Source organism: Engystomops pustulosus, chromosome 2 (genome assembly GCF_040894005.1).
Source record: "Engystomops pustulosus chromosome 2, aEngPut4.maternal, whole genome shotgun sequence".
In the NCBI taxonomy this organism is placed as follows: Eukaryota; Metazoa; Chordata; class Amphibia; order Anura; family Leptodactylidae; genus Engystomops; species Engystomops pustulosus.
This window is the reverse complement of record NC_092412.1, coordinates 179881808-180168619: the sequence shown is the minus strand read 5'-3', so window position 1 is coordinate 180168619 and position 286812 is coordinate 179881808. Positions and strand designations below refer to the sequence as shown.

The following is a 286812-nucleotide window of genomic DNA, read 5'->3' as shown; positions in this document are numbered from 1 at the left end:
GTTTTTCCCTTTGTGATACATGTGATGAGTTACCTGTTTAGTCTCACTTTTGCGACTTTTGTGATGTGCAACATTTAAGTCCCAAATAGTAGCTCAAAAAAGTAAGTCTGTGTCTAGCATGCTCTGCTTTGGGACTTACTAGGTGCAAGAATGAGACAATTTCAGAGCCCAAAAGTCTTACAAGTTGAACAAACAACTGGGCTACAAAGATAAATACAGAACACTGCATTGTATCCTTGAGGCAGCCAACTTTGGTACGCTGCCTGATTTTGCACATAAAAAGTCTCAAACTGCTAAAAAGTCTCACAAAAAGTTGCACAAAAGAATAAGGAAGCAATAGGAATGGTAAATGTCCCCCATTGTGTTTTATATCGATCTCATGGATCTCATCATTTTTAATCTGTCTCATCTCTCTTTCTAAGTGTCAGATACTAGTGAATGTTCGAAAGCTAAATGAAAGTGTAGATAAACATGTATCCTCATAATCTAAGCACATTGTCAGCACATATCTCACAGCAATAGAGAGATCATTAAGTGTCTGGAATCTTGCAATGACTGTCACTAACTTATGGGAACTAAAACTGAGTAAAAAGTAAGAGGTTTAAAAATGATCTTTATTGTGTAAACATCAATAGGGGATTAAAATTTGAGAACTTTCTTTCATGTGCAAACCCCTTTAATAGTTAAAGCACTAATAGGACACTGACAATACACATAGAGCAAAATGTAATATTTTAAATTAGTGAAACAAACAGAAAAACAAGAAACAAAAGTACATTACAAAGCAGACTGGCATAGTCCTTTGGCAAGCATGGCAAGATACAGGAGTCAAGGCAGGTTTGGCAGGATATACAGGAGTCGAAGCAAGGCAGGATACACAGCCGTCCAAGTTAAGCTTGGCAGAATACAAAGGAGTCCAAGGTAAGCTTGGCAGGATACACGGCGTTCCAAGGCAAGCTTGGCAGAATACAAAGGAGTCCAACGCAGGTTTGGCAGGATAAAAAGGAGTCCAAGGCAGGCTTGACAGGGTACACAGGTTAGTTCCCCAGAGCAGGTTCACAGACAGCCAGCAGGTACTAGTCAGTATAATCCGCGTTGAGACACCTGTGTGGAAGGATTATATGCAGCCCTAGGAAAATGGCCACCACAGCAAAAACAGCCCTTACACATGACAATAAATTTGTGGCTCAAGCTGTTAACGGGATCTGCCGTTAACAATTGATCAGTGACATGTGTTATACACCAATACTTAAGGATACATCATTAACATCTTTAACCCAAAATCCCTTTAAGCTTAAAATACTGTAAAGCGGATCCTATTTACTTAAACGACCACTGCATATATATAGTAACTAGAATTAAAGTACAATTCAGAATTTTGCACGCTATCCCCTTAGTGAATGAATGGGTGCCAAGATTAGAACTTGCATGAAGTGAAACTTTTATTTTTTTTCTTAAACTTCCTTTTAACTTTAAATGGTTATGGGCATAATGGATGTACGTAGTTCTCTTTTTTGAAAAAAAGAATCTGATGTCGCTGCACTTTTTTTTACACTGTTCATCATTTAATGCCTCAGGAGTTCATGAGCGCTGCAAGCCTTAACCCTTGATGAAGTCCCAGTGTGGACTTGTATGAGACATGTACACTCACCGGCCACTTTATTAGGTACACCATGCTAGTAACGGGTTGGACCCCCTTTTGCCTTCAGAACTGCCTCAATTCTTCGTGGCATAGATTCAACAAGGTGCTGGAAGCATTCCTCAGAGATTTTGGTCCATATTGACATGATGGCATCACACAGTTGCCGCAGATTTGTCGGCTGCACATCCATGATGCAAATCTCCCGTTCCACCACATCCCAAAGATGCTCTATTGGATTGAGATCTGGTGACTATGGAGGCCATTTGAGTACAGTGAAATCATTGTCATGTTCAAGAAACCAGTCTGAGATGACTCCAGCTTTATGACATGGTGCATTATCCTGCTGAAAGTAGCCATCAGATGTTGGGTACATTGTGGTCATAAAGGGATGAACATGGTCAGCAACAATACTCAGGTAGGCTGTGGCGTTGCAAGGATGCTCAATTGGTACCAAGGAGCCCAAAGAGTGCCAAGAAAATATTCCCCACACCATGACACCACCACCACCACCAGCCTGAACCGTTGATACAAGGCAGGATGGATCCATGCTTTCATGTTGTTGACGCCAAATTCTGACCCTACCATCCGAATGTCGCAGCAGAAATCGAGACTCATCAGACCAGGCAACGTTTTTCCAATTTTCTACTGTCCAATTTCGATGAGCTTGTGCAAATTGTAGCCTCAGTTTCCTGTTCTTAGCTGAAAGGAGTGGCACCCAGTGTGGTCTTCTGCTGCTGTAGCCCATCTGCCTCAAAGTTTGACGTACTGTGTGTTCAGAGATGCTCTTCTGCCTACCTTGGTTGTAACGGGTGGCGATTTGAGTCACTGTTGCCTTTCTATCAGCTCGAACCAGTCTGCCCATTCTCCTCTGACCTCTGGCATCAACAAGGCATTTCCGCCCACAGAACTGCCGCTCACTGGATGTTTTTTCTTTTTCGGACCATTCTCTGTAAACCCTAGAGATGGCTGTGCGTGAAAATCCCAGTAGATCAGCAGTTTCTGAAATACTCAGACCAGCCCTTCTGGCACCAACAACCATGCCACGTTCAAAGGCACTCAAATCACCTTTCTTCCCCATACTGATGCTCGGTTTAAACTGCAGGAGATTGTCTTGACCATGTCTACATGCCTAAATGCACTGAGTTGCCGCCATGTGATTGGCTGATTAGAAATTAAGTGTTAACGAGCAGTTGGACAGGTGTACCTAATAAAGTGGGTGTACAATCACCCAGCTACGTTACATTTTTAGAAGTTTCCATATACAGTAAATCATCATATTGAAAACTATTTTTTTAAACAGCACCCCACTTTTCCATTTATTGTGTGCAATATTGTAGCTCAGCTTTATTTACTTCAGTAGAGCTAAGAATGAAATAGAATCCATGAACAGTTATGGGGTTGTTCTTGGAAGAAAGAAACCATGTTGTTTTACTCCTTTACATGTTAGGCCCAATGTTCCAGTTTCTATGTGGTCCACCCACAAATTTGAGCGCCAGGGGGACATATTCTGTACCACTCTGTGTTGCACTGGGGTCAGGGGCGGACTGGGAATTTAAAATGGCCCTGGAAAAAACTGTAAAAGCGGCCCCATTTTATGGGCGGAGTCAAGACAAGTGGGTGTGGTCAGACAATATGGGTGGGATCATAACCGACAAATTGTTGGTATATATAGAATAACACATTTAATCCTGCCTTCTTTATACAAAATAAAACTACTAAAATACGTTTTCCCATATACAAGCTAACTATCTATAATCCTGCCCCCTATGTACAAAAATAGAACTACCGTACTATAATACTGCCCCCTATGTACAAAAATAGAACTACCATACTATAATACTGCCCACTATGTACAGGAATAGAACTACTATAATACTGCCCCCTATGTACAAGAATATAACTACTATAATTCTGCCCCCTATGTACAAGAATATAACTACTATAATACTGCCCACTATGTACAGGAATATAACTACTATAATACTGCCCCTTATGTACAAGAATATAACTACTACAATATTGCCCCCTATGTATAAGAATATAACTACTATAATACTGTCCCCTATGTACAAGAATATAACTACTATAATCCTGCTCCCTATGTACAGGAATATAATTGCAAAAAAACTGCCTCCTATGTACATGAGCACTTTACATAGAGGGCGTGGCAGCAGTCCTGTGTAAGAAAACAAAGGTGGTCAGGCTGCAGCAGGCCATCGTAAAATATGGACCTATGGGGTGCAGCAGACCTGTGTAATTTATCCACATGGCTGCTGCACCCCATGGCAGCATATTATATGCAGGAATGCTGCGCCAGGCCTCCATATCTTTCTTCCACAGGACTTCTGTTTGTACCTCGTGTAAAGCAGAAAGTATCACACTTTGTACAGGATTGTCAGAAGTGACATTTAGCTACTCACAGGTGATGATCATCTCCATCAGGTATAAAAGTGCACTGATTGTCCAGGCCATCACTTGTCGATAAAGAATTCACACTCACGTGTAGTCGCTTCCTTTCAGCTCCTCTGTGAGCCTAAAGACACTACAGTCACTTACATTATAGTGTCACCTGAATAACACTGTGCTCCTAAGTAATATAATATATACCCCTCACACCACAACTGACCACACTGTGCCCCCACATATATCATATATACCCCTCACACCACAACTGACCACACTGTGCCCCCACATGTATCATATATACTCCTCACACCACAACTGACCACACTGTGCCCCCACATAAATCATATATACCCCTCACACCACAACTGACCACACTGTACCCCCACATATATCATATATACCCCTCACACCACAACTGATCACACTGTGACCCCACATGTATCATATATACCCCTCACACCACAACTGATCACACTGTGACCCCACATGTATCATATATACTCCTCACATCACAACTGACCACACTGTGCCCCCACATATATCATATATACCCCTCACATCACAACTGACCACACTGTGCCCCCCACATATATCATATATACCCCTCACACCACAACTGACTACACTGTGCCCCACATATATCATATATACCCCTCACACCACAACTGACCACACTGTACCCCCACATATATATATCCCTACAGCTGACCACACTGTACCCCCACATATATCATATATACCCCTCACACCACAACTGTCCCCACTGTACCCCCACATATATCATATATACCCCTCACACCACAACTGATCACACTGTACCCCCACATATATCATATATACCCCTCACACCACAACTGACCACACTGTGCCCTTGGATAAATTATGTGTGTAATAAAATAATAATATTTACATTGCCACTTATAATTTACTATAAAACATACAGCTCCCCACTACATTAGAATAACTACAAATATATACTGTGAATACAGAAGTATATTCTGTTATATTTCCAAGACCTGTTACAATGTGCCAATGGTACATTGTAATAGATCATGTGTTAAATCCACATATACTGCCGTACTGTCGCATTGCAGTATATGGTAGGACCAATCCAGGGGTATGAAAAAGTAAAAAAAAAAAAAAAAAAATTATAAAAAAGCTAAATATTTAAATCACCCACTTTCCCTAGAACTGATATGAAAATAAACAGTAAAAATCATAAACATGTAAGGTATCCCCGCAAAATGTCCTTTCTATCAAAATATAATAACAGTTATTCTCTGTGTTGAACCCAGTAATGCAAGTGATCAAAGGCCGTACAGATTTCAAAAAGGTAGCAAAGAAAACATCAGCTCATCCCGCAAAAATTCACATCTTTACACAGTCCCCTACACCCAGAGGTCGCACTAAGATATTTCTAGAAGGGTAATATTACTCCTCTTACTACTTTTGAGGAGTATATTTGGCCGGGGAGGAGTATGAAATTTTCAGTAATACAAGTATATAACTCATGGCTGTATAGAATGTTGATAGACGCTATTTATATAATCATGTGTCTGTGTTTAAATTGAGGCAGTTGTAGTGATGTTACATTATGCATTGCCCAGACTGGAGCTGACGCCACCAACCCCCCAACCACACTGCGACTGCAGCCACCGAAACCTCTCACCACCAACCTCTGGCTGCAGCCACCAAAACCTCCCACCACCAACTGGAGTATGTGACATCAAATAGTATAATAAGTGACAGCCAGCATGGGTTTACTAAGAATAGAAGTTGTCAAACTAACCTTATCTGCTTTTATGAAGAGGTGAGCAGATGCTTGGATGGAGGAGCAGCTGTGGATATTGTGTTCTTGGACTTTGCAAAGGCATTTGACACTGTCCCTCATAGACGCCTGATGGGTAAAATTAGGGCTATTGGTTTGGCAGAAATCATTTGCAATTGGATTGAAAACTGGCTGAAGGATCGTATCCAGAGAGTTGTGGTCAATGATTCCTACTCGGAATGGTCACCAGTTCTGTGCTTGGCCCACTACTATTTAATATATTTATTAATGATATAGAGGTAGGAATTAATAGCACTGTGTCTATTTTTGCAGATGACACCAAACTGTGTAGTGTAATACAGTCTATGGAGGATGTTCATAGGCTGCAGGGTGACTTGGACAAACTGAATGTTTGGTCATCCACTTGGCAAATGAGGTTTAATGTGGATAAATGTAAGGTTATGCACCTGGGGGCCAATAATCCAAAGGCAAAATATGTCCTTGGGGGAGTAAATCTGGGAGAGTCCCTTGTTGAGAAGGACCTGGGGGTACTAGTAGATCATAAATTGAATAACAGCATGCAATGTCAATCAGCTGCCTCTAAAGCCAGTAGGATCTTGTCATGTATCAAAAGTGGTATGTACTCTCAGGATAGGGATGTAATATTACCACTGTACAAGGCATTGGTTCGGCTTCACCTGGAATATGTCCTCCAGTTCTGTGCGCCGGTCCATAAAAAGGATGCCCTGGAGCTGGAGAGGGTTCAACGTAGAGCCACAAAAATGATAAGGGGTATGGAGGGTCTCAGTTATGAGGAAAGATTAAAACAACTAGATTTATTTAGTCTGGAAAAGAGACGACTACGAGGGGACATGATTAATTTATTTAAATATATGAATGGTCCATACAAAAAATATGGTGGTAAGTTGTTTCAGATTAGATCAAATCAAAAGACGAGGGGGCACTGTCTCCGTTTGGAGAAATCAAGGTTTAATCACCGGAGGCGACAGGGCTTTTTTACTATGAGAACGGTCAATCTGTGGAATAGCCTGCCTCAGGCGCTGGTCACAGCAGGGACAGCGGATAGCTTCAAGAAGGGTCTAGATGCCTTTTTACACCTAAATAACATTGATGGTTATGTTATATAGAATTGTTTCCCCTAAATCCCTTCCTCATCCAATCCCTTCCCATCCTTGGTGTAACTTAATGGACAAGTGTCTTTTTTCAACCGTAGAAACTATGAAACTATGAAACCTGTGGCTGCAGCCACCAAAACCTCCCACCACCAAACTAACGCCACTGACACCAAACACCAAGACTGCAGCCGACGACGCCGAACCCCAGTGGCCAGACTGCAGCTGATACTGCACATCCATGATGGTTGCTTTGTAAAAAGCTTCTTTTTTTTTTAAAGAAATTTTATTTCATATTTTGTGTGTGTGTGTGGGGGGGGGGGGTGTTTTTTCATTATTTTATTAATTGAATTTGCATCTGTCATTTTTTGCCACCTGTGCACCCGCCAGATATGCAGCCCCACGTAACACACACCTCATGCCACCTGAGCACCCGCCAGATATGCAGCCCCACGTAACACACACCTCATGCCACCTCAGCACCCGCCAGACATGCAGCCCCACGTAACACACACCTCATGCCACCTCAGCACCCGCAAGACATGCAGCCCCACGTAACACACACCTCATGCCACCTGAGCACCCGCCAGACATGCATCCCCACGTAGCACACACCTCATGCCACCTGAGCACCCGCCAGACATGCATCCCCACGTAACACACACCTCATGCCACCTGAGCACCCGCCAGACATGCATCCCCACGTAACACACACCTCATGCCACCTGAGCACCCGCCAGACATGCAGCCCCACGTAACACACACCTCATGCCCCCTCAGCACTGCCAGACATGCAGTCCCATGTAAGATACAGGTGTTCCCTGACCTTACTACAGCCATCCTATCTCCTCCTGTGAAGCCCCCTCACCTCCATACACATGTTTGCACACAGTCCCCCTACCAGTTCTTCTTGCAGGCAGCCATTACAGCTCCACTTCCTGCACTGTGTGGAGACTGTGTATAAAGTCACGCCCCTTTCCCAGAGGCTCCGCCCCCTCCCGTGACATCACTGCTGCACGGAGCAGCTCCAGTAAGATACAGTGTAAGCTGAGCGGTGCCGGCCTGCGCTCTGTACACCATACCTGTGCGCTCCGGACCCTCAGCTCACAGGCAGCGCTGCTGCTGCACTGCCTCTGTGTGTCACTAGTACCCGCATCAGTTATAGGATGTGGGTACTATTGATTAAAGTTGTAGGAAGTCCGAGGAGGGAGAGAGGAGACCGGCCCCAGACAGAGGAGATCGGCCCTGTCCAGCCAGAAACCGACCGGCCCACCGGGAAAATTCCCGGTGAGTACAATGGCCAGTCCGCCCCTGACTGGGGTCCATGGACCCACCAGATAAAATTATTCTGGTGTACCCCCCCAGTAAACCCGATTAGCCATGAATTTGGATTATCTTTTCCTTGACATTTGCAGTCCAGTATTGGATTTAGAGCTTCTCAACAACAATAAAGTATATTAATTTCAAATAAATAATTTAGGACTACAGAATTGTTGATCAATTGAAAAGACAAAATTTTGACATAGGGTCCAAACCAGCTTTGTGCCCGGCAAATCCACCGCAATTAATATCTACCGTTTATTTATGCCCTTGCAAATGTCCCCAGAAAATGCAGGGCTGTCCTCTTGCTTGACACTGCCAAAGCTTTTGACAGCGTTGAGTGGGAACGTTTATGGGTAGTCATACAGAAGATGGGATTTGGGCCACTTGCGGTGGGTACAGCTTTTGTACTCCAGGTAAATGGAGTACTGTCGGACCCATTTAATTTTGGTAGGGGAACGCAGCAGGGCTGCCTCCTGTCCCAGTTTCTGATCGGTTTGTGGTGGAACCACTGGCATGCATAGTTAGCACCTCCAGGGCAATTGGAGGCTTCAAATAAGCGACGATAGAGGAACGCATAGCGTTGTACGCAGATGACATGCTGCTATTCTTTGATGATATTACTGAGTAAACTGGAACAAATTGGTGCTCCTCCTCCTGTATCCACTTTCTAATGACTTTGATGCAGGACAATTACAAATTGACCCGTCCTTTAAGTATCTAGGGGTATGGGTGTCTGCCAATCCTGAAGATTTTGTGTTCATGAATATCGAACCGATAATTGCCAAGGCTCTAGAAAAAGCTGATGCGTAGTGTAAATTACTTGTGTCTGTCATTGGAAGGGGAAACCTGACCAAAATAGTGTTGATGCCACAGTTTTATTATTTATTTCACAACTCACCAGTGTGAATTTCAATGTCATATACAAGGTATATTTCTGTCCCTGATCTGGCGCATAAAGGTGCCTTGTAATGCATGCAACAGCCGAAGGGGTAGGGACAGCCAGGTGTCTCCCTAGGGTGGAACACCTCCAGTCCTACTGTAATGGAGGAAGGCCCTCTCTCTACCTCCTCGAGATAGCAGCCCAGACTCACCCTCCAAATGCACTCATTACTGTATCGCTACTGATTTAAGTATGGCGAAAGGTTAAATTGATGCTGGGTTCGGAAGGTTGCACAAAATACACACCTTTATGGAGGAAAAATGTAATGATGCATATACCCCTCTGTATATCCTCGCATTAGATATTGACTCTCTCGATTGATGTATATTTTACGGTGTATATATTTCATAATAAGAATGTTCATTAAAGCTGTACGACTCTGAGGGAAAGGTGGGAGAAATTGAAAAAATGTGCAATAAAAAAGATTGGATTAAAAAAAAATTTGCTTCTCTGTTAGTCTATGGATGGTACAGTGGTTCAATCATGTCATATGTTAATGAAAGGGAAAATATAACACCTATAACACTAGAAGAGTGAAGACTAGTGCTGAGTGAACCCAAACCACCTAATTTGTGTCTGTACTGGATCTTTCATGTTTGATGCCCCCAATTTTGGAGTAGAGCGGCAACTTTACATTCATGTTCAGGGAAAACATAGCAAGCTGGTTGTTTTACTGCTGAGCAGCGAAGTAACCAGCTTGCTGTCCCTTAGCAACCAAAGCCATGCATCAATTTGAGAATGGCTGTGATTGGCTAGAAGGGCCATAGACAGGGAAGTTATGCAGAGAGAGTAGGCCGCTGTCTTCCTTGTTTGATTAACCATCATGGTTCTCCTGGTACCCCTGCTGCATTGGTGATTTCCAGCTTGGCCTGGTGCTGCCACTGAGCCCTCAATGTCAGATGGGAAATCTGCCGCTAGTGCATTCTCTCATTTTTCTATCATGAGATCCAGAGGTGAAATCAAAGATATTATTTTATTTTTATAGCGTGAATCCAGCAGGGTGGTCACCAAGTCATCGGTACTGATGGTTATGGAAAAAAACAGACCCTTTCTCTCACTTGCATAAAAAGCTGGTAAGAGCTGGAGGTGGAACTGGGGTGTAAGTGAAAGAGATGAAGGAGTAGGAAGTCAGCACTCAATCAAGGCACTGGTACAACCCAGTCCTGATTCATCTTAGTAAATCTAAGAATGTCCAGATTGGCTCTGTATAGATGGATCCTTATGTCAGTGATGAAACCCCTGGTGGTGTTTCACAAACACACTGATAGAAAACTTGGACATTCTGATGTGCTCAGTTTAGCAACCCAGAAATTGAACGGGGAGAAACCCTCATTCATTTCCAGGAGATATGTCACCAGATATTCATCACATTCAACTTAGAATGGCCATTGATACATTGGGCAGTTCCTAAGGTGGGACTGGTGGATCTTGCTGAGAAATGAACACGTGGCCATACTAACCCATGCTGTTGCCTCTGCTACATTGGCAACTTCCTCCTCCTCATTGGTTTCTGAGCCCTCAATATCAGATGGGAACTCCACCAGGTTGAGCTTGTACCGTCTCATTTTCTACACGCTGTAGTGTAGGAATCAAGGATGCCATGTTATTCTTATGACAGGTATCAAGAAGGGTGGCCACCCAATAATCTGCACTGTTGACTATGCAGGCAACTCAGTGTTCATTGTACGGGCACTGGAATATGTAGTGGCTGATGTGAGCAAGGCTTTCCAGAGGCAAGGACAAGCTGTCATCAGTGTAAGCTGGGCTACATGCCACCCTGCTGTAAGGAAAACTCCTCCTCCTGCAAAACTGCCAAGCCAGTGGAGTACCTGGCTGCTGTAGGGCCATGATTTCACCCTGAGAGCCATGTGTAGACTGGTTTGACACATATACTCATCTGCAAGGGAACAAAACTTTTTGTAAATAGTTTTTGACTTTGTAAAAATTTCTTTTTTCAAATAAGTTTCTATTTTTGTAAATAGTTTCAGTTAATCCGTGGAGTTAATTTAGGGGTTGAGAAGTATTTTTTCCTACTTTGGGCAGCATGTGGTCTTTCTCTCAGACAGATTTTCAGCACAGCCTGCTGCTGTTTCCCCACGGCTGACTGGAAGAGGAAACAGGAGAGGAGGAAGCACAGTAGCAGGTGACAACAGGAGGTAAAAAGTGACATCCGGCAATCCTAGGTGGTGCAAGTATATGTGCCACAGCAAATTCCTGCCTCGGCCCAGCCACCACTACATTAATCCAGTGGGAAGTTTAAGAGATGCAACTTCCCTGTTCATGCTTACTTGTCCACATGTCAGCTGTGCACCTTGCTACCAATGGCATTGTACAGTGAGTACATTTTATCTTTTCCACAACTTTTTGGTGAAGGGCAGTGGCTTGGAATTACGTAAGTCACCACCATCAGATTTTTAAAGCTGTCTGTAATGGTAGATTTTCAACAGCCAGCAATTTTGCAACTGTCCCAGACAGGACCTGGGCTCATGGGTCAAACTTTTTTCACCATTGTTTGGCAAATAGAAAGCTGAACCCTATTCAGCAGCAGAGAGAGTCTTATGTGTTTTCATGTTTATTATTGGTGTGTCATCCTCTGCAGCTTATGTTTTGTTTGCTGGGAGCTGAGATTGTTGCTAACATGAGGGACTGGCGGCACAGCATGCAAATGACACATGTTTTTTTTTTTACCCATTCAGTATAGTGACATTAACTGCAATTTATTTTTTATTAATTATTTTAATTTTTTTATGTTATTATTTTAAGTACTTTTTTAAGCCCATTTTGGTCAGGCTCAACTTCCCTGTTATTACCCCCATTTTCAGTGCTCTATCATTTACTACCTTTATTTTATGACATTTTGGGTAGTTAAATTGGGTCCCCATTGATTTCAATGATTTCATGCTCAAGTTTGCTGAAGTCCAGGTCCCAGACCAAATTTACCCGAATTACACCCAACCCGCTCATCATTAGTGAAGACATTATTTAATAGTTTGTGTTCAGTGACTTCCACAGCTATTCAGTCTCCAGTGAGGTTATTGCTGCCTCTGACTAGTCTCATTTAACTAACCTTTCTTTGCAGAACTAACCATGTAGACATTTAGAGGACACTTACAGGCAAGCAAGTCATACATTCCACAAGGAGTCAGATTGGGGTATGTTTCCAAAGCCATCCAGTTATGCTGTCACAAATCTCCTTATTCTGGCTGAAAAACACACCTGGTTCTTTCTATATTTTTCCTATGTTCGGTTAATTTATCATGGCAAATTCAATTTTGATAATTTATTTTAGATTCAGCCAACATTTGGTTTCTCAGAGGACAAGATGCTGCTTTTTTTGTATAAATCTTTAAAAAGCTGAAAAACATGCTACATTAAATAAAATGTGTAACCTAGATTGAATGATGCAAATTAGTAAAATAAGAGATTAATTTCTTCCATCGTCAGCTTTCTGGAACGTAAATATGTAGACCTCAAGCTCTTATCTTTCTATATTTAGTTCCATTATATTAACAGTATAAGTAAAAACAAAATTAGCTAGTGCAGGGATTGCACCACACAATGAACCATGAGACAAGGTTACCCGAATATGTAACAAATAGATATATGAGCCAAATTCATGAACAACAAATGTGCTTCTCTTTCAAAACCGCATTTTCCCACTAATTCTCTGTTATCTTTTACTGGCAAGGTCCTTCAAATGCATATTTGTTTAGACTGTGATTACATTGCTGATTTTGAAAGAAAAAGGTGATAGGTGAAGGATGATTAAAGGGTCACGTATCATTACTTTCAATTAATTTTTAGTTAAATAAAAATGTATTTACCTTATTTAACCTATTTGTTTTTTTTGTTAGCAAGTCTACTAAATAAATAAAAAACTTAACTCCTTTTGGACTAAAGATGTCAGCCAGTGCAGGTCCAGAGTCTGCAGCAACGACTTTCGGCGTTGCAGCAGTTTCTCCTTTTTCTGTGCTAATTGCCAGAGCAGGACTGTGTCTCCAGCTGTCAGGGTCAGCTAGTGACCCCAGGGATAAGGTAGTAGGTTTATTACTGCTTCTGCCTTCTCTTCTCTTCACTGCAGAGTACTGAAGTAGTGTTGTGCAGGGAATTCTGTATTGACCCAGCAATCACATGATCCCCAGGTGCTTCTCCCTTTAGCTAGGGCTCTTATAGATGCCTTAGTTACAGTGGAAAACTTGTAAGATAAATTGCTATTTTTAAAAACATGTGGAAATGTCCCGCAGGGGTCTTTTATGATCTCACGGGGGTTAAACAAAGTAAAGCACACACAAGCACAGCATATTAACAAATATTTAGAAACATACATTGATAATTCCAAATGAAATTAAAAAATCAACCTCTCAACTATTGCATAAGTCACCAATATATATATTATACTGTATATCAAAGACCATCACAAAAGAAGAAATTCATTTTAACTTTGATTTAAAAATTTAAAAAATATATAGACTATAAATTACAACTTTTCACTATGAATTTCACTTTTTGTAAATTAAACCCCAAAAAACTGTAAAAGTCCTTAAACTTTTGTTATTATTATTATTAAATTTTATTCATCCTAAATAGAGATGAGCGAGCACTAAAATGCTCAGGTACTCGTTATTCGAGACAAACTTTTCCCGATGCTCGAGTGCTCCTCTCGAATAACGAGCCCCATTGAAGTCAATGGGAGACTCGAGCATTTTTCAAGGGGACCAAGGCTCTGCACAGGGAAGCTTGGCCAAACACCTGGGAACCTCAGAAAAGGATGGAAAAACCACGGAAATGGACAGGAAACAGCAGGGGCAGCATGCATGGATGCCTCTGAGGCTGCTTAATCGCACCATTATGCCAAAATTATGGGCAACAGCATGGCCATGACAGAGTGACCGAATGAGGCTAGATAGCATCTAAAACATGCAATAATTGACCCTGACACTATAGGGGACGGCATGCAGAGGCAGCGGCAGGCTAGAGAGTGTCATGGCGACATACCCTAAATGGACTCAGGCTTCAAACCAATGGGTGGCAGAGAGGAACCAAAGGAGGTGAGCAAGAAGCGCTGAAATGATTTCCTATGTGAACAAAAGGTTGACGGTATATTTAGTCGATAACACAACATGGTGGCGACATAGTAACCAAGTTCCATAACGTATCTGGTGAAACACCCGAAAAATGAGCCTGACACAGCTCTTTTGATAAGGGGACGACATGTGGAGGCAGCCATGGAGACTACTTCCATGATTAAGAGCGACAGTATGGGGCATTCATATTGCGCTGCTATGATTGCAGCTTCAGGTCTCCAGCATGGCGGCGACAGATGGGCCGAGTTCCACTATGTATCTGGTGAAACACCTGAAAATTCTGCCTGACACAGCTCGTTTGATAAGGGGATGATGTGCTGCATATCCTCTCGTGCTCCAGCGTCTGGGGTATAGAGAGTTGAAAGTTGCGCATGGAGACATTGGTAGACGCTGTGGAGGATCATGGAGGCAAAATGGACAGGAAACAGCAGGGGCAGCATGCATGGATGCCTCTGAGGCTGCCTAATCTTGGGATGGAGCTGGCGGTTCACTGCCAGGCGAGCTTTCGCCTGTCCAAGCCCCTGTCTCTCGGCTCCTCCCCACCCAAAATGGGCCTGGGGGCCAGAAGCGTTTACTTTGAAAAAATTATAATTTTCAAAGCAGGCCGGGTCGTTTGAATATTTCACCTAGGAATAATGGAATAGCATAGTGGTTCTATTTTTAATTGTTTTTTCGGAAATGATTCCATGATTAAGAGCGACAGTATGGGGCATCCATATTGCGCTGCTATGATTGCAACTTCAGGTCTCCAGCATGGCGGCGACAGATGGGCTGAGTTCCACTATGTATCGGGTGAAACACCTGAAAATTCTGCCTGACACAGCTCGTTTGATAAGGGGACGATGTATGGAGGCAGTGAAGTAGTAGTAGATTAAAGGTGCTGCAGTTAAAACTATGTTAGTTGGATCTTGGGATGGAGCTGGCGCTCCGCTGCCAGGCGAGCTTTCGCCTATCCAAGCCCCTGTCTCTAGGCTACTCCCCAAACAGCACTTCTAAGTACCTTTTGTATAAGATCAAGTGTAGTAGTGTTCTTATAAGTTTGGGATATGGCAGGTGAGGGGAATGTAAACAGATGCGCAAGAAGCGCTGAAATAATATTGGTAAATGATAAAAGTTTGCCAGTATATTTTGTGGATTACACAGCAGGGTGGCGACAAAGTTAACAAGTTTGATGTGGAAGCCATGAAAACAACCCAAAATTCTGCCTGACACAGTTCGTTTGATAAGGAGACCATGTATGGAGGCAGCTATATGGACGACTTTTGGAGGCAGCTATGGCGATGACGTGTGGAGGTAGCAATGGAGACAATGTGTGGAGGCAGCTAAAAAGACGACGTGTGGAGGCTGCTATGGAGACAATTTAATTTGGATAGTGCCTGTATGTGGCAGTCCAAAAAAGTTTTCAAACCAGAGGAGCAGGTAGGTGGTCCTCCAGAAAAATTAAATACATAGAGTACTATAGCTAAAGCCAGTTGGCCCTGGCAAAAAATAGCCAGTTTCCTCTGCTTTAGTGTACAAAGAGGAGGAGAAGGAGGACAATGAGGAGGAGAAGTGCATACATTATTCAGGTTGAGCTTCTTTCACCTGGTGGAGAATGAAAATCCGGAGAAATCAAGGCTTTATTCATCTTGATAAGCGTCAGCCTGTCAGCCTAGCGGCAGGGCAGGCAAGAACCTCCAAGGCGTACAGCGCCAGTTCGTGCCACATGTCCAGCTTTGAAACCCAGTAGTTGTAGGGAGCTGTGTGATCATTTAGGACGATGGTATGGTCAGCTACGTACTCCCTCACCATCTTTTTGTAAAGATCAGCCCTACTCTGCCGAGACTGGGGACAGGTGACAGTGTCTTCCTGGGGTGACATAAAACTGGCAAAGGCCTTGTAAAGCGTACCCCTGCCAGTGCTGGACAAGCTGCCTGCTCGCCTACTCTCCCTCGCTACTTGTCCCACAGAAGTACGCCCTCTGCCGCTAGCGCTGTCAGAAGGGAAATACTGTTTCAGCTTGTGCACCAGGGCCTGCTGGTATTCATGCATTCTCACACTCCTTTCCTTTTCAGGGATGAGAGTGGAAAGATTTTGCTTGTGCTGGCCTGACTGCCCATTTCCTCCTCCTCCTCCAACTCCTCTTCTTCTGCCCATACATGCTGAACAGTGAAGGACTGAACAATGGTCCCCTCTTCTGTCTCGCCAACATTCTCCTCCTCTTCCTCCTCATCCTCCTCCACCTCCTCCGATATGCGCTGAGAAACAGACCTAAGGGTGCTTTGGCTATCAACAAGGGAATCTTCTTCCCCCGTCTCTTGTGACGAGCGCAAAGCTTCCGACTTCATGCTGACCAGAGAGTTTTTCAACAGGCCAAGCAGCGGGATGGTGAGGCTAATGATGGCGGCATCGCCACTGACCATCCGTGTTGACTCCTCAAAGTTACTCAGCACCTGACAGATATCAGACATCCACGTCCACTCCTCATTGTAGACTTGAGGAAGCTGACTGACCTGACTACCAGTTCTGGTGGAAGTTGACATCTGGCAGTCTACAAATCGCTCTGCGCTGCTGGTAAACTCTGTATAACATGGTTAGTGTTGAATTCCACCTCGTGGGCACGTCGCACAACAGTCGGTGAGCGGGCAGTTGAGAGTGGCAGCATCTGTGCTGGACTTCCTGAAATGCGCACAGATGCGGCGCACCTTCGTGAGCAAATCAGACAGATTGGGGTATGTCTTGAGGAAACGCTGAACTATGAGATTTAACACATGGGCCAGGCATGGCACATGTGTCAGTCTGCCGAGTTGCAGAGCCGCCACCAGGTTACGGCCGTTGTCACACACAACCATGCCTGGCTTCAGGTTCAGCGGTGCCAGCCACAGATCAGTCTGCGCCGTGATGCCCTGTAATAGCTCTTGGGCGGTGTGCCTTTTATCGCCTAGGCTCAGCAGTTTGAGCACCGCCTGCTGTCGCTTAGCGACGGCACTGCTGCTGTGCCTAGAGCTACCGACTGATGGCGCCATGCCCACGGATGGTAATTCGGAGGAGGAGGTGGAGGAGGGGTGGGAGGTGGAGGAGGGGTGGGAGGAGGAGGAGGCATAGTAGGCCTTTGAGACCTGGACCAAGGTAGGCCCTGCAATCCTCGGCGTCGGCAGTATATGACCAGCCCCAGGGTCAGACTCGGTCCCAGCCTCCACCAAGTTAACCCAATGTGCCGTCAGCGATACATAGTGGCCCTGCCCGGCAGCACCCGTCCACGTGTCCGTGGTCAGGTGGACCTTGTCAGAAACAGCGTTGGTCAGGGCACGGATGATGTTCTCTGACACGTGCTTGTGCAGGGCTGGGACGGCACATCGGGAAAAGTAATAACAGCAGGGGGGGTGTAGCACAACCAAGTATTAATAGAGCCAATGCACAATTAATTAACCGAAAACACAACAAGAGAAAGAATGCATTCAAAAGGCTCATGTATGATGCAAAAGTATAAATCCAAGTTTATTCCAAAAAATTATTTGACAAGACAGACAATCAGAGAACAGACATTTAAAATCAATTAAAATACACTATGTACAAGAATACATACAGTCACCCAGTGTGGTGAACTGTAAACAACCTCCTGACCAACACAAAATAAGTGATGCAAGGCCTGCCTGACCGTTCAATAATAAAATAAAGGCTATATTGCTAAATGCCCAAGAAACACAGTATCACCGGGTAGGTGTGTAAATGCCGAGAGAATATTACCAACCTCAGGACCCTTTGAAAAGGTGGAATAATATTGCTACAGGGTAAGCATGTTGACAAAGGGGTAACGAGAGGATGGAGAGTAAGGGTACCCAAGCAAAGGTGTCGACGGTGAGCCTAAGAGCAGTCAGGAGAGGCACAGGTGGTCAGGGGTGGCGGGCTCCCCACGCGTTTCGTCGTATCCAAACGACATCGGGAAAAGTAGTGGCGGCTGGGTACCAAATACCGAGGGGTGGCCGCCGCCATGAGGTTTCGAAAGGCCTCGGTCTCTACCAGCCTATAGGGCAGCATCTCCAGGCTAAACAGTTTGGAGATGTGGACGTTGAGGGCTTGGGCGTGTGGGTGGGTTGCACTATACTTCCTTTTGCGCTCCAGCGTCTGGGGTATGGAGAGCTGAACGCTGGTGGATGCTGTGGAGGATCGTGGAGGCGAAGATGGGGTTTTCGCACGGGAGGTGTTTGGGCCGGGGTCCTGGGCAGGGGGCTGACTAGCAGATGACACAGGGGAAGGAGCAGTGGTGTGCCCAGCCGGTGGTGAACGGGCTTGGTGCCATTGAGTGGGGTGTTTAGCATTCATATGCCTGCGCATACTGGTGGTAGTTAAGCTAGTAGTGGTGGAACCCCTGCTGATCCTGGTTTGGCACAGGTTGCACACCACAGTCCGTCGGTCATCCGGTGTTTCTTTAAAGAACCTCCAGACTTCTGAAAATCTAGCCCTCGCCACGGAAGCTTGACTACGGGAAACATTTGGCGCTGATGCACCAGCTCTGGCCCTGCCTCTCCGTCTGGCCCCACCACTGCCTCTTCCAACCTGTTCTGCTATAGGACTCGCCTCTGTCTCAGAAGCACTGTGTTCACCCGGCCTATCAACCCAGCTTGGGTCTGTCACCTCATCATCCTCCGATCCCTCAGTCTGCTCCCCCCTCGGACTTCCTGCCCTGACAACAACTTCACCACTGTCTGACAACCGTGTCTCCTCATCGTCTGACACCTCTTTACACACTTCTTCCACTACGTCAATAATGTCATCATCACCCACAGACTGCGACCGGTGGAAAACCTGGGCATCGGAAAATAGCTCAGCAGCAACCGGAGAAGTTTTTTGTGACTGTGGGAAGGGTCCAGAAAACAGTTCCTCAGAGTATGCCGGTTCAAATGCCAAATTTTGCAGGGAGGTGGCAGACTCGGGGGAAGGAGGCTGAGGTGGAGGAGCTGGAGGAGTGCTGATTTCGGTGACATGGGTGGACTGCGTGGAAGACTGACTGGTGGACAAATGGCTAGAAGCATTGTCCGCAATCCACGACATCACCTCTTCGCACTGTTCTGGCCTCAACAGTGCACGAGTCCCAGTAACTTGAGACATGATGAACCTAGGGAGTGTAGCTCTGCGGCGTTCCCCTGCTCCCTCATCAGCAGGTGGTGTCTCACCCCGCCCAGGACCACGGCCTCTGACCCCTGCAGTAGTTGTACGCCCACATCCACGCCCTCGTCCTCTACCCCTAGCCCTCGGGTTAAACATTTTCGAAATTAAAGTGTAAACTTTAAATTTTTTTTTTTGTGTATTTATTTATTTATTTTAAACAAAACGATGCTATCCTATTGCTATGGCTAGTTTCTAACCTACACTGACAGCACACAACTGGATTTTGTGCTGTGCCTGATGACTCTGAGTTCTAAAAAGAAATAAACGTAAAAAAAAAATAAATCAGAAGACTGTGCCTAATTCAAATCAAACCCCTAATAAATTGTCACACTTCGGTGTTTGAGGTGGATATGTGTGTCACTAAGAGCTAAACACAACGGTCGCAAGTCTCCCAGCAAATTCCTCACAATATGGTACTAGCTGCAATACTAATGCCAGCAAGCCCAGCCACAAGCAAACCAAAAAAAGTAAAATATAACGCTATTGTAGGCCTAAATAAGCCGTTGGGGTTCTCCTATGACTATTTTCTATTTTTCTGCTTTGCCAGATTACTTTGAGTTCTAAAAAGAAATAAACATAAAAAAAAATAAATCAGCAGACTGTGCCTAATTCAAATCAAACCCCTAATAAATTGTCCCACTTCGGTGCAAGCCCAGCCACAGGCAAACAAAAAAAAAGTAAAATAAAACGTTATTGTAGCCCTAAGAAGGGCTGTTGGGTTCTTGTAGAATCACTCCTGCCTAACATTATTCTAATAGAACACCCTAATGCTTTCCCTGACCAGCAGCAGCTCTCTCCCTAGCGGCATCCAGACAGAGAATGATCCGAGCAGTGCGGGCAGGGGCTATTCTATTCCAGGGTCACCTGATCAGGCCAGCCAACCATTGCTGGGTGGAGTGCAGAGTCTCCTGGCTTGTGATTGGCTCTGTTTCTGGCCGCCAAAAATCATAACGGCGGGAGATGCCATTTTCTCGAGCGGGCGAAGTATTCGTCCGAGCAACGAGTACGCTAATGCTCGAACGAGCATCAAGCTCGGACGAGTATGTTCGCTCATCTCTAATCCTAAAGCCTCTTTAGGTAATTCGAAAAATAATTCAAATAACCCAGACCAAGTATTTAACCTTATGTTAACCCCATACCGGATAAGTCTATGCTGTGTGTAATATTATATATATATATATATATATATATATATATATATATACACACAATACGTGCGGACACATGTTGGAATAAGAAGTACGTTGTTTTTCTTACACTGAAATCTCGGAGTGCTGTAATTTTTTAGTATTTTACAAAAAAGTGGTGTTGGTCTAAACCCTGGGAAGTGCACCTGAGCCATAACTTTTTAGAGTGCGTGCCGCCATATTATATATATATATATATATGTATATATATATATATATATTTTATCCCGTTGGAAGCATGGGCGTCCCCATCTTGTGAAGATAGTCGCTCCCTGTGACGTCATTGGGGAGCAGTGATCAGTCACCACGACAGCCTCAGGTCTTTTAAAGACCTGAGGCTGTCTCGTTTTAACCCATTCATTACAATGTGCGAATTGCACATTGTAATGATTGAGAAGGAAAATCCCCATATACTGCCATACTGTAGAATGGCAGTATATGGTAGGATCAATCAGACAACCTAGGGTTAAAGTACCCTAGGGCAGTGGTGGCGAACCTATGGCACGCGTGCCAGAGAGGGCATGTACAGCCCTCTCTGTGGGCACGCGTACCATCTTCCTGTTCCATTTCCCTGTTAATCACTGAAGCTCAGGCAATGCAGGAAAATCTGCCGCTAGCCGAGAACTTCAGTGATCTCTCATACTGTAGTCTGCATCAGACCTGCTCTGTGCTCACAAGTGCTGCCTTAGACACAGAGCAGGTCAGTGCCCGCCCCTCCATCCCCTCCCCCTCCTCCCCTGCAGCCGGGAACTCCGTGAGAATGAGGGCAGAACATCCGGAGCTTACACAAAGCCCGGTGAGTACATGGAAGCAGGAGCTGCTCTGTGTGCATTACACAGGCAGCAGGCAGGCAGCTTTGGGACACTAAACAACTACAGGTCCTTATTGTTTAGTGTCCCAAACTGCCCTGTATGACAGCTTTCCATGGCCACATATCTACTGCCCCTGGCTGGATCCCTTGTTGCTGTGCCATGCTGCCAGTGATGCGAGGGTGCACTACACTGCCCACTGACAGCATGGCACAGGTGCCCAGAGCTCCGGACCAAGGGAGGTAGATATATATGGCCACAAACATGTAACATATGTGGTGATTTGATTGAAAATTCGCCTGCCTGGTTCCCTGTAACTTTGCTATGCAGTGCTCCCACCCTTCACCCCACAACACACACTTTGCCCTACAAACCCCCTTCCGAATTGAATTCAACAATCCTTCATACTGCCCCTGCTATTTGGTCACTGGATGGGGGTAGTGCTCCTCACTGGATGGGGGTAGTGCTCCTCACTGGATGGGGGTAGTGCTCCTCACTGGATGGGGGTAGTGTTCCTCACTGGATGGGGGTAGTGCTCCTCAGTGGATGGGGGTAGTGCTCCTCACTGGATGGGGGTAGTGCTCCTCACTGGATGGGGGTAGTGTCCCTCACTGTATTTGCTCCTGCTTAGTGATATTATTGGTGATATTGGTCTGTTTATTATCAGTATGGTGGTATTTATCATGTTGTACTGGTAATGGTCATGATACTACATTATTATATGTCCCTTATAGAGGGGGATTGTCGGTAATTTTAGGCTAAATAGCCGGGTTGGCACTCTGCAATGATTACATGGACTTTGGTTTGCAGTTTGGGCACTTGGTCTCTAAAAGGTTTGCCATCACTGCCCTAGGGGGTCTGAAAAATCATAAAATTAAAAATAAAAGTGAAAATAAATTATAATAAAAAAAAAATCTAAAATTCAAATCACTCCCCTTTCCCTATAACTGATATAAATAAAAAAACAGTAAAAAAATCATAAACACATTAGGTATCGCCGCATCCGAAAATGCGCCATCTATCAAAATATAATACCAGTTTTTCACTGTGTTTAACACCGTAATGGAAAATAGCACCCGAAGTTGAAAATTGGCACTTTTTTGCCATTTTGGAAAATAAAAAAAAATTCAATAAAAAGTGATCAAAAGGTCGTACAGTCTGAAAAATGGTAGCATTGAAAACTTCAAAGGTTGCAAAAAATTACCCCACCCACAGCTCCATACACCAAAGTATAAAAAAGTTATTAGCACCAGAAGATTGCAAAATCTCCCCAAAATTTTTTGTACAGGAGGTTTTAATTTTTGTAAATGTATGAAAACATTATAAAACTTATACAAATTTGTATAAACCCAAAGAATAAAATAGACATGTAATTTGGGGCGTACAGTGAAATCCGTAAAATCCAAGCCCACAAGAAAACGGCGCAAATGCGTTTTTTTCACCATTTTCACGACATTTGGATTTTTTTCCCACTTCCCCAGTACATGGAATATTAAATACTGTCACTATGAAGTGCAATTTGTTACGCAGAAAATAAGCCATCACAGAGCTCTTTACTTGTAAAAAAAGTTATAGATTTTTGAAGGTGGGGAGTGCAAAATGTAAATGAAAGAACAAAAAAGTGCCAGGTCATTAAGGGGTTAAAGGAGTGTTTCAATCTCACACATATATTACATATCCATAGGATGTGGTGTAGGACTTTGTCCTAAAAGCCAAAATTTTCAAATAAAAAAAAATGGAGAATCTGCTTTCAGTGTAGTTCTAATGTTAAGAATTTACTCTGTGATAGTGGATGCTCTGACTATTATAAGATTAAACTAGGCTTGCGTGAAAAACATTTGAATAGAAACGTATTACAGGAAAGTCCCAGAAAATCAAGCTCATACAAAGGATTTACTGATCTAATATACACTAATCTTCACATAACACTGCCTTATTGTGTACAATGTATACTAATGGTCAAGGGTGTGCCATGTTGCTGAAGAAAGGATCACATCTATTTGGAAATTTAAGAGGGTTTATTAAAGGGGGTTTCCCATTAAAGAATGAAAGAATGTTCTCAAAATTTAATCCCCTAGTGATTTTTACACAATAAACTAATTGTTAACCCCCATATTTTAAACAGTTTAATCAGTTTTATTGCTTTTTTAGCTCCTATAACTCAGTGATGGTAATTGTAAGATACCAGAGTGTGGGCGGGGACTCTCTAAGCAGACTGTTTTCTCTGTGCTATAAGATGCTGTGTACTGATAATGTGTTACACTTTTATTTAGCTTCTGAACATTCTACTAGTATATGACAAAGATAAAAGAGAATTGAGGCATGATGAGATCCATGAGATGGATATAACACAATGACACAATTCAGCTCTGCTAAATCTAAGCTATAACACACAGTGAGTGCGTTCCCTGGGTAAAGACCTTATCTTATCTGTAATACATTCAGTAAGTCTTTGCACAATGCTGCTTGCTGACAGGAAGTGTCTGTGTGTGAGCCAGTGTTGTGTAATGGAGGGGGATGGCCAGGAGGCAAAGAGGAGAAGCAGATAGGCGATGCTATTTATGAGAAGAATCTGCCCTGCCCGACCATAATCAGAAGATTTACGGTCTGATCCCAAGGCAACCGGAATTGTTTACACCAGGATTGATAGAGACAGGTTGGAATTATTTCTATGAAATGCTGTACTTATGTTAATTAACCCCTTAGCACTCCGCACCGTACTGCTGACAACCCCGGGTAACACCCGCGATCAGAGTGGGCTCTGATCACGGGTGTTTAACCCATTAAATGCCTTTGTGGGGTCTTTCCCAACGATGCCCCCCCCCCCCCCCGTGCAGCCGTTTTTGGAGGCGCCGATCATTGCTATGGCATCTTTGGGGTCCGATCAGGACCCCAGAGATGCCTGAAGGCAGTGCCTTTAAGATGGCGTCTCTGACGTCATCTTAGAGGCACAGTGTCAGCCTATGCATGTGCATAGGCTGACACTGCTAATACCCTGCAATACATCAGTATTGCAGAGTATTATCATGAACAAGCAATCAGATGATTGCTTGTTCATGTCCCATGGTGGAACAAATAAAACAGTAGAAAAAAATATACACAAACCCCAAATATATAGTATCACCGCGTCCGTAACAATCAGTAGAACAAAATGAAATTATTGAAATTATTAAAAAATTATTTTACTTTTTAAAAACCTGCCAAAAATTATGATTTCTACCTATTGAATCCCACAAGAAATGCAATAAAAAGTGATTAACAAAACATCTGTAATCCAGAATGATACTGTTGCAAAGTACAACATGTCCCGCAAAAATCAACCAGATCTGTAGCAAAAAAATTAAAAATGTTATGCCACTTGGAAGATGGCAATGCAAAATTGACAGATTTTCCCCCACATTAGGGTTTTATTTGGCAAATTTAGTAAAACAAAAGAAAAATATTCAAGTCTGGTATCCCCGTAATCATATTAAACCATAGAATAATGATAACATAATTATTAGGCTATTCGGTGAACATGAAAAAAAAAAAAAAAAAGCAAAAAATCCAGTACAGAATTGATGCTTTTCTACTCGTGACCTCAAAAAAAGTATAGGAGAGGGAGTATCTTCTTCTTCCTGTTGAAAGTTTGCCCCCAATCCAGTCTGAGAACACTGGACTTGTTAAATCTTTGCCGGCTAATAGTCTAGCTGGTTACTCAATGTATTTGTTTATTAAATATGTGGTTGTAGTTGTGTTTTGTATTTATGTTGATCCCTGCTCTGGGAGGGGCAGATTAATTGAAATAAATAAGAATGTATTATTAGCAATGAAAAAAATGATTAAAATATGGTTATTGAAATAATGTCACTGAATGTAAATGGGCTGAATACCCCACAAAAGCGCACCTCACTTTGGAAAGAAATAATTAACACTCAAGTAGATATAATAGGGATACAAGAAACCCACCTGCTCAAGAAAGATGAAGTTCGTCTCCACCACCAGGACTTCCCTTTGATTATCTGTGCAACAGCTAACACCAAAAAGGCAGGGGTATGCTTGATGTTTAAACACACTGTAATGTTTAATCTTGCAAGGAAAAAGATTGACGAAGAGGGCAGATACATTATAGCTGTGGGCAAAATCAATGACATCCCCTACACCTTTGTGACAATTTATGCCCCAAATAGAGGCCAAAAAACTTTTTTCAAAAAAATGGCTGCCCTGTTAGAACAAAACGCAGAGGGGAAAATTATTATTATGGGAGATTTCAACGCCCCACCAGATAAAAAATTGGACTGCTCTTCGAATGCGAGAGGTGATAGAGGAGATCTTGCACAGACAATAAATGAAGAGAGGCTACATGATGTGTGGCGGTATCAACATGCTGAAGAAAGGGATTATACCTTTTTCTCCGCTAGACACCTCTCGTATTCAAGGATAGACTTTTATCTAGTAAATAATCTAGCATTAACATCCTGTCTATTCTCCAAAATAGGTCAAACTTGGGCGGATCATGCCCCTATATTTTTGTCTATCAAGGAAAGCTCTATCGCCTTCACGAACTCTCCTTGGAGGTTAAATAACTCCCTCCTAAAAAATGAGAACACACAAAACTTGATTTTAAGGGCTATAGAGGAGTTCATGGATATCAACGATAATAAGGAAGTTAATGACGAATCTCTATGGACCTCTCTTAAGCTACATATAAAAGAAGTTTTTAAGCAGATAGCAGCAAGAGAAAAAAGAGCAAAAAATAAAGAAATCCGTGAAATTTTGCTACAAATAGCTTTACTAGAAAATTCTAATAAAATTAACCCTTTACCCTCTGTTAGTAATAATCTTTCGTCACTAAGAGCAATATTAAGAGCACGTATGTTATCAGACTATGAAAGATCGCTAAAGAGATTAAAGCTCCAAAATTATGCCCTGGGAGACAGAGCAAGCGGGACTCTCGTCAAACAGATTAAAAAAAAAATAGCAAAAGAGCGAATAATCCTTACTCGAGAGACCAATAAAATGCAGCTAAGAGACCCTAGAGAGGTAGCGGAGGCCTTTAGGAAATATTATGCCGCATTGTATAATCTAAAAGATGATAATGACATGCTGCAACCTTCTATAGAGGAAATTCGTTAATTTATTGCCTCAGTCTCACTCCCCAGTATTTCAAAAGAACAAGCAGAGAACTTGGCATTGCCTTTTAATCAAGAGGAATTAAAACATGTTCTAAAGGGTCTCAAACCTAACTCGGCCCCTGGGCCGGATGGTTTGACAAATATGTACTACTCTAACTTTGCTCAGGCCCCAATTCCCCTCTTAATAAGAACCTTTAACTTTTGGCAAAATAAGGGAAGGATATCAAAGGAAAACGCAGAAGCAATAATTAGAGCAATACCTAAACAAGAGAACCCCAGCCCTCTCCCAGAAAATTATAGACCAATAGCACTGATCAACTGCGATTTAAAAATATACTCTAAGTTGTTAGCAAACAGATTGGAAAGAATAATTCCCAGTCTAGTAGCTACAGATCAAACAGGGTTTGTATATGGAAGACAAACCAAAGACGCGACAAGAAGGATGATGGACCTTATCCATCTGGCAAACTCATCAGGAGCCCCAGTTGCACTCCTTTTTTTTTTAGACGCCGAAAAGGCATTTGACAGGGTGCATTGGGGCTACCTAAAGGAGGTCCTCTCCAAATTTGGTATTATTGGACAAAACCAAAAGGCAATTTTAGCTCTCTATGCGGAGCCTTCAGCGCGGGTTTTGATTTCAAGTTTTTTATCCTCCACATTTAACATCTCCAACGGCACTCGCCAGGGATGCCCTCTATCACCTCTAATATTTGCGTTAGTAATGGAACCCCTGGCAGAAATGGTGAGGTCCAACTCAAAAATCGCGGGAATCACAGTGGGTAAGGAAAGACACATAATCACCCTATATGCAGATGACGTGATCATCACGTGCCAAGAGCCCGAAAAACCGCTTCCTCACTTGCTACAGATTTTAGGGAGTTTTTCATATATCTCATATTATAAATTGAACATTAAAAAATCCATTGCTCTTCCAATAAATATTCCACCTACTGTATGTAGGGACATGTCTATTAAGTGCGGCATAATTTGGAAACCGGAAGGCATAAAGTACCTTGGAATCATTCTGTGCCAAACAACAAAGGAGACAATTAGAAAGAACTTAAATAAACTAAAATTAACCCCTTAAGGACGCAGGGTTTTTCAGCTGATTTCTCGCTCTCCAACTTCAAAAATCCATAACTTTTTCATTTTTACGTGTACAGAGCTGTGTGAGGGCTTATTTTGTGCGTAACAAATTTTACTTTCCCGTGATGTTATTTATTTTAACATGCCGTGTACTGCGAAGCTGAAAAAAAATTCCAAATGTGGAAAAATTGAAAAAAAACCGCACGTGCGTCACGTTCTTGTGGGCTCAGTTTTTACGACTTTCACTCTTCGCTCCAAATAACATGCCTACTTTATTCTTTGGTTCGGTGCGATCGCGGTGATACCAAATTTATATAGGTTTTATTGTGTTTTAATACATTTTCAAAAATTAAACGAATGTGTACAAAAAAGAAAAAAAAATTTTTGCCATCTTCTGACGCTAATAACTTTTTCATACTTTGGCGCACGGAGATGTGTGAGGGGTCATTTTTTGCGAAATGAGGCGACGTTTTCATTGCTACCATTTTAAGGTCTGTGCGACATTTTGATCATTTTTTATTTCATTTTTTATGTTATGTAAAAAGGTGTAAAAGTCGCATTTCGGACATTTGGGCGCCATTTCCCGACCTCGAAGGTCACCGCCGGCCATAACCGTTTTTATATTTTGATAGATCGGGCATTTTGGGACGCGGCGATACCTAATATGTCTGTGATTTTTACTGTTTGTTATGTTTTATATCCGTTCTAGGGAAAGGGGGGTGATTTGAACTTTTAATATTTTTTTTTTTTTTTTTTTTTTTCACAATTTTTTAGACCATCTAGGGTACATTAACCCTAGATGGTCAGATCGCTCCTACCATATACTGCAATACTACAGTATTGCAATATATGGCATTTTTGCAGGTCATACATTACAATGAGCCACTGGCTCATTGTAACGAACCTGCATAAACCATGTAGCCTCGTGTCAAAAGAAGACCCGAGGCTACCATGGTAACCGATCTCCGCCCCCCGATGACGTTCGGGGGCGTGGCGATCGAAAAAAAGATGGCGGCGCCCGCGCGCCGCCGTCTTTTAAACGCCGCCGGCAAGCATCGACCGCGGTTATTAGCGGTGGGGGTTTTGTGCAAAATGCAAAAACCCCCACCTCTGTATGAAGAGGACTCAGCCCGTGAGCCCTCTTCATACATCCCTTATACCTCTGCGCCGTAGAGCTACGGCGCAGAGCGTTAAGGGGTTAAATTTGAAATCAGATTTCGAGAAACTAGGCAAGATCTACTTATCTTGGGTGGCAAGAATTCAGTTTTGTAAGATGACAGTTCTTCCTAAGATTCTGTATGTTTTTCGATGCCTGCATGCACCGATATCTAACAGAGTCTTAGGAGAGATTCAAACTATGCTTATTAAATTTGTATGGAATAATAAATTCCCAAGAGTAGCAAAGTCGATTCTGTACCTTCCTTTAAATAAGGGAGGCATGGCAATGCCAGACATTGCAACTTACTATAAGGCAGTCTCTATTGACTCACTGAGAGAATGCTGGAACCCGAGAGAAAATCATAAATGGATAAGCTTAGAACAGAGTGTCTTAGGGGGGAGACCTTTAAGAATGGTAATGGAAGCCGCCTGCATGGGGGACGTAACAACTCCAACAAACATGCCCTCACTACAATATATAGTAAAAACTTGGAACGTAGTAGGTGGCAGTATAGGTCTAAAAAGAGGACAAAATGTCCATACGAGCCTTGGAACTACTGATCCCTAATATGAAACTAGAGCTGTGGGTTAATAAAGGTTTACATATAATCTCAGACCTCTATGAGGGAAATGTTATAAAGCCTTTTGAAACCCTTAAAGGCCAATATGACCTCCCTAACAAGGTTTTCTTTCAATATTTACAAATAAGAAGCATCTTAGAAAAAGGGGAAAAGGAAAGTAACCCCCAATTGTATCCCCTCAAAAAACTTTTTGAGCCTTCTGAAAAGTAAGGGGTATATCAATAGTATATAATATTCTCAATTCACAGGGGGAAAGAGATAAGTTAAGATACATGAAAAAATGGGAGCTGGAATTGAATGAGAAATGGGATGGCGAGCAGTGGGCGAAAACTTTTAGGTGGACTGCTCAGTGCTCCCCCTGCATAAATCACTTAGAACAAATAAAAAAAATGCATTTGAGATGGTATCTCACACCTGACAGACTTTCCAAGGGAGGAACGTCTTCTCCTTGGTGTTGGCGAGGATGCCGAACCAAAGGAGGTCAAGTCCATATGTGGTGGTCTTGCCCTAAATCAACTGTATTCTGGTCACAAGTTAGGGACTTGATAAACATAGTTACACAAGTACAGAACGACATCTCCCCACAGTTAGCTCTTTTACATATAGGGACTGAAAAATTCCCAATAGCACAGAGATGGATTATTACGTACATCCTGATCGCAGCAAGGCAATGTATAGCAGCAGATTGGAAGACGGCACAAAAATTAAATTTAACAGAAGTCTGCAAAAGAATAAATATGTACAGGCATTATGAGATCATGTTGGCGACAAATTACGCACATTTATGCAGAATTAAAGATAAATGGGTCTTATGGGAGAAGTCCCCCTTTCTAGTGGACTGACTCTGGGCCCCGAAAGATCCCATATAGTGCTCAGCCCATCTTATAAGATTCCCTAAAGTGCTAACCCATTCTGTAAGGCCCCCAAAGTGGTCAGCCCATTTGATGCAATAGAAGGGGGATATCTAGCCCGATTTGAAAATAGTTAATTAAAACATGTGATTAAAAGGATGCCCCTCCCAGACTGCAGCCACAGAAATGGTGTATTGTTATATGTTTGTTCATGTGGTTTATATTTGTAAATGTATTTGTATTTTTGTATAATAAAAAAAAAAAAGAAAGAAAAAAAGTTCCTAAATTTTCAACAATAGGGGATACCAACCCCAAAATGGTAACACTGGAAAAAGCATCTCGTCCCGCAAAAAAAAAAAAAAATGCCGTCACATGGCCTCAATAACGAAAAACCGAAAATTTTATAGCCTGCACAATGGGCCAATGAGGAAAGTAAAATTCTACCAGCTGCAGGTCCCCCCTTCTCTTCTGCGCCTTGCCGTGCGCCCATAAAACAAGTCACAGCCACATGTGGGGGGTCTTTGTAATCGTGAGAAATTGCATAACAAATTGTATGTTGGGTTTTCTCTTTTTATCTTTTGGAAATGTGTAACTTTTAGGACTACAGGAATGTATAACCGACAAAATTTGAAATTTCTAAATTTCACCTCCATTTTGATTCAATTACTATGAAGATCTCAAGGGGTAAACAATCTTCCTAAAAGCGGTTTATGATAGTTTGAGGGGACAGATTCGAAAATGGGTTGGTTATGATGGGTGGTTTTAATGCTAAATATGTAAAATTTCATTCAAAACTGTATTTATCCCCAAAATAGTAAATTCTGAAAATACGGAAAATCGCGTGACAGCAAAATAAATTATCCAGACATTTCAAAAATTATGAAAAAGTAAAGTAGACATATGGGAAATGTTATTCAGCAAGTTATTTAGGTGGTAAATCTTTCTGCCTGAAAACGCGATGATTTCGAATTTCGAAAATGGCAAATTTTTCAAAAAATTCATCATTTTTCTTTTTTTTGTAAATAAACTTATCAGCCAAAATTTACCACTAAAATGAAGTACAACATGTGAAGAAAAAACAATCTCAGAATCGCTTTGATAAGTAACAGAGTTCAAAAGTTATAACCATATGACCATATGAAGCAAGTCAGAATACAAAAAATGGGACCGAGCCTTAAGCTATAAAATGGCTGCACCCTTAAGGGGTTAACAGTTAACAGTGAATTAGAGAATGTGTTATTTTGTTATCCTGAGTATATCTAAGAATCTTGTCTTCGTTGAAATATCCCTTTAACTATGGCAGATTAAAATTTGCTATTCTATTCTGTATTTCTGCAGAGAATGCAAGCAATTGCATTGATAATGTGATCTAAAAAGTAATCGATCACACAGGTTTTGCGATTTCAAATTTTATCCACGGCTTCTAACTTGTCCATTCGCAATTAATTTCTGAACAGACACCATCAGTGCAAACACCCACATATGTAATAGAATTTAATGCATGAAATCTGTAGTTTTTTGTCAAAATCAATTATCAAAAAGTTTTTAATGTAGGATTATGGCTACTATATTTTCCAATTACCCGCTATAGATCAGTGGTTGGTGCAAATGCCCAGCTTTTGACCTCAAAACTTACTCTTTCATGAAGCTCACAGGCACGCAAGCATAAATCAGCTGTGCTTATGGATTCGTACACATGGCGGAAAAGGGTTACTACATTGTCTAATCCGTATCTCTACAAATCTCAGATTTAATGTACAATAGAATATAAAATCATGCCATGTTCAATTGGCTTAATACACATGTACTTTGCATGAAGGTATTTTGCATTAACTTTTACAGGAGAATTTCTCTGTACATCTCGTCCAATCATCATATGCACAAACCCTTGATTTAGCGTTTTCAGCAGTCCTGAACTTTACCAAGAGTTAACCAGTAAATGATTTACTTACCTGAAATATAAGAAGTGGCTTGAATGTTTGGAGAGCTGTGTCTGACCTGAGACGGGGACACACATGAGGGAAATCTAAGGGCAGTTGCACAAGAACAACATAAAATCGTCTATTTCTGATCAGTGAAAAACAGTTGAATTTCATGTGATTTTTACCTTGTGTTTTTCTAGTGGAAATAAATTAATCAAGTTTTGTCTAAGTGTCATTCAGTTGTATCATAGTTTAACCCCTTCCCAACAATGCTCTTTTGCTTTATGAAGTTAGAGAAAACACATTCGCAGAAAAAAACGAATAAATTACTCTCTGAATCTTATCAAGTATATTACCATCTTTCAGATCATCTTTTTATAATTCAGATAGGTAGAATCTTCCTAATAAATCAAATTCAACTGAGGGCTAAAGTCAAGGTTTCTTCACCAGCGTATACAGCTAGTCACATGCCTGGACACATACAGAAGTGAATCACAGAGGAAGGATTGCTCCAAGATAAAGTTGTGCTACTTCTATTGGTAACATGGTTTCTCTATTGATGTGCAGCACAGACACAATTAGTAATGAAACATAGCTACATAGCTACTAGAAGCTTTATATAGAATGACAGCAAGCAGAGATCTAAAAAACTGTGAGGAATTAATACTGAAAGTATATTGGAAAATTGTATCGCTTTTTATAATACAAACAATAGCATTAATTTGCTGAAAGGGGAATACCCCTTTAAGTGTAATTACTTGCGCAATTCCACGTCGGCTTTTTGGTGTTCTTTTACCACTCAGGAATGTTGACAAAAAAAATCTACTCCTATAAAAAAAATAAGCCCTCATATGACTATTATTGCTTGTAAAATGCAGAGGAATATATGCATAACCTGTTTCAGACTATGTCCCAAATATAGCATTAACAAGGAAACAGATCCCAGAATTAACCCCCTAGATTGTCCCACCATTCTAGTGTTCATTTAATCTCAAAAATAAGTAATTGCTAACTCTGTAGATTAAAATGCTCCCTATTCTCTATGATAAAATCCTTGAGTGGTTGAGTTTACTTTGTTGGGGATTTCCACTATCCTGGTATCTCAGGGACTCTGCAGACATGTAATGGTACCTGAACACTATCCCATAAAAACCTTAATGATGCACATTCCTTTCATTCGTCTGCTTAAACCTCATGTTAATTCTACTTGAGGGGTGTTTCCATACAAATTGTATGCTTTTCTCCTTGTCTTCCATTCTGCGTAAGTGAATACATTTTAGAGATAACTAAACATATTTTAAAAATTCCAAATAGCTATATAAATAAAGGAACTATTATTATTATTATAGAATCTGCATTTAGTTTTAATTTTGGTAAAATACTTCAAAGACATCTACCACCAGGATCATAGTTTGTAAACCAAGCACACTGACATACTGGTGTGTGTCTCCTCTGGCAGGATCCGCTTTTCTTTATGCCCTTGTTTTTACAAAAAAGGTTTTTAAAATCATGCAAATGACCTTGAGGGGCTGTGACATGTTCATGCATATGCATCATTTTTAAAACCTTTTTTCTCCTAAAAACAGGGGCAAAGGAAGCTTAAAGAAGAGTGGATCCTGCCATTGGGGGCATAAATCAGTATGTCAGTGTGCTTGATTTACAAGCCTTCATCCTGGTGGTAGATGTCCTTTAACCCCTTAATGGGAACCTGTCATCAGACATTGACCTGATAAACCACTACCTGTATGTTGTCAAGTAGCTGAGCAGCTCCTACCCCACGTTTCTTTCACATGGTGTATTATTATTATATCATTCAGAAAATCAACTTTGAAGTGAGATGTAAATTGATTTTATGAAGTCAAGGAGGAGGAGAGTTTAAAACTGAAGTCAAGCTTTCTCTGCATTAGAATGGCCCCTTCACTGTAATTGATGGTCCTGCTCCTGGGACATCATTGACCAGATCTTCCGAAGTCCAGGGGATGTCATTCAAATGGGAGGAGGTGTTCAGTGGCAGCGAGATCTTGACCTTAGTGTTAATCTCTCCGCCCCCTGACTTTATACATCCAATTAACATCCCACTTCAGAGTTGATTTTGTGGGTGATACCACCACCATGGGCCATGAAAGAAACTGTACAGCTGCTTCACCATATACTGGTAGTTTTATTATTATGCCCAATTCTGATGACAGGTTTCCTTAAACGCTCACTGATAGATCCGTCAGCAAGCTATTAGGATGTATGAAACAAATGTATGTGGAAAATACCCATCTCTAACACCCGCGGTTAATGCCAACACTGATCGCGGGTGTTAACACCTTGATTGCTGCTGACAAAGACACCAACGGCATTTATATCAATGTTATAGACACATCTAATATACATTTCATAATGTCAGCTTCATTTGAAGGATCTTGTAATTTCTTCATCCTGTTGTAATATTGCCAGTTGAAAGATCTTGTCATAACAAGCTTTGTTCTATAATTTTTTTGATTCACTATGATTCTAGATGGACATGATATCTGACAAGTAGAAATCAAATGGGAGCAAACTTTATGGCTAGAGAATCGAAAGTTGCATCTATCCATTTAAAGATGGAACGGGGAAAAAGACAGAAGGACAAAAATGAAGAATCTGGATGTCTGTCACAATTATCTTATCAGCAAAAAGTCACCTTCTTAAAGGGAGAATAATATATAGAGGGATCCTGATGGTCTCCATGAACGAAGATAAATGGCAACAGCAACAGAGATTGTAAAGTGAATCAGGCAGGATATGAGGACAAAAGAACTATTTATTGCATATAGTGCGCAAAGGCACTGCACCTGTAAGGGGCTAAAGTGGGGAGGTGGGTGTTAGCTGGGCTCTGGGTTGGACTCGAAGCGGCAATGATGTCAGACGCCATTACAGTAAGGACTCTAGATATATTAAGCATTGCAGCTGATATACCCATGAGGAAGCTGCAAATGAACAGCGATACGCGTGGTGAAGGAATCTCTTCCAGCCAGTGGTGATATGTATTTAGTACTTACTCTGCACTTTTCCCAGTCAATGTTAACACCAGCCGCACCTGCAGGCAGCTGTGAGGAGTTTACACGGTTTCATCGCAGGCAGTGAGGAAGAGTATCATGCATTGGGTATGTATTTTTAAGTGTGTATCAAACTATAGGATTTTACTTTTTTTTATGGTAGTGGTTTATAGCACCAGCTCTGTAGTGTGAAGAGGCCATCTTGGTTGAGATCGCTGATCACTGTGATGTCATCGGGGAGTGGCGATCGGTTGCCATGACAACAACAAGTAAGTGTGCCCTAATGTTTTAATTTGTGAAAATGTATTAAGACAAAACAAAACATATATAAATATGTTATCACTATGATTGTACCGAACCAAAGAAAGTATATGTATCATTTGGAGTCCACAAGAAAATTACGTAAATGCAGTTTTTCACCCCATTTGGAATAATTTTCCAGCTTCCCTGTACACAGCATGGAATAATAAATAATGTCACTGAAAAGTACAATTTGTTATGCAGAAAGCACACAGCTTTGTAAATGAAAAAGTTATAGATTTTTGAATGCCGGGGGCAAAAAATGAGTTAAAAAAGGCTGCATCCTTAAGGCGTTAAAGAGTAGCTTTCAGCACCCCATACACATGAAACTAAACAAAATCTAGGGGCTTGCACAGGGATTGAGGGGCACTTTAGCCCCTACCGTTACTGTGATATCAGCGCCAGTCTCTGATCATTCTTATCTTCACTATCATTAGAGAGGCGTGTGTGTATGCTAATATTCTCTGACACTATCCAAGTGTCAGAGAAGGCGTTATGGAGCTATTGTGTATGTGCAGAGTGATGCTATACTACAGTGAGCAAGATACCTCCGCTTGCTGCTGCAATATCCTAACGTTCAGTAACTTTGCTCTGCACAGTTAGCAAGATCACTCTGACAGGTGCACCCAGCTGCTTTGCTCACTATAAAGTCGACTCTGACAGGTCAAGCTGCAGAGTAGGAGACGTGCGAGCAAGGATAAACCTGTAAAACCTCTATGCAATGAGCAAATTAAGAAAAGTAATGAATGTGACACAAATACCCCTAAGCAACAAGCTTTGTACACCACTACACCCCATTAGCCCACCAGGCAACAAGCATTGAATACCTCATTAAACCCCCCCCCCTATTCAACATGCATTGTAGACCTCAAAAACTCCATAACAAACCGGGATGTCACCCAGATGGCTGACACCCCGACACACGTTTCGGCACGCTGCCCTTGCTGAAACGTGCGTCATAGTGTCCATCATCTGGGTGCACTTGGGATATCCTATTCCAGGTAAGTATTGATATACCTTCTAACTTACTTCAATACTCATCAGCATTAATGCATAGAGACCTGGTCAGCTACCAGGATCACTGCAATGTTACCCAATTTCCTCTAATATGAGTTCTATTTTTGTTACTGAAAACTGCTCATTGCCAGGAGGCTGATACAATGTTACAAGCTTGTTGCTTAGAAAAATGCTCGTTTCCATGGGCCAATATTAGGTGACAAGCTTGTTGCCTAGGGTGGCTGATTCTATATTAAATGCTTGTTGCATAAAGGGGGTAGTGAGGCATACAATGCCTATTGCCAAAGGACACATTCAAACGGTCAGTGATCAGAAACGGAAGCTCTTTGCAAGGAATAGTGCTAATGAGGTGTACACGGCTTTTTGCCTAGGGGAAGGGCTAATGTGGTGTACACGGCTTTTTGCCTAGGGGGAGGGCGAATGTGGTGTACACTGCTTTTAATAATAATAATCTTTATTTATATAGCGCCATCAAATTCCGTAGCGCTTTACAAATGCTTTTTGCCTAGGGGGAGGGCTAATGTGGTGTACAATGCTCGTTGCTTCAGGGGAGGAGTAATGAGGTATACAATACTTGTTGCCTAAGGGGGCTAACTGAGGTATACGATGCTCGTTCGGGCCCATGAGGTATATATGCTCATTGCTTGGGAAGGCCAATGTGGGGTGCAATGCTTGTTGTCTCTAAGGGGAAAATGCAGTATACAGTGCCCGTTGCCTGGGAAGGGGGGTTAGTGAGGCATAGAAAATTAATTTCAAAGTAAATTTGAATTACATGTAAATTACAAAGTAAATGTAGTGCCACATTAATTACTTTCATTAATTGATCAAGCATAGGAGTCTTACACCTGGAGATGGAGTGATCTTGCTTGCTGTAGCATGGCGAGCATGGACAGGATCGCACAGCAATCTGCTGACCTTTACGAAATTAATGGCAAATGTCTCTACTGTGCAACGATGAAAGACCAAATGTCTCCAGAAAAGTAAATTAATATAGTGCAACAGCACCCTTTAACCATAGGAAATAAGATTTCATGTAGTTTTCAATAAAATCAAAGCTACATGACTGTGACACACCTAAACAGTAATATCAATTTTATAGTCTACATTGTTAGATGTACTTGTTGTAATAAAATGTATTTGGATTGCACAATCAGGAAATGGCAAAAATAATTTACAGCATGACATCTATATTAAAATATGGGGCTATGAGGTTTGCAAATCCTTGCATTATCTTTTTACTTACATTAATTCTATTTCCTATAGTATCCCAACTTTGTGGAATTGGAAAACTATAGTCTCTCAGTCCCTAATAACACTAAAATCCAAACCCAACCCCAAATCCCAACATAAGATCCAGCACTGCAATCAACATAACAAGCACAGTTATTTCAAGTCATGACTTAAATATATGTATTTGTGCCAGTGCATTAAAAACAAAAGAAATAAAACATTGGCTTGACAAATGATGTTTATTTATACATTTGGCAATTTAGAAAATATAAATTTAACTTAAGAATTAAAAAAAAACCTAAAAACTAATCATTCCCTTAGGACAAAGGCAGATAGTAGAAAGCAACATCTAAAATATATTTACATTGAACTGAGAATTAAAGTCATCTGCAGATTTACAGAGTGTGGAGTGCACGTGTTCACATGAATACAAGGGATACATTTACTATGGAAAGTGCATTTTAAATCATATCATCAAAAGGTGTTAAAATTTCATACGTTCAACAGTTCAACTAACTTTGCATAAATCAATAAAGAGAATGAGAAATTTGCTATAATAGTGATAAATGTCCCTTACCACATATCTGGACATTTCCCCTTCCCCCTCTTAAAGTGAATTTTTTTCTGAATTTACTAGAAGCAAGCAGGAACTGTCCCAGTATAGGTCCCTACTGTCCAATATGATGTTACTCAATCATTTTTACTTTGTGTGCCGTATATGATGGGCAACGTACCAAATAATCTCAACTTTCCACCTCTAGGGCAACCAAGAAATAAAGATACAGCCTTCAGAGGGGAGAACTGATAAAAATGGTAAACACTGTAGTGGTGACATATGCGAAATTTGTTGAATGGTTAGATACTATGTCAGTGCTCCACATTCCAATTTCCCTTCTGCTGCATTTAAATTGAGATTTTTATTTCCCATTCTTTAGTGGGTGAGGTGATATTAGTGATGCTGTATGCTCCGCTCCGACTGGTCAGATGCCTTAATTCTGATACATTACCTCTCCTCTCACAGGATAGGCCTCACAGTCATTGAAGAGTGAAATATATGAAATCAGGTTAGTTACTCTGACAGTCTCCTCTTTTCTGTTTCACATATGGTGGATCCCTTGAGACGGACAATGGGGCAGATTTACTTACCCGGTCCATTCGCGATCCAGCGGCGCATTCTGCGCGGTGGATTCGGGTCTTCCGGCGATTCTCTAAGGCAGTTCCTCCGACGTTCACCAGGTGTCGCTGCTGCGCTGAATGCACTGGAGTTCACCAAGCCGGGCCGAGTGAAGGTGAGTGCGTGTCCAGCGACACTTTTTTTAAAAATGCGGCGGTTTCTCCGAATCAGTTGGGTTTTCGTTCGGCCATGCCCCGATTTCCGTCGCGTGCTTGCCGGCGCCAATGCGCCACAATCCGATCGCGTGCACCAAAATCCCGGGGCAATACAGGGAAAATCGTCACAAAACGGAAATATTCGCATAACCCGCCTGTAAAACGCGATTCGGGCCCTTAGTAAATGACCCCCAGTATGTCTTATTAGGGTTTAGGACAATTCAACAGTGCCTTTCCCTTAAAATACTGCATTTTACAATTAACAGAAGGTTTTAGCTGCAGCAGGTACCGTAAATAAGATTTGCAGACAGTAGATTAGAAGTCATCTTCCTGGCCAGTGGCGTAAATAGAAGAGGCTAGACCCCATATCAGACTGCATGTGAACTCCATGCCCCTTAGAAAATATACATATTTCTAGACCGACACATTTATACAAACACATTTATACTGCTACACATTTATCCATTCTTGCAGCATAATATGTATATAATAATGTACATCTTCCATTCTTCAGTGTAGCCATTCAGGTGGCTGGGTCCCCCGATACTGCGAACCGAAAGTGGCCATCACTGTAGTTTCTATAGCTTATAAACGTAGTTTCTTTTCTCCAAGATCAATTTAAAAATATATAAGAATTGTATTAGGATGATTATGAAAAATAAATATTAATGATATATACACTTCAAGATTATTTACGATTAAGAAACATAAAAATGTACAAAGTTAATCATCACAGAAATATATTTGTTCTCTAAAATTGTTTGGCCGAACATAGCTTCACAACGTTTCCACGGCATGGGATCAAATAAACTTGGCTCTTCTTGAGCCACTGGCATGCCTTTAATGCCATAGATGCCCTCTGGTAAAAGTGTAATTATGGTATTCACTGATCAGACACTACCCTGAACCAAGAACCAGATAACTTCCAGGGATTTCTCATGGAAATAAAAGACAAGACAGATGAACAGAGGCAACCTGATGCTATGCAGTGGATAAGGCCCTTTAAGACACCTACAATAAATACAAATTCAATTTTAAAATAATCTACTAAATTCTTAATGAAGACCTATCAGGGAAATTTGGGACACTAAACCACCCACATGTCCTTATAGACCGCCCTTACAATAGAAAGAGGATGGAGAAATTTGGATTATAGCTTCCTTCCAAGGTCCCCAGAAGAGGAAGAATCAGGGGAACCAGAGCAGGAGCTACAACAATAATCCATCTCTGTCCACACCTTCTCGCTTCTTGTCTAGTCCTGGCAGCCAAGGAGGTGTCGCTTTAAAAGCACTGAGCATAGGATGTCCATGGCTGTCTTGGACCACAGGAGGAAGCCTTGAGTCATGTCTGTGCTGGGGTGAAGGCCTGGGTGCCCACAGAAAGCGCTCCGAGTGCCGCCTCTGGCACCCGTGCCGTAGGTTCGCCACCACTGATGTATAGCCTGCCAGCCCATATCCCCAGTATATAGCCAGCAGCGGGAGAATCCAGAAAGGTGAGGTTTGATATTTTTTTTACTCGAGTAAAAGCCGAGTTTGGGTTTACAGCATTTTTTTTGTGCTGAAAAACTAGGCTTATACTCGAGTATACTAATTGTGGTGTGAAGTAACTCATAGTTGGCTACATACTCATATTGGCTACATGGCCGACTGGGCAGTATTAGGGTTAACCCTATATACCAGTGATGGTGAACCTTTTAGAGACCGAGTGCCAAACTACAACAAAGACTCGCTTATTTATCGCAAAGTGCCAGCACAGAAATTTAGTTTGTGATTTATACTCCCTTCTCTGTCACAGCTTTCATTCATTTCAGCACACCGAGGAAACCAGTAAAGCAGAAAATAGAAGAAATTTGGATTATCATTGTAGCTCCCCTTAGGGTCCCATTGTCAGGGCCAGAGCAGGAGCTACAATGATAATCCAGATCTGTCCACACCTTTCCACTCCTCCAGTAGTCCCAGGTACCGCTGTCACTTTAATATAGCTCTGTGCACAGCAAGTCCTGGGCTGTCTGGGACTGCAGAAAGATACCTGGAGTCATCTCTGGTGAAGGCCTGGAAAGCGGTCCGAGTGCTACCTCTGTCACCTGTGCCATAGATTTGCCACCACTGCTATATACTGTGTATAAAAGGAGCTAGAAGGTGGGACTGAACACGTGAGACCAACAGCAATGTACACATTAGTTAAATTTTTGAACGGGCATAAAAAGAAAAACAGGAGCGCTAATGACAAGTACCGTATATACTCGAGTATAAGCCGACCCAAGTATAAGCAGAGGCCCCTAATTTTACCACAAAAACCTGGTAAAACTTATATATTTTTTACTAGAGTATAAGCCGAGTTTGGGTTTTCAGCACAATTTTTTGTGCTGAAAAACTAGGCTTATACTCGAGTATATAAGGTATGTAGCTCTAATATCTAGAATCATTTAAAATTATTTAAAAAATAGTTATCAAATATTATTCTGTTGGAACGACCCCTTGAACAAAAGATTTAATTGTAGATGTAGCCTGCATGAAATAAACAACAATTTTTTTCACTGAACATATCCTTGGAGTGCTGCCCATTTTTCTATTGATTAGCATCTTTACTATAACTACATCTTCAATTATCAATTTTACTTCCTTTCAGTTTATGGCAGAATCTCCAAATCGCCTAACAAATTGCTAGAAGCCTCTATATTTTTAGTCTCTCTTCTGCAGAAACCCTGCATAACGTTCTCACTTGTAGTCACCAAAACGGAATATCTGTCACTTAATATTTATTTGCCGAAATGGGAACATCCCTTTATTGTTTGTATTATCAAAAGTTAAACAATTTTCCAATATATCAATTCCTTGAAGTTTTCTAGATCTCTGCTTGCTGTCATGCTACGGAAGGCTTCTAAGTTTACTACCAGTGGACAGAAATCTGACCGTGGTCACACAGGTGCACAGCTCATTATAACACAGAGTAATCAGAGCCGTGTATTATAACAAACCACCCACCTGTGTGACCATGATCAGATTTCTGTCCACTGGTAGTAAACGTTGAAGCTTTCCATCAGTAACTTTTGTAACTTTTAATAATACAAACAATAACATTAATTTGCTGTAATGGGATTACCCCTTTAAGGTTGAAAGATGTCTATGTGGTTCTTTGGCAAGTTTCAAGAAGTAACATTATTCTTAACAATATGACCTTTAGAACACAATGAAGTGTTCATTCTCTAGAGAATGAACCAGAAAATGTGAAAATTATTATTTATAAAAATATATTCTAGTATATTCAATATCCAAAGTTGAAGAACCAAGTGATAGAGGAGACATTCCATTTACAGTCTTCATAATCATCCACTTCCATGTGCAAAGTTTGGCATCATAAAAGTCTTTATCTTCAAGCATACAGGTAAGTTAGGGATAAGGCATTTACTCTGCTATACATGTACATCCTTCATTTTCAGAGGCCATTGGTCATCACTAATGCCATAATTGATATAGTCAAGGTAATTAGCAGGTTTCCTGAAAGAAAAGAGGAAAGGACATTTAGAAACTGTCACTTAATACACAAATAATATTTCCAAGTTAGGAAAACAGAATACGAGACCCTTTAACAAATACATTCTCGGGACTCTTAAATTATTCAGCCTTCTCTATATTATTGTCCAGATTTATTAAAGAATAATATCTTACTAAAATAAAGAAATAATTATCCTCAAAATACACCAGCCGAAATAAAGCAAATGGCTTTAACTTCTGAGATCATATAGACTGTGATATTTAGGCTCAATCTATGAAAAAATGTGAATGAATTTAAAAAGAAAAAAAAAAGTAAAATTTAGTTCAACATTACTTCAAGATCTAGGCTCAGCTCACTTCTCCATTAGGCTACATTTACAGTACATAATGGTTTCTGTAGCTTCAGCGTATACAGCAGGAAAGCTCTTGTTGTATACTTAAAAACGTCATGTGAACCAAGCCTATTTTTGAACAAAACCTGTAGTAATTGGGCACACAGAAGTCTTTCCATTATACCTTACCGCTGTAATCTGAGAATGGTCGAGCCCTATCCATACAGACTGCATATTTGCTGCATACTGCCAGGTGGTAACCCTTTACATGATGCCAGTAAAGTTGCTGGCAGCGTGTACAAGCTGGCAGCAAGTCTTGGATCAGATTGCCTTCTTTTTGTTGTGTCATTAGAGGACAACAAACTGTTGCCCTGACTGCCTGGAGTATCTGTTAGTCTCCAGGACCTGTTAGCAACATAGATCTGTAACAGCCTGGCTGTGTACAATACTGCCACATGCTACAATACAGTAGTATTTCAGCGTGTGGCAGGAGTGATCAGTATCCAGAAAATAAACGTTGAAGTGAGATGCAAATTGGTTTTATATAGTTTCAGCACTCAAGTCAAGTTCTCCCCTCCTCAGAACACAACCTTTAAGGCTGTGTTCACATGCGTTACAAAAATGCATTGCAAAGACATTAAGCAAATGGCATCACCAAATGTGTGTTTGGCAAGAAGTACAAGAGCTGTTTTGAGTTGTAAATCAGTATTGCGCATGTTAAACAGAGTTTTTGACTTCTAAATCGCACTGCAACTAACATGTGAACGCAACTCATGGTTTAAAGCCATCCAACTTCGGATAAGTTCATTCCTGCGTTCAGCAAGTTCCGTTAATAGTGGAGAAAACAATAAAGCAGTATCTTACATTTCCCCACCATTAATAATGGAAGGTGCATTGGAATCTATAGGGAATGGAAGGTGAATGGATGGCTTTCCATTTATCTTACTTTTTGTTTCTTTTACACTCTCCTTGAAATGGAGAATATAATGGAAAGCCTGGACGCAGATGTGAACTTGGCCTTAGATTGGTTAACCAAAAGCCTTTTAGTTCAGCTGAGAGTGCTGTTCTCAAGAAAAGAGGCTATAAACTTGCTGCCATCCACCAAGGACAAACATTCTTCTCCTCAATATGGCCATGGGAGAAGAGACATCTTTACTATTTACAAATCAACACAACTTGGCTACATCCACAGTTGTAGACAAAGTCTATAAAACGGCACAACAATGAGAAATAACTCGAGAGATGCGAGGCAAGTAAAACAAGATTGACAAATGACAAAACGTTATTCACGGGTTTCGTTGTAAGCTGTTAAAAAGTTTTAATCGCAGCAAAGCATGTGTTAAATGGTTAAAAACAAACACTGATAACATATAAAGCTTGCAATAAAATAGAAAAACAATATAACTGTATTTAAAGGGGTTGATATTCAGTAATTCTTGTTTTTTAATAGAAATAACATGGCTAAATCTACTGACAATTTTTTTTTCAACCCCTTATAAATCTAAGAAAACCAAATCAGGTGTTTTTTTCATGTCTTGTTTAGGTTTATTGTATAGAACAAAAAATGTTTTGCTGTAAAAGGCAGTTTATACCATACATAGAGAACTTATGAACACTGCAATTTTATTCACTAAGTAAACTGTGCCCCATTAATAGCCACACTCCATCCTGTATTTTTCAGAGACAGCATTAGTGTGGGCCGAGAGAACAGGAGATGGGTCCTACAGTGTTGTGTGCTGTAAAACTTCCCTAGCTTATCTTCACACTCCTATGCATGAAACAAATCATCATGCCCCTTGCCTCAATGCCAGGGCAAAGTTTCCCGCTAGTGATTTCTTGTGTTTGATCCCAGTCTCATTTCTTGACCACTACTTCTGACTGTTGACTTTACCTGTTCTAGTGATGCCAACTTTAACTACCGTGAACCCTGACTGGATTCAGACTCTGAACCTGTCCGACCAATCCTGACCCTGGGCTGTTCCCTACAGTGCTAAATGCCTTATCACAGGTATCATACATCATTGTATTTCCCGGGAGACACTGTGGGGCCACACCAGACACCGGTCATTGTTCTAACACACATTATGCCACATTTACATGGCATTTATTTTTATAAATGTCCCCTATATTGTAATAAAATGGTTAATGCCAGATGGAATACTTTAGTTATAATTGTTGAAAAATAGATTGTTAAAGAAGATTTCAGCATCTTTAAAACTCAAATAGGAACTGCATGTTGTAGTCTAGAACTTAGGGGTAAATTTATCAGAAGTTTCTGAGAGCAGAACTGTTTTAGTTGCCCATGGCAACCAACCAGACCCCATCTTTCATTTTATAAACAATTGCGGGTAAATGAAAGCTGAGCACTCATTGCTTTCCATGGGCAACCATGAAATATGCAAATAAGTTTCCAAGATGGGACAAGGGAAAGCACACCTTTTTTGCTACCTTGTAAGACAGGCCCCTTATCATTAAGCATGACTTTCAGGAAGTCTAAGGACATGATGTGGGATTAAAGCCAAACCAATATACACTCACCGGCCACTTTATTAGGTACACCATGCTAGTAACGGGTTGGACCCCCTTTTGCCTTCAGAACTGCCTCAATTCTTCGTGACATAGATTCAACAAGGTGCTGGAAGCATTCCTCAGAGATTTTGGTCCATATTGACATAATGGCATCACACAGTAGATTTGTCGGCTGCACATCCATGATGCAAATCTCCCGTTCCACCACATCCCAAAGATGCTCTATTGGATTGAGATCTGGTGACTGTGGAGGCCATTTGAGTACAGTGAACTCATTATCATGTTCATGAAACCAGTCTGAGATGATTCCAGCTTTATGACATGGCGCATTATCCTGCTGAAAGTAGCCATCAGATGTTGGGTACATTGTGGTCATAAAGGGATGGACATGGTCAGCAACAATACTCCGGTAGGCTGTGGCGTTGCAACGATGCTCAATTGGTACCAAGGGTCCCAAAGAGTGCCAAGAAAATATTCCCCACACCATGACACCACCACCACCAGCCTGAACCGTTGATACAAGGCAGGATGGATCCATGCTTTCATGTTGTTGACGCCAAATTCTGACCCTACCATCCGAATGTCGCAGCAGAAATCGAGACTCATCAGACCAGGCAACGTTTTTCCAATCTTCTACTGTCCAATTTCAATGAGCTTGTACAAATTGTAGCCTCAGTTTCCTCTTCTTAGCTGAAAGGAGTGGCAACCGGTGTGGTCTTCTGCTGCTGTAGCCCATCTGCCTCAAAGTTGGACGTACTGTGACGTTCAGAGATGCTCTTCTGCCTACCTTGGTTGTAACGGGTGGCGATTTGAGTCACTGTTGCCTTTCTATCAGCACGAACCAGTCTGCCCATTATCCTCTGACCTCTGGCATCAACAAGGCATTTCCGCCCACAGAACTGCCGTTCACTGGATGTTTTTTCTTTTTCGGACCATTCTCTGTAAACCCTAGAGATGGTTGTGTGTGAAAATCCCAGTAGATCAGCAGTTTCTGAAATACTCAGACCAGCCCTTCTGGCACCAACAACCATGCCACGTTCAAAGGCACTCAAATCACCTTTCTTCCCCATACTGATGCTCGGTTTGAACTGCAGGAGATTGTCTTGACCATGTCTACATGCCTAAATGCACCGAGTTGCCGCAAATGATTGGCTGATTAGAAATTAAGTGTTAACGAGCAGTTGGACAGGTGTACCTAATAAAGTGGCCGGTGAGTGTATCTATTACAGAAGGGAAACATTCCCAACTGTAGACAGCACTGCCTCTACGTGGTTGCATCTCTTCAGTAAAACCTAGTGGTTTTCCTTGTCTCATCTAAGAAAACATTTGTACATTTCCCAGAATTTCCTAGTGGAGAATCAATTTCTATAAGTTTGCAAATTAATGCTGCTTGGCATGCATTGGGAAACTCTCTGAAAGGAGAACTCTTACTCTCAGACCCTAGTTAGCCTACATTGTACTGATGAGATGCAACTAGGTCGAAACAGTGCTGTCTTCAGTTGGGAATCCATTCCTTCTGGAATAGATATTTTGGTTTGGCTTTTCTCCCACACCATGCCATTAGGCTACCCGAAACTCATGCTTCATGGTAGGGAAGCTGCCTTACAAGGTAGCAAAAGAGGCGTAGTTTTCCTTGTCCCATCTTGGAAAACTTATTTGCATATTTTCCAGAATTCCCTAGAGGAGACAAAAATGGCTATTAGTCTACCACAAGCCTGCACGGCGACCTTAATTGGAAAACCATCCGTAATGAAAATTCCCTGACCATGGACAACTAGAAAAGTTCTGCTCTCAAACACTGATAAATCTAAAAAAAAAAAAAAATCATCTCTGCTCTTAAATATCAACTTGCTTAAACCTAATGGTGGTGTATTGGTACAGTAACATCTGTTAAATGTGTTAAAATTATTAAATGTGAAAATGTGTGCAAAATTAGCAACTTTTTGCCAACTTATTCCAGAATTTATTATGTGAATACAGATTTCTGGAGTGCGATTTTATAAAAAGTCACAAACCTAGACAAAATGTTTTTCAGTTTTTCATTAATGTAAGAAAAACTAGTTGCAACTTATACATGGTTTTTAAGTCAAAGAGTTGCAAATCGCTCGTGCCACCTGCAGTTCAAAAATATATCTAGAGTCTGCTTACTTTCATCAAATAAACCCTTTCATTCCCACGGTTACATTCTCATCTTGTGTCATTTCCTACAACTTAGTCTCCTGCTCGCTAATCTCAGAGCTCTAAAATCCATCCTACTGCTACACAGATTTGTTTGTCCATTTTACCCCATTAACTGCCCTGGTTTCTAATCTACAGTACAATTTAACAGAAGAAGTGTAACCTTCTTACCCTTCCACAAGCTATCCACATTTGCTGCACCTCACTGCATTTGCTCCCTCATCTCCATTTGCCATCCTACCCATTTCCTCAGACTGCCAAGGCTGGCGTATATATACATTTTTGGTTTGAACAATATGCAGCCTTTAGTTACGGTAAGTGTTATTTTTTTTTTTATTTTGTGTGAGAGGTGGACAACCCTTTTAAATATGCAATACAATAATTCAGAATAAGCTCAGATCTACTGAAAGTTTTTATCCTCGATCTATGACCTGCAGCAAAGCCATGCCTATGTTAAGGTAATTTTCAACTAGAAAATGATATTAGTATGTGACAGGACAACACTTAATGACACAGCGATAGAGTCTCCAGATAAGGTTCATAGAACAAAGACAGGGACAGCTCTACCTGTGCTTCTATCTGCTGCATATCACACTGCTCTATAGGTGATTGATGGCTACTTGATCTGCCACTTTCATGGTTCTTTCGAGTTGGTCCTACATAACCACCGCTACACAAATTTAAGAACAAAAGAATTGTATATGGTATACATTAATGTAATACAATATTAGCATATTATTAATAAGACGTTTAAAGAAAACCAGTCAGCTCTCTTGAAATGCCAGTTTTGCATTTCTTACAAAATAAGAATTCTAAAATAATCTATTCTGCTGCTATTCCTCCCAGAAATGTAAAACTACATAAAATAACTGGGAGCGGAAGGGTTGGATATCAGCAGTTCCCTTATAAAATTAGTGTGTAACACACTGTTTACCAGGGTATCAATATACTTTATGGGGGATAGCAGAGTTCTATGAAAAGATGTTCCACAATGATTTTAAAATAGAAAACACGCAAAAAGGCAACTAAAACAGATGTAGCGAGATGTTGTTTATTCCCCTGGAAAAACAAAACTCGAACCCCCAAGCACATTCCGTCATACCCCCATTCCATCCTCTAGTTCGCAGCACTACTGCACTGTACATTTTCCATAGTGCCTTTGGTTTTATAAAGCAGGTGTAGTAATTATCCAACAAGTCACCAATTTTCTTGTAAATATAATTTTAAACCTTTAACGCACCAAGATGTAATTGTACGTCATGTTCCATTAAGCATTTCTTAAGAAGGCTGAGCCCTCTTGCATATCTATTTAACAATAGACAATTTATTAGATCTGCATTTAAAGGCTAATTGTCAACTTTTTGTGCCGTTATCCCACAAGGGACACTCACATAATATCTCTTATGTAGTGCAGTACATTATACCATCCCTGACTGGCTTCAATTAGCATAGGCATCCTTCCTGCGACACGAACAACAACCCACAATTGAAGCTGCGGGGTGTCGATGAGTGGCAGAGGGAGCTCACTCCCTCTGCAGCTCTTTACACACTGCAGTCCAAGTTTGACCAAGATGTCTAAGGAATTAAAAACCGAGGATCACAGATTTTCCATTCCTGAGTTTTAGTCCCAGGACTGGGAGCCCCAGCAGCAACAGGACACTAGTACCAAAGTACCCTGAATGATTGCCATAAAAAGTCCATATAGTGGTCATTAAAGGGTTAATACTTTGTACAAAAGCCTTTGTTGTAGATGACAGCTTCAAGACTCATCTCGTGTATGGAGAAAGTAGTCACATGTCAGGTAGGATTTTGGCCCATTCTTTCTTTAAATTCTAAAGGTTTTTGGGCTCCTATGAACTCTGAACTTTAGTTCTTTCCATAGATTAAGTATTGGATTCTGGGCAGTTGACCGTCTGGGCCGCCCCACCAGCTTAATTTTGTTTCTCTGAAACCAAATGAGCATTTCCTTGGCTGTATGCTGGGATCATTGTGTTGCTGAAATGTCCATCATTTTAGCTTCATCATAGTTGTGCTCTCTTCTTTAATTCAATTATATCAAGTAAGAGTGCTCCTTACGGAGACTGCCAACCACGGCCACCGTGTAGGCATGTGAATTGTTTTATCTATGGATGCTCCACTAGAGGAATTCTGGGAAAATATGCAAAGTTTTCCAGGATGGGATAAGGAAAACCACAGCTCTCTTCGCTACCTTGTAAGGGAGCACCCTTGACATCAAGACATGATGCGGGATTAAAACCAAACCAGTATATCTATACCAGATTAGAATATGATGATGATGGAATAGATATACTGGTTTGGTTTTAAACCTGCAGAGACCTCTTGTAGGTCATGCTTGATGTCAAGGGAGCTGCCTTACAAGGTAGCTAAAAGAGGCATGGTTTTCCTTATCCCATCCTGGAAAATGTTGCATATTTTCCCATATGATTAAGAACAGTCCACACTATGATGTTCCCACCTATGAATTTTATTGTTTATTGCAAGGCGGTGAGCGTTCATACAGGACATGGAGGTTGTGTGCATTGGTTATTTTTTAACAATTGCACCTGTTACTTTGAGGTCTTTCTGTAGCTTACCCACCCAGAGATGTTGTGTGGCACCTTGGTAAGACAAGGTTTTATAGGTCATCAGTTGAACCAGCTGATATTCTTTCACTATGTTACAATATTGCTTGCAAATTACTGATTGATTTCAGTTGTCATGGTTTTCCACCGCTTTTTGCAACTCTCTTTCTTCACGTGTTGGATACTTGTGCCATGTTTCATTGTTACACAGGTTTAAATTTATGAGTATCTATGGCGTGATTTCATTGCAAGTGTGAAAGATACATCAGTTGTTACCAACAACTGGTGAGAACTTCATGTCAATAACCTTTGTAAAACATATTTACTTACAGAACTGGTGACATGTTCAATACTTATTTTACCTGCTATAGGTGTCCCTTTACCCACGGTTTCCCAGTTTCACTACTGCCATCACTCAATCTAACGGATCGACTTTACACATCTAATGGAAGGCCATAAAGTTAAGACAATGAAGGGATCCTTTTTGTTATCTCAACCAATTTTACAGACACTTGTGGATAAGAAATAGGTGTTTATAGGGAGACAACCCCTTTTTAGAGACTAATATAAAAAGAGGCTTTTCAGGTTCACAGAGAGATCAGTTGCTGCCTATGGAAGTCTATGGAGAAGAGGGAAGCAGGAAACTAGCAGCTATAATATCCCCTATACTCATTACAAAGGTAAGAAATACTCTGTTCTCCCATCCTCTTTATCAAACTTTGAAAAGCAACAGCATCAAGGATGGCATAATGTACCAGTAATGAACACTGTAGCTATGAATCCAAAACTGGGGCAACATAGAAAACTTTCTAGAGCTTTTCACAGCTACTTCTTCTCAATAGACTTCTATAGGCAACAGTGACCTATGAAGCCAAAAATGTTGTCTCCATGTGACTTCGTTTGTCTCCATATATTAATAATTTTAGATTGTGGCAAGTGCAGGAAGTAGAGAAAGCGGTAGCAGCCAAATAGGTGAAGGAGACCTTTTCTGTATTTAATTTTTCTGTAACTTACATTACAAAAGTCATCTTCAGTTGTACTATCATTTTATAAAAATTATAAAAAATAAATTTTTGGGAATATTTATATATTTTTTTATAAATGGGGAACAATTTAGAGCAATTTAGTCTTTTTTTTGTACTCTGATCTGTGGTATATTAAGTCTTTTCATATTAAAAATTCTCACCCTCTTCTTTTCTTATACCAGCACACATAAAAAATTGCTAGGACTGCAAACAGAATTCCAATAATTCCAGTGATAACTCCTCCTTAAAAAAATACAGCAATGTTACATAAAATGCAACTTTACTACAGGTCATGCTCCTGTTTGTGTTAACCAAAACTTTCAATATTCAGCGTAGTACATTAGCAAAATTTAAAAGCATCTAGATTAGAAAATTGTATTACTAATTATTCCAAGCAAATAACTTCAAATAATATAAGGCAACCTTCTTAAATTAGACAATTCCCTACAGAGATTTAAAAAAAACAAACAAAAAAAAAAAAAAAACAAACTAACAAACAAAAAAAAAAAATTAAAATTAAAATTATGACTTAAAAGGAAACCTTTCATCAGGTCTGTCACTATTTCTGTCACCACTACCTGTGGGAGCAGCTCACAAGGACTCCATCCCAGCCTTTATCTTATCTATCAATTCATATATTAATCAACCTAAAATCATCTTGTTTTAATTATGTAAATGAGGCTGATCACATGGTCAGAGGCAGTGATGTCACCACTGTTCCCCCTCCCCTCTCCTCCCCCTGCTCATGTCTGTGAGTAATGTATAGTAAAGCATTGCTAGTGTCTGTGCTTTATCTTCTGACCCGATGATGTCACAGGGAGCGACGACCCTTGACAAGATGGCAGCGCCCATCGTTTTGAAGCCTGCGGCACCATTGCCGGTGGCGATCGTCGGGAAAACACCCGCAATCGGTGCCAGCACCGATCGCGGGTGTTACTGGTAAGCCTTTGCTGCAATATGCAGCAAAGACTTACCGGCTATGGAGAGGCCTCGGCCAGGCCCTCCATGCACCAGGACCCGGTCGGGAACAGCTTACTCGGAACATTCCGCATTTCAGCAAATACATTTTTTTGTTTGCATGATGAAAAGTTATACAATTTTCCAATATACTTTCTGTATCTCTACTTGCTGTCCTGCTATAGAAAGTCTCAGTGTTTTTTTCCAGTGGACAGCAATCTGCTGTGGTCACACCAGTGCTGGGCTCGCTATATCACACGGCTCTGATTACTCTATGATACCAACGAGCCAAGCACCTGTGAGACCATGGTCAGATTTCTGTCCACTGGAAGTAAACAACAAAGCTTTCTATAGCAGAACAGCAAGCAGAGATCCAGAAAACTATGAGGAATTGATACAGCAAGTATATTGGAAAATTGTATAATTTCATCACACAAACAATAACATTTGATGGATTAAAGACGGGTCAAAAGTACTACAGTCAAGGAAAACTCACAGATGTTATATTCGGACATTACAGATGCAGTCAACTCTACAAAGACAGTTATTGTTGCTTCACAAAACCACTTCATTTAACAGTGTTACCATTGTATTCTTATACAGCAAGAGCATTAAAGTAATGAATGCAATAATTGAATGGTTAGCATAGAAAAAAAAATCTGCCTTACCCACGATAGCACCAACATTATTTTCTCCTGTAACAAAAAGAAAAATATCAAATCAGAAGATCAGACAAAGTATATTACATACAAACAAAACATGTATCATTTTCAGCACCCCAGCATAAATAAGTAACCAGTGCTAAATAAATAACCTTTAGTTGCGTCTGGTCAGTTTTTCAGCTGTTAATCTGGCTTTGATACCAGAATCCCTGTCCCTCACTTCCCATCATTTTTTGTAACTCCTTCTAAAAAACATTACTGTTTATAATAGAGAATAGAACCTTTTGGTTCTATCTTACACAGATTTTGACCTCTTATCAGCCTTTACATGACCTGTTATTAGTCCTGTTGGTTTATTGTCATGTAACCAATATAATGTGAACCAAGGAAAAACAGTTCCTCATCAATGTTAGGGGGGAGGATCTCTGAGCGAGAGAGGTGCATAAACACAGTGGTTTACTAGAATGTGGGTGATTTGGGTGGATGCTTGGGGCACAAGTGTTCCCCCAGAGGCTGCATGCATCCGTGTCACTGTGCTGTCATACAAAACAGTAATGTGAGAAAGTCATTTCCCCTTTTTTTTTTAAACCACAATCACAACACAGTTACCATATTTTTAAGCTGTGTTTTTATGAAAGTTTCCCATACATATTTATTTATCTGCCATTTTGAGATTCATCTCTGGCGCTCCTTATAGATTTCAGTGATGGATCCGAGGTTAGTACACCTTAGTAATGTGCATGGGCTGTACAGTCAACATGTTCTGAACTTGGCTTCATCACTAGGGCGCTCCTGTGAACCCTGGCAGAGTCTTAGCAGCTCTCTGTTGAGGCATATACTATATACGTAAAAGTGCCTTAAAAACATTTTGAATACAATGTGGTAAAAAAAAAAAAACAAAAAAAAAAAAACTGAAAACTCAAAGTAAATACTGTAACCTATGATACTGGAGCAGAGTACAGTGCAGAAAGCAGATGGGCCTGTTCTGAGTAGTTGCTGAAATAGATAACTGCAGCTCAACTTTTTAGAATATGTATTTGACTTGATTTACTAGAAACACAGATACACTATTGTAATATTGTACATAACAGGGTTATTGGGTACTGCAATCCACCCATCTATCAACCTATAAAATTCTTTGTTTAAGGATTTCCATTTTACCTTCATTTTCCTCATTGTTCTGTTTGGTTGTTTTAGGGAACACAGTTGAACCTGGGATTCAATAAACAGGAATTTCAAAGAAGAGCAACTCCCTAAGTACAGCATGTGAAAGGCATGTCTATTTATATTACAGAGCTGCATCTTCAAAACTCGAAGGGAAGATTCACATTGGCGTTTGTTTTTCACAATAGCAATTTCTCATTCAATCTATTTTGGCCTATGGACATATACAGATTGGTTTCCTCTTCCTTATTTCAGGGATTTTTGACTAATGTCTTTCTGAACGCTTTTTTATAGTTTTTTTCAGGACTTTTTTCGTTTTTTTCCCACTGATCCAATGTTTTTGGTGAAAAGAAAAAGGACAGGTTCTACAGTTTTTCCACTGACCCCTGCTCATTGTAGAAACCCTCAAGTGTGAAAAAGCCAATTTAAAAGAATGGGACAAAAAGAAAAAAAAAGCAAAAAAAAACCAAACCAGTGAAGAGAAATCCAATCTGATAAATCATTGATATGAAAAATAAAAAAAACGCCAATATGAATCAACACCAAGACTAGATTCAACTATATATTAAAAAAATAAATAAAATGTATACATTGAAAGTGCCCATAGATGTATACTGAGCAGGCAGAGGTAAACAGAATGGCCCTGTTTACCAGTATACATAACATTAACTCCTTATGGACGTAGCCAGATTAAAGCTTAAGGCTCAGCCCGATTTTTTGGATTCTGACTTGCGTCGCTTGGTTATAACTTTTGAACACTGTTACTTATCAAAACGATTCTGATATTGTTTTTTCCCCACATATTGTACTACATTTTAGTGGTAAATTTTGGCTGATATGTTTTTCGTTTATTTACAAAAAAAATTATGAATTTTATGAAAAATTTGCCATTGTCGAAATTTGAAATCATTGCGTTTTCAGGCAGATAGATTTACCACCTAAATAAGTTGCTGAATAACATTTCCCATATGTCTACTTTAAATTTTCATAATTTTTGAAATGTTTGGATAATTTATTTTGATGTCACGCGGCTTACAAATTGAATGTGATAGTAATGAAATCAAAATGAAGGTGGAATTTAGAATGGTCAAATTGTACCGGTTATACGTTCATTTAGCCCTAAAATTTACACATTGCCAAAAGATAAAAAGAAAATCCACCATACATTTCTCCCAAGTACAGAGACCCCCCCACTTGTTTTATGGGCGCACAGCAAGGCGCAGAAGGGAAGGAGCGCCATGCAGCTTCCAGGATTTTAGTTTCCTCATTGGCTCCTTTTGTAGGCTATAAAATTTTCACTTTTTCATTATTGGGGCCATGTGACGGCATTTTTTTTGCGGGATAAGATGCTTTTTCCAGTGTTACCATTTTGTGATTGGGATCCCCTATTGTTGAAATTTTAGAACTTTTTTTTTGAGGGCAAGAGTAGAAAATAATCAATTCTTTACTGGATTTTTTCCTTTTTATTTTTCATGTTCACCGTAAAGCCTAATAAACATGTTATCTTCATTGTATGGGTCGAAACGAATACGTTTTACTAAATTTGCCAAATAAAACCCTAATGTGGGAAAAAAAAAATATCATTTTTGCATTGCCGTCTTCCAAGTGGCATAACATTTTTACTTTTTGGCTACAGAGCTGGTTGATGGCTTGTTTTTTGCGGGAGATGTTGAACTTTGCAACAGTAACATTCTGCAGCACATATTTTTTGATCACTTTTTATTATTTTTTTTGGGATTCAATACGTAAAAATAATAATTTTTGGCAGGTTTTTAACAGTTTTTTTACGGCGTTCATTGTGCGGGGTTCAATAATTATTTCGTTTTATTCTACGGGTTGTTACAGACACAGTGATACTATATATGTGGGGTTTGTGTTATGATTTAGACTTTTCTTTTAGAGTTATAAGTCTCTTTATATGTTATGGGGCTTATGGGCATTTTTAGTGATTACTTTATTTTTTATGGAAAAACTTTTTTTTTTCTTTTACTTTTTTTTACCACTTCCACCATGGGACATGAACAAGCAATCATCTGATTGCTTGTTCATGATAATACTCTGCAATACTGATGCATTGCAGAGTATTAGCAGTGTCAGCCTATGCACATGCATAGACTGACACTGTGCCTGAAAGATTACGTCAGAGATGCCATCTTTCAGGCGCTGCCTTCAGGCATCTCTGGGGTCCCGATCGTATACCAGAAATGCCATAACAACGATCGTCGCCCCCGAAAACGGTGCAGGGCGGCATGTTAAATGCTGCCGTAACGCTGACCGGGTCCAATATATATCGGACACTGAGCGTCAAGAGGTTAAGCAGGAGAGACGGGATGGGCATTGCTCCAACGTGTAACTTTCCATATGTGAACAATTACATCAGTAGACTCCCAGTACATCAACAAGGAGCAGGGGGGGAGGGGGAGACAGTCTAAGCCTGTGAATCTGAAGTACGAAGGGGCCCTGGGAACCGTGGATAACAAATATCTAAGTATTACCACAGTTTCTTGTTGGATGAGTAAAAAAGGAAAAAGGCTTTTTTTGTAAGTTAGAGTACTTTTTTTTTTTTAAAATGAACTCAAAATGAACATTATTAATAAATTCCCCACGTATTTTGTTTCAGTCGTTTTGATATATAACATGTATAGCCTTGGGCAAACGGGGCGACTATGGCGATGCTTTTTGTAGTGTAGCAGGGGATTTTTTTTTAATTATATGGGCACCTGTCATTGTGTTTTTATGAATATTACTTTATTTTTGTGTTTGTGCTTTTACTTTACATGTCCCCCATGAGGTCATAAAAGACCCCTGGGGGACATTTCCCCCTTTTTTTTAAATTTTACTTTATTTTTTTGTTTTACAAGTTTTTCCCCGGAACTGATGCATCTATAAAAGCCTCTGTTACAGGGGAAATGACCACCTGTCACTGGGGATTCTGATCAGAACTGTACTGGGTCTAATTAGACCCAGCAGCTCTGTTTAACCCGGTGGTCACGTGACTGACGAGTGTATGGAGCTGGCAGCTGCGCCAGCTCTGCTCTTCGCTGCATCGCGCTCATTCAGCGCGATGCTGTGAGAAGTGGAGAAGGGCGAAGCGGTAACGAACCGCATCTCCCTTCTCCCCAGGGTCTCCGGCCAGTGAGCAGTCCAAATAGAGTTAAACTTTATAAAAACTAGCCGGAAGGACTCCGTTGGGCAGGGGGTTGGTGACATGTTAGCAGAGAACCTTCATGTTTCGATTACACGCCCACACAACCCCCTGAGCACTTCAGGTTAATTTACATAAAGACTAAAGACTTTTTAGCAGTATTCAGCAGCTTATCTTTGACAATATGCCGGCTTGTGGCCATTTAACCTCTACAAGGCCCTTTTGGTGCTTTGTAGGGGTTAAATCATGTTGTAGATTTCTTAAACACATACATATACACACATACTATAGATAAGACTTTTGAAGGACAAGCTAAAAAAGCTTGAGGTGAGCCACAAATCAGATTTACAATTTTAATTAAAAATGATTAATTAAGAAATTATGTATTTACAACAACAGGACAAGACCCATGCACACAAAGTAAGATTTAAACCAAAACACCAATATGGAAACTACAAACCACCACAAAATGACCATGCATCCCGTTGACAGAAGCAAATCTTAAAAGCATGCACTACTAGATTCTATTTATAGATGTACAGAATATCTAAACCTGTTTGACGTGAAAGCCCATTTACAAATTAATGTAACAAGGCAAAATGTGTCTTTCTTTTAATTAATTTTAAAAACATTTTGAGGGTTTAGATATTCTTCTTATGATCATTGAACATTCGAGTGTTACCTCCAGCTTCAGTCACTTTCTTCGTTGTTGCTGTTGTAGTAGCAGTAGTTGTAACATTTTCTGATATCAAAAGAAACGTGTCAGCAAAATGTTAAATTATCTGCAAGTTAGGCCCAGTTCACATCAGAGTCAGGTCTTTCCATTACGCTCTTCTGTTATAGAAGAAGGTAATGGAAATAAAGTACAGAAAATGAACATAAGGTCCATGTATGGAAGGGATAGCTTCAGTCATGCTTTGATTATTTATAGATTGAGTTATTATGAGGACATCACGGATGCTGCTGCATGCAGATGTGAATAGAGCCTTACTTGTTATTAATACAGACACAAAAAAGCTGTTATTTTAGCTACAGCAAAACAGATTTTAGTAAACATTTATATATATTTTAGCTTACAGCTCTATTAGTTGTTTACTAGATGCACAAAGACGCCTTTTGGTTAATGGTCTGCTGTAAAGTGAAAAGATAGCGCACATCACAGATACATTAATTTCTATAGGCATGCACACACAAGGATCTCAAAGCAGTCATACTCCTGTCCATTTTTGTGGTTTTGACAGTAATTTTTTGCATTCATGAAGTCTGCTCAAGGGTCGATGACACAAGTAAACATCACAAAATAACGTATACACCACACTGGCTTTGACTTACAACTAATGTAAAAAATCTGATGTGTTAACTGCATATTACTTGTAAGAAAGTTTAAAAAAAACGTCATCTACAACACCTAAACTACTTTGGACTGCGATAATGTATTAAAAACACCTAATGAAATTTTAACTTAAAACCCATTAGGAAACTTGATCCTGTGAACTTTTGATTGCTCATGCAGTACACTGTAATAGTTGTATTGCAGTATTATGACAGTATTATTCCTTTATGCCTTTTTCTAGTTATTCTATAGCTAATAAGCATCACAGCTCATCAGATTGAGAGGGCAATACTAGGCAACCCCTTAGTGCCATGATCACTATACCCCTAGAGTCTTCAACCACCCTCTTTATAACCACTTGAATGAATGGTCAGAATCAGGACTGATCACAAAAATTAGACGAATATGGACCCTTGCAGTTAGGGTTCTATAATATACAGCTGGCATTACTTTTTTCAGTTCTCATAGAGTAATTTTAACAGAGTTAAAAAGCTTAATCCTGTCAATGGACAAAAATGTCTAAAAACATTTTACGTACAATCAACCACCATTATACCATTTTCTAACGCGTACCTACATAGTGCTCGACAGAGTGTTCATCACTAAGTAATTATAACCATTTTATTACTAGTAATAAATACTATAATATAAAAAACTACATCAGATGTAAAAACATTCTCAATGTCATAGGTCAATTTCTTAAATTGCAATGGACTCAACATGTTCTTTAGTTCCTTTAGTCTGTTGCCATTGTGAAAAATAGAGAACCACTTAGTGGTAGTATGGATGTCATCTAGAAGTCAGGTAGTTTTAAGGGAACTGGTCACCACATTTTCACAAATACAGCTGGAGCTAGGTTCCAATACAGCCCTATTGAATACATGACAACTAGAGATGAGCGAACATACTCGTTCGAGCTTGATACTCGAAACTGCTCGTTGCTGGGACGAATACTTCGCCCGCTCGAGAAAATGGCACCTCCCGCCGTTGTGATTTTTGGCGGCCAGAAACAGAGCCAATCACAAGCCAGGAGACTCTGCACTCCACCCAGCATGACGTGGTACCCTTACACGTCGATAGCAGTGGTTGGCTGGCCTGATCAGGTGACCCTGGAATAGACTAGCCCCTGCCCGCGCTGCTCAGATCATTCTCTGTCTGGATGCCGCTAGGGAGAGAGCTGCTGCTGGTCAGGGAAAGCATTAGGGTGTTCTATTAGAATAGTGTTAGGCAGGAGTGATTCTACAAGAACCCAACGGCCCTTCTTAGGGCTACAATAACGTTTTATTTTACTTTTTTTTGGTTTGCTTGTGGCTGGGCTTGCTGTCATTAGTAGTGCAGCTAGTACCATATTGTGAGTAATTTGCAGGGAGACTTGCGACCGTTGTGTTTAGCTCTTAGTGACACACATATCCACCTCAAACACCGAAGTGGGGCAATTTATTAGGGGTTTGATTTGAATTAGGCAGAGTCTGCTGATTTATTTTTTTTTTCATTTATTTCTTTTTATAACTCAAAGTAATCTGGCAAAGCAGTGTGCTTTCAGTGTAGGCTAGAAAATAGCCATAGGAGAACCCCAACGGCTTATTTAGGCCTACAGTAGCGTTATATTTTACTTTTTTTTGGTTTGCTTGTGGCTAGGCTTGCTGCCATTAGTAGTGCAGCTAGTACCATATTGTGAGGAATTTGCAGGGAGACTTGCGACCGTTGTGTTTAGCTCTTAGTGACACACATATCCACCTCAAACACTTTATTAGGGGTTTGATTTGAATTAGGCACAGTCTTCTGATTTATTTTTTTTTTTACGTTTGGCGGGTTGAGACACCACCTGCTGATGAGGGAGCAGGGGAACGCCGCAGAGCTACACTCCCTAGGTTCATCATGTCTCAAGTTACTGGGACTCGTGGTAGAGCACTGTTGAGGCCAGAACAGTGCGAAGAGGTGATGTCGTGGATTGCGGACAATGCTTCTAGCCATTTGTCCACCAATCAGTCTTCCACGCAGTTCACCCATGTCACCGAAATCAGCACTCCTCCAGCTCCTCCACCTCAGCCTCCTTCCCCCCAGTCTGCCCCCACCCAGCAAAATTTTGCATTTGAACCGGCATACTCTGAGGAACTGTTTTCTGGACCCTTCCCACAGTCACAAACCACTTGTCCAGTTGCTGCTGAGCTATTTTCCGATGCCCAGGTTTTCCAACGGTCGCAGTCTGACGTATTATTGACGTAGTGGAAGAAGTGTGTAAAGAGGTGTCGGACGATGAGGAGACACGGTTGTCAGACAGTGGTGAAGTTGTTGTCAGGGCAGGTAGTCCGAGGGGGGAGCAGACTGAGGGATCGGAGGATGATGAGGTGACAGATAGGCCGGGTGAACACAGTGCTTCCGAGACGGAGGCGAGTCCTATAGCAGAACAGGTTGGAAGAGGCAGTGGTGGGGCCAGACGGAGAGGCAGGGCCAGAGCTGGTGCATCAGCGCCAAATGTTTCACGTAGTCAAGCTCCCGTGGTGAGGGCTAGATTTTCAGAAGTCTGGAGGTTCTTTAAAGAAACACTGGATGACCGACGGACTGTGGTGTGCAACCTGTGCCAAACCAGGATCAGCAGGGGTTCCACCACTACTAGCTTAACTACCACCAGTATGCGCAGGCATATGAATGCTAAACACCCCACTCAATGGCACCAAGCCCGTTCACCTCCGGCCGGGCACACCACTGCTCCTTCCCCTGTGTCATCTGCTAGTCAGCCCCCTGCCCAGGACCCCGGCCCAAACACCTCCCGTGCAAAAACCCCATCTTCACCTCCACGATCCTCCACAGCATCCACCAGCGTTCAGCTCTCCATACCCCAGACACTGAAGCGCAAAAGGAAGTATAGTGCAACCCACCCACACGCCCAAGCCCTCATCGTCCACATCTCCAAACTGCTTAGCCTGGAGATGCTGCCTTATAGGCTGGTAGAGACCGAGGGCTTTCGAAACCACATGGAGGCGGCCGCCCCTCGGTATTCGGTCCCCAGCCGCCACTACTTTTCCCGATGTGCCGTCCCAGCCCTGCACAAGCACGTGTCAGACAACATCATCCGTGCCCCGACCACGGACACGTGGACGAGTGCTGCCGGGCAGGGCCACTATATATCGCTGACGGCACATTGGGTTAACTTGGTGGAGGCTGGGACCGAGTCTGACCCTGGGGCTGGTCATATACTGCCGACGCCGAGGATTGCGGGGCCTACCTCGGTCCAGGTCTCAAAGGCCTACTATGCCTCCTCTTCCGAATTACCATCCGTGGGCATGGCACCATCAGTCGGTAGCTCTAGGCACAGCAGCAGTGCCATCCCTAAGCGACAGCAGGCGGTGCTCAAACTGCTGAGCCTAGGCGATAAAAGGCACACCGCCCAAGAGCTATTACAGGGCATCACGGCGCAGACTGATCTGTGGCTGGCACCGCTGAACCTGAAGCCAGACAACGGACGTAACCTGGTGGCGGCTCTGCAACTCGGGAGACTGACACATGTGCCATGCCTGGCCCATGTGTTAAATCTCATAGTTCAGCGTTTCCTCAAGACATACCCCAATCTGTCTGATTTGCTCACGAAGGTGCGCCGCATATGTGCGCATTTAAGGAAGTCCAGCACAGATGCTGCCACTCTCAGGGCAGCGCAGCGCGGCCTTCAACTGCCCGCTCACCAACTGTTGTGCGACGTGCCCACGAGGTGGAATTCAACATTAACCATGGTATCCAGAGTTTACCAGCAGCGCAGAGCGATTGTAGACTGCCAGATGTCAACTTCCACCAGAACTGGTAGTCAGGTCAGTCAGCTTCCTCAAGTCAATGAGGAGTGGACGTGGATGTCTGATATCTGTCAGGTGCTGAGTAACTTTGAGGAGTCAACACAGATGGTCAGTGGCGATGCCGCCATCATCAGCCTCACCATCCCGCTGCTTGGCCTGTTGAAAAACTCTCTGGTCAGCATGAAGTCGGAAGCTTGGCGCTCGTCACAAGAGACGGGGAAGAAGATTCCCTTGTTGATAGCCAAAGCACCCTCAGGTCTGTTTCTCAGCGCATATCAGAGGAGGTGGAGGAGGATGAGGAGGAAGAGGAGGAGAATGTTGGCAAGACAGAAGAGGGGACCATTGTTCAGTCCTTCACTGTTCAGCGTGTATGGGCAGAAGAAAAGGAGTTGGAGGATTTGGAGGAGGAGGAGGAAATGGACAGTCAGGCCAGTGAGGGGAGTGAATTCTTGCGCGTTGGGACTCTGGCACATATGGCAGATTTCATGCTAGGCTGCTTATCCCGTGACCCTCGCGTTCAAAGAATTTATTCCAGCACCGATTACTGGGTATTCACTCTCCTGGACCCACGGTACAAGCAAAATCTTTCCACTCTCATCCCTGGAGAGGAAAGGAGTGTGAGAATGCATGAATACCAGCAGGCCCTGGTGCACAAGCTGAAACAGTATTTCCCTTCTGACAGCGCTAGCAGCAGAGGGCGTACTTCTGCGAGACAAGTAGCGAGGGAGAGTAGGCGAGCAGGCAGCTTGTCCAGCACTGGCAGGGGTACACTTTATAAGGCCTTTGCCAGTTTTATGTCACCCCAGCAAGACACTGTCACCTGTCCCCAGTCTCGGCAGAGTAGGGCTGATCTTTACAGAAAGATGGTGAGGGAGTACGTAGCTGACCATACCATCGTCCTAAATGATCACACAGCTCCCTACAACTACTGAGTTTCAAAGCTGGACATGTGGCACGAACTGGCGCTGTACGCCTTGGAGGTTCTTGCCTGCCCTGCCGCTAGTGTGTTGTCCAAGCGGGTTTTCAGTGCAGCTGGTGGCATCATCACCGATAAGCGTACACGCCTGTCGACAGGCTGATGCTTATCAAGATGAATAAAGCCTGGATTTCTCAGGATTTCCATTCTCCACCAGGTGAAAGAAGCTCAACCTGAATAATGTATGCACTCCTCCTCCTCATTGTCCTCCTTCACCTCCTCTTTGTACACTAAAGCAGAGGAAATTGGCTATTTCCTCTATGTATTTAATTTTTCTGGAGGGCCACCTACCCGGTCCTCCGGTTTGAAAACTTTTTTTGGACTGCCACATACAGGCACTATCCAAATTAAATTGTCTCCATAGCAGCCTCCACACGTCGTCCTTTTAGCTGCCTCCACACGTTGTCTCCATTGCTACCTCCACACCTCAATCGCCATAGCTGCCTCCAAAAGTCGTCCACATAGCTGCCTCCATACATGGTCCCCTTATCAAACGAGCTGTGTCAGGCAGAATTTTGTGTTGTTTTCATGGCTTCCACATGTTGTTAACTTTGTTGTTAACTTTGTCGCCACCCTGCTGTGTAATCCACAAAATATACTGGCAAACTTTTATCATTTACCAATATTATTTCAGCGCTTCTTGCGCATCTGTTTACATTCCCCTCACCCGCCATAACCCAAACTTATAAGAACGCTACTACACTTGATCTTATACAAAAGGTTCTTAGAAGTGCTGTTTGGGGAGTAGCCTAGAGACAGGGGCTTGGATTGGCGAAAGCTCGCCTGGCAGCGGAGCGCCAGCTCCATCCCAAGATCCAACTAACATAGTTTTAACTGCAGCACCTTTAATCTACTACTACTTCACTGCCTCCATACATGGTCCCCTTATCAAACGAGCTGTGTCAGGCAGAATTTTCAGGTGTTTCACCAGATACATAGTGGAACTCGGCCCATCTGTCGCCGTCATGCTGGAGACCTGCAGTTGCAATCATAGCAGCGCAATATGAATGCCCCATACTATCGCTCTTAATCATGGAAGTCGTCTCCATGGCTGCCTCCACATGTCGTCCCCTTATCAAAAGAGCTGTGTCAGGCTCATTTTTCGGGTGTTTCACCAGATACGTTATGGAACTTGGTCACTATGTTGCCACCATGCTGTGTTATCGACTAAATATACCGTCAAGCTTTTGTTCACATAGGAAATCATTTCAGCGCTTCTTGCTCACCTCCTTTGGTGAAGCCCGAGTCCATTTAGGGTATGTCGCCATGACATTCTCTAGCCTGCCACTGCTGCCGCTGCCTCTCCATGCCGTCCCCTATAGTGTCAAGGTCAATTATTGCATGTTTTAGATGCCATCTAGCCTCATTCAGTCACTCTGTCATTGCCATGCTGTTGCCCATAGTTTTGGCGTAATGGTGCGATTAAGCAGCCTCAGAGGCATCCATGCATGCTGCCCCTGTTGTTTCCTGTCCATTTCCATGGCGTTTCCATCCTTTTCTGAGGTTCTCAGATGTTTGGCCAAGCTTCCCTGTGCAGAGCCTTGGTCCCCTTGAAAAATGCTCGAGTCTCCCATTGGGGCTTGTTATTCGAGACGAGCACTCGAGCATCGGGAAAAGTTAGTCTCAAATAACGAGTACCCGAGCATTTTAGTGCTCGCTCATCTCTAATGACAACCCCTATGCCCACGGCTCCCTCCTCACTATTCAGCACTTCATGTCATGTGACCAGGGTGATATCATCGAAGGTTCTTTTCTCCCCTAAAATTTGCCATATCTACCTCATGTATGAATCTTATCACACGAAATTACAGCATGCCCCCAAGGGCACACAATTTGTTCGGGTTGCCCAAAAATGCATCAGCCAGTTTGAATGGCACTACCAAACTGTTCATTTTCAACATGAACTAATTTAATCAAAAATATTTATCATGGTGGTGGGATCCTTCTTCCTTTTTTCAAACAAACTTATGGGCTGCAGTCCAGGCAGCAACGAACCCTCATCAGAAGATATTTCAGTGAAGTTCAGCTGTGAACTGGAGGCTGTTTGGTGAGCTGTACAAGTCCGTTTACTTCTATGGAATATGACATGAATGTAACACATGACATGAATGTAACACAAGGTACCGTGTAAAAAATTGGACACAATATTTCCTATAAGCATAAATAGCTTTATATGTCTTTAGTGGAATGTTGGCAGACGATCCCTAAGTAATGGTTCCATACAACAGCATGTCCTATCAGTGTGACAAATCAATCAGAAACAAGGAGGCAGAGCAGTGCCCGAGATTCGAGGAGACAAAGAACCGTCATTCAAAATAAAAGGGTGTGGTTCACTGGCAGCCTGGGAAAAAATGCATGTCCAGGTTAAGAGAGTCAAGTATGCTAATTTGCATATCAGAAAACTGTTGTAATTATGGTATAGCACCTTATTAGCACCTAATTTGAGGTGATATGGAGAGTACTTGTAACCCTTTACCAGCATTTAGAGAGGGTATAATTCTGGTGACAGGTCTTTAAAAGAGAGCGTGAATGAGTACTGTGTGTTCTCCAAACTTACTGGGGACAGATTCCCACCAAGTGATGGCACATATGGGCACAGACTTCATTTCAACACTTTACATCCTTCTGCCTATGATGGATGCAGAGGAATAGTTACTAGATCCAAGGAGTGATTTGTTTGGATTTTGGAAAATCTCTTCTGCTGATTGCATTACTTTGCACTTCTTTGCAAAGTAATGGGGTATAAGAGAGCATCAGGAAATATTAAACAACAACTTTAAAGTATGAAAACATTTGCCTAACTCTGCAACAAGCTAATATAAGCAATTCTCTAACTTACTCTTATTAGCAGGGGTTTTAAGTTGTCCTCCTGGCTGCTCTGTCACACTTTGTTTATATTGGTTTCATTGGAATCAGTCTCCGGACACTGGAGAAGAGTGGAGGGTTGGGAGGAGTACTAGGAAATGATTTATAGCTGCTGGGTGCAGGAGAATATTAGTCCTCATTTTTGCCAGCAGCATGTAAAAAAAAAAATTAAAAAAAAATCTGTAGAACCTTGTGTGATGTCACAAGAATATGACTGACAAGATGCTTCAGGTCGTCCAATTACAGGTAGGAAATCTCTTTATACTGGCTCAAATTTTATGCAGCAGAGCTAGTTGTGTTTGAAAGTTTGAATGCATCAAGTCTAATGGTTTGCTATCAGATCCTGCACACAATGCATGCATATATATATATATATATATATATATATATATATATATATATATATATATATATATATATATATATATATATATATATATATATATATATATATATATATATATATACACACACACATACACACCGTATATTCCGGCGTATAAGACGACCTGGTGTATAAGACGACCCCCCTACTTTCCTGTTTAAAATATAGAGTTTAAGATATATTTGCCGTATAAGACTACCCCTTTTCCAACGCATACAAAACACCGGTAAAAATTAAAAAAAAAAACAGATTTGAATTTAACATGGTCCTTTTTTAAATGTAAATTCTTATGACATGCAGGTATACAGCAGGAAAACTGTCGCTCATAAACATAAGGCATACAACAACAACATTACCATTACAGCACAGCCCCCAGTAGTATACAGCACTGCCCCCAGTAGTATACAGCACAGCCCCCAGTAGTATACAGCACAGCCCCCAGTAGTATACAGCACAGCCCCCAGTAGTATACAGCACAGCCCCGAGTAGTATACAGCACTGCCCCCAGTAGTATACAGCCCAGCCCCCAGTAGTATACAGCCCAGCATTAAAAAAAAAATAAACATATACTCACCCCGATGCTCCCCCGATGTCCGTGCCGTCTTCTTTCTTCTGCCGGGCGCCGCCATTGATCTTCCCCGGCAGGCGCCTAGTATGACGCGCCGCTGCTGACGTCATACTAGGCGCCGACCCGGGGAAAGACATGGCGGCGCCCAGCAGAAGAAAGAAGACGGCGCGGAAGACTGAAGACAGCACAGCGCGGACATCGGGGCCAACGGAGGGTGAGTATTTTCCCCCCCGATGTCTTTTTGAGGCTGCCGGCAGCTTTTTGAGGCTGCCGGCAGCCATCGCTGTGCAAACACCTGCGATCGGTGCTAGCACCGATCGCGGGTGTTACCGGTAAGCCTTTGCTGCAATATGCAGCAAAGACTTACCGGCTATGGAGAGGGCTCAGCCCGTGAGCCCTCTCCATGCCGCCGTATAAGACGACCCCAGAGAAGACAGAAGATTTTTCTGTCTTCAAAAGTCGTCTTATACGCCGGTATATACGGTATATTATATATATATATATACACATACATATACATACATACATATATATATATACATATATATACACACACACACACACACACACACACATATATATATATACAGTATATACTATGATACAGAGCTCCACTGCTCTGTGCTATCAACTCTGTATCTTCTCTGCCTTGCTCTGTACTAGATCTGTACTAGTAACACTGATTTTATGTCCTGCCTGTTGTGCTGCCCATGCATGTTAAAATGCCCTCAATGCTCTGGCATAAGTGCCTCAGCTGATGTCACAATCTGCAAGTCCCGCCCACTGCAGGAAAAGCGGAGAGGATTTTACATATAGGTCTGATAGATATATCAGACAGCAGCTTCATATAGGTATCCTTAGAATTGTTGTCAAAGGCTCCCCTGAGGTGTGCTTAAACTATTTTTTTGTCAAGTAACTTTACAGTTACGCTTTAACATAAAAAACTGGTAATTTTTAAACTAAAAGAAAACTGGAAATTTTTACCCGCTGAGACATCAATTGGCATCAACTACTGCAGTTCTTTTTCCACAAATATCCTCTGTAATTCAGATTTGCTGTTTACAGGAAATAAGTATGGACAATGCGTAGACAGTTTCAACAAGTAAAAACTCTTTATTCCTGGTTCTACTCACATAAAATCAGATGAAAATGCGCATATAGTCAATCCACAAGGACACCAGACATAGCCCGACCCAGCTTCTTCTGGTCCTCATGGATTGACTATATGCGCATTTTTATCTGATTTTATGTGAGTAGAATTTGCATGTTGCATGTTTGGTGAATCCATCCGGGACCGTTCTTATGTGCAGCTCTTAATCTGTGTTTGAAAGGTGCTACATCTTTATGTCGGGTTAATAAATTACCTGCACAGAGCTTACACTGCCCAGTACAAGGTGGAGGAAGGGCTGCAGCTTGTGTTGCAGTAAGAGACAGAGTTCTAAAGAATCACATAGTGGGATGGAGGAACTGATAGGGAACATCTTGTACCCCAATATTCTGTGTAGAAGACATCTGTATCCACAGTCCACAATTACAATCCAAAAGGCAGGTACAAATCTTTTCTTGCCACATAATACCAGATAACCATATATGTGATTACAGGATAAAAATACAGTTAGAATTTAAGCAGTATTCTTATCTGGACAATGCCATTAGATTTAATTTAATTGATCTGCCATATATACAATTCTTCAGTTAGATCAGGGGTCTCAAACTCAATTTACCTGGGGGCCGCTCGAGGTAGATTCTGGGTAAGGCTGGGCCGCATCAAGTTTTCCACACAAAATGCGCTTACAAAATATCATTATTCAGATTCAAATGTCATGGCGTCTCCCAGCGCAAGGAAAGCCCCGAGCGGGGAGACGTGTTTTCTCTATGAAAGCGTCCTGTGCACCGAGGGGTCCCAAGCTCCTACCGCACTGAGCCCAGTCAGGGACACTCCATCCCCCCCTCCACCCCGGTACTTGCCTCCCCGTGTCCCTCCCATCGAAGAAGATGAAGTCGCCGCTCTGACTTGCACCAAGTGCGTTCAGAGCGGCGACTTCATCTTTTTCAAGTACCGGAGGGAAGGGGATTAACCGGTTACGGGCCCTTTCCTGTTTTTTCATGTCCATTTTTCACTCCCCACCTTCAAAAATCTATAACTTTTTTATTTTTACACGTAAAGAGCTGTGTGACGGCTTGTTTTCTGCGTAACAAATTGCACTTCATAGTGATGGTATTAAATATTCCATGCCATGCGGGAAAAAAATTCCAAATGCAATGAAAATGCATTTGCGCCATTTTCTTGTGGGCTTGGATATTACGTCTTTCACTGAGCGCCCCAAATGACATGTCTACTTTATTCTTTGGGTCGGTACGATTAAGGGGATACCAAATTTGTATAGGTTTTATAATGTTTTCATACATTTACAAAAATTAAAACCTGTACAAAAATTATTTTTTTGATTTTGCCAACTTCTGGCGCTAATAACTTTTTTATACTTTGGTGTACGGAGCTGTGGGTGGTGTCATTTTTTGCGAAATATGACAATATTTTCAATTATATCATTTTTAGGACTGTACGACCTTTTGATCACTTTTTATAGAGTTTTTTATATTTTTCAAAATGGCAAAAAAGTGCCATTTTCGACTTTGGGCGCCATTTTCCGTAACGGGGTTAAACGCATTGTAAAAAACGTTATCATATTTTGATAGATCGGGCATTTTCGGACGCGTCGATACCTGATGTGTTTATGATTTTTACTGTTTATCTATATTTATGTCAGTTCTAGGGAAAGGGGGGTGATTTGAAATTTAATGTTTTTTTATTATAATTTTTTTTTTAAAAACTTTTTTTTATTTTTATTTATACTATTTTTCAGACTCCCTAGGGTACTTTAACCCTAGGTTGTCTGATCGATCCTATCATATATTGCCATACTACAGTATGGCAGTATATGGGGATTTTCCTCCTCATTCATTACAATGTGCTATCAGCACATTGTAATGAAGGGGTTAAAACGAAATAGCCTCGGGTCTACGGAAGACCCGAGGCTACCATGGAGACGGATCGCTGCCCCCGGGGGAGCGGCGATCCCAGGTAAGATGGCGGCGCCCATGCGCCGCTATCTTTTAGAGGCTGCCGGCAGCTTTGCCGGCAGCCATCGCTGTGAAAGCAATATGCAGCAAAGACTTACCGGCTATGGAGAGGGCTCAGCCCGTGAGCCCTCTCCATGCAGCGCGACCCGACCGTCGCCGTGAATACACGGCGGGCGGTGCTTTTCCAGGTGGGGGCCGCAAAATGTTGTCCCGCGGGCCGCAGTTGGCCCGCGGGCCGCGAGTTTGAGACCCCTGAGTTAGATGTTATTTAAAAAAAAAAAATATTATATTATATATATATGTTTGAAGATATGATAAATTTCTTTTGCACAGAGAAACAAATAGTTTTGCATATGAAATGGCTGGTTGTTACCAATGTCCCAAGAACAGTTCGCTCATTTCTTAAGGACAACATGAAGCATTCATGGGAGTTCTTTCACACAGGAAATTTTTTTTAAATAACACGCAGTTGAAGAAATGTATATATACGGTAGATTAATTGAATTGAATGTGAATGCCCAGATGGGAATACCGCTTTAAGGAGATGGGCAACATACTTACTGTTGCATGTAGGTAGAGGAGGATTCCATTGACTGCTAACATTGCAAACTACAGAAGGCGATCCAGTCATGGTGAAGCCTTGTAGGCATTGAAATGTTACAGCAGAATTTAGTATGTACGGAGGACTGAATCCAGATACTTTTTCCGAATTCTCCACATAGGGAGGTACGCATAGGACTTCTGCATGGAGATAAAATAGGACACAACAGATTTGGCCAATATTAAAGTAAAATACAAAAATTCTGATTATATTAGGAAAAATTAACTGTATTATATTGCATGAGAGGAATAATAAATCAAGGAGCAGCAATGCATCTTCCTGGATCCATGCAACTGGAATGTACCCGCTGCTGGCATCCATCATGATGTAGCATGAGGTACCATTTATGCATAAGGGGAATAAGCCACAGATCTCCACACAAAATTCATTGTGTCATAATCAGTGATTTCCCCTGCAGATTCTCTCATGGAATAATTTATTGTAACCAACAATATATCAAAATATTGCCCATCTATCAAACCCATTTTAAATACATGTAATACACCTTCACATCTATGTAACCCTGTATACATATTGGCAGTTTTGCAACAACACATAATTTATCTACTATTTCAGGGCACCCCCAGACAGAGGCTATCTATAGCCAAAACATTGAGTGGGGGCCCCTGTCATGCCGGAGAGCTATTGCCAGCTACATCTATGGGCGAGTGTTGCATACATTCCTGAATATTGCTTCAGCTTTGTAACTTTGATGCCTGTAAGAATGCAGCCCTGTAAACATTAGTGTTTTTACTGCTTAATCTTTCTATTCTTTATAAAAATATATAATGCCATCTTGTGGCTTACTTTGGTAGTTAATCTCACGCTACCTTACATTATCCCTCGTTGGGGTTGCCTGGGATCATCATTGCTGTCCAACAGTCTGTGGTCTGGACATTTTTTAACCGGTCATTATTTAGTGTTTTGAATTAAGTGTGGTATAACCATGAAAATGTACCCAATAACGCTTTATAGTTATCCAATTTTCAAATTGGCTCTTCTCCCCCTTTAAAGGGAACCTGTCACTAGTACACACATTTTTAGCACTCCCCCAGTCCCCACAGAGCATAGTACATACACTGCCAGAGTGTTTTTGTATAAAAAAATAGGTTTTACAGAAAAAAAGATATGTTATATTGTACCTTTCATTAGCATGTGCTGTGTGACTAGGCACTTGCCCCCTGGGAGTGGCTGGAAAGGAGCAGTTCCCCCCCCCCACCCTTGGGAAACAGCTTCTCCATGTGTCCTTTTCAAATATATGAATAACTCCCCTCACTTGGAATTGGCTGTAGAGGAGCAGGGGGCGTCGCTAAGCCAAGTGATGGGTGTTTTCATACATTTGAAAAGGATACGTGGAGAAGCTGTTTCCCAAGGGTGGGGGGAAACTGCTCCTTTCCAGCAACTCCCAGGGGACGAGTGGATAGTCACACAGCAGATGCTTATGAAAGGTACAATATAACATTTCTTTTTTTCTGTAAAACCTTTTTTTTTTTTTTAATACAAAAACACTTTGGCAGTGAATGTACTATGCTCTGTGGGGACTGGGGGAGTACTAAAAATGGGTCTCCTGGTGACAGGTTCCCTTTAAATGTGTGAAAATAGGGATTATGCTTTATTTCTAAGCCAATCCCATATGGTCTGGGCACCACAATTGAACACTAGAACATAGTATCAGAGTCCCCTGTTGCTCCATAGTGAACAAGCCCAGCTACCTTCAGTACAGGATCACTAGCATGTTCCAGGTCCGACAGTCCCCTAGCTATAATAAGATCAGATGCCAGCATAGCTACTTGCTGCAGAAATGCAGAGATCACTATAGAACAGGGGTGGTGGGGTCACTTGATGAGGTCAAAGCTTGTGACCCAGTCAACTGGCCCTATATTTCTCACTCTAGGGGTACAGATCCTTTATAACATCTGCATAAAGTTGTCCAAGGGTAATGTGAACTTCGTCACCCCTGGAATCTAGATTGATCGTGTTACCAAATGGCATTAAAAGGGATAGAATACTGTACTTCCCTTGTGCAGATTGGCAAGATAAAATTGACACTTTCTGTAGAAGATATCTGTTTGCTTCTGCAGGGAAGCCACAACATTCTACAAATCTACCTATAAGAGGTAGATCGGGTGGTAGGTGGATCAGTTGGACGTGAGGATAGCCCTTTTAAGGGCTAATCCTCACGTCCCCGCACTTTTTTGGTAACTTTTAATAGGCACATATGTAAATTTTCTTATGCGGCTACTGGGGCGTGGAGTAGCCGCAGCTGAGGCTACACGGCGCGGCTACTCCACGTCCCAGTAGCCTCTTTTCTCCTCCTACTCACAATCTTCGGCGCGCAGCTCCTCGTAGCTGCGAACCCACGTCCGACGATCCTGCTGTCTGCGCATATGCAGAACAGCAGGCCCGCGCCTGTGCAGATCCGGCATTAGAGCAGTGACCGTGCAGGCTATCCTCACATCCTATTGATCCACCTACCACCCGATCTATCTTTATAGGTAGATTTGTGGTGGCAGGTTCCCTTTAAGGAATCCTCCAGTCAAAGCCAGTTCATTGAATTATTGTGAGCCAGAGGTAGCGCTGTTAACACGAATCTGTCCATAGCTCTCTTCACTGTGTGTTTGGCATGCTCTTTTGTCTTAAAAGGCCTTTATAAAAGGACTGTGGATTTTAATGCACGTCTTTACTTGCATATAAATTTTGGTTCATTGAATTATATCTTGTCCAGGACCTGAAAGGAGGAGCATGACTCAAGGTTCTAGGAATACAATGAAAAGGAGTCATGCTCCTTCCTTCAGGCCCTGCGCCATGTACAATTCAATGAATTAGCGTTAAATTGAGTATTCCTTTAAATCATTTGGTCTCTACTCAGGAATGTAACAAGGTTTTAAAATGGAACCTGTATACTTGGTTCAGATCTGAAGCTTACTGTGGACAAATTTATCAAATTAGTGGTTCTGAAATCTAGGAAACATATTACAGCATTTTAGGAAAAGCACATCTCCCAATATTAGAGAATGTTTTGAGTGTGACAAAATAACTACCAAACTAACCTTTACACTCTGGAGGATCTGAGCTCCAGTTTCCATAGGCGGTGCAAAATACAGTCTTTTCCCCAATAAGTGCCAATGTCTTATTGTTGCATTGGTATGATACAGCCTGCAGGTATTCATACTCATCCAGATCTGGATTATATTTTCCATCTGCAATTGCATTTGGTGTGGGACACTTTTGAACTGCAAAAACAAAAGGATTACAAACACATTAGGACAGGTCATTAATATTTTTAGCCTAGAAAACCCCTTTAGTACCATACAGCTACATGTCTAAATTCCTCAGCAATTTGTCAAATAACCATCTGCCAGCTCAGCGCTCCCATCTATGGTACTGGGCAATGGAGTATGAGCACTTCTGAGGTTTTCTTCTGCAGGGAATTTACATTCATCTCAAGAGAACAAGGGGTGCCAAATGTTATCAACTGCCCCTGCTGCTTCTATGCCAGGAAAATAAAACTAGCAAAACTTTACCATCCACGTATTTCTCATCATGACTTTACCTTCACATTGGGGGATGTCATTGCTCCAGTCTCCACTTGCCTGACATTCTCTATAATTCCTTTTACTTAACATGTTGTATCTAAAATGCACAAAATACAAACAGTTACATAAAAAACAAAAAATACATAATGCTTACACATGGAAAATCTCATTTCTAGCACGGAAATGTTATAAATACATTTTAAAAGGGGTTTTCTGAGCATCTTGAGGAAAAAAACCCATAGTAGAGGTAACACAATATACACAATATAAATAAAGCTTGCGTCCCTGTCTCCGCCTCTTCGTAGTGGAGAAGGGCAAGTATGGATTACACCTTCCCTGGCGCCCATACTTGGAATTACCAATATTTCAAGAGAAAACTCTAGAGGTCCTACCACGTGACGCCCAAGGTTGGATGCCCAGATTGCTTCCACTCGGAGATGTGTTTATGATATCTAATAGCGCCTCTCCTTCTGGTTAGATATTGAAAGGAAGAGGCTGGAAAGCAGAGATCTATAAACGCTAGACACGCTCCCACTGCTCTAAAACCACACACAAGCTTCTTTTTTATAGTCCTGCTGCTACTAGTAACACACATACACCAAGGTAAATGTAAATAATAGAATGGCCTGTATGAACTGAATGTTTTAGAATTAATTATTATTTGTGTGCCATTTTGGACAGGAATAAGATCACACATTATCTGCAGGAGGTTCTACCTGTACAGGCCCCGGGTCTGGCACACCCTCCTCCCCTGGGTCTGGCGCCGCCCCATTGTTTAGTTAGTGATGATGACATGACAGGTCCTGCATTTCCAATATGGCCACCATCTACAACCACAAGTACCATGATCCTTCTGTTCTGAGTAACTTCTTCTAAAGTGGCGTTACGAAAACGAGAGATGTATTAGTTTTTCTTTAGTAAAATTGTAAAAATATATTTTAAAAAAATATATAAATGACTTATCACAGTAATCACAGTGTTCTACAGAACAAAGAAAAATATTTTTGTTACTGTGAACGGCTCCTAAAAAAATAGGAAACCAGATTTGACAATTTTTTTTCCCTCCATACATTCAAGAGTTAATAAAATCTCATCAATAAGCTAAAGACTAAAATAAAGGATATGTCCAAATTGCCAAAAAATAAAAGATTGTATAGCCTTTAACCCCTTAACGACCTGGCCCTTTTTTGTTTTTTCATTTCCATTTTTCACTCCCTACCATCAAAATGTTCTATTTTTCTATAATTTTGTTTCTTTTTACACTTAAAGAGCTGTGTATGGGCTCGTTTTCTCCGTAACAAATTGCACTTCATAGTGATGGTATTTAATATTCCATGCCGTGTACAAGGAAGCTGGAAAAAATTCCAAATGCAGTGAAACTGGTGAAAAATGCATTTGAACCATTTTCTTGTGGGTTTGGATTTTACGGCTTTCACTGAGAGCTCCAAATGACATGTCTACTTTATTCTTTGGGTCGGTGCGATCACAGGAATACCAAATTTGTATAGGTTTTATAATGTTTTCATACATTTACAGAAATCAAAACCTGCAGTAAATTTTTGATTTTGCCATCTTCTGGCGCCAATAACTTTTTCATACTTCGGTGTGTGGAGCTGTGGGTGGTGTCATTTTTTGTGAATTTTGATTACGTTTTCAATGCTACCATTTTAAAGGACAGTACAACCTTTTGATCACTTTTTATTGAATTTTCTATATTTTTCAATATGGCAAAAAAGTGCCATTTTTTTATTTTAGGCGCTATTTCCCGTTACAGGGTTAAAGGCAGTGAAAAACCATTATTATATTTTGATAGATCAGGCATTTTCGGAGATGGCGATACCTAAGGTGTTCATGATTTTTACTTTATTTATATGACTTCTAGGAAAAGGGGACAATTTGATTTTTTTTTTTTACGATTTCTTATACCCCCTAGGGTAGTTTAACCACTTATAGTTGGTGTCAGATTTGAAAAAAAAAAATGGGCAACGTCAAGTAGGTGAAAGGTGGCTTCAGCGGCAACGGGTTAAGTGTTCCCTTTACTTTTTTGAGCAGTGTAGAATAAAGCTTACCATATATATTTGAGTATAAGCAGAGTTTTTCAGCATAGAAAATGTGCTGAAAAACCTTCCCTTGGCTTATATTCGAGTCAAGAAAAAAAACCAATAGTGTACTCACTTTCCGAGGCCCCCCCGGCAGGTCCTCTTCTGTATAGCGAAGCTCCAGCATCCACTTAAAATTAGGGGGTCTCGGCTTTTACTCGGGTCGGCTTATACTCGAGTATATACAGTACTTGCCCGGCTCCAGCGATATATAACTGCTGTAGACCATCAATGAGCGGTGACTTAGCAATAAGATATGATCGGAATAAACATCATGGAGCCCGTACAGATCAGGTGACCAAAATCATCATGACAACCCGCTAACTACGCATGCGCAGTTGAAGCGCACTCGGATTAGATCCATGGAGACGCATCCCATCAACAACGCACACATGACGGGGATACACACCTGTATGCAATTACTTGTTGGACAGTAACTACCGTTTATTTTAATGGATTGTGAAGTTCACAGTGTATACTGTTATTAATACTCACCTGTGGAGTATAAAACTCCCTTTAAACACATCTTTTATGAACTGTATGTTTTATTAATCACACATTACGTCACAAGGGAAATGATGTCACTGAGCATTTTTTGTATATATATGTACTGGCGGTCTCCATTTTTTATGCTTGATAAAGATTAATTGCGAATCGAAATGTCGCGCTCATCATGTTTGGATGCACATGTAAATAAACTCTTTGGAACCTAATCTTTGGTGCTGTGGCTCCCTCCTTGAAGACTATTCACTCCTGGTTTCCTGCATCAGAAACTTTGGCTGCGGGCACCACCACAACCTCCTCTAAAAAGAAAAGGATTGCTGTCCTACCCTTCTATTTCTTTAGCAATAAGAACCATTATACCGGTTTTATATAGAAGTAATCAAGTGCCATCTGACCCATAAGCGACTAGAATGACAGCAGGATCTACAGAACTGGATCGCTGGGGTAAAAATGTAAGCTTTTTGGCGTTTAAATATTTCTAGTAGTCTTCTGACCTTTAAAATGATTACATAAGAACTCACCCAAGATCACAAGTGTAGTTTGCTCTAGATCCAAACAGTGTATTTTCAAAGGATACTGAACCGTGTGCTGTGTCACCTGGATTGCCACATGAGAGTCCTTAGAGGAAAAAAAATTATATAAACATTAAAAGGGGTATTCCTGGAATATGAACGGATACAAAAACCCATAATGCTCTACATCATTACAAAAACAACCTCATTGTCACACATCACAAAATGGAACTTAATATTTTGATTCTATCATTTACTAAATTTTAAAGGCATTCTAAAGTTAGTGGAGTTCTCTCTAAGACCAGATACTAAAAATCCCATGACCCCTCAGTTCACATTAACAGCAACTGCATGTCCATACAGTATACAGACAGTATCACACATACACGCTCATTCCCAATTACAGTGCACAAATACAGTATAATATATACACATACAGCATATGCGTGGGCGTATATATATTGTATGGACATGGGCGCGCAAATGCTGTATGTGTGATACTGTATGGGCATCACACATACAGTATATGTGCCCATCCAGTATATATTATATATATGCGCGTGCCCATACAGTATCACACATACAGTATATATATATGCGCTTGCCCATACAGTATCACACATACAGTGTATATATATATATATATATATATATATATATATATATACGCGCATGCCCATACAGTATCACACATACAGTATATATATATATGTAATATATACGCGCATGCCCATACAGTATCACACATACAGTATATATATATATATATATATGCATGCCCATACAGTATCACACATACAGTATATATATACGCGCATGCCCATACAGTATCACACATACAATATATATACATATATATATACGCGCATGCCCATACAGTATCACACATACAATATATATACATATATATATATGCGCATGCCCATACAGTATCACACATACAATATATACATATATATATGCGCATGCCCATACAGTATCACACATACAGTATATACATATATATATATGCGCATGCCCATACAGTATCACACATACAGTATATACATATATATATATATGCGCATGCCCATACAGTATCACACATACAGTATATACATATATATATATATATGCGCATGCCCATACAGTATCACACATACAGTATATATATATATATATATATATATATGCGCATGCCCATACAGTATCACACATACAGTATATATATATATATATATATATATATATATATATATATATATATATATATGCGCATGCCCATACAGTATCACACATACAGTATATACATATATATATATGCGCATGCCCATACAGTATCACACATACAGTATATATATATATATATATATATATATATATATATATATATGCATGCCCATACAGTATCACACATACAGTATATATATACGCGCATGCCCATACAGTATCACACATACAATATATATACATATATATATATATGCGCATGCCCATACAGTATCACACATACAGTATATATACATACATATATATATATATATACAAATTTTAAAGGCATTCTAAAGTTAGTGGAGTTCTCTCTAAGACCAGATACTAAAAATCCCATGACCCCTCAGTTCACATTAACAGCAACTGCATGTCCATACAGTATACAGACAGTATCACACATACACGCTCATTCCCAATTACAGTGCACAAATACAGTATAATATATACACATACAGCATATGCGTGGGCGTATATATATTGTATGGACATGGGCGCGCAAATGCTGTATGTGTGATACTGTATGGGCATCACACATACAGTATATGTGCCCATCCAGTATATATTATATATATGCGCGTGCCCATACAGTATCACACATACAGTATATATATATGCGCTTGCCCATACAGTATCACACATACAGTGTATATATATATATATATACGCGCATGCCCATACAGTATCACACATACAGTATATATATATATGTAATATATACGCGCATGCCCATACAGTATCACACATACAGTATATATATATATATATGCATGCCCATACAGTATCACACATACAGTATATATATACGCGCATGCCCATACAGTATCACACATACAATATATATACATATATATATATACGCGCATGCCCATACAGTATCACACATACAATATATATACATATATATATATGCGCATGCCCATACAGTATCACACATACAATATATATACATATATATATATGCGCATGCCCATACAGTATCACACATACAATATATATACATATATATATATGCGCATGCCCATACAGTATCACACATACAGTATATACATATATATATATGCGCATGCCCATACAGTATCACACATACAGTATATACATATATATATATATGCGCATGCCCATACAGTATCACACATACAGTATATACATATATATATATGCGCATGCCCATACAGTATCACACATACAGTATATATATATATATATATGCGCATGCCCATACAGTATCACACATACAGTATATACATATATATATATATGCGCATGCCCATACAGTATCACACATACAGTATATACATATATATATGCGCATGCCCATACAGTATCACACATACAGTATATATATATATATATATATATATATATATGCATGCCCATACAGTATCACACATACAGTATATATATACGCGCATGCCCATACAGTATCACACATACAATATATATACATATATATATATATGCGCATGCCCATACAGTATCACACATACAGTATATATACATATATATATATATATATATGCGCATGCCCATACAGTATCACACATACAGTATATATATATATATGCGCATGCCCATACAGTATCACACATACAGTATATATATATATATATATATGCGCATGCCCATACAGTATCACACATACAGTATATATATGCGCATGCCCATACAGTATCACACATACAGTATATATATACGCGCATGCCCATACAGTATCACACATACAATATATATACATATATATATATATGCGCATGCCCATACAGTATCACACATACAATATATATACATATATATATATATGCGCATGCCCATACAGTATCACACATACAGTATATATATATATATATATATATATGCGCATGCCCATACAGTATCACACATACAGTATATATATATATATGTATATATATATATATGCGCATGCCCATACAGTATCACACATACAGTATATATATATATATATATATGCGCATGCCCATACAGTATCACACATACAGTATATATATATATATGTATATATATATATATGCGCATGCCCATACAGTATCACACATACAGTATATATATATATATATATATATATATATATATATATATGCGCATGCCCATACAGTATCACACATACAGTATATATATATATATGCGCATGCCCATACAGTATCACACATACAGTATATATATATATATATGCGCATGCCCATACAGTATCACACATACTATATATATATATATATATATATATATATGCGCATGCCCATACAGTATCACACATACAGTAATATATATATATATATATATGTATATATATGCGCATGCCCATACAGTATCACACATACAGTATTATATATATATATATATATGCGCATGCCCATACAGTATCACACATACAGTATATATATGCGCATGCCCATACAGTATCACACATACAGTATATATATATATATATGCGCATGCCCATACAGTATCACACATACAGTATATATATATATATATATATATATATATATATATGCGCATGCCCATACAGTATCACACATACAGTATATATATATATATATATATATATATATATATATATGCGCATGCCCATACAGTATCACACATACAGTATATATATATATATATATATATATATATATATATATATATATATATATATGCGCATGCCCATACAGTATCACACATACAGTATATATATATATATATATATATATATATGTATATATATGCGCATGCCCATACAGTATCACACATACAGTATATATATATATATATATATATATATATATATATATATATATATATATATGCGCATGCCCATACAGTATCACACATACAGTATATATATATATATATATATATATATATATATATGCGCATGCCCATACAGTATCACACATACAGTATATATATATATATATATATATATATATATATGCGCATGCCCATACAGTATCACACATACAGTATATATATATATATATATATATATATATATATATGCGCATGCCCATACAGTATCACACATACAGTATATATATATATATGCGCATGCCCATACAGTATCACACATACAGTATATATATATGCGCATGCCCATACAGTATCACACATACAGTATATATATATATATATATATATATATATATGCGCATGCCCATACAGTATCACACATACAGTATATATATATATATATATATATATATATATATATATATGCGCATGCCCATACAGTATCACACATACAGTATATATATATATATGCGCATGCCCATACAGTATCACACATACAGTATATATATATATATATATATATATATATATATATATATATATATATATATATGCGCATGCCCATACAGTATCACACATACAGTATATATATATATATATATATATATATATGTATATATATGCGCATGCCCATACAGTATCACACATACAGTATATATATATATATATATATATATATATATATATATATGCGCATGCCCATACAGTATCACACATACAGTATATATATATGCGCATGCCCATACAGTATCACACATACAGTATATATATATATATATATATATGTATATATATGCGCATGCCCATACAGTATCACACATACAGTATATATATATATATATATATATATATATGCGCATGCCCATACAGTATCACACATACAGTATATATATGCGCATGCCCATACAGTATCACACATACAGTATATATATATGCGCATGCCCATACAGTATCACACATACAGTATATATATGCGCATGCCCATACAGTATCACACATACAGTATATATATATGCGCATGCCCATACAGTATCACGCATACAGTATATATATATATATATGCGCATGCCCATACAGTATCACACATACAGTATATATATATATATATATGCGCATGCCCATACAGTATCACACATACAGTATATATATATATATATATATGCGCATGCCCATACAGTATCACGCATACAGTATATATATATATATATGCGCATGCCCATACAGTATCACACATACAGTATATATATATATATATATGCGCATGCCCATACAGTATCACACATACAGTATATATATATATATATATATGCGCATGCCCATACAGCATCACACATACAGTATATATATATATATATATATATATATATATATATATATATATATATATGCGCATGCCCATACAGTATCACACATACAGTATATATATATATATATATATATATATGCGCATGCCCATACAGTATCACACATACAGTATATATATATATATATATGCGCATGCCCATACAGCATCACACATACAGTATATATATATATATATATATATATATATATATATATATATGCGCATGCCCATACAGTATCACACATACAGTATATATATATATATATATATATATATATATATGCGCATGCCCATACAGTATCACACATACAGTATATATATATATATATATATATATATATGCGCATGCCCATACAGTATCACACATACAGTATATATATATATGCGCATGCCCATACAGTATCACACATACAGTATATATATATATATATATATATATATATATGCGCATGCCCATACAGTATCACACATACAGTATATATATATATATATATATATATATATGCGCATGCCCATACAGTATCACACATACAGTATATATATATATATATATATATGCGCATGCCCATACAGTATCACACATACAGTATATATATATATATGCGCATGCCCATACAGTATCACACATACAGTATATATATATATATATATATATATGCGCATGCCCATACAGTATCACACATACAGTATATATATATATATATATATATATATATATATATATATATATGCGCATGCCCATACAGTATCACACATACAGTATATATATATATATATATATACTGTATGTGTGATACTGTATGGGCATGCGCATATATATATATATATATACTGTATGTGTGATACTGTATGGGCATGCGCATATATATATATATATATATACTGTATGTGTGATACTGTATGGGCATGCGCATATATATATATATATATATATATATATATATATATATATATATATATATATATATATATATGCGCATGCCCATACAGTATCACACATACAGTATATATATATATATATATATATATATGCGCATGCCCATACAGTATCACACATACAGTAATATATATATATATATATATATATATATGCGCATGCCCATACAGTATCACACATACAGTATATATATATATATATATATATATATGCGCATGCCCATACAGTATCACACATACAGTATATATATATATATATATATATATATATATATATATATATATATATATGCGCATGCCCATACAGTATCACACATACAGTATATATATATATATATATGCGCATGCCCATACAGTATCACACATACAGTATATATATATATATGCGCATGCCCATACAGTATCACACATACAGTATATATATATATATATATGCGCATGCCCATACAGTATCACACATACAGTATATATATATATATATGCGCATGCCCATACAGTATCACACATACAGTATATATATATATATATATATATATATATATATATATATATATATATATATATGCGCATGCCCATACAGTATCACACATACAGTATATATATATATATATGCGCATGCCCATACAGTATCACACATACAGTATATATATATATTATATATATATGCGCATGCCCATACAGTATCACACATACAGTATATATATATATATATATATATATATATATATATATATGCGCATGCCCATACAGTATCACACATACAGTATATATATATATATATGCGCATGCCCATACAGTATCACACATACAGTATATATATATATATATGCGCATGCCCATACAGTATCACACATACAGTAATATATATATATGCGCATGCCCATACAGTATCACACATACAGTATATATATATATATATATGCGCATGCCCATACAGTATCACACATACAGTATATATATATATATATATGCGCATGCCCATACAGTATCACACATACAGTATATATATATATATATATATATATATATATATATATGCGCATGCCCATACAGTATCACACATACAGTATATATATATATATATATATATATATGCGCATGCCCATACAGTATCACACATACAGTATATATATATATATGCGCATGCCCATACAGTATCACACATACAGTATATATATATATATATATATATATATATATGCGCATGCCCATACAGTATCACACATACAGTATATATATATATATATATATATATATATGCGCATGCCCATACAGTATCACACATACAGTATATATATATATATATATATATGCGCATGCCCATACAGTATCACACATACAGTATATATATATATATATATATGCGCATGCCCATACAGTATCACACATACAGTATATATATATATATATATATGCGCATGCCCATACAGTATCACACATACAGTATATATATATATATATATATATGCGCATGCCCATACAGTATCACACATACAGTATATATATATATATATATGCGCATGCCCATACAGTATCACACATACAGTATATATATATATATGCGCATGCCCATACAGTATCACACATACAGTATATATATATATATATGCGCATGCCCATACAGTATCACACATACAGTATATATATATATATATATATATATGCGCATGCCCATACAGTATCACACATACAGTATATATATATATATATATATATGCGCATGCCCATACAGTATCACACATACAGTATATATATATATATATATGCGCATGCCCATACAGTATCACACATACAGTATATATATATATATATATATGCGCATGCCCATACAGTATCACACATACAGTATATATATATATATATATGCGCATGCCCATACAGTATCACACATACAGTATATATATATATATATATATGCGCATGCCCATACAGTATCACACATACAGTATATATATATATATATATATGCGCATGCCCATACAGTATCACACATACAGTATATATATATATATATATATATATATATATATATATATATATATATATATATATGCGCATGCCCATACAGTATCACACATACAGTATATATATATATATATATATATATGCGCATGCCCATACAGTATCACACATACAGTATATATATATATATATATGCGCATGCCCATACAGTATCACACATACAGTATATATATATATATATGCGCATGCCCATACAGTATCACACATACAGTATATATATATATATATGCGCATGCCCATACAGTATCACACATACAGTATATATATATATATGCGCATGCCCATACAGTATCACACATACAGTATATATATATATATATATATGCGCATGCCCATACAGTATCACACATACAGTATATATATATATGCGCATGCCCATACAGTATCACACATACAGTATATATATATATATATATATATATATGCGCATGCCCATACAGTATCACACATACAGTATATATATATATGCGCATGCCCATAGAGTATCACACATACAGTATATATATATATGCGCATGCCCATACAGTATCACACATACAGTAATATATACGCGCATGCCCATACAGTATCACACATACAGTATATATATACGCGCATGCCCATACAGTATCACACATACAGTATATATATATATATATATATATATATATATATATATATATATATATATATATATATATATGCGCATGCCCATACAGTATCACACATACAGTATATATATATATATATATGCGCATGCCCATACAGTATCACACATACAGTATATATATATATATATATATGCGCATGCCCATACAGTATCACACATACAGTATATATATATATATATATATGCGCATGCCCATACAGTATCACACATACAGTATATATATATATATATATGCGCATGCCCATACAGTATCACACATACAGTATATATATATATATGCGCATGCCCATACAGTATCACACATACAGTATATATATATATATGCGCATGCCCATACAGTATCACACATACAGTATATATATATATATGCGCATGCCCATACAGTATCACACATACAGTATATATATATATATATATGCGCATGCCCATACAGTATCACACATACAGTATATATATATATGCGCATGCCCATAGAGTATCACACATACAGTATATATATATATGCGCATGCCCATACAGTATCACACATACAGTATATATATATATGCGCATGCCCATACAGTATCACACATACAGTATATATATATATATGCGCATGCCCATACAGTATCACACATACAGTAATATATACGCGCATGCCCATACAGTATCACACATACAGTAATATATACGCGCATGCCCATACAGTATCACACATACAGTAATATATACGCGCATGCCCATACAGTATCACACATACAGTATATATATATATATATATATATATTATATATATATGCGCATGCCCATACAGTATCACACATACAGTATATATATATATATATATATATATATGCGCATGCCCATACAGTATCACACATACAGTATATTATATATATGTGCATGCCCATACAGTATCACACATACAGTAATTTATATACATACACACACATACGCGCATGCCCATACAGTATCACACATCTGGAGGTTTGTTCTTAAGTTGAATTTGTATGCAAGTCGAAACTGTATATTTTATAATGGAAGTTCTAGACAATTTTTTTTCTTTTGCCCCAGTGACAATTGGAGTTACAAAATTTTTGGTGTAATTGGACCAAGAATTATCAATAGAGCTTCAGTACAGACACCTTACAGCTGATCATTGCAGTCTGGGACTATAGTAAAGCATCCACAGAGCTTCACCAGAGGTCACAGTGGGCAGAGGAGTCCGTCTGTAACTATGGGTTGTCTGTAAGTCGGGTGTCCTTAAGTAGGGGACCGCCTGTATATATACCTACGCGCATGCCCATACAGTATCTCACATACAGTATATACATATATATATACGCGCATGCCCATACAGTATCTCACATACAGTAATATATATATATATACACGCGCATGCCCATACAGTATACAGTGCACACATACAGTATATATACACACACATTAACCATAAAAAACCCTAGTGGGGGCTGCCATAAATAAAAAATACACTTTTAATAAGAAAATTATTAAAAAAAACTCACTGTTGCAGAACGTTGCAGGGGTAGACCAGGTCGAGTTACTTAAGCAAATCAGAACATTTGTTTGTGTACGATCACGACTAAATCCAGGTCTGCAACTGTAGGTTACATTTTCACCAATAGAGAAATTATCTTTGTCAAACTGTAAGTCCAGCTGCGCAAAATCCAGCCTTGGAGGTGCGCCACAAAAAGCTGAAAAAAAGAGATCAACAAATACAAAGTTAATAGGACAACGTTATCTTCAGTCTACCAAGCGGGGTGGCCATACACCTTCCAGAGCAGTCGGGCAAAGACAACTTCGAATACTCCACATACAATTGCTATAGCCGAGCAATATTATGTTTATGAGCAAAATGTTTATGAAGATTTCTTACACAAATTTTTTTTCTGGTTTTCACAGGAGTAGGCAACAGTTCAACATTATGCAAGCACAGGTTCATTGAGCTGGAAGCCATAGATCCCATAAACTTTTAAATGGGATTTACTGCTGCTGTGAGAGCTCTAGACGCTACAAGGACAGAGCCACCATGTGCATCAGTGCAGCGGGTGAATATAGAATCCAAATTATTAACTATTATAGCAAAGTACACAAGTCTTAGTATAGTAACTCTAGTACGTTATCACAGAGATCACCTTCAACTGTTCCAACTCCTGCACTGGTATTGATTGACACCACAAGGTGTAGTGAAAGAACGCAACTGCCTCCCAGCAAGTTTTGGTGGGCACAAAATTTGACTGCCGTGATTATAGGAGTATTCCCATTAGGGCATTCACACTTACTTCATCTGCCATAAATATTTATACACACATTTCTTTCAATAGCATGTTATTATAAAAAAATGTTACTTTGTGAAGATAATTTCCCACATTTGTAGTAATGTTCTCACACAGAAAGGAGATTGTCCTTGGATACGACCGTCACTGAGTTCAGTGGCCAGGCATGTGCTATTGGGGCACCCGACCACCTGGATTCAGTGTTTATCACCACCTGTGGGATCATGCAATCATTTCTGACCTATTAGTTTCTTTCAGCAACCCCTCCACCTGCGTGGTCATATCTAAGGACAGTTAAAGGGGTATTCCGGGAATATGAACGTCTGACACAAAAACCCTTGATGATATAAATAAATGAATACAACAATACTCAATGTCATTAGTCACAAAACGGAGCTAAAATAATATGATTTTATGATTTACAAAATGTATGGCCTCTCTAAAGTAGGTGGAGTTATCACTAAGATGGCCGCCACTGGAAACTACAAGTTCCATGATCCTTTAGTTCTCAGTAACTCCTCCTACCACTTATGCTCTGCTAACAGTGATGATGTAACAGACTTTCTTGCTCTGTTACCATAGTAATGATGTGTAACTGCCGTCACCACAACACTGGCCATACTGGATGCACTGCAACCAACCGACTACAGCCAAACGTAGTGGTGATCACATGACCTGCCCAGGCAGGTACAGGGCATGTGATGTGGACATGTGACCAGCGGCCATCTTCTTCTCTGCAACGGACCGCGCGGAGGAAATTAACGGACTGATTAAAGGACCAGTAGCATTTTAATTCTTCACTACAGTGTATGTCATCAGCATTTTCTGCTAAGGGGAGCAAAATTTTAAATAACAACTAATTACACATTAGCTTATATTTTGAGTCCCCACTTGTATATGAGTTATGCTGATTCCTGGAATACCCCTTTAAGTAATTTTTAAGGGACAACATGGACACATTTAGCGGAAATCATCTTCACACATTGTTTTAACATCCAATTCAAGAAAAGCATGTATATGGACAGATGAATTAAAATAAATACCCCTTCAAGAACTCCTTTTGTTAGTATTGAATAAAATGAAAGTCTTAGTCTGACTTATAGGAATGTGGTATAATTGTATTAAAAAAAAAAAAAAAAAAAAAACTAGAGTCCACAATTGTGATTGGGGAGGTATTACCCAAGATCTCAGCCGAGGAGTCACCAGTGGAACAGCACACACTGTAGGGATAACAGCATTCACTTCTACGAGAGGACTTCACGCAACACAGACCCAGACTTGACCCCTTAAAAAGAACCTGTCAAGGCGATTTGGGACACTACTAAACCACCGGCCACTAGGAACTGTGGTTGATATAGAGTGGTATGTCTTACTCGTGGAGGAAGATATTGGTACATAATAGAAGTGCTTCACTCATTATAAAAGATAGGATTCCCATTTGATATTCTGCCCAAAACTATCAACTTCATAAATAATACATTAAAAGGTTTCTACATGCAATACATATCTCACTCTGTCTACTCAAAATGTACAGCAAAATTCATAGCTGAACTTACCATGACTGCTGGCAAAGAAGGCAGGCACCAGTAGGATTATCCAGCAGTATCCCATATGGTTTTCTTGTGACATCAAATAATTGCAGAAATACTAGAAAAAAAAAAAAATTCAAGGGTCAAATTGTTTCAAACCCATAACTAAAACCAGTATTGTGTAGGGCACTCCAAGGTCACATGAAGATGAATTTGTACATTTTGCAGAATGCAAGCAAGAGAAAGTGTTACCTTGTTTGCAACCCATCTGACATTTGTCCCTGCTCACACCGCTCACACCGCTGAAAATGACTCCCTGTGCCAACAAGACAGGTAGGAATAGGAGCTGCTCCATCTTTGGTGCCTCAGCGAGTCCACACAAAGTAACAGGGCCATGAGATAGAGGTCTGGCCCTCAGCCCCATTTCAGGTTTTAAAGCACAATGTCTTCATTTTACAGATGTAACTCTCCAGTATTCCAGTGATATTTCATTTCTATCTTTATAGAAATCCCCCTTCTATGACTGAGGGAAATTTATCACTGCTTCTACACATAAATTTTGTCCAGCGGCCTAAGTGATGTATCTGAAGGACAGGAGTGGGCATGCCTTTATCATGTGATAAATTTCCCCCTCCGTCTTCAGCAAATGCCAAAACCTCGACCCCATTCAAAGTCAAAAAGAACAATTTAAAAGAAGTAGTTAAAAAAATAAAAGGACATTAAAGAGAATCTGGCATTTCAGAGGCCAGCGTTTAACATTGCTCAGGAGAAAACTAGTAAAGCAAGTAAATTATGTTGCTACTACATTTCCTAACACTAGGTGGCACACTTTCTCAGTGTACTAAATAACTGGGTCTGGCTCTCCAGCCATGGACAAACTATGATATACCACTTGTCATTTTTACCAGTCCTATGTTTATGCAGCAGGAGAAGCATGGCCGATTACTGGCTGCAAGGTGTGAATCTAGTCAAAGTTAGATCCATCGAGACTCAACTCTACTCCCTTTATATTATCAGCTGGATCCCAGTGTAGGGTTTGGCTGAAAGCAAAATTTGTGGCTCTTCAAATAAACAGCGGCCAGAATACCCTCCAAGAATTCTAAGTTCACTGCATAGAAGACCAGAGAAACCATTCCCTGTGAATTATCTCTTGGGCCACATATGTCATCTGCAGGAATGACACACAGGAGCAGCTTCTTTTAAAGGGAACTTGTCACCAGGAGACCCGATTTTAGCACTCCCCCAGTCCCCACAGAGCATAGTACTGTACATACACTGCCAAAGTGTTTTTGTATTAAAAATTGGTTTTTCAGAAAAAAAAAGATATGTTATATTGTACCTTTCATTAGCATCTGCTGTGTGACTAGGCAGTTGCCGATTGGGAGGGGCTGGAAAGGAGCAGTTCCCCCCCACCCTTGGGAAACATCTACTCATGTGACCTTTTCAAATATATGAAAACACCCATCACTTGGCTTAGTGACACCCCCTGCTCCTCTACAGCCAATCCCGAGTGTGGGGTGTTATTCATATATAAATGAAAAGGTCACGTGTTTTCCCAAGGGTGGGGGGGGGGAACTGCTCCTTTCCCTCCTATTGGGCAACTGCCTAGTCACCCTCAAAAACGGCACTAGGAGCTGCTTACTAAATTAAGCAGCTCTTAGTGTTACAACAGTCCCAGCAGTGTTACACTACTAGCATTATCGGAAACCTCCGACACTGCCACGATGCTCACTAGAAATATCGGACCACTCTTAAAGTGGTCAGGCGTATTCAAGAGGTGGCGGTCCGAGGCCCTGCCTCTTGCCCGGACCATCTTGCCCACTCCATAGGCCAGCGGTGACTGCCGAGCATCATGCGCCTGTCACCGACCCCAATCCCTTCCCCTCTTAAAGCAGTCTGGCGTTTCTAGTGTACATTGCAGCAGTGTCAGAGATATCGGAGGTTTCCGATAACACTAGCAGTGTAACACTGCTGGGACTGTGTTAGCACTAGGAGCTGCTTACTTAAGTAAGCAGCTCCTAGTGCTGTTTTTAAAGGTGACAGATCCTCTTTAATTTTCCATGCAGTGTCCTGGAAAAGGGGGAAAAAAAATTGCAAATGCAGTGAACTTGCAAATAAAAATATGGCTTTCACGATGTGCTCCAAAAGATACCTCACATTTATTCTATGGGTCTGTGCAAATATCCCACATATTTTTTTGTTTTATTTTGTTTTAATAATTTGTACAAAAAATGTCTATATTTTGACATATACTGTCACTTAAGCATAATGCAGCCAACACCTGCTGTGTATTGAGTGGGCTCGGCCCATGCCAACACTCATATGTTACGCCACATGTCATTAAGGGGTTAAATCGGGCTCTATGGGAACTTTCACTTTAAAGGGGGAATCACATTTGGCAATTTGGTGAAAAGCGTTATTACCTTGTAGTTATACTTTAAGTGTGACTGTCCAGTTTGTAATGCCCCCTTTATAAAAAGGTAATTTATTTATGCCATCTATCACGGTATGCCATCTATAATGGTACAGGCAATCAGCTCTGTGAAATATTCCAATTTGGTACATCAGCGAACAGAGCCTGGACAGCACACAGTGTTCACACAATCATAAAGAGGAAATGTTAAGGAGAGTCTTAATCTGAAAATTTATGAACAAACACTGCTGAGTGACACCGATTACAGGCACTACCCATTAATGCAAATAATACTTGAAGAATTTGAAAATGGAAAATATCCAAAGCTTAGACGGACAAGTAGTGGGAAATGTCCAATCATTTCTTCTAGCAACACATTTTAATAATATGAAAAGTAGATGTGACAACTGCATTTCAAGTCTCTACCTAATGCATTGTAGAGGATGTAAGCGACATGAATGGCACCATGTATTCTGCCAACAAGGAAAGAATATAGAGGGCGAGTATTTCCTTCAGAAGACATTGATACATCAAACAGGAGCTAGAGACACCAGGTTTCTTGTTAGCTATCAAACAGTGATCCCCAACCTTTTGTGTAATTTTGTATGAGATCTGACCAATGAGAGCAGCCAATTGTTGCTGATGGGTTACCTGAATACACAGGAGCTCAACCGTGATCACATACCGAGGCAACATTGTGTTTCACATTGGAAAAGCAATGTTACCTTAAAAATGTGATAGGTTGAGCCTGGGAATTGTGCAACACATCTGTCGATGCAAAGGGTTAACAGGTGTTGGAAAATTCTCCCCCTCTATGTCAGGAGCTGCCCGGTGAGACTGATCAGCTCATTAGGAGGTCTCATGGTAAACTTGGTAAATGCAGCTGTATGTCTCTGGGAGGCCAAGTGTTAATTATATTAACCAATGATATGCTCTGTAATTACTGTGAGGTAGGAGTAAGCTGGTTGGACACAGTGCTTGCTACTTCACAAGGGGAGGTCATAAAGCCCCTTGTGGTGTTGTCCGGGTCTAATCTTATTTGACGGTTTGAAGCCCCAGGGACTGTGCAGTTCTCCTATTTACAGTTGTGTCATGCTATACATGCGCAATTTAACGCCATGTCTCTCCCACTGGAATCCTCCAATTTGGATGGGCTCACCTGGGCTATGGACCTTCCCAAGCCCTTACGAAGGCCTATGCCTTAATCCAGTCTACTTCTTCCAGGCCATTTGATAGAGTCCACAGCAGGTGATGTACTGATATCCCTGACCTGAAGAAGCACTGGAAAGAAGTGGAAATTTTTTACTGCAAGACAATATGATAGAGACACTCCATTACAATAAGGAGAGGATCACTGAATAATACAAGGGTGTAGGTTATTTAAAACATAAAACTTTTAGTAGCATTCTATTTAATACCAGATGAATATGTGATATTCAAACCAAAACACAAAGCCCATTGGCTAAAAAACTGTTGTTGTGGAGTCAGGCACACTAAGGATTCTGAGAGGAGAAATATTATCTCACAACACAATTTCCTCCTAACTCTACCCCCCTCTGGCCAGCAGAATGTGTGAGGCTTCCCACTGTGTGTTTGCAGTGTTAGGCCCCTTCTACACTAGCGAGTGTGATACGATGAACTCGCATCACACTCGCAACGCAAGCTGCCGGGAACGCACGGCCCGAACGCTGCACCGCGGGAGTGAACTCAGCATGTCAGTTCACTCCCGCGGTGCAGCGTTCGGGCCGTGCGTTCCCGGCAGCTTGCGTTGCGAGTGTGATGCGAGTTCATCGCATCACACTCGCTAGTGTAGAAGGGGCCTTAGTGTTGCTGCAAACACTACAATTTTCAGGATCATCCAACGTAAAGGACACCTACCACCAGTATTGAGGATTATAAAATAAGCACGCTGGCATGTGCTCTGGGATCTGCACTTCTTTTAGTTTATTATGCCCTTGTTTTTACAAAAAAGGGGCTTTCGAAAGTATGCACATGATAGGTTTTGATGGAGCCTGGAGCCCCTCAGGGTCAGTTCCATAATTGTAAAGCTTTTTTTTTTCTTAAAAACAAGGGCCTAGGAAGTACAACCCTTTAATGACCACCCTATAAAAAGTCCCCTAATCAGCCCAATTACATATAAAATCCAAATAAATTATATAAAACACAAAAATTTACATATTTGTTATCACCGCATCTGTATCAAACTCTACAATAAATCCAAATCCATAGTGAACCTGCACGGTGAACGACGTTAGAAAAAAAAAAAAAAAATTCCCGTAATATACAATTTTTAATCAAATATCCTCACAAAAAGTGTTCTAAAAAAGCGATCAAAAAAAGTAATGTGCCCTAATATGATACGACTTGAAAAAAACAACTCTTTTTTTCTAGAAATAAGCCCTCAGCCAGACCTGTCAACAGAAAAATATAGACGTTACACCCCTGAAAAGTTGTCGATAAGGCCCCTTCCACACTAGCGTTTTTCACGCGCCAGTTCTGCGCGTGCTTTTGATGCGCAGAACTTGCATTGCACTCTGTCCCATTGTTTCTAATGGGTCTTTCCTCATTTGCGTTGTTTTTCACGCGCGTACTTGCGTTTGCATGCTCTACTTATGCGTTTCACGCGCGTTTTTCCCACCCCATTCAAGTCTATGGAGACGCATCAAAAATGCATTGCACTCGCAAGCATTGCAAGTGCAATGCGTTTTAAATGGATGGGTTGCTAGGTGACATGAATAATTCCCCTGCTCGAGATCGAGCATTTAATTAAAAAAACACAGTGAAGAACAGTGAAGAATAGAATAAAAACAGTGAACACAGGATCATTTAAGAGAAAAACACAGTGCAGAACACAGTGCAGAATAGATTACAGATGTTCGGCACATCTGCTTACTTGTCGGGAGATACGCGCAGAACGGTGCAAACAAAATAGCATGTGAAGAACAATATATATGTATGTGAAGAACACATTGCAGATGTTTCCATACATCTGCAATGTCTTCTTCACACATATATATTGTTCTTCACGTGCTATTTAGAAATTTTATAGCCTGTACAATGTGACAATACAAATCTGCTGTGAATGGCGCTGCTTCCATTCCATGCCCGACCGAGTGCCCATACAGCAGGTTACCAACACATATGGGGTATCAGTACATTCGGGAGAAATTGGGCATCAAACTTTGCAGAGCATTTCATCATTTGATTCATTATGAAAGTGTGATTTTTGGCCTAAATGAATTTACTATCCAAAAAAAATGGGGTTTTACTTTTATTTAGGCCTTTCAAAGTCACTTGAAGGCTTGGATGCCCCGCAAAATGTGAGTTTTGGCGATTTTCATGAAAATTAGAAACCTTGCACCTAAAGTTATAAGCCGCATAACATCCTAGAAACATGAGAGGATGCAAAAAAAAAAAAAAAAAAAAAAAAAAAATCATTCCAACATAAAGCATACATTCCGGAAATGTTAGTTATCAAGCTTTTTGGGTAGTTTGACTATCTACCTGGAAAGCAGAAAATTTCAAACTTTGAAGATGAAGACTTTTTACGTACTTTTGCAAATTTTTTTTTTCCCAGAATGAAACAAAACGTATTACTTAAATTTTACAACTAACATGAAGTACAATGTGTCACCTGGTTATGTTATAGCGTTCCGAAGGTATAATCAATTATTGTGACACATGTCTGGTTATAAAGCTGAAAACAAGCGTTGGTGATAAGGCGTTATCATACACTACGTATTTACCCCCCCCCCCCCCCATGTCCTGATATATCAGGAGTCTTCGGTGTCATGTAAACGCCCCATGTGTCCACACCCTGAAGCAAGTAGCAAGGCTGGAATTAAGGTCTCTATTTGTCATCAGGTCCTGTCTAATGCCGAATTCTTCCTGAACTACATTATTCTGATAACATTTGTTCAGAAAGATAACCTGAAGTTACCCTGGGCTTCATTTGAATAGAAGTTATGATTAGCATTTTCACATGACCGTCATTTGACTACTGTGAAGTCTCTGAGATCTGCTGCATGTCCAGGTGATAGTCGAACTAAACAATTCCCAGGCTACATTCAAATTATTGCACCATAGGTCTTAAATTGTTCACATGTAAAACAAGTGGTGCTGTTTACCAATTGCAGGGGCTTAAATGCAAAAGCATATTCGATCAGGACAAGACCCTCCCCATTGCAGTCTATTGCCTTTCAAAACGCAATTGGACTGTAATGTGTAAACGCAGCACCAAGTATTTAATGGGAACCAAAACCATGTCTCTTTTAGGATGGGGTCACACATGTAGTTGCTCGGCTTGATCCATTGAACATATGCGATTGTCAACAAGTGCCAAGTGTTTTGCATGGTGTACATGCAAAATACCGTAAATTTCAATGAAAACGCATATGCAATCAGGCTTACGCCCGGGCAATTGCATTGCGTTTCTAAAATGTAAACACCCTGTGTGACCGCACCCTTATGGTGCAGTGTGAAGTGAAATCCAAATTAAGTTCAAGAAGTCAAAGGCAGAAAACTCAATGAAGTCAAAGTCTCCTCAATTCAAAATTCCCAAATCTGTCTGGTGAGGTCTATGGATGCAGGGGTTAGGGTGTTCGGAGATGGAGAAAGCTTGACTTCAGAACTGATCTCTCTGGGAAGAATTTATTTTGACTGGTGTTTTAACCAACAGCATAAAAACAGCTTGTAGACACACACACACATGCACGTTACTTACAAATAGGCATCCTTACCGCAAGCAATGCTTTACAGCATAATAATCTTTATTTATATAGCGTCAAAATATTCCATAGTGCTTTACAAATCGCAGGACATCGGTAACCAGTGGTGTGTGGGCCCCAGCCCCTCCACACAACCTATGAATTGCATTCTAAAACCCAAATCAGATGCTGCAATGTGAGAGTGTGGTTACACTGGTTCATTACATTAGAAACACAATGAAAATGCCTTTGCAAGGGGCTTGGTCCAATTGGATATGAATTTCCACTGAAACGCATGTCATTCGTAACAAGGACACAATGTTTGCATGTCAATAATACAAAACACTGGGTGCTCCCGAGTGCAGCTGAGAAGTGCTTACTGCTCCCGGGTCCTCTCCTGACGCTCCACTCTTTGTTCTGACTTCTGACACTGTGTCCTTACCCAGAGACGTAGAATGGCCCAGGAAAGGTACGCAACTTGTATGCATTACTGTACTACCTTTCCTGGTGCATTCGTGCTCCACATCATGATGCGAAGCACATGAAGGAGAGAAAAAGCTACAGTGTGGTGCACTTAGGAGAAGAGGAGCCGGGAAAGGAGTTTGTGTGCTCCAGTATGAGGGTGATGTCACCCGTTTTTAAAGGGGTTGTGTCACCATTGCACATGGCTGTAATAGGGTCCAATGCATTGTGACAAGTACTTTCACCATTTACACTTATTACAAAATCTGCAGGCTTACTGAGATAACTCCTTTTGTCCTGGTTGCTGGCGCCCCCTGCTGGTAGCTGTGTCCTGTCCCGAGCAACAGCTGATCTGGCCGAGTCTGCGCACAAGGAGTCAGCAGCTGCTCTGCACTACAGATCCCTCCACACAGCTCCTCTCCACACTGAGAGATCACCTGACACACTGCAGCCAATAGGGAGTGAGAGAGGAGGAGGGGCAGAGATTGTGCTGTGATGGCCACTGCTCACCAGCTACACAGGAGCCTACAGCAGCAGATACAAGGTAACTGCAGCCAGACATGACTATCTGCTGCACAGAGGAGTCCTCCCCTAACATGGATCATAGCAATATAGCAGCCCTTTCCTCCCTCCACCATTAGTCAGGTCACACAGGAGCCTACAGCAGCAGTTACAAGGTAACTGCAGCCAGATAGGACTATCTGCTGCTCAGAGGAGTCCTCCCCAAACATGGATCATAGCAATGTAGCAGCCTTTCCTCCCTCCACCATTAGGTCACACAGGAGGATGCAGAGATAACACATGTAACAGGCTGAGCTCTGACCTCTCCTGATGCAGTCCTCCATCTGTACTCTCCACCATTCACTGTCCCTCCATGCTGTCCTGCAAAGGGGCCCCTGTCCCTGACAGGGCTAAAGATTAGTAACATGTGAGAAGCTGTCACCTATTTATCTATCCAAGTCCTATTATCTATCATCTGTCATCTATCTATCCATCTCATAAATATCTATCTAGTGATTTAGTTACAATTCAATGTATTCTAACAGCATCATGCTAGGTCTCAGGGGTAAGTGGCACTTTGGAGTGACGATACACGTGGGGTTTGCCTCCCCCTGCAACCATCTAGACTTCCGCCATGCATATCAGTTTGACCGACCATGATGCTGTGAGAATACATAGTACATGTGTACTACGTGCAGTGTCCTGTGTAGTGTGCAGGGGGCGCCAGATTCAGGATTTCTGGTGCACGTTCTTCATGAATCTGGTGCCCCCTGCACTGCTTTGACAGACTGCACCAACTTTTTTTGGTGCACTTTTAACATGGGGCGTATGACACATTTCTATTGGATCAGTAAATGCAGGGACTATTTGAGCACAGCAGGTGAAGGAGCGCTGTAGTGCTGAGTTGTGCAATAACTGCAGCTGTCAGTGCTGTGCATGTGCCTGGCCTGGCCCCTCCCACATCTGCTTCTGTGTGGAGCAGAATAGAGGCTGAACAAGCATCATAATAACAAATAGAAAGGTACTTTTACTTCAAGGTAACCATTACAAATAGATTTTTGAAATATTTTAACCTCTTTGACAGCTTTTTGCAGTCAATTGTTTCGTGGCATAACCCCTTTAAGCATGCGATTTTGTAAAAGTGTGAGTTTTTTCCGTTTTCCCAATTATCTTAAGTTAATTGGGAAAAACTGACAAAAAACGGTTAAAAATTGATGCATTTTCAAAAACCGCATGCATAAAAATGGACTAAAAACGCTAATGTGTGATATCACCCTTCGAAGTTTTATGCTCTTGTGGTCGCCAGTATTGTTATCTGCTCCGGGTCTACACTAATATTGTCTGCTCGGAATGCATTTGGTTTCTGGGCTGGCATTTTGTGCTGTACTGTGGATGTTGGTACATCTAGGGTGCTGGTTACTGCTGTGGCCCTTTAAAGTTAAGCAGTATGACAATATGACCCCTGGACAATATTGACAAATAAATCACACAATCAAGAACAAACCAATCTGCTAGGCCAATACCATGGGTTTCGTGCATACAAATCAAAGGGCATAAAGATAACACTTCATTGTATAAGTTATGCAACAGAGCAATACTTATAATAAACATAGTGCCACATTCACACTCCTCAGAGCTAAACATAAAAGTAAATAATATATTTCTTTTAAACCCCTGCTAAAACTAATACTTCTGCCTCTCTCTCATACATATATGCAAGTATATTTTGCATGTAACAAGCTTGTCTACAGAGTTAATCAGACACTCAGACAATATTAAGTGGTTGGCAGGTAGCAGGTAACGTTAAAGAAATTATTTAGATGCAGAACTCCGGCATTTTTAAAAAAAAACATAACAGAGACTATTGGAACCCATCATGTAAAAATGACCTTCCTGATGACAGGTTCCCTTTAATCCATCAGTAGTACATATGCATACATGAAATGTTTCTACAAGAATTCTCACCTTCATATTCTTTTGTTCACCCTACAACTTCCTCTTTAACACTTTTTAAATGCATGCAGTTAAAAGGCGTTTGCTGGGCATTGGTCCAAAATCAAACTAAATATTCAGTATAGGGGACCTTTCAAGGTATATCTATAAAAAAAAATAAAAAAAAAAAACACTGCCCACATCCCCTAGAGGTAGCGATCAAGCAATTTTAGACAGTCTACCACCAGTAATATGGTGGCAGATGTCCTTTAAGGCCATGACACGCAGGTCGTAATCACCATGGGCTACATATTGCAAAATTGACTACATTTAAGCAAAAAAGCATGTACATATTCTCTGCACATTTCATTGCTTGCAGACTGTCAGGTGATATGTCTAGAGGATTATAATAGGATTTCTGTAACATTCCAGATTGTAGATTGATCCGCAGCAGACATTTATGTGAACATTAATCCATGTGTCGATATTAAACATTTTCCTTTGACAAGACATATTAGAAACAATTGTAATATAATTTATACAAAGTTTTGTTCAAGGGTTACTAATCATTTAAAAAGGGTTGTCTAGTTTCGGTCAGTTAGGGCGATGCCACACATGGCGTTTTTGGTCCGTTTTTTTAAGCATGCGTTTTCAGCCTTTTTAAAAACGTATGCGTTTTTTTACAGTTTACCTTGCGTTTGGCACCTTTGCACCTGTTTATCTATTAAGATAAACAGGTGTAAGGCAGCCAAAAGCATGCTAAATGGTAAAACGCACCCATTGGGGGACATTTACTATGGCGTTTCCGCCAGTTTTGTGGCGCTCTCACCACATGTTCTGCTTTCCTACCTATTTATTAGCTGTCGGGGACAGAAAAAAGGACTTTTTCCGTCTGCTCCGACTCTTCTCCGAAAAGGGGCGTGGCTTTGGCGGAGTGGAAACTCAGACAGAATTAATATGTGTCACAGCCATTTTTGGGCGCTGTAAACTGGCGGAAAGTAGACCAAAAGAAAACTGGTCTAGCAGGGACTGTTGGACACATTTCTGGTGCTTGGGACAGATTTTGGTCCCAGGGACAGAAAATGGTCTCGGGGACAGAAATGTCTCTGCACAGCTCTACAATATTAAATGTGTATCTTCTTTCCGAGAGCAGGTCGGTAACAAAGCCAATGCAGACACCGACACTCTAAGTAAATGTCCCCCATTATGTCCATGATCAGGTGATGTCACACAGGTGCAAGGCTCGTTAGTATAATAGAGTAATCAGAGCGGTGCGATATATATATATAGCCATAGTCAGGCTCATTATATCTACTGGAAGTATACATAGAAGCTTTCTATGGAATAACAGCAAGCAGAGATCTAGAAAACCATGAGGAATTGATACAGAATATTGGAAAATTGTATAACTTTTTATTATGTTTATTTGCGGAAATGAAACAACCACTTTAACCCCTACGGGACACAGCATCTTTTGGCCTAAAGGACGCGGACCCATTTTTCAAATCTGCCCTGTGTCACTATAAGTGGTTATAGCGTGGGAACGCTATGAGAAATCCAGGGGATTTTAAGATTGTTTTCTCGTGACACATTGTACTTCAAATTAGTTTAAAAATTTGGATGAAATCTTTTGCGTTTAGTTATGAAAAAAAACAAAATTTGGCAAAAAATTGGAAAAATTCTATATTTTCAACGTTCTAAATTCTCTACTTTTGATGCAGATAGTCATAGCACCCAAATAAATTCATAACTTACATTTCCCAAATGTCTGCTTTATGTTGGCATGGTTTTTTAAGATTCCACATATTTTACTAGAATGTTCTGAGGCTCAGAATTTAGGTATCATTTTTCACATTTTTTGTAAAATCACCAAAACCTGTATTTAGATGGACCTGCTCAACTTCTAATTGACACTGAGAGGCCTAAATAATAGCTAGACTCATAAATTACCCCATTGTGGAAACTACACCCCTCAACGTATGAAAAACCACTTTTAAGAAGTTTGTTAACCCTTTAGGTGTTTTATAGGGGTTAAAACAAAACGGAGGTGCAGTCTGAAAATTGTAATATTTTTTCACAATACACTCATTTTGGGTGGAAAATTAAACATTTACAATGGATTAAATTAAAAAAGGCTCCACAAAGTTTGATACCCAATTTCTCCCGAGTACACCGATACCCTATATGTGGTGGTAACCTGCTGTATGGGCGCACGGCTGGGCATAGGAGGGAAGGAGGCGCCATCCAGATCCGATTTGCTATGTCACATTGTACAGGCTATAATTTTTTTCTTTTTTTATTGAGGACCTATAGGGGCTTATTTCTTTTGCCACATGAGATGCACTTTTCTGGTACATAATTTTGGGGCATCTATAGCTAATTGGTGAGATTTAATTAAAGCTTTGTTGGTGGAGGAAATGAAAATCGTCAATTTTTAGGAACATTTTTATGTGTTTTTTTTTTGGCCGTTAACCATACCATAAAAATAGTATATTATTTTTATTCTATGGGTCGCCACGATTACAAAAATACTTCATTTATATATATTTTTTATTTTTTCCCATTTTTACTGAATAAAAAGTAATTTGGCAAAATTGTTGTTAATTTTAGCATCACCGTCTTTCATATGCATAACTTTTTTATTTTTCACCTCACAAATCTGTTTAAGGGCTTATTTTTTGCGAGAAGGATTGTTCTTTTTAGTGGTCTTATTTTAGATTGCGTAACTTTTTTAAATCACTTTTTAGAGCATTTTTAAAGGGCATTAATAAAAAATCATCTTTTTTTCAGAGAGAGTTTTTTGAGGTTGTTTTTTACGGGGTTCACTTTGCGGATCTAATAACGATTCTGTTTTATTATGCAGATTGTTACGGACGCAGGGATACCAAATATGTGGGGGTTTTGTGTATTTTATTCAATTGTACTGAATAAAAACTAATTTGGAGAAAATCTTATTCATTTTAGCATCACCATCTATTCATATGCATAACTTTTTTATTTTTTGGCTGACAAATCTGGTTAGGGGCTTATTTTTTGCGAGAACAGTTGTTCTTTTTAGTGGGCTTATTTTAGAGTGCATAAAATTTTTTAAATCACTTTTTAGAGCATTTTTTATAGGGTATTAATTAAAAATGATCTTTTTTTCGGAACGTTTTTTGCGTTTTTTTCCTCCGGCGTTTACCGTGCGGGTCCAGTAATGATTCTGTTTTATTATGCAGATTGTTACGGACGCGGCAATACCAAACATGCGGGGGTTTTTTGTGTTTTTATGTTTTTTATACTTTATTAAGTGTTTTTATGGGAAAGTGACATTTTAGGGGCTTATATTTTTATGTATTTATTTTTTATTTATTATAATGTGTAGTGTTAAGTGTTTTTGCATAATTTTACTTCTACATACTTGAACTTAAACCAGTGATACTCTGATCACTGGTTTAAGTTCAATACACTGCTCTACAATACTATTTTATTGTAGAGCAGTGTAAACTGTCTAAGCATGCTTGCGCATGCTCAGACAGTTTGCAGTCAGACCCGGAAGGGTTCTGGCTGCCATGGAAACCGGGCAGCTCCGGGGCACATGCCAGTCCTCGGAGCTGCCCAGGAGAGGATCGGATCCCCCGGTAAGCGGCACGGGGGATCCGATCCATAGGGGGAAGACCCTTACACGCCGCGGTCATGCTTGACCGCGGCGTGTAAGGGGTTAACACCCGCGATCGGAGTCGGCTCCGATCGCGGGTGTTAGCGCAGGCTGTCAGCTGTACTAGACAGCTGACAGCCGCTGCTTCTGGTACCGGCTCCGTTCGTGAGCCGGTGCCAGAAGCAGGACGTTATAGTGCGTCCTGGTGCGCTAAGTATCTAGCCACCGGGACGTACTATAACGTCCTGGTGCGCCTAGGGGTTAACAGTTCTTACCATTTTGGCTTGAAGCATGAAGGTTTCTTTTTTTTTTTTTTAAAGATCGCCTACCCACAAAAGCCACATTAAAATACATCAACCTTGCAGACCAACTCACTTAGCTAAATAGTGTGAACAAGATAAAATATGTACTATTCACGATAAAGCAGCACTATATAACTGCTTAGCATGTAAGATAAAGCAAACATACTCAAAGAATGTAATACCAATCCTTAAGAAATATTGCGAGACTCCTCAGTAAGAAAAAAGAAAAAACATGGATTCTATCCAGATTACAGAAACCTTATCCAAAAACTTTGTTAAAAATCTTGGTGATCTTCAAAAATCTGTGTCAACATACCTAATAAGACAGAATACAGTGCAGTGCTCTACAGTACAGCTGGTTGAACAGCAGTGTCCATACTGCACTGCTGTTAACCCCTTAAGGACGCAGGGTTTTTTCGCTCATTTCTCTCATTTTTCAAAAATCCATAATGTTTTCATTTTTACATGTACAGACCTGTGTGAGGGCTTATTTTGTGCGTAACAAATTTTACTTTCCCGTAATGTTATTTATTTTAACATGCCATGTCCTGCGAAGCTGAAAAAAATTCCAAATGTGGAAAAATAGAAAAAAAACGCCACGTTCTTGTGGGCTCAGTTTTTATGACTTTGACTGTGCACTCAAAATAACAACTCAGCTTTATTCTTTGGTTTGGTGCGATCGCGGTGATACCAAATTTATACCGGTTTTATTGCGTTTTAATACATTTTCAAAAATTAAACGAATGTGTACAAAAAAGAAAAAAAAAACCTTCTGCCATCTTCTGAAGCTAATAACTTTTTCATACGTTGGTGCACGGAGCTGTGTGAGGTGTCATTTTTTGCAAAATGAGCCTACGTTTGCATTGCTACCATTTTGATCATTTTTTATTCCATTTTTTATGTGATGTAAAAAGGTGTAAAAGTCGCATTTCGGACATTTGGGCGCCATTTCCCGTCTCGGAGGTCACCGCTGCCCGTAACCGTTTTTATATTTTGATAGATCGGGCATTTTGGGATGCGGCAATACCTAATGTGTCTGATTTTTACTGTTTAGTATGTTTTATATCAGTTCTAGCGAAAGGGGGGTGATTTGAATTTTTAATATTTTATTTTTATTTTATTTTTTCACTATTTCTTAGACCATCTAGGGTACATTAACCCTAGATGGTCAGATCGCTCCTACCATATACTGCAATACTTCTGTATTGCAATAATGGCATTTTTGCAGCTCATTCATTACAATGAGCCACTGGCTCATTGTAACGAATCTGCAGATGCCAGATAGCCTCGGGTCAAACGAAGACCCGAGGCTACCATGGCAACCGATCGCCGCCGTCTTTTAAATTCCGGCGGAAATGAAAGGGTTATTAGCGGTGGGGGTTTGCTGCAATATAACCCCCACCCTTGTATGAAGAGGGCTCAGCCCGTGAGCCCTCTTCATACATTCCCTATACCTTAGGGGAATGTAAGGGGTTAAGGAGGTATCCAGGGATCCCTATATGCAAGGACTCCTTCCTGTCCATTGAGATATTCCCAGCAGAGGGCGCCATTGCCATTGTCCAAGCAGCCCAAGGCCTCTTTCGTACTTGCGTTTTTCACATGCGTGCTTTTTATGCTCAGAACTTTCATTGCACTCTGACCCATTGTAATCAATAGTTTTTTCAGACTTGCTTCTTTTTCCCACACACACAAGCAGTTTCTTAACGCACGTTTAAATCTTGACATGCTCTACTTTTGCAAGTCACGCACATGAAAAACGCACCATACAAGTCTATGGAGATGCAACAAAAACGCATTGCACTCTGATACACATGCAAGTCCAATGCAAGTGCAATGCGTTTTTCACTTATCAATTGCCATAGAAAAGATAGAGCTCAGTCCTGAGTCTTTTTCACGCAAGCTATCTGGGGGAGGAGCTTCTTCCAATGGCATATAGGTTTATACTCAAACACTTGCGAATGGAAAGGCCAAATGTTTTTCATTGCTTACATTTATAGATCGAAATAAAAACGATCCATCCCTTAGCAAAAGAATGATGCAAAAAATGTATCTATTGTGTCAAATAAGGCATTACAGGCGGTCCCCTACTTAAGGACACCCGACTTACAGACAACCCATAGTTACAGACGGACCCCTCTACCCACTGTGACCTCTGGTGAAGCTCTCTGGATGCTTTACTATAGTCTTAGACTGCAATGATCAGCTGTAAGGTGTCTGTAATGAAGCTTTATTGATAATTCTTGGTCCAATTACACCAAAAATTTTGAAACTCCAATTGTCACTGGGGCAAAAGAAAAAAAATTGTCTAGAACTTCCATTATAAAATATACAGTTTCGACTTACATACAAATTCAACTTAGGGACGTCAAATAATGATGTGAAGGGGGTGAAAATAGAAACAGCACTCTTGTGGATGTCATGAATTAAGCTAGAACAGCTATCAAGCAACTCTTCAGGACACGTCTTGATCAGCACTGAAGCCAATAGGGTTCCTAAACATTACATTGCTAGGAAATTTGCGCAATGCATGAAGCATGCGTTACTAAAAAAAAAAAAAAAAAATCTAATATATAAAGCTGAGTGTATGTATGTATGTATGTATGTATGTATGTATGTATGTATGTATGTATGTCCCCTAAAGGAATCTGCACCGTCGCGTTAACAATCCACACATTTTGCACAGACCATCATATACAGGACCCATTATCTGCTGTAGGGTTGCACGATGCATCGAAACTTTCCGATACTTTCAAAGCCAGAACACTTCACTACCAGGTTTTTGTTTCTTGTGATACTGAAAGACTTCCACAGACTCCTTGTATCTGTAGAAATCGGGCAGGGAATGTTTTTGAGAGATGTGTTGGGTTGAGTAGGGACCACATCATCAGGGAGAGATCACCATCTGTCCATATATGGTCTATACACCTCCTTCCCCAGACACAAGGTCTCTAATTAAATAAATTAAATAAGTTTTTATTTATCTCTACATGCCGTAGAGATACAGGTCAGAGCCTCTATGCCAGTGATGGCGAACCTTTTACAGACAGAGTACCCAAACTACATCCAAAATCCACTTATTTACCGTGAAGTGCCAGCATGGAATTTTATACAGTAACTTACTGCTACCTGTTTTTCCACATCTTTCAATTGTATCGGCCGCCTGAGGCCACCAATATAGTTGACAGAAGGAAGGCAAATTCAAACTATATAATTGTAGCTTCTTTCCAGGGCCTCTCTGTACAGGATGAAATGGTGGGTCCAGCAAGATGACCTCCAAAGATAATGCAGTTCTGTCAACACCTTCTTACTTTCCACGCAGTTCCAAACAGCCAATAAAGTGTCGCTTTAAAATAGAGCTGAGGACAGAATCTCTTAAGTTGCCTGGTACTGCAGGAAGATTCAGTGTTTGGTGAACTCTGTCCTTGGACAATGGCCTGAGTGCCCGCAAAAAGGGCTCAGAGTGCCACCTCTGGCACCCGTGCCATAGGTTCGCCACCACTGCTCTATGCACTAGGCCAGTGAGGGGAAACCTTTTAGAGGTCAAGTGCCCAAACTGCAACCCAAAACCAGCAGATTTTTTGCAAAGTGCCAACATAGCAATTCAAGCAGTAACTTATTGCATCTTCTTTCTCAGTTCTATATCACAGCTTCCAATCGGCCTGTGGGCATCAATATCTTAGGCAGAATTAGAGGAAATTTGGATTGCCATAGGAGCTTTCCTCCTATGGCTCCATGCACTGGTATATAGAGAGATTATTATTGAGATGATTATTATTATTTATATGTAGATTATAATATTTTAAGCATATAATACAGTTAAATCAAATTAATAAAAATGTACAAGACAAAACATAAGGGCTCATTCAGACAGGCGTGTCAGTTGCTTATCTGCACAAAACGCAGACGTGATGTATGATCAGTCCATATTGGATCCATACACCATCCGTTTTTTTCACCTATACAAAAAATCTGATGGATTTTTAATCTACTTCATGCTCTGCCCAGTTGGTTGCAACATTTGAAGAAAAAAAACACTCTGCATACGAATATCAGGCATGTGCCATCCATTTTTTTTGCAGATCCATGGACTTCTATGGATGTACGTGGTTTGCATGCGAGACAAAATAACGCATGCTGCAGTTATTTTCTGTGACACGGACCCATGGGAAATAGTGGGTCCGTTTTCCACCCGCAAAAAAGGAGGATAGCTCATGGACACCAAAAACACCCGTCTACATGAGCCCTAAATCTTACTATTTAGCATACTATTTTATATTATCATTACCAGGTCAACCTTTACAACACATCTACTACACTGCCATAAAACACAAAAGCTTCTCCTAATAAATCACTGGCTGACCGTTACTGATCGCATGTGTTTAAATGGAAATGCAGATGCGATCAGGCTGAGCCCTGCCCCCAGATGTTTGCATTGCATTTCAAAATGCAATGTAAATGTCCTGTGTGACCCTACCCTAAACATTTAGATAATATTTTTTTACTTATCTTGAAAGTATCACAATACTTTTATGGGTATCGGATGACACTCAAAATTCTGGTATCGGTGCAACCCTAGTCTGCTGCTGCTACTGTGGCAGTTAGAAGCTGAGCCATGATTGGTTGCTATTCTGCCACAGGTCGTTAATATAAGCTCTGAGCTTTTATTGGTTACTATAGGCAATGAGTATAGGACACTTATGTGTGAGGTAATATGGATAGAGATGGAGATGGAGACAGGCAGGGAGAGGTAGATATACATAAAATATTTTTTGTTAACCGATTCTATTTTGTTATAGCTGACAGCAGTTATTTATTATCCCGGACAATGCCAATTTCTACAGTATAAAATAATATACAATTTAGGGTGAAAGTGAAGCAACATCACTATGAGGCCCACATGTTACAGAGTAAAGTGCTTTTAAGGTCTGTTTAATGCAATTACCAAAATTATGATAAAATAGTGACTCATTTTTTGACAATTTTGACCCAATTTATTTATCCTGTAATTTGTAGTCTTTTTGGGGAAGCACAAAATTATTTTCCATCCCTGCACCTCTCATCTGATTCCAATGTATGTACATATACTAGACACCAATTTACGGCAGTGCAGATTCCAATCCACACTATTCAGGCAACATCCTAGTGTTTAGATTTCTAAGACCCATAATGCCTCAGCACAGTATCACAGTCAGCTAGAGACAGTACCATCCCTGTTTTCTAGGAGGTAGTATAATAACCAAATATAAATTGTACTTTATTTATATTTCTCTCAAATGGAGACAATTGAGAGGTAGACTTAGTTTAGATCAAATTCCTACCTACTTTGTATAAAGTGCTCCAAAAACATTTTTTCTGCAACAGAACTGTGGATTGCAGATTCATTTCCTGCCCGTTTGATGAAACAGATAAGGTTCCCATACTAAGATTAACCTTCCGCAAAAAAACGATTTCTTATATCCACAATTGCAGAAGCTGTAAGCCCCATCTGGTCACATATTGTACTACAGTTTTCATATATGCACTCACATATACTGGCAGTAAGGATTGTAAACAAATTCAACCAGAGAGTGAACAGGTTAAAAGAGAACAGAAGCGCCTTGAGTCCACCTGCACACACACTGGTAACAGCAGGAAAGACCTGCGGCTCACACAAGGGTCCATGGAAACCACAGCCATGGCTATATGCCCAGGGGGCGGCTGAAACAACATCCAGCACATCCCAAAAACAATGTTATGTCGCTGAAAAAACCCAGATTTTTATTTGACAAAACTGGTGGCATCATTTTGTCCTGTAATTTAGCAATTCTGAGAGATTTTGACCTTATTGTTGGGCCTCCTGCACACAAACCTTTTACATAATTATGCATTTTTGCAGCCCGTGTATCAACAGTATTTGCCCGTTCTCTCCACTGTATGTTTGAAAAAAGAAAAGTCACCTGTATCTGAATATGGACATGACACAGATGACACAGTTGTGTGTCAGCCATATTTTTCACATCGCCATAGACTTCTACAGGAGAGCAGAGTCACAAAGATGGCCAATAACAGGACCTGCTCTGAAATTGTTCTCAGGCACTAGGCTGGAGAATCCTCAGCTGTGTGACAGCAGGGACCATAGGCCAAAAAGTCATGTGCTTACAGTACATCATGTGACCACTAGTAACACTACACAATATGAACCTACAGCTTTACATCTTCTGTAGAGGTGCTCACATTAATCTCTGCTCTTTGGGGGAAAATTAACATAAATAAAACACACACACATATATATATATATTTTATCATACACACACACACACACACACAAAAGGAATGTCCTAACAGCACACAAAGGCAATGTGTAGCAGGTGCCTGCTCTGAGATGCCCCACAGGACCAGGCCTCAGGTCCACCAATTAGTGACAAGATAACGCTGCCATGTATTTTACTATGGAATAACGAGGACCACCAATCACTTTGACACTTCAACATACTGGAGTGCTGCCATATATATATATATATATTAGTTATGTTTGACACTTTATAACTTATAAGAAACCCAACAACCCTTTAATATGTATGTATGTACGTATTAAATTCCCCCCCAACAAGAAAAAAAACTGAATCAAGACCATAACTTTCCCCAAACCACGATCCATAATACGGCACAGAACAATCTATCATATACATACATTAATAACACTACAATGGTGTACAGGACAATAGCATCACATACAAGACACTACAATATTGTACTGTACAATGGCATCACATACAAGACACTACAATAATGTACTGTACAACAAAACATATAGCAGAGCAGTCACTAGAAAATAGTAGTATAACACAAGCCGAGCGCAGGATGGAATAGCTCCTAACGTCCCAGTGCGCTGCAGCGATACCTGGAGCTCTCACTCACCTCAGGACACGTCTGTCACTGAAACCTCTCGCTTACACCACTGACAGCTGCAGGCAGCTCACCGGGAGCGTGACGTTATGACCACGCCCCTACACACCCTAGCACGCGGCGTGTGACCAATGAGTAAGTGCGATCTCTGTCCCAAACTAGGAAACCTATCTCGTGGTCTACACCAAAATGGCTTCCGGTCCCCTTACCCATGACTAGGTTATTCCTTCTGCAGCTGTTGTGAGATGAGGTGCGAATGGCAGGGCCAGTCCCCTATGCCAAACTAGTAATATCATTTCTGTATATGCAGTACTCTGCAGTCCCTGTATGTGGCATGATACCACACATGCCCCTCAGTGGCTTCTCAACTCACATGAATTGTGGACACGGCTATTTCTAAGCGTTTCGCATAAAGTTATGAACAAGTTTTCTATGTTGTGTTTTTATTTTATAATGTGCAAAATAAAACCTGAATGGGAGAATTTGTGGCAGGCAGGGCCGGCGCCAACACTCGGCATACCCAGGCAAGTGCCGGGGCTCAGAGCTTCCTGGGGGACATAAGGCTGTACATTAGTAATCCATTGGGGCGAGGGGGCCTGTATCTGATGAATCCATGGGGGATTAGGGGGCTGTATATAAAATAACCATGAGGGGTCGTTTGTTATTATAAACTAGGGAATATTTTAGAGAAAATGAGACTGTTTTAGATTCTGAATTTTTAATACCGGCAAGTGAGTTCACTGCAAAGGGGCCCATTAAGGCTCTGTCACCCAGGGGCCAACTGAAATTTAGAGGCAACCCTGGTGGCAGTGCTGCTGCCACATCTCCCAGTATATATGTACACACTGCAGGTTGGAGCACAGTTTGTTCTGCAGGTTTCCACCCATGCATGTCCATGCAATGTGATGAAATCTTATTCAGTATGCGGGTAATTCATGTAGTAAACACTTTCCTCCACAACTGGTGCGAACATAGCCGTATATACGCAATTTATTTTGTGTTTTTACAGGTCGCTGAAAAAGTCAAATAACACCAGTTCCAGCACAGAATTGTGTCAACCAGAAACCAAACACACCCATAGTGATTTCACTGCATTCCTAATGCCATTTCCAATCCTGTTTTTCTTGTCCTAGATAATAGCACTAGCCATACATTAGCCACCTGTCTAGCAGGAATGCCAGAAAGACCTCTGACCTGTGAGAAAACTTTATAAACAGCTCCTAAATGAGTGACTGCATTCCATAGAAATATACAACTCCGATGATATACCGTAAAAAACATTTCTTCTGTGGGAATTCCCATATCTTATGTCACTGGGATTTTCTGACTTTCACAAGCACTACAGAAAAGATAAACAGATGTTTGCCTTTTTGCTATGTCAGTACATTTCTCTAGAAGTTGGTAGAAGCTCTCTTCCTGAGTCTCTGTGTGGCTAGATGACTTGTTTTCACAAGCTTACTGATTCTCAATAAAAATAGAAATGTATTACAATCTAAAATAACTTTTAACCCCTTAAGGACGCAGCCTGTTTGCAGGTTAAGGCTCGCAACTTTTTTTGGAAATTTGACCAGTGTCTCTTCCTGTGGTAATAACTTTTCAACGCTTTAAGATATCTCTGTGATTTTGAGATTGTTTTCTCGTGAGACATTGTAGTTTATGTTAGTAGTGTCATTTCAGTGATCCGTTCCTTTTTTGGGGGGTAAAAATGCAAAAATTTAGGAAAAATTTGAAAAAAATGACTATTTTCAAAGTTTCAAATGTTATAATTTTTAGACAAAAAGTGATACCACAAATTTTTTTTGATAGAAACCTTTTGCCATTGGTCTTCTTTTTATATCCATAATTTGTTTTACGTTTCCATTATTTTTATGGATGTGAGAAGGTTTGAAGTTTTAGTAGCAACTTCTCAGATTTTCTTGAAATTTGAAAAATGCGAACTTTTTGGTGATCAATTCAGTTTGGAAGTGCTCTATAAAGGCTTATGTACTATATACCCCCACAAGTAACACCATTTTATGAACCTAACATCTCAACCTATTCAAATCAGCATTTAAGAAGTCTGTTAACCCTTTAATTATTTTTCCGGAAGCATATGAAAATGGAGTGGAAATTTTGAAATTTCAATTTTTGATTTCAATCTTTCCAATTTAGCCCTAAAACGGATACATTCAGAAGGAATTTGAGGTAAATATATATTCCTAATTTCTTGCCCTGCTTCTTCCGAGTACGGCAATACCAGACATGTGGATGTCAGCTGCTGTTTCCCCGCACATCGATGTCCAGAACAGAGTTAGCGATACCGGGAATTTGGAAGGCCAATTTGGCTGCAAATATTTTGTGGTGCCACAGTGTAATTGAAGAGCCCCTGAAGTAAAAGTACAATAGAAAACCCCCCAAAATGTCACCATTTCGGAAACTAGACCCCTCAAAGAATTTATCGGTGGTTGTGGTGAGCATTTTAACCCCCGACACGCTGGTCAAAATTAAATGCAAAGTAAATGGTGCAGAGTAAAAATTGCGTTTTTATCTCAAAAATGTCATTTTAGTGCCTCATATACTGTGCCCAACCCGTGCCACTTTAGACAAACACCCCAAAAATCATTCTGCAGGTTGTCCCGAGTACAGCAATACCACACATGTGCCAATAATTTACAGACTGGGCACACAGAAGGGATGAAAACGGAAGGAGTGAAATTTAGATTTTCCAGCTCCGTTTTCACATGTTTGGATTTGGAGTGCCATGTCATGTTGGCAGGGCCCGTGAGGTGCCAGTGCAATAGAAACCCCAATAAATGATACCATTACGGAAACTAGACCCCTCAAAGAATTTATCGGTGGTTGTGGTGAGCATTTTAACCCCCGACACGCTGGTCAAAATTAAATGCAAAGTAAATGGTGCAGAGTAAAAATTGCGTTTTTATCTCAAAAATGTCATTTTAGTGCCTCATATACTGTGCCCAACCCGTGCCACTTTAGACAAACACCCCAAAAATCATTCTGCGGGTTGTCCTGAGTACAGCAATACCACACATGTGCCAATAATTTACAGACTGGGCGCACAGAAGGGATGAGAACGGAAGGAGTGAAATTTTGATTTTCCAGCTCCGTTTTCACATGTTTGGATTTGGAGTGCCATGTCATGTTGGCAGGGCCCGTGAGGTGCCAGTGCAATAGAAACCCCCAATAAATGATACCATTACGGAAACTAGACCCCTCAAAGAATATATCGGTGGTTGTGGTGAGCATTTTAACCCCCGACACGCTGGTCAAAATTAAATGCAAAGTAAATGGTGCAGAGTAAAAATTGCGTTTTTATCTCAAAAATGTCATTTTAGTGCCTCATATACTGTGCCCAACCCATGCCACTTTAGACAAACACCCCAAAAATCATTCTGCAGGTTGTCCCGAGTACAGCAATACCACACATGTGCCAATAATTCACAGACTGGGCACACGGAAGGGATGAAAACGGAAGGAGTGAAATTTTGATTTTCCAGCTCCGTTTTCACATGTTTGGATTTGGAGTGCCATGTCATGTTGGCAGGGCCCGTGAGGTGCCAGTGCAATAGAAACCCCAATAAATGATACCATTACGGAAACTAGACCCCTCAAAGAATTTATCGGTGGTTGTGCCGAGCATTTTAACCCCCGACACGCTGGTCAAAATTAAATGCAAAGTAAATGGTGCAGAGTAAAAATTGCGTTTTTATCTCAAAAATGTCATTTTAGTGCCTCATATACTGTGCCCAACCCGTGCCACTTTAGACAAACACCCCAAAAATCATTCTGCAGGTTGTCCCGAGTACAGCAATACCACACATGTGCCAATAATTTACAGACTGGGCACACAGAAGGGATGAAAACGGAAGGAGTGAAATTTAGATTTTCCAGCTCCGTTTTCACATGTTTGGATTTGGAGTGCCATGTCATGTTGGCAGGGCCCGTGAGGTGCCAGTGCAATAGAAACCCCAATAAATGATACCATTACGGAAACTAGACCCCTCAAAGAATTTATCGGTGGTTGTGGTGAGCATTTTAACCCCCGACACGCTGGTCAAAATTAAATGCAAAGTAAATGGTGCAGAGTAAAAATTGCGTTTTTATCTCAAAAATGTCATTTTAGTGCCTCATATACTGTGCCCAACCCGTGCCACTTTAGACAAACACCCCAAAAATCATTCTGCGGGTTGTCCTGAGTACAGCAATACCACACATGTGCCAATAATTTACAGGCTGGGCACACAGAAGGGATGAAAACGGAAGGAGTGAAATTTTGATTTTCCAGCTCCGTTTTCACATGTTTGGATTTGGAGTGCCATGTCATGTTGGCAGGGCCCGTGAGGTGCCAGTGCAATAGAAACCCCAATAAATGATACCATTACGGAAACTAGACCCCTCAAAGAATTTATCGGTGGTTGTGGTGAGCATTTTAACCCCCGACACGCTGGTCAAAATTAAATGCAAAGTAAATGGTGCAGAGTAAAAATTGCGTTTTTATCTCAAAAATGTCATTTTAGTGCCTCATATACTGTGCCCAACCCATGCCACTTTAGACAAACACCCCGAAAATCATTCTGCGGGTTGTCCTGAGTACAGCAATACCACACATGTGCCAATAATTTACACACTGGGCACACAGAAGGGATGAAAACGGAAGGAGTGAAATTTTGATTTTCCAGCTCCGTTTTCACATGTTTGGATTTGGAGTGCCATGTCATGTTGGCAGGGCCCGTGAGGTGCCAGTGCAATAGAAACCCCAATAAATGATACCATTACGGAAACTAGACCCCTCAAAGAATTTATCGGTGGTTGTGGTGAGCATTTTAACCCCCGACACGCTGGTCAAAATTAAATGCAAAGTAAATGGTGCAGAGTAAAAATTGCGTTTTTATCTCAAAAATGTCATTTTAGTGCCTCATATACTGTGCCCAACCCGTGCCACTTTAGACAAACACCCCAAAAATCATTCTGCGGGTTGTCCTGAGTACAGCAATACCACACATGTGCCAATAATTCACAGACTGGGCACACAAAAGGGATGAGAACGGAAGGAATGAAATTTTGATTTTCCAGCTCCGTTTTCACATGTTTGGATTTGGAGTGCCATGTCATGTTGGCAGGGCCCGTGAGGTGCCAGTGCAATAGTAACCCCCAATAAATGATACCATTACGGAAACTAGACCCCTCAAAGAATTTATCGGTGGTTGTGGTGAGCATTTTAACCCCCGACACGCTGGTCAAAATTAAATGCAAAGTAAATGGTGCAGAGTAAAAATTGCGTTTTTATCTCAAAAATGTCATTTTAGTGCGTCATATATTGTGCCCAACCCATGCCACTTTAGACAAACACCCCAAAAATCATTCTGTGGGTTGTCCCGAGTACAGCAATACCACACATGTGCCAATAATTTACAGACTGGGCACACGGCAGGGGTCAGGAATAAAGAAGCACAATTTAGGTTTTCAAGCTTCGTTTTCACTAGATTGGTAATGGGGGGTACCCCCGAGGTACCAGTACAATAGAAACCCCCAAATAGTGAACCTATTTTGGAAAGGGCACCCCTCAAAGAATGTATGTAGGCTTGTATGAGCATTTTAACCCCCAACACGCTGGCCAAAATTGAGTGCAAAGTAAATGGTGCAGAGTAAAAATTGTGTTTTTATCTCAAAAATGTCATTTTAGTGCCTCATGTACTGTGCCCAACCCATGCCACTTTAGACAAACACCCCAAAAATCATTCTGCGGGTTGTCCCGAGTACAGCAATACCACACATGTGCCAATAATTTACAGGCTGGGCACACGGCAGGGGTCAGGAATAAAGAAGCACAATTTAGGTTTTCAAGCTTCGTTTTCACTAGATTGGTAATGGGGGGTACCCCCGAGGTACCAGTACAATAGAAACCCCCAAGTAGTGAACCTATTTTGGAAAGGGCACCCCTCAAAGAATGTATGTAGGCTTGTATGAGCATTTTAACCCCCAACACGCTGGCCAAAATTGAGTGCAAAGTAAATGGTGCAGAGTAAAAATTGTGTTTTTATCTCAAAAATGTCATTTTAGTGCCTCATGTACTGTGCCCAACCCATGCCACTTTAGACAAACACCCCAAAAATCATTCTGCGGGTTGTCCCGAGTACAGCAATACCACACATGTGCCAATAATTTACAGGCTGGGCACACGGCAGGGGTCAGGAATAAAGAAGCACAATTTAGGTTTTCAAGCTTCGTTTTCACTAGATTGGTAATGGGGGGTACCCCCGAGGTACCAGTACAATAGAAACCCCCAAGTAGTGAACCCATTTTGGAAAGGGCACCCCTCAAAGAATGTATGTAGGTTTGTATGAGCATTTTAACCACTAAGGTGCTGGCTCAAATGTAATACAAAGTGAGTAGTGCAGAGAAACAATTGTATTGCAATTTATCAAATATGCCATTGAAGTGACAAAAGTATTTTGCCCAACTCATGCCACTTTAGACAAACACCCCAAAAATCATTCTGCGGGTTACCCCGGTTAGGGCAATACCCCATAGGAGGCAATAATCTGTAGGATGGAGACACGACAGGGCTCAAAAGGGAATAACTTGTTGGAGCACAGACATTGTACTTTTTTTTTTCTTTTTGGCATCATGAAAGATTTGTAGATGGCAATAGGGGCCAGTACAGTAGAAACCCCTAAGAACTGACCCTATTTTGGAAACTACACCCCTCCATGAATTAATCTAGGGGTATAGTTAGCATTTTAACCCCACAGGTGGACCCCTGAAAAAGTGCATAATGGATAGTGCATAGTAAAAAATATCCATTATGTCATTTTGTGCCCAGCTGCTGCCACGGGAGACAAACACCCTAAAAATCATGATGCATGTTTTCCCGGGTAAAGCATACGGGACAGTAATCTACAGGCTGGGCACATGGCAGGGCTTAGAAGGGAAGGTGCGGCATGCGGCATGATGTATAAGCTGTGCGTCAGGGTAACAACAGGGTACTCTAAAAATCCAGGGATGTATGATAAATTCGGAAGCAATCTTTCATACATAACCCTGGTTTTTCTGGGCATGTCTCACAGTGATGAATGGTGTCCTTCCTAATGCCATTTTTGGAGCACACCCTGCACCTCTTTTGTGACCTTCCCTTGCTGGCTGATTGGGGAACTACTCCTGGAAAGTGCTGCCCTGGTACAATACGTGATGTGGCCTCACTTCCAGATGTGCTAGCACTCTCCCCTTCCTGGTCTCCAAAAAGAAAGTACTTTATTACCACCTCTTGAAATTCCAGGAAAGTTCCCCTCTGGCCGGCATATCGATGCAGCACATAAGCATTATACAATGCCATCTGCATGATGTGCACGGCCAGCTTCTTGTACCACACCCTCGACTTCCGCATGGCATTGTACGGCTGAAGCACCTGGTCAGACAAGTCCACCCCTCCCATGTATTTATTATAATCTAAAATACAGTCTGGCTTGGGGGCTTCTGCACTGGCACCTCGTACTGGGACAGGGGTGGTGGTGTGCTCATGTATTGTGGTTAATACAAGGACCTCTCTCTTGTCCTTGTACTTAACACACAGTACAGAGTCGCTGCATAGTGCCCTGCTTTCGTGCCTTTTAAGTTTTTGCCCAAGCAGCGACTTAGGGAGACCTCTCTGATTTCTGCGTACAGTGCCGCATGCCGCAGTATTTCTGGAAGTGAGGCACTTGAACAGGGTGGTGCTGGTGTAGAAATTGTCCAGGTAGATGTGGTAGCCCTGGTCCAGCAGTGGGTGCACTAAATCCCACACTATCTTCCCTGTAACACCCAGGAAGGGGGGGCATTCTGGGGGCACTATAGTGGAGTCCTTCCCTTCATATACCCTGAACTTGTATGTGTACCCTGATGAACTTTCGCACAGCTTATACATCTTCACACCATACCTTGCCCTCTTATTGGGCAGGTACTGGCGGAAGTGAAGTCTCCCTTTGAATTGTACTAGGGACTCGTCTATGCTTACATGTTTGGCGGGAGTATATGCCTGGGCAAACTTGGCACTAAAATGATCTAATATGGGCCTGACCTTAAATAACCGATCATAACTGGGGTCACCTCTGGGTGGGCACTGTGTGTTGTCAGTGTAGTGCAAAAACTTATGGATGGCTTCAAAGCACATCCTGCTCATTGCCATGCGGAACATGGGGGTGTGGTACAGTATGTCTGTGCTCCAGTAGTCCCTGATTGAAGGCTTCTTTACTATCCCCATAAGGAGTATTATGCCCCAATACTTGTGCATCTCTGCTGCAGTGACAGGGGTCCACCTGTAGGGTTGTGCATAAAAGGACGTGGGGTTTTGGGCAATATGTTGTGCAGCGTAGAGATTTGTCTGAAATATAATAATATTCAGCAGCGCCTCATCAAAAAAAAACTTAAAAAAGTCCACAGCTCTGAGCCCTGTCGTGTCAAAGTTAATTCCAGGATGGCCCGTAAAGTCAGGGACCTGAGGGGTATAATTATCTGGGGCTACCCATGTGGGGTCAGTGGAAGCCCCAGACGCTTCTCCTGCAGAAGTCCCAGAAACTTCTCCTGCAGAAGTCCCAGGCACTTCTCCTGCAGAAGTCCCAGGCACTTCTCCTGCAGAAGTCCCAGGCACTTCTCCTGCAGAAGTCCCAGGCACTTCTCCTGCAGAAGTCCCTGGAACCCTACGGCGCCTTCTTGGGGGTCCTTCCAGGTCACTAGAAGATGAGCAGGAGGATGATGATAAGTAAAAGGGACCATCATCCCCACTAGCTGACTCGGTGTCAGAGGCAAGCATGTTATATGCCTCCAACACGGTGTACGTCTTCTGAGACATTGCACACAAAAAAAATAGAGAACTAGAAAAATTAGATAATGTGCACCAAACTACACGGATAAACCGTCTAGCAGGCACACAAAAAAAAAAAAATATAATGCACACCAAACTACACGGACAAGCCGCACAGATGGCACACACAAAAAATAATGTGCACTAAACTACACGGACAAGCCGCACAGATAGCACACAAAAAAAAAAAGAGAATGCACACCAAACCACACGGACAAGCCGCACAGATGGCACACAAAAAATAATGCGCACTAAACTACACGGACAAGCCGCACAGATAGCACACAAAAAAAATAATGTGCACTAAACTACACGGACAAGCCGCACAGATAGCACACAAAAAAAAAAAGAGAATGCACACCAAACCACACGGACAAGCCGCACAGATGGCACACAAAAAATAATGCGCACTAAACTACACGGACAAGCCGCACAGATAGCACACAAAAAAAATAATGTGCACTAAACTACACGGACAAGCCGCACAGATAGCACACAAAAAAAAAAAGAGAATGCACACCAAACCACACGGACAAGCCGCACAGATGGCACACAAAAAATAATGTGCACTAAACTACACGGACAAGCCGCACAGATAGCACACAAAAAAAAAAAGAGAATGCACACCAAACCACACGGACAAGCCGCACAGATGGCACACAAAAAATAATGCGCACTAAACTACACGGACAAGCCGCACAGATAGCACACAAAAAAAATAATGTGCACTAAACTACACGGACAAGCCGCACAGATAGCACACAAAAAAAAAAAGAGAATGCACACCAAACCACACGGACCAGCCGCACAGATGGCACACAAAAAATAATGCGCACTAAACTACACGGACAAGCCGCACAGATGGCACACAAAAAAAATAATGCGCACTAAACTACACGGACAAGCCGCACAGATAGCACACAAAAAAAAAGAGAATGCACACCAAACCACACGGACAAGCCGCACAGATGGCACACACAAAAAGTAGCTACGTACGGGTACACCTACGGCGCTCTGGAAAAAAATATTACCAGGCACCGAAAAAAAACCTATGTGCACCGCGCAAAAAGGCGCTACAAATGCACCTAGCTTGCCCTAAGACAAACTAACTACCGCTAAGACTGCTAAAGATTCTGTGCAGCGCTATTCACACGGCGCACTGAAAAGTGCGTCCAGTGCAGAACAACGCTAACACAGCGCACTGAAAAGTGCGTTTGGGTTCAGAAGGGACAGACAGGGAAAAACGGAAGACACGTGGGATCACACAAGGCGATCACACAGGGAACACACAGGACACAGGAAAAAACAGATAGGATGGGAATTTGTAGGGAACAATAGGGATCAGATAAGGATCAGAACACTATTTATAGTGTAAAAGTGTATTTTGGTGCACACAGTAACGCTCTTTCCTCTCTCCAGCGATACCAAACCAAAATGGTGCCGCTGGAGGAAGAGGAAGGGGCTAAAACCACGTTTTTCAGCCCAAAATCGCTGTAATTGGCCAGTCAGGTTTGACTGGCCAATCACGGCGATCGGCGGGCGGGACCGATTTGATTGGTCGGCTGACGGAGACAGGAACTCCTCCTGCCTCTGTCACCCAATTCTCGTCCCGATGTCACCACGTCGCGAGACGTGGTGACAATTCTAAAATCCTATGCGCTCGCGCCGTAGCTGTACTGCGCTGAGCGCTAATCGTCGGAAGCTGCACAGTACAGCTACGGCGCGGAGCGCTAAGGTGTTAATTGTAGTTTGACAGCTCCTAAATCACGAGTATAAACAGTATTGTGAATGGGAGCTCAGCTAAAGCTCCTGTGCGTGTGCTTGCATTCGGGAACTGGCTGATCTGCTGGGGTGTCAGATCTCTAAAAATCTGATATTGGGGACCTATCCAATGAATATCCTAGAATTGAATTTTATAGAAGCTTTTCTTTTGTAAACCTTTGCATCATCAAATCTTGATTTTGGTAAATAGTACTGCTATAAGTAACAAAACTACATGTGGTTTTCTTTGAATAGCACACATTTCTTTTTCATGTTATGTTTAACTCTTTAAATAGGTTGTTCAATAGTAAATGATTTTGGACAGGGCTCAAAATTGGTGTAACAATATAAAAGAAGCAGTGTCCATCTCCTATCCCCTAATGTTTACCAAAGCCTCAGGTCTTCTTTGGTCCTGTGTTACCACACAGGAAATGTTTGCTCAGACAGTCAATGGTTGTAACAATGAACAAAGTATTTGCTGTATGAGTACTTCCCAATAAATTTGTCTTGCGTGAATAACCCCTTTAATTGAAAATCTAAAGAGAAGTTACAAAAACATCAGTACAATCAATGACAGAGAGGGGGCCTAAGGACCACCAGTGAAATAGATTCTGCAGGCCCACATATTAATTACTACATGGAAATATTACCTGTACTTTGTTTGTACAATGTTTTCATTGTCACCCATAAAAAAGCACTAAGAGCTGCTTACTAAAGGAACCCTGGACGTCAAAGCGGTCCGGCGTATTCATGAGGGGGCAGGACTAGGAGGCAGTGACTGCCGCATGAAGCTCGGCCTATGGAGTGGGGGAAACGGGCCCGGGGAAGAGACAGCACCTCAAACCGCCCCCTCATACGGCGCACTACTTTGAGCGTGGTCCGGCGTTCCCATTGTACTTTGCAGCAGTGTCTGCTAGCTTTATCGGGGGGTTCCAATAATGGTAGCAGTGTAACACTGCTGCATCTGAGATAGCGCTAGGAGCTGCTTAAGTTAGTGGAGAAAACACCCGCGATCGGTGCTAGCACCGATCGCGGGTGTTACCGGTAAGCCTTTGCTGCAATATGCAGCAAAGACTTACCGGCTATGGAGAGGGCTCGGCCCGCGTACTAGTACGGCGCGCGTCGGGAAGGGGTTAAATCCCATTGCGCATGCATGAGGCAAAATGCATCTCAAAAACATCATTATTAGTGGGGTTTTCCCCATGAAAGAAAATTCTCAAATTTAAATTCCCTAGTGATGTTAACACAATAAAGATTGTTTTTAACCCTTTACTTCGCAATTTTACTGCTTTATTTTATTGCTGTTTTAACTCCTACCACTCAGTGATGGTCTGTGTAAAATTCCACAGACACATTATGATCTCTCTAGTGCTGTGAGCTGACAGTGTGGCTAGATAATCAGGGTACAGGTTTATATACACTTTCATCTGACTTCTGAACACTAGTATCTGACAAATAGAAAGAGAGATTTGACAGATCAGAGATGAAGAGATCCGTGAGATGCCTATTGCACAGAATGTCGGCTCTCCTACATCTCTGCTATTCCACAACACACTAGATCTGCTGTGCCTCCCCAGATTAAGAACTTATCTGCCTCTAGCTTGAAGTTCTCCTCAAGCTGACAGGAACTCAGTGTCTGTGTATCAGTGTGAGAGCTCCGTTATGGACTGCAGGGGGGTGGGGATTTAGTACAGAGACAGAGAAACTCAGCTCCATGGTCGTCACACACAAATCTAAGATGGCGGCCCGACCCCAAGTCAAAAGTTACAGGGTTGTGTCTAGGGGCAACTGAAATTGTGTACTCCAGGACTAATAGATTAACAGGTTGGACTTATATCTGTGAAATGTATTTTTGTTAATAACAGTGAATAAGAGAATGTGTTATTTTGTTATGTGCAAATATAAGGGAAAAGAAAAAAATAAATGACCCCCAGCGAGAAAGACATTTAGTGGAGTAATCACTATACACCTCTGTAGATGCTCTACTACAGCCATTAAATATGAAATAATCTATAATCACAAGACTCAGGAATGGTGGAAGCTAGGGAAACAATTCAAACTGCACTCGAATCAATGAAGTGACACCTAGTAAAGAAGTTTTCCAGAACAAGACTATTTAAGACCTGCAGACACTCCTTATAGGTTCCATAATGTGCTTTTCTGGCCTGAGACAATGTGATAACACACTAATATAACTTTTAGATCCAATTTCCAATGAAATTAAGCAGGTCCCTTACTACAGTATATTCACATCACTTTGTATACAGGACTATGAAGACCTCTCTAGGTATGTTAACCACACAGTTTGAATGACATGTACTTTTTTTGCCAGTTCCCGAAATTGTTGTGAAAGGCAATCATGTCATTACAGTACTTCCAGCAGTGTGCAATCTCCCAACTGTTTCCTCACAAGTTCTCATGATAGATAAATCTGCATTTGCAGTAATGGTGCAGTGATAGATATGCCAGTATCACACCGTGGCAAAACTACATCTTAATAAATGTGGCCTTTTGGTCTTTGCAGCAGTATTACCTTTTTTTTAAGCAGACATACAGATTAGTCAGAGGGGGTCATTAAAGGAAACCTACCATTAGGTACACGCTAACGGAGGTATTCCTGATGGTAGATTAATTTGTTCCTTCTAAGCCCTACACTGTCTTTACCAAATCTTTTCTCCCTAAATAAAAACATTGGGGTATATTTATCAAGCAGTCTGAAAGTCAGAATATTTCTAGTTGCCCATGGCAACCAATCACAGCTCCCCTTTAAATATTCATGAGCACTGGTAAAATGAAAGCTGAGCTGTGATTGGTTGTCATGGGCAACTAGAAATATTCTGACTTTCAGACAGCTTGATAAATCTGCCCCATTGGGGGTCATTTACTAAGGGCCTGATTCGCGTTTTCCCAACGTGTTACCCGAATTTTCCGATTTGCGCCGATTTTCCCTGTATTGCCCCGGGTTTTTAGCGCACGCGATCGGATTGTGGTGCATCGGCGCTGGCATGCACGCGATGGAAATTGGGGGGCGTGGCCGTACGAAAACCCGACGGATTCGAAAAAAACCGCCGCATTTAAAAAACCGAAAGTGTCACGGAGCTTGCACTTACCTTCATCCAGGATAGGCCGGTGTACTTGAGTGCGTTCCGATGCTCGGCGGAGGAACTACCTTAATGAATCCCGGCCAGACCCGAATCCACCGCAGAGAACGCGCCACTGGGTCGCGAATGGACCGGGTAAATAAATCTGCCCCATTATCTTTTGTGTAGTAAATCGAATGCATGGGCATCGACTGAATAACCGAAGAGCGCTTCAGGGATGCGCTGGGAGGTGTGACTTCAGAGACTACAGGGCCGTGGTGTAGCCAGTTCAGTTAGGTACACAGTTAGGTTTTTATGTAGTTAGTTAAAGGGGTATTCCCATCTGGGCATTTACATTTAATTTAACCCCTAGGCGCACCAGGACGTTATAGTATGTCCCCGGGGCTAGATACTTAGCGCACTGGGACGTTCTATAACGTCCTGCTTCTGGCACTGGCTCGCGAACGGAGCCGGCACCAGAAGCAGCGGCTGTCAGCTGTCTATCACAGCTGACAGCCTGTGCTAACACCCGCGATCGGAGCCGGCGTGTAAGCATGACCGCGGCGTGTAAGGGTCTTTGCGCTATGGATCGGATCCCCCGTGCCGCTTACCGGGGGATCCGATCCACTTCTGGGCAGCTCCGAGGACTGGCATGTGCCCCGGAGCTGCCCAATGTCCCTGGCAGTCAGACCCCTTCCGGGTCTGACTGCAAACTGTCTGAGCATGCTCCTGTAAAATAGTATTGTAGAGCAGTGTATTGAACTTGAACCAGCGATCAGAGCATCACTGGTTCAAGTTCAAGTATGTATAAGTAAAAAAAGTCAAAAACACTAAAGTTAACACATTAGAATAAATAAAAAATAAATACATTAAAATATAAGCCCCTAAAATGTCACTTTCCTATAAAAACACTTAATAAAGTATAAAAAACACAAAAAAACCCTGCATTGTGTCACAAGAAAACAATCTCAAAATCCCCTGGATATCTCATAGCAATCCAAAGCTATAACCACTTATATTGACACAGGCCAGATTTGAAAAATGGGGCCGCGTCCTTAAGGCCAAAAGAGGCTGAGTCCCGTAGGGGTTAATTCATTTGCCATATGTAAACATTTCTTCAATTGGATGTTATTAAAAAAAATGTTCCTGTGTGAAGATAATTTCTCATAAATGTAGCCATGCAGTCTCTTAGAAACCAGATGGCTTCCTCGAATACGCCCCCCTCAAATTTTGGCAGCGGTGGCCAGACATGCGCTATTGTGCTCTGCCTAACCACATGGATTTAGCTATAATTACCTCAGGACGGCTGTAGGACCTGCAGTAACTCCTCGGAGATTTCATATACAAACACACTTTGTGTCTTTGTGCAATCACTCCAGCAGAGGTGGTCATATCCGAGGAAGCTATCTAGTTTCTAAGGGACAATATTACTACATTTATGAGAAATTTTCTTCAAATAGGAACATTTTTTTTAATAACATCTAATTGAAAAATGTTTATATATGGCAGATTAATGAAACTGAATGTGACTGCCCGGACGAGAATACCCCTTTAAGGGAGAAAAGATTAGGTAAAGACAGTGTAGGGCTTATAAGGAATCTATCGTCAGGAATACCTCAGTGTATTCATGGTGGTAGGTTATCTTTAAATAACATCAGTACTTGTGTCATACAACACTTCCCTCAGGCTACAAGTGTTTCTTTAAATGTTCTTTGCTGGAACGTCATATATGTCTTGGCAGCCTCACACACCTTGGCTGACTCACAGCTATTTTTCTTTTGTGGTACTTTTGTGATATCATTACTCATGAAAATAGAAGAAGAGATACAGTATTCATAACTTCTGACTAGCTGTGGGAAACAGGAAACATATACTGAAGCAAACAGACATTGATATGATGATGCAATCATGTCTTCTGACTTCAGCTTTGTGTACAGTTTGTTCTTTAGGGAAACGGAAAAAAGGTGATTATATGTTTGTTTGTTTTTTAATCAAGGGAACATACATAGGGAGGGGCTACCGCAGGAGACCATTATAAGTGAGGAGTTATGAGAAAGAGAGCAATCAAAATGCCCCCTTTTCTGTGGCCTGTCCTTGCAAGGTTGAGCTACATAAAAGAGGGTGCTATAAGGAGGGGACTACATAAAGGACTGTGACTATTGGCTACTGTGTTGCCGATACCATGATTATTGGCTACTGTGTGGCAGCCACTTATTTTTTGGGCACTATGACTATTGGCCATTGTAGGGGCACATATTGACTATGCTGTTCTCTCTGGTTATTTTAACAATATGTTTAGCTTTGTTTTAAGGCAACCTAAAAGCTAATGTGGCCCCCGGAGAAATAGAGTTTCATCCAAATTTGAAGCTTACCTCTTCAGTCTGTTATCCATGGGATGTTTTGCATACTTACAAACATTGCATACATTCTTATCAATAATGTTGACTGGAAGGAGAGTGGCGCATTCAGTGCATTGTGAAATTTTGTAGGTATACTACCCTTACAGGTTGTGGCTGAACCAATTTTCAGACATTTCTGACATAAGCACTCAAATATTCTGGTCATGAAGGTTTTTTAAAGGATATGTCAACTAAAAATGAAACGGTGTCTGTCCAATTTACGATGACACTAAGAACTCTCTCCTTTTTTAGGAAGTTCTTGATGGTTTCAGAAGAGTTGCCAAGTATACATATAACTTATCACAGACCAAAGATGAATATGCACATATTAATTAAATTTAAAGGCTTAGCTCAGTATAAAATCCTGTGGTTGACCCAAAGAGCACCAGTTCAACACTGCATTAAATGGGTGTCGAAATATAATGGGTAAGCTTGTGTTGTGGGCCTGGTGAAAAGTTTTCTATGATCATTGCTGTATCTTCATTTTCAGAGTCTAGCAGTAATTACCATAATCTTTAGTACTTTGGTACTTTATTTCTCAATTTTATTACTTACTGCTTCATTTTATCATAGCAGTGTTCTCTTTCTGGTTTATCACATCTGGCAGCAGTCATTACCGGTAAGCAAGGAGTGTTGCTATGTAAAACTCCCAAGAGGGACTGATGTTTTTCTGCAGATCTGCTGTTGTCTTATGTGGAGATTATGCATATAGCTTTAATGTATTTGGTCAATTTGATCATCTAATAAAAAGATGAATACAATGATGAATATACTATGTAATACTGTGGTAACGTAAATAAAATTGACTTTTTAATGAATTCTGTGGGTTTACGAATTGCAGTTTTGGAGATTAACTGATATATTCCTCTACAGTGGACCATTTTGGACCAAGCTAACCAAACACATGCCATTTTGGAGATCAAGACCATTTTAAGTCTTAGCCGGGGGTCATGCTGACCACTGTCCAGCTTATGTCATGATTCAGCCATTTTTGTGTAACCTGCCTGTAAAAGTTTCTCCTTGACACATGTGAGAGGTAGTTGTCCTTCAGACTGTTTTTCTTCCCCTTATCTTGTTTTGGTTAGCAAGAAGCTTTAGGAGTCATTCTTGGTACATTTTGTAGCTGGGATAATATAAACATATCTGAGAACAGGGAATAGTTTATAGTTCATTATCCGTTTGATAGAATTTCTTAAAGATGTCCTGGTAAAATTCATTATGGCCAATAGCATTGCAGTATTTTATCTCCTTGTCACGCCCCCTTTGCTTGGTCTTGGTATCTGCTCTCATCTCGGTACCAGGGAGACATTTTTGGCTACACAGGGTTAATTAGAAAGTCACCTTGCAACTGAAGTAAGGACTGTTTTGAGTCCTAGATAAAATTCTCTATCAGGGTGTAATAGAAAAAAACCCATTATGAGCCAAAATTATCAAGTGCTCCATGTGTCAGTGCTTGATGTTGGCCCTGTCATACAAGTTCATGCATACAAGCTGTGGCAGATGAAAAACAATCAGTATTTTATTTTGGCAAAAAGTTTTCACTGTGCTGAATAATTAGTTGTAATAGTTTTATATGAAGCGATATCAGTTATGTGGCTAATTTTTTTTTTTGGGGGGGGTTGGGAGTGGTTGTACTTATCTTTTTATTTTTTAAACTCAATATTAGTCCTTAAAGGGCACCTACCACCGCAAATCTACTTATAAAGGTAGATCGGGTGGTAGGTGGATCAATAGGACGTGAGGATAGCCCTTTTAAGGGCTAATCCTCACGTCCACACACGGTTTCGATAACTTTTATTATCTTTATATTGAAATTTCCTTATGCGGCTACTGGGGCGTGGAGTAGCCGCATCTGAGGTTACACGAGGCGGCTACTCCACACCCCGGTAGCCTTTTTTCCCCTCCTACTCACCATCATCGGCGCGCAGCTGCGCACCCACATCCGGCGATCCCGCAATCTGCGCATTCGCAGAACAGCAGGCCCGTGCCTGTTCAGCTCCGGCTTCGGAGCAGCGACCGCGCAGGCGCGGGCCTGCTGTTCTGCGCATGCGCAGACTGCAGGATCGCCGGACGAGGGTGCGCAGCTACGAGGAGCTGCGTGCCGAAGATGGTGAGTAGGAGGGGAAAAGAGGCTACCGGGGCATGGAGTAGCCGCCTCGTGTAACCTCAGATGCGGCTACTCCACGCCCCAGTAGCCGCATAAGGAAATTTGAATATAAAGATAATAAAAGTTATCGAAACCGTGTGTGGACGTGAGGATTAGTCCTTAAAAGGGCTATCCTCACGTCCTATTGATCCACCTACCACCCGATCTACCTTTATAGGTAGATTCGTGGTGGTAGGTTCCCTTTAATTTGTCATTTATTACTGTATATTATGCTGTCAGTGAAAAAAATTCTGTCAAGCTTTGTCTTAACCTTTGTCTTTGTTTGATAGACTTATCACCTTACACAGTGAGTTATCAAGTGAAATATTATCCAGATTTTTAGTTAGGGACACACTTATTTACATTCAGACTCAAAAACTGGCCAGACATATTCCTGCTCTTAGCTGAGCTGAGAAGTTGATATTTTTATAACTAGTCTAGGCATTGTCTGTAAAAATTTACAGTCTAGACTCTGTGAAACTGACACAAATATAGGTTTAATTGCTCTTTCCACTAGCATCTGTTTAAAACATGTCCTGACTACCTATGGCTATTCTAGTATATAAACCTTTTATAATATACACTCACCGGCAACTTTATTAGGTACACCATGCTAGTAACGGGTTGGACCCCCTTTTGCCTTCAGAACTGCCTCAATTCTTTGTGGCATAGATTCAACAAGGTGCTGGAAGCATTCCTCAGAGATTTTGGTCCATATTGACATGGTGGCATCACACAGTTGCAGCAGATGCGAATCTCCCATTCCACCAAAGATGCTCTATTGGATTGAGATCTGGTGACTGTGGAGGCCATTTGAGTACAGTGAACTCATTGTCATGTTCATTAAACCAGTCTGAGATGATTCCAGCTTTATGACATGGCGCATTATCCTGCTGAAAGTAGCCATCAGATGTTGGGTACATTGTGGTCATAAAGGGATGGACATGGTCAGCAACAATACTCAGGTAGGCTGTGGCGTGGCAACGATGCTCAATTGGTACCAAGGGGCCCCAAGAGTGCCAAGAAAATATTCCCCACACCATGACACCACCACCACCAGCCTGAACCGTTGATACAAGGCAGGATGGATCCATGCTTTCATGTTGTTGACGCCAAATTCTGACCGTACCATCCGAATGTCGCAGCAGAAATCGAGACTCATCAGACAAGGCAACGTTTTTCCAATCTTCTACTGTCCAATTTCGACAAGCTTGTGCAAATTGTAGCCTCAGTATCCTGTTCTTAGCTGAAAGGAGTGGCACCCGGTGTGGTCTTCTGCTGCTGTAGCCCATCTGCCTCAAAGTTCGACGTACTGTGCGTTCAGAGATGCTCTTCTGCCTACCTTGGTTGTAACGGGTGGCGATTTGAGTCACTGTTGCCTTTCTATCAGCTCGAACCAGTCTGCCCATTCTCCTCTGACCTCTGGCATCAACAGGGCATTTCTGCTCACAGAACTGCCGCTCACTGGATGTTTTTTCTTTTTCGGACCATTCTCTGTAAATCCTAGAGATGGTTGTGCGTGAAAATCCCAGTAGATCAGCAGTTTCTGAAATACTCAGACCAGCCCTTCTGGCACCAACAACCATGCCACGTTCAAAGGCACTCAAATCACCTTTCTTCCCCATACTGATGCTCAGTTTGAACTGCAGGAGATTGTCTTGACCATGTCTACATGCCTAAATGCACTGAGTTGCCGCCATGTGATTGGCTGATTAGAAATTAAGTGTTAACGAGCAGTTGGACAGGTGTACCTAATAAAGTGGCCGGTGAGTGTATATTCTTATGTCTTTGCCTAAACCTGTATCACAAGTGAGATACCATCACAGGGGAATAAAATATTTTATAATTACTATTAAAGTTGAATTGAAGTCCTTGAAATGAATTGACAACCCTGACCTGAATGAACAAGAGATATTTTTGAAACTGTGTTTCGAAGAATGAAGTCTCTTGTAAGGGGACTCCATTTATCAAACAGCAACTAACTGGTGAATGTTTCACTGACTACCAGTGATGGGATAATTATTTACTATTTACCCTCATGTTTGTAGATGCCACATGAAACCACAGACAACCATGGATGAACCATTAATAGTAGTACTGCTGATTCTTTTGACTGAATGGTAAGTCTTCTGCAAAATAACTGATATTGTATATGAAATGTTCTCCTACCCACCAAGGGCCACTCTTGATGTTAATGTTAACTCCAGCCCTAATGCTATAGGATAAGTCTTTATTAATCAATAGTGCATTAAAAATAGGATTTACCATAGTTTCCGGCATATAAGACGGATTTTAACCCACATATATCTTTTCAGAATATAGGGGTCGTTATATACGCTGGGCAATACACCCACCCTTGCAGCAAACACCAACCCTTAACACCCGCTATCACCACTGTAATAGGACGCTGGTAGTTCTATAAATCGTTATGCAATATAACGATTAATATCACTACCTTCCTTGTACTGTTTACTATATTTTATATCTTATGTTTCTAGTCTCTGTATTGTACACTGTAATTTACCACACTCAGGGTTAATACCAATAATATTTATTAACACACTAGAAGTATACAATGTTAATCACAATACCCTCAAAACCCACAGAATCCAACCCGCAACAATGCATATAAACACACACACACACACTATAATAATCCTCACACCTAACTATCCCTATTATTACAGAGAACGAAGGGGGACAGGGAGATTGACAGGAAAGCAGGGGTATAGAGATAGGTTAATAGATGGAAACAGGGAAGCAGGGGTATAGAGGTAGGTTAATAGATGGAAGCGGGGAAGCAGGGGTACAGAGATACAGGTACTCAGCCCAATCCGGGAAGGTGCTATAGTGTCTTCTCTATGGTGATCCTCTTAGCTGGTGGTGATGGCAGATTCCTTCTCCTTTCCTAGTTGGTCTGTCGGGAAGATTTTTCTTCTTCCTTTCCTAACTGGTCTCCATGGAAGATTTCTTCCTTTCTCCTCCACACTCATGCCCTTATAAGTCTGCCCCTTGTCCCTTCCCCCCAGAATGGTGAACAACAGATGTTTACCTTCATATCTTGTATATCCATTTGGTCACCCATTCAGCCCCCCTCAGGTGGGAAATGACAAAAGACCCTGGATTCCCATCCAGACATATAGTCTCCGAATAACTGACCCTGGGTAGTTAAACAACTTTAGAGACAAAAGGACCTGGATTCCCATCCAGATATAGAGATATAAATTGTCTCCGAATAACTGACCCTGAGGAGTTTGAATGACTTTCCCAAAATAAAGGGGGTTGACATCCTGTTGCCAAAGGCCCTCAGTACATCCTGAGTAAGACAGTAGGTGTGTTCTTTCCCAGGAGAAAGGAATATGACAGAGGGATATTATACATATATATATATATATATATATATATATATATATATATACATATTACAAATATCTATGTACATGAATAGACACTTCCTTTACATTCCCCCTGTTTTCACGGGACGTGACAATTAAATTTGAGGGAAGTGTTTTATTGAATTTGCCTATTTAACCATATTTATCCCTGGTAATGATTCAGGATGGAACGAAGTATAATTTTGGATTTAGGTACCAAGACATCACTTTCCCACAGAGCCACCTTCCTGCCCGTCACCGTAACCCAGTATCCTCTGCCCACAGAGAATGTCATCCGCTTCTTGTCTCTTCCTCTCTGAATCACAGTCCTTTACTATGGTATGAGTCTCTTTGGTTGACCTTGTCTGTGTTGCCAGTCTCCTGCTGTAGCCAATCTCAATTGTTATCCTGAGCAATATAGGACTTCTTTAATACTTCCCACAGGCAGGTTTGATAGAAAGGCCATTTAGCACATGCAGCACCACCCTTGATCTGGTGTTATGGTCATGTAGAGTCATCATCCAATCTGTCACACAGGCAGCAACTTTTCATCAGAGGTGTTAACAATGAAGAACAATGAAGAACCTTGATTGAAGTGGTATCCATGGACAGAAAACCTGGATCTTTACCAAGGCAAAACAGCAGACTAGAATGGGGGGCGATGTCTCAGAACCTAAGGTCAAATTGTGGGGAGGGGCATTGCCTCCCGTGTCCCCAATACCTGACATTCAATCCATCCTGTTATTAATCATACCATATATAAGGTTTAAAGGCAATTACTCACCATCGTGTGGGGATACCTTACCTGTCCCTAAGGTCCCTACACATATAGATAACACAGGCACACTCTAAATATTGTGTCACCCTCATCCACCAAACACACAAATTCCCATCATTTATAAAATATAAAAATTAACCCAATTAGGGTAAGGACTGTAGTCTGTAGTCATCAAGTTCTTAACGTCTGCCCTCTTATGAGTCCATGATGCTCTTCCTGTCTCTGTTGTGAGCGTTGATCAGTCCTCTCTAATTTTAACTTGAAAATAGTCCATTATACATAACAGAGACCAGGAATAGAAGAATCACTGTCATTGGGCAAATTAGCATATCAAAGAACAAAGATGCTTTGGAGCTGTATCCAAACAGTCTCTCCGAGCAGAACACCGCAGAGCCTTTTTTCCATGGCATGGACAATCCCTGCAATCTTTATCAGGTCAAAGTCCTTGATTTTCATTTGGACAGATATCCACACACTTTTCAGGGTTAATTGATGTTCTTTCCTTCAGATCTGCTACATCAATACCTACAAATAAATGAAAGGAACAATGGCCTCCTGGGAGGAGTTCTCCTCCTTTTGAGCAGTTAGTTTCATCCTGTGTTACTAGGTTCCAAATTAGTTTACATTTGACAAGATAAATCCACTGTGTAACCGTCCAGCACCCTCCTCAATGTACGTAACAGCAATTTAAACCAACCATCTATATTGATGCTAAAGTTAATGTATCTGCCTCTGGGACAGTTCCCACCAGGAAATTTATATCTCCCACAGTATACCTCAGTCATAGGGGTCCCTACCATACAACAACTATTGGAGAATCCACTCCATTACATATTAGTATCTGCCATTACCATTACAGTATCTAATACCCATTGTGCATAGACGACAAGTAGTGTTATGCCACCTCCTGTACACAACTGTCCCCATAATGATTAACATAAATGATTGTATGGAAGAAGATCTCTCTATCTGATTATGTATCTGATCGAGTCCATCAGCATGTACCTTCAAACTGCTGATTTATATCTGCCACAGTATACCTCAGTCATAGGGGTCCCTACCATATGACAATTATTAGAGAATCCACTCCATTACATACCATATTCCATCTCTATGGATTAGTATCTGCCATTACCATTACAGTATCTAATACCCGTTCTGCATAGGTGACAAAGTAGTGTTATGCCACCTCCTGTACACAACTGTCCCCATAATGATAAACATAAATGATCATATGGAAGAAGATCTCTCTCTCTGATTATATCTCTGATCTAGTCCATCAGCCTGTACCTTCACACTGCTGCTCTACATAAGCTTTCCAGTTTTACTAGGCTGCAGATCATTTCATAGTATTCTAACAGAGTTGTTGCAGTTTAACTTTAACATTTCAATTGGTCTTTAAATTGTTTGAGGCCTACATCCCCCTGAATTCCTCAGCATACAATGTGCCTACAGGGTGCAGTTTACATATAAGGATCTATCATAAGAAAACAAACATTACACATACAGGTTTACACATAAAACCAAAGACAACAGGTAATCACAAACAGACACCACATAGACAGGACCACAGAATGTAATTTAGGGCCTACTTGTGATTATCCTCCCCAGTTTTAACTGGTCATTTTGAATCATTAGCACATAGTGGGGCACATGTGGCTGGGAAGAAACCCTTTTATAACCATTTTCTTTGTGCCACACAGATGAATTTTCTATGGTGATGTTGCTAGACACCTTACAGCTACTTGCACACGAGCAATGTCTAGCAATATGACCAAAGCTGCCACATTTAAAACATTTCACAAAGCAGTGTTTCTTCTGCCTTTCACTATTTGCCAATTTACAATCCTTAGCTATATGACCTAAGCCACCACAAGAAAAACATGTAATACCTTTCATGCTTGGCTTAGGACAGTTTAGATTGTCTCTACATCTTCTAAACTTCTCCATAGCTAGGGATGCACTTCTGACAATCCTACTTTTACAGGTCCTTACTATACCAGAAAGCAATGTTTTACCTTTACCTTTCTGGCTAGGATCACTGTTGGGGATGTTTAATCTGTTGCAAGCTTTATTCCCCCCTTTTTGCCCTGCAGAGGGCAAAACTTCTGAGGACTCTAGCCTTGACTTTAAGGTATAAGACAAGGCTGGCACAATTTTGGAAAAATTACTAATAATGTCTTGCAAGCTAGATATCAGTTGAGACCGGGCTGCAAGTTCATCATTGAGCTTAGCAATCACTACATCAGTAGATGCTGCCTGATCCTTAAATCTTTTGACCTCAGTATAGGACTGAGTCAACTGTGCCTCTATATCAGCATTGTGCTTTCCAATTTCTATCAGTTTTGACTCCAGATTCACACTCTCTGCCAGTTGTGTCTGTAAGGCACAAACCTGCTTAGCGTTATAGACACAACATTTGCAGTGAGATTCTGGGCATTTATTACTTCACCAAAACACCATGTTCTGGCCTCCACAGCGTCTCATTATAAACATAAATAAGTTTCGCCAGCATGTGGAGCCGTTTAGTAGCCTTATTTAATATTGACTGCTTCTTCATATATTCCTTGTCATAATTCTGCATTTGTTCTAACAAATCAGACCACAGCGTTTCAGCTGACTTGTATGATGTGGGTGGCTCTGGGTTAAATTTACTATTCTTAGCTAACTTCGACAGTGTGGAAAGATCCATACTTACTTGTTCCATGGCCATCTCCGCTGTTGGTGCTGTCCTCTTTGTCTGCGCTGCTTGAAAAAGGTCCTTTATCTTCCGGAACACCTTTTCCCGACCAACTGGACTTCAACCGTACAACATGAACACCAACATTGATGCAGTGGAACGACACCCGGATGGATTTCTCTTCCAACTACTCCTTGTCAAAGAGCCTCACACAGATTTGCAAAGAAAACAGAAAATTATTAATAATCATACAACAGTACACAAAAAAATTAAAATAGGTTCTCTGTTATTAATTCTTTCTTGTCCTCTCAAGCACAGCTGTGTTACCTGTCCGAACTTCAAGGCCTTGCACACAGTATGACACCACACTACACCGTGTACCAATGTCACCTGTCCGTGCTTCTACCTATCTTAGTTCACAGTATAAAACAGCTAAACTTAATGAACACATAAGAACAAATTAATTAACAGTCGGGCCTGGCTCGCCAATGTAATAGGACGCTGGTAGTTCTATAAATCGTTATGCAATATAACGATTAATATCACTACCTTCCTTGTACTGTTTACTATATTTTATATCTTCTGTTTCTAGTCTCTGTATTGTACACTGTAATTTACCACACTCAGGGTTAATACCAATAATATTTATTAACACACTAGAAGTATACAATGTTAATCACAATACCCTCAAAACCCACAGAATCCAACCCGCAACAATGCATATAAACACACACAAACACACTATAATAATCCTCACACCTAACTATCCCTATTATTACAGAGAACGAAGGGGGACAGGGAGATTGACAGGAAAGCAGGGGTATAGAGATAGGTTAATAGATGGAAACAGGGAAGCAGGGGTATAGAGGTAGGTTAATAGATGGAAGCGGGGAAGCAGGGGTACAGAGATACAGGTACTCAGCCCAATCCGGGAAGGTGCTATAGTGTCTTCTCTATGGTGATCCTCTTAGCTGGTGGTGATGGCAGATTCCTTCTCCTTTCCTAGTTGGTCTGTCGGGAAGATTTTTCTTCTTCCTTTCCTAACTGGTCTCCATGGAAGATTTCTTCCTTTCTCCTCCACACTCATGCCCTTATAAGTCTGCCCCTTGTCCCTTCCCCCCAGAATGGTGAACAACAGATGTTTACCTTCATATCTTGTATATCCATTTGGTCACCCATTCAGCCCCCCTCAGGTGGGAAATGACAAAAGACCCTGGATTCCCATCCAGACATATAGTCTCCGAATAACTGACCCTGGGTAGTTAAACAACTTTAGAGACAAAAGGACCTGGATTCCCATCCAGATATAGAGATATAAATTGTCTCCGAATAACTGACCCTGAGGAGTTTGAATGACTTTCCCAAAATAAAGGGGGTTGACATCCTGTTGCCAAAGGCCCTCAGTACATCCTGAGTAAGACAGTAGGTGTGTTCTTTCCCAGGAGAAAGGAATATGACAGAGAGATATTATACATATATATATATATATATATATATATATATATATACATATTACAAATATCTATGTACATGAATAGACACTTCCTTTACAACCACCCTTTCTCTGGAACTTATATAGAAATAAGCAGTAAAAATCATAAGCATGTCAGGTATTGGTATGTCCTTAAATCTATGATATATCAAAGTATAATGTTATTCCGGTCTTTGAACACTATTTGAACGGAAAATAGTGCCCAAATGTCCGAAATGCCAATTTTTCACCACTAAGAAACGTATGAAAAAATGTTAAAAAAGTGATCAAAACACTGTACAGTTCTTAAAATGGTATCAATGAAAACGTCATCTCATCTCACAAAAAAGGACACCTTAAACAGCTCCAAGCACTGAAGTATGAATATTTGTAAGTTAAGGAACAAATGTACAAATGGTTAAAGTTAAAGTACAAATGGTCAACACGTTCAAAAACAGCATATGAAAACAATAAGAAACAGATGGATGTGTATAAACAGACCCAAATATCTATAAAAAATCTATTTCTTTATTTGTAATGACATATAAACAATAATATAGACATATAAATATAATAACGCTTATTCCCCGCGTTTAACCCCGTCACAGAATATTTTCCTCGTCCACAGTCAAAAATGCTATCTTGCAAAATATGAAAAAGGACATCCAGTCCTAAAAATGGTAGCATTGAAAACATCATCAAAAGTCTCAAAAATGTACTCCCTGTACAGCTTTGTAAACTGAAGTATGAAAAAGTTATTAACGCCAGAAGATGGCAAAATGAAAAAGTTTTTTCTTGTACATGAGATTTTAATTTTTGGAAATGTATGAAAACATTATAAAACCTATAGATGTGGTATCCCCGTGATCGTACTGACTCAAAGAATGAAGGAGGCATGTCAATTGGGGGCGTACAGTGAAAGCCATAAAAACCAAGCCCACAAGAAAATGGTGCATATGGAATTTTCAAGCCCTCACAAAACAAGCCCTCACACAGCTCTTTACATGGAAAAATAAAAAAGTTATGGATCTTTGAAGGTGGGGAGTGAAAAATTCAAACACAAAAATTAAAAAGGGCCTGGTTGTTAAGGGGTTAAATATTTTGTAGTTTTCATCTCCTCAGATGTGAACAAGTTTGTTGAGTTAAAACGTAACTCTCTGTTAGAATTATTTTACCAAATTGTCACGTGTGACTCCCTCTTTAAGAACAAACTGAAGTATGTCCATGTTGTATTCCTCGTTCTTTTCTTTGCTAATGGAATTTTCTGTTCTATAAGTGTCTTTCTCACCAGTAGTGAAGTTGATGTAGACTTCCTGTATTTGTCGAATTCAATCTGCCCACATTTCCCATGATACCTCCTTGTGTTTTCTCATTCAGTAATTCAGCAGCAGATCCAATGAGATTCCTACAGGTAAATTCACTGAACACTGCACAGTGTACATACAGGACTATATAGTGACTAGCAGTTTTCATCATATAACGGACCCTGAAGCATGCAATAAGTAGTAGAAAACTAAAATAAAAAAGATACATGAAGTGTATAGTCTGCACTGTGTTAGCATAAGGGTTAATGGCCTCTCTGCATAGTGCAGAAACTGCAGAGTAGAAGGAGGGGTTGCAGTATGAGGTGAAGAGACAGAGAAAATTGTGTAGAGTCATAGGTTGGGATAGCTGGACTAATAGGGAACAGGGGAGATCTTGTACCTCACTATGCTATGTAGAGGACATCTGTTCCCACAGGACTGAACACATTTAGCTCTGCTACATAAACAAAGCACCGTTACATGGCCTCCCCTTCTTTCATCCTCTGTGAGTAGGGAGCAGCAGTCCCTCTACTCTATCAGTCTTGTTTACAAATCTACAGTCCAAGAGAAACCAGCATAGCCAGGAGCAAGTACAAGAGCCTGACTAAACTGAGGAGGATAGTAAAGACACTCCTGTATGTAGGTAATCAAAATAATTGGCAAAGTTGATCTAAATCCCAAGAGCCTTTCTTTAGAATTCAGGGATAGATCAAAATGCCCTTTATAAAGGCTGACAGGACAAACCTCATAAAAATATTAATATTGCCCCAGTTACTATACCCATTAATTGTCTGTCCAACAGGATTCCAAGTAGTATTGAGGGACCATTAAGGGATTTGATCTGTGGAGTGAAAAAAAGCAGGGCTAAAAATTGAATTTATGTGCAACCCAGTGGAAAAAGAGGGATTGGCAGTTTTGTATTATATAGTCTATAATACAGTATATCATCACTACTGGCTTCCTTAAAAATAAAGATTGACTGTTCTTCCTTCAGTAAATTGGAAAATTGACTTTGGAAAGTGGAGCATTGATGCATGGAATTTACACGACTTAGAATATAAACACGTTATTTAATTACTATTAGTTCGCATTGAAAATTTTAATTAGTCTCACCAGTAATTCTGTTTCCATATGTCTACCATGACGGCCCACTTGGAGGATGCACCTTGACCTCAGACAGGGACAGGAAGTAGTGAAACCATATAAGCGCCACTCTAATTCTCCCTCCTCCAGTGTCTCCCAGAGGAATCTTCTGAGGGACTGCCATAGAAAACACTGAAAAATATAAATTAAACAGAACAGTCTAATAAATGTGGAGTGGCTTGACCATGTTACTGCTTTATATATCTGATCTAATGATGTCCCTTTTCTTTATGCCAAAGAGGCTGCAGTAGCTCTAGTGGAGTGGGCTTTAATGTCCTCAGGGATATTCAAATTTTGATTGGTGGATTTTAGTCATTTAGTAATAGTAGTTTTTGAAGCAGGAAGTCCCTTATTTTTCCTTGCAAATTGAATAAACAAGTTGTTGCATTTACAGAAGGTCTTGGTGACTCTAAGGTAATGAATAACTGCTTTACTCACATCTAGAGAATGCCAGGATCTTTCTTTAGAATTTGATGGGTTGTCACGAAAGAGGGTAGGACTATCTCCTGGTTACAGTGAAATTCAAAAAATACTTTTGGAAGAAAAGCAGGAACTAATCTTAAGGTTACTCTATCTGCAGAAATGGACAGGTAGGGAGGGATATTTTTTGTGATACTCGTAGAAGATCCGAGTATCGGGTAGCTCCTTGTTGACGTAGATAAGCCACAGTGGTCCTGTTGTCCGAGGGGATTCTGATACTTTTAGTTGGAGACACAGAGCGGAGCCTCTTTAGAGTCTCCCAGACCACAGTCAATTCCCTCAGATTTGAGGATTGTGAACTCATACAAAGTGACCTGAAAGTACTGCTCCCCAGCCAACCTGGGCTGGGAAAACACCAAGGTTTGATTCCAAGCTACTCCTTTCCCCAGATTGAGACTCCGAATCCACCAGTCTAATGATATTTTTACTTCTCTATCCTGTCTAGGCGATCTGGACATCCCAGGAGTCTAGCACCCAATTCTGGAATACTCTTTAATAGTTTTAGCACCATGCTGCACATGTAATACAGGATGTTAGATGACCTAATATCTTCGTGGCCGGCCTTCATGGCCTGCATGATTTTTTCCTCTGAAACTGACAGATCAAAGCGCTAAGAAGCCGTTGCCTGTCCTGAGGAAAGAAGGTAGTTTGAAGTACAGAATCCAATTTTACCCCCAGAAATGTGTTCCTGGTTTCTGGATTTTTTGAAAAATCACTATCCAACCTAGTTGTTCAAGGGTTTGAATAGTTTTGTGTCAATAGGAAATTAAAGTCATTTCTGATTTGGCTATTATTAGTAGATCGTCCAAGTATGGGATTGTGACAATCCCTCTTAGTCTTAAGGAAGCAGCAAGGTCGGACATCGGGGCACATTTACTTACCTGGTCCAGCGAGTTCACAGAAAGTGCATTGTCCGTGTATAATGCACTCTGCCGCGATTCACTAAGATCGTGCACCCAATATCCTGCATGTGTCGCTTGCTTGCTCAGGTCCGCCGGAGTTCATCTTCTTCTTTCTGGTGTATGTCAGTCCATGATCTTGCAACACAATTTGAATGTTAAATCCTGCACTCAGTCCGAATCAGTCGGATCGTCCGAAGGCACCCCCCCCCCCCCTGATTTCTGTTGCATGAAAGGCAGCACAGCTGCTTCAAAATCCGATCGCGTGAACACAATCCCCTGCTAAATACCTGTCACATCCGCTCAATCCCGAAAATGTCAGAAAATCTGACTAAAGTGCGGCCATGGACCCTTAGTAAATAAGCCCCATTATTTTTTAACCCCTTCCCGACATTTGACGTAATAGTACTGCATGGCGGGAGGTGCGTTCCCGCAAAATGCAGTATTATTACGTCAAGCTTCTGGCGCCGGCTCCTGAACGGAGCCGGCGCCAGAAGCTGCGGGTGTCGGCTATATATTATAGCCGACACCTGCCTCTAACACCCGCGATCGGAGATTTCTCCGATCGCGGGTGTTAACCCCTAACACGCCGTGGTCGCGCTGACCGCGGCGTGTCAGAGGCATTTAAATGTAATGTGAGGGGAATCGGACCCCCCCGCGGCGCTTACCGGGGGGGTCCGCTGCTCCGATCGCAGCCCCCTGCCGGTGCCCGGGGCTGCGAGATCTTCATCCGGAAGCCGGGTCCTGCTGTAAGACACTATTCTAGTTTTCCTTCAATAAAATTGGACAAATAAAAATAAAACTATATAAATGAGGTATCACCGTAATCGTAGTGATCCGTAGAATAAAGATAATATATTATTGTTATGCTACAGCGAACACCCCCCCAAAAAGTGCTAAAAATCCAAAACAAGAATTGATGATTTTATTTTCCTCCACACGAAAAAAGTTAATAAAATTGCTTCGATAAGCTAAACACCCTCTAAAATAAAGTTTTTTTTACAGTGCATCGCGTCTCGCAAAAAATAAGCCCTTATTTGTCTAAATTGCTTAAATAAAGATTGTACAGCCTATTCCCAACACGCGTTGTAATAGAACGGTGCGGCGGGTAGTGACTTGCCAACACCGGTCAGACACAGTGATCGGGGTAAGACTGCGGCTGTTCCTGACAGCCATCCATCCTGCCCCATGGACCAGAAGGGTTACGTCCCCCCCACACACCCTCAGTTTATTATCGCTGCTATTGGCTCATCAATTCAGACGAGCCAATAGCAGCGAATTTACTTATGACGTCAGTAATACCGATCACCATGTCTGTAGACACGGTGATCGGGGCAGGGTGGCGGCTGTTCCTGACAGCCACCGATTTTGCCTTGTGGTTCAGAGGGGTTTTGTTGCCCCCCTCTGTCCATGTTTGCCGCTATTGGCTGGTCGATTTGGTCCAGCTAAAAGCAGCAATATTCGTCACAATGGGCATCGCTAGGGTGAATAAGAGCAACACTTGGCGATAATTTCCCTACGAAAAACGAGGATATGGTACAAAAGCGCTGGCCGTGCACATTGTACAGATTACGCTGTACAACTCTTATGTGCTGTTCCAATGTGCACGCCCTGCCGTATCATTTCTCCGTTTTCAAGAGGAAGATATTAGGAAACTAATATTGGGACAAGAAGGACGGGGCCCCTGTACCTCTGGTTTAGATGTTCCTGTATTTTGTCAGGGCAGCATTTTCACTGTAAATTCTGCTGCTTCTAAAGGAAGGACTCAGAAAAGAGTTTGTTCCAAAAGAGGAGTTAGGATGGACACTATATACTAAGGATGGACACTATATACTAAGGATGGACACTATATACTAAGGATGGACACTATATACTACTAAGAGACCTGCGACAACTCCAAGTGTGACAAAAGTTTAGATGGTCCCCTGGTCTATTTTACCTCCTTACACGCAACACATTCACAATTCACGCCCAACCTGTTGTGAATTCAGTAAAATGAATAATTTAACAACTGGTAGGTCACGTTGCTCCCTATACCCCTCCATTATTTCATAAGGGGCGCCACATAACGGGCACTGAACGTTCCAGAAATAATTGCAATTTCCATCTTGGACTCCATCGCACATCGTATTTGGAAACCACCTATATGTTCAAATGCTCATTTCACGACGTGTATTACACTACACCACATATTGCACCTTGCTAAATTCCCCAAGGGGTGTACATTCAACAATTAGGGTCACTTTTCGGGTTTTCCTCCGCTTTGGTACCACTACGGCTCTCCAAATGTATCCTGACACATGTGAAGGATTTCTTGCAAATTTGGCCTCTAAAAGACAAACATCCCTCTTTTCCTCTACTGTGAGCCCATAAAGCATTTTATATGCACATGTGGGGTACTTCTACACTCAGGAGAAATAGTTTTACACCTTTTTCGGGGTTATTTAATATATTATCCCTTGTGGCTTACAAAAATTAGGAGTAAAGTGACATTTATAGGAAAATTTTCACCTTTTTAATGATTCGGGCCTAATTGGATCATTCACCTGTAGGGGCAAATACATATATTACACATTGCAAAAATTCTCTAAGGGGTGTGTGTTCAAAAATTAGGGTCACTTTTCGGATTCTTATCTGTTTTATATCACTAGGGTTCTCCAAATGCATGTCAAACATTTCTGTCAAATTTGGCTTCTAAAAGGCAAACATCCCCCTTCCCTTTTACTGTGCGCCCATACAACATTTTATATACACATGTGAGGTACTTCTACACTCGAGAGAAATAGGTTTACACATTTTGGGGGGTTATTACATTTTTTTATCCCTTGTGGCTATAAAAAATTAGGAGTAAAATGACCTTTATAAGAAAATGTTCACCTTTGTCCTATTTAAGCCCTAATTAAATCAAACACCTATATGGACAAATACTCATATTACACCTTACTAAATTCTCTAAGGGGTGTGCTTTCCAAAATGGTGACACTTGTTGGGGTTCCCCTCTGTTTTGGTACCACTACGGCTCTCTAAATGCATCTTGACACATGTAAAGGATGTTTGTCAAATTTGGCTTCTAAAAGGCCAACGCCCCTCTTTCCCTTCTGAGCTTCACTGCGTACCCATACAACATTTTATTTGCATGTGTGAGGCAATTTTATACTCGGGAGAAATGCTAGTACACATTTTTTGGGGTTGTTTTATCTTTAATGCCTTAAGGGATACAAAAATTAGCCGTAAAAGTGACTTTTTTGGGAAAATGTTCATCTTTTTCCTTTTAGGGACCTAATTGAAGCAAACACCTGTGGGGGAAAATACACATATTACACCTTGCTAAATTCTCCAAAGGGTGCACTTTCCAAAATGGTGACATTTGTTGGGGTTCCCCTCTGTTTTGGTACCACTAGGGCTCTCCAAATGCATCCTGACACATGTAATGGATGATTGTCAAATCTGGCTTCTAAAAGGCCAAAGCCCCTCCTTCCCTTCTGAGCCCTACTGTGTACCCATACAACACTTTATATGCAAAAGTGGTGCAGTTCTGTGCTTAGGAGAAATAGTTTTACACATTTATGGGAGTTGTTTCATCTTTTATCCCTTGTGGCTTACAAAAATTTGGGGTAAAAGTGACTTTTTTGAGAACATTTTCACCTTTTTTCCCTTTTGGGGCCTAATTGAATCAAACACCTGTTTGGGCAAATACACAAATTACACGTTGCTAAACTCTCCAAGGGGTGTACTTTCCAGAATGGTGTCTCTTGTTGGGGCTTTCCTCTGTTTTGGTACCATTAGGGCTCTCCAAATTCATCCTGACACATGAAAACTTTTTCAGCCATATTTGCCCTGCAAAAACGAAACAACGCTCTTTCCATTCCAAGTGCCCCCCTGTGCCCGTACAGCAGGGTACAGTGACAAAATGAGCATTGGCATGCTCAGGAGGAATTGCCCTAAACATGGTAAAATGCATTTTCCTTTTTAACCCATTGTGAAGGTGCAAATTTTAGTGTTCAATGAATCTATAGTAAGATAAAATTACATTTCTGTAATTTCACTTTCATTTATCTTTCACCCTCATGAAACGCTCAAAGGGTTAACAAAATTCCCAAAGGTTGTTATGAATATTTTGAGGGGTGTAGTTTCTAAAATGGTGTCATTTGTGGGGGTTTTCTATCATGTAGGCCTTATAAAGTCACTTCTAACTAAACTGACCCTCCAAAAGTAGGTTTTGATGATTTTCGTGAAAATCTGAAAAATTGCACCTAACGTTATAAGCCTCCTAGCATCCTAAAAAAAGGAAAAGATGTTTGAAAAATGATGCCAAGTTAAAGCAGACATATGGAAAATGTTAGTTATCAAGTTATTTTAGTGATATGACTAACTTTCCAAAAAGTAGAAAATTTTGAATTTTGAAAACATTGTTTTTTTCAAAATTTTTGGCAAATTTCCATTTATTTCATAAATAAATACTTAACATATTGATTAAATTTCTCGACCAACATGAAGTACAATGTGTCACGAAAAAACAATCTCAAAATCAACTGGATATGTTAAAGCGTTCCAAAGTTATAACCACTTGAATAGACACATGTCAGATTTTAAAAAATGGGCCGTGTCAGGAAGGTGAAAAGTGGCTTCAGCGTTAAGGGGTTAAAAGATTCTCAGGGCTGAGGCATCTTTCCGATCTATTGTACACATGAACGCCTTGCGTGGAATTAACGGGATAGTGGAAGTTATAGTCTCCATTTTGAAACTCTATTAAATTATATACTTGTTTAGCCCTCTCAGGCTCTTATTATCAACCGATATGCCTTTTCACAATAAATAAGAGGGAAAAGAATCCTCTCCCCTCTTCTACCTTGAGGACTGGGATAATTAGCTTAATTACTATCAGGTCCTGCATATTCTTACACAAGAGTTCGTCCATTTAAAACATTTTTGATGAGAGAGAAAGCGCAGTTCTATCTTGTGGGCGTGCTGCATTATACTGAAGATCCAGGGATTCTGAGTAATAGCCAGCCACTGGTGATGAGATTACAGAAGTAGCCTCCCACCACATCCTCTTGTTTAGTGGCATTGTAACTCCTTAGGGGTAGCTCCACCTCTCCTTTGCCTTTGAACTGCTCTCTAGAATTTTTGGGATTACCAAAAAAATGTTTCTGGGAATTCTTCGTCTCAGGCAATCCTATTTTCTTATCTGCAGCTTTTCCAAGTTAGGTAGCAAGCTCAGGCCCAAATAAGAAATCTCCTGAAAACAGAATGCCGAATCTTGTCTTCGATCTCACATAGCCAGCTCACTTTTTGAGCCACAAGGATCTACAGGCAGAGTTTGATAGGGTTCTTTCATTGGCTGATAATCTGGTACACACTGAGGAATCTGCAAAAAAACTGTTTGCCTGTTGAATTAACAGAATAGATTGAAGGATTAACTCTCCATCTGTATTGTTTTTGAGGAGGTCCTCTAATTCATTCAGCCAACAATATAGGCTCCTGGCTACTGAAGTGGGCGCTATATTAGTCTTCGTATTAAACACGAACGTATGGGGAACGTATATACGTCTGACATATATACGGCGTACATACGTCCCTCAAACAGAGCAATGGGCGCACGGCACAATATGGGAGCGGCACGGAGTGGTACGGTACGGACATGTCTTTGAAAATGTCCATGTTTCTCTGTGGAGAGGGCCGGGGATGATCAGTGCTCACCCCCTCCTCCTCTCCCTGGTGCCGACGTGTGCCCGCCGTGCTACGGTACGTTAGTGTGAATGTAGCCTTAGTCTGATAAGGAATCTGTAGGTCTGATTCTCTTTGCAGGTGGTTTAGACTTACAGGGCGGGATAAATGACTCAGTAAACTGAGGGCAAAATTTCACTGAGAAAGCAGATTTTAACGCTTCAAAAATAGACATTTTTTCTTCATGCTAGACTTTAGCAAGGCAATCCGAACATAATGCTTTATTATATCATTCAGACAGTTTCACATTACAAATGCCACATCTCTTACATTTGGTAGTCACATTTTCCTTCCCCTTTCCCTTATATTGCTATCGCTTTTCTTTTTTCTTTCCTTTCATTCTCAAATTTAGGAGTCTACTCCTAGGATAGGAAAGTGAAGCACTAGTAAGCCATATCCTAAAATCAATAAAGGAGATTGCTACTTACTGCTACCAATATGAGGGCTGAAGTTTCACTATCATCCGTCATAATAATGTAGAAGCCAAATGCAGTGCCCAGAATCGTTTGTGGTACAGCAATGAGCATACAGGGAACTCAGTTTTTTAAACATATCACCCTTGGACGTCACTTCTAGTTTTCACAGCGTACAAGGACCAGAGCCACTTACAGATGCCGCTGGAAAAATATGGCACCTGCATTCGGAATCCGTCAGAGTGACGATAAGATTCAGAGCCAGATTCCTGTATAATGGTGGGCGATCGAACATGCCCTACTCTGGATGCAGATGTTCTCTGGCGATGTCTCCAGAGCCCCCTCAGCTTTGTAAGAGGAGGGAGACAGAGCTGCATGAGGCACTACTGGTATTCGATTGTTTTGGCCGACAGGAAAGGAGGATTGTCCCCCACCCATACACACACTTGGACGAAAGGGACAGGAAGACAATGGATGGAGGATGGAGTGGCAATTATATAGTTTCACAACTTCCTGTCCCTGTCTGAAGTCAGATGCATCCTCCAAGTGGGCCGCCATGAAGACGTGATGGAAAAAGGGGAAAAAGGAATTTCACACAACTTTGCTATAATTTTCACTTTTTGGAAATTATTTGGACACCAGATAAGCACTCTTGGTGCATTTATGGATATGTTATGTATTAGATATATTAGTAAGTAAGTGGAAGGGAATACGTTGCCAGAACAGCAAAACATTGACTTTATCAAGTTTGTCATTCTTTACAAACAGTGGAAAAAGGGAGATTGCGTTTGGAAGTTTAAGATTGCAGAGAATTTATTAGGTGCGGGCAAGAAGGTTATTTCATATATTTATAAGGGGATGTATAAGTGGAAGAATGGGTGTTATCCCTCGAGAAAAGGACTTAGGCATGCTGACCTTGTTGTAGGCATGAATAATCCTACAATACCAGAAATATGTAATAATAGTTAGGTCACTGCAAGTGCTAAATATATTTAGGACACATAGATTATAAACAGCTAGTTAGGCACCAAAATCAATATACTAAACCAAACAGAAAAATTAATTTAAGCTGAAAATTGGAAACAGGTGTGAGGGTAACTGAGAGTTCGGTATGAATTTTGTAACTTATCACATTTCAAAAATATGAGCTACTAACAGTAACCCCTTTCTTAGAAATCACACCTGAATGTAGAAACAAAAAATACCCCACAAACCGAAGGGAAAGAGGACAAAACTAGAATCTTGAACGCTAAAAGTTAATCTTTATTAACACCAAATAAATAATGCCAATACAAATACAAACTGTGGCAAAATTTAGTGGCACCGTGATAAAGGGTGTCCGTAAGATGCAGTAAAATACCGGTGGGTGAAATACAGAACAAAATAGCGGTCTAAGCCCGGACAGTGTGGAGATGGAACATATATAAAAAGGTTGTAAATCGGGAGAACTGGGCAAACAATACGATTATATGCTGTCTACCATTTTTATTGTGTGGACAGCTAGAGAAGATCCCTGTATAGTATAGTATTATTAGGTGACCACTCAATAGTTAATGCCAGTTTTTACCTAGTAGGAACGGGTAATAGGCTACACTGTCCAGGAAGACTGTGTCCCCGACTAGCGTTGTGGCTCGAAATGAGCCTTCGTGCCCCAGAATTAGTAAATTTTGGCACTGTTTGTATTTGTATTGTCATTATTTATTTGGTATTAATAAAGATTAACTTTTAACGTTCATGATTCTAGTCTTGTCCTCTTTCCCCTCGGTTTGTGGGGTATTTTTGTTTCTAAACCAAACAAAACCAAAAAGAAGAATTACGAGTAAATCATTTTATTAGGTATGCATTAAAATTCAAAGATAAAAGATAATCCCGAGATGAATACACAAAAAAAGTGCTGGTGGTACTCTTCTCTTTTGTTCTTGTTGTAGGCATGATGTAGGCCTACAACAAACAGTGGCTTTGCCAGATTAAATTCAAGTTAATAATTTAACTTGAATTTACCTTAGCAGAACACACTGTAGCCACTAGTAGGCTAAAGGACCTTTACTGACGTCACAGCCATGTGATCAGTCACATGCATATCAGCCGGTGACGTCACCTAGCTGTCTAGCCGCAGAGAGGGCTGGGAGGGGTGCATAACAATGAAGCGGGGGGTGTGCACAAATTAGGTTTTAGAGGAGCCAAGAGGCACTTGGCCGACGGAACCCTGAGTGCCTCCAGCACATTTGAGTATTCTTAGAACCTCATTTTCTTGCTTTTTTGGCACTACCCCTTATCCCCTCTCTCTTTCTTTTCCTGTCTCCTATCTATCTTCTTTTTAGTTCTTTTATATGAGCAATTAATATACTAGTTGTTGTTGGTAGTCATATCAGTCCCATGTAGTCAATGTCAGGCTTCAGGAGCAGTGGAGCCGCTGAACCACCGCGGACGTTGACGTATGCCGCTTCGCTGGCCGAATGGGGCAGAACTTCCGATTCCAACCCTGGCATGAAATGACCTCCGTAACCAATAACTATGTATATACCAGAAATTTGTAACACGAACTCATAATTCAAACCCCCATATAGCATAAAACATTTAAAACATTTAATCAAGAATGATTGTCTTGTATTAGACCTCCGAGATCGCTACAACAAACAAATGAGGCGATGATTGTCACATGTTCGGGAAAGTCACGTGATCGGAGGCATGGTCAGCTGATTCATCTCCTAGGGAACAGGACGCTGACCACCGCAGATGGAAGAATAAGAATAATGAAGGGGTCCGTTCGACATTGCGGTGAAGATCAATGTAAAGAATGTAGTCGGAAGCAGGGGAACACACACCTTCGATGCGAGGTAAGTCACGCACAGCTTCCTGTTGGACGGCGACCAGCACCGCGTGGCCGAAGCGGACTCCTCTTTGGGGTATAATGCAAGATGGGTAGAAATCTAAAAGGTACAAAAGAAAATAATTAAAATATAGTGAGATTGCTAGACTCTAGTGCAATTAAAATACATGAACAGACTTATAACTGGGCGGAAAAAATGCTGGAAAGAGAAAGGGAGAGAGAGAGACGGGGGGGGGGGGACTGATTTTAACAGGATCATTGAGATTCTAATAGTGATACATCAGTTCCCTCCTTGAATTTAAACCATGAGGGAAGCAAGTTCCTAAAGAAAAAATCCAAAAAGCCTCCCTATTTGCCAGTCGGGCTCCTATATTTACACCTCTGCTCTGTTTTTTAATTTTTTCAATGGAATAGGTGTTGAGGGAGCTGACATCATGTATCTGAATGAAGTGTTTTGATGCACCTGATAGATTGCGACCTAATGGGTTGAATATATCATAAAGATGTTCAGTGAACCTAGTTTTAAATTTGCGTGTAGTATGTCCAACGTACATTAAATTGCACATATTGCAATGAATAATGTAAACCACGTTGTTCGCATTGCAATTTAAAAATCCCTTAATTGGAAAGCATTTTTGGCCAGCACTGTTGGAAAAAGATTTCTTCTTATTAGAAGCAAACTTGCACGTAGTGCACCTGGTTGCTCCACATTTATAGAACCCTTGCATGGATAACCATGTTTGTTTGGTCTCTGAGCTGTGTAATGATGGTGACAATAAATTACCGAGACTTTGACCCCTCTTTGATACAATTCTGCAACCTCCATCAAGAATCTGCTCTAAGATAGAATCTGACTACATTCTTTACATTGATCTTCACCGCGATGTTGAACGGACCCCTTCATTACTTATTCTTCCATCTGCGGTGGTCAGCGTCCTGTTCCCTAGGAGATGAATGAGCTGACCATGCCTCCGATCACGTGACTTTCCCGAACATGTGACAATCATCGCCTCATTTGTTTGTTGTAGCGATCTCTTTTTCTCATTGTAACAACGAGTGAAAATATATCACTGAGGGGCTCTGGAAACACCCTCCAGGGCCTCTCAGGCTCAGCATAATTTTTAAAGTTTATTTTAGAAGAAAGGAGGCCATGGATAACAAATATAGGAGGATTAATGCAGTCACTGTGCTTGGATCTGTGAGTAAGAGTCCCTGGTTAAACCATGCTTTATTTTGATTGTAGATTTCCTTTAAGTATTGAAAAATGTTTATAGATGCATTCTATAGCCCACAATTAATTAATTGTTGTTCTTTTCTGTATTTTGCGCCATCGATCTATGGGGTAATTGTTCACTTATTTACACTTGCATTTGGGGGTGTTTTCCGTTGTGTATATGTTTTTGTGGCTATGCCCACAAAAATGATGTGAGAAAACCATGAACAGGGAGTGTGTGAGCCTTCAGAGAGATGGAGAAATAGAATCTTTCTGGTTCCCCCAGGGCTCAACCAGAATGTTCCACATCCTCTCACTGTGGTACATTATGAAACTCATTCAAGAGAAAAGTCAATGGGGCACATTTACTTACCTGGTCAATTCGCGTTCCAGCGGCGGCTTCTCTGACGAGCGTTCGGGTCTTCCGGCGATTCATGAAGGTCCCGCGCCCAATGTCCACCAGGTGGCGCTGCTGCGCCGAGGTCCGCCGAGATGCTCCGGAGTTCATCGTCTTCATTGTGGTGCATGTGAGTATGGCCCGTGCGACCAATTTTTTTTTTTAAATGCGGCGGTTTTTCCGAATCCGTCGGGTTACCATTCAGCCACGCCCCCCGTTTTCCGTTGCGTGCATTCCAGCGCCGATGCGCCACAAACCGATTGCGTGCGCCAAAATCCTCGGGCAATTCAGGGAAAATCGGCGCAAATTGGAAATATTCGGGTAACACGTCGGGAAAATGCGAATCGGGCCCTTAGTAAATGACCCCCACTATGTTGTGACTTTTCTCTTGAATGAGAGTGCTAATTTTCACAGTCAGAGGATCTGGCATTTGGGATTGGATAAAAATAGAACCCTCCAGATATGACCCTAGGAGCATAAATAAAGGTAGCGCTCCTTAACTTTTGCCACTACTGTATTCCAAAACAGTGGTTTATGCTGACATATATGACATTTATTGGGGGAAAAAAACTAAATATGTGGGCATAAACGGAAATTTGGGCAAACAGTAATGAAGAGGAGCAGGAGTACTATTTGGCATTTTTAGTGCAGATTTAGATGGTCTGGATATTGGCTGCTGTATTACTTTTGCAGAGCACCGACCACAATAGTAGTGTAGAGTCCATTTTGGAAACTTCACCCCGCAAGTATTATATCAAGGGGGTTAATTAGCATTTGACCCCACAAATTGCATCAGGTTGTATCCAGAAACAAATTTGCAGTGGATGGTGAAAAGTCAGTATATAAGCTGTGTGGAGTACATTGGTTAGAAAAATCTCACGGCATTTTGCTTCTGTCTTGCGGGTTCAACAGGATGATGTTTTTCATATTTTCTATGCCTGTTTTCTGAGATAAATAAATCCTCCCCAGTATGTCCAGCCATTGTATTATGCATTTCAATTTGTTATTGCCAGATAATTGGAGTAAACAATACTTTTTGATGCCATGGCATCCATAGTTTCAGGGATACAGAGATACGTAAATATGTAAAGCTTACTGTATAAGTTATCTTATCAATATATACACTGTTAAGGTTAATTATTAATCTATGACCTTTCCTAACCATTTCATTAAAGGGTAGTCTAGGATTGCTAGGGTAATGTGTTATTAGCCACTAATGTTAGTCACTCTAAGTGAAGTTTTAATGTCTAACTAAGTTTTGTCATTGACAAAAGATTCTTGATACAGGACCTTGGGAAAGTTTTAACCCTTACTGCATTTTCTGTCCTGTGGCATTATTTTGGAAGAACAAAGAATTTTAACATAGATTTTATATAATAGAATGAAAATAGCCCAAATTGTTACATTGAATGAAAGAAAAAATTACCAGTTTAGGATTTTGGCACTTTTGTTTGTTAAAGGCTAGAGTAAATCATAGTGGAAACGCACACTTTACTATAAAATTTTTACTGTTAAATGGGCAATTTTGAAAAAAAGTCCAAAGACCAATTTATGTTATTGCATAATTGAAGTAAAACATGTACAAAATACAGGATAAGCTGTCCACTGAGTCAGCAAACATGTACTGACCTCAGGGTGTTGCTAGGGTGGTAAAATATCTAGGGCACGGGCCCCAATGCACATGTATCCCACTTTCAGTAATGTCCATTCCTGTACATAACTCCCTCACATTTGGTTGTGCCAATAACAACTTCACTTATGTACAGCTACAGACAACACAGCAGAAATCCCTACTTTATTTCCAGTGACTGCAGGTGACTTGTCCTCTATCTTTTCCATTAGGTCCTGCATCAACACGTGTCCTCTCTGTGAAGGTCACCACACAGATATCTTATGTTCTTCATTGTCCCTAAATCTTAGGTCATTGACAGTGTCATCCTGTCGCTATCCTCTACTGTAAAGCTGCATTCACAATACAAGACACCAGGTGCTGGTTACCGATCGCATGTGCTTCACTGGAAATGCATATGCGATTAAGCCAAGGCCGTCTCTGAAAGCTAGCGTTGCATTTCAAACACACCCTTAGTGCCATATGTGAAACTGCCCTAAGAAATGTCACCAAAGCCCCAGTAATTTCCCCACAGCCTCCAATAATGTCTCCTGCAGCCCCTGTAATATACCGCAAACAACACCCAATAATGTCCCCCACAGTCCCTAATAGTGTCCCCACAAGCCACCAGTAATGACCTTACACAGCTCACTGTATTGTCCCCCACAGCCAACAGTAATGTCATTACAGTCCCCCACTGTTATCCCCAGTAATATCCCCCACTGCCCCCAGTAATGTTCTCACCCAACCCCCGGAACTGTCCCCCAAAGCCACCAATAATGTCCCCACAGTCCCCAGTAATGTGTCCAAAGGCCCCAGTAAAGTCCTCACAGTCCCCAGTACAGCACCCAATAATGTACCCCACAGACCTGGTAATATCCCCCACAACCAACAGTAAGGTCCTCACAGCCCCCAGTTTTGCCCCAGTTATGTTGTCCTCCACACCCCCTAGTAATGTCGTGACTGGAAAGAAAAACTATTTTATTGGTTACAAAAAAGTTATAAAAACATTTAAAAGCCCCCCAATAACAGAGGGGATACGTAGGACTGGTCTCCCACCACACAAATACGGTAAGTATACAAAAGGTGTCACTGCAGTAAGTAGAAATGGCTACACGCAGATACTGTAATAGTGGTATAACCATATAGATACATATAACAGTAATCAGGGCAAGTAAAGTCACTATAGCAAAGAATACATAGCCAGTTGTGACACAGTAATAAATAAATAGACAATGTCTCAGTGTATTTTAAAGTGACAAAGTGCAGTGTGCAGTGATACAAACACCAAATAAGTAAATAAATATTATAGAATATTATAAATACATCATGTTACCAGATGGATCCAGATGAGGGGAAGAGAGACTGAGAATACTATATTACTATATTTGATGCTTTTTGCCCCATTTGGTTATTGAACGGCCCTGCCATGCCGCCCCTCTTCTTGCACACTTCTTTTAGATCTACTACACCATCATCAGGTTTCCAATATATTATCCATGCCTACCTAGAATATTGTTTAGGCTGGATTCACACGACCGGTGCCCGCTGTACCGTAGCACGGCGGGCACACAGCAGCGTGCGGGGAGAGGAGGAGGGGGAGAGCACTGCTCACCCCCGCCCCTCTCCATAGGGATACATGGTCGATACAGCGCCGTATGCCGTGAAAAAATAGGACATGTCCTATCTTTTCACGGGGTATGGAGCGGTACAGTGCCGCACGTGTGCTGCACCGTACTGCTCCCGTAGGGTGCCGCGCGCCCATTGCCGTCTATGGGGGAACGTATATCGGCCGTATATATGTCGGCCATATATACGTCCCCCTTGCGGTAGTGTGAATGCAGCCTTACTCTGTCCAACTTAATGGATTGTCTTCAGGAGGACCATGGGGCAGATTTACTTACCAGGTCTGTTCGCGATCCAGCGGCGCGTTCTCTGCGGTAGATTCGGGCCTGGCCGGGATTCATTAAGGTAGTTCCTCCAACGTCCACCAGGTGGCGCTGCTGCACTGAAGAGCATCGGAACACACTCAAATACACCGGCCTATCCTGGATGAAGGTAAGTGCAAGCTCTGCGACACTTTCGGTTTTTTAAATGCGGCGGTTTTTCCAAATCGGCGCAAATCGGAAATATTCGGGTAACACGCCGGGAAAACGCGAATCTGGCCCTTAGTAAATGACCCCCTATGTATCTATGTATGTCTACAAGCAGTGTCTCATATTATATTCCATCTTACTCTATCAATCTCAATGGATTATCTTTAAGAGGATTATAGATTTACTTATGTCTATATGCAGGGCTACACACTATATTTTCCCTAAAGCATTGTTTATAGGCGGATCTTATAGCATTGGTATATAGGAGTGGTACCTGGGGTCAGCTTGATTTTCACCTCATATTTGTTTTTTTTGTATACATTATATAATATGCTTCTCTGTTACCTCTAGCTATGACATGTACTTCTGTCTAATGATTGATTTAACTTTAATGCTATAGCATTTCACCCAGCTATCGCCGACCGGGACCATGCATCCCCACTTTGTTAGTATCACTGACATGTCTTATTGCACATGTTTCAAAAAAAGTTTTTTCATGGCTCTGATTTTTGTCGTTCACTATAGATCAGGGGTCAGGAACCTTTTTGGCTGAGAGAGCCATGAACGGCACATATTTTAAAATGTTATTCCATAAGAGCCGTACCGTGTGCACATGCCCCCAGTAGATGGGTAGTCTCAGAGTCACGGGTGCCCCTGCGATCTAGGTCTCCAATCGCAGCTACACCCATGCCCCTCTCCATGGCGGCGCCCCTTTCCGAGCTCACTCAACCCACCACTTTCTGTTTCCCATCCTGGCTGGCCAGCACTCACGGATTTAAAGGGCCAGTGCGCCGCTGCCCACTTCCTGGGTTCCTATAAAGACTGACGGCTACCAGATAGGTAGCAATAGCACATGTTCCCCAGTATATAGGTATGCAGAAAAACCTGGGATGAGGGGCAGAGTGTCAACTCGAGACCCCCCAGGACAATAGGACAGCAAAAAGGGAAGAAAAAGCGCACACCTCGTATAATATTGCTAGAGAGAATATATGGATCGTGTGATCAGGTGGTAGTAGTAAGACTCTCACCTGGAATAAATGATGTATGCACTTATCTGATGATTATGAGTCTGGCAGCCAGACAAAAATATTCACGTTCATCCGAAGACCAGGGTTACGGTGAAGACCAGGGTTACGGTGAAAGAAGCATGCACAAGAACCTGAGTCGGGTGGTGGACCGGCGCCGTTATCACTCAAAAGAATGGCAGGATGTATCCGAAGATGCTTTTATTAAAGACATCCCCCGATGTGCAGCGCTGCTCCCCCGATGTCCGCGCCGCTTGTCTTCAGGCTTCCGCGCCCGTCTTCTTTCTTCTGCTGGGAGCCGACATTGCTCTCTCCCGGACGGCGCCTAGTATGACACACCGCTGCTGACGTCATACTACGCGCCGTCCGGGGGAAAGACATGGCGGCACCCAGCAGAAGAAAGAAGACAGGCGCGGACGACCGGAAGACAAGCGGCGCGGACATCGGGGGAGCAGCGCTGCACATCGGGGCCACCGGAGGGTGAGTATATAAGTTTATTATTTTTTAAGTATTTTTTACTCTTGACTCGTGTATATTGACTCGTGTATAAGCCGAGGGGACGTTTTCCAGCACATTTTTTGTGCTGTAAAACTCAGCTTATACACGAGTATATATACGGTATCTATTTCATATAATCAGACAATTTATATATCTCACTTTTTCTCTATCTATTTTTCAATCAATCTTCTAGTTCTCTTCTACTGTATTTACCTCTCATATCTATCCACTGTATATATCATCTACTTTATAGTTCTGCATCTAGAAATCTACATCATATTTCATATTTGTCTTCTATCGTAATAATTATAAGTAATAATATCTTTACTGATATAGTACATATAGATAACGCAGCGCTGCACAGAACTTGCCTAATTGGTCCCTGTCCCCATGGGGCTCACAATCTAATCACCCTACCAGTAAGTTTTTGGAGTGTGGGAGGAAACCCAGCGCTGCAAGGCTGTAGTGCTAATCACGGAGCCACCATGCTGCCCATAAATCTCCCTATCATCTATCTATCTATCTCCTATAAAATTCTCCCATATTACAGTTTGTTTTACCATACTAAAGGAGCCTCTTGCTGACTGTGACTGGTCATAAAATAGTTTTATTTTGGGGCCCCACTTTTAGTTTTGCCCCACTTTGTCTAGAACCGGCCCTGTATAGCGCACACAGATTACGCAGCGCTGCACAAAGCATGACAAATCGGTCCCTGTCCCCATGGGGCTCACAATCTAAACAACCTGTTTTGGAGTGTGGGAGGAAACCGGAGTACCCAGAGGAAACCCACGCAAACATGGAGAGAACATACAAACTCTTTGCAGATGTTGGCCTGGGTGGGATTCGAACCCAGGACTCCAGTGCTGCAAGGCAGAAGTGCTACCCACTCAGCCACCGTGCCGCCCAGGTGATGCATTTAGCAATTTAAATTTGACCTAAATAGGGTTTATTGGTCGCAAGCCGGGCGACTTTTTGAAAATTTAAGTGTAGTACATTTACCCTATCCATCCAGGGCACACATTTAAAAGGGTCAAGGTTGTGTCCCCCCTATGGGGATTTGGAGATGTAAAAATATATCACACACAAAATAAAAAGCTCCTATTCTGTCAAAATCAATTTTTTCTTGAAATCACCATGTAAACAAGAATAACGTTTAAATTCATACACACTACCATCTTCATGCAACTTTGCAGCAAACGGTAATAAAATGCCAAATTTGCATGAAAATTCAAAATTTCCTCTAAAATATGTACAAATCCAGAATACTTATATAAAAAAAATAAAGAAAATATACTTTCCTAAAATGGCAAGATGTGGGGAGATCATACATACCCCATATGTGTATATTCACCAAAATATGCAGCAAAGGGAACATTAATTCCACAGGGGCACCAAACTATTTTTGCAGAAAATTGCACTTCACACAGATCTATCATTGTATGCGCCCTTACACAATGGTAACCCAAATAAATAACTATATATTGTAAGAAATTGGTTAGGGATCGCCTTTGCTGGAGTCAAAGGTCACGCTTCTTTTTCCATCAATTCAAGGCAAACAGCAGCAGGTAGGTAGGTAGGCAGGTAGGTCAGGTTTATTGCAGAAGATTGCAAGAAAAGAAACAAAAAACATTCACAAACAAAACTCCTTGCCTGTCCGGCACTGACTATACACAGTACAGCCCTAACTAACAACTGGAGGGCTTCTCCCTGCCAGCTAACAAACACAGCAGTATTGCAACCTTACTTGCATGTGGCTCTCACACAGACAGCCCTGTGTCTCCAGGTAGAGAGAGAGAGTTCCCCACCTGACTTTCCCTAAATATCTTCCTTCTGAACACCTCATTAATTAGGCAGCAGGTGAGTCTCTGGTCTGCTACTTCACATATGAGAGGAACCTTGGAGAAATATACCTCCCCTCCACAACCTGTCCTGCACAGGTATCACATATCCTCCCCCTCTGCTCAGGCCCCTCGGACTGAGCAACTGTAACCACAAGACAGTGCACACGTGACAATGCATCTGCATTTCCCTGTAATCTTCCTGGCCCAGTGGTGGCGAACCTATGACACGCGTGCCAGAGAGGGCACGCAGAGCCCTCTCTGTGGGCACGCGCGCCTATCCCTCAATTACTGCAGCAGGACTTATAGCAAATGTATCCCACAGACGGAGTGATGCTGGGAAACTGAGCTTCCTGCCCAGGTTATTCTGCAGGTTTCTGTATGCTAGCGCTGCTCACAGCTTACATGAGCTTCAGCAGGCAGCAGCACGGAGCTGGCCACAGAGGTCAGAGGTTGTGTGTGGGAGGAGTTACTGACGCTGGACACTCACACAGCATCTCCTGCCTTATCTCTGCTCTCTTCCCACGTGCCATCAGCAAAGCACTGAAGATGTAGGACAGGAGTCTATGAGCTGAGCTGATCTGGTGGGTGAACTTTCCATTTAGCCTCCTGTATCACCCGACCCCATAAACAGCCCTGATGCTTATTTATTCATTGCTGGAGCCCAATCCATAGCAGACAGTACATAGCCCTGAACTACTGTACTTACTGACACAGGACTGTATTCTGCATGGTGGGAAAAGCAGCAGTTCTTTGTAATTTATATACATAGGACTGTTATCTCTCTTAGGAGTCCTAAGTAAACTGTGGAGCAATAGATTCCAGCAGGCCTATGTAAAATACAGAGTTGCATGCTGCAAAAGCCATTTAGTAACAGACTGCTGCATCTTATTGCACCATATTTTACACAGGACTTCTGTGGCTAGACAGCTTTCTTTCCTTACATAGAACTGCTGCCTCTTCCTCAGTGTGAAGCAGTCATTTGTAAAATGACACTTAACACAGGACTTTCTACTTGACAAAAAAAAATAGAATCAGTCCTATGTAAGGAAAGAAAGTAGGCAGAATGCAGCAGTCCTGTGCATGGTAATAAATTCTGTCTGGTATCCCAGAATTTATGTAGTTATTTATTACTAGCAGGACTGCTGCAGATTTTCTAGCTATGTACTTTGACATAATTGGGGCGCATTCACATGTGCCGTTTGAATTGCATTTCTGTTTCGGGAGCCCAAAAGTGAAGATCCAAAGATTGGTCATTGGCCAATTACTGCCATTATCCCGGTACTTTACTAGCAGTGATGTGCTGTGGTTAGCTGCAGCGGTAAACACTGTGGGGAAAAAGAGGATGCAATGCCAGATTATTTCCCTTTTATTGTACAAAAGCGTACAACCTTTTAAGCTGTGTTAATGTGTTTCTATACTTAAACCTATGTTTTCAGTATAAACTGCCTTATTGGCACTTTGCGATAAGTAGATAGGTTTTACGTTGCAGTTTGGGCACTCGTTCTCAAAAAGGTTCGCCATCACTGTCCTGGCCTATGCTCCACTGTAAAATTGTAAGACTGCAGAGCCAGGAACCACCTAGTCACTCGACTGTTTCTTTCTTTATTCAGGTTCATCCACTTAAGGGCAGCGTTGTCTGTGACCAACCTGAATTTCCTGCCCAACAAATAATATTTGAGAGATTCCAGTGCCCATTTAATGGCAAGACATTCCTTTTCCACAACTGCATAATTTTTCTCATGCTTATTCAGTTTTCTGCTTAAATAAAGCACAGGATGTTCTTCTCCATCTCTGATCTGCGACAAGACTGCCCCTATTCCTATCTCTGAAGCATCAGTCTGTACTATAAACTCTTTCTTAAAGTCAGGGGTTACCAATACCGGCTGGGAACAAAGAGCCAACTTCAGAGTTTGGAATGCCTTCTCTGCTTCCGGGCTCCACTTTATCATAACTGACTCTTTTCCCTTGATAAGATCAGTTAGTGGCGCTGCAAGAGCTGCAAATTTGGGTATAAAGCGCCTATAATAACCAGTAATCCCAAGGAAAGCCCTCACTTGTTTTTTATTTAATGGTTGGGGCCAGTTCTGGATAGCATTAATCTTTTCAACTTGGGGCTTGACTTCACCTCTCCCAATAATGTACCCCAAGTACTTAGCCTCTTCCAGACCAATATGACATTTTTTGGGGTTTGCCGTCAACCCTGCCTTCTTCAAGGTGTCAATCACAGACTGTACTCTTGGTAGGTGTGTCTCCCAGTCAGGGCTATAAACAACTATGTCATCAAGGTAGGCAGAGGCATATTGCCTATGTGGCCTCAGAACTCTGTCCATTAATCGTTGGAACGTTGCAGGGGCCCCATGTAGACCAAAAGGCATAGTAACGTATTGAAACAAGCCATCAGGTGTTGAAAATGCCGTCTTTTCCTTGGCTGCGTCTGTCAGGGGTATCTGCCAATAACCTTTTGTCAGATCTAGGGTTGTGATATAACGGGCCCTACCCAGTCGATCTATGAGCTCATCTACTCGTGGCATAGGATATGCATCAAATTTAGACACCGAGTTCAACTTTCTGAAGTATTAACACAATTGGGCTTGACCAGTCACTATGGGACTCCTCAATCACTCCCATTTCTAGCATCTCTTTTACCTCCTTCGAGACTGCCTCTAGCCTTGCCTCAGGAATTCTATATGGCTTAACACGTACCCGGACCCCAGGTTCTGTGACAATATCATGTTTTATAACTGGTGTTTGCCCAGGCTTATCCGAAAAGAACTCTCTGTTCTGGGAGATCAACTGTTTAGCCTCCTTCTTTTGTATATCAGACAAAGGTTCAGCTATGTTCACATTAGGCATTACCGTCACATTTTGGAGGGGTTGTACAAAATCTACAGAAGGCGCCTGATGATCTTTCCACGGTTTTAGAAGATTCACATGGTAAATCTGTTCAGGTTTCCTTCTACCTGGTTGGTAGACTTTATAGTTAACTTCCCCTACCTTTTCCCTAATTTCATAGGGACCCTGCCATTTGGCTAGAAATTTGCTCTCCACTGTAGGGACAAGGACCAGTACCCGCTGCCCTGGAGAAAATGTAAGCAACTTAGCTCCCCGGTCATAAATCCTTTTCTGGGCTCCCTGAGCACGTTCCATGTGCTCCCTTACAATTGGCATCACTGCTGAAATTCTATCCTGCATCTCCGAGACATGTTCTATTACGCTTTTGTACGGGGTGACCTGCCCTTCCCAAGTCTCTTTGGCCACGTCTAACAAACCTCGGGGATGTCTACCATACATCAGTTCAAAGGGTGAAAACCCTGTGGATGACTGAGGCACCTCACTTATGGCAAAGAGTAAATATGGGAGTAAAAAATCCCAATTTTTCCCATCTTTGTCCACTGCCTTCTTTAGCATTTGTTTCAATGTTTTATTGAATCTTTCAACTAAACCATCAGTTTGAGGGTGGTAGACTGATGTACGTAGCTGAGAGACCTTAAATAACTTACAAAGCTCTTTCATTACCTTCGACATAAAAGGGGTACCTTGGTCCGTCAGTATTTCTTTTGGAATGCCCACCCTACTGAATACATGCACTAGTTCTTTGGCAATAGTTTTGGATGATGTATTGCGCAAGGGGATAGCCTCTGGGTAACGGGTTGCATAATCCATTATAACAAGGATGTGTTGGTGCCCACGTGCTGACTTGGTTAAGGGACCAACCAAATCCATCCCAATCCGCTCAAATGGTATCTCAATGATGGGCAAAGGTACCAATGGGCTGCGAAAGTGGGGTGTAGGTGCAGATATCTGACAATCTGGGCATGAATCACAATAGGCTTTAATATCAGCATTCATACCAGGCCAGAAGAACCTTTGCAAGATTCTCTCAGTAGTTTTCGGGATCCCCAAATGGCCACTCATAATGTGTCCATGTGCCAGATCCAGAACTGTTCTCCTAAATTGCTTTGGAACAACTAGCTGCTGAACTCTGTCTTCCCCCTTCTTAACAATCTGATACAATAAATCATTTTCCAGTGCCATGTATGGGAAAGCAAGTCTCTGGTCAGGTTCCACCTGTTTCCCGTTTATGACTTTTACATTTTCTCGAGCTCGACTCAGTGTAGGGTCCCTCATCTGCTCACTATGAAAGTCATCCCTTCTAAACTCTAATTCAGGCATAATTGGTTGGGACTCCCCTTCAGTCTCAGTCTCTGAGGGTGGTGCCTCCAAGTCTCCTGCCATAACTGAAAATGGAAAAGGGAGAGAACTATCTGCTGGCTCTTCCTCAACAGCCTCTTCTGTCGTACCGTCAAATGGTTCAGGACATACATCTGGAGCTGTGAGACTTACAGTGGTTCTTCTCCCAGGCACCAAGTTGTTTTCCCACAACCTCCAAAAATGTGGGAAATCCCTTCCCAAAATGACATCATGCATTAATTCTGGGACTAACCCAACCTTATGAAATACTGCTCCATAGGGAGTAGTAAGACAAGTTATTGCAGTTTGATATTCACAGGTATCCCCATGTACACAGGTAACTGAAAAAGTTTCTGTCGGACTGTTAGGGGAACAGACAAGGTTAGCTTTAACTAGAGTGACCACACTTCCTGAGTCTAGCAAAGCAATTGCACACTCTTATCCCCTACAGTTAGTTCACACAAATGTTTTTGTACACAATCTGAGCTTGCAGCAGAACACACCATTTGAGCAAACATAGACATACGCTTCCTCAAAAAGGCAACATCACATTGCATCGGTTCAGTAGTTAATGGACAGTTCATTGCAATGTGCCCCAACTCATGGCAACGGAAACATCGTAATGGCCCTTTGCCATGTCCATGCATTTTTGGCTTCTCTGGACCCTCAGTCTCATTATTATCCTCAGCCAAAGTCTTTACATTTTTCCCAGCTACCTTAGGCCCCGGAACAGTCTTACCAGGAACTCCCGGAAACCTTGTCATCCTAGGGGTCGAGGTCTGATGCTGGGTGTCAGTCAGTAGTTCTTCAGCTGCAGAATACCGTTCCACCAGATCCACAAGTTGGTCGGCTGTTTCAGGGTCTCCATGGCTTACCCACTGCCTTAATTTTTGGGGTAGAGCCCTAAGGTATCGGTCCATAACCACTCTTTGTACCACGTTAGGTGGCGACAAAACCTCAGGCTGTAGCCACTTTCTGGTCAGATGAATGAGGTCGAACATCTGAGAACGTGGTGGTTTGTCTGCTCTGTATGTCCACTGGTGCACTCTTTGCGCTCGGACTGCTAGGGTTACTCCCAAACGAGTCAGGATCTCTGCCTTAAGCTTATCAAAGTCCTGGGCTGCCTCTGGCTCCAAATCAAAGTAGGCCTTTTGTGCTTCCCCAGCAAGGAATGGGGCCATAGTCCTGCCCAACGTGCTCTGGGCCATGCCTCACACTCTGCGGTCCTTTCAAACGTGGTGATAAATGCTTCCACATCATCCTCTGCTGTCATTTTTTGCAAAAAACGACTCACATTAATAGTTTTCCTTTCTGACTCTCCTTGAGCCGCGGGAAGATTTGCCACCTGCTGCACCACCTCCTGTAGAATCTGGCGGTCTTTATTTGTTGCATCTATTAATGTGGTTAGCTGTGCTGACAATAAGCGGTTTGCTTCCTGCTGGTGTGCATTGGTCAGCTGTTGTTCTCTGGTAGCATCCTGCTGGGCTGCAGTAGACTGCAACAAAGCCTTTAATACTTCCTCCATCTTTCAACGTCACCTTAGCGCGTTGCGCGCGTCCTCCACCACTTGTAAGAAATTGGTTAGGGATCGCCTTTGCTGGAGTCAAAGGTCACGCTTCTTTTTCCATCAATTCGAGGCAAACAGCAGCAGGTAGGTATAAACTGACTCTGGGTCAGGTTTATTGCAGAAGATTGCAAGAAAAGAAACAAAAAACATTCACAAACAAACCTCCTTGCCTGTCCGGCACTGACTATACACAGTACAGCCCTTACTAACAACTGGAGGGCTTCTCCCTGCCAGCTAACAAACACAGCAGTATTGCAACCTTACTTGCATGTGGCTCTCACACAGACAGCCCTGTGTCTCCAGGTAGAGAGAGTGAATTGCCCACCTGACTTTCCCTAAATACCTTCCTTCTGAACACCTCATTAATTAGGCAGCAGGTGAGTCTCTGGTCTGCTACTTCACATATGAGAGGAACCTTGGAGAAATATACCTCCCCTCCACAACCTGTCCTGCACAGGTATCACAATATCCATAAGCCCCTCTAATGAGATAGCAAAAGTCACTTTTAGATGTGCGTCCGTGCTTCATAAGAATGAGATTGAGAACGTCAGAACATAGGTGAAAATAATGGAGGATGGTGTGAAATAAAAACTTTATTCCAGAACATGTTGGTGTTTTTGGTGTTACATATAACTTTATGGACATGTTCCGGGTCGCGGTGTTAATATGTAATAGCGACATTAGGCAAAGAGGATTGAATGTTCATCGTATCAGTCAATATTTCCAAAAACAAACTATCACGAAAAAGGCAATAAGAGAGAAAGTGTGTTCTTAGATATTTCTGGATGGGAGAGGGTTAAAAACATGAATATTAGTTGATATTATCCCTTATCAAAATGTAGTAACATATAAAGTGAATATTTCCATTATCAGTGAGGTGCAGCAGCTCCTGTGTGCAGCAAATTCTCCCTATAGCCTGTTGGCTAGGAATCTGGAGGGGGTGCATACTTCAGAGGGCTATAACTCTGGCTCTGTGACACATAGAATCTCACTTATTTTTTTGTGTGAAAGAGGAGAGTCACATTTGTGTTTCTAAGTGTCAGGAAAATGGAGATTAACTGTTAAAATGCCATTGTGAATAATTTTTATATATGAAAATCGCACCTGATATTCTCACTTTAAAGGAAACCTACCATTTAGAATGGCAGGGGTAAGCTGTAAGTACCGAGCACCAGCTCAGGGTGAGCTGGTGCCGCTACTTACTTTTGTTAGTGTTATAAACCGCGGTATCGCGGTTTTAACACTTTTTAAACTCTACACCAGAACAGGCTTCGGCGCTGCGTGCGCGCGCCTACATTGGAAATAGTGGAGATGTTGCGCGCGCACGGTCGCGCGCAGCGCCGAAGCCTCTACTGCTCTAAAGTTTAAAAAGTGTTAAAACCGCGATACCGTGGTTTATAACACTAACAAAAGTAAGTACCGGCACCAGCTCATCCTGAGCTGGTGCTCGGTACTTACAGCTTACCCCTGCCATTCTAAATGGTAGGTTTCCTTTAAACCTGAATATCTCTGGATCTAGAAACACAATTTTAGATTCATTTGAAAGAATAGATACTCCCCTTTCATGGGGCCCTGGGCAATTGCCCACTTTGCATACCCATAGAGCCGGCCCTGACTGTAGTGACACCTGTTACAGTCACTTTACTTGCCTTCCTTACTGTTATATGTATCTATATGATTATACCACTATTACAGTATCTGCGTGTAGCCTTTTCTACTTACTGTAGTGACACCTTTTGTATACTTACCGTATTTGTGGGGTGGGAGACCAGTCGTGCTTAGGGGGCTTTTAACCCCTTAACGCTGAAGCCACTTTTCACCTTCCTGACACGGCCCATTTTTTAAAATCTGACATGTGTCTATTTAAGTGGTTATAACTTTGGAACGCTTTAACATATCCAGTTGATTTTGAGATTGTTTTTTCGTGACACATTGTACTTCATGTTGGTAGAGAAATTTAATCAATATGTTTAGTATTTATTTATGAAATAAATGGAAATTTGCCAAAAATTTTGAAAAAAACAATGTTTTCAAAATTCAAAATTTTCTACTTTTTGGAAAGTTGGTCATATCACTAAAATAACTTGATAACTAACATTTTCCATATGTCTGCTTTAACTTGGCATCATTTTTCAAACATCTTTTCCTTTTTTTAGGATGTTAGGAGGCTTATAACTTTAGGTGCAATTTTTCAGATTTTCACGAAAATCATCAAAACCTACTTTTGGAGGGTTAGTTTAGTTAGAAGTGACTTTATAAGGCCTACATGATAGAAAACCCCCACAAATGACACCATTTTAGAAACTACACCCCTCAAAATATTCATAACAACCTTTGGGAATTTTGTTAACCCTTTGAGCGTTTCATGAGGGTGAAAGATAAATGAAAGTGAAATTACAGAAATGTAATTTTATCTTACAATAGATTCATTGAACACTAAAATTTGCACCTTCACAATGGGTTAAAAAGGAAAATGCATTTTACCATGTTTAGGGCAATTCCTCCTGAGCATGCCAATGCCCATTTTGTCACTGTACCCTGCTGTACGGGCACATGGGGGCACTTGGAATGGAAAGAGCGTTGTTTCGTTTTTGCAGGGCAAATATGGATGAAAAGTTTTCATGTGACAGGATGCATTTGGAGAGCCATAATGGTACCAAAACAGAGGAAAGCCCCAACAAGAGACACCATTCTGGAAAGTACACCCCTTGGAGAGTTTAGCAACGTGTAATTTGTGTATTTGCCCAAACAGGTGTTTGATTCAATTAGGCCCCAAAAGGGAAAAAAGGTGAAAATGTTCTCAAAAAAGTCACTTTTACCCCAAATTTTTGTAAGCCACAAGGGATAAAAGATGAAACAACTCCCATAAATGTGTAAAACTATTTCTCCTAAGCACAGAACTGCACCACTTTTGCATATAAAGTGTTGTATGGGTACACAGTAGGGCTCAGAAGGGAAGGAGGGGCTTTGGCCTTTTAGAAGCCAGATTTGACAATCATCCATTACATGTGTCAGGATGCATTTGGAGAGCCCTAGTGGTACCAAAACAGAGGGGAACCCCAACAAATGTCACCATTTTGGAAAGTGCACCCTTTGGAGAATTTAGCTAGGTGTAATATGTGTATTTACCCCTACAGGTGTTTGCTTCAATTAGGTCCCTAAAAGGAAAAAGATGAACATTTTCCCAAAAAAGTCACTTTTACGGCTAATTTTTGTATCCCATAAGGCATTAAAGATGAAACAACCCCAAAAAATGTGTACTAGCATTTCTCCCGAGTATAAAATTGCCCCACACATGCAAATAAAATGTTGTATGGGTACGCAGTGAAGCTCAGAAGGGAAAGAGGGGCGTTGGCCTTTTAGAAGCCAAATTTGACAAACATCCTTTACATGTGTCAGGATGCATTTAGAGAGCCGTAGCGGTACCAAAACAGAGAGGAAACCCAACAAGTGTCACCATTTTGGAAAGCACACCCCTTAGAGAATTTAGTAAGGTGTAATATGAGTATTTGTCCATATAGGTGTTTGATTTAATTTTGGCTTAAATAGGACAAAGGTGAACATTTTCTTATAAAGGTCATTGTACCCCTAATTTTTTATAGCCACAAGGGATAAAAAAAATGTAATAACCCCCCAAAATGTGTAAACCTATTTCTCTCGAGTGTAGAAGTACCTCACATGTGTATATAAAATGTTGTATGGGCGCACAGTAAAAGGGAAGGGGGATGTTTGCCTTTTAGAAGCCAAATTTGACAGAAATGTTTGACATGCATTTGGAGAACCCTAGTGGTATAAAACAGATAAGAATCCGAAAAGTGACCCTAATTTTTGAACACACACCCCTTAGAGAATTTTGCAATGTGTAATATATGTATTTGACCCTACAGGTGAATGATCCAATTAGGCCCTAAACATTAAAAAGGTGAAAATTTTCCTATAAATGTCACTTTACTCCTAATTTCTGTAAGCCACAAGGGATAATATATTAAATAACCCCGAAAAAGGTGTAAAACTATTTCTCCCGAGTGTAGAAGTACCCCACATGTGCATATAAAATGCTTTATGGTCGCACAGTAGAGGAAAAGAGGGGTGTTTGTCTTTTAGAGGCCAAATTTGCAAGAAATCCTTCACATGTGTCAGGATACATTTGGAGAGCCGTAGTGGTACCAAAGCAGAGGAAAACCCAAAAAGTGACCCTAATTGTTGAATGTACACCCCTTGGGGAATTTAGCAAGGTGTAATATGTGGTGTAGTGTAATACACGTCGTGAAATGAGCATTTGAACATACAGGTGGTTTCCAAATACGATGTGCGATGGAGTCCAAGATGGAAATTGCAATTATTTCTGGAACGTTCAGTGCCCGTTATGTGGCGCCCCTTATGAAATAATGGAGGGGTATAGGGAGCAACGTGACCTTCCAGTTGTTAAATTATTCATTTTACTGAATTCACAACAGGTTGGGCGTGAATTGTGAATGTGTTGCGTATAAGGAGGTAGAATAGACCAGGGGACCATCTAAACTTTTGTCACACTTGGAGTTGTCGCAGGTCTCTTAGTAGTATATAGTGTCCATCCTTAGTATATAGTGTCCATCCTTAGTATATAGTGTCCATCCTTAGTATATAGTGTCCATCCTTAGTATATAGTATCCATCCTAACTCCTCTTTTGGAACAAACTCTTTTCTGAGTCCTTCCTTTAGAAGCAGCAGAATTTACCGTGAAAATGCTGCCCTGACAAAATACATCTAAACCAGAGGTACAGGAGCCCCGTCCTTCTTGTCCCAATATTAGTTTCCTAATATCTTCCTCTTGAAAACGGAGAAATGATACGGCAGGACCTGCATATTGGAACAGCTCGTAAGAGTTGTACAGCGTAATCTGTACAATGTACACGGCCAGCGCTTTTGTACCATATCTTCGTTTTTCGTAGGGAAATTATCGCCAAGTGTTGCTCTTATTCACTCTAGCGATGCCCATTGTGACGAATATTGCTGCTTTTAGCTGGACCAAATCGACCAGCCAATAGCGGCAAACATGGACAGAGGGGGGCAACAAAACCCCTCTGAACCACAAGGCAAAATTGGTGGCTGTCAGGAACAGCCGCCACCCTGCCCCGATCACCGTGTCTACAGACATGGTGATCGGTATTACTGACGTCATAAGTAAATTCGCTGCTATCGGCTCGTCTGAATTGATGAGCCAGTAGCAGCGATAATAAACTGGGGGTGTGTGGGGGGGACGTAACCCTTCTGGTCCATGGGGCAGGATGGATGGCTGTCAGGAACAGCCGCCGTCTTACCCCGATCACTGTGTCTGACCGGTGTTGGCAAGTCACTACCCGCCGCACCGTTCTATTACAACGCGCGTTGGGAATAGGCTATACAATCTTTATTTTTTAAACAATTTAGACAAATAAGGGCTTATTTTTTGCGAGACGCGATGCACTGTAAAAAAAACTTTATTTTAGAGGGTGTTTAGCTTATCGAAGCAATTTTATTAACTTTTTTCGTGTGGAGGAAAATAAAATCATCAATTCTTGTTTTGGATTTTTAGCATTTTTTGGGGGGGGTGTTCGCTGTAGCATAACAATAATATATTATTTTTATTCTACGGATCACTACGATTACGGTGATACCTCATTTATATAGTTTTATTTTTATTTGTCCAATTTTATTGAAGGAAAACTAGAATAGAAAAAATTGCATTTGTTTTAGTATTGCCATCTTTATAGCGGCATAACTATAGTATTTTTTGGTTGACGGAGCTGGTTGTGAGCTTATTTTTTGCGTGACAAGTTGTTCTTTTCAGTGGTATCATTTTGGCGCTTGTAACTTTTTCGGATCACTTTTTAGAACATTTTTTGTAAAGCATTTTGATAAAAAGTTTTAATTTTTGGCAAGTTTTTGGGTTTTTTTTTTTACCACGTTCACCTAGAGGGTCCAATTATGATTAGGATTTATTGTACAGATTGTTACGGACGCGGCGATACCAAATAAGTGGGTTTTTTTTGTGATTTAGTGTATTTTATACTTTATTACATGTGTAAAGGGAAATGTGGTGTTTGGGGGGACTTTCACTTTCTTTTATTATTTATTTTTATTTTAAAAAACCTTTATTTATTTATTTTTCCTTTTTTTACAGTTAATGACATCTAAGCTTGAACAAGTGATCTTCTGATCACTTGTTCAAGCTATTTTACAGGTTACACAGTGCAATACAGATGTATTGCACTGTGTAATGTAAGACACTGAGCATGCTGCGCATGCCCAGTGTCTTACAGCCGGGTCCTGCCAGAAGGCAGGACCCGGCTTCCGGATGAAGATCTCGCAGCCCCGGGCACCGGCAGTCCCGGGGCTGCGATCGGAGCAGCGGACCCCCCCGGTAAGCGCCGCGGGGGGGTCCGATTCCCATCAGATAACATTTAAATGCCTCTGACACGCCGCGGTCAGCGCGACCGCGGCGTGTTAGGGGTTAACACCCGCGATCGGAGAAATCTCCGATCGCGGGTGTTAGAGGCAGGTGTCGGCTATAATATATAGCCGACACCCGCAGCTTCTGGCGCCGGCTCCGTTCAGGAGCCGGCGCCAGAAGCTTGACGTAATAATACTGCATTTTGCGGGAACGCACCTCCCGCCATGCAGTACTATTACGTCAAATGTCGGGAAGGGGTTAAATGTTTTTATAACTTTTTTTGTAACCAATAAAATTGATTTGTTTTGTCATCACATCTGCTTTTCTTTTTTGTTATGTCCATGTGCATTTTTTTAAATGTGGGAACACATTGCATTATTTGATCCCATTTTCTTGAAGGCTACCCCGCAGTAATGTTCTCACACAGCCCCCAGTAATGTTCTCACACAGCCCCCAGTTATGTCCTCACACAGCCCCCATAATGTCCCCAAACAGCCCCCAGTAATGTCCCCAAACATCCCCCAGTAATGTCCGCACACAGTCCCCAGTAATGTGCATCACAGGCAAGTATACTGGAGGGGAGAGGCTGTGTATACAGGGAGGAGAGAGGCTGTGTATACTGGGGGAGAGGCTGTGTATACTATGGGGAGAGGCTGTGTATACTGTGGGAGGCTGTGTATACTGGGGTAGGCCGTTTATACGGGGGGAGAGGCTGTGTATACAGAGGGAGAGAGACTGTATACAAGGGGAGAGAGGCTGGGTATACAGGGGGAAGAGGCTGTGTATACTGGAGGAGGCTGTATATACTTGGGAGAGGCTGTTTATACTTTGTTTTGAAGAGCACAGTTTGTGTTTACTTGTGTAAGCACCTCGTGAATGGAGGGACAGGCGGACTCTTTCCAATGTCTAGTGGGTATAAGCCTTCTGGCCATCAAGATATGTGCTGCCACAGTTTTAACCTTGGGGGGGGGGGAGAGTGTTAATATCTATAAGGATTAAGGCTTTAGCTGCTTTAGCTGTGAAGTCCAAGTTCTCAGTAATTCCCAGATTAGATATGATTGTCAATGCCTTTCTCCAAAGAGGCATTTCTTCAAAAGTCAGGACCACAATGTATGATTAAGTGTCCCTTTTTGTTCGTTTAGTCTCCAACAGCCTTGGGGGGTTGGAGGGAAGATTTTATGTAAACGAAAAGGGGAGAAATACCATCTCATTTGAGTCTTAACTACTGCTTTCCAGTGGGAGACACTGCAAAAGGAGGAATGAACCAGTACCATAGATTTTTGCTACATGCCTGCCAACCAGGCGTAAAGCACACTTTATCTGAACTACTAAGGAAGGAAAGATCTTTTTAAGCATATTAGCCAGTGATAAAGGGGGGTAGGGGAGTTGGGTTTCTGTTCAGTTTCTCTAGGCTACAGTGGTTCTGTCCAGCCCCTTAGTCTGTGCTATTTACCATAAGCACCCACTCCAGTCCTTCATATATCACAGGAATAACATACAACCCTCGCAGATACTTATATACAAAAAGACTTTACTAACAACATACATGTGACAAAGTAACTACATAAAATACAATACAAAATACATAGAGACAAACCTTCTTCTCCTGACCCCTCCCGGACACAGTAATGTGTATGTATATACAATATATAGTTAACACTACAGAACCTCCTGGATATATCCTGACGCAGGAGTCACATCCAGTACCTGACCATATACATGTACATATAGAGACTCATGCACAATAGCATCTATATATCAACTCCAATACACGTGCAGGGCAGAGATCCACGTGTGAATGGGATACGGCTATAGGTTATACATGTAGTTACACTAATATATACACACTCACTGTAAACACTTAGCTATGTATATATATGGTAAAACACATAACACCTGGAATATCTATAGGTACACGTATAAAGTCTACTATATTATAATAAGTACTATGTTATAATTACTCTTATAAAGTTATATACATACACAGAAAGCACACACAATATATGACCTGTACCTTTGTTAAGTGCTGTACGTCCGGGGGGGAGGGGGGGGGGTCAGGAGCAAGAGACAAAAGAGACTGATTTCTGTTTTTACCATGCTTAAATATCCTTGTGTGTAATCCCTTCCCACCACCTAAAACTCCACCGTAAGACCCTCTTAGGATAGACCCCAGTGTGTGCAGGGAATCTCACACCTGGTTCATGGTGGCTTCTTACTGTTCAAAGCCTTTTGATATGTTAATGACCCAATGGCTTCAGTACACACACATCTCACCACAGAATATCAGTGACTGTGGTCAGTATATACTGTATCCATTTACACTATATGTAATATATATAATAATAGAGCAGAGGGTCCAGTTATGAATAATATCCCCTGTAACAGCCAGTATTTTCGCATATAATTTAACATCTTCATTTAATAATGAAATGGGACTAAAATTTGCCATATTTTCAGTCTGCTTGCCATTCTTGGGCTTAGTTACAATTAATGCTTCCAGCATTCGCCCATGAAATGCGCCAAGGACTCTACGTAAATAGGGCATTAAAGCTAGAGAAAACTTTTTATAAAATGCTCCAGGCCAGGGGATTTATTATTTTGTAAGGATTAATCTCCTCCTCTGAGATTGGGGAATTAAGAGATGCTCTGGGTTTTTTTGGGGAGGGTTTGTTTGTCTCAAAAGCTTTAAATGCTTTCCTGATAGAGTAGGTTACTAGATTGGTCCTCACAGAGGTTATATGGACTAAAATAAAATCCCATAAAATCTGGCAGACATAACCTTAATTCCTTAAGACAATGGGCCACATTTACTTATAATCCCACTGAAGTTCACCAAAGTGCATTGTTCGACGATAATGCACTGAATCGCGATTCACTAAGATCGTGCGCCCAATATCCTGCATTGGTCGCTTCCCCGCTCAGGTACAACAAAGTTCACCATCTTTTTAGTGGTGCATGTAAGTGCTTGTGTTTGCCACACAATTTGAAAGTTAAATCCCACGATCAGTCTGAATCAGTCGGATCATCCGAAGGCCTGCCGCCTAAATTGTGACACTTATTAAATACCTGTGCAATCCAGGATTTCAAAGCCCTCCTCTACGTTTTTGATAGCTTTGATGGTATTCTGCCACTTGACCAGGATTTTGGTAGGGAACCCCTACCTGTAATGGATTTCATTAGTTTTGAGAAGAGATGTTATATGAGTAAAATTCTTCCTAGCCTGTATGGTAGCTGCAGATAAGTCCATAAACAGTTTGATAGATTCATAAGGAGCAGGCAGGGTCTGGAGAATTCTGGATTGAGAAAGAAGTGTCTCTTTAAGATGATTGTCAGCATCAGTGGTAGTGGATGCTCTGGACCATCGCGGACAATGACGTAAGCCGAAACCTGGGACCGGAGTCTAATTGGTACCCAATTTTCACCAGAGCTCGCCGCAAAGCGGGTTGGACTTGCTGCAGCGTGGAACCACCAGGTCGTTCCACAGGTGCGACTTTGTCTGCGGTGGCGGCCAAGGCGAAGTACGTAAGGCAGAACAGTGGTCGGGGTCAGGCAGGAGGTCGAGACAGGCGGTACAGGATCAGAGTCGGGGACGTAGCGGAAGGTCAGGTCGGGCAGCACAGGAGCAAGGGCAGGAATGGAATCAAGGTCACAACGGGAAATCAGGATAATCGCACAGGGCATCAGGAACAAGCTTTCTCTATAAGGCTATAAGGCACAAATATCCGGCAGGGAACACAGGAAGAGGCTGGCTATTTAACAGAATTGGCAGCCGGCCAGTGCTAATTATTGGCGTGCTGGGCCTTTAAATTTTACAAAGTCGGCGTGCGCGCATCCTAGGAGTCGGGAATGCTTGCGCCGGAGCGTAGACATAGCGGAGACAGCCCCTGAAGCCGGGACAGGTGAATTCCTTGCTGGGGCACACGGAGGTATATGGGTGCGCCTGCGACAATGATAAAAGGTGAATCTGGCTAGGACATCCCTGGGGATCGTATCCCGGAAATTATCTGGTTTGGGAACCCTGTGGGCCTGGCCAATGCTCATTTCGTACTTGGTAAAGTCAGGAAGTAGAGATTTGGTTAGTCTCTAATTTTGACTTTGTTACGTCTCTTTCTTCATTACTAAGCAATTTTGCTTGGGTGGCTGAAACTGATAGCTCTAAGGCAATATGGTCATCCACTAACTCATGAGCATTCATTGGGATTCAGCGAAAAAAGCTATCTTATCCTCAATGTGTGATGCCCTTCCCCGATATCAGCAGTAGAAGACTGCATGGGCCTGATGAGTACAGAAAGGTCATTATGCAGAGAGGAATGTAGCGGCAGTAGCGTGTGCTCGGAGACACTTTTGTCCATAGATTGGAAAGTGGAAAAAAAATCAGGTGTGTCAGGGTGGGGATATCTCACCTCAGGCATAACCTTAAGCATACACTGCTTAACCGGGCTGTTAGTCGGAGATGCTGAGGTCACTGAGTTCTCGTCTCACTGTAACACAAGCGACATGCTGCAATCATCTTCTATCCTTGCAGGAGATGGAAAAACAGCAGGGTGCAGAGACTGGGAATCTGTACTCCAGCGATCTCGCACTTCAAAAGAGGCAGGGGAGCTGTTGTCCGGGGGTAATTTAGTTAGTGGTTTATGAAACGTGGGTCCATTCAGTTATTCTCTTCTTGAAGTCGTGTTGGGGTACCATCTTGATGCCACGTTACACTCTGGGCAGCCTCCATAGTAAAATAGTGTCCGATTTCCTTACTTATGGGTTCCTCTTTCTTTCAGAGGTGGCAGGGAGTAAACTGAGTGTTTTGATGGTCATTTTACTAACAATGGTCCTTTAGTATTGCTGTATGATGCTGGAAGTGCCATAAAAGGAACAAATATTTCCTAATTATTTAATCATAGCAGTTGCCTTTCCCTACCTAACTTCCCTGAAAAGGGGAATTGTTCTGGGTCATTCTTCCATGATGGAAACCCACCTGGTTGTTGTGGGTTATTGAGGAAAGGACTGGCGGTAAGCGATTGGCTTAATATCTGTGAGGCTCAGGTGGTGGATCCTCTGAACCACCGCGGAAGATGACACAAGCCAAAACCTTGGACCGGAGTCTAAGTGGTACCCGGTTTTCACCAGAGCCCGGAGCAAAGAGGGTTGGACTTATTGCGGCGTGGTACCACCAGGTCGTTCCACAGGCGCGACCTTTCCACGGTGGCAGCCAAGGTCAAGGTACAGGAACGGCAGGCAATCTCCTGGTCGGGGACAGGCAGGAGGTGAAGACGGCCAGCACAGGGTCAGAGACATAGCAACAGGTCAGGGCAGGCGGCAGAGGAACGTAGTCAGGAACGGAACCAGGGTCACAACGGGAAATCTCAATAACAGCACAATGCATCAGACAAAGCTTTCTCAAAGGCACAAGGCACGAAGATCCGGCAGGGTGTGTGGGGAGAGGCTGGGTTAAACAGAATTCTGGGTAAGGCTAGCGCCAATTAACGGTGCGCCGGCCCTTTAAATTTGAGAAGCCGGAGGACCCAGAAGCAGGGTCGGGTAAGTGCATTGGCCATGGAGCGGGATTACACTCGCGACCCGAGACATGGGTTGCGGGACCACCTGTTACAATATCCATGTTTATTATGGATATGGGACAATAATTAGAGCATATAGAATGGTATTTGTCAGTCAGGTTTAGGGAAGACATAAATGTTAGCCACCAGGGATTTTTTAGGAAAGGGGGCGGAGGCCAAAAGTCTATGAAAAACTTTATTCAAGAAAGGAGTCAGTTCCTGCTCAAAGGCTTTGTGCTGGGTAAACCTATCAGGCACCCGGGATTGTCTCATAAATGTGGGCCTTAATTTTCTCTTCTATCTGGTCAGGGAACTGGCCCTTGATGTTTGTATTGTATATTAAGTACAAGCATGCCCTTGTATTAACAACAAAGCATGGGCATACCAGCACCCCTGTCCTAGTACGAGGTACAGAAAGAATAATAATGTGATCATTAAGGGTTAAGATAAGATACAATACGACTTTATTCCTCCCCAAGGGAAACTATAATCCTCTCAGATTTCTTATAATCTGTAATCTGTAACTCCATCTCAGCAATTTCTCATTATCACCTGTCCCCTGACCCCCTTCTCCTGGACTGGACACTGCAGAGGACTCCACACACACTGGGGGTCATTTACTAACGTTTTCCCAACGTGTTACCCGAATATTTCCCATTTGCGCTGATTTTCCCTGAATTGGCTCGGGATTTTGGCGCATACGATCGGATTGTGGCGCATCGGCGCTGACATGCACGCGACAAAAATGGGGGGGGGGGCTGGCCAAACGAAAATTTGTGGGTTCGGAAAAACCGCCGCATTTTTAAAAAAAAAAAAAGTGTTGCGGGACTTGCACTTACCTTCACTCGGACCGGCTTGGTGAACTCCAGTGCATTCCGGGGAACTTCAGCCCAGCAGCGCCACCTTGTGGATGTCGGAGGAACTGCCTTAGTGAATCCCGGCCAGACCCGAATCCACAGCAGAAAACGCGCCGCTGGATCGCGAATGGACCGTGTAAGTAAATCTGCCCCATTGGCTCAAAATGCTGAATCCTCTGCCTATGAGTCATTACAGCAATGTGATTGGAATCTCCCCCCTCCCTGTACTGCTGGACAGGGATGTGAGACAGACATTCCTTACCTGTACACTCAACCCTATCTGCCTCAGACATTTTTACTATATCAAGTAATGCAGAATTATCACCTAGCTCTATAACAATGTTGGTTACAGGGTTAATATACAATTCTTGTACATCTGTAGACATTGGGGCACATTTATTTACCCGGTCACTGGAATTCACAGAAAGTGCATTGTCTGACGATAATGCGACCGATATTGTGCATGTGTCACTTCCCCGCTCAGGTCTGACGGAGTTCACCTTCTTCTTCCTGGTGCATGTAAGTGCATTGCCTTGCAACACAATTACATCCCGTGCTCACTTCAAATCAGTTGGATCGTCCTACGGCACGTCCCCCCGATTCCTGTTGCATGAAAGCCAGCACAGCTGCGCCAAAAACCTATCGCGTGCAACACAATCCCAGCGCAGATCCCTGTTAAATACCTGTCCAAGCCGTGCAATCCCCGAAAACCGTGCAAAGTCTGACGAAAGTGTGATCAGCGACCCTTAGTAAATAAGCCCCATTGAGTTGGTAACATTAGATGCTATTGTTGTCAGGAATATTACGCTTAAAGGGAACCTGTCATCAAGAGCCCTTTTTCTGGCTCCCCCATACAGAGAATAGAGTACACATTTCCAACAATTATTTATTTATAGTAAAACTTGCTTTTTCTGAAAAAAAAAAGAGCTTCACCAGAGGTCACAGTGGTCAGAGGGGTCTGTAACTGGGGGTCGTCTGTAAGTTGGGTGTCCTTAAGTAGGGGACCGCCTGTGTTGTCTGATTTATTTTACTACTTTTTGAACCTTATTTATCTCAATTGAGACTTTTTGTCTGAAATAAGTCTCCAAAAATAGTAAAGGAAACCAGACAAGTGAGCATGTGTACAGTATCTTTGTTTTTTTTGTCTGTGGCTTACATTTGTCTCTTTCTTTACACCTGCATTAATCTTTTTTTATGACAATTTAAGGCTCCATGGGAAAAGATTGTTCTAAGCCGGAATCTAAATACGCCTGAGGGAGGGATATAATTGTGCCTAAAAAGTCGCTAATATGATAAAAAATGGGGGAAGTGCAAATAAAAGAAAACATCTGTCTATACTCCCAAAAATTTTTTAAAAAAATGCTCCACCAGAAAATAAAATACAAAATAAAGAGACATGTCCTCCAATGTGGTTATAAATCTCCCCCTTTGTGTCCTAGGAGCTCTTTTCCTAGATAGTTTCTAGATGAGGGCATTAGTGGGCTCCAGAGAATTTGTGAGGCTACTTTACATTTACATTACATTACATTCATACATCTCCTGATTTGTAATGTCTCGCAGTAGTGTCTCAATGCTGTTATTAAACGTTATGCTTTTAATGGACGCAGGAGATTTTTCTTTCTTTCTTTCCCATTGTGTCCTAGTATCTTGCTGCTAAGTCCTTGCTTGGAAATATTGTCAAGGGAGTGTTGTCCGTTACCTGGTGACTCTGCTCTTGCCGTGAATTTATGTTTGCTATATGAGCAAGGTACCTCAAGATGATTGAGAAAGTGAACCTTAGGGAGGAATTATACTGTATGGCTAGACACTACATCTAGTTTTCTCCTCCCAAACTGGGGAGTTTTTTAAATTATATATCCAAAATATAAATATAAAAATACCTGCATGAAGTACAGTGAGGGTAATCTGTCGTGTGCCACACATGAAAGGCCTGGGTGCCTGGGGTCCTTCTCCTTCCACTGTCCAAATTATATGCCAGAAGGCATCCTGGGCATGTTGAAAGAAAAACGATTACACCATTGATAGAAAGTACTGTATTTACTATTTACTGGCAACTCGAATACACATCGTGGCAATTGTATGTATAAAATTATTCGGCAGGTTACAAGGAAAAAATTTCATTTTATTGCTTGCGTCATTTAGACTAGTGAGCTAAGAGCATGGCTGCCTCAGGAGAAACGAGCTGAGTCAAGTGACTCTGACAAGGTGGCTCTGTGTTCTCTATGAGTCATGCTTTGTCAATGAGTCAATTGTCACATCTTCCATTGAACGATTTAAGTTTTGTAGCCAGCACTACAAGGAAATCTATTTCATGATTTTTTCCGCCATATGAAATATTTACCAATACAGAATTTTTCCACATGCATACTACATAGAAAATAATATCATACTGAATACCCCAGCAGTAATTTCTTAAGGTTCCTGAATATCAGATTTTTTTAAAATAATGTAGATGTACCTTATATACTCGAGTATAAGCCTAGTTTTTCAGTACAAAAAATGTGCTGAAAACCCAAACTCGGCTTATACTTGAGTAAAAAAATATATCAAAACTCACCTTTCTGGCTTCCCCCGCTGCTGGCTATATACTGGGGCAGGGGGCAGGTGTTGGCTATATACTATGGGGCAGGGTCCAGCAGGCTATATACTGGGGAGGCTGTGACCAATGCATTTCCCACCCTCGGCTTATACTCGAGTCAATAGGTTTTCCCAGGTTTTTGTGGTAAAATTAGGGGACTTGGCTTATACTTGGATCGGCTTATAGTCAAGTATATATGGGTAGTTTGGCTTTAAAAGACCTTTTTAGAAACTCCAAATAAATCACCAGATTTGAAAAATACTTTCACATTGAAACATTTTGTGAATAATACATTAATTCATTTAGGTTCAATAATATTTGTATGTTTATATGCATGATGAAAGAAAGGACATCTATAAACATATTGAACAGTTTCTCCCACCTAGAGAAACATTTTTACCACACCCCTTATGTCCTTTAATTCATGAAGGGTTAGGATGAGCATTTCGACATAATAGGGATTTTCCACAAAGTAAAAATCACAATTTACTCATATTTGATATATGAGTAGTCTTCATTTCTTGAAGATACTTGAAAACTCTCAAGTTTCACATATGACATACACATTCATAAAGGAATGTTGTAACAGCGTGACTTTCCTGCCCGGCCTTTTTTGATAATATAATGATTTACTTTACGAATGTAAATGACGCAGCAAACATGAAACTTTTCAATGTGTTGCACACTACACCAATAAATCTCAGTACATTAGAGTAAACAGGAAGTATGAAAGTTACGTAGATAAGCTTGAAAAAGACGGCCATAAAGTCAAACCTATAAATCATAGGTGAAAGGTCTAATTTCTTCATTAGTAACTATGCAATTATTGAAGGGCTGGTCAGTGTAAAAAGTTTGCCATGATTGCTGAGATTTAACTCACGGGTTATAGTTACAGGCAGTCCCCGGGTTACATACAAGATAGGGTCTGTAGGTTTGTTCTTAAGTTGAGTTTGTATGTAAGTCGGAACTGTATATTTTATCATTGTAGCTCCAGCCAGAACTTTTTTGGTCTCTGTGACAATTGGAGTTTAAAAATGTTGGGTTGTCATAAGAGTCAGGATTAACACTAAAGCTTCATTACAGACACCTGTGATATCTGTTATAGCTGATCATTGTAGCCTAGGACTAAAGTACAATAAATTCCCAATATCCAGAGGTCCGTTTGTAACTAGGGGTCGTATGTAAGTCGAGTGTTCTTAAGTAGGGGACCGCCTGTATATCATTTTTGTACCTTATGTCAGAGGTCGCACTTAAATTTTTCCAGAAGGATAATAATACTCCTCTCAAAATTTCTGAGGAGTAATTTCAGTTGAGGAGGAGTATGACATTTTCAGTAATACAAGTATATAACTAACAGTCGTATAATAATTGACTATTGTTCCATATGTTTCTACTCTGTAATGTCTTATTTTATTTGTATATGTCCCCTTTGATTTGTAAAGCGCTACGGAATAGGATGGCGCTATATAAATAAAGATTATTATTGTCTATTTATACAAGAAAATTGTTACAGTCTCTATTAACATCTATGGAATCCGGGGCCCCTCAGACTCATTTGCATACAGTCCTTCATCCTGGTGCTGGACGGGGCTGACGCCGGCCCCAGAATCCCCCTCCCTCCCATAGAGCTTGACGGGGCCGATGCCAGACCCAAACCCCAACAGAGTGGGCCAGGGCTGACACCACTAAATTTATTTCATTTATTTTTGGGGGAATTAGGGCATAACGCTTGTTTATTAAACTGTTTGTTTATTTTTTACTTTTTTAATTTAATTTATTTTTTGTTTTTTTAATTTTTCAATTTTTTTTTACAGGGGCACAAGTGTTCCTTGCTAATCTTATATATAGATCCCAGATAACAGTGATCTAATGGTAACAGCCCATTGGATCACTGTTATCAGTAATCTGTATACAGTGACATGCAGAGAGGATGCATATAGCACCTTCCCTGCATGCCTCCTACTGTATGCAGGGGCAGGTGTAAATAAAAGGGGCTCATAATATCAGCCTTCGTCACAGTACAGGATTGAACTTTCTTGCTTAATCTTGTTCATGGCTATGTTTGCATGATCACACACGTCCATGGGGATGGTCGGAGCTACTCACTGCTCAAGTCCGTGCAGAACGTCACGTGTGGCTCGGCAGGGGAGGAGGGGACGGCTCTCCTTTGCACGATCGCAGCAAGCAGCGGCAGCCCGCGGTTAAACAAAAAACTACCAAGAGCATTTATACACCTGGTGGTTTTTTGGGGGAGTAAATCAGCCTCTACAAGCGTCATAGACACTTGTAGAGGCGTTATCATGATCTCTGCCTTATGTAATGTATACAATGTTAGAAATTGGAGATGTTTTATTTCCTACTATGCCAGTTGTTAAGCAACTGGATTATTATTCTCAGAAGCCATTGGTTTTTCTCTTGCTTTGTTATCGCTGCACATAGGAGTATGATCATGTGCAGATGTGGATATCATGTCTCTTTATCCTCAGTGTGTGAGAGCATAATATATATATCACAGTCTGTGAAGTGTTTAATTTTCAGGAAATAATATTACTGTGACTATTTGTCTACTCTTGTAACGATTAGATAATTATAAAGCATAACTATTACTTACAATAATAAATGATTTATTTTGTGACAATGTTTTACAAATTAGTTTTACTTTTTCAGAGTCCACTCCCAAACTTCTCAGCTTCTAGCACGATATTGGTCCTAACTGTCGCTCCCCTAATTGCTCCAGTCTGGAGTCATGGATAGTCTCTCCAGACTGCTGAGATCCCACAGATGGAAAGAACGAGGGGTCCGTCGGACTCCTCATCGGTCCGTTAGACTAATGGAGCAGACAGCAGCGCATGACCGTTCTGCTCCATTAATCTCTATGGAGCTGACCGAAATTGCCGAGCTCTGCGCTCACCGATCTCCGTCAGATCCATAGAGATTAATGGAGAAGAACGCTCATGTGCGGCCATCTGCTCCATTAGTCTGAGGGAGCGCTGAGGGGCACTGAGCACCCACTGATCAGCAAGTTAGGCCAGTCCTGTGGATAGGGCCTAACTTTAGTTTGTGGGAAAACACCTTTAAATAATCATGATGCAGAATTCATATCAGTATTAAAGGGGTTGTCCACTTTCAGCTAATAATTAATATGGTTTATGTAAGGAAAAGTTATAGTTACAGTTTGACTGTATCTCTGCTTGCTGTCCTTCTATTGAAATCTGTACACGCTATGTGATGCACCCACAGGAGCATGAGCTGTTAGTAATACACGGCTCTGTAATAATGGCTCGTGCGCCTATGTGGCACCACATGACCATGGACAGATTTCTATCCATTGGAAGTAAACAGAAGCTTTCTAAAGAAGGACAGCAAGCAGAGCTCTAAAAAACCATGATCCTATTGTTTTATGTAAGTTATTCTCCAATAACTTTTTCTTAGAGCAATATTTTCCAGTGGCAATGAATAATGTCAGTAAACATATTACACACAATAGTATGTTGCATGATGATTGGGACTTGTATTTTGTCATCATTTGCACCAATTGTATTTTTCCGTATTCCATATATTTCATTTTTGTAATTTTATGCTCCAGGTAATTTCTCTAGTTTTGCTACATTGACAGTTTGTACATTATAACAACTTTATTATAATATACATTATCATTAAAGCTACATTCCAACTCACTTAAAGAAATGCTAGAGTCATATACAATCCTATAGCTGTATGTTACATTAACTGCCTGTAAATTGGCCATGGGAACAGGTTTACTGCCATAATTGGAAGTCAACTGTGTTATCAGTGTGTTGTCCATGTTGCATCTGGTTCCATTATGTCATCTGTTCACAAAAAACAGATGATTGGCTACAAATAGATGGCATATCACCAATACTAACAAAGGTTTAGTTTGATATTAACCCCTTAATGACCTGGCCTTTTTTTTTTTTTTTTCATTTCCAGCGCTTAGTGGGTGTCACATGGGGGGTTCAGTGATGGCGGAATGGAACCAATCAGCTGCTGGGGAAGCATCTAGGAACTCCACATATAACTGAATCTCACCTCACCCATTATTATTTGTCTGTATGCCTCTTAAAATAATTTTGGTATATAAGCATTTCTGATAAAGACTGCTACATGTGATTTGTGATTTGAGATTCTTTTTGGCTTATTATTGTATGTTTAGCATGTACACTGGTTAGTATGTTGTTGAGCCTTATGCTTGTAATTTTTCTGATATAGAACCATAGTGACTTTTAAATAAGTGTAATTAGTATTAGTTGCTGCCTGTGGTTTGGCGCAGGGCCTGGCATGGAGGCAGGGACAGTGGTAAAGTTGGGGCCTGCACCTTTTTCTCTGTCCTAACAGAGTAAATTTTAGGTCTAATTAAACTTATTTTTTTCCTAAATTTCCCCTCCATCTTATTTAAGTACTGATTGTCTAGTAATCAACTCATTCTTTAAATATTGCACAATGTTCTTGTGAAAGGGCAAAACAAAGATGGGCCATATGTAGTAATCAGAATTGCTTAACCTTGCTTAAGGAAGGAAGGAAAATATACCGCCTTACCAGCCAGCTGTGTACTCGATTTAAAGGAGGAGACTTTGTAGTGTTCAGGGGTATGGACTATGCCTATAAATCTGTCTCTAATACCCAAAGTTATTTCTCCTGCTATTTCTCATTCCAGCGACTGTCGGTCTTGGGCACTCTCATTCCAACGACTGTCTGTCTCGGCACTCTCATTCCAGCGACTATCTAGTTGCCCATGGCAACCAATCAGTTTCATTTTTGCACAGCTGTTTATAAAATTACAGCTGATCTCTGATTGGTTTCCATGGGCAACTGGAACATTTTTACCTCAGACACTTCTGATAAATCTGCCCCTATCTCTGTAACCCTATCCATCTTACCTCACACATAAGTGTCTTATACTCATCGCCTATAGTAACCAATCAAAGCTCAGAACTCATATTAATGACCTGTGGCAGAACAGCAACCAATCAAGGCTCAGCTTCTCAGCTCCTGTATATGATGGGTAATAAGTGGATTTTTGAAAGCACGGGGTGAAAATTTCGGCTCAAAATGTGGTCTCAGACATTCCCTGAGTCACTGACAGTGACTGCAAAATGTGGTGATTGTAAATACGACGGTGTAGATTCCTTTAGAGGGCATACATACATGCATACACACACATATACACTAAGCTTTACATATTAGATTTATACTCTTAGAAATTAATTAGCACTAATTCCATCGGTCCTTACTGTCAGCTATCGTTCAGTGGTTAGATTTCAAAAACTCGAACTGACACAAACCAGTCACAAACTACCGTATTTTCCGGACTATAAGGCGCACTTAAAAGCATTGGATTTCCGTGGAAATCCAAAGTGCGCCTTATAGTCCGGTGCGCCCTATGTATGGCGCTGGGCACAGGGCAGCGGACCATACTTACATAGGACCCCGCTACCGGAGATCTCCAGCGGGAGATCTGCTGTCTCCGGTAGCGGGGACCTATGTAAGTATGGTCCGCTGCCCTCCTCCACCTCCCCCTCACCTTCCCCGCTCACCTTCCCCGCGTTCCCCGTCGCGTCTCGGCGTCGCGTCTCGTCGCCGCGTCCCGTCGCCGCGTCACGTCGGGTCTCCGCCACGCCCCCGGACCTCCGCCACGCCCCCGGCCGCCGGACCCCGCGCCTTATAGTCCGATGCGCCTTATATATGTAATTATTACATATATAAGGCGCATCGGACTAATGCGCCTTATAGTCCGGTGCGCCCTATAGGGCAGAAAATACGGTAGTTGATAAATAGTTTCTTTAACCCCTTAAGGACGCAAGATTTTTTCGCTCATTTCTCGCTCTCGACCTTCAAAAATCCATAACTTTTTCATTTTTACATGTACAGACGAGTGTGAGGGCTTATTTTGTGCATAACAAATTTTACTTTCCTGTAATGTTATTTATTTTAACATGCCATGTACTGCGAAGCTGAAAAAAAATTCCAAATGTGGAAAAATTGAAAAAAAATGCACGCGCGTCACGTTCTTCTGGGCTCAGTTTTTACGACTTTAACTGGGCACTCAAAATAACACCTCTACTTTATTCTTTGGTTCGGTGCGATTGCGGTGATACCAAATTTATATAGGTTTTATTGTGTTTTAATACATTTCCAAAAATTAAACGAATGTGTATAAAAGAGAAAAACATTTTTTGCCATCTTCTGAAGCTAATAACTTTCTCATACTTTGGCGCATGGAGCTGTATGAGGTGTCATTTTTTGCGAAATGAGCCTACGTTTTCATTGCTACCATTTTGAGGTCTGTGCGACATTTTGATCATTTTTCATTACATTTTTAATGTGATGTAAAAAGGTGTAAAAGTCGCATTTCGGACATTTGGGCGCCATTTCCCGTCTCGGAGGTCACTGCTGGCCGTAACCGTTTTTAAATTTTGATAGATTGGGCATTTTGGGACGTGGCGATACCTAATGTGTCTGTGATTTTTACTGTTTATTATGTTTTATATAAGTTCTAGCGAAAAGGGGGTGATTTGAATTTTTTATATTTTATTAATTTTTTTTATTTTTTAAACTTTTTTTTTTTTTTTTTTTTCACTATTTCTTAGACCATCTAGGGTACATTAACCCTAGATGGTCAGATCGTTCCTATTATATACTGCAATACTTCTGTATTGCAATATATGGCATTTTTGCAGCTCATTCATTACAATGAGCCACTGGCTCATTGTAACGAATCTGCAGAAGCCAGATAGCAACCATGGCAACCAAGCCAGATAGCTACCATGGCAACCGATCACCGCCCCCCGATGACGTTCGGGGGCGCGGCGATGTCTTTTAAATGCTGCCGACCGCGGTTATTAGCGGTGGGGGTTTGCTGCAATATGCAAAAACCCCCACCCTTGTATGAACAGGACTCAGCCCGTGAGCCCTCTTCATACATTGCCTGTACCTCTGCGACGTAGAGCTATGGTGCAGAGCGTTAAGGGGTTAAAGATTGATTCACATATAGATAGATCTTACCTATTTCCTAACAAGCTATTGTACAACTTCCATGTTTAGAAAACCACAAATACAATACACATATGACACAAACTAACCACATTACTGAATAAACTTCACACAGATATTACTCTGCAAACTATGATAAACCCTTCAAGTGTCGTTAAAGGGCATCTACCCCCAGGATGAAGGATTGTAAGCCAAGCACATTTACATGCAGGTGTGTCTCCTCTGACAGGATCCACTCTTGTTTTATCTGCTTTTATGGTCAATAAACATTTATTGAAAGAATACAGAATACAATATACAACTCTTTACACCAGCATATTAAGACATCGTAACAGGACATTTTGTCACATGAAATATGCAATAGAATGATGAAGTGACTTGAATCTCTGAGCTATGTGCCCGTTAGGGTGAAAGATTGCATTATTTGAGATGAGTGTCAGTTCAAGCAAATCAAAGTAAGAGTGACAATACAATAGGCCTGAGTAATATTACACCAGACAAAGACAAAGACATCTACATCCATACACACATACATACAACAAATAGTGCCAAGAAAAGAAAGAAAAAGGTTATAAGTTACATCGAGGACATAATGGATGCCGAGAAGAGGTAATGTCTAAAAGAAGGGCATGTATACACGAATTTATGGAATTTAAGAGAATTAAGAAACCATTCCAGATGATACCCAAGTAGATAAAGCAGGAGAATCCTTAAAAGACATCCAAACAGACCATGTAGAGTAGAACACCGTTACCCTGTCCTCATCTACAGCCTTGAGCTCTTCCATCCTTTGGATGTGAGTCATAGCCGCCACCCAATCAGATCTTGTAGGAGATGTGGTCGACCTCCAACGGCTGGGGATAATCTGGCGTGCCGCAACTAGGAAGTGTCTTAGCAGGCCCTTTTTAATATTTGAAATAGGGTCAGTGTTTTATCTGCTTTAGCCATTGCTTTTTAAGAAAAAAAGGCTTTAGAAATTCTGCTAATGAACCTGATGGGCTCTAGCCTCCATTAACACTTATGGAGCCCGAAGCCCCTCGGGCTAATTTGCATAATTTTAAAAATCCTTTTTTTATTTTAGAAAACCAGGGCATTAGAAGCTAAAAGAAGAGCAGATCTTTCCAGGGGCTTTGTTTACAATCCTTCATCCTGGTAGTAGGTGTTAATGGGCCTGATCGTGAGGAGACACTAGGAAGCTTGTTGAGCATCACCTTATATTACAACCAGCAAAACTAGGTTGTCAGTATTGTAAATTAATGGAGTAATATGTAACATTGAGGCACATTTACTAATAGTAGTGTAAACTGCACTTAAAGTGGGTTTGTTTGTGTATAATGCTGGGTGCACCAGAACGTGTGCCAGAAATCATGAATCTGGCGCTTCCCTGCACTGGTATGACAAAGTTCACCAACTTTTTTTGTGGTGCGCCCTTTAAGATCGGGCTTGCAACACACTTCTGTCGGACTTTGCATGATAAATCTGGCACACGGTCAGAATGAGCACGGAACACCCCCTAATTTGTGTTGCATGCTTCCTTGTGCATCGTCCACCACAAAATTTCGTGTGTGCCACAATTGTGTCGCATGTGCCAGAAATGTGTTTCAGACACTTATTAAATACCTGCGCAAGCAGTTTGCACTGAAAAGAACAGGCAAAGTCAGACAGAAAACTGATGCAAGGACCTTAGTAAATGTGTCCCATCATCTTTAGAACATTAATTGTATTGTGAGGTCACATGGCGGCCATTTCTGAAAACCAATATACTCAATGGAACACTCACCTCATCCATTACCTTCATAAATAACACTCTGATCGCACAAGTAATCCTATCAGAATGAATCAGTATTGGGTACTAATATTGCCCCTCCTTTTAATTTCCAAAGGATTATGTGAAGACACAGGTAATTTAATATTTTGCATGTATTCATTCACGTAATGCCAGTAGTAGAAAAGATCAGCACTCACTTGTTCGAATAAAATGTCGACAATTCTTTATTTCTTCAGGATAAAAGCACTACAGACATATAGACATGAGAATATTCAATGTCACTGACGCGTTTCAGACCTATTGCGGTCCTTAGTCATAGATAACTTGAAATGGATTTGTGCTATACTAATACCACCGGAAACAGAACCTCCGCTTACAGCTGAAAAGACTGGTGTCAGCTAATCAGATACACCTACGTGCACACACATGTGTAAAAACTTTCACTTTTTTGTAACAAACATATATCAATAATTTAAAAGCAAGTCTTTTCTTACATTAAGACCTTTTGGAGAAATACAATCCATTGTAGAATCCAAAAACCCTCACAGTTTAAAAGTTTTCTTCTAGCATCTCCTCCCCTTAGATTATTCTTAACTCTTTCTAGGCCACTGACCTGGAAATTTGTAAAGTCTTTATTATGTCTATAGATAAAATACTTAGCAGCGTTAGATGGATTTTTGTGTTCTGGGTTTGTGGTGCCATTTATATGTATCCTGATATCCAGATTTCATTCTATGTTTGTAATGCGATACAAGTACAGGCAGTCCCCGGGTTATGTACAAGATAGGTTCCATAGGTTTGTTCTTAAGTTGAATTTGTATGTCAGTCGAAACTGTATATTTTATAACTGTAGATCCAGAAAAAAAATTTTTTGGCCCCATTGACAATTGCAGTTTCAAAATTTTTTGCTGTGATTGGACCAAGGATTATCAATAAAGCTTCATTACAGACACCTTACAGCTGATCAGTGCAGTCTGGGACTATAGTAAAGCATTCAGAGAGCTTCACCAGAGGTCACAGGGGGCAGAGGGGTCTGCCTGTAACTAGGGGTTGTAAGTCGGGTGTTCTTAAATAGGGGACAGTCTGTTTTGCAATTGATAAACTCTCTAATCTTGTGTGCCACATTGTCAACTTTGCTGTGAGTAAATTTTGATTTGATAGGCAAACTGACAGCACTAAGGCCCCTTTCACACTTGCGTTTTTCACGCGCGTTTTCTGCGCGTGCTTTTGACGCGTAGAACTTGCATTGCACTCTGACCTATTGTAACCAATGGGTCTTTTCAGACTTGCATTTCTTTTCACTCACACACGCACGTTTAAATCTCGACATGCTCTACTTTTGCAAGTCACGCGCGTGAAAAACGCACCATACAAGTCTATGGAGATGCATCAAAAACGCATTGCACTCTGAGACACTTGCAAGTGCAATGCGTTTTTCACGCATCAATTGCCATAGAAAAGATAGAGCTCAGTCCTGAGTCCATTTCACGCGCATTTTCTGAGCGTGAAAAACGCATTGAAATTGCATTGAAAACGCGAGTGAAAAACTGAGACACTGAACAAACTCTGACTGAAAATTGATTGAACTCTGATGCAAAATGCGCGTTTTTCACTGACCAAACCCTGATCGCACCGCATCAAACGCTGACGGGATCTGCAACGCAAGTGTGGAAGGGGCCTAAGTGTGGAAGGGGCCTTACATATATGCAACACATTTGAAAAAACCTCTAGTACTTAACCAAATACTGGTATGATTGTGTTTGCCAACCATACGGGGGAATGAAAGGTTACCTAGTGTTGATGCCCTTCTTGTAGAAAAATTACATCTTTGTTGGAAGATTATATGCAATTCCTCATCCTGAGATAATAATGGTAGATGTTGTTGTATATTGTTTTTGTATTGGTTTATGCTTTTTACAATAGGTAGTAACAAATGTTGGTTTGTTCGAATATTTGTCCGTACATTTTTGTTTTATTTGTGAGGAAAGAAGTTATTAACGAGATCTATTGGAACTAATAGTTTTTGCTTTTGTGAGATTCCAGCTGCTATAGCGATGTGTTTTTAACCTGGTTTCTATCAGATCTCTTTCTTTTTTTATACAGTTCATTAGTAGAGCAGTTTCGTTTTCCACTAGCTGTGTTTTTACGATAAGTAGATGGGTGTACACATCCCATCTCTCCATCTGAATGAAGGCTAAGATCCAAAAATGTTACTTTGATAGCATTGGTATGTGAAAAAAAAGTTAAAAGGGTGACAGTTTATATACAGGACTATTTCCGATAAGGCTGCCTCACCACTACACCATATCGTAATGATGTCAATGAATCGGCCGTATCGGACTACCTGGGAAGAAAATAAATATACTACATCTGAAAAAATATAAATTTCCTCCCACCATTCCACAAATAAATTAGCAAGCGATGGGGAAAACTTGTTGAATGTTGCAATACTTGTAATCCAAAACATTGGGTAACCAAAGGTTGCAGGAGGGAATCTAACATGCCCCAAGACATTCGATTAGGTAATCTATACCCATGAGGGTAAGGGAATCTGTATTTATTGAGTTTTGGTACTGTATGAAAAATGGGTGTCACCGGACTAGCAATCCTTAACAAATCTGCCTCCTTATGTGAGAAACTGCTTAAAGGACACCTGTCATCAGGTCTGTGTCACTTGTCCTGTCACCTCTACCTGTTGGAGCAGCTCACAAGGATCCCATCCCAGCCTTTATCTAGTTATTTCATACATTATTCATTGTAAAATCATCTTTTCTTTATCATGTGAATGAGGCTGGTCACATGGTCAGAGGCAGTGATGTCACCCCTGTTACCCCTCCCCTCTCCTCCCCCTGCTCATGTCTGTGTGTAATGTATAGTAAAGCATGGCTAGTGTGTGTGTATGTCATCTGCTGACATGCTGCATCCTCCTAATACACAGGTGAGAGACACAGACAGCAGCTACACATGAATCTGACATGTTCTGCTGTAACATGGCTGCCTGGAGCTGCTGTATCTCTCCTGTACATACACACACATTCACACACAGGCTGCAGGGGGTGTGGCCACCAGCACCAGGAAGCACATCATTATACAGCCTCACATCATTATACAGGCTGTCAGTCAAGCACTGGGGGTGTGGCTGTGCCTCCCACTCATGAATAGAGTGGACAGCTTGAATATGCTAATGCTTCATTGGACATTTCACAGGTCATTTGCATACAGCTTTAGGACCTCATTGCTTAGGTTTACAGGCATGTAGAGGGACAATGAAGGGATAGAGGCAATGCTCTCTAATGGCAGTTTATGAAAATATATTTAGTTTAGGAGGGTTATTTTGCATGACGGGTTCTCTTTAAAGACAAACCCTCTTCTGCTATGTCAGACAATTTTTGGGTAAAACATGCTGTTGGATTATGAGTAAAAAGCATGTAGTGACTATGGTCATCTAAAAGGGACCTAGTCATTTTATCATAAAGACCAAAGGCCAATGGCACTATAAACAACCTTCCATGTAACTAAATCTGTCTTCTGTTTCAGGGAAGAGATTGCTTTTTTTCTTTATAGGTCAGGTTGGACACTCCTTGATTAGTTAGCGCATGCAAGCTAACCAACTCCGTTTGAATAATTTCTTGGAACCTGTCCAACACTGGTGGCTTGGATTTACAGGGTAAAAAAAATGATTAGTGGAAATAAAATTACATACCGTACTACATTTTCAGATATTAAATTGACATTTTTCATTTAGTGTATTATAAACCACAACATCCTCTAAAGAAGGAAATGTAAGGTCACACAGTACAGGTGTAGCCATAGAAACATGAATAAAGTCCTTAGAATCAACAAATTGTTCGTTTGTCAGATTAGTGTTGAAAAATGTTTTTTTTTACAGTCCTGACAAAACAGTTCACATCTAGTATTGTCCTGTATAGATCAAAATGATTGGTAGATGCAAAATTTAAGCCCTCAGACAAAAGTGATTCTTCTATTTTAGATATAATATGCAAAGAATTAACAATGCTTACTTGTTCTTTGTTGTTTTTATGTTTTCTTGGAATATTGTCATGCGGTTCACTTGTGCATTTTTTGGCTCAAAACTCAAAAACTTGTTTTGAAGACGTGTAAAATGTTGGGAATACATGTTTCTCTATAGATACATTTTCCAATGTTATTGATTCAATTGACAAACACTCCAAGTTGTCTGCATCTGTAGAACTAAAACTAACCATTTTGTTCCCTTCATTGGCGCTTGGGTGTTTTTTCTTTAAGATTGATTTAGGGATGTATCTGTTTCTACGACCCCATTCATACATGGTATTTGTTTGGTATTCCCAAAGGTCTTGTTGGAATTTGTGCTTTTTTACTGCAGTGATAGACATTTCTAATTCAGCTATACAGTTCTTCAATTTAATGTCCATATCTTGGAAATCTTTATTCTTTAAATTGGGTTGAAAGTATTTTTGTTTGTCTTGAATTTCTATGCGCACTGCATCTAGTGCAATTTTCTCATGTTGTAATAATTCATTAGACGGGAATAATCGGAAAGTATGGAATTCCATGTAGTCACAGATTCATCTGAGAATACTGTGGTAGGGATTTTCTTTAACCAAAGTCCCCAGGGAACCATATTTTTATTTAGATATTGTTGTATTGTGTAGTAGTCCCACCAAATGCGTGTTTGAGACTTCTCCAAATCCCAAAATAATTTTTGTAAGTTCATATTATGTGCTGTATCTCCCACAGAGATGTTAAATATATCATCCAGCAGTGTATGTCTTGACGATGAATCGCAAAAATTTTGCATAGCATGGATGGGAGACTTTGCTTGTGTTATCCATCTCAATAATCGAAATATATGTATCCACTTAACATACTTCTGAAGAGCAGGATTTTAAAGAGAAATGTAGCAATCCATAGAAACAACAGGATCAAATCTGCTCTACTCCAGGTGCTTGATCACAAGAGACGCCCTTCACCAATAAGTCAATGTTTGCCATTTTTGTTGATTTTCTAAAAGCATCTATGCATTATTCACTACAGGGAAACTATTACACATTTGTTAATGTTTCTACATTTTTCTGTTGCCTTTTACTGTATCCTCTTGCAACACTACAAATTCAATTTGCTGGATACGTTTCTGATACCTGCATGGTATAAAGTGTAAGCCACAAGGGATTTTACCATTTTACCATTCCTTCCATCGGTCTTGATGAATAGTGTCTCTTTGTGGATTATATTATGTTTACCTACCTACCCCTATTTAGGTATTTACATATAGTGGGGGGAAAATATTTAGTCAGCCACTAATTGTGCAAGTTCTCCTGTAATTGACATCATAGCTAGACCTCAATTATGAAAGAGAAAATGTAAAAACAAATCCAGAAAATCACATTGTCTGATTTCTAAAGAATTTGCTTCTAAATTATGGTGGAAAATAAGATTTGGTCATCTGTAAACAAACCAGATTTGTGGATTTGTTTTCTCATCTTGTCTCGCAAAGTTCAGGTCTACCTATGATGTCAATTACAGTCCTCTCTCTTCTTTTTAAGTGGGAGAACTTTCCCAGTTGGTGGCTGACTGAGTACTTTTTTTCCCCACTGTGCATTTTGAAGACTGTAATGTTGTTGGGTCATGGCATCAGTGAGTACCTTTTCTGGATGGACACCTCCTCCATCATTTGCAGTGACTGCCTGGCCCTAGTATTAGTAAGGTGGCAAAGGAAGCATGTACCCTTACAGCTTTTTAAAACTAAGTGCTCTCACAAATATGCTCTGCCCTTGTTGGACTAATTACCTCACACAGAGTTATATAGGGCATATTCCCCATGGAAATGTGCCTCAGCAACACAGCGCCTAATCTCTTCTGCTCTGCAAAGGTGCCTCGATCTGTTTTATCCAGGTCCAAAGCTGTTCTGCCAGTCCTGAACTATGCCTATTTGCTGTATTTTACCACGTTATCTTTGACCTATGCTGTTTTCTGTTTAAATATTTTTTTTTATTAAAAATACTTAATATAATTTTTATTAAATTACAGAAAAAAGTAACTATAGTCATTTAAAAGACACATGGGCCATAATATATAAATACAAATTTGACAGTGGTAACATGTAGTTGCTGTCAAGAGCAAATTCTATATGACCTAAACTTACCCTAGCCAGTTCTTATCTACTCAATGCCGGTGTCTATCTACCCAACTCAATCAGATGAACAGAGTAGTGTGACCTAATGGTCTGCTACCACAAAAGTCCACACCAGTACCTGTAAGCCAAATTAATCGAAACTTACTCACCTATACTCCTCTTCATCTTGATTCTGACGCTTGTCTTCTGAATTCTTGACATGCCAGGATGCCTCCTGCATAAATAATTAGCAGCCAGGAGTGCTGGATATTGTGTCCCCACGCACTGGCCTGCTTTTTTCAGGCGATCTCAACGTGTCAAGATTAAAGAAGAAAGGCGCTGGGATCAAGATGAAGAGGAGTATAGGGGAGTATGATTTTTTTTTATTTGGCTTACATGTACTGGTAGTTTTCCTTTAAATTACTAGCTGTTCCTCTATGTCACAACCTCTCTCTTTTACTATCTTGACATGAAAATATACGTGGTATATTATATATAAATAAGTAAAACAAAAACACCTTTGGATGCAAACAGTAATACATTAAAAAACATTAATTTCTGCTTCTACAGTTGCAGATGACATTGGTCCGCATATGATCATGCGCATATCCCAGCTGTTAAGTCCAGTTGAATGCCAGAGTTTTTATTTAAGAATAACGGGTCCTCAAAAAGAGTATGATAACCTATTAAAAGCTCCTCCTACAGACGATGAATCAAAGGAACGTAAGAGACGTGATATTGGTAAGTCACTAATATTTTATGTTAAATAAGTGATAATAGTTTCAAATACAGACAGCCTATGACTTAAAGCGGTATTCCCATTTAGGCAAATTATTGTTATTGTATGTATAATGAAAAGTTATACAATTTTCCAATTTACTTTCCATATCAACTTTTCACTGTTTCCTAGATCTCTGCCTGCAGTTATTCTAAAGGAAGCTTCCAAAAATCTGACCATTGTCACACAGGTGCATGGTTAGTTAGTTTCATAGAAAGTAATCAGAGCTGTGTCATATAACGAGCTGTGCACCTGTGTGACCATGGTCAGATTTCTGTCCACTGGAAATAAACAATGGATCCTTCTATAGAAGTACAGCAAGCAGAAAAGTTGTATGTCTTTTCATCACACAAACAGTAACATTTATTTGCTGAAATGGGAATACCCCCTTAAGGACACCCACCTATGGAATGCATACCTCCCAACCATCCCAGATCTAGTGGGACAGTCCAAGGTTTCGAGCTCTGTCCCGCCCAGCAGAAGGTATGGGCCGGGACATCAACTCTATGATGCGGATAGAGTTGCATGAATTGCTGTGTCTGTGCACATTAGAGCCTGACAGGCGCAGTGACATCATCACCTGCCGGACACTGCTGCAGTACAGACGCGGTGGAGGACTGCAGCGTGGGAATGAGGAATGGTGAGTACACTTTATTTTTATTGAAGAAAAGAGGGGCCATAAGACCAGTTTAGAGAAGGAGGCACAATAAAGGGTTGCACAGATACATATGCACAATAAGAGGGGGAAGCAGAAGTGGGGACCATAATAAGAAGTGGAGCAGGGCGCTAGACCACAATAAGAGTATATGGGTTTGGGTTTAGATATGGACTGTTTGCAGAGAACACAATTTTATTTTCTGGGGACCATGGTAAGAGGGTTACCCGGCCCGGTCCATGGTAAAAAATTTTTGGGTGCAGCCGGTCCCCAGATACAAGAAGGTTGGGGAACACTGTTATACACCATCTCAAATCGTATACTTTATGCTTGCACTCAATTGCACTCCAAAAAATGTATTGCAACTGTTCATACCCCATAAGTTTTTTTATCCTCTCTTGTGATTTTATCCTTTGGATATTGATCTCTTTCTTTCTTCAATTTGGCTTCATAGGTTTTAATTGCCGATCAATGTTCATTTAATCTTAATTTAATGGGCCTTGCAGTTTGCCGTACATATACTTTGCCACATGGCATTTTAGCATTTATATTTCAAGTGTTTCAAGTAAAAAAATACCCATATCGGGATAGGACATCCGCTTAAGGGATTATTAATTAATCACCTTTAATAATAACAGAACAATGTTGGCAACTCAAATATCTGCATGGACTAACAAATTGCCTAGTGATTTACTTTCCAACAAAACAAGGAGATCGTTAAACAATTTACCAAATGTATCATCACATTTCAACAAATTCCAATACAGGCAGTCCCCGGGTTACATAGAAGATAGGGTCTGTAGGTTTGTTCTTAAGTTGAATTTGTATGCAAGTTGGAACTGTATATTTTATAATTGTAACCCTAGCCAGAAATTTTGTTGTGACAATTATATTTTGAAAATGTTGGGTTTTCATAAGAACCAGGATTAACAATAAAGCTTTATTGCAGAAACCTTTGATAACTGTTACAGCTGATCATTGTAGCCTAAGCAAATTACCAACATACAAAGGGCCGTTTGTAACTACGGGTTGTCTGTAAGTCGGGTGTTCTTAAGTAGGGGACAGTCTGTATTTTAATACTGTGTCTTAATAAATTTTGCATGTTCATCATAGATGGATATAAACAACGATCTATGTAAATCTTACTTAGTATTGCTTTCATTGCTTTGACCATCCTTCATTTTTCCTACTTATTCTCCAACCATCCTTACTTCATTTTCATTATAACCTTTTGCTATAAATTTCTATCTATTTATTTTTAAAGTATTCATCATTTGTGCTACAAATCCTTGTAGCCCTGACAAACTGGCTAACAAGGAGGATGTAAAATATTGGGGCAGATTTATCAAGTGTCTGAAAGTCAGAATATTTCTAGTTGCCCATGGCAACCAATCACAGCTCAGCTTTCATTTTACCAGTGCTCATGAATATTTTAAAGAGGAGCTGTGATTGGTTGCCATGGGCAACTAGAAATATTCTCACTTTCAGACACTTGATAAATCTGCCCCATTGTGTCTTAAGATATTATTCCGGTCTGATTGTTTAAAGAATAAGGTGGTTTAGAATAGAATAGAATGCTTTATTGTCCCCATAGGGGAAATTGACTTTGTCACAATGGCAACAACAACACCTCCATTCATGATCACAATTATACATATACAAACAATTAAAATACTAACATACAGTTAATAATAGTTTGTAATCTATTTCCTATCTTTGTAACCTCTACAGCAAGATAATGTACCGTGGTCTTATTATATTCTTCCAAAAATGTTATCAATTAATGTTGGGAATTTAAAAACATCAAATTCTAACTTTGTTTCATTACCACCCCATAGCAGGAAGACGTTGTCCACATATCTTAAAGCTTAACTATAAAGTTAGAATGATTTTACCAAATTATTATATGCGATTCCCCCTTTGAAAACAATCAGAATGATGCTTACTTTATGCTGCTCACCCTTTTCTTTCCAAAGTTGGAATTTTCTATTCTGAAAATGTTTGACAAAAATCTTTCTCACCAGCGGTAAAGTGGACGGAGACTAATGTCTGCCAGCCTATACCCTCAAGCTGAGGCCAGTTAGCTTGCCCACAGATCCCATGATGCCTTGTGTTCTCTCTCAAAGTCATCCATTAAATCCCGGATGTATATGGTGACAGCCTGGCAGCTTCCATCACATGGAGGGAACGTGTAATAAGTGGAGGAAATCATAAGTAAACCAGTTGCAGAGGCCCTTCCCCTCCCATGAAACCGACTGATAAACTATAAACAAAGTACGGACTCCAGGACTTGTCAGCAGAGGGACAGGGAACCTGAGGTAATCTGAGGGGTATAGCAAATAAACTTGTGGATTTGGGTAACAAAGATAATAAACAAAGTTGTTTTACATCCCAGGAGCTATTGATTTGTAGGAAAAAAAAACCTTTACATTTACTCTTTAACTTTTTAAAGACATGTTACATGCTACAGACAAAACCATGCAAGTTCCTTGTAGTTTTCATCCTTCCTTCTACTTTTGGTGGTAAACTAAAAAGCCAGTTTGTCAGGACTAAAAGCATTTGTAGCACAAATGATGAATACTTTAAAAATAAAGAGATGCTCATTAAGAAATTTGTAGCAAGAGGTTATAATGAAAAGTAAAGAAAGCAATACTAAAATTTAGTTAGATCATTGTTCATATCCATCTACGATGAATATGCAAAATTGATTGACAAAATTAATTGACACAGCATTGAAATATTTGAATTTGGTAAAATGTGATGATAGGTTCGGTAAATTGTTTGAGGATCCACCTTGTGTTGTCTATCGGAAAGGTAAATCGCTGGCCAATTTGTTAGTTCTTGTAGATGTTTGTCCTAAAAAATTTGATAAACAAACGTTTTTACAGATCTAATGGCACGTTTGCCTGCATCACTGAATTAGTTGGCATTTGAATTAATGTAGTTAGTCATCAATTAAGGGGATATCCTATCCCTATATGGATTTTTTTATGCAATTAATGTCATATATATGCTAAAATGCCAGTATTGGCAAAATACATGTAGGGAAAATTGTATGACCCATTAAATTGAGATTAAATGAACTTTGATTGTGTATCTGTAAATCAATGATGTATGCTGCATTTTCATGAATGAAGAAATCTGCATAAAGAGCTGGATTTGTTTCCTGCAAAATTTAAGACTGTCAATATCGAATCATTAGTGGGTGTGACTCTTTGCAACATCGCTGGTCTGGGAAGAGGTGATCTACTTTAACCTCTTACTGTCACATACCAAACTATTAATATGCAGTTTTGGTAAGTCTATATGCATAGGGCTCCACAGCTGAGCCTTCTCCTCAAGAAATGTGTGTTTTTAATACACAATAGACATGGGGGCACAACTAGAAATGAATGGGCCTAGTAGAAAATTTAAACTCACCTCACAAACATTATTTACTTACACTGGGCTGATGATGCTCCCTCCATGTAAAGCAGACATTCATGTGTCATTTTTTACATAGGACTGCCTGTTGTATATGGAGGGAGAGATAGCAGTCATATGTAAGTTCCAAATGAAATGAGTGATTCTAATTGACAATAATATCACAGCTGATTTCAAGAGGAACCTAAGGAGTCATAGTTTCACCACTAAAACCAAGCTCAGTACATCCACATGGGATAGATGAAGTTCTCCCAAATGGTATACATGCAGCACCACCAAATGATATATTCAAGCAGTCCTTACAAATGTTATATACATGCAGCACCTCTATATGATATATACATCAAGCCCAGCCAAATAATATATAAATAAGGGGAAAAAAAAGAAAAAAGACAAAAATGGAACTGCTAGAATAGGATTCTTCCAAAGCTGCAACAGTTAAAAATTCTTTAAAATAATTAGGTCTGTCCATAGCGTGTTTTGGGCCTCATGTTGTTGCACATTACTGTATATTTTGCATATCTGTATGCTGACAGTATGAGTATGGAAGGGAAAGCATACAATATCTGGAATATTTGTAGAAAATATTGGGGTAGAGGAATCAATTTGTGCAAAAAAACCCTTAGGTTTAAAATGCCTTGCACACATTTAACAAGGGTTTTAGGGGACCCGCCCTAATTAAAGGGGTGTGGCGTTACGCAGAAAAGCTATGCAAGTGTTTTACTAATGAAGTGTGATATTTTTATGGACCTCTTGAGCTGATATCATCACTGGAAAATTACAGAGGACAGGATGTGCTCAGCTTGAGATCCAGTGTCTGGGGGTTCAGATACAGTAACATCAAGCAGCGATCTGAGTAAATGGATATGTAAAATTTATGTAGAGTCAACAAACGGTGAAAGTGAGACTAGATCAGTGTTATCTAATGTTGAATGATAAATCTGTATGATAAACATGCGATTTACTGTTCTAAAAACTTTTAAACAATGTTAGTACATTTTTAAATTTTATCTTCTTTTATTTTTATGTTGATGTCTAGTTACCATGGAAGACTGTACAAAAACATTGATGGACTGGGTTGCCTCAAAAGGGGACAAAGTCTACTGGGATCGAGTTTTCTTTACGCTATATAGAGTTGGTCGTGTTGATGTTGCTGTAGGTGAGTCCACATAATATTAACCCCTTATCACCGATGCTTGTTTTCTTTTAAGTGACCAGACTCGATATTTAGAATCTGACATGTGTCTCGATAATTGGTTATAGCTTTGGTACCCTTTAACATATCCAGGTGATTTTGAGATAGTTTTCTCAAAAAGTGATAAGTTTTGTGTTTCGTTCTGAAAAAAATGAAAATTTGTCAAAAGTTTGTAAAAATTCTTCATTTTCAAAGTTTAAAATGTTCTGCTTTCCAGACAGGAAGTTAAACTAGCCATAAAGCTTGATAATTAGCATAAAAGGGAATGCCTGCTTTATGTTGAGATGATATTGTCACGGATCACAGCTGCACCGTGCCTCCCCGGGGTCCGGTGGCTGGCATCTTTTACCTTCCCCGGCTCCCGCGCCGTCCTCTGCTGCTCCCGCGGCTCGGCGCCCGTGTCCCCATCTCCTAGGGCGCGTGTGCTCCGGCTCGCTAAGATTTAAAGGGCCAGTGCGCCATTAATTGGCGCTGGCCATTTAGCTAATTCTATATAAGCCTGCCTCTTCCTGCAAGCTTTTGCTGGATCTTTGTTCCTCACAGCCTGAGAGAAAGCTATTCTGCGATTTGCCTGTGATTCCTGCGTTCCTGTGTCTTCTGCGTTCCTCTGTCTCCTGTGTTCCTGACCTCCTCCGTGTTCCAGTGTTACCTGACCTCCTCCGTGTTCCAGTGTTACCTGACCTCCTCCGTGTTCCAGTGTTACCTGACCTCCTCCGTGTTCCTGTGTTACCTGAGCTCCTCCGTGTTCCTGTGTACCAGTGTTCCTCCGTGCTGCTGTCCTGTGTGCTGTGTTCCCGTACCCTCCTGCTTGGACCTCCTGTTGCTGACTCTGGACCCGACTCTGACGTTGCACCTCTGCCGCCTGCCCTGACCTTGTGCCAGACTCAGGTCTCAGCTTTCTTAGACTCCGGCTCCGCTGGGAATTTCATGGATGCTGCATTGGTCTCCCGGTACCACATTCCAGTGGTTCTACTTGACAAACCACTGGTTATTTCTTCGGTTAGTGGACAAGTCCTTTCAGACCCTGTACAATACCGCACGGAGCCGATAACCATGCAAGTCGGTGCTCTGCATAAGGAGAGTCTGTCCTTCCTGGTTCTGCCACGCTCTACCTCGTCCCTCCTGCTGGGTCTTCCATGGTTGCAGTGCCACGCACCCGTCCTTAATTGGGAGACTGGAGAAGTTCTCCGTTGGGGCCCGGATTGTCAGTCTCGTTGCCTAGAAGTTCCTCACCCAGTATCTGTCTTGCCAACTACCCGGGTTGACAAGCCTCTGAAGAATCTTCCAGCATGCAACCGTTTCTGAAAAACAAGCGGAGGTTCTGCCTCCACATCGCCCCTATGACTGTCCCATTGACCTGCTGCCGGGTATGTCTCCTCCACAAGGAGGCAATGTCTGCCTACATTAAGGAAAATTTGCAAAAGGGTTTCATCTGGAAGTCTTCTTCTCCCGCTGGTGCTGGCTTCTTCTTTGTATCCAAGAAGGATGGCTCCCTTCGTCTGTGTATAGATTACCGCGGTCTCAATAAGGTCACGGTGAAAAACCGCTACCCGTTACCTCTCGCCGAACTCTTTGACCGACTACGGGGTGCCAAGGTTTTCACCAAGCTGGATCTGTGAGGTGCATACAACCTCATCCGTATTCGAGAAGGCGACGAGTGGAAGACCGCTTTCAAAACCTGTGACGGACATTTTGAGTATCTGATAATGCCCTTTGGACTCTGCAATGCTCCAGCAGTTTTTCAAGAATTTGTTAATGACATCTTCAGAGACTTACTCTATTCTTGTGTCATAGTCTACCTTGTGGCAGCTTCCACCAGGCAAGATGTATGTTCGACCTGCCCTGCGTAGGAGAATTCTAACTTGGGGACATTGCTCTCGTGTGGCTGGACACCCTGGAGTACAGCGTTCAATAGCCCTCATCTCCCGTAACTATTGGTGGCCAGATCTGGCCAAAGATGTGCGAGATTTCGTGGGCTCCTGCATTTCCTGTGCTCGTAACAAGCCATCACGCCTCAAACCTGCTGGTCTCCTGATGCCGTTGCCGATACCCAGCCGCCCGTGGACTCACGTGGCCATGGACTTTATTACAGACCTTCCACCGTCCTCTGGGAATACTGTTATCTGGGTGGTAACCGACCGGTTCTCAAAAATGTCCCATTTTGTTCCATTGCCTGGCCTGCCGTCTGTTCCGCGCCTCGCCAGCCTATTCTTCATCCACATCTTTCAGCTGCATGGACTTCTGTTTCACATCGTTTCGGATCGAGGGGTTCAGTTTTTCTCTCGCTTCTGGCGATCTCTGTGTAACCAGCTAAAGGCAAAACTGGACTTCTCTTCTGCATACCATCCGCAGTCTAATGGACAGGTAGAGAGAGTCAACCAAACTCTAGGCTGCTACCTTCGCCATTTCATCTCGGCCCGCCAAGATGACTGGTCTGCTTTATTGCCATGGCCGGAGTTCTCATACAATTCTCTGAACTCTGAAACTTCTGGTGGTTCTCCCTTCTTCTTCGTTTATGGACAATATCCACGTTCTCCTCTTCCTCTGTCTACACCCACGGATGTTCCTGCAGTTAATGAGTTGATACGCGATCTGAAAACCATCTGGGAGCAGACTCGCCCGTACCAAGCTCCAGGCTGACAAGAAACGCAGGCCTCCTCCCATCTTCTCTCCAGGGGATAAAGTGTGGCTGTCCTCAAAATATGTTCGGTTAAAGATTCCCAGCTACAAGCTTGGTCCTCACTATCTGGGTCCATTTCAGGTGCTGAAGCATATTAACCCTGTGGCCTACAAGCTCCGCCTCCCTCCATCCATGCGCATCCCAAACTCCTTCCATGTCTCCCTCCTGAAACCAGTCATCTTGAACCGCTTCTCCCAACAATCCCATCCTCCTGCTCCTGAAGCGGATTCCCCAGATGTTTATGAAGTTAAGGATGTTCTGGACATGAAGATCGTGAGGGGTAAGCCGTTCTTTCTTGTAGACTGGAAGGCCGAAGGGGGGGGGGTTCTGTCACGGGTGCTCCCGCGATCCATGTCTCCAGTGCCTCCCCGGGGTCCGGTGGCCGGCATCTCATACCTTCCGCGGCTCCCGCGGCATCCTCTGCTGTGTTTTTTTAACAAATTACTTAGTCGTGTCGTTTAGCATTGACTGGTAAACAAGAAAAACTGGTTACATGGCATACCAATATGTGTAGAAACATAAACCTAATGCAGAAAAAATACTTGCATATATATGTGTTAACATTTCCCTAATCTTATGACAAAGGTTTTGGTTTGTGGGAGACATATGTGTTTAGGAAAAATCATGTCATGTACTAATCACTAATAAACAAGAAAAACTGGTTACAGGGCATACCAATATTCAAGAGCTGTAAGCTGGAAGTACAGTGCCTAAAGACCTATGTGAAACCTGACAAATAAAATATACCTAACAAAATGTTATGGATAAACTTTTATTTTCTCAAAATATGAGAGGATTCATATGTTACTGAAATCTTAACATAACTAAGCAAATTACATGGTGATAGTACCATGATAATCTACAACTGTATAACTGCAAAGATACAGGAGCGATACCAAGCTTACTACATAGAAATGTTATCAGTGTCAATATTACTACATAGAAATATCAGCTAAATACAGGACCAGAACCAAAATTATTACACAGTTTTGTTAACAGAACCCAGATAACTACAAAGATATGTTACCAGAAGCAGGCTGACTACATAGATACAGCAGTGGAATCAAGCTCACTGCATAGATATGGTACCAGAACCAATAAAACTACCAGAACAAAGGTTGCTAAATAAATACATGACCAGAACCAAGCTTACTATAAAGATACAAATCCAGAAACAAGCAAAATGAGACAGACAGCTTTATACTTCACAAGATTTATTAGTATCTGATGCTGGATGATAAATCAGAAATTTTATTAGACTCTCCAGATAGCTCTCACAGCACCAGGGAAATGCTGTAGGACATACTATAAATCTGGTGACATGAAGATGATGGTGGGAATTTATCAGAAGATTCTGATGTAAAATTGTTGTAGTTGCCTGTGGCAACCAATCAGAGCTCAGCTTTCATTTTCCCACAGCTGTTTATAAAATTAAAGCTGAGCTCTGATCCCGAGCTCTGGTTTCCATGGACAACTCAGACAATTCTGATAAATCTCCCCAGATGTCTTTGATTAGAGGAGGAGCTTCTTCATTTTCTTCTTCTACCTGGCTTTCATGTCAGCTACTTCCAGCTAGGATTTAGAAAAACAGATTTTAGCACTTTCTTAACACAAACTTAATACTGTTCTGCTGCTTCCATAGAAATCACTATTATGCGCACCTATTGTAGACAATATAGTAACATTGACCCCCCCTGAAGCTAAAATAGTCAATATAACCAATATAGTAGTTCAATCACAGTGGAGGATATACAGTAGTCACAATACCCTCGCAGTAGCCACTATAGTAACAGTGCCCCCATCATAACCAATATAGTCCTAGTGCCCCCCACAGTAGCCAACATGGAGATGTGCCCGCACAATAGCCAAAATGGTAATGGTGCAACATCCAATTTGGTAACAATGCTGCACTGCAGTCATTATTGTAACTGTTCCCCCATATTAGTCAATAAAGTCACAATGCCCTCACAGTAGCCTAGTCACAATGCCCCCCCCCCACCATAGTAGTCAAGTTATTGTTACCTCCACAGTAGCTAATATAGTAACAGCGCCCTTATAGTAGCCAATATAATAAGTGTCCCCACAGTAGCTAATATAACAGTGCACTCACAGTAGCCAATATAGTAACAGTGTCCCCGCATCTGTTATGGTTGTCCCCACAGTAGCCAGGCAAAGTTTCTCCCACAGTAGCCAGTATGGAAAAGGTGCCCCCACAGCAGCCAATATGGTAACGGTGCCCCCCAGAAGTCATTATAGTAATAGTGTGCCCACAGTAGCCAATATGGTAACAGTGTCCGCACAGTGGCTAATATGACAACAGTGCCCCCACATTAGCCAATATTGTAATAGTGTTACCGTAGTATGAAATGCCCCCTAAAATAGTCAAGCTCCCTTTGCCCCCACAGTTGCCAAATCATAGTTGCTGCCACAGTAACCAAGTCACACTGCCCTCCACAAGCTCCCATGCTCTGCTATTAATAGGTAGGATCCAGTCCAGGACTGGGTTCTTCCTGGTCAAAACTCAGCCCTTTACAATTAATTTGGAGGAGCTTGCTCATTTTTTGCTTGTGATTGAAGTGGGTGGCTTGTAATCTAAGGAAAGTTTAAAAACGAGGATTTTGTGTGTGTTAAGAATGACTCTGTGGTTTGGTTAATGATGGATTGTGTACATAGATCCAGCAAGGCACTTTCTGTGCAGATTAGGTTAATTCCTAGTGGAGTTTATACAAGTGGAGTGGAGTGGTGTTTATACAAGTTCAAAAAGGAGGAGTTACTCTTCATAGTTTTTGTAACTAGGATATTGCTAGCAAGATTGGTGATATGATCCAGAGCACACTCTGCCGTATGTTTACACTACTGGAGCAGGAGTTCCAGGGTAAATACCACTGTGATACATGTGCCCATATTTTTCATCTGGGAGTTCTTGTTAGAGATCTGGAGGAAGGTTTTGCACGTATATGAATCAACTTGAGAGGAGTTTGTTGCTCACCGAGCAATCAATTAGCGGGATAGAAGTGGAGGGTGGAGAAGAAAGGATAGAAAGGGGTCCGAGAAAAGGAAGGCCAATTCTGACTCTGAACACCTGAGCTAAATTTCTAAATTGTGCAATGATGTAAGGATGTCGGTGTCAAAAAATGGCAGTCCTAGCGGATCCTTCTCTCCTCAACAGTTCAGCTAGTAATAGGGGGGATAGTAGTGCAGGTAATCCAAGGCAACTAGTGGTTTTAAGGGACTCTATAATCAGGAAGACAGACCAAATAGTTTGTTGCCAAGACAGCTTCAACAAAAAGGTTTGCCGTTTCCCAGGTGCCAGAGTTCGGCATGTGGTGGAAAGGGTGGATGAATGACTGGGAGGGGCTGGGGATGAACCAGTTATCATGGTCTATATTGGAACCAATGACAGAATAGATGGTAGGTGAAAAAGCCTTAAGAATAATTTTAAAGAACTAGGTTTAAAGCTTAAAGGATGGACTTCCAAGGTAGTATTCTCCGGAATTCTACCTGTGCCATGCGCTACACAGAGCAGACAGCGGGAGCTCAGGGAGTTAAATGCATGGCTCAGGTCTTGTTGTAGAACAGAGGGATTTGAGTTCCTAGAGCACTGGATTGACTTTTCATTGTGGTACAAGCTGTTTTCCGCAGATAACTTGCACCTAAATGGAAGCAGGTTGCTGTGCTGGGAAGGAAGAACCTAGAAGGGGTGGTGGAGCATTTAAACTAGGGTTGGGGAAGGAGGAAAGGGAAGAAACTAGTGGACGGTGAAGGGAGGAGGTAAGTAGTGGATAGGGAGATCCACATGTTACAAACCTACAGTGAAGATATGTGCCCATAAAATTACTATAAATCAAATTTAAAAAAAATTAATGTGAAAAATTAATGTATTTGTTTACAAATGCCAGAAGTATCACAGGCAAAATTGGTGAGCATGAGGCCCTGGTGTTAGAGGAACAGTTGGATGTAGTTGGTGTAGCGGAGACATGACTCGATGCATCACATGATTGGGGTGTTAATATTCAAGGTTTTACACTCTTTCGGAAGGACAGGGCATATAGGAGAGGTGGTATATGTCTGTATGTCAGAAGAGACTTAAAAGCGATTGTGAATGAGAGTGTGAGGAGGCTGTGTGTTGAAATTCGATCCCAGGAGATCTTTGAGAGAATTATTTTTGGTGTAATCTCAAGACCTCCTAATATCAGTAAATGAAGGGTCACCTATATAAACAGATGGATGGGGCTGCACAGGGGGAATGAGTAGTGATCATGGGAGACTTTAACTTCCCAAATAATAATTTGGGGTCAGGGTTCTTCTCCAACTGTGAAGGGGAGACATTTATCAACTTTCACCCCTTACCTTAGAAGCCACTTTTCACCTTCCTGACACGGCCCATTTTTTCGAATCTAACATGTGTCACTATTTGGTTATAACTTTCGAACGCTCCAACATATCAAAGTTACTTTGAAACTGTTTTCTCGTGACACTTCATACTTCATGTTAGTTGAAAAATTTTGCTGTTATGTTTTGCATTTATTTATGAAAAAAATGATATTTGGTGTAAATTTGGAAAAATTATCGATTTTCGAAATTCAAGCTATTGAGAGACCTGCTCAGATTTCAAGTCACTTTTAAAGGCCTAAATAATAGTAAAACCTCATAAATTACCCCATTAGAAACTACACCCCACAACGTATGTAAAACAACTTTTATGAAGTCTGTTAACCCTGTAATTGTTTTACAGTGGTTAAAACAAAATTGTGTGCAATTAAAAAATTTTTGGCTAAATAAATATTTATCTTTGTCTTTCAAAATATTTAGACATTCTCAGTGGCTAAAAACCAAAACGGTCCACAAAGTTTAAAACCCAATTTCCCCTGAGTATGTCAATACCACATATAACCTGCTGTATGGACACACGCCAGGGCATTGAAGTAAGATGCGTCATTCAGAGCAGATTTGCATTGGAACTTTTTAATGGCTATACAATCTTTATTTTTTTGGCAATTTGGACAAATAAGGGCTTATTTTCTGCGACATGAGATACACTTTACAAATACTTGATTTTAGTAGGTCATTAGCTTATTGATGAGATTTTATTAACTCTTGAGTATGTATGGAGGAAAAGAAAATCATCAATTTTGGTCTCCTTTCTTTCTGTATTTATGGGGGCCTTATACCTTACACTAAAAATACTATATTAACTTTATTATATAGATCACTCAATTATGGTGATGCCTAATTTATATAATTTTTTAATATATTTTTACAATTTTACTGAAGAAAAACTAATATAGAGAAAATCTCATGTCATGGGTGTCCCTGCATTCCACGTCTCAGATCGCAGACTACCCCGGCTTGTCTACCTGCAGCTAAACCAAGGCTCAGACTCTCTATGCCAGACAAGTACGATGGGGACCCTAAGTTGTGCAGGGGCTTTATTACTCAGCTCTTTACGAATTGAACTTATGCCATCACAATTTGTCACTGAATGCTCCAAAGTGGCATTCATTGTCAGTCAGTCTCCTCTCCAGGAAAGCTCTGGCCTGGGCTACCCCTCTATGGGACCTAGGCCATCCAGTCACAGCTACGCACACTGCATTCCTGGCAGAATTCTGGTCCGTGTTTGAAGAACCCGCACATGCTTCCTCGGCTGAAACTGTGCTGCTGAATCTGCACCAGGGGGACTTGTCCGTGGAAGAGTATGGTATTCAGTTCCGTACCCTGGCCTCAGAACTCTCCTGGAATGATGCAGCCCTGTCTGCAACATTTAAAAAAGGACTCTCTTCTCAAGTTAAGCATGCATTGGCCGCTCGTGACCTGCCGTCTACCCTGAGTGCTCTCATCACCTTAGCCACCCGGATTGAAGTGCGGTTTATGGAGCATGCCGAGGAGTTACATCACAACTTTGTAGGTAGTGATTTAAAGCCTGGAGAGCTTTGAGAAAATTATTTTTGGTGTAACTTACAGACCACCACCCCCAATAATATATAGTAAATAGAGAGTCACCTATATAAACAGATGGAGTGGGCTGCACAGGAGGGGACAGTAGTGATAACTGGAGACTTTAACTTTCCAAATATAAATTTGTCAGGGTTCTTCTTCATTGGTGAAGGGGAGACATTTTATCAGGATAATTTAATGGTACAGCTTGTAGAAGATCTCACAAGAGGTGATGCTTTGTTGGATCACTGTGATTACTAACATTGCAGAAATTGTACAAAATGTCAGTATCTGGGAATCCCTTGGGAACAGATCATAACCTAATTTTCTGCTAAACTGCAAAAAGCAAACATAGGCTGAAAATTAAAAATTCAGGGGTGCACTATGGGATATAGACTGGGATCACATACTGCCACATGATGACACTAATGTTAAATGGGAGACATTCAAATCTATCCTGGGTCATTGTACTAAATTTATTCCTAACAAGAATAGACGGGCTAGATTGCACCCCACGTGGCTTACAGCTACATTTAAAAGTGCAATAGATGATAAAAAGAGGGCATTCAAAAAATATAAATCTGACAAATCCCCTGAAACCTTCAAGAATTACAAAACACTAAGAAACTGTAAGAAGGAAATACAATTATAAAAAGTGACATGTGGCCAAAGATATCAGAACTAAATATAAAGAGTAAATGTGAAAAAAGATAGGTCACAGCAGGTGGGACCCCTACATACTTAGTTATGAGGAAAGAATAAGACAATTACCGTAGATTTATTTAGTCTCAAAAATTAGACTAAAGGGCGTATAGTTATTGTAGAAATAGTAAAAAACACACAGTCTGCTCACCGGATCTTGCATGTAGATATGTCCTCCGTGCTGTAGATCCACTCCTGGATACATATGATACGGGGGTTGGATATCTATTATGTCTGTCATCTAGTTCACTAATGGCAGGACTTTTGAGATATGAGATATGGGTTATGGACATCTCGTTCCTGTTTCTCCACACTATTGCATTCTGCAGTGGATTACACTCACACAAAACAGCCTATTATTGATAAGTTCCACCTACGTTTTTGGCCCCATGTATTGCTTGTGTTTGTGGATGTCCCGTCTTCCAACTGTTTCTGTAGATACTTGGTCTGTGGGCCCTTAACAAAGTGCATTCATTTATTCATAGGCACCGGCAATTTGACACAGGATGGTCACCACGCATGCGTTGCTGTCTTGCCTTCAGCTGACAGCAAATGAGGATTGACAGATATCCATGACGCACAAAACGGACATACAAAACACATTAGAGACGTGTACACACATAAGAACGATGCCGGGGTTGCGGCATCAACAGTCTGCCACATAATTGTGCCACGTAAATTATTGGGGTTATATTATACCTGATGTACGAATGGAAAATGGTGCTATCATCCTATACGTTCAATTATAATGCCGTATGTATGTATAATTTGCAGATTAATTGGTTCGGGCATCTATGGGCTCGATTTTAGAATTTCCAGTGACACAACCGAGTAGAGAACACAGTTTGTTTCTGTGTTTGTTTTTATAAATGTATATGTGTTTGTGTTTTAATTCTAAGCATGCGACAACACACGGGGAGGAAAGGGTGCAACAATGAACAGGTGGAAATAATCCAACCGCAATCCACTTCCTCCGTTCTTATTTAGTCCGTGAGTTGTCTTTTGTATACTATACAGCCATGAGGAAGGACGCATAGTGCATTTGAAACGCGTTGCTGATGTATTTTTAATCTGTTACGCCAGAAAAAAGTTTTTGTATTTGCGACCAAGGTCCGTCAATAAAGACATGGAGTTTTTCAACTTTTAAAGATTGATGTCTGAATTCCTGTAGCTGGATCCTAACCCACAAAGTGCCGTATAGTTATTGTGACTGGTGAGAGTAGCTGTGTTCAGGCCGCTACATACAGTATATAAAACTTACCCTAACTTTGTCCTGTGGATGGAGTATAAGCAGACTTTGTAAATGAACTTCCTCAGAACTTCTGTGAACAAATAGAATATACCCAGATGTTTTAATGTATTCGACATTTTTCAGATTATAAAAAAAAATTGTATTCCCGAGATATCATATTGTTCTTTGTATTTATTTTAAACAGAGCTTTCTAAAAATTTAAACCTTGACAAAACTATGGGAATAAAGAAGACTGTAGATGAACTGAGCAGATCTTCACATAAGCAAAAATCATCTCTGATAATTTACGAAGATGAGAAATATGGAGAAAATATGCGGCAAGTAAGAGATTGTAAGTTCTCAATCATATATTATACGTCTAAAAACACTTAATTATTAAAGGAACACACCAGTCAAAGCTAGATCACTGAATAATGCATGGTTCAGGGCCTGAAAGGAGAAGCATGAATAATTTTCATTGTATGCCTAGAATCTAGAGTCATGTTCCTCCCTGTATAATTCAATGATTATGCTGTAAATGGAGTGTTCCTTTAACTATGACTATTGAATGTATTAAACAAATGTATAAAAACCTATATGTCACCTTAGAGGAAATGGGAAATCCATAAAAGCTGAACACTTATTATTCAAAATGTGATTGACTTGGTTGTGGACTCGCAAAGAAAATGGGTCATAGGAAAATGATAGTAACAACATCTGAAACAATGAATCAAAGTTGAACAGATGGAAAGGCAGATGTTATGAAGAAGAAATAAATTTCTTAGAGGTAAAAACATAGAGGTAAAAACACTTAAAATTCCCAATACTAGGGAAATACAATTGATCCCCCAGTGTCCAGCCCCAATATAAAGTACATCAATGGCGTGACTGAAGATAATACATAAATGTTAGCATAAATATAAAGTGCTTAGTAGAAAGTGCTAAGTAGAAGTAAATGAGGGTCACATTACCAAAAAAGGAATGCCGGGCTGGAGAAACCGGGGGTTCACAGGTGCCCAACGCGTATCGCCCGTTAAGCGGGCTTCCTCAGGGGATAATAGGTGAGAGTGACTCACCTCCTTAAAGGGCACCTACCACCACGAATCTACCTATAAAGGTAGATCGGGTGGTAGGTGGATGTATGGGACGTGAGGATAGCCCTTTTTAGAGCTAATCCTCACGTCCCCGCTAGCGTAGCATAAACTTTATTGGCCTAATATGTAAATTTAATTAAGCGGCTACTGGGGCGTGGAGTAGCCGGACACGAGGCTACACGGCGCGGCTACTCCACGCCCCAGTAGCTGCTTTCATCCGCCTACCCTGTGATCTTCGGCGCGCAGCTCCTGGCAGCTGCGCGCCCTTGTCCGAGAAGCCGGAGTTCTGCGCATGCGCAGTAACTCCGGCCTCGTTCCCGAGATCGCGCATCCTCGGGCCTGCGCTCTGCATAGTCTACCTATGCAGAGCGCAGGAATCGTCGGATTTGAAGGTTCGCCCCATCGGATAGGTAAGTGCTATGCTCACCAAGAATACTACCAACGATTACCACTGCCACCAATGAAGTCACTGCAAATATATATATATATATATATATATAACTGCCACCAATGTATGCTGAAGGCACTGTAATATTATATATATATATATATATATATATATATATATATACCCACTGCCACCAATGAAGTCACTGCAAATATATATATATTTGCAGTGACTTCATTGGTGGCAGTGGTAATCGTTGGTAGTATTCTTGGTGAGCATAGCACTTACCTATCCGATGGGGCGAACCTTCAAATCCGACGATTCCTGCGCTCTGCATAGGTAGACTATGCAGAGCGCAGGCCCGAGGATGCGCGATCTCGGGAACGAGGCCGGAGTTACTGCGCATGCAGTAGATCACAGGGTAGGCGGGGGAAAGCAGCTACTGGGGCGTGTAGCCTCGTGTCCGGCTACTCCACGCCCCAGTAGCCGCTTAATTAAATTTACATATTAGGGCAATAAAGTTTATGCTACACTAGCGGGGACGTGAGGATTAGCTCTAAAAAGGGCTATCCTCACGTCCCATACATCCACCTACCACCCGATCTACCTTTATAGGTAGATTCGTGGTGGTAGGTTCCCTTTAAATACAATTCGGCTCTGTCGGAGCACGGACACTGGTTTGAAAACACACCCACTTCCGGGTATAGAACCGGAAGTGAGGTCAGTGGAACATACCGTGCACTGCGTGGAACGCATCATGCGTTCCAAATAGTCATATGTGCGTGTTACATAGAGTTCGATTCGCCTAGTTACAGTAAAAAAGATCAGATGCATAAGAGGTGACGTGCCGCCACTCTGACAAATGTGCCAGCATATGTACATATGGAAAAAGAAAAAGAAAAAAGTGTATTGCTAAGACCATGTAGACACATCAGTTCATGATAATCAATGATAAGTAACGGGCACGTACTAGATATAACGGACTGGTGCATACAGCAATTGGTGTAATCACTACATGAATTGACTTCAAATATTCCAAATAATTCATCAATTAGGTACATATAGGCCATATAAGAAGCTAAAGTGCAGTCATAAAGAATAATGGATGCAAAAATAAATATCAATCATACACAACAATATATAAAATAATGAAATTGTGCAAAAGTGCGAGTGCATATATCGGACACTGGCAGTGTCACTTACAAATGTGGTGGAAATCAATCACAAAGATGACCATATGCTGGCGTAAATAATTGACCAGCAGAAATATAAAAAAAGGAAAGAGAAAATTGCCTAAATACTCATCATGTGACTATCAAGGATGAATGCGGCGCAAAAGGTACAATGTGAAACGAGTTGCAATAATCAATGAAGTGCTATAGGTACAATAAGTCGTTCAAGATCAGAGAAAATTCTGAAATCGTATTGAGTCCCAGGAAAGACTAATCTGAGCGCAGTATACAAAGGACAAATGCTGAAATATTGATGCAATGTATACATATGGAAGAGGAGAAGGAAAAAGTGTATTGCTAAGACCATGTAGACACATCAGTTCATGATGATCAATGATAAGTGACGGGCACGTGCTAGATGTAACGGACTGGTACATACAGCAATTGGTATAATCACTACATAAATTAACTTCAAATATTCCAAATAATTCATCAATTGGGTACATATAGGCCATATAAAAAGCTAAAGTGCAGAGAGTCGTAGAGAATAATGGATGCATGAATAAATATCAATCATAAACAACAAAATATAAAATAATAAAATTGTGCAAAAGTGCGAGTGCATAAATCGGACACTAGCGGCGTCACTTACAAATGTAGTGAAAATCAATCACGAAAATGACCATAAGCTGGTGTAAATAATTGACCAGCAGTTATATAAAAAGAGAGAGAAAGTTGCCTAGATACTCGTCATGTAAATATCAAGGATGAATGCGGCGCAAAAGGTACAATGTGGATCAAGTTACAATAATCTATGAAGTGTTATAGGTACAATAAGTCGTTCAAGATCAGAGAAAATTCTGAAATCGTATTGAGTCCCAGAGAAGACTAATCTGAGCGTAGTATACAAAGGACAAATGCTAAGAGATTGATGCAATATATAGAACGATGAGTAATGCATTTTAGCACATGTTTGTTGAGACATAAAGGACAACGAAAATGATAAGTTATAAGTACATGAGCGCGATGGATGTGGGCCGAAGCCCTAAAGACTAGAGATGAGCGAGCACTAAAATGCTCGAGTGCTCGTTATTCGAGACGAACTTTTCCTGATGCTCGAGTGCTCGTCTCGAATAACGAGCCCCATTGAAGTCAATGGGAGACTCGAGCATTTTTCAAAGGGACCATGGTTCGGGAATAAAATGTGTTAATTAATTGAAAAAGAACGTCTTCTGATAAGTTAGCAGATGTATGCAAACATCTGCAATCTATTCTTCACTGTTCCACGCGTATATTATCTCCCGACAAGTTAGCAGATGTGAAGAACAGTGAAGAATAGAATAAAAACAGTGAACACAGTGAACACAGGATCATTTAAGTGAAAAACACAGTGAAGAATAGATTGCAGATGTTCGGCACATCTGCTTTCTTGTCGGGAGATACGCTGTCCCGGGATCCGCTGCTCTTCTTCCACTGAAGTCTCCCCGATGTCTCCGTGCCGCTGCCCGATGTGTCCGTGCCGCTGCCCGATGTCTCCGTGCCCCGATGTCACCGTGCCCCGATGTCACCGTGCCCCGATGTCACCGTGCCCCGATGTCACCGTGCCCCGATGTCTCCGTGCCCCGATGTCACCGTGCCCCGATGTCTCCGTGCCCCGATGTCTCCGTGCCCCGATGTCTCCGTGCCCCGATGTCTCCGTGCCCCGATGTCTCCGTGCCCCGATGTCTCCGTGCCCCGATGTCACCGTGCCCCGATGTCTCCGTGCCCCGATGTCTCCGTGCCCCGATGTCTCCGTGCCCCGATGTCACCGTGCCCCGATGTCTCCGTGCCCCTATGTCTCCGTGCCCCTATGTCTCCGTGCCCCTAGGTCTCCGTGCCGCTCCGTGCCGCTGCCCGATGTCTCCGTGCCACTGCCCGATGTCTCCGTGCCGCTCCCCGGTGTCTCTGTGCCGCTCCCCGGTGTCTCTGTGCTGCTCCCCGGTGTCTCTGTCCTGCTCACCGTGTTCTTCAATGTGTTCTTCACACATATATATTGTTCTTCACATACTATTTTGTTTGCACCGTTCCGCGCGTATCTTCCGACAAGTAAGCAGATGTGCCGAACATCTGTAATCTATTCTTCACTGTGTTCTTTACTGTGTTTTTCACTTAAATGATCCTGTGTTCACAGTGTTCACTGTTTTTATTCTATTCTTCACTGTTCTTCACTGTGTTTTTTTAATTAAATGCTCGATCTCGAGCAGGGGAAATACTCGTCCGAGCAACGAGCCGTTTCGAGTACCTTAATACTCGAACGAGCATCAAGCTCGGACGAGTATACTCGCTCATCTCTACTAAAGACCAATATTTTTAAAAGACAAGAAAGACAATGCTGCCTAATGATGCACATACTGATGAGTAAGTATCAATGTAGCAGACCAACGCTGATGGAACTGCGGTCAGATAGAAAATATGAAAAACGGCGACAAGGTAAAGCGAACGTGCCCTGACAGAGCCGAATGAATAAACGAGCCTATGAAGTGATAAATAAATAGAATACTGCAATAAATATATATACGGATTCCAAAGGGATCTCGAATTAATGGTATACAAATACATACATAATATAAATATATGCAAATGTTATGGTTAGTGGCAGAACCCAGACTGGATGTCAGGAAAGGAGGTATGTCCTGATGGAAAATACGATGATAAGGACATTGGTGTTTAAAAAGTGGAAACAAATGCAGCAAGCAAGAGGGGAAGAAAGGGAATGCATATGCAGGGAACAAAAGCGGACATGCCAATTATTATTATTATTATGACTTGGTTGTGGGAAACATCTGTGTGGGTCACTTAAAAGAAATCTACCATCAAAAAAATGTTGTTAATCATAGACTCCTTCCTTCTAAAATCAACTTTTAAAATGATGCTAATTAGCCAGAAGGGTCTTGGGGGGGCGTCACCAGCTTCACAGATTTTTACATTGTCTCACTCTCCCTCTCCGCTGCCTGATCACTTCCCTCTTCCCACTGCCTGATATATTATTTACATATATATTCATACTTATTTTTCAGCGCACAGTGGGAGTAAAAGCTCCTGCACAGTGTAACTGCTTCTGATACTCCAGCACACAGGGGCTCTGATAATGCCCCCAGAGGCCTTCTGACTCAATTACTTTATTTTAAAAGTTGATTTTAGAAGGGAGGAGGATGCAAATATAAGAAGATTACCACAGTCAAGGTGGCTTGATCTATGAGTAAGTGCCCCTGGTTTATCATGCTTGATTTTGATGGTAGGTTTCCTTTAAGTCCTTTCATAACACACTTTGGACCACACATTGAACTACAAACAAGGTTTGTAGCCTAACTTCTTAAATTTTTGTATGTGTTTCCAGCAGGCTTCATGCCTTTAAACAATGCAGTTTCCATTTTGAGCAATTTTGATAATAACTTATCGAACAATGAATCTTCTCTCTCCCTTTCCATATGCTTTAGTTTACAATGTAAGTCATTTATAAAGACACAGTAACCAACTGCACTGCTTTGCTGCTGCACTATAACTCTCCTATTTTATGGCCCATTTTGGCAGGGTAGATACAGGAGCTGAGGGGTCGTGCCCCAACACCAGCTTGGTCACAGTACGGTGAGACAAGGTGGACTCACCCCAACATGACAGTGCACAATATACCTCTATGGAGACTGTGAGCTAGCCATGATTTATGCAGCTAGCTCATGGCTCCCAAAAATGGTTGTGTATGAGGCCTAAAGGTGTGGCAATACACAGCATAGAAACCAGAAAAAAACTAGAACCAGCAGGCATGGCTTGCCCAGAGAAGCAAATGTGCATAGAGGTATAATTGGAATAGCGTGAAACTGTAAATGTATGTCTAGAAGATTATGAATTACCATGCACAATATAATTTTTGATTGTGATGTTATTTGAGAGCCAGCAGACTTTAATGAATACAATTGCTGTGAATTCTAAAATTCAGCTTTAATACTGCAGCATACAATACTGGGTTGACTTAAAGAGAACCTGCCATGCAAATTAACCCATCCAAAATAAATACTTCATTAAAAATTCTGATTAAAAAGCATTGCCCTTATCCCTAAATAGTTCCTTTCCATGGCTGCAATCAGTTTGTAAACTGTATATGTAAATGCAACTCGTCTGAAGTCTGTCCAATGAGGCCCTGCCTATCCAGTACTTACTGCATTGTCCTCCATCCATGTTCCTGATTGACAGGTCTCATCTTTACAGAACATGCTGTTATGTGTAACATTGAGAGAGAGAATTCTGTTACATCATTGGGCACTTTATGTCATGTGACCAGGTGTGGGAGATTTGGCCCAGTAGAGACCGTGGTAGTGGCGATTCTTGATGCAGTCCAAGACAGTGACACCAAAGTTTAGTCCAAAACAGGTCTCGCCTGTGTTTATTCCAGGAGAAGGTATAAAATAAAACAGCCTTCACATTCAGGCATCAAACAAACAAAATCCTCCCCGTCTGGGTGCTAACTAAACAGAGTTCTCCTAACTCACCACTAAAACACAAAAGACGTCGCTGCTCCAGGCACAAGGGTCAGGGCTGTGTGCTCTCCAGCCTCCACTCAGAGCCAACACTCTCAGTTCTGCTCAGCAGCTTTATGCAGGCTGATTAGGCTGCTCCCACCACCTGTGTCCAAGGTGCTGGACAACACAACCTCAGCACTAAGGCCTTGCATAGAAAAATCCAGGGGAAACATACCGCCCATCCACAGTTAACCCCTTCAGTGTCTCACACAGGGTTATGACATCTATTACATTTGCACGGTCTAACTTATGTATGTATCTGATCACATAAAATCAAAACAGCCTCCATGAAGGCATGGAAAGGAGTAGAAGTCCAGGAGGCATGCTGTGATCATACAATGATACTACCATATGATGCTGATGGAATTTTGGAAAATGGCCAGCGCCAATTAAAGATTTGCTGGCCCTTTAAATCTTCCAAAGCCAGCGTGCCCCGTTGAAGACATAGACGCGTGCACACTGCCGGAGGACCAGGAACATGAACGGGGATGGATAGGAGGCACGGGCTCTACGCTTGCAAGCGGAGTGGGGCACGGGTGAGCCTGCGACCTGAAATATGGGTCGCAGGAGCACCGTAACATTGAGTTATGAGGATGTAAGGGAAACAATTTTTAGCTAAAAGAAGACTGTTGGTTAATTGGGCTCTATGGGGACCTGTCGCTAGCTTTATTTGGTGGGAGGTTCCCTTTAATTATTATCCTTCATAGATGCATTTTTAAATCATATACTTTTTTTCACTAATAGCCAAGAACAATATTTAACTTTCAATGAATGTGTTATTTTCATATAAATATAAAAATTATATAATGAAATGCATGGCCTATTTTTAATCTCACTTTCTTATTTCGTTTCAGTAAACACTATAAGAGACGAAGATTGGGAACTAATAGTTGAAAGAAAACAGCTTCCACCATACGATCGTCATCTGAATGAATGGTGTTGGTCTATGATTTATGGGGTGATTTTTGGGTTCCTTGCTGCACCCCTCTTTGCCAGTATGATTTTTCTGATTATTTTTGTCATGCATATTTTGGACACTTCTCAATCTAAAATGTCTATAAAAATTGAAAACTTTTAGGCTTTCTCCATCTTGTCATGTCATGTATGTACCCAGCACCAGATTTACTAAATCTAGTTTTGGTTTAAAAAATGGAAGCAGAAAACTTGAATATGCATGGACACCATTAGGCCACGTCTGCACTGAATGTAGTTGCAGTGGGTTAGCTGCCACAGACTCACCAGATGCTAACCATTAAAATATGTATCAAAAAAGGGAATGAAGTTCACTAACACATAGCAGGTTGTCATCCAATGCTGTTTTTACAGAGGGTATACCACCCAAAAGGACCAAAACATTTCATTAGAGTTTCTTGGGGTGGCTGCATTCAGAAAACTTCTGCAAGCCTAGGCTTAGGTTGCTTTTTAGAGATGAGCGAGCACTAAAATGCTCGGGTACTCGTTATTCGAGACGAACTTTTCCCGATGCTCGAGTGCTCGTTTCGAGTAACGAGCCCCATTGAAGTCAATGGGAGACTCGAGCATTTTTCAAGGGGACCAAGGCTCTGCACAGGGAAGCTTGGCCAAACACCTGGGAACCTCAGAAAAGGATGGAAAGACCACGGAAATGGACAGGAAACAGCAGGGGCAGCATGCATGGATGCCTCTGAGGCTGCTTAAATGCACCATTATGCCAAAATTATGGGCAACAGCATGGCCATGACAGAGTGACAGAATGAAGCTAGATAGCATCTAAAACATCCAATAATTGACCCTGACACTATAGGGGACGGCATGCAGAGGCAGCGGCAGCAGCGGAAGGCTAGAGAGTGGCATGGCGACATACCCTAAATGGACTCAGGCTTCAAACCAATGGGTAGCAGAGAGGAACCAAAGGAGGTGAGCAAGAAGCGCTCAAATAATATTGGTACATGATAAAAGTTTGCCAGTATATTTTGTGGATTACACAGCAGGGTGGCGACAAAGTTAACATGGAAGCCATGAAAACAATCCAAAATTCTGCCTGACACAGCTCGTTTGATAAGGGGACGATGTATGGAGGCAGTGAACTAGTAGTAGATTAAAGGTGCTGCAGTTAAAACTATGTTAGTTGGTTCTTGGCATGGAGCTGGCGCTCCGCTGCCAGGCGAGCTTTCGCCAATCCAAGCCCCTGTCTCTAGGCTACTCCCCAAACAGCACTTCTAAGAACCTTTCGGATAAGATCAAGTGTAGTAGCGTTCTTATAAGTTTGGGATATGGCGGGTGAGGGGAATGTAAACATCTGCGCAAGAAGCGCTGAAATAATATCCGTAAATGAAAAAAGTTTTCCAGTATATTTTGTGGCTTACACAGCAGGGTGGCGACAAAGTTAACAAGTTTGATGTGGAATGCCCTGCAATAGCTCTTGGGCGGTGTGCCTTTTATCACCTAGGCTCAGCAGTTTGAGCACCGCCTGCTGTCGCTTAGCAACGGCACTGCTGCTGTGCCTAGAGCTACCGACTGATGGCGCCATGCCCACGGATGGTAATTCGGAGGAGGAGGAGGTGGAGGAGGGGTGGGAGGATTTGGAGGTATAGTAGGCCTTTGAGACCTGGACCGAGGTAGGCCCCGCAATCCTCTGCGTCGGCAGTATATGACCAGCCCCAGGGTCAGACTCGGTCCCAGCCTGCACCAAGTTAAGTGTAGTAGCGTTCTTATAAGTTTGGGATATGGCGGGTGAGGGGAATGTAAACAGATGCGCAAGAAGCACATGATGCGCATGGAGCTGGCGCTCCGCTGCCAGGCGAGCTTTCGCCAATCCAAGCCCCTGTCTCTAGGCTACTCCCCAAACAGCACTTCTAAGAACCTTTTGTATAAGATCAAGTGTAGTAGCGTTCTTATAAGTTTAGGATATGGCGGGTGAGGGGAATGTAAACAGATGCGCAAGAAGCGCTGAAATAATATCCGTAAATGGTAAAAGTTTGCCAGTGTATTTTGTGGATAACACAGCAGGGTGGCGACAAAGTTAACAACTTTGATGTGGAATCCATGAAAACAACCCAAATTTCGGCCTGACAAACCTCGTTTGATAAAGGGACGATGTATGGAGGCAGCTATATGGACGACTTTTGGAGGTAGCAATGGAGACAACGTGTGGAGGCTGCTATGGAGACAATTCAATTTGGATAGTGCCTGTATGTGGCAGTCCAAAAAATTTTTTAAACCAGAGGAGCAGGTAGGTGGCCCTCCAGAAAAATGGAATAGATTGAGTGCCTGTATGTGGCAGTCCAAAAAAGTTTTTAAACCAGAGGAGCAGGTAGGTGGCCCTCCAGAAAAATGGAATAGATTGAGTGCCTGTATGTGGCAGTCCAAAAAAGTTTTTAAACTAGAGGAGCAGGTAGGTGGCCCTCCAGAAAAATGGAATAGATTGAGTGCCTGTATGTGGCAGTCCAAAAAAATTGTTTAAAACAGAGGACCGGAAAGGTGGCCCTCCAGAAAAATTGAATAGATTGAGTGCCTGTATGTGGCACTCCCAAAAATTGTTTAAAACAGAGGACCGTGTCGGTGGCCCTCCAGAAAAATTAAATGCATAAAGTACTATACCTAGAGCCAGTGGGCCCTGTCAAAAAACAGCCAATTTCCTCTGCTTTACTGTAGAAAGAGGAGGAGAAGGAGGAAAATGAGGAGGAGGAGGAATGGATAAATTATTCAGGTTGAGCTTCCTTCACCTGCTGGAGATTTGAAATTAGGAGAAATCCATGCTTTATTCATCTTGATAAGCGTCAGCCTGTCAGCGCTGTCAGTCGACAGGCGTGTACGCTTATCGGTGATGATGCCACCAGCTGCACTGAAAACCCGCTCTGACAAGACGCTAGCGGCAGGGCAGGCAAGAACCTCCAAGGCGTAGAGCGCCAGTTCGTGCCACATGTCCAGCTTTGAAACCCAGTAGTTGTAGGGAGCTGTGTGATCATTTAGGACGATGGTATGGTCAGCTACGTACTCCCTCACCATCTTTCTGTAAAGATCAGCCCTACTCTGCCGAGACTGGGGACAGGTGACAGTGTCTTGCTGGGGTGACATAAAGCTGGCAAAAGCCTTGTAAAGCGTACCCTTGCCAGTGCTGGACAAGCTGCCTGCTCGCCTACTCTCCCTCGCTACTTGTCCCGCAGAACTACGCACTCTGCCGCTAGCGCTGTCAGAAGGGAAATACTGTTTCAGCTTGTGCACCAGGGCCTGCTGGTATTCATGCATTCTCACACTCCTTTCCTCTCCAGGGATGAGAGTGGAAAGATTTTGCTTGTACCGTGGGTCCAGGAGAGTGAACACCCAGTAATCGGTGCTGGAATAAATTCTTTGAACGCGAGGGTCACGGGATAGGCAGCCTAGCATGAAATCTGCCATATGCGCCAGAGTACCAACGCGTAAGAATTCACTCCCCTCACTGGCCTGACTGTCCATTTCCTCCTCCTCCAACTCCTCCAACTCCTCTTCTTCTGCCCATACACGCTCAACAGTGTAGGACTCAACAATGGTCCCCTCTTGTGTCTCGCCAACATTCTCCTCCTCTTCCTCCTCATCCTCCTCCACCTCCACCTCCTCCGATATGCGCTGAGAAACAGACCTAAGGGTGCTTTGGCTATCAACAAGGGAATCTTCTTCCCCTGTCTCTTGTGAGGAGCGCAAAGCTTCCGACTTCATGCTGACCAGAGAGTTTTTCAACAGGCCAAGCAGCGGGATGGTGAGGCTGATGATGGCGGCATCGCCACTGACCATCTGTGTTGACTCCTCAAAGTTACTCAGCACCTGACAGATATCAGACATCCACGTCCACTCCTCATTGTAGACTTGAGGAAGCTGACTGACCTGACTACCAGTTCTGGTGGAAGTTGACATCTGGCAGTCTACAATCGCTCGGCGCTGCTGGTAAACTCTGGATAACATGGTCAGTGTTGAATTCCACCTCGTGGGCACGTCGCACAACAGTCGGTGAGCGGGCAGTTGGAGGCGGCGCTGCGCTGCCCTGAGAGTGGCAGCATCTGTGCTGGACTTCCTGAAATGCGCACAGATGCGGCGCACCTTCGTGAGCAAATCAGACAGATTGGGGTATGTCTTGAGGAAACGCTGAACTATCAGATTTAACACATGGGCCAGGCATGGCACATGTGTCAGTCTGCCGAGTTGCAGAGCCGCCACCAGGTTACGGCCGTTGTCACACACAACCATGCCTGGCTTCAGGTTCAGCGGTGCCAGCCACAGATCAGTCTGCGCCGTGATGCCCTGTAATAGTTCTTGGGCGGTGTGCCTTTTATCGCCTAGGCTCAGCAGTTTGAGCACCGCCTGCTGTCGCTTAGCGACGGCACTTCTGCTGTGCCTAGAGCTACCGACTGATGGCGCCATGCCCACGGATGGTCGTTCGGAGGAGGAGGTGGAGGAGGGGTGGGAGGAGGAGGAGGCATAGTAGGCCTCAAACACCTGGACCGAGGTAGGCCCCGCAATCCTCGGCGTCGGCAGTATATGACCAGCCGCAGGGTCACACTCGGTCCCAGCCTCCACCAAGTTAACCCAATGTGCCGTCAGAGATATATAGTGGCCCTGCCCGGCAGCACTCGTCCACGTGTCCGTGGTCAGGTGGACCTTGTCAGAAACGGCGTTGGTCAGGGCACGGATTATGTTGTCTGACACGTGCTGGTGTAGGGCTGGGACGGCACATCGGGAAAAGTAGTGGCGGCTGGGGACCGAATACCGAGGGGCGGCCGCCGCCATGAGGCTGCGAAAGGCCTCGGTCTCTACTAGCCTATAGGGCAGCATCTCCAGGCTTAGCAATCTGGAAATGTGCACATTAAGGGCTTGGGCGTGCGGGTGGGTTGCACTATATTTGCGTTTCCGCTCCAGCGTCTGGGGTATGGAGAGCTGAACGCTGGTGGATGCTGTGGAGGATCGTGGAGGTGACGATGGGGTTTTTGTGGCAGGGTCCTGGGCAGGGGGCTGACTATCAGCTGACACAGGGGAAGGAGCAGTGGTGTGCACGGCCGGAGGTGAACGCGCTTGTTGCCACTGAGTGGGGTGTTTAGCATTCATATGCCTGCGCATACTGGTGGTAGTTAAGCTAGTAGTGGTGGAACCCCTGCTGATCCTGGTTTGGCAAATGTGGCACACCACAGTCCGTCGGTCATCCGGTGTTTCCTTAAAGAACCTCCAGACTTCTGAAAATCTAGCCCTCGCCGCAGGAGCCCTCGCCACGGGAGCTTCACTAGTTGACACATTTGGCGCTGATGCACCAGCTCTGGCCCTGCCTCTCCGTCTGGCCCCACCACTGCCTCTTCCAACCTGTTCTGGTCGAGGACTCTCCTCCGTCTCAGAAGCACTGTGTTCACCCGGCCTCTCAGCCCAGCTTGGGTCTGTCACCTCATCATCCTCCGATCCCTCAGTCTGCTCCCCCCTCGGACTTCCTGCCCTGACAACAACTTCCCCACTGTCTGACAACCGTGTCTCCTCATCGTCGGACACCTCTTTACACACTTCTTCCACTACGTCAACAAGGTCATCATCACCCACAGACTGCGACTGGTGGAAAACCTGGGCATCGGAAAATTGCTCATCAGCAACCGGACAAGTGGTTTGTGACTGTGGGAAGGGTCCAGAAAACAGTTCCTCAGAGTATGCCGGTTCAAATGGCAAATTTTGCTGGGAGGGGGCAGACTGGTGGGGAGGAGGCTGAGGTGCAGGAGCTGGAGGAGTGCCGATTTCGGTGACATGGGTGGACTGCGTGGAAGACTGACTGGTGGACAAATTGCTCGAAGCATTGTCGGCAATCCACGACATCACCTGTTCGCACTGTTCTGGCCTCAACAGTGCTCTACCACGAGTCCCAGTAACTTCAGACATGAACCTAGGGAGTGTAGCTCTGCGGCGTTCCCCTGCTCCCTCATAAGCAGGTGGTGTCTCACCCCGCCCAGGACCACGGCCTCTGACCCCTGCAGTAGTTGGACGCCCACGTCCCCGCCCTCGTCCTCTACCCCTAGCCCTCGGGTTAAACATTTTGAAAATGAGAGTTATAACTTGTATTTTTTTTTTAACTTTTTTTTTTTGTGTTTTTTAGTTTTTAAAACCAAACGATGCTATCCTATTGCTATGGCTATTTTCTAGCCAAGTATTACAGCACACTACTATGCCAGATGAGATGACGCTGAGTTATGAAAAAAATAAACGTAAAATAAAAAAGGAAATGGCAGACTGTGCCTAGTTGAAATACAACCCCGGGCCCTAATAAATTTTCCCACTTCGGTCTTTGCGATGGATATGTGCGTCACTAAAACACAGTGGTCGCAAGTCTGACTCCAAATTGCTCCCAATTTGATAGTAGATGCACTGCAGCAAGTACAGCCACCAGCAGATCAACCAGAAATCAAATATATATAACGCTACTGTAGGCGTAATTAAGACGTTTGTATTCTCCTATGGCTATTTTCTAGCCAAGTATTACAGCACACTACTATGCCAGATGAGATGACGCTGAGTTATGAAAAAAATAAACGTAAAATAAAAAGAAACTGGCAGACTGTGCCTAATTGAAATACAACCCCGGGCCCTAATAAATTTTCCCACTTCGGTCTTTGCGATGGATATGTGCGTCACTAAAACACAGTGGTCGCAAGTCTGACTCCAAATTGCTCCCAATTTGATAGTAGATGCACTGCAGCAAGTACAGCCACCAGCAGATCAACCAGAAATCAAATATATATAACGCTACTGTAGGCGTAATTAAGACGTTTGTATTCTCCTATGGCTATTTTCTAGCCAAGTATTACAGCACACTACTATGCCAGATGAGATGACGCTGAGTTATGAAAAAAATAAACGTAAAATAAAAAGAAACTGGCAGACTGTGCCTAATTGAAATACAACCCCGGGCCCTAATAAATTTTCCCACTTCGGTCTTTGCGATGGATATGTGCGTCACTAAAACACAGTGGTCGCAAGTCTGACTCCAAATTGCTCCCAATTTGATAGTAGATGCACTGCAGCAAGTACAGCCACCAGCAGATCAACCAGAAATCAAATATATATAACGCTACTGTAGGCGTAATTAAGACGTTTGTATTCTCCTATGGCTATTTTCTAGCCAAGTATTACAGCACACTACTATGCCAGATGAGATGACGCTGAGTTATGAAAAAAATAAACGTAAAATAAAAAGAAACTGGCAGACTGTGCCTAATTGAAATACAACCCCGGGCCCTAATAAATTTTCCCACTTCGGTCTTTGCGATGGATATGTGCGTCACTAAAACACAGTGGTCGCAAGTCTGACTCCAAATTGCTCCCAATTTGATAGTAGATGCACTGCAGCAAGTACAGCCACCAGCAGATCAACCAGAAATCAAATATATATAACGCTACTGTAGGCGTAATTAAGACGTTTGTATTCTCCTATGGCTATTTTCTAGCCAAGTATTACAGCACACTACTATGCCAGATGAGATGACGCTGAGTTATGAAAAAAATAAACGTAAAATAAAAAGAAACTGGCAGACTGTGCCTAATTGAAATACAACCCCGGGCCCTAATAAATTTTCCCACTTCGGTCTTTGCGATGGATATGTGCGTCACTAAAACACAGTGGTCGCAAGTCTGACTCCAAATTGCTCCCAATTTGATAGTAGATGCACTGCAGCAAGTACAGCCACCAGCAGATCAACCAGAAATCAAATATATATAACGCTACTGTAGGCGTAATTAAGACGTTTGTATTCTCCTATGGCTATTTTCTAGCCAAGTATTACAGCACACTACTATGCCAGATGAGATGACGCTGAGTTATGAAAAAAATAAACGTAAAATAAAAAGAAACTGGCAGACTGTGCCTAATTGAAATACAACCCCGGGCCCTAATAAATTTTCCCACTTCGGTCTTTGCGATGGATATGTGTGTCACTAAAACACAGTGGTCGCAAGTCTGACTCCAAATTGCTCCCAATTTGATAGTAGATGCACTGCAGCAAGTACAGCCACCAGCAGATCAACCAGAAATCAAATATATATAACGCTACTGTAGGCGTAATTAAGACGTTTGTATTCTCCTATGGCTATTTTCTAGCCAAGTATTACAGCACACTACTATGCCAGATGAGATGACGCTGAGTTATGAAAAAAATAAACGTAAAATAAAAAGAAACTGGCAGACTGTGCCTAATTGAAATACAACCCCGGGCCCTAATAAATTTTCCCACTTCGGTCTTTGCGATGGATATGTGCGTCACTAAAACACAGTGGTCGCAAGTCTGACTCCAAATTGCTCCCAATTTGATAGTAGATGCACTGCAGCAAGTACAGCCACCAGCAGATCAACCAGAAATCAAATATATATAACGCTACTGTAGGCGTAATTAAGACGTTTGTATTCTCCTATGGCTATTTTCTAGCCAAGTATTACAGCACACTACTATGCCAGATGAGATGACGCTGAGTTATGAAAAAAATAAACGTAAAATAAAAAGAAACTGGCAGACTGTGCCTAATTCTACTCAAACCCCTAATAAATTTTCCCACTTTGGTGTTTGAGGTGGATATGTGTGTCACTAAGAGCTAAACACAACGGTAGCAAGTCCCCCTGCTAATTCCTCACAATATGGTACTAGCTGCAAATAAAAAAAAAAAAAAATTATAACGTTATTGTAGCCCTAAGAAGGGCTGTTGGGTTCTTTAAGAATCACTCCTGCCTAACAGTAAGCTAATAGAACACCCTAACGCTTTCCCTGAGCAGCAGCAGCTCTCTCCCTAGCGGCATCCAGACAGAGAATGATCCGAGCAGCGGGGGCAGCGGCTAGTCTATCCCAGGGTCACCTGATCTGGCCAGCCAACCACTGCTATCTACGTGTAAGGGTACCACGTCATGCTGGGTGGAGTGCAGAGTCTCCTGGCTTGTGATTGGCTCTGTTTCTGGCCGCCAAAAAGCAAAACGGCAGGAGCTGCCATTTTCTCGAGCGGGCGAAATACTCGTCCGAGCAACGAGCAGTTACGAGTACGCTAATGCTCGATCGAGCATCAAGCTCGGACGAGTATGTTCGCTCATCTCTATTGCTTTTACATTATTTAGCAGTAGTTGCAGCAACTCATGGTCATCAGGTCATTAATGGGTTTTTGGGCTCACAGAAAAAAAGCCCTGGGAGGTCAGGACAGAGAGAGAATTTAAAAATAAACTTGCTGAGCATCATTGTTTTTGCTCCTATGACTGCAGAGACTAGTGACCACCATTGGATCCTTGGTACTTCTAGTTCTACAGAGCTTGTTAAAAGGGGGGCTCTGCTATTGGAACAGAAAACCAGAGCAGGATGAGTATGTATTGCTTTTGTTTATTTATTTCCCCTTGCTAAACCTATTAAGCCTTTCCAACGAATCTGGAAATACCTTTATATAAAGGATATTCCAAAAATAGTGTGATTGATACTGTGCACGAATTGTTTTACTGTAATTATGTATGAGCACAATACATTATTTACCCCTTCAGGATCAGACTATTCTACATATATAATATGTAACTAAATAATTACAATTATGGTGATTTCAAATATGCACAGAGTCCTTTAGGTTTCACAACTTTTAAACAATATACAGGGGACTTATCATTGTTTCTTTGCCAGTTTCCTGGCATAGAAACAGCAAGATGATAGCAAATTATTGCATGGTGCAAAAAATTGCGATTAAAATAGTGAAAACGCTACCTACACGCCACCCACACGCGGATGGACCCAAGGTTCTTTTGAAACTTTTGTTCACTGGTTTTTACGCAAAACTTCATCAGGTCATATACATCGAGAGGCGTAAGCCCCTTAATGTATCTGGCCTGATGCGGGGGGCATGGCAACTATATCATACACCAACACAGGAGGTATCATAAGAAACCATTTAATTTGTGTATACATTAGGCCCCTTCCACACTTGCGTTGCAGATCACGTCAGAGTTTGATCAGGGTGCGATCAGGGTTTGGTCAGTGAAAAACGCACATTTTGCATCAGAGTTCAATCAGTTTTCAGTGAGATTTTGTTCAGTGTCTCAGTTTTTCACGCGCGTGTTCAATGCAATTTCAATACAATTTCAATGCAATTTCAATGCGTTTATCACACGCAGGTAATGCCCATGAAAGGACTCAGGACTGAGGTCTATCTTTTCTATGGCAATTGATGCGTGAAAAACGCATTGCACTTGCAAGTGTCTCAGAGTGCAATGCGTTTTTGATGCGTCTCCATAGACTTGTATGGTGCGTTTTTCACTCGCCTGACTTGCAAAAGTAGAGCATGTCGAGATTTAAACAAACCGCGCGTGTGCGCGTGAAAATAAATGCAAGTCTGAAAAGACCCATTGGTTACAATAGGTCAGAGTGCAATGCAAGTTCTGCACGTCAAAAGCATGCGCTGAAAACACGCATGAAAGGGGACTTAGTCTTAGATTTCTTCTTTTCTTTGGCATTTTTACAATGTCCACCATATGGTTTACATGGTGACATTTAATTTCCTTTTTTTACTTTATTTTAGTGATAACTTTTATTAATCGCACCAGGGAACGTCAATATGTGAGTGTTGGATGATCCTATAAGGCATTGGTATAAGGCATTATAAACTGTTAGGCAATGAAAACTTTCTGTAGCCCATGATTGTAGTGCAGAGTTATGTATCTTGCATTACCTATCTTCTCAATAAGCTTATCTACTCTAGGCATTGGATAAGCATAACATTTTGTTATTTGTTATTTTCTGGAATCATTACAAAACTGCCAAGTACCATTGTGCTTTGGCATCAGGACAATTGGATTAGACCATTTACTTTCAGATTCATCAGTCACACCTAACTCAAGCATATGTTTGACCTCAGCTGACACCACCTCCCTTATGTGCCTCTTTACATCCAGGTTCTATTTCTACATGGTGCTCCATTAGGTGTGTATGCCCTGGCAGCTTAGAGAACATCTATTTCTCTGCAGGAACTCTTTTGCTTCTTGCTGTTGGGGGCCCTCGTTTATATGGACCAGGAGGATTGGTTGTGACAAATCACACTGTTGCATTTGATAAAAAGTTACTCTCCATGGGCACCAAAATAAGGACTCTATCCTCTGGGTTCTCTGATTTTAAAAGAACAATTGTGAATTCTGCTTTAGGCCTCTTGTGCTTTTTCCAGATGTTCTTGTACAACTGGCATGACCAACACAATATGGTCTTGCATTTGAGCTATATTCTGTATGACACTTCCGTATGGGGGAGCCTCAGTTTCCCATGTTTTCCCATGTTTTCTTCGCTATATCAAGTAGTCCCCTTGGTGTCTACCATAGACCAATTCATAAGGGGAGGAACCTGTAGACGCTTGTGGTACTTCTCTAATAGAAAAGATCAGTTATGGCAACAGGCAATCCCAATCATGACCATCTTTTTCCACCACTTTCAGAGTTTTATTGAAGCACTCCACTAACCAATCTGTCTGGGGATGATACACAGAGGTCCATATGTGCGCAATTTTCAACAGCTTGCATAGCTCTTTTATCACCATTTACATAAAAGATGTGAGGGGGGCTGTATATAATAGAACCATGATGGTGTTACGGGTGCTCCTGAGACCTATGTTCCAGGTTGCAGGCGCACCCGTGTACCTCTCTATGTCCCTGGAGCTTGACGGCAGATCTTACATTCTCTCGTTCCAGTGGTTCTCCCCTTGCTCCGATGCGCACATCCCGGCCTCCTAGGGCACACAAGAACTGACTTTCTAAGATTTAAAGGGCCAATACGCCGATGATTGGCACTGGCCGGCTGCTATCCCTGTTAACTTCCGTGCCCCTTCCTGTGTACCCTGCCGGATCTTCGAGCCTCATGCCTGAGAGAAAACTTTCTGATTGTTTATTCCTGCGATATAATGATTCCATGTTGTGACCTTCTGCCTTGTTCCTGACCTTCCACTTCATCCCCGACTCTGATCCTGTACCGCCTGTCCTCACCTCCATCCTCTCCACGACTCTGTCTCAGCCTTAAGATTCTGTATGTCGCCTTTGCCACAATGTTGCGCCTGTGGAGCGACCTGGTGGTATCCTTTGCTTATTTGGCTTATTTTCTGCGTAACAAATTGCACTTCACAGTGACGGTATTTAATATTCCAATGCCGTGTACTGGGAAGCAGGGAATGCAGTGAAAATGCTGAAAAACCGCATTTGCGACAATTTCTTGTGGGCTTGGATTTTACATTTTACACAGCCAGAGAGCTACTAGATGGTCTGGGCTCAGTGCTACTATACAGCGAGGACAAAGTGTTTGAGGACAGTCAGCAGCTGCTTGGCAGTGAAGAGGTGGGGCAGACTTCTGCTTCTTCCTGCAGTAGGCAGGCTGTGCATACTGACACCATTGAGGAGAATAGCAGTGACAGGGAAACGCAAATCGTACATTGTAATGAAAGGTAATGACCCGTGGCTGTCATGGCAACCAATCACCCCCCCCCCCCCTCGATGATATCACAGAGAGCATCGATCTTCACCAAGATGGCAGCGCCATCTTTTTGAAGCCGCCGGCGATGGACGGGATAACAGTGCTAGCAATATGCAGCAAAAACTTACTGGCTATGGAAAGGTCTGTTAGCCCTCTCTATGCATGCTCACCCAATGTGCGCCGTACTATTACATTGTCTGTCAAAAAGGGGTTAAGGATTTTCACCCTTTCTCCCTCCTCAACCTTGATTTGAAGATATTTACTTCAATTATGGCAATGTTCCAAAACAGAGAACAATATCTTACTTATCTAGAAGTCAACCTGACTCATCATAACTCATCATTATATAAATGGAACTACACTCTGCTCATAGATAGGTTTCGTATAGATCTTACAAGATGGAATACCCCCTCAATCTCTTGGCTGGGTTGAATGCAGTCAGTTAAGATGGTCTCTTTTCCGCAATTTTATACCTATTTAGAGCTCTACCTATAGCTATTCCCACGCGTACATTTAATAAAATTCATTCTCTGATCTCTGGATTTGTCTGGAAGCATAAATGACCAAGGGAGGCCCACAAGACCATGTTTGATCATAGAGGAGTATGAGGATTCTCCCTCCCAAATTTCCAGAGATACTATAAAGCTGCACAAATTTGGCAATTCATTTCTACCCACTTCATTAGAGTCAGCTTTCGTTGCACCTTATACCTATAAGGGCTTAATGTGGGCAGGACCCCTGCAAGAGGCCTTACCCAGTTGTCCCCATATACCCTTTAAATATATGGCTTAGTGCTGGATTCCAGTTCAAGCTGCAGCCTTGCCCCTCACCTTTACTCAGCATTTTGCACAATCTTATGTACCAACTGGGTTTGACACCCTAGGCCAGTGATGGCGAACCTTTAAGAGACCGAGTGCCCAAACTGCAAACCAAAGCCAACGTTCCTAGTGCAAGGTGCCAACACAGCAATTTAGCCCAATAGTGCCACAATACCACTATACAAGAGACAAATAACACTTTGACATCATGAGGCCACCATTACAACCACATAAATAGCATAATTCTGGTTATAAAGACCACTATAGAAAGGCCAACATCACCAATAATAACCCTATACTAGAAGCAAATGTAGTGATGAATACTGTATTACTACCATTCAGTGTCAAATATTACTGCCATATACTGATTAACATTACCCCCATAGAGTGACAGCAGTCCTGAGTAGAGGATATTGCCATCTTAACTTTTTTGTTTTTGCCTTTTGCATGTAAAGAGCTGTGTGAAGGGTTTGTTTTCTGCATAATGCAGTGAAATTGGTGAAAAAATGCTTTTGTGCCATTTTCTTGTGGGCTTGGATTTTACAGCTTTCACTGTTCACCACAAATGACAAAAAAACGTACAAAAAATTTTTTATTTATTTTGCCATTTTTGGCGCTAACTTTTTCATGCTTCAGTGTACGGAGCCGAGGTGACCTGATGTTTTTAATGCTACCATTTTGAGGACCGTACAGACTTTTGATCACTTTTTATTACATGCTGCAAAATGGCTAAAAAGTGGTATTTTGATATTTTGGCGCTATTTTCTGTTATGGGGTTAAGGTTCAGGGAATCCAATTTGGCAGGGGATCTGCAGTGCAAAGTGGTGGTTGTTGTGGGGTGGAAGGTGTGGGCACAGGTGGATTTGGGATCACACATATGACAGCTGCCAGTGATGCAGCATAGCACCCAGACACATTGCCTGCAGTGGAGCTATGCTGGCTTCATGGGCCCCTGATGCAAGTGATGAGCTCTTCAGACACAGACCAGTATATATGTGGACAGCTGTGATACTGGGCAATTTGGGACACTAAATCACAGTTATCTTTAGTTGGTTTAGTGACCCAAAGCCACCTGACAGAACCTCTGAAGGCATTTGCAGCTCTAACACTGAACTGCTGATGTGAAAAGCACGCACAGCAGCTCCTGACCTCTTATCTTCTTCTGTTGCTGCAGGCTTCCTTCTGTGGACTCTCACTCCTTGTACTGCTGTACTTGTGTTCCCGGGCTGAAGAGGAGGGGGGGGGGGGGGGGGCACTGATCGGCTGCTACTGTCTCACTAAGGCATCACTAGTGAGAGCAGAGCCGATCAGCTTCAGGCTGCAGTGGCTGCCGGAGCTCCGACTCTGATGAGACTGGGCAGATGGTACGCGTGCCTGCAGAGAGGGCTCTGCGTGCCCTCTCTGGCACGCGTGCCATAGGTTCGCCACCACTGCCCTAGGCTCATATATAAGGCGCACTGGAGTATAAGGCGCAGGATCAAATGCAGTACCTAAAAATGACCAGCAGGTGGCAGACCTGTACACAGTTCAAGCCAGCTACACTTCCCGGGAAACTTGTCTTCAGCGTGTCAGAGAGCTCCGATCTCAGAGGTATGGGCTGCTGGGGGTTAATGCAGGGTGATGCAGCAGGGGTTAAGCGGTCTCCCTCTGCCCCTTCTCCTTCCCTCCTCAGGCAGAGTGTTATTTCTGTGGGGTTCCCTGTGGCTCCTTCTCTTTCCCCTGTTACAGGGCTGGCAGGTATGGGGGATTGTTTACTGATGATGATGATTGCCTCGTGGTCGGCACTATGGCAGCTCCGGTCTCTCCGTGCTAGGGGAGGGCAGGATGGGCACAATGTTAGTTGTGGTGCCAGGGCACTTCAGGAGCTAGGGACCCTGTATACTGTGTGGGAAGGTGCAGTAAATTTCTGGGGATGGAGCTATAGGCGCACTGGCCTATAAGGCGCACCTTTGATTTCTGAGAAAATTAAAGGATTTTTGGTGCGCCTTATAGGCCGAAAAATACGGTAATATGTTATATCCCTTGTACCTCTTTCACATGTGACCCCCTGCATGGGGATATTGTAGCTGTGAGGATTCTGCATCTCACTATTTGCGTACTTTAATAAAATTATTTGGAAACTAAACAAGAAAAATCATGGTATTGCCACATCCCAAAATGTCTGATTTATTAAAATATAAAAACAAAAATTCCTGGTGATGTGCCCGTAATGAAAATAGTACCTAAATGTCTGAAACAACCATCACCCTTGTCACGGGAGCTCCCGCAATCCCTGTCTCGGATCGTGGGCGCATCCGTGCTCCTCTGTGTGCCCCCGCTGCTGCCCGGTCTCAATTACCTCTCCCGGCTCTTGCTCTTCCCCAGACTGCTGTGCGCGCGTCCCCGCCTCCTAGGGCGCATGCAGCTCCTGCCGAAAATTTAAAGGGCCAGCGCACCGCTAATTGGTGCACTGGCTGAACACCCCACCTTTAAGAATCCTGCCTCTTCCTGTGTTCCCTTCCGGATCTTTGTGCCTCACAGCCTAAGAGAAAGCTTCCTGGTGATTATTCCTGCGTTCCTGTGTATTCCTGCGTATTCCTGCGTTCCTGTGTATTCCTGCGTTCCTGTGTATTCCTGCATTCCTGTGTGTCTCCGCTCCCAAGTCCTGTGTAGCCGTGTTACCCGAGTTCCTCCGTGTTGCTGTGTTCCGTGTGCCTGTGTTCCCGTTCCCACCTGCCTGGACCTCCCGTTGCTGACCCCGGATTTGGACTTGACCTCGCATCTCTGCCGCCTGCCCGGACCCGAGCCTGGACCTGACTACAAGACTGTCTTCTGCTAAGGTACCTCGACCTCGGCTGCCACCGCGGGCTGGTCGCGCCTGGGAACGACCTGGTGGTATCCTGCCGCAGCAAGTCCAACCCGCTTTGCGGCGGGCTCTGGTGAAAACCAGGTGCCACTTGGATTCCAGTCCCAGTTGTCGGCTAGTTCCATCTCCCGTGGTGGTCCAGAGGATCCACTGATCCTGACAACACTTTTGCCTCCAATAAAAATATGAATAAGAAGTGATCAAAAGGTTCACACACTGAAGTATGAAAAAGTTACAGGTGTGAGAATATGGTGACACAAGATATTTTTTTTAAATGCAAGGTTTCAAAATATTTTATTTTAGAGGTATTAGGACATAACGGAACCATTTAAATTTTGCATCTCTGCGATTGTACTTATCCAAAGAATCAAGGAAAGGTGTTGTCTTGATTGCACATTGAAAGCTGTAAAAATAAATTCATCAGAATATAGAAAGTCTACCACATTTGGAATTTGTTTCCGGTTTCCGAGCTTCTTTGCAGTAAGTGCCACAAAATTTTAAATGGTGCCATTACTAAGTACAATTTGTATTGCAGATAAGATCTCTTGTAGCTTTGTAAAGGATAAAAATTCAAAAAGGTACAGCTTGTGGAAGAAGCAGAGTGAAAAAGTAAATAAACAGAAAGATAAAGTGTATTACTAAGTTTAGCATCATCATGTGTACATGGGATTTATAGAAATTGGTTACAGGTTTAGTAAATATTGGTCTAAATGTCGTTGTGTATAAGTTGATAAAGTCTATTATTTTTACTCTAATTCTGAAAATAGAATGCAAACTTTTGCTAAAAATTAAATCTTAGTCAAAGCCTTCCATGCAAGATCCTTGGGTCTGATGCTTTTTACAGTCTTAAGGAGCTGAAATAAAGGAAAAAAACATCACACAAAACACAGCAACATATTATTTTAGGTGAAAAGACATTGATACTTACAATGGCACGTTGGCGGACGGCCCTCCCATACACCATCTTCAGTACATTTTCTGGTTAAATTTCCACTTATAATGTACCTGTAGAAAACAAATAATGCATTAAATACGCGCAGCCATAGTAACATCGATACACTGGGGGGAATGTATCATTACAATTTGTCATTGACTTGGCTGTCTATGCTCAAGTCCATTTTTGTTTTATCTGAATTCATCAAGTAAGTATGTATGTTATATTTGTTTTGGGTTTTTTGGTTTGTCTCATAATATTGTTTTTTTTTGCGTTTGTCGCAAAATGTTTTTTTTTTTTTGTCGCACTTGTCCCTTGATCTCAATAAATTTGGTAGTGTTTTTATTCTACTTCTACGTCAGGCGGTGACTGGAGTCATTTTGCGCCAAAACATGCGCCTTAATGAAAATTTGCACCAAACTGCAAATAATGAATTCAGTTGAGTATTGTGAAAACTAGTCTATGCAAATAATGAATTTGTAGGGTCTATTTTATAGTGTCTTATGATCATTTGGTGTAATGGAAAGTTGCAAAACAGCATTTGTGCCACAACTGCGCCAAAACAACGCCAAACATAGACAAAAAGAGCAATGATAGCCCCCTCCCCCCATTGTCTCCGTTGTACTCCTTCAAAGTTTGGTTAGCGGTTTACTTACAATACTTTATACAACATTTCAGGAACATCTATTTGTACATGACGAATTAGGAACAAATAATTGAATTAAGACTGTCACATCCTATGGTGTCACCAATGTTTTATGCACTAGTTACCAAGAACATTCCCACACTGCAGTAAAAATGGAACAAAATATATTAATTATATAATATAGTAATAATATAAATAGTTATCATTGTGATAATTTCACCATCTCACACATGTGAGATTCACATACCATTATGTGGGGAATGCTACATAGATCCGAGAACACTTTGCATTTTCTTTCTATCCCCCACAGATGCACCATGTTTACAAAAACGCAATGTTACAGATTGCATTGCGAGCAGGATGCAAAGGAAACGCAAACGCGATGGAAAACGCAATTGACACACAAATACAAAAGTGAAGCATGGGCCACAAATGCAAATGCAACGCAAATGCCATGTAAGTGCAAATGCAATGTAAACACAATGGGGCACATTTACTTACCCGGCCCAGTCTCGATCCAGTGGCGTGTTCTCTGACGAGGATTCGGGTCTGCCGGGATTCACTAAGGTTGTGAGCCTGATATCCAGCAGGTGTGGCTGCTGCGCCGAGGTCCGCCAGAGTTCAGCTGCTTCTTTCCGGTGCATCTAAGTGCGTGATCTTGCGATATTCCGCGTTTTTTCCGGATTCGTCAGGTTGTCCGATGGCTACGCCCCCTGATTTCTGTCGCATGAAAGCCGGCCCCGATGAGACAAAATCCGGTCGCATGCACCAAAATCCCAGGGCAATTCAGGGCAAATCGGATGTGCTCCAATTTTAACACCACATGATGCAAATGCAATACAAACGCCAGATGCAACATAAACGCGAAACTGAATCCACATAAAACACTAACATGACAAAAATGCAAATACCATGGAAACACAGCGAATACGCCACATGAAGGTAAATGTGCTGCAAACGCCATGGAAACGCAAATGCCACATAAACATAAGCAGAAACTCAAAGTCAAATCATTTCAAACGGCATGTAAATGTGAATGCGATGAAAAGGCTGTGTAGTGCAATTGTGATGTAAGCGCAAATACCATGTAAATGTCGTGTTTGCGAAAATATAATGTAAATACTTTTACATTTCATGTTAAATTTATATCACTTTTGTGTTTACTTTGCATTAAAGTTTACACAGCATCTTTGTTCACATTACGTTTACATCATTTTATGTTTCATTTACATTGCGTTTGTGGTAACCTCACATTTGCTTTCACATTGAGTGGGCATTCTATTTTGCAATTTTGTAACAGTGGCCAATTCACAAGAAACAATGTGCAAACTGCTTGCACATGTATTTAAGATGTATCCGCAACATATTTGTGTCGCTGCCTCACTATGCCCATCGCACCACAAATTTCCGGACATAAAGAGGCAGTCCGTTGCACATACGGAATTTGCAACAAATTTATCATGTGGAGTTCAACTGAATTATGTCACACGCTGTATGTTAAAGTTGCACCAAAGAAAGTTGGTGCTCTCTGTCAGAGCAGCGCAGGGTGCTCCAGTTCTGAATTAATCTGCGCAGTGCACATTCCAAAGGCAAACTTATACTTTTGATAGATGTTGGCCAATGAGTTTATGTAAACCAGGCGTAAACACGATGTCAATAGAATATTAGCGGAATGTGGTTCACCATAGCCTCTAGATGAGCATAGAGCAATCACTACTGTTTATAGTAGCTTCTCTGACATTGTCTGCCACTGATTGGACAGTTTCAGAGAAGATTATCAAAAACATATGCTTCCAGCCCCGACTCCTATCTGACAGGAGACAGATTAGAATGATCAGATACTGGGACTGATATCTCCGCAACCGTGGGGGCTAGAAAGGAAATTAAAAGTGCTCCTGAATCTGTGTCGCAGCCCCTACAGAATGGTAGGCTACAGAATAGTATATCCATCTCCACATGTGTGGAATTATTTCATTTTTATTAATGGGCACTCACCCTGAATTGCAGCTGTACAGTGCTTTTGATCCAAAATCTATTCCTGTTATTTGGACTTTTCCATTTTTGATCTGCTCTGGTTCTCCACAGATGACTTCTGGGTAAAAGTAGTGTAGTTATTATGATTTTATTTATGTACCATATCAATAGCAAACATGATATGCTTCCATATTAACAATACATATATTGCAAACCTTGATACATAATAGCAGTAGCAGACATATTTATGATCTAGCGGTAGCATTCATTTAAACAAAACTTTAACTTCAATCAGGATATGATTTTACTTTTGTTAATAGCTCAATAGCCATGGCGTGAAGGTGACATAACCTTTCTATACATTTGTGCACTTTTTAGTATTTATATTTGTGCATTTTTTTTTACAGTTTTTAGTATTTTAGTACTATTTGGCCTTCTGATACAAAGGGGAAATTTATGTACATAATTGGTCTGCACATCCCCAAATACAGAGGAGAAAGAAACAACTTTCCCCCAAAAATATGACAAAGTAGACAATTGTTATTGATTAGAGATGAGCGAACATACTCGTCCGAGCTTGATGCTCGTTCGAGCATTAGCGTACTCGAAACTGCTCGTTGCTCGGACGAATACTTCGCCCGCTCGAGAAAATGGCAGCTCCCGCCGTTTTGCTTTTTGGCGGCCAGAAACAGAGCCAATCACAAGCCAGGAGACTCTGCACTCCACCCAGCATGACGTGGTACCCTTACACGTCGATAGCAGTGGTTGGCTGGCCAGATCAGGTGACCCTGGGATAGACTAGCCGCTGCCCGCGCTGCTCGGATCATTCTGTGTCTGGATGCCGCTAGGGAGAGAGCTGCTGCTGGTCAGGGAAAGCGTTAGGGTGTTCTATTAGCTTACTGTTAGGCAGGAGTGATTCTACAAGAACCCAACAGCCCTTCTTAGGGCCACAATAACGTTATAATTTTTTTTTTTTTATTTGCAGCTAGTACCATATTGTGAGGAATTTGCAGGGGGACTTGCTACCGTTGTGTTTAGCTCTTAGTGACACACATATCCACCTCAAACACCAAAGTGGGAAAATTTATTAGGGGTTTGATTTCAATTAGGCACAGTCTGCCATTTACTTTTTATTTTACGTTTATTTTTTTATAACTCAGCGTCATCTCATCTGGCATAGCAGTGTGCTTTCATACTTGGCTAGAAAATAGCCATAGGAGAATCCAAACGGCTTACTTACGCCTACAATAGCGTTATATATTTTATTTCTGGTTGATCTGCTGGTGGCTGTCCTTGCTGCAGTGCATCTACTACCAAATTGTGAGGAATTTGTAGTGAGACTTGCGACCGTTGTGTTTAGCGCTTAGTGACGCACATATCCATCGCAAAGACCGAAGTGGGAAAATTTATTAGGGGTTGGATTTCAATTAGGCACAGTCTGCCAGTTTCTTTTTATTTTACGTTTATTTTTTCATAACTCAGCGTCATCTCATCAGTGTGCTTTCATACTTGGCTAGAAAATAGCCAAAGGAGAATCCAAACGGCTTACTTACGCCTACAATAGCGTTATATATATTTTATTTCTGGTTGATCTGCTGGTGGCTGTCCTTGCTGCAGTGCATCTACTAGCAAATTGTGAGGAATTTGTAGTGAGAATTGCGACCGCTGTGTTTAGCGCTTAGTGACGCACATATCCATCGCAAAGACCGAAGTAGGAAAATTTATTAGGGGTTGGATTTCAATTAGGCACAGTCTGCCAGTTTCTTTTTATTTTACGTTTATTTTTTCATAACTCAGCGTCATCTCATCTGGCATAGCAGTGTGCTTTCATACTTGGCTAGAAAATAGCCATAGCAATAGGATAGCATCGTTTGGTTTTAAAAACTAAAAAACACACAAAAAAAAAAAAAACACAAAAAAAAGTTAAAAAAAAATTAAAGTTATAACTTTCATTTTCAAAATGTTTAACCCGAGGGCTAGGGGTAGAGGACGAGGGCGGGGACGTGGGCGTCCAACTACTGCAGGGGTCAGAGGACGTGGTCCTGGGCGGGGTGAGACACCACCTGCTGATGAGGGAGCAGGGGAACGCCGCAGAGCTACACTCCCTAGGTTCATGTCTGAAGTTACTGGGACTCGTGGTAGAGCACTGTTGAGGCCAGAACAGTGCGAACAGGTGATGTCGTGGATTGCCGACAATGCTTCGAGCAATTTGTCCACCAGTCAGTCTTCCACGCAGTCCACCCATGTCACCGAAATCGGCACTCCTCCAGCTCCTGCACCTCAGCCTCCTCCCCCCCAGTCTGCCCCCTCCCATGAAAATTTGGCATTTGAACCGGCATACTCTGAGGAACTGTTTTCTGGACCCTTCCCACAGTCACAAACCACTTGTCCGGTTGCTGCTGAGCAATTTTCCGATGCCCAGGTTTTCCACCAGTCGCAGTCTGTGGGTGATGATGACCTTCTTGACGTAGTGGAAGAAGTGTGTAAAGAGGTGTCCGATAATGAGGAGACACGGTTGTCAGACAGTGGTGAAGTTGTTGTCAGGGCAGGAAGTCCGAGGGGGGAGCAGACTGAGGGATCGGAGGATGATGAGGTGACAGACCCAAGCTGGGTTGAGAGGCCGGGTGAACACAGTGCTTCTGAGACGGAGGAGAGTCCTCGACCAGAACAGGTTGGAAGAGGCAGTGGTGGGGCCAGACGGAGAGGCAGGGCCAGAGCAGGTGCATCAGCGCCAAATGTGTCACGTAGTGAAGCTCCCGTGGCGAGTGCTCCCGCGGCGAGGGCTAGATTTTCAGAAGTCTGGAGGTTCTTTAAGGAAACACCGGATGACCGACGGACTGTGGTGTGCAACCTTTGCCAAACCAGGATCAGCAGGGGTTCCACCACTACTAGCTTAACTACCACCAGTATGCGCAGGCATATGAATGCTAAACACCCCACTCAGTGGCACCAAGCCCGTTCACCTCCGGCCGTGCACACCACTGCTCCTTCCCCTGTGTCAGCTGATAGTCAGCCCCCTGCCCAGGACCCTGGCACAAAAACCCCATCGTCGCCTCCACGATCCTCCACAGCATCCACCAGCGTTCAGCTCTCCATACCCCAGACGCTGGAGCGGAAACGGAAATATAGTGCAACCCACCCGCACGCCCAAGCCCTTAATGTCCACATCTCCAGATTGCTTAGCCTGGAGATGCTGCCCTATAGGCTAGTAGAGACCGAGGCCTTTCGCAACCTCATGGCGGCGGCCGCCCCTCGGTATTCGGTCCCCAGCCGCCACTACTTTTCCCGATGTGCCGTCCCAGCCCTGCACCAGCACGTGTCAGACAACATCATCCATGCCCTGACCAACGCCGTTTCTGACAAGGTCCACCTGACCACGGACACGTGGACGAGTGCTGCCGGGCAGGGCCACTATATATCGCTGACGGCACATTGGGTTAACTTGGTGTAGGCTGGGACCGAGTCTGACCCTGCGGCTGGTCATATACTGCCGACGCCGAGGATTGCGGGGCCTACCTCGGTCCAGGTCTTTCAGGCCTACTATGCCTCCTCCTCCTCCCACCCCTCCTCCACCTCCTCCTCCGAACTACCATCCGTGGGCATGGCGCCATCAGTCGCTAGCTCTAGGCACAGCAGCAGTGCTGTCGCTAAGCGACAGCAGGCGGTGCTCAAACTGCTGAGCCTAGGCGATAAAAGGCACACCGCCCAAGAACTATTACAGGGCATCACGGCGCAGACTGATCTGTGGCTGGCACCGGTAAACCTGAAGCCAGGCATGGTTGTGTGTGACAACGGCCGTAACCTGGTGGCGGCTCTGCAACTCAGCAGACTGTCACATGTGCCATGCCTGGCCCATGTGTTAAATCTGATAGTTCAGCGTTTCCTCAAGACATACCCCAATCTGTCTGATTTGCTCACGAAGGTGCGCCGCATCTGTGTGCATTTCAGGAAGTCCAGCACAGATGCTGCCACTCTCAGGGCAGCGCAGCGCCGCCTCCAACTGCCCGCTCACCGACTGTTGTGCGACGTGCCCACAAGGTGGAATTCAACATTAACCATGTTATCCAGAGTTTACCAGCAGCGCAGAGCGATTGTAGACTGCCAGATGTCAACTTCCACCAGAACTGGTAGTCAGGTCAGTCAGCTTCCTCAAGTCTACAATGAGGAGTGGACGTGGATGTCTGATATCTGTCAGGTGCTGAGTAACTTCGAGGAGTCAACACAGATGGTCAGTGGTGATGCCGCCATCATCAGCCTCACCATCCCGCTGCTTGGCCTGTTGAAAAACTCTCTGATCAGCATGAAGTCGGAAGCTTTGCGCTCGTCACAAGAGACGGGGGAAGAAGATTCCCTTGTTGATAGCCAAAGCACCCTTAGGTCTGTTTCTCAGCGCATATCGGAGGAGGTGGAGGTGGAGGAGGATGAGGAGGAAGAGGAGGAGAATGTTGGCGAGACACAAGAGGGGACCATTGTTGAGTCCTTCACTGTTCAGCGTGTATGGGCAGAAGAAGAGGAGTTGGAGGAGTTGGAGGAGGAGGAGATGGACAGTCAGGCCAGTGAGGGGAGTGAATTCTTGAGAGTTGGGACTCTGGCGCATATGGCAGATTTCATGCTAGGCTGCCTATCCCGTGACCCTCGCGTTCAAAGAATTTATTCCAGCACCGATTACTGGGTATTCACTCTCCTGGACCCACGGTACAAGCAAAATCTTTCCACTCTCATCCCTGGAGAGGAAAGGAGTGTGAGAATGCATGAATACCAGCAGGCCCTGGTGCACAAGCTGAAACACTATTTCCCTTCTGACAGCGCTAGCGGCAGAGTGCGTAGTTCTGCGGGACAAGTAGCGAGGGAGAGTAGGCGAGCAGGCAGCTTGTCCAGCACTGGCAAGGGTACGCTTTACAAGGCTTTTGCCAGCTTTATGTCACCCCAGCAAGACACTGTCACCTGTCCCCAGTCTCGGCAGAGTAGGGCTGATCTTTACAGAAAGATGGTGAGGGAGTACGTAGCTGACCATACCATCGTCCTAAATGATCACACAGCTCCCTACAACTACTGGGTTTCAAAGCTGGACATGTGGCACGAACTGGCGCTGTACGCCTTGGAGGTTCTTGCCTGCCCTGCCGCTAGCGTCTTGTCCGAGCGGGTTTTCAGTGCAGCTGGTGGCATCATCACCGATAAGCGTACACGCCTGTCGACTGACAGCACTGACAGGCTGACGCTTATCAAGATGAATAAAGCCTGGATTTCTCATAATTTCCAATCTCCACCAGGTGAAGGAAGCTCAACCTGAATAATTTATGCACTCCTCCTCCTCCTCATTTTCCTCCTTCTCCTCCTCTTTGTACACTAAAGCAGAGGAAACTGGCTATTTTTTGACAGGGCCCACTGGCTCTAGCTATAGTACTTTATGCATTTAATTTTTCTGGAGGGCCTCCTACCCGGTCCTCTGTTTTAAACAATTTTTGGGAGTGCCACATACAGGCACTCAATCTATTCCATTTTTCTGGAGGGCCACCTACCTGCTCCTCTGGTTTGAAAACTTTTTTGGACTGCCACATACAGGCACTCAATCTATTTCATTTTTCTGGAGGGCCACCTACCTGCTCCTCTGGTTTGAAAACTTTTTTGGACTGCCACATACAGGCACTCAATCTATTCAATTTTTCTGGAGGGCCACCTACCTGCTCCTCTGGTTTGAAAACTTTTTTGGACTGCCACATACAGGCACTCAATCTATTCCATTTTTCTGGAGGGCCACCTACCTGCTCCTCTGGTTTGAAAACTTTTTTGGACTGCCACATACAGGCACTCAATCTATTTCATTTTTCTGGAGGGCCACCTACCTGCTCCTCTGGTTTGAAGACTTTTTTGGACTGCCACATACAGGCACTCAATCTATTCCATTTTTCTGGAGGGCCACCTACCTGCTCCTCTGGTTTGAAAACTTTTTTGGACTGCCACATACAGGCACTCAATCTATTTCATTTTTCTGGAGGGCCACCTACCTGCTCCTCTGGTTTGAAAACTTTTTTGGACTGCCACATACAGGCACTCAATCTATTTCATTTTTCTGGAGGGCCACCTACCTGCTCCTCTGGTTTGAAAACTTTTTTGGACTGCCACATACAGGCACTATCCAAATTAAATTGTCTCCATAGCAGTCTCCACACGTTGTCTCCATTGCTACCTCCAAAAGTCGTCCATATAGCTGCCTCCATACATCGTCCCCTTATCAAACGAGGTGTGTCAGGCAGAAATTTGGGTTGTTTTCATGGATTCCACATCAAAGTTGTTAACTTTGTCGCCACCCTGCTGTGTTATCCACAAAATATACTGGCAAACTTTTACCATTTACGGATATTATTTCAGCGCTTCTTGCGCATCTGTTTACATTCCCCTCACCCGCCATATCCCAAACTTATAAGAACGCTACTACACTTAACTTGGTGCAGGCTGGGACCGAGTCTGACCCTGGGGCTGGTCATATACTGCCGACGCAGAGGATTGCGGGGCCTACCTCGGTCCAGGTCTCAAAGGCCTACTATACCTCCTCCTCCTCCCACCCCTCCTCCACCTCCTCCGAATTACCATCCGTGGCCATGGCGCCATCAGTCGGTAGCTCTAGGCACAGCAGCAGTGCCGTCGCTAAGCGACAGCAGGCGGTGCTCAAACTGCTGAGCCTAGGCGATAAAAGGCACACCGCCCAAGAGCTATTACAGGGCATTCCACATCAAACTTGTTAACTTTGTCGCCACCCTGCTGTGTAATCCACAAAATATACTGGCAAACTTTTATCATTTACCGATATTATTTCAGCGCGTCTTGCGCATCTGTTTACATTCCCCTCACCCGCCATATCCCAAACTTATAAGAACGCTACTACACTTGATCTTATACAAAAGGTTCTTAGAAGTGCTGTTTGGGGAGTAGCCTAGAGACAGGGGCTTGGATTGGCGAAAGCTCGCCTGGAAGCGGAGCGCCAGCTCCATCCCAAGATCCAACTAACATAGTTTTAACTGCAGCACCTTTAATCTACTACTAGTTCACTGCCTCCATAATAATAATAATCTTTATTTATATAGCGCCATCATATTCCGTAGCGCTTTACAAATCATAGGAAACAAATACAAATGTAATGTAACAGAGCACAACATTTGTATGGAACAACAGGAGTGAGGTCCCTGCTCGCCAGAGCTTACGGTTTATGAAGATGATGGGGTAACACGAGGTAAAAGAATATTTAATGGTCAAGCCATTCTTCTTAGGGAATAGAACAAAATATAATAAATGGAATTGCTGTCGCTTGAACCACTCAGCCGTCATCTTATATACCAGGTCCAGGGTGAATGGGACTGCAGAGAAGTCTGGTGCCTGTTGGTTGCTGGATAACAGATGGGAGGACGACACAGGACAGGTTAGTAGAAGAGTTAAAACTTCAAGCAGTTAATGAGTGTTATAGGCTTGCCTAAAGAAATGGGTTTTAAGAGCACGTTTGAAACTTTGGAGGTTAGGTATTAGTCTGATAGTCCGGGGCAGAGCATTCCATAGAATTGGTGCAGCTCTAGAGAAGTCTTGGAGACACGAGTGGGAGGTCCGCACTAGGGTAGAGGTTAATCTAAGATCACTGGCGGATCTAAGAGCACGGGTTGGGCGATAGACTGAGATAAGAGAGGAGAGGTAGGGGGGTGCAGCATTATACAGAGCTTTATGGATGAGGGTTATTATTTTAAACTGTATTCGAAAGGAGACTGGCAGCCAGTGCAGCGACTGGCATGAACTGTAGGCATACATGGTCCCCTTATCAAACGAGCTGTGTCAGGCAGAATTTTGGGTTGTTTTCATGGCTTGTTAACTTTGTCGCCACCCTGCTGTGTAATCCACAAAATATACTGGCAAACTTTTATCATTTACCAATATTATTTCAGCGCTTCTTGCGCATCTGTTTACATTCCCCTCACCCGCCATATCCTAAACTTATAAGAACGCTACTACACTTGATCTTATACAAAAGGTTCTTAGAAGTGCTTTTTGGGGAGTAGCCTAGAGACAGGGGCTTGGATTGGCGAAAGCTCGCCTGGCAGCGGAGCGCCAGCTCCATGCCAAGATCCAACTAACATAGTTTCAACTGCAGCACCTTTAATCTACTACTAGTTCACTGCCTCCATACATGGTCCCCTTATCAAACGAGCTGTGTCAGGCAGAATTTTGGGTTGTTTTCATGGCTTCCATGTTAACTTTGTCGCCACCCTGCTGTGTAATCCACAAAATATACTGGCAAACTTTTATCATGTACCGATATTATTTGAGCGCTTCTTGCTCACCTCCTTTGGTTCCTCTCTGCCACCCATTGGTTTGAAGCCTGAGTCCATTTAGGGTATGTCGCCATGCCACTCTCTAGCCTGCCACTGCTGTCACTGCCTCTGCATGCCGTCCCCTATAGTGTCAGGGTCAATTATTGGATGTTTTAGATGCTATCTAGCTTCATTCTGTCACTCTGTCATGGCCATGCTGTTGCCCATAATTTTGGCATAATGGTGCGATTAAGCAGCCTCAGAGGCATCCATGCATGCTGCCCCTGCTGTTTCCTGTCCATTTCCGTGGTGTTTCCATCCTTTTCTGAGGTTCCCAGGTGTTTGGCCAAGCTTCCCTGTGCAGAGCCTTGGTCCCCTTGAAAAATGCTCGAGTTTCCCATTGATTTCAATGGGGCTCGTTATTCGAGACGAGCACTCGAGCATCGGGAAAAGTTTGTCTCGAATAACGAGTACCCGAGCATTTTAGTGCTCGCTCATCTCTATTATTGATATCAAGTACATTTAAAATCACTTAAAATATAATACACACACACAGCATGATAAATCAGCAATAGCGAGCGGTCATGTACAACTAGCCACACATATATCTACTGGGTAAGCAGAAATATCTTGAGCAAATGAAATCATAGTGAGTAAACATCATACAACATCAACAATATGCTGAACTCACTAAAAGTTAACTCTGTGCATTTCTCCTCTTTGTTTTTGGGGTAAGTAGATCTATATGTGGAGAAAGAGGGACCAAGTGTAGCCCCCCTGTGCCCTTATTATATATCTGGTTTATAAGGAGATTAGTGAAAATGTGGAAAGTCACTAAAAATGGTTCCAAAACTACTTACTTTTGCAGAAGTCTGTGAGGATGGACCATGTAAATCCTTCCAGACACTGGATAGTAGGTGATACAAATAGGTTATATATATAACCAGAGAGACACTTGTAGGTTAGAATCATTCCCACTGGAAAATACTTGTTATCAGGCATCTCAATGATCTGTGCAAAGCTTATGGCAGGGGGATCAGGGCAGCTTCCTGTTTGAAAGTATAATAAAGAGTCTGAGCCATGAAAAACAGAAAATCAAGTTTAAGCATATATCACTTCTATACATTATTTTTTTTTTTAATATTATACATTTTGTATATATTGTAAATCTATATATTGTAAAGTAAAATGTGTTTCGATGCAATGCATTTAACATTGCTTACCTGTATTCAAGATAAGACTGGTGGAATGAATGACTAACCCCTTCTTCGCATATAACTCACCGGCACTTTACTAACAGCATTCACACAAAACCGTAGTAAACCCAAATAACGTAAACATTGAGGCTCATGTTGGGTGGTGGAAAACCGGTCACAGCATTTATTAACATTTATTGATTAACAATCTCAAACATTATTGAACAACATTAGGCACTTTTGGTGAAAGAAATCTCCATCCAACGGTAAAACGGCTCGGGACTGCACTATGCCCATCTGGACTCCCAGATGGCAAGTCGGCCAGACAAGCAAAGTACACCTCTCAAATCTCCATTTTCCGCCAGCTGTGACTTCAGGACTAAAGAAAACAAATATACAAACAGTAAAATTAAACAACCAATAAATTAGGGAGGGAGGGAGGGACTGCTTCCTGAGTGCCGCAATCAAGAGAGGAAGAGGGAGGAGACTTGCTCCCCTTATATACAGAACAAGAGGGGAGGAGGAAAGTGCCTGCAGCAAACCTCCTCCCCTTAAAGTGCACTTATAATTATTAACCCCTTACGCCTCCCCAACTTCCTCCACCAGTCCAGGTGTACCCTCCATAACCTGTCGGGCGTACACCGCATTCCAGGATATGCAATATTTCAATATTACTGAATAGGTGTGTAACCTAAATAAGTTTGTGGGCTCCAATAAAAGAGGGGGACGGGGGTTAAGGAACTAACTCTGGTATGAGGGCACAGGACCCTTGGTGGGAAGCTGATGTGTAAAACTACAAATTCAAATACTTTGCCCAGACCTTCAATGTAAGGCATTTCCACTAAAAATGTAATCATCTATATGCACACCTCAAAAATGTAGGAATGGAAGTGGGAGCTTGAAAGAGTTCAGTACAGCACACAGTTTTTGGTGGTGATAATAAATTGACTGGGGCTGTGGATGAACACTATTGAGACGTCTGTATGCAACAATATTCTGTGTACAAATGTAAAATGACCTTCGTTGCAATTAGCAACAAAATGTACACTATGTTTTGATTTGCTGGTGAGAAGCAAGTCTTTATGACATTCATAGCACACAATCACCACGATCACCACGATTTACCTAACTAAACCGACTGCAATGTAATGTAGGGTTATGCCCACCCACACTGATCATACCTTCATTTTTATTGTCCAACTGATCCTTACATGACAAAATCCACCTTTTATAAGTATGCAATTTTTTTGTAAATTGTAAATTTCCATAATAACTATTTAAAAAGATAATCAGATGACTGAGAAACAGAGATAAAAAAAATATAGAAAAAATACCATACAATACAAAAGAACAAGAAAATGATCTAGTCTTCCTTACTGGTTATGAAATAATTGTGAATAACTGGCTGCACGTAGGAACACCTGCAGCCAGCCAGTTATTCATTCTTGCCTTTTTACTGCCTGAAGTAAAAACTGAAATGCTGCCCCTAGTATTATACAGCCTCCTGCGTACAAGAATATAACTACTATAATATTACCCCAATGTACAATAATATAACTACTATAATACTGCCCCCTATGTACAGGAATATAACTACTATAATACTGCCCCTATGTACAAGAATATAACTACAATAATACAGCCTCCTGTGTACAAGAATATAACTACTATAATACTGCCCCCTATGTACAAGAATATAACTACTATAATACTGCCTGAAGTAAAAACTGAAATGCTGCCCCCCTAGTATTATACAGCCTCCTGTGTACAAGAATATAACTACTATAATACTGCCCCCTATGTACAGGAATATAACTACTATAATACTGCCCCTATGTACAAGAATATAACTACAATAATACAGCCTCCTGTGTACAAGAATATAATTACTATAATACTGCCCCCTATGTACAAGAATATAACTACTATAATACTGCCTGAAGTAAAAACTGAAATGCTGCCCCCCTAGTATTATACAGCCTCCTGTGTACAAGAATATAACTATTATAATATTACCCCAATGTACAAGAATATAACTACTGGCCGATCTGTACATGGCCCCATGGGAGGAGCGTTTTTTGTTCAATTGCCTTAACCCTTTTATCAACATGATTTCCTGGTATGGCAGATATATCGAAGACTGCCTCCTGGTGTGGTGTGGGCATCGGGAGGCAGTTGTTGATTTTATTGCCTACATTAATTCTAATAATTTACATTTAACCTTTATGTTTAAACATAATCCTGTTACTATAGCTTTTTGGGATGTCAGACTGACAGACAATTTAGCAGATGGCACCATCCTCACATCCCTGTCCCATAAACCAACTAGCGGGATCAATCTATTACGTATGGATGGTTGCCATCCTAAACATATTATTTGCAATATACCGATTGGCAAATTTATCAGGGCCAAACGAGACTCGTCCACTGATGCTGCCTATCAGTCAGAAACTAAGGTAATTTCCAATTGGTTGGGTAAAAGGGGTTATTCTGCTTCCATATGCCAACGGGCACGTAGAATTGTTGATGCTCATTATCTTAAAGAAAAATTGTGTAAAAAATCTGACACTGTCACTAAAAAAACGGTGTTCAGTGCTTAATATGCCCCATAATATATGACGATTGTCAACCTGATTAAAAACATCTTCCCATTTTGGAATGTGATGACGAGCTCCTTTTTAACAGTATCTTGTGTACTTCTAGGCGGGCTCCCACCCTTGCGAATTCTCTGTCTCCCAACACATTTTCACACAGAGAATCTACTTCTGTGTGGTTAACATATAAAGGCAACTATTGCTGTGGCGGTAGCTGTTGCAACATATGTAAGTTCATGTATAAAACTTCCACTTTCACTTCTGCCGCTAATAATAAAACGTTCAAACTATTTTGACACATGAACTGTGAATGCACTACCTGCAGACTTCAATATGTAGGATGCACAAATCGCAAATGAAAAGACAGACTTTCAGAACATATCACGGGGGCAAACCCCAAAACCATATCCGGCACCCGCAACCTAACAGGATTATCCAAACACTTTTGAGACATCCATTCTGGCAACATGATTACTTTGAAAGTTACAGCAATTGACCATGTTTCCCCTTAGGGACATGGCGGTGACAGGGTTAAATCCCTGCACATGAAAGAGGCACAGTGGATCCTCCTCCTGGATACATGGTCTCCTCTTGGTTTACACCTAAAAAGTGATCTTCTTTAAATTTATTGAAAATTTGTACTGTGTACACATTCTTTGACAGGTTTCATTCCCTAATTTGGGTTTTGCTTAATATGTACATTTGTTATATGTACCTGCAGCTTTTTTGTGTCCTAATCATTCGGGTCCCACCTGAGTAAGAGGGGTGGTTCCTTTTTTGCACTTCTCTCTTACTTATGTCAGGTTCACTCATTCTGTTTTTGTATAGGTATGAATAAGGATCCATTGGTCTGAAACGCATCACCTTTTTTCTGTTTTTTTCCATGGAATTTGTGACTTTTAACATGTCTTAAATAAAAGTTATATTTTTACCTTTTCCTGCTTGCTGCCGATGGACCCCTCTTTTTTTCTTTCTACATAACTACTATAATACTGCCTCCTATGTACAAGAATATAACTACTATAGGGCAATATTTTGTCCCCAAATACCTTTTCCACTAAAACGTGGCTACAAACAAAAGGTAGTTACTGTTGCGGCGGGTCCAGATGCAACATCTGCAAATTCATTCCTAAAAAAACTTCTTTCGTTTCTGTAACTACTAATATTTCCTACCAGATCAAAACTTATATGAATTGTGAGACGTCTCATACACTGTACCAAATGTTCCCTCCAGTACGTAGGCTGTACGGTCAGAAAATTAAAAGACCGTATCAGCGAGCATGTAACAGGAGCAAATCCTACCACTATCTCCAGCTTACGTAATCTATCTGGTATTTCAAGACATTATAAGGATAAGCACGCCGGGGTCATGAGTGGAATGATAGTGACAGCCATTGAGCATGTCACACGCCCAAATAGAGGTGGCAACTGGAAAAAATTATTATTAATGCGAGAAGCTTTTTGGATTCTAAATCTGGACACTCGCTTTCCCAAGGGATTAAATCATAAACAGGATTTGTTATACATATATTGACATAATCATTTTTAATGCACAAATACTTGCATGTAATCGTTAACATTACCTGTTACCATCCACACTGATTGAATCAAACAGTATTTGTTATATATATATATATATATTGACATAATCATTTAATTCACAAATACTTGTATGTAAATGTTAACATTACCTGTTAACATTTTTGTAAACATTACCCTTTATCATTCACACTGATTGAATCATAAACAGGATTTGTTATACATATATTGACATAACCATATCTAATGCACAAATACCTGCATGTAATCGTTAACATTACCTGTTAACATTTTTTGTAAACATCACCTGTTACCATCCACACTAACAAGCTAAAGGCACACCTCCTACAGGGTGTGGCACTCCCACGCCGGAAGTCCGCTTGTGCATACTGCATCCACTCTCATTTAAGTCTGGAGCGAGACACAGCAACTTAGGTATGATTAAGGACTAACAAACTATAGTCCGAAACGCGTTACCGCTGTATTTTTGGTCGGTCCTGTGCGATTACCATTCATGTTACTTCCATGTTGTTCTACTATTGGAATTTTTCCTCTGTTTTTTAAGGATATGAGGAATACATTTTTGGACATGTTTTAACAGCGAGTCTTTTTCCTTTGGATCTATCGGATGTTGAATGCTGGATTCCCTTCCTTTGCTTTTTGCCATTGTTTATAACTACTATAATACTGCTCCCTATGTACAGGAATATAACTACTATAACACTGCCCCCTATGTACAAGAATATAACTGCTATAATACTGCCCCCTATGTACAAGAATATAACTACTATAATACTGCCCCCTATGTACAGGAATATAACTACTATAATACTGTTCCCTGTGTACAGGAATATAACTGCTATAATACTGCCCCCTATGTACAAGAATATAACTACTATAATACTGCTCCCTATGTACAGGAATATAACTACTATAACACTGCCCCCTATGTACAAGAATATAACTGCTATAATACTGCCCCCTATGTACAAGAATATAACTACTATAATACTGCCCCCTATGTACAGGAATATAACTACTATAATACTGTTCCCTGTGTACAGGAATATAACTGCTATAATACTGCCCCCTATGTACAAGAATAGAACTACTATAATACTGCCCCCTATGTACAGGAATATAACTACTATAATACTGCTCCCTATGTACAGGGATATAACTACTATAACGCTGCCTCCTATGTACAAGAATATAACTGCTATAATACTGCCTCCTATGTACAAGAATATAACTACTATAATACTGCCTACAATGTACAAGAATATAACTACTATAATACTGCCTCCTATGTACAAGAATATAACTACTATAATACTGCCTACAATGTACAAGAATATAACTACTATAATACTGCCTCCTATGTACAAGAATATAACTACTATAATACTGCCTACAATGTACAAGAATATAACTACTATAATACTGCCTCCTATGTACAAGAATATAACTGCTATACTACTTCCTCCTATGTACAAGAATATAGTGTCCCTCACACATATCGTAGCAGTATAAAGTAACCCCCAACACTTTCTCCAGCACTACATAGTGGCCCCCACACATGCCCCAGCAGTACAAAGTGGCGCCCACACATGCACCCACAATATATAGTTACCCCCATGCCTTTTTTGTTTTTGCGTTTTCATTTTTCACTCCCCATCTTCAAAAATCGATAACTTTTTTATTTTTCCATGTACAGAGATGTATGAGAGCTTGTTTTCTGCATAACAAATTGCAATTTAGAGTGATGGTATTTAATATTCCATGCTGTGTACTGGGAAGCAGTAAAATAATTCTGAATGCAGTGAAAATGATGAAAAAAGCATTTGCACCATTTTGTTGTGGGCGTCGATTTTACAGCTTTCACTGTGTGCCCCAAATGACATGTTTACTTTATTCTTGGGGTCGTTACGATCATGGGGATAACAAATTTGTATAGGTTTTATAACGTTTTCATGTATGTACAAAAATTAAAACCTGTACAAAAAAAATGTTCATTTTGCCATCTTCTGGTGCTAATAACTTTTTCATACTTTAGTGTATGGAGCTGTGGATGCAGTGGCATAACTTGAAGCTGATGGGCCCCAGTGCAAAGTCTGTGCCAGGCCACCGACTATAATGTATGTGTTACAGTACTAGTCTTCTCATATTGGAAAGTGATACCTTATGGTCCCGCTTAACCTGCCGGGCCCGGTTGCGATCGCACCCTCTGCACCCCCTCAAGTTATGCCCCTGTGTGGGTGGTGTAATTTTTTTGAAACTTGATGACGTTTTCCAGACTACCATTTTGAGGACTGTTCGACCTTTTGATCATTTTTTATTGAATTTATTATATTTTGCAAAATGGCATTTTTGACTTTGGGCGCTATTTTCCGTTACAGGGTTAAACGCTAAGAATAACTGTTATGATATTTTGATAGATCGGAAATTTTGGGACACTGCAATACCAAACATGTTTATGATTTTTTTATGTTTATTTATAATCAATTCTAGGGAAAGGGGGGTGATTAGAATTTTTAATTTTTTTAATAAAATATTTTAAAACTTTTTTTTTTTTTTTTTTTTTACAATTTTTCTCTCCCTTTGGTATTTAAACCCTAGGTTGTCTGATTGATTCTACCATATACTGCCATACTGCAGTATGGCAGTATATGGGAATTTTGCTAATAGATAGCCTAAAACATGACCAGAGACTGTCATGGCAATGGTTTGCCGGTCCCTGATGACGTCACAGGGAGCGATTATCAGATCCAAGATGGCGGTGCCCACACACCGCCAGCTCTTTAATGCTGCCAACAGCTTTGCCGGTGGTGATCTAAGGGTTAACAACGTTGTTAGCGACGTGAGCCCACTTGATACTCCCCCTTCTGCTACAGGACATTCATGAACGTCCAAATGCGGTAAGGGGTTAAAAACCTTCATAACCAAATTTTCGGATGAATAAGGCAGGGGAATAGTATAGCCTATGAACGAAGTTAAAGTGAATAATCCTGGGATTCTTATTGAGTAACACTGAGTTATTTTTATTTTATATCCCTTCCTAAACTTCAGGGGACAAATGTCCGACTTCCCGTTGTATCTCGGAGTTATACATAATATCCTTATAGTTCTTTTAACAATATTTGCTAGAAATTGACTATTTCTCTGTGCATTCAAAATAAACCTTATCAACTTGTATACCCTTACTTACAATAAACCAATGGTTATCTTGTGTTGGTGTAAGCACATATGCAGGAAATCGAAATCCTGTTTAATACCAAACAATGCAAGTTAGTGCTTTGCAGGTGTTAGCAGAAAACCTCAGGGTCCGGCTCCATAAAAATAACAATACCCCCTCACTACACTTTCACCATCCAGTGTCTTCTTTCTTCCTTCCCCCTTTAGTTATATCACTGCTGGGTCCAGCAACATGTGAGCCCGAGCCCTGAGGTGCTCTGCTAATGCCGCCCAAAGAACTTCACACTCATTCCCAAATATAGGTTTTGGCATGGACGGAGCATCTGGAGAATAAACCAAAGGTATGGGTGGCATGTGTGGGTATAGCCCTATATAATATAGCAGTTCATTCAGGTAGGTAAAGCTTGGCAACAGATGCAAATGCACCCCCAATGTAGTTAGAAATCAGGAGAAAAATGTCAGTGAACAACATTTGGTTTATGAGAACTACTTCTAATTGGAGAACAGCAATTGCATTGGAACTTCAGTGAGTGGTGAGGTGGCTGAATATGTATGACTTTCAACATTCTCTTCCAGTTCAGTTCTGTGAATAGCTGAACAGCTCTTTTATTTTAATCGATGCACATCCAGGAGGTGGGGCCTGCATTTATCAGACATCTTGACATATCTTGTAGGTATACCATAAATGACCTTAATGGGAATATTCATGTAGGATAACATCCACATGAAATGTCTGGAGGCTTTAGTATCAATGAACATATCTGGTTACTTACTATGACATGTTGGAACATCACCACTCCATATTCCATCTTCTGTGCATTCTCTGTAGGTATCGCCTACTAACTTGTAGCTTCATGAAACAAAGAAATAAAACACATGAGAATACCATGCAGCACTTTGAATTTTTTAGATTATTAATCCTATTTAATCACAGCATACTGGGCATATTGGGCATATTGGGCTAGGTCTACAAGGGTAGAGTGAGTCTTTAAATGGACTCCATGCGGCGGCCACGTATGCCTTGCACCAACTTGCCGGTGTCCACCCTCAGGCACCAGTGTTGTTTGTTCCATCGTGTGACAGTGAGGGCTTTAGATCCTTTTCCACCATCAGGAGGGGTCTTGACTATGAGAGCTAGTTGGTGCAGTGTGTTATCTATGTCCTGGCTGATAATACATGACCTTATATTAGATGTTATCCAGGGCTGTATACAATATAGGCCCTGTGGGATACTCAGTCAGAATATAGAATGCAGATAAGCTAGTGAGTGTATTCCTTATGAGTTTGTCGCACATAAGGACAGACGTAACATGTAGAGACGCTCTGTAGTAACATGCAAGATTGTTTTGTGTTTTTGTGCTAGTGGCACTTATCATTATTCAACCTGCTGCTGACATCTAGTGGTGGCTTTAGACATTAGTGAACGTGACACACCATTGCGTCATACCTATGTTTAATAAGTTACACAACCAACCCTCATACACAGTTTGACGTTCCACTACGCCCATATTTTGCCACTGGCATATATTGAAGTCGCATTTATCAAGTGACCTCTGTGTTGCTGCACCCTTTAGCAATATACATAAATCTATGAAGGTATTGCACACACATTTACATTTTGTAGTTCCTAGGGAACACTTGCATAATACGTGTTTTGCAGTGTATCCCCAGGCACTTTTATGTACAATTAACTGTGTAGTGTGCAGGGATTCAGGATTTCTTTTGCACGTTCTTCATGAATCTGGCGCCCACTGCTCAATTCTGACAACTTTTTTTTGGTGCACCTTTAACCATGGACGCGCAACACAATTCTGTCAGACTTTGCATGATAAATGTGGCGCACAGTCTGACTGAGCAACAGGACACCTTTTTCGGTGCATAAATTTGTGTTGCATGAAGAATAGTGCAACCGCGCCACAAAACGGTCACATGCGACTCAAATATTGCGCAGACACTTATTAAATACAAGTGCAAGCAGTTTGCACTAGAAAAAACGTGCAAAGTCCGACAGAACACTGGCACAAGGACCTAAGTAAATGTAGGCCTGTCTGTCTATTTTTGCATTTTATTTCATATCATAAAAGTTAGGCATTATTTATCTTTTTTCACATATTCCCCCTGTTAATGTACAGTGATAAAGTTCTATAACTTCTGGGGACAATATCTGAGTTTAGTCTTTGACCTCAATAATTTAACTATAATTCTTGTTAACACCATGTAATTTGTCATATGTTTAAGGTTGTATTTACCTAACTTTAAGACCTTTCATGGACCATTTTTACGTACAGATAAAACCATAACATTCAAAGCAGCTATTCTGCATGGAGAACCCCTTATTGTTTTTTGATCTTATATGGGTTTGCAGGTTTTTTGCTCGCTTTTTTTTTATATATAAATGTCTAAAATATACCAGTGTTTCCACTGCGATAACCATTATTTATATTACTAAAGAATTTGTCCTAGTATTTTATGACTCTGGCTCAAAATGTTGTACAAATAGGAATCTAAAAACTTGTGTGTACATATATTTGACATTAGGGCACATTTACCATGTATACTCGAGTATAAGCCTTGTTTTTAAGCACAAAAAAATGTGCTGAAAACCCAAACTCGGCTTATACTCGAGTAAAAAAAAATATATAGGTTTTACCAGGTTTTTGTGATAGAATTAGGGGCCTCTGCTTATGTTCAGGACGGTTTATACTCGGGTATATACGGTATTAAGTATGAAACAAATTATATAAACTGGAATATACAGTATAAAGATCTGCCACAGTCTTATCCATATCTCATAAGACTCTCTAATTGTATTTACAGCATTTGCAGTGCATTTGAACTGCTTCTCTTTTTAGACAGGAGAACAGGACCCCCATCTCTAAGGGTTCCAGTGGACAGACTCCCACCGACCAGTTAGTTATTCTCTATCTTATGCATAGGGGATAACTTTTGAAGTCCGCAGTTATTCTACCTACCCTTCATTGCAACTAAACAACGCCTTTGACTGAAACTTGTCATCAACATATTTTACATTTCCATTTTCCACTATACCTGGTGGACCGCAGGATACTCCTAAAAGACAGAAGCATTTCATTGATAAATAAGAGTGGTTTCACTTACATGGAAATAAGTTACAAAGATTTTTCTTTAAGACTTTGACTGAAAAAGCAGAATTAACAACAAACAAATCTCTATGTAGTTTGATTTGACTGTTTTGTGTAACCATCAGTCCCTCTTCCACTGCATGCAAGAGAAGGGGATTATAGTGAATGTAACACTGATACATAATACTACAGCAGCAGGCGCATAACAAGGAGATACAGGGCCCCATAACAGACTTCTGAATGGGGCTCCCTAACACCTCAGAAAATATATATTGATATTTGCATACTGACACATTAATACACTCTTTCATACATTTATGCACTGATAAAAACATAAAAACACTTACACGGATCTGTCCTACTAGCTGACCATACGGCAGGAATTTGAAATGAGACATATAGAGCATATAAATACACATATAGTGCCATATACAAACGTACACCAGATATGATATGTTAAAAACATATTATGCTTTATAATGTGCAGCATAATATGTATCTAATGGTGCACATCCTCCATTCTTTAGTGTGGCAGGTCAGATTACAGGGTGCCCCTGACACTGCGGTCCCCATAGCAGCTGCTCTCTCTGCCACCCCTGTAGTTATGCCCCTGTAGAGCGGGTTTTGTTGTTGACTCTAAAGTTGGTATAGACATAAAATTGTTAAGAAATTGGTACTTGAGTCTTAGATCTCAGAGACCTTTGTCCAGCATGTGAGTGCTACAGCCAATTAGTGGCTGCACAATGATATTGTATAGCCATTGATTCACTGAAATCCCCATGCTCTGGCTACAGGTCATGAAGATCCAAACATTGACCTGCCACTGGATCCCTGACTGAACACAGCTTATACACCTAAATATAGGTGTACAAGCCATGACTTAATCAGAATTCCTGGTGCAGAGCTTTGAATTACAACTTGTTTCTTCATGCCACATGGGCACTGCTGGGCCATGGACAGGCAGCTGCTGGATTTAGCAGGAGGCCCCCAATAAGTCTGGTGCATTAGGGGGCAGGGTTCACATCATAGTGTATGATACACCACCCCCCCTTAATATTTAACCGGCAGGGAAAAAACTTTGGATTTAGACAACCCAACTTTACCCTTGTGTCTGCAGTTTTATCTAATAAAAAGGTATTCAAATTTGTAATACTGTAGGATTATAGAACTTCTCTATTACATGAGGTAATAAAGTTTTGATAAGATATACTCACTTGTACAGAATTCTGATATTGTTGACCATGTAAAATCACTTTGACATGTGGTAAATGATGGTAACAAATTATTAGATATAAAGCCAGAGATACACGTATAGGAAACCTTGGTTGATTGTGGATAATAGAGTACAGATTTGTTTGTAGTTAGATTTGATATTGCAAACTGTAGATTTGGAGGTTCAGGACAGGTCCCTAAAGTGAAATAAAACAATAACTTAAAGAATATATTACCCTAAAAGAAGATGTATACACTATTGTTTTAGAATAACATAAGGAAATAAATTATTCAATTTAAGGGGAAACCTACCACTTAAAAGTGGTAGTTTTTCACACAGATACATGGCACCAGCTCAGGGTGAGCTGGTGCCGGAACATATTTTCACTAGTATAATAAAGCCATTATGAAAGATTTTAATGTTAATATAACATATCTCGGCGCACAGCACTACAGCACGGTGCACTTTGGGGAAACAGGCCGTGCGAAGTTGCGCAGGCGCAAGGGTGCCGGAGAGCTCGGTGACATCACCGGCTCTCTGGCACTTCAGAATCCGGCGCATGCACGGGGCGCGCACAAAGTGCACCGTGCCGTAGTGCTGTGCGCCGAGATATGTTATATTAACATTAAAATCTTTCATACTGGCTTTATTATACTAATGAAAATATGTTCCGGCACCAGCTCACCCTGAGCTGGTGCCATGTATCTGTGTGAAAAACTACCACTTTTAAGTGGTAGGTGTCCTTTAAATACTAACATATTTGTGTATATGTTTATCCTTTAGGCAGTGTAATAACAGTAGTATGTCAAGTGTCAGAAATGGGTTTCCAAATGCAACATCTGATATCTGAGTTTTAAATATATGGCCATTAAAAGCCTTCCTCAGGTATAACAATGGATCCCTGAGGGTTCTATATCAACATCTATAACAATGAAATCAATATTTTTCTATAGTGCCACCGATTATCCCCTGAATACAAGAAAGGTTGCTAATAAAAATAGAAAATATCAGAAAACAGTGCTCACTGAACCCATGTAAAATGTGACAAACATAAAAACCTTAAACCCCTGAGGTAAAGTGGTTGTAGTAAATAATACTTACGTTCACACGTGGGCACTGACCCATTCCACTTCCCATCATCCAAGCAGTATCTGATGCTATTTCCAAGCAGTATGTACCTGTAAAATGAAGACAATAATTAAGTTCTTTATGTAATATTACTACTGGACTTACAGCTTTGAATGTTGAAGGCACAGCTGTTCTTAACCCATTCTATAAAGCAGGCCATGGTATATATCATGCAAATTCCTCTTGCAGTGAGCAAACTATGTGACTACAGATAAATGCAAACCTCAGGAATATGTCCAACACTCTGGTTTTGAGTGCCTGTAATGGTCCAATTCACCTGTAACAGATTATGCTTACGGATTTTGTTTTGCAGCTCTGGACTACTGCACTTTTTGTTTATCTCTGTAAGTATGAAGAAGCTGAAACACCATCTGCCTGTTAGGTAGGAGAACTACCTAACCAATTTTGTAACCACAGTAATGAGTTTTACTCTATCATAGAGGAATAAGCAGAAAGTGATAAGAGGAAAAAAGAAATCTGCGGCACAAAAGGAAATTCACCTCAAAATCTGAAAAACATGCAATACTGTATTGAACATCAATTGTTAAAAGACTCTAGCTGAATAAAGGATTTCAGTTTTTAGACTCACCTTTCCCCACATTTATATGATGCCGTGGATCCAACCACAGTGTCTGAAAATTCAACATTTCCATTTTCAAGAAGGTCTGGGAATTCACAGTCCCGTTCTAAAACAAAGGCATTAGTAAAATGGTAATATGTTTCATGTTGGAGAATGGTGGTATGATGTTTCAGGAAATTTGCCGTCAAAATAATGAAAAACCAGGGACACTTACTCATAGATCCAGGCACTGTGACTGTGGTAATCTTCTTATATTTGTTATCCGTGGCCTCTTTTCTTGTTACTATAGCCCCTTCTTGCTACAGTTTTACAGGCTGTTACACTGTAAAAGAGAACTTACCCCATCCCACTGTGTCAGATTACAGCAGGCAGAGGGTGGGGGAGTGCCAAAGGGAGTAGGGGGGAGGGAAAGGCATGCTTGTGCATGGTGTAACAGCCAGTGAAGCTGGAGCAGGGGCTCTGGTAACACCCCCTGTGCACTTGTGGCTCTCATATGCATAATTATAAATGTTGATTTTTAGAAGGAAGGAGGCCATGGATAACAAACTTAAGAAGATTAACACAGTCTTGAGCTACACTATGAGTAAGTGTCTCTGGTTGATCATACTTGATTTTGATTACAGATTTCCTTTAAGGCCTCATCTGTTCTGTCAGACTATCATTTATTAAAATGCCTTTTTTAGTGTGTAAATAGGTCAACTTAGGAAGTTGTGAAAATGTTGGATATAATTTATCTTTATATTTACAAGCTGAAACATTATTTAAGAATGGGGTGTAGTTTGCTTCCCTCAGTATTTCTTGGTAGAGCTCTGTCTCAACACTATTCACAGCAGACCAGCTTAGATATGACCAGACTATTTAAGGCAGTGGTCCCCAAACTTTTTGCAACCAGGGCCCCACCACTTGCAATTTTTTCCAGTGACTGGTGGGGGGACACTCCCAACAACATCTGGAAAAAACAAAAATAACTAACCTCGACCCATATAGTGCCCTATCTCCTGCAGCCCCTTTATATAGCCTCATTTCATGCATCCCGCTTAAATGCCCACTTTTTTGCAGACCCCCTACTATAGCCCCTTTCATTCAGCTATGTCCTATTTCCTGCATTCCTATCTTATAATGCTCCCTTTATTGAAGATTACCCCCTGAAAGTGAACCTGTCATTTGAGCTTTTCTTTGTGCTTCGCAGAAAACAATACTTACCTTTCCCTGTCCCCCTAAACAGTCCTTTTTTATCATTTTAATGGTTATTCACTGCTCTGAAGTTTGCAAGCTGGGTGAGCAGCAGATTTTTTTTTTATATATATATTTCTAGTCCAGCATATTAGCTGTGCTGCCAACTAGTGGCCCTTTTGTTGGCACATCTCCTCCATAAGTGGGTGGACTCTTTTAGCTCTCTCTGTACACTTATCATCATACATATCATATGTCGATACACAGTTATGTATATACACAATATTGTATGTGTGTTAAAAAACATACATGCCAATCAGGAGAGTCATGTTTTTTACAACAAAATTTGTGATGTTTTGGAAGCCTTGTGCAAAAATTTGTGGATGATAACATCTGGACTGCAAAGCAAAATCAGAGGCAGCAAAGGCAAACGCAGTCGCAGCAAACTATGCTGGGCAAGTCGGAAAGTAGCACATGTTTTAACAAATTCACTAGTGCGCCCAAAAAGTCATTAAAAAAATGGAATGAAATAGAATAGATCCTCCCTTTGTCTGCTATCAATGAACAGATAGATCTATATTACAGTAACAATGTTTTGGTAGAAATATATACTTACTACAGATGTCCTCTGAAATTGTAGACCATGTTTCGTCAGGTCCACAAGTTGCAACATTATTTAAGGATGGGTTCAGTTTATAGTCTGGTGAGCAAGAATAAGTCACCTTGTCTCCTATGTTGTAGATAACTTTATCAAGATTGGCAACAGCGTTTGACACAACTGGAGGGTCTGGACAAGCACCTGTTTTGAGAAATAATGAATTTAGTTCAGATGTAAGGCCCCTTCCACACTCGCGTTGCATTTCACGTCAGAGTTTGATCAGGGTGCGATCAGGGTTTGGTCAGTGAAAAACGCACATTTTGTATCAGAGTTCAATCAGTTTTCAGTCAGAGTTTGTTCAGTGTCTCAGTTTTTCACACGCGTTTTCAATGCAATTTCAATGCGTTTTTCACGCGCAGAAAATGCACGTGAAATGGACTCAGGACTGAGCTCTATCTTTTCTATGGCAATTGATGCGTGAAAAACGCATTGCACTTGCGTTGCACTTGCATGTGTCTCAGAGTGCAATGCGTTTTTGATGCATCTCCATAGACTTGTATGGTGCGTTTTTCACGCGCGTGACTTGCAAAAGTAGAGCATGTCGAGATTTAAACGCGCGTTAAAAAAACCGCGCGTGTGAGTGAAAAAAAATGTGAGTCTGAAAAGACCCATTGATTACAATGGGTCAGAGTGCAATGCAAGTTCTGTGCGTCAAAAGCATGTGCAGAAAACACGCGTGAAAAACGCAAGTGTGGAAGGGGCCTAAGTCAATAAATAAGCTATTAAAAGCACTGCCCGACTGGGTCTAAAAAGCATCCCTGGCAAACAAAATTTACCAGCCACATACATTTTTGCTCCGAATAAAAAATAAGATTTTATTTACATATTTTTATTACCTTTCTAATGTGCTGAAATGGGCAACTGTGAGATAGGCTCTTTTCACACTACATCTAGTGTATATAGTATGTTCAGTATGTCAGTACAGGCAGTCCCTGGGTTACGTCCAAGATAGGGTCTGGAGGTTTGTTCTTAAGTTGAATTTGTATGTAAGTCGAAACTGTATATTTTATAATTGAAGTTCTAGACAATTTTTTTGTCCCAGTGACAATTGGAGTTTCAAAATTTTTGCTGTAATGGGACCAAGGATTATCAAGCTTCATGACAGACACTTTACAGCTGATCATTGCAGTCTGGGACTATAGTAATAGCATCCAGAGAGCTTCACCAGAGGTCACAGTGGGCAGAGGGGTCAGTCTGTTACTAGGGGTCGTCTGTAAGTCGGGTGTCCTTAAGTAGGGGACAGTCTGTATATCCACTCCTGCCCAAGACTTTCCACAATGACATAAACTTTTTTTTTTGTAAACTTTTTATAGCTGTTTAGGAAACCAGGGAAATTCTGGGTCATATACCTCAGTATATGGGGTATTTCCCAACAATTATATGTACATCTGCAGGATACGTAAAATATAAGTGGTATTGCCAGTAATTGGTGCTGAAGCTAGAGTGAAATTCACACAGCTTCCTCACCAATAATTACACGTCACTTATTTTTTTTTCCTTTCTGATGGTTAAGTAATGTTCTAACCATTATATTGTTAAATATAGAACTAGCATTTTATAACTTTCTGATTTACAGCTAAAAAATATTTTCTCCCACTCTTACCAATTCTGATCCATAAAAATGCTAGAGGTGACGTTGACATTTTATTAATTTGTCATCGCACTAATTGGGTTTAGAGTTATTAATATATTAAGAATAAATGTCACATTATGAATATTAAAACATGCAAATATAACAGTGTCAGTGATACACATTGGTATTTAGTAACAATATAATACTTATCATACGAGCCCATAAATGAACACAAAGATATTGTACAAAAGAAAGTAGGGTTAATTAGAGATTATAAAATCATTTTCACTTACTGTAAATAGTGGCTGCCAGTGTTGAGTATATCATAATTCTGACACAGTTCCAGTGAGTGATGCGTGTATATGACATTTTCTTTTTTGGTAATTCTAGCAATAAAGTACACAAACAATAATAGTAAAATCTAATAATAAAAGTATAATGTTATGCTTTCTGTATTTCATTATAAAATTTCAGTATTTTCAAGTTGCAAGAAAAGGTGCAGCCTGGTTGTTGCTTCTTTTACCTTGAGTAATAAATAATATATGGATTTAAATAGAGATCAATTTTGACACCTTTCTTCTTTGATATATAGATTAAGCTGTTTTTTCTTCCTAACTACGTCTTTTTTGCAACGACCGTGCCCAACCAATTAAAGTTTTCTTCTTCATAAAATATAAGAATGATTAATTGTTGCCCCCCCCCCCAATGGCCTCACTAAAGAGGTTTTCTAACAATACCAATAAATATATCTCAAGGCACTAAATTGTGTACCTTGTTGGTTCTGATGTTGCTTGGATCCCCATTGGGTTCCATTTTGCTATTGTTTCTGATTCATAAGAGATACCCAGAATTTCTTGCTTAGCCTGACTGTGTTGCTGCTGCAGTAGCTGATTGACTTACATGTACTTCACATGTGAACCTGAGAATGAGGCTTTGTGGTCATTGACTTAAGTACAAGTAAGTTGTGAATAGGTTAAATTCTTTCTATACAGAATATACATTTAGTGATATCTCAGATATCTGTAACAATGTAACATAACGGTAATTCTTGATCACATCATCTATATGAGGCACTAATATATTGAACCACATTTCTTCCTTACTATGTTCACTCATCTATTTGTAAAAGTTATTACACTGCCTATCAAAAGCAAAATTCCTTGAAAAATACATTTGCCTAACTGATTCAGATATACATTTTATTTATTTACCATACTCCATGATGCCAATTACTTTATCTTGTGCTTACAGGTATCAGATATTACAATTTATTTGTAGTATGTTTATTACTGGCAATACATAAAATCTAAAATAATTGATATATTAGGAATCAACTAGTTGCCTTCTTACCTCTACTTAGCTCCTGTCCAGTAGTTGGAACCTGAAATGGAAGGAAGTGAAATATTTTAGACATTTAGTATTGAGCCCTCCTCTCATTATCCCAGATGACATGATAAAATTTTATTGATGATTCAGACAAATAACTGTATGACCTGTTGCACACATACACCAGTTCTTGTGTCAATCCAACACCAATAAAATTTAAATATAAAGTCTATGAGAACTTGTTTATCTCCCTTATCTTAGGTTAGAACATGTCACCACTGGTCACCCCCACAAACCCCACAGTACCTTTAAGTTTACTATATAAGTCTTCCATGGATGTTTTTATAGGGTTTGTAGCCTATATAGGACTTATAGGGTTGTGTTTTCCAGCCACTATTCCTCTAAAAATTACTTTTATACACTCACCGGCCACTTTATTAGGTACACCATGCTTCAGAACTGCCTCAATTCTTCATGGCATAGATTCAACAAGGTGCTGGAAGCATTCCTCAGAGATTTTGGTCCATATTGACATGATGGCATCACACAGTTGCCGCAGATTTGTCGGCTGCACATCCATGATGCGAATCTCCCGTTCCACCACATCCCAAAGATGCTCTATTGGATTGAGATCTGGTGACTGTGGAGGCCATTTGAGTACAGGGAACTCATTGTCATGTTCAAGAAACCAGTCTGAGATGATTCCAGCTTTATGACATGGCTCATTATCCTGCTGAACATAGCCATCAGATGTTGGGTACATTGTGGTCATAAAGGGATGGACATGGTCCGCAACAATACTCAGGTAGGCTGTGGCGTTGCAACGATGCTCAATTGGTACCAAGGGGCCCAAAAGAGTGCCAAGAAAATATTCCCCACACCATGACACCACCACCACCAGCCTGAACCGTTGATACAAGGCAGGATGGATCCATGCTTTAATGTTGTTGACGCCAAATTCTGACCCTACCATCCGAATGTCGCAGCAGAAATCGAGACTCATCAGACCAGGCAATGTTTTTCCAATCTTCTACTGTCCAATTTCAATAAGCTTGTGCAAATTGTAGCCTCAGTTTCCTGTTCTTAGCTGAAAGGAGTGGCACCCGGTGTGGTCTTTTGATGCTGTAGCCCATCTGCCTCAAAGTTCGACATACAAAGTTCAGAGATGCTCTTCTGCCTACCTTCGTTGTAACAGGTGGCGATTTGAGTCACTGTTGCCTTTCTATCAGCTCGAACCAGTCTGCCCATTCTCCTCTGACCTCTGGCATCAACAAGGCATTTCTGCACACAGAACTGCCGCTCACTGGATGTTTTTTCTTTTTCGGACCATTCTCTGTAAACCCTAGAGATGGTTGTGTGCGAAAATCCCAGTAGATCAGCAGTTTCTGAAATACTCAGACCAACCCTTCTGGCACCAACAACCATGCCACGTTCAAAGGCACTCAAATCACCTTTCTTCCCCATACTGATGCTCGGTTTGAACTGCAGGAGATTGTCTTGACCATGTCTACATGCCTAAATGCACTGAGTTGCCGCCATGTGATTGGCTGATTAGAAATTAAGTGTTAACGAGCAGTTGGACAGGTGTACCTAATAAAGTGGCCGGTGATTGTACATCTTTGTTAGAAGAAGAAACTTTGTTTCTAAAGAGCAAGGAGTCGGAGAAGCTAGGGCATATAGTCAAGCTGCTCCACCTCCTCACTGACACTACTGACACTGCAAGATCTGGATCAGCATAAGAGGATGACATCGCTGCATCTCTGGCAATGTTATGCTGCCCAGATTTCACATGCACACTGCATCAATGAGCTTGGGGCCGATCCTGTGCGTTCCTGGCCTGCTTGTGCAATTGCAGCAGGTATTGTGGTAGCTAGCTGGTCCAACGCTAATTCATAACATGCACAAGCAGGCCAGAGCATGGCTGGCAGCTGATGATCACTCCCACTTTGCCCCCTTTAATGGCACATGCATGTGAGATCTGGGCCACACAAGAGGAGGACATCGCCAGTGAGGGTGCAAGATTCAGAGTGTCAGCAGTGTTGTGGCAGTGTGGCAGTGTAGCTTAACTGTCTGCCGCAGCTCACCTGCCTCTTTGACTTTATCTTAAACTTATGTTAAACTTATGTTAAACTTATATAGTGAACTAAAAGACAAGTGCCCAGTCCAAGTTACATCCATGTTAACATGGGATACCAAAACTGTGTCCCCATATGGATGGAAATAATGAAAAGCTATCATGCATTTACTATTTAATTTTCTGCAAAATTGAAAGAGTGGGCTAAATAAATAATATTTTTACATCTAAAGTCCTTTTCAAATAGTGTGATAATGGGTCCAGCATGAAGAATGGATGTACTAATCACCAACCTGAATATCTTGTACCTGTAAATAATCTACTTGTCTAAAATAGAGAACTAATTACCAGCTTCTGCTGGTTCTAGTTCAGCAGCATTAGTGCCACACCCAGGCGTATGCTCTGGGGAGAATTCACATCAACTGTGCTTTTGCATGTGAATCTGACCATTTGCTTATTCTTTTTGACTATTCTACTGCCTTATGATTTTGAACTTCCTTGCCTTTTTGTTTTCACCTGGTTTGCTTGATAGCAGTTTTGTCTGTCTTCTCTATCTTGTTTGTCTGTCTTACTGTTCTGTAGAGTAGGGAATGCAGCCCAGTTGTTGCCAGCGATTTATTGCAGGGTGGCACCGTAGGCCTGGACAGAGGTTTTGAGAAGTGCAGGGCTTTCACTTCTTCCCTCTCTTCACATGACCATTATATATATAAAATACACAAATGCATGCTCACCACATACTCAACATATAAAAAATATGCACATGAAGATAACGTGTACAGATAACACTTGGAATAAGTAAACATATTTCTAATGATTCCATCACTTAAAGATAATTAATTTGAGATTCTTGATAGATTTTGTGTTATTCCCAATAGACTTCTCACAGATGGCATTGTCTTGGGTGCTTTTGATATTGCAACTAAAGATGCTTGCTGATCTCTAACCCATTGTCCTACTATTTCACTCTTTACCTCTAGTCCATAAAATATTTTTCCACCCACCCTTCTTTGCGTCCCATCGGGTTGATAATTTTTAGTATGTATTGCAAACAATATTAAATGGAAGAAGAGATCATGCTGGGTTACTACAGACATAACAGCTCTTTACTTCTCCATAGCTCAAGATTTGGACATTGTCTCACTAACTGATTTTTTTGAAAAAATATAGCAGTTTTTAAAATGGTGATAAAGGAAATTCCTCACTACAATTTATCTATCTGAACTATCTACTTCTTATGTAAGGTTATGCACACACATGCCACCTAAACCTACCGTGGGTATGAAAAGTATTTAGACCTCTTTAAATTTTTCATTCTTTGTTTCAATGCAGACAATTGGTAAGATCAAAAACATTTTTTTTGCTCATAAATGTACATTCTGCTCCCCATCTTGACATAAAAAAAAATGAAATGTAGATATTTTTGCTAATTTATTGAACAAGAAAAACCTGAAATATCACATGGTATTCAGACATTTGCTGTGACACCCATACTTAACTCACATGCTGTCCATTTCCTCTTGGATATGGTTCTACTCCTTCACTAGAGTCCAGCTGTGTTTAATGAAAATGATTGGACTTGATTAGGAAAAGCACACACTTTTCTATATAACACCTCACAGCTATGTTTAATTAAATAAGAATCATGAAGTCTTAAGAACTGCCTAAGGAGCTCAGACGTGGAATTGTGGCAACTAAGCAATCGTGGGAGAAGAGCTTTGGTGAGAAAGGTAAAGAAGAACCCCAATATTACTTTGGTTGAGCTCCGGATATGCAGTAGGGAGATGGGAGAAAGGTCCACAAAGTCAACTATCACAGCTGCCCTCCACCAGTTGGGGTTTTATAGCAAAGTCTGCCGACAGAAGCCTCTCCTCAGTGTAAGACATATGAAAGCCTGCATACACTTTGCAAATAAACACATAAAAGACTCCCAGATTATGAGAAATAAGATTCTCTGATCTAATGAGATGACAATTAAATTTTTAGATGTTAATTCTATGCGTTATCACCTGCCAAATACAATCCCAACAGTGATACATAGTGATGGCAACAACATGCTATGGGGGTCTCTTTCAGCTGCGGGGACAGGCTGACTGTATGCAATTGAAGGAAAGATGAATGCAGCCAAGTACCGAGATATCGTGGATATCGTGGATGAAAACCTCTTCCAGAGTGCTCTGGACCTCAGATCATGCCAAAGGTTCACTTTCCAATAAGACAATGGCCCTAAGCGCACAGCTAAAATAACAAAGCAGTAGCTTCATTGAACTATGTGAGCCTTCCTTACTGGCCCAGCCAGAACACTGACCTAAACCCAATTGAGCATCTGTAAAGACTTGAAAATGGCGTGATGGACCAACATCCAACATCCAACCTGAGGGGAACTGGAGAGGATCTGCAAGGAAGAATGGCAGAGGATCCCCAAATCTAGGTGTGGAAAACTTGTTGAATAATTCCCAAGATTACTCATGGCTGTACTAGCTCAAAAGATGCTTCTACTCAATACTGAGCAAAGAGTCTGAATACTTATGACCATGTGAAATTTCAGTTTTTCTTGTTTGATAAATTAGCAAAAATATCTACATTTCTGTATTTTTCTTTCAGGATGGTGCAGAGTAAACATTCACGAGCAAAAACTCAATAAAAGGCTGCAATAAAAAAGAGTGAAAAATGTATATATATTAAAAATAGTGAATAAGGGATTTAGAGCCACACACTGTTCTTTCTGTAGAAACTAAACAAAATCATTTTTATTTTCTTTTTGACCTTTATATCAGTGACAGCTGTTGAATATCAGTCACAATATCCTGGGTGTGCCATTTTTATAGGCAAAATACTTCCCATGGTCATACCCAAAATCTCATAAAATAGTTACTGAAAAGACATAAAACTATAACCTGACAAATGTGTGCAAAAGTCAGTGCTTAATCCAGTTCTGTCTGGTTTGTGTGCACTTGTGCAGAAACTGTATCTATAAATTACCTGAACCGTACATTGCTGTCTACAGTTGGGTGTCTATTCCATTTATTTGTGATATATCTGATTTGACAGATTGATGTAGAGGAAGCTGACTTATTTTTAAGCAAATTTACCATCAAAATCAAGCATGATAAACCTGGGACACTTACACATAGATCCAGGCACTGTGACTATAGAATGCTTACAATTATGCTAATAAGCCAGAATGGCTCAGGGGGTGTTACCAGAGCCCTTCTGTACTGTAGCTTCACAGAATGTTGAATTTTGGAGGAGCACATCTCTCTCTGCTCCCTAGCACTTTCCCCCTCCCTCTACTCAGCCAAAGCCACTTTTCACCTTACCTTCCTGACACGGCCCATTCTTTCAAATCTGTGTCACTATAAGTGGTTATAACTTTGGAATCATTTAACATATCCTAGTGATTTTGAAATTGTTTTTTTGTGACACTTTGTACTTCATGGTAGTATTATTTTAAAAAAAAGAATATTTGGTGAAAATTTTGAAAAGTTAGCAATTTTTGAAATTCAAAATGTATTACCTTTTCGACACTTAACAGTCATAACAGCAATAATCAAAATTTACTGAATGTCTGCTTTATGTTGACATGGTTTTTATGCGTCCTCTCATTTTAGTAAGATGTTATTGGGTTTGAACTATAGATGCGATTTTTTACATTTTCATAATTTAAAAAGGCCTGAATAATAGTAAAAGCCAATAAATTACTACATCAAAGAAACTACACCCCTCAACATATGTAAAACGACCTTTATGAAGTTTATTAACCCTTTAATTCTTTTACAGGGGTTGAAACAAAATTGCGTGCAATTTTGAAATTTTAATTTTTTTGGCTAAATGAATGTGTTTTTCAAAAAATGTACACATTTTCACTGGATAAAATACCAAAACTCTCCACAAAGTTTGATCCCCAATTTCTCCCAAGTATAACAATACACCATACACCTGCTGTATGGGAAAACGCCAGGGCATTGAAGAGAGGCTGCGCCATTCATAGCAGATTTGCATTGTCACTTTTTATTGGCTATACAATCTTTATTTTTGTTGGCAATTTGGACATATAAGGGCTCATTTTCTGTGAGAATAGATGCAAGTTACAAATACTTCATTTTAGTGGGTAATTAGCTTATTGTTGAGATTTTAACTCTAGAATGTATGGAGGAAAAGAAACTCATGAATTCTGGTTTCCTTCCCACAGGGGTTCGATTAACTTCAAAAGCCCACTACATGCTGTGGTCATGCGTGACCACGACGTGTAAGGGGTTAACACCCTGGATCGGAAGAATCTCCAATCAGGGGTGTTGCAGGCAGGTGTAATGTACTGATAAATACCAATTCACCATATCCTAAACGTACAATGCACGGCCTACAAAACTCAAATCTAAATGTACCTACCTACAGACTCTATGCTTAAATTTGTAAAGACATATAGCAATAAATCACAAACTGATTTATCAAGGGTACATATTTTATTAACATATACAACAAATATCAATAGTAAGGTCACTACGACAATAGAATCAACCCATAAAAAACAATCCACATATCATATGGTACATCAATGGTCAATCATATTTGAAAGTAAATACTAATAAAAATCGTATATTGGCCACTCAAACTATTTAATTTACAAAAAAGCCATTTTTACATATGAATAAAGAGCTAGTGAATATTGATCAAATATTAGATCAAAGTGCTAAGTGCAATGAAACTCTGAAAATAAATAGCAGAATGAAAAAGACACAATTTTTAGATTTTAACTCTAGAATGTATGGAAGAAAAGAAACTCTTGAATTCTGGTTTCCTTCCCACGAGGGTCCGATTCACTTCAGAAGCCCACTACATGCTGTGGTCATGCGTGACCGCGACATGTAAGGGGTTAACACCCGGGATCGGAAGAATCTCCAATCGAGGGTGTTACAGGAAGGTGTAATGTACTGTTATCTTCAGGCTCTCTTAAGCAGCCGGTGCCAGAAGCAAGATGCAGTAGTAAGTCACGTTGTGAGAAGTCCCTGCTGCTGTGACGTACTGTATGTAAAACATTTAAAGGGTTAATAAACTTCATAAAGGTTGTTTTAGATATGTTGAGAGGTGTAGTTTCTATAATGGGGTAATTTATGGTGGTCTATTATTTAGGCCTCTCAAAGTGATTAGAAATCTAAGCAGGTCCCTCAAAAGCAAGATGTTTTATGAAAAAGTAAAAAATTGCATCTAAAGTTCAAACCTTAATAACATCCTACAAAAATGAAAGGGCACATAAAAAGCTATGTTAAAATAAAGCAACATATGACTATATCGGTCGAAAAGTAGTACATTTTGAATTTCAAACACAAGTTTTTACTATTATTTAGGCCTCTCAAAGTGATTTGAAATCTAAGCAGGTCCTTCAAAAGCAAGATGTTTTATGAAAATGTAAAAAATTGCATTGCATCTAAAGTTCAAACCTTAATAACATCCTACAAAAATGAGAGGACACATAAAGCCATGTCAACACAAAGCAACATATGACTGTTATCTGTCAAAAAAGTTATTTTCAAAATTTTCACATAATTTCCGTTTTTTTCCATAAATCAACACAAAACATACCACCATAATTTGTCAACTAACATGAAGTACAAACTGTCATGATAAAACAATTTCAAAATCACTTGGATATGATAAATGATTCTGACGTTATAACCACTTAAAGTGACACATGTCAGATTTGAAAAAATGGGCCGTGTCAGAGAGGTGAAAAGTGGCTTCTATACTCATTTCCAGGGACAATGGGACAAACCACTCTGCTTATCAAAGATGAATGATACAGTTTTACTTGTTTTCTTTACTTTAATCCTGTAACTACCTTTCTAGACATCTTTGTTATTTACATGTCTCCCCCTTCTGTTGTACTGCACCTTTATCACCCTGACTAGAAGACATGTTATGGTTACAAGCTTGAATGATAAATTACAATTTATAGCAGTCCTCAGAGCCAAGCCCTTTATGATATGATGGCCATGTCAGCCAGGAAGCTGCAGTGAGACATGTGTTGTTTTTTCTGAGAGATATCACCTTAATCATTTTCAGACCACATTGCATACAATTTTTATTCACCCTTGGACCACAATGCTAACTGTCTTTCTGGCTGCTGCTTTTTATATATAACACTGCCAGGGTGTGCTTTCTGGTGTTTTCCTGATGAACACGGCACTGCTCTTTCTGGATTTGGATGCATTGCTCCATTGCTGTTTTTGCCTGCAGGGTGCTTTGGGCAATCAAGATAATGAAGACCTTGAAGCATGGTTCTAACCAAATTCCTGAACCTGTTGGATATATATAGCAGCTGATCCAAGTCATGGGTGATTGCAGACCATATTAAGGTGCTGAAGTGTATTGTGAACTCTACACAAGACAGTTGTGTAGTCAGGGCCAAGGATTGAGTAAGTTGAAGGAGGAAGGAAGAAATAAGACGCTTGGCAGTGAAAGCGTAGCAGGGGGTACTGTTATTGCTGTGGTGCCCTAAAGTTCACTGATAACTCCCCCAAAGCACCTGAGCTGAATATGACACATCTCTTATGGTTGTCTTCATTTGGCCTACACTGCCAATTACATTTCTTACAGCTACAAGTTTTTTTTCAGCAGTTTAAACTCAGAGTTGTGTCAGGAACTAGAATGGTATTCAGTGTCTACAGTACTGATCAAACTATTTTTGCAGATTAGGATTTATTTTTTGGTAACAGTCCAACAAAATATTTTTTACAAAGGGGTGTCTACTATACACAAAACATAGATCTCTTTGTACCAAAAGTTAGGTTTCTAATGAAAAACTACCTTCATACCAATATACAATTCTTCTTGTGCTCTTAATTATTATAATTTTATATAATTATCTTAATTATAACTTTACTATATCACTTGCTAACTGTGATTGTACTTGTTTATCTTAACTAAGACTGATATCTTAGCTCAAGCTTATTGGAGGTACTAGCCAGGAAGCTATTCTCTTAACAGTATTGCAATGCACTTCTTCTGACAGTAGGTGGTATTCAAGCTTTATATTACATTGTATCTGGGTAACAGATATATACACTCACCGGCCACTTTATTAGGTACACCATGCTAGTGACGGGTTGGACCCCCTTTTGCCTTCAGAACTGCCTCAATTCTTCGTGGCATAGATTCAACAAGATGCTGGAAGCATGCCTCAGAGATTTTGGTCCATATTGACATGATGGCATCACACAGTTGCCGCAGATTTATCGGCTGCACATCCATGATGCGAATCTCCCGTTCCACCACATCCCAAAGATGCTCTATTGGATTGAGATCTGGTGACTGTGGAGGCCATTTGAGTACAGTGAACTCATTGTCATGTTCAAGAAACCAGTCTGAGATGATTCCAGCTTTATGACATGGCGCATTATCCTGCTGAAAGTAGCCATCAGATGTTGGGTACATTGTGGTCATAAAGGGATGGACATGGTCAGCAACAATACTCAGGTAGGCTGTGGCGTTGCAACGATGCTCAATTGGTACCAAGGGGCCCAAAGAGTGCCAAGAAAATATTCCTCACACCATGACACCACCACCACCAGCCTGAACCGTTGATACAAGGCAGGATGGATCCATGTTTTCATGTTGTTGACGCCAAATTCTGACCCTACCATCCGAATGTCGCAGCAGAAATCGAGACTCATCAGACCAGGCAACGTTTTTCCAATCTTCTACTTTCCAATTTCGATGAGCTTGTGCAAATTGTAGCCTCAGTTTCCTGTTCTTAGCTGAAAGGAGTGGCACCCGGTGTGGTCTTCTGCTGCTGTAGCCCATCTGCCTCAAGGTTCGACGTACTGTGCGTTCAGAGATGCTCTTCTGCCTACCTTGGTTGTAATGGGTGGTGATTTGAGTCACTGTTGCCTTTCTATCAGCTCGAACCAGTCTGCCCATTCTCCTCTGACCTCTGGCAACAACAAGGCATTTCCGCCCACAGAACTGCCGCTCACTGGATGTTTTTTCTTTTTCGGACCATTCTCTGTAAACCCTAGAGATGGTTGTGCATGAAAATCCCAGTAGATCAGCCGTTTCTGAAGTACTCAGACCAGCCCTTCTGGCACCAACAAACAACCATGCCACGTTCAAAGGCACTCAAATCACCTTTCTTCCCCATACTGATGCTCGGTTTGAACTGCAGGAGATTGTCTTGACCATGTCTACATGCCTAAATGCACTGAGTTGCCGCCATGTGATTGGCTGATTAAAAATTAAGTGTTAACAAGCAGTTGGACAGGTGTACCTAATAAAGTGGCCGGTGAGTATATATATATATATATATTTTGTAGTGCCGCCTATTTTTTATGTTTTCTACTACTGAGGGATGTAGCCGCCCCTGCAATGTGCATGCACCCACTATTTTTCCCTTTTTTCCGTCTGCAGTGCCGCTGGGAGATATATATATATATATATAGTAAAAAAGAGAAAATATAGCAGCACTCAAAAAAAGAAAAATATTACTCAGGTGCACGCTCCCAGAACCGAGATCACAGTTCATCCAACGTATAGAATAAGAAAAAATGGCAGCACTCCGAGATTTCAATGTGGTCAAAAACGTACTATTTTATTCCAGCATGTGCCATGCAACGTTTCAGCTCCCAAAGCCTGGAGCCTTTTTCAAGCAAAGGTGTATACAACAGTGGTACAATTTATACAAAGCATTTAAGGAAGTGACATCATTCATCTTAATGACAACAGGTGCATAATGTAATCAATATTTGAGGAGTACCATCTAATCCCCAAGATGCACCCTTTGGATTAATGTCCGATTAGGGTTGCAGAGTGTGGACTTGTGTCCATTCAGAAAACCATAATTGGTGATCTGTGGACTCGAGTATTCCTCGTGACACCTTTGGAACCATGCACCGTTAGACATCTGTTGTTCACTATAGATGCACCAGGGATATATTCCCACATACTTACCTACATTATGTTCCCTTATCCAATATGGCGACAGCGACATAGAAGTTACTAGTGCGCATGCGCGCTGTTCGCCGACCTCTCTCGTCCCACTACGTTCACAGCGATCACGTGATCACTCACGTGTCCGTCATGTGACTGTCATGCGCAGTCGACGATTAGGAACGCCGATGGACCCGCTAGTATGGTCTTTTGGTGAGCGATCATTAGCGATTATACACTACACTGCGATCACATTCTATGATTGTATTTTGATGCTCAAAATGAATTTGTATTCTTAACACTGTATATTGATTACATTATGCACCTGTTGTCATTAAGATGAATGATGTCACTTCCTTAAATGCTTTGTATAAATTGTACCACTGTTGTATACACCTTTGCTTGAAAAAGGCTCCAGGCTTTGGGAGCTGAAACGTTGCATGGCACATGCTGGAATAAAATAGTACGTTTTTGACCACATTGAAATCTCGGAGTGCTGCCATTTTTTCTTATTATATATATATATATATATATATATATATATATATATATTTATATAAAAACTGGTATAAGTCCATTCCGGTAAGCCTCTATTCCTATGTCTGTTCTTAGTTCCCACTTTACTATACTTTACTTTACTATAATATTACTATACTGTCTCTACTCTCTGATACTCATAAGCCCTAACTAAATTATTATTACTAGTTAGGTCCCCTATCTGCAGTACAGAGAATCGTTAGCAAGTGAACTGGTGCATTTAAAAACACACAGTAGTCCCCCCCCAAACATTTTCACCACATTGATTAGCTATAGCCCTTATAACTCTGATGACACCAGTAATGTGTAAGAAAGACTGCCTTGTAGCCTAAGAATGTCTTCATGTAGCTCCCCTCAGAATTGTGTGCTCATGGGCAATAGCGCTTTATGAATGAGTTTTAAGAGATGTGGGGCAGGTATAATTACTGATAGGCTGGACTTTTCTCTCTTTTATATGCACTATGTCACTTTTTGGATTATGTATTATATATAATGAAATATAATCATATGCACTTATTCATATGTTATGATTATCTTCACTTATGGAATTTTAAATTCTGTTAATCAATTGCAATACTTAATTCCAAAATGTATTAACCTTTGGACATGACCAGATTATGTGAATAAAATCAGCATCCAAATTTTTACATTTTACATTAAACATTTTGAAGAATCCCTAACTTGCATCTTATATAAATCAGTTGGTGAATAGTATGGCATATATAGGATCCCTATATATATAGGATATAAATCCCTCCCCATTCCTCCCTCAATATCAATCCAACCCAATTTCCCAATGCTCCTGTGACTTATGTTTAACCACCTCTGAAAATCCTTTAAACCCTTCTTTTTAAAAGTGTTATTAACAAATTTTAAACATTTTTTGGGATTCTAAATTTAAACTTCTTCTGTTTTTTTATTGCTTTAATAGTGTGCACTAATTGCAAATACCTAAAAAAATCCCCATCACCCATTGCACACAGAGTAGTCTTGTACACAGAGCAGTACATCATGTGGATATAGGTGACTATATGTGACTTGATTATAATGGCCAAAGGTTCAATAAATAATGCCAAGAGGAGAGGGGACAAGGGACATCCCTTTCTTGTACCTCTGTATAAAGAAAGGTCTTCATTAATGAAGACTCATGCCTATGGTGAGCTATAATGACATTTGATCCATTTCACGAACCGAGCCCAAAACCAAAATTATTCATAACCTCCCATAGGAATTTTCACTTGCTCTGTCAAACGCTTTACCAGTGTCTAAGGACAAGATTGAGTGGAGATCCCCTTCACCCTTCTCCAGGGATGCGGACAACCTATGCAGACAATCATTGACATTTCTCACCAGAATAAAACCCCTTTGGTCATCATGAACTATACTAGTAATTACCTTCTGAAGCCTTCTAGTGAGTTCTTTTGCCATGATTTTAGCATTGGTGTTAATAAGTAATCAAACAAATCCTTCTCTGTTTTGGGAATAAGGATTATGCTTGCTTCTGCCACTAAATCAGACACTTTACTCTCATAGGTTTTCTTCAGGATACTAAACATCATAGGCAAAAGTACTTTCTCATGCTTCCTATATAGACTAAATGGGAGGTCTTCAGGACATGGAGCTGAGTCCCTGGTGCACGTATCAATTGTTTCCCCTAATTCTTCTAGGGTGATCGGTGCTTCAGTGTAGGAAAATGAATATCCTTTAAATATATTTTTTAAACTCTACTTTCTTATAGAAGGACCTAAATTGTTGATCGCCAGCCATATAGTTGTTCATTATGTCCCCTAATGGTCGATATAATTGTGTTCCCACCCTTTGTGTTTTTAATTATTTTAGCCAATAACTTCCCTGATCTCCCTCTTTCTGTAAAGTTGGACTGACCGGCAAAAAATATCTTACGTTGGGCTTTCTCTACCAAAAAATCATGATAATTCTCCTTTTTTATGGGCCTGATCCAGAGAATCTTTAAAATTTTCTTACCTTCTTGGAAAATCCTTTTTCGCTAAGTTAATGGCATGAGATAATGTGTTCTCAATAAAAGAGTGTTCCACACCACCAAAGTACTGGTGGAATAAACATCCCTGTCCCAAAAGTCTTTTTATCACAAGATTCAGGTGCAACCTATTTTCCAGTATAGTTAACCAGTGAGCATTCAATTTTAATGGTCTACTAAACATAGGAAAACTTCCCATGGTGACTAATAATGGAGCGTGATCTGGAATAACAATAGGTTCATAATGCATCATTGTAATATCTCCTAACTAGAGATGAGCGAGCACTAAAATGCTCGGGTACTCGTTATTCGAGACGAACTTTTCCCGATGCTCGAGTGCTCGTCTCGAATAACGAGCCCCATTGAAGTCAATGGGAGACTCGAGCATTTTTCAAGGGGACCAAGGATCTGCACAGGGAAGCTTGGCCAAGCACCTGGGAACCTCAGAAACGGATGGAAACACCACGGAAATGGACAGGAAACAGCAGGGGCAGCATGCATGGATGCCTCTGAGGCTGCTTAATCGCACCATTATGCCAAAAGTATGGGCAACAGCATGGCAATGACAGAGTGACCGAATGAGGCTAGATGGCATCTAAAACATCCAATAATTGACCCTGACACTATAGGGGACTATGCAGAGGCAGCGGCAGCAGCGGCAGGCTAGAGAGTGTCTTGGCAACATACCCCAAATGGACTCAGGCTTAAAACCAATGGGTGGCAGAGAGGAAGCAAAGGAGGTGAGCAAGAAGCGCTCAAATAATATCGGTAAATGATAAAAGTTTGCCAGTATATTTTGTGGATTACACAGCAGGGTGGCGACAAAGTTAACAAGTTTGATGAGGAAGCCATGAAAACAACCCAAAATTCTGCTTGACACAGCTCGTTTGATAAGGGGACCATGTATGGAGGCAGTGAACTAGTAGTAGATTAAAGGTGCTGCAGTTAAAACTATGTTAGTTGGATCTTGGGATGGAGCTGGCGCTCCGCTGCCAGGCAAGCTTTCGCCAATCCAAGCCCCTGTCTCTAGGCTACTCCCCAAACAGCACTTCTAAGAACCTTTTGTATAAGATCAAGTGTAGTAGCGTTCTTATAAGTTTAGGATATGGCGGGTGAGGGGAATGTAAACAGATGCACAAGAAGCGCTGAAATAATATTGGTAAATGATTAGAGATGAGCGAACATACTCGTCCGAGCTTGATGCTCGTTCGAGCATTAGCGTACTCGAAACTGCTCGTTGCTCGGACGAATACTTCGCCCGCTCGAGAAAATGGCAGCTCCCGCCGTTTTGCTTTTTGTCGGCCAGAAACAGAGCCAATCACAAGCCCGGAGACTCTGCACTCCACCCAGCATGACGTGGTACCCTTACACGTCGATAGCAGTGGTTGGCTGGCCAGATCAGGTGACCCTGGGATAGACTAGCCGCTGCCCGCGCTGCTCGGATCATTCTGTGTCTGGATGCCGCTAGGGAGAGAGCTGCTGCTGGTCAGGGAAAGCGTTAGGGTGTTCTATTAGAATAGTGTTAGGCAGGAGTGATTCAACAAGAACCCAACAGCCCTTCTTAGGGCTACAATAACGTTATACTTTTTTTTTTTTTGTTTGCTTGTGGCTGGGCTTGCTGGCACTAGTAGTGCAGCTAGTACCATATTGTGAGGAATTTGCAGGGGGACTTGCTACCGTTGTGTTTAGCTCTTAGTGACACACATATCCACCTCAAACACCAAAGTGGGAGAATTTATTAGGGGTTTCATTTCAATTAGGCACAGTCTGGCAGTTTCTTTTTATTTTACGTTTATTTTTTCATAACTCAGCATCATCTCATCAGTGTGCTTTCATACTTGGCTAGAAAATAGCCAAAGGAGAATCCAAACGGCTTACTTACGCCTACAATAGCGTTATATATATTTTATTTCTGGTTGATCTGCTGGTGGCTGTCCTTGCTGCAGTGCATATACTAGCCAATTGTCAGGAATTTGTAGTGAGACTTGCGACCGCTGTGTTTAGCGCTTAGTGACGCACATATCCATCGCAAAGACCGAAGTGGGAAAATTTATTAGGGGTTGGATTTCAATTAGGCACAGTCTGGCAGTTTCTTTTTATTTTACGTTTATTTTTTCATAACTCAGCGTCATCTCATTTGGCATAGCAGTGTGCTTTCATACTTGGCTAGAAAATAGCCATAGCAATAGGATAGCATTGTTTGGTTTTAAAAACTAAAAAACACAAAAAAAAACTAAAAAACACAAAAAAACACAAAAAAAAAGTTAAAAAAAAATTAAAGTTATAACTTTCATTTTCAAAATGTTTAACCCGAGGGCTAGGGGTAGAGGATGAGGGCGGGGACGTGGGCGTCCAACTACTGCAGGGGTCAGAGGCCGTGGTCCTGGGCGGGGTGAGACACCACCTGCTGATGAGGGAGCAGGGGAACGCCGCAGAGCTACACTCCCTAGGTTCATGTCTGAAGTTACTGGGACTCGTGGTAGAGCACTGTTGAGGCCAGAACAGTGAGAACAGGTGATGTCATGGATTGCCGACAATGCTTCGAGCAATTTGTCCACCAGTCAGTCTTCCACGCAGTCCACCCATGTCACCGAAATCGGCACTCCTCCAGCTCCTGCACCTCAGCCTCCTCCCCCCCAGTCTGCCCCCTCCCAGGAAAATTTGGCATTTGAACTGGCATACTCTGAGGAACTGTTTTCTGGACCCTTCCCACAGTCACAAACCACTTGTCCGGTTGCTGCTGAGCAATTTTCCGATGCCCAGGTTTTCCACCAGTCGCAGTCTGTGGGTGATGATGACCGTCTTGACGTAGTGGAAGAAGTGTGTAAAGAGGTGTCCGACGATGAGGAGACACGGTTGTCAGACAGTGGTGAAGTTGTTGTCAGGGCAGGAAGTCCGAGGGGGGAGCAGACTGAGGGATCGGAGGATGATGAGGTGACAGACCCAAGCTGGGTTGAGAGGCCGGGTGAACACAGTGCTTCTGAGACGGAGGAGAGTCCTCGACCAGAACAGGTTGGAAGAGGCAGTGGTGGGGCCAGACGGAGAGGCAGGGCCAGAGCAGGTGCATCAGCGCCAAATGTGTCACGTAGTGAAGCTCCCGTGGCGAGGGCTCCCGCGGCGAGGGCTAGATTTTCAGAAGTCTGGAGGTTCTTTAAGGAAACACCGGATGACCGACGGACTGTGGTGTGCAACCTTTGCCAAACCAGGATCAGCAGGGGTTCCACCACTACTAGCTTAACTACCACCAGTATGCGCAGGCATATGAATGCTAAACACCCCACTGAGCTGGCGCTCAGCTGCCAGGCGAGCTTTCGCCAATCCAAGCCCCTGTCTCTAGGCTACTCCCCAAACAGCACTTCTAAGAACCTTTTGTATAAGATCAAGTGTAGTAGCGTTCTTATAAGGTTCTGGCGGGTGAGGGGAATGTAAACAGATGCGCAAGAAGCGCTGAAATAATATTGGTAAATGATAAAAGTTTGCCAGTATATTTTGTGGATTACACAGCAGGGTGGCGACAAAGTTAACATGGAAGCCATGAAAACAATCCAAAATTCTGCCTGACACAGCTCGTTTGATAAGGGGACCATGTATGGAGGCAGCTATATGGACTACTTTTGGAGGCAGCTATGGCGATGACGTGTGGAGGTAGCAATGGAGACAACGTGTGAAGGCAGCTAAAAAGACGACGTGTGGAGGCTGCTATGGAGACAATTTAATTTGGATAGTGCCTTTATGTGGCAGTCCAAAAAAGTTTTCAAACCAGAGGAGCAGGTAGCTGGTCCTCCAAAAAGATTAAATAAATTGAGTGCCTGTATGTGGCAGTCCAAAAAAGTTTTCAAACCAGAGGAGCAGGTAGCTGGTCCTCCAGAAAAATTACATAGATTGAGTGCCTGTATGTGGCACTCCCAAAAATTGTTTAAAACAGAGGACAGGGTAGTTGGCCCTCCAGAAAAATTAAATACATAGAGTACTATAGCCAGAGCCAGTTGGCCCTGGCAAAAAAATAGCCAGTTTCCTCTGCTTTAGTGTAGAAAGAGGAGGAGAAGGAGGACAATGAGGAGGAGGAGTGCATACATTATTCAGGTTCAGCTTCTTTCAACTGGTGGAGAATGGAAATGCGGAGAAATCCAGGCTTTATTCATCTTGATAAGCGTCAGCATGTCAGCGCTGTCAGTCGACAGGCGTGTACGCTTATGGGTGATGATGCCACCAGCTGCACTGAAAACCCGCTCGGACAACACGCTAGCGGCAGGGCAGGCAAGAATCTCCAAGGCGTACAGCGCCAGTTCGTGCCACATGTCCAGCTTTGAAACCCAGTAGTTGTAGGGAGCTGTGTGATCATTTAGGACGATGGTATGGTCAGCTACGTACTCCCTCACCATCTTTCTGTAAAGATCAGCCCTACTCTGCCGAGACTGGGGACAGGTGACAGTGTCTTGCTGGGGTGACATAAAACTGGCAAAGGCCTTGTAAAGCGTACCCCTGCCAGTGCTGGACAAGCTGCCTGGTCGCCTACTCTCCCTCGCTACTTGTCCCGCAGAAGTACGCCCTCTGCTGCTAGCGCTGTCAGAAGGGAAATACTGTTTCAGCTTGTGCACCAGGGCCTGCTGGTATTCATGCATTCTCACACTCCTTTCCTCTCCAGGGATGAGAGTGGAAAGATTTTGCTTGTACCGTGGGTCCAGGAGAGTGAATACCCAGTAATCGGTGCTGGAATAAATTCTTTGAACGCGAGGGTCACGGGATAGGCAGCCTAGCATGAAATCTGCCATATGCGCCAGAGTCCCAACGCGCAAGAATTCCTCCAACTCCTCCAACTCCTCTTCTTCTGCCCATACACGCTGAACAGTGAAGGACTGAACAATGGTCCCCTCTTCTGTCTCGCCAACATTCTCCTCCTCTTCCTCCTCATCCTCCTCCACCTCCTCCGATATGCGCTGAGAAACAGACCTAAGGGTGCTTTGGCTATCAACAAGGGAATCTTCTTCCCCCGTCTCTTGTGACGAGCGCAAAGCTTCCGACTTCATGCTGACCAGAGAGTTTTTCAACAGGCCAAGCAGCGGGATGGTGAGGCTGATGATGGCGGCATCACCACTGACCATCTGTGTTGACTCCTCAAAGTTACTCAGCACCTGACAGATATCAGACATCCACGTCCACTCCTCATTGTAGACTTGAGGAAGCTGACTGACCTGACTACCAGTTCTGGTGGAAGTTGACATCTAGCAGTCTACAATCGCTCTGCTCTGCTGGTAAACTCTGGATAACATGGTTAGTGTTGAATTCCACCTCGTGGGCACGTCGCACAACAGTCAGTGAGCGGGCAGTTGGAGGCGGCGCTGCGCTGCCATGAGAGTGGCAGCATCTGTGCTGGACTTCCTGAAATGCGCACAGATGCGGCGCACCTTCGTGAGAAAATCAGACAGATTGGGGTATGTCTTGAGGAAACGCTGAACTATGAGATTTAACACATGGGCCAGGCATGGCACATGTGTCAGTCTGCCGAGTTGCAGAGCTGCCACCAGGTTACGGCCGTTGTCACACACAACCATGCCTGGCTTCAGGTTCAGCGGTGCCAGCCACAGATCAGTCTGCGCCGTGATGCCCTGTAATAACTCTTGGGCGGTGTGCCTGTTATCGCCTAGGCTCAGCAGTTTGAGCACCGCCTGCTGTCGCTTAGCGATGGCACTGCTGCTGTGCCTAGAGCTACCGACTGATGGCGCCATGCCCACGGATGGTAATTCAGAGGAGGAGGTGGAGGAGGGGTGGGAGGAGGAGGAGGCATAGTAGGCCTTTGAGACCTGGACCGAGGTAGGCCCCGCAATCCTCGGCGTCGGCAGTATATAACCAGCCCCAGGGTCAGACTCGGTCCCAGCCTCCACCAAGTTAACCCAATGTGCCGCCAGCGATATATAGTGGCCCTGCCCGGCAGCACTCGTCCACGTGTCCGTGGTCAGGTGGACCTTGTCAGAAACGGCGTTGGTCAGGGCACGGAGGATGTTCTCTGACACGTGCTTGTGCAGGGCTGGGACGGCACATCGGGAAAAGTAGTGGCGACTGGGTACCGAACACCGAGGGGCGGCCGCCGCCATGAGGTTTCGAAAGGCCTCGGTCTCTACCAGCCTATAGGGCAGCATCTCCAGGCTATGCAACTTGGAGATGTGGACGTTGAGGGCTTGGGCGTGTGGGTGGGTTGCGCTATACCTC

At 41.4% G+C, this 286812-nt stretch overlaps 3 protein-coding genes across 13 annotated transcripts; 1 reads left to right on the top strand and 2 right to left on the bottom strand.

The window, feature by feature from the left end:
• Positions 1 to 41529: 41529 nt before the first annotated feature.
• LOC140118964 (membrane cofactor protein-like) lies at positions 41530 to 111124 on the bottom strand. 7 transcript variants are annotated; one of them, XM_072137466.1, is made up of 13 exons: positions 111019 to 111124; positions 90196 to 90286; positions 87869 to 88057; positions 77377 to 77473; positions 74270 to 74349; positions 73767 to 73949; positions 70677 to 70856; positions 57805 to 57864; positions 53975 to 54025; positions 52820 to 52846; positions 51356 to 51437; positions 48155 to 48257; positions 41530 to 42551 (listed from the first exon to the last, which is right to left on the bottom strand). In XM_072137466.1, exons 2-13 carry the CDS (start codon positions 90266 to 90268, stop codon positions 42540 to 42542), a joined length of 1137 nt encoding a protein of 378 aa, XP_071993567.1. In that variant the 5' UTR covers positions 90269 to 90286; positions 111019 to 111124; the 3' UTR covers positions 41530 to 42539. The 7 variants fall into 7 exon arrangements, 6 of the variants coding, with proteins under 6 accessions (XP_071993567.1, XP_071993568.1, XP_071993569.1 ...); XM_072137467.1 differs by lacking the exon at positions 111019 to 111124 and adding an exon at positions 93741 to 93849; XR_011853291.1 differs by lacking the exon at positions 51356 to 51437 and having other exon boundaries at positions 111019 to 111123.
• Positions 111125 to 131276: 20152 nt separating this feature from the next.
• Positions 131277 to 219952, top strand: TMDD1 (transmembrane and death domain 1). 5 transcript variants are annotated; one of them, XM_072137474.1, is made up of 5 exons: positions 131277 to 131348; positions 195625 to 195795; positions 200950 to 201069; positions 211858 to 212004; positions 219714 to 219952. In XM_072137474.1, exons 2-5 carry the CDS (start codon positions 195648 to 195650, stop codon positions 219935 to 219937), a joined length of 639 nt encoding a protein of 212 aa, XP_071993575.1. In that variant the 5' UTR covers positions 131277 to 131348; positions 195625 to 195647; the 3' UTR covers positions 219938 to 219952. The 5 variants fall into 5 exon arrangements, with proteins under 5 accessions (XP_071993575.1, XP_071993576.1, XP_071993574.1 ...); XM_072137475.1 differs by lacking the exon at positions 131277 to 131348 and adding an exon at positions 159510 to 159587; XM_072137473.1 differs by lacking the exon at positions 131277 to 131348 and adding an exon at positions 188934 to 189072.
• Positions 219953 to 236409: 16457 nt separating this feature from the next.
• Positions 236410 to 280165, bottom strand: LOC140117072 (sushi, von Willebrand factor type A, EGF and pentraxin domain-containing protein 1-like). The gene is made up of 14 exons (XM_072133502.1): positions 280005 to 280165; positions 279852 to 279930; positions 267104 to 267134; positions 266047 to 266139; positions 264139 to 264321; positions 262359 to 262455; positions 261743 to 261819; positions 260643 to 260837; positions 259300 to 259396; positions 257101 to 257177; positions 248664 to 248852; positions 239534 to 239630; positions 236887 to 236963; positions 236410 to 236812 (listed from the first exon to the last, which is right to left on the bottom strand). Exons 1-14 carry the CDS (start codon positions 280163 to 280165, stop codon positions 236805 to 236807), a joined length of 1461 nt encoding a protein of 486 aa, XP_071989603.1. The 3' UTR covers positions 236410 to 236804.
• Positions 280166 to 286812: the final 6647 nt, after the last annotated feature.

Bases quoted from the DNA above. Each gene is read 5' to 3' on its own strand.
- LOC140118964 (XM_072137466.1), bottom strand. From the start codon at position 90,268: ATGTCACAAGAAAACCATATGGGATACTGCTGGATAATCCTACTGGTG. The intron at 57,865-70,676 runs GTAAGTATGTTG...TTTTGATATCAG, and splicing joins TCCTCTACCTACATGCAACA to AAAATGTTACAACTACTGCT. The intron at 54,026-57,804 runs GTAACACTCGAA...ATTGAATCCCAG, and splicing joins GAAAGTGACTGAAGCTGGAG to GTTCAACTGTGTTCCCTAAA.
- TMDD1 (XM_072137473.1), top strand. From the start codon at position 189,006: ATGAATCAGTATTGGGTACTAATATTGCCCCTCCTTTTAATTTCCAAA. The intron at 189,073-195,624 runs GTAATTTAATAT...CTGCTTCTACAG, and splicing joins AGGATTATGTGAAGACACAG to TTGCAGATGACATTGGTCCG. The intron at 201,070-211,857 runs GTGAGTCCACAT...TATTTTAAACAG, and splicing joins TCGTGTTGATGTTGCTGTAG to AGCTTTCTAAAAATTTAAAC.
- LOC140117072 (XM_072133502.1), bottom strand. From the start codon at position 280,165: ATGTTTAGTATCCTGAAGAAAACCTATGAGAGTAAAGTGTCTGATTTA. The intron at 279,931-280,004 runs GTAATTACTAGT...TTGTCTGCATAG, and splicing joins TCACTAGAAGGCTTCAGAAG to GTTGTCCGCATCCCTGGAGA. The intron at 248,853-257,100 runs GTAAGTAACCAG...ACTTTCAAACAG, and splicing joins TGATGTTCCAACATGTCATA to GAAGCTGCCCTGATCCCCCT.